The sequence below is a fragment of the Cynocephalus volans genome, chromosome 14 (genome assembly GCF_027409185.1).
Source record: "Cynocephalus volans isolate mCynVol1 chromosome 14, mCynVol1.pri, whole genome shotgun sequence".
NCBI classification, from domain to species: Eukaryota; Metazoa; Chordata; class Mammalia; order Dermoptera; family Cynocephalidae; genus Cynocephalus; species Cynocephalus volans.
Window position 1 is genome coordinate 44,185,210 of NC_084473.1, and position 287,747 is coordinate 44,472,956.

Sequence of the window (287,747 nt, forward strand, 5' to 3'; positions counted from 1 at the left end):
TCTCAACATGAAATGGGTGGATGAGAATAAAAGACACCCCAGAGCAATCATCTCCCAGGCTTGGGAAAGCCTACCACATTCTGAGATTCTAAAATTAACATAACGAATAATTACTGAGTACATACTAAGTGGAAGCACAAAGAATTCATGATTTTGAAGCTTGCCTTCATAGGACTTTTTCCCTTAGCCTAATAATTACATGCAGTTTTCTGGCAGATGTCAAAGGGAAAGACTGTGTGATCAGAGTTTAATTGTCAACATTATGGGAGGGCTGGTTTGGTACTAATAATTAAGACATGAGATACAATGGGCAGGAAATGCCCGGAGCCAATAATCATGGTAATAAGTAAAAGTTCATTTCCAAATGTAAGAGTCATGGGCTGTGTGAATTCATAAGATTAGGAAGGCAGTTTGTCATTCTTCTCCACATTACAGATACTGATGATCTGAGTGGATGAGATGAATATTGACCATGAATCAAAAGTTTAATCCATATTCAAATTCAGGATCTTAGGGTGACGGCAAGGTGGAATGTCATGAGAAGGAGTGTACTGGTCAGCAGTCTAGTATGTGCTGGGAACACAGGGCTCTAGGGGGCCCCAAATTGCAAATACAATGGCCCCAAATGGCAAGTATGAAAGAAGAGGCCAGAGGAGAAGGTGGGGAGGACATCTCATCAGGTTTGTTTCTCCACTTCTGGATGGCTGGGAGCACTTGGCAACCTCCAGTCTAGCTATTCATGGCCACTGTGACAACTAGTATAAGAGTGATTTGATGTGGGCAAGGAGGATGTCAATAATTATACATTATAAATCTTTGAGTCAATACACAGAAAGAATGGAAACCATTTATACCCAAACAGCTTATTGTTGACATTGACATGATTTTACTATCACAGGAAACTCTTGCCTGGGATGATAAAAGTTGTAAATATCTTTGTTTTTTGCAGAAGTTTCAGGAAGAAGCCATTTAAATGAACTTTACAACTTTTTAATAGGTAGCATCAAACAACTGTTTACTCTCTAAGACTCTTTGAAACCCTCACCTTGAAATCCTCATATTGCCCTGTCCAGCAATCCTAACCTACTGTATCAAGTTTCTTGTCCAGTCCTAATCAAGTCCCATCACTGGAAAAGCAACCTTAAAATAGACCCCAACATTTCATAAATATTCTGACTTTGTCCTCCTCATTCTACATGTTGCTAATGCCTCTGCTAGGGTAGTGTTAACCTTTCTGCAACAAGAACAAACTCAGTTTTGCATTATCACAAAGCTGTCTTGATATTGTCAGGGAGCTCCCACTGAGATCCAACTGAGACCTCCTCACCACTGCAGCCCAAGACCCCTGACTCAGAAATAATGTGCTCTTCTATGGCCCTTGAGCCCCCTGCTTGGAGTCTTTCAGACCAAAACAGTGAGGGATATAAGTCTTGCACTGGGCCCAAGCTCCAATTTCTTTAAAAAAAATTTTTTTTTAATTGAGCTCCCAAAATACTAAGTCTATTTTGTCTCCTAGCAATAAGGAACCCTTTTTAGGAATCCTGGTCTTTTTTATAGTGCATCTATAAGAGGAAAGTTTTTATTGAAGAGGACAGGTGTGGGTCCCAATAAGTCTATCCCTAAGCTGGTCCAGGTACAAATTTTTTCTCTAGCCACTGATCAAAACTTTACAAGAACTTTCTTCAGGCTTGTTTTGTCTGTGAGAGTTTGGTTCAGGAGAGATCTCTCCAAACCCTCCAACTGCTGGAAATATAAATTCATCAGGTTTACAATTGGAAAAAGTCTAGCCATGAGGTTGGGCATCACTGAGCCACAGGATACTCAAGCAACTCTCAACTCACCATTCCCAGACTCTCATGGGCTTATCTTTATAAACCTCAGTCTGTACTTTCCTCAGGCCAGACTTCTGCTTCTTACATGTATTTATGCTATCACCCAAATGTGTGGGTTTATCTTTCTAAATGGCATCATTTCTCTGAGAGTAATTTAGAATTACAGTAGCCACATAAGGAACTTCTTTTTTTTTTTTTTTTTTTTTTTTTAAATGACCAGTAAGGGGATCTTAACCCTTGACTTGGTGTTGTGAGCACCACGCTCAGCCAGTGAGCTAACCGGCCATCCGTATATGGGATCCGAACCCGGGGCCTTGGTGTTCTCAGCACCACACTCTCCCGAGTGAGCCACGGGCCGGCCCAAGGAACTTCTGATATTAACAAAATTATTCACTTGAGAGGTGCTTTAGAATGAAAAGGGAATGCAAATTCAAACATCCAATGCTATTTATTATTATCTTTTATCAACATAAGGAAGCATCTAAAAGAAATAGAATTCCAAAATTACTTCCTTAACAGATTCCTTGGCCAAAGCAAAATAAAAATTTGAAGAACTTAAAACTATCTTTTAAATACACTCCTCCCCCCCAATTGCACAGCTCAAACCAACTATTCCGCTTTCCCCATTCTATGTTTCTCCGTTTCTCGCTGTCCCTACCCTTCCCTCCTGGCTGGCCAGGTACCTCAAAACTCACCTACCTCTTTAAGGTAAACCTTCAGAATAGAAAAAAACCTCTATGGTCGATTTTAAGCCCTGGTTTCACTCTCAGCTAAAAGTCATTGCCAAAGACTCTTCAAGGCCTAGACAAGATAAACAGAATATGGCAGAGGAATTTAGAATTGTTTTAGGGACATGTCATCCAGAGTGGCCAGATATATAACAGTTAGTTCATATACTAGTAGGAACCTCAGATGGAAAAAGTTCTATGAAAAAGTCAGAATGGAAAGACCCCCAACAGTGACTTACAAGACCTTGGATTGCATATGCAACCTGAAAGGGTTCAGAAAAGCTGTAGATGTTGGTCAAGGTCTTTTGGAGGCTATCCTCAGCCTTCTCAATGAAAAGAGATTGTGCTGTGATTCAGTTCTTTGTCAAGAGAGAAGTCTGATGGAGACAGCAGCAACAGCATTCAGGAATAGATCCTGAAGAAGATGTGACCTGGTTCTCTTCTCTTTTTGTGAATGGCTTTAAACCAGAAATAGGGAATTTAATATGCAGGCAAAAACTAGAATGGGAAATAGCTCTATGGCCAGAACTAAGAAATAAGAAACTAAAGGAAAAAGAAAAAAAAAAAAAAAGTAAGTCACCAGTGAAGGTGTTCAATTTTCCATTCTATCCTTAAACCCACAATGAAACATTTCCCTAAAAATTAAAAGACAATCTTACAAACTTTTGATTAATGGGGGCACAATAATATCAATCTTAAAACTGACCACTATTATGCAACCTTTTTTTCTCTTAGTGTCAACAAACTACTTGGGTCACACCTCTATCTAATAATCCTCAACACACCTTTTTCATGTTTCAGCTTATAACTGTCAGCCTAAAACCTTTAACCGAGGAACATTCTTTTCTCCTTTGTGACATTACACTTAACTGAATAGCAGGGCATTTGCTGTGTCAATGGAATTGCCACATGACATGCTCTCCAGAAGTCTCTTCCTGAGGTCCTCCCTATTCATATAAAGGTCATAGCTAGTTTGGATATTGACTTACTAGTACCTTTGTGCATAAATCAACCACTAGGTTGAAGCTCTCTGTGGTCAAAAAATCCTACTTATGTTCTACTGGAACCAAACCTATCAAGGTTCAGACTGACCTACCTAAACCTCTACCCAAACTTGCACAATAGCCTCTAAAACAAGGTGCTAAAGAACGAATATGACTAATAATTAAAGGTTTTAAAGAGAAAGGAGTCTTCATACCTTGTCCCAGTCCTTGTGACACTCCTATCCTCCCAGTCAAAAAATCCAGTGGGCAGGAATATAGATTTGTTTAGGATCCCAGAGCCATAAATAAAACAAACTTTGATTGATACAGACACAAAAATACCAATAATAATAATAATATCAATAAAATAGTCATTCTTTCTTCCCTAGAGTACCAAACTCAAATACTATTTTATCTTGGAGGGCTCAGGAGACTACTTGTTTTACGACTGTAGATCTGTGTTGTGCTTTCTTTGGTGTCTCTTTAGATCAAAATATTCAATACTTTTATTTGTCTTCTCCGGAGGAAATCAACAATATGCCTAGACTTCTGAGCCTCAGAGTTCACTCAGGTGACTAGCTACTTTCACAAATGCTCAACCAGGACCCTAAGGGCCTTAAATTGCCCTGTGATTCTATTCTTATCCAATATGTGGATAATCTTTTCTTGCGTTCTACAGATGAGGTGAGGTCTAAGACTGATTCATCTATCCGCTTACTCTTGGAGATCAGAGAGGACATGAGTTCCATGTGGAAGTTAACAATTTGTCAAAGTAAAGTGCATTACCTAAGACATGATTTATTCCATGGAGGTTAATCTCTTTACTCCAGACAACCAGCTGTGCAAAATGTTCCTGGCCAATAAAGAAGAGACAATTATGAGGATTCCTGGGTCTTACTGACCACTGCAGTCAGTGTGGTCCCAACTTTTCTGAAATTTCCACACCATTATTTGTCTTAAACAAGTCTGTGGTAACCAAACTTCTTCCCTGGGGACCCAAACATAACAGGTTATTTTTCTTTTTCTATTTTTGCTGGTGGTACAGGAATTGAACTCCAGACCTTGGTGTTATCAGCTCTAACCAACAGAGCTAACTGGCCAGAGATGAACATGCTTTTTGTGAGTTAAAATTAGCTCTTTAATACCATCTCTTTCTGTGCCTACCTAAGTATCACAAACCTTTCAACCTATAAATGTATGAGAGATCTCAACAAGCCTTAACTCCATGAGAATCATCAAGATCAACAGCAGCTCATCATAGCTTTTCTCACAATCTAGTGGCAAAAGCCTCATCACCTTGTCTCTGGGCAGCAGAAAGACTTGTTTTTAGGATCTCCTTTAAACTAGATGGTCCGTCATGCTGTACAATCTTTGTTGTTCCCTGAAAATACACATTTCTCAGCAAGTGGATTAACCTCCTATGAATGTCATTACTTTCTCGGAGTTGCTACCAAGACTGACAAGGCGGTGCTCTTCTTCACCACGGTGAGCAATAAATTTGGCCTGCTTTTTCACCAAGTTGTTTTGGTAGCTTTTTTTGGTGAACCGGCATCTGATAGCAGTCTTTATCAGAATTCGTCCTAAGCTCTCATCTGAGAGATTTCAGATTATTAAAAATAACAACCACACTTTCTATTTGCCTTTTATTTTGACAAATGTTACTGATACAAGCAAATGTGACTGCTCTTTGTTTTTGTTCCCATAGTCTCTTGTTCGCCTGAAAAATGTTGGTCACTAGAGGGCTGGGGTCTTGTCCCTGCTGGAAAAGAGCTGTGAAGGGGTCAGGCTTGTGTTCCATCATGTGTTCTGCAGTGTTGAGGAACAGCTCTTCATAAATTTGGACCATGAAGACTGTGTTCCTTCCCATACCCCCTCATGCCCACACATGTATTGGTGACCCAGTCAAAGAAACAAGCAGCAATTACCTCTTCGGTGAGTTCCCTAGTGTTCTGCAACCTGGGGCTGGGTTGGCAAAGAACTGGGGAGAAAGGAGGGAGCAGGCGAGGTTTCCTTATTTCTGCCAAGGTTGCCTCCCTCTTATCAACCTTGCCCCGGGGCTGACTCCCAGAAATGCCAGGCCTAGGACAAATCACTGTATTCTAAGGCCACTCTAACCCAATCTCTCTCTCAAGTGCAATCTGGTTCCGGTGACCATCAAGGTCAGCCAAAGGGTAACAAAGAGCCAGCTTGAGGAGCTGACAGGAGTAGGCCAGGAGGAGTTTATGGGCTGCCTGAGCAAACTGTCTCGAAATTACAATCGCCAGAGCTGTCCCAATTTTCTTTCATCCATTCCCGGGCCTCTGGGGGTTCAGAACAGACCCCAGGTGCTCACAGCAGCACCCACAGTCTGGAAACCTGGCCCCCAAGCAAGGAATGGGGCTGCCTTTGGAACCTGGATAGGAGGGTACCCACGGGAACTGGGGGTTAGGTAGGGACCGGAAGTGGGACTAAGCACTAGGAGCCTGGGCTTTACTTGGCATAAAAACCTTCCCACAGTTGCAGTTGTCCAGAAACATGAAGCAGCGAGTTTCCTGACACCGAAAGTGCTCAAGCTCACTCCCAAGGCTGCGTGTCTGTGTGGACGGTGGTGAAGACCTGGTAACTTTCAGGAGTCTGTATTTAAAAGTTTGCTCTGACCCTGTTGTCTTTTGGAGTCTTTGGTCTGGGCCATACAATACGTCCTTTAAATACAGGTTTTGTTTTTTTGGTTTTGTTTTTGGGGGGCTTGCAGTGGTCTCTTGAGTGACGTGCTCGATCCCTCACTGGACTGTAAGTGGCGGTCGCAGAGGGGCGGGCCCTGGTACCCGACCTCCCGGCGAGGGTGACAGCCGCCGCCTCCCTCTAGGCCCCGCCCCGCAATCCTTTGAACTTCTGGGCACCCCACGGCGCGGGCTCACCCTGCTACGTGCTCCACACACTTTTGATCACGGTCTTTAAACACCAGAATGAAGAAATAAACAAATACCAAGTTGGAGAAACAGCTTAAAGCCTTTAAGAAATCCAGGGCAACAGAGATTCTGCAGAGGACTAACTAACCAGCCGGTTAGTGCAGGGAAGTCAAGTTGGAAAGAGGAACTCCGCTGTTAAAAGAGGAAACAAAATCACTCTCAGAGAAGAGTCCCGCGAGTCGGGGCCTGGGAACCGGCCTGTTTCCTCCCGAGCACCCCGGGACGGCGCGCCCGGCCTGCGCGGGCCAGCTCCCCGGGAGGCTCGCTCCCGGACCGACCGGCCGGCCTCTCCCCGGATTTGTGACGTGCCGAGGGCAGCAGTGGTGACGGGGCCACCACACAAAGCCGGGGCGTCGGGGCGGGGATCTCCCAGGCCAAGAGCCCCGACGGGATGGGGAAGGGGCGGGAAGCAAGGCGCCCCCGGGCGTCGGGGCTCCGCACAACATTAAAGTGAGCTCCCACTCGGCGGCGGCGGCTGCGAGGTGGCGCCGGGGCTGCCGCGAGCGCCCGTCGCGCGCCCGGCTGCTGTGGCCTCGCTGGCTGCCCGCGCGCCGGGCTGGCCGAGGCCGCGCCACGCCCCTACGGGGGTGGAGCCACAGCCAGGGGCGGGGCCGCAGCTGGCGGCGCCCGGGCCCGGGGCGGGGGCTGTGGCAGCAGCTGCAGCAGCGGCGGCGGCGGCAGCGTCAGGAGCTACTGCAGCAGAGGCGGAGGCTGCTCTTGGACGCGTCGGGGCCGCGCGGCCGGAGTCCCAGCCCGGAGGCGCCGGGCGGTGCGCTGGGTGCTGCTGCTGCCGCCCGCCTGCCGCCGCAGCCTGGGCCCCCGCTGCCACCAGGGCCCCAGCTGCCGTCCGCGCCCCCGTCGACCCCGCCCGCGTGTGCGCCCCAGCCGGGACGCCGCCCCCGGCCCGGTCTCCACTTCTCGGCCGCACCTCCCATGACAACGCCCGCGCGAAGATGGCTGCGAAGGGCGCGCACGGCACCCACCTGAAGGTGGAGGGCGAGCTGGAGCGCTGCCGCTCCGAGGGCCACTGGGACCGCATGCCCGAGCTGGTCCGACAGCTGCAGGCGCTGGGCGTGCCCGGCGGCGGAGGCAGCCGGAGAAGCAGCCCGAGCGCCGCGTTCACCTCTCTGGACACCGGTGAGTGAGCGAAGGGGCTGGTTCATCGGCCACGAGCGCGCGAAACGCACCGCCTCCTCCAGGAAGTGCGCCCCGACCGTCCCCGGCCGGCGACGGCCGCCTGCTCTCCTGCAGTGCTGGTCTTAGGAGCGGCCGGGATAGTTAGGAAGGTCCTTCTGCCCCAAGAGAAGAATCGCATGCAGGTTGGGTGCTTGGGGGGAAGAGAGAGGAACGGCTTTTGCTCTTCCTTTTAGGATCATGTGGGTAACTCTACGGTGAAATGGTATCTGCACGAAGCGGATCAGCGCATGGACTGGACTCTTGCCCTCATCCCTGTTCCGGGGGGGGGGGATCCCTAAACTCCATCAGATGAAGAGTGTCTGTCTCCCGCCCGCCCCCCTTTCCTCCAAGTAAAGTTGAAAACGGAGCTCCGTCCACCGCAGGCAGGGGTGGCGGTTTGATAACCGCCAGCAAAGGGTAGTATGGAAGTGGGGAAGGGGCCTGGCAAGCCTCAGTTTCCTCATCTGTGGCGGGCTCGGGACCCATCCAGCCCTGGCAGTTGTTGGCTTTAGCAGTAGGGCTGGTTTGGCTGGGCCGGGCTCTTGTGCCAGGGCAGGAAAGCACCCTGATGTGGCAGTGGGGAACACCCCGCCCCAGTCTCCAACCTCAGATCCTATTCCTGGTTCCATCAGCTCCGTCTGGAGTGCCCTCCTTGAGCCCCCTCTGTATGCACAGCCACTTAAAAGCCTTCGTGGAAGGAGGCAGGGAGTAAATAAATACAGATATAATGAGCTTTGAGAGACTGCCCAGCCTGTGGAAGGCTGTGCTGGGGAGACGGAATGAAAATAATAGCCAGCACTTACCTAGGGTTTACTGTGTGCCAGACACTGTCTTAAGCACTTTAATCAACTCATTAACTCCTCACAACCACACCACGAAGCAGGTACTCTTGTTTACCCTGCTTTACAGATAAGGAAACAGAGGCACAGAGAAGTTAAGTACTTGATCATCCAGCCACTAAAATTGTGGAATCAGAATTTGAACCCAGGTTTCTGAATACATCCCTTAAATCATTTGCACTGTTACCTCTCAAAGATGTATAGCACAAAAATCCCTACCCTTGAAGAGCTTCCAAAATGGGGGGTGGAGGAAGGAGGAAGGGAGGTGATCAGAGGCAGTCATGTTAGATTGTGGAGCTCAGAGGAAGGGGAGAAGGTTTCAAGGAAGCAGCAGAGCTTGTACCAGCCCCTGTCCGGTGTTTGGAAAGGACGGGGTGTGTTTGTCCAACGAGGAGGAAGGCTAGAAGGACACTGAGGGGGCTCAGTGGCAGGGATGGACAATTGGTTGTTCTGAGCATGGCAGTAAGGGGCAGTGGGCAGAGCTAAGGTGTATGTTTGGGAGAAGCTGGTGAGCTCCCCTCTTCTAGGGCAGAATAGATAAATTGCAGGTTCCCATCTGTCCCCTGGGTGGGCTGGGATTGGTGAGGATGGGAATGAGAACTGACCTGTGCAGAAGGCATTGGTTCCTGGGTGAGGGTGGCACCACAGAGAAACAATCTGGGCCCAAGATAGGAATAGGGGCCTCCTTGTGTCCGTATGGGGCTCTATTTCCTATGCTATTCTTTAGAGGTCTCAAGGAGGTTGAGCAGTTAATTAATTGGTATCCCAGGAAGAAATGGTTTAGGGAGCCAAAAAGTTAAGAAATTAGAAGAAATGGATTCAATGATGTGAAACAAACTTTTTTTTTTTTTTAACTGTAGGACTTCTCAGAGCCATTAGTGTGCTCACCTGCATGTGTTATGCAAGCCAAAGTTAGAGTATAAATGCCCCGTTTTTCAAACTTCCGTTGACCATGTGGTATGGAACATCACTGGGAAACAGTGGTACAGTATAGGTTATAAACGGTATGGCACAGTCAAAGTTCTTTCTTTCCTTCTTTCTTTCTTTCTTTTTTTCCTTTCTTTTCTTCCTTTCTTCCTTCTTTCATTTTGGTGGCTGGCGGGTAAAGGGATCCGAACCTTGGTGTTAGCACCATGCTCTAACCAAGTGAGCTAACTGCCCAGCCCTTCTTTCTCTATTTTTAAAATTCTTGTAAACAGCCTTATGAGGAGGACAGGAGTTATTAGACACAGAGACATCAAGACCCAGAGAGGTCACATAATGTATATGTGGTGAGGCCTGTACTCAAGCCTGAGTCCTGCCACCAAATCAACTAGTGACAGCGTCGGGGGGCACGGAGCCTGGGCTGGCTTCACGGTGGGAACTGACCAGTATAAGGAGGGAGACTGAGGTGCAGTGGGGTCTCTCCTGCCAACTTTTGGGTTTGGTTCTGTGAGTGATTACCCTCCCACTGTTAAATCCAGATGCACTATCCCAGAACACACATGCATACACATGTGCACACAGGTGCACGCCTACACACACATGTGTAAACACACAAATGTGAGGAAGGAAAACACATGCCCTGCATAGGATGTTTTGGGGTTGACTGTTATTTGGTTCTCTCTCTGTGGGCTTCCTTGATCACTCAAGGGATTGAGAGCCTGTTCTTTTTTAAAACTTTTTTTTTTTTTTTTTTTTTTGGTGGCTGGCTGGTACAGGGATCAAACCCTGGACCTTGGTGTTGTTCAGTACCACGCTCTAACCAGTGGAGCCCACTGGCCAGCCCAGGAGGAGATTCTTAAAGTCACACCTAGCCTCTTAGACTCTTACAGCCAGTGGCCCAAAGCTTCAGAATTTAGGAGAGGGAGGAAGGCACTGAGGGAGGGAGTTGAACCCAGTTTACTGAGGCTTTGAGGCCCTGCTGTGTCTGAGGTTTCTACAGAAACTAAAAGTAGCTCCCAGAACATAGATTCCGCTCCAGAGGGGCAGGAGAAGAAAGAGCTGTGGGGGCCCTTTCTGTTCTGGGTGGGATGAAAGATCAAGAGATGTGAAGCAGAACAGGCCCCTACACCCTTTTCCTGTCTGAGGAGTCTGCTCCTCACCACCCACCCAGGGGGAGGAGGTAGTTATACTGTTGGTATGTTTTCTTCAAATTCATATCCGGTTTAGATTTGGTCAGGATGGAGCAGGGGAACCCCAGAGTACGGCTGGCTGTGCTGGGGTTTGTTCATGTAAAACAAAGAGCCCATCCAAGTGATTAAAAAAAGAGAGAAAGAAAGGAAACTTTATTATAAAAAATTTCCAAAACATAAAACAATGAAGAATGAATCCCATGAATCGACCAGCTTCGGTGATCGTGCATTCATGAGCAGTCACGGGGGAGCTCTACCCCAACCCATTTTTCCCCACACTTCAACATTTCGGTATGTATTTATTAATTAAGAACTCTTTTGAAATATACAACTACCATACCATTGTGACACCTTTAAAAAATCTAACAATTAACAACTACAGTGAGTTTGTTAGAATCAGGATCCAAATAAAGCGACACATTGCATTTGGGTATTAGTTTGGGTTTCTCTCCTCACCCCCCAACAGTTTATTATGAAAATTTCAAATATACAGCAAATATCAAAGAATGTTGCAATGAAGACCTGTGTGCCCACCACCTGGATTCTACCATTAACCTTTTACTAGCTTTATCACGTCTGTTCCTCTACCCATCCATCTCTTAATCCATAGTTAACCCCATCTCTTTTTTAAACGAAATGGTTTTTTTTTTTTTAGCTGGAGATTGTTTTGAACATTTCTTCGGCTTGAGTTAGAAGGGGGGTGTTTGGGGCTGATGGACTCTCACAAATTTCGGCCTTTTCCTCCTCTTGCTGTGGTTGGAAGGTCCCAGCCCTCTGCGGTCCTTGAGGTGAGCAGCTGCAGACACCACTGTGCCACTGTTTGTCCTAATGGGCAGAAGCCTGGCTGGAGCCCCCGGCCTGGCTGGCTGAACCCACATTTCCTAACTGCACATTGGCAGGTTGTAGAGAGGGGAGCATTGTCTTCCACGTGTGGGGTCTGGGCAGGAGGCAGGTGTCTTTGATGTGGATCCCTGTGACCCGGCCTCTGAGAGAGGCCTGGAGGGGCAGGAGCTAAGAGGCTATAAGGAAGATCACGCCGGAGGCCTTTAGACAAGGGTGGGGTGGGGAGTCGGGGTGGCCACTAAGTGGGGCCTCCTTTGGGCCTCTGCTGAAGGCTTAGTGTTGGGCCAGGCTGCCACATTCAGCACCGAGGCTCCCAGAGCCTGTGTCACTGTTGAGAAGGTCTTCCTCATGTCCTTGGGCAGAGAGAAGCTGGAGCACTTTACCCAAACTCTGGGATAGGGCATAGGTTTCGGACAACAGGATGGTGAAAAGCAACTTGTTTGCCTTTGGAAGGACAGGGAAGCCTTCATCCACCTGGATTCTTAACAACTGAAAATCTGGAACTTTTAATTGCAAAATAGCCTTCAGTTCCTAGACTGGCCAGTTGAGAATAGAGGGATGGAAAGAAGAGGGGAAAGGAAGAGAGAGAGGTAGGGCAGGAAGAAGAGCTGAGCACAGGAGAAAAGGAAGCAAATTTCTGACACCTCTTGAGTGTCTGCTAACCAAAACACAAACAGACTGAGCAGGGCGTGAAGAGGGAGGGCGAAAGCCTTGCAAGAAGGACCTTAAGTGTTAGTAAACGAGATTGTCTGAAACTCATAGGTGGGTGAGAGTGAGAGCAATCCTTATCTCTGCCCTTGGATTTACTGTTAGCTTTTAACCTACTCTTTACAACTTTTAGATGGTTCTTCATTGTTAAATTACCAAAAGCTCTGTTCTGCATGGGATCCAGGAGCAACATTATTTTTTTGTCTGTGTTATGTTATTGCTGTTGGCTATGACCCTAACAATATTGCATATCTTTATCATCTATAAAATGGGAGTAATATCTCCCTTTTAGGGATGTACAGTTTAAATGATACTGTATAATAAAGTGCCTGGCACTTTAGTAATCACTCAGCAGATTCTAGTGCCCCTTTTGCAGTCAAGGTCACTCTCATGGTTTAGAGCATACTTCTCAAAGAATCTGTGGTGAAGGATCAATGTTACTTAAATTCCCAATCTATTATGCTCTGATATTTTCATAAAATACAATAAAAATGAATTACTAGAGAAATGAAAGAAAAATAACCAAAGTGCTATTCCTCCCTGATTTTTTATTATTAGATTCAACAGATTCAAAATGACTCTGTCAAATTCCAAACATGTACTCTAAATTTCTGCACTCATCTTCTCGTAATTAGATCACCAGCACCCAGAGACCCACACCAGCCTGCTCTGAGGAGCAGGGCTTCAGAGGACACTCCATTATTTTGTGTGCTCTGGGGAGGAAGCTGGTTTCTCTTGGCATAAAAGGCATCAAGCCAAGGGCTGTAGGGAGCTCTGGGATGGGCAGGTGGCAGAGGTGGGCGGGTTGGCCTGATGGCATGGTGGCTGTGGACCAGGCATGGTGCCCGGGAACTGTGCCCACACGCAGAGGTGCCAGAGGCAAAGGGGTACGGGCCGGCAGGGGGTGGAGCCTCGTGCATTTCCATCTCAAGGAGCAGGCTCCTAACACTACCCCTGATTTTACAAATGCAAAGCAGGTTAGAGGGGAGAGCAACCTGCCCAGAGCCACAGAGCTCAGGAATGCTGCTCGGGACTGACCCATGCACCCACTGCCTGGCAGCCCACCCCTCTTCCTAGCTGAGATTTGGAAATGAAGAAAAAGATTGCTTTTCATTCCTGGCTTGACTTAAATTTTAGTTTTGGCTAGGTAATCTGTTCGCATGGTTCAACCTTCCAAAGGCACAAAAAAGTAAATAGTGAAAAGCCTCCCTCTGGTCTCTGCTCCCACACTCCATCAGCTGGCAAGGTTATCAGCCCTGTGTGTGTGAATACTGTCCCATATTTCTGTGTGTAAACACACACGGGCATATTACATGCAGTGTTGTGCACTCTGCTTTCTTATCAATTTATCTTAGAGTTCAGTTCATAACAGCACACACAGTGTCCTCATTCCTTTTTATGGCAGTATGCTGTCCCTTTTTATGGATGTATCATGCTTTATTTAATCAGCCTCCTGTTGATGTACATAAAAGTTGTCTCTACCTTTTTGCTAGTATAAATAATGCTGCAGGAATTATCTACTATGTAGGTCATTTTACACATGTGAGAAGACATCTGTAGGAGTGGAATTGCTGGGTCACTGGGTATATACAACTATAATTTTGATATGTGTTGCCAAATACAACTTATGTTCTGCCAGCAATGGCTGATAGTATGAACCAGGTACTTTTTTGGCCATTTCCTCAAAGTATCAATTTTATTTATTTATTTAAAAAGATGACTGGTAAGGGGATCTCAACCCTTGGCTTGGTGTTGTCAGCACCACGCTCAGCCAGTGAGCAAACCGGCCATCCCTATATAGGATCCGAACCCGTGGCCTTGGTGTTATCAGCACCGCACTCTACCGAGTGAGCCACGGGCCGGCCTTCAAAGTATCAATTTTAAAAATCATGAATTAAGTAAAGGATTTGATAATAGGTGTCCGTTAGAGCAGAAATCTCCTACGACTGTGTCCCTGGGATTCTGGGCTTGAGGGCTGCTCTCTGCCGGGAATCTTCTGCAGAGGCATGCAGTTTTAGACCAGTGGCTTTGAGATGTGAGCAAACTGGTGATCCTGAGAGTGAAGAGGGAGTGGCAAGCTCGGGTAGGCCCGAAGGGGCTATACTGGCAGCAGAAAGAGCACTGTGAAAAGATGGGACGAAGCTGGCATTCCTAGGGACATTTTTGGATTGGCACTTAGGTCCCTGAGCCTGATGGCTTCCTCATGGGGTAGTGGAGAAGATCTGATTCACTCAATAGGTATTTATTGGGCATCTATATTGAATGGTGGGCCTGCTCTTCGCCCTTGTTGCTGGGAGGGACAATGATACAGCTCCCCATGGTCTGTCGTGAAACCACACTTGACCTCAAACCCTGCACACTGAACACCTAGCTCCCATGCCCCGGTCACCTCTCCTGTAGGTAGTGAGAATACAGTGGTCACAAGACTGGAGTTTTCAGTGTGGTAGGAAGACGCAGCAAATTAAACCAAGCAGTGTAAAACCATCTGCCGGGTGGTGAGGTATGCAAATGAGCTACTGTATGTGGGAGAACTCCAGAAAGCTCAAGTACAGGTTAAGCATCCCTGATCTGAAAATCTGAAATCTGAAATGCTCCAAAATCTGAAACTTTGAGTGCTGACATGACATCACAAGTGGAAAATTCCATACCTGGCCTTGTGATGGGTCATGTGTTTCACACACAAAACTATGTGTATGTATAAGGTGTATGTGAGACATAAATGAGTTTCATGTTTAGACTTGAGTCCTGTAGTGGATTGAATTATGTTCCCCACAAAACTCCCTGAAGCTTGAATTGTGTCCCCCAAGTTTTATGTATTAGAAACTTAGCCCCTACTGTGACTGTTAAGAGGCTGGGGAATCCTATTATGTCAATTGAAAGGTGGAGCCTTGAGGAGGTGATTAGATTGTAGGACCATGCTGTAGTGAATGGATTAATAATGGGGGTCAGGGGCGTAGTTCTGAGGGCTTTAAAAGAAGAGGAGAGTCTGTCTGTCTCCCTCTGCTCTCTCTGCTTCCACCATTTTGCAATGTGAGACCCCTGGGTCACTGTCACCACCACCAGATGGACTTTGGACTTCCCACCCTCAGAAACTGTAAGCAATGAATGTTGTTTTTCTTTATAAATTACCCAGTTCCAAGTATTTTGTTATAAGCAACGTAAACAGACTAATACAAGTCCCATCTCTACGATGTCTCATTATGTGTATGCAACTATTCCAAAAAAAAAAAAAACACCCCAAAAACCCGAATCCAAAACACTTCTTGTTTCAAGCATTTTGGATAAAAAATACTCAACCTGCACTAAACATGTTCAAGAATTTTGCATTGGTGCACAAATAAATCTGCTTCCCACCTAACTCTTTGCTTTAGCTGCTAGGTTATCCCTGGGTCATGTTAAAATACCTTAGAAACAGAGAAAAACAGTTATGGTTATATGGAAATTAGGAGCACGTGAAAATGCCACCAGGTATATTTTTCCTCTTCAGTTGTTTGGGAGAATTCCTTCCTGGTTTAAAACTTATTACCCATAGCAGGGCATAGGTATGACTTTGTCCTGCATTTTAAATTGTGAAATTCTGGGAATTTGTCTCCAAGTCCTGGGAACTCTGCCTCCCCAACCAGTAAACTACAGCAGAAAATAAACCCAAAGGGGGATGGTAGTTTTTTCATTAAAGGCTGTTTAAATTGATGGAAGATGTGTCTTTATTTTCTTAGGCCTGAGCCATTCATGTACTGGGTAGGGTTGGTTAGGTGGGCCAAGGGGTATGTGTCAGTCTCTACATCCACTTGTTCAAGGGATCGCTGCCCTCATGTACCTACTCTGATCCCTGCCCTGGTTTTCAGATGACTTCGGAAAATTGCTGCTGGCCGAGGCCCTCCTGGAGCAGTGTTTGAAGGAGAATCACGCCAAAATAAAAGACTCCATCCCTTTGCTGGAGAAGAATGAGCCAAAGATGAATGAAGCCAAAAATTATCTGAGCAGTGTCCTTCACCACGGGAAGCTGTCGGTGAGTCGTCAGCCCCCGAGCCTGGGCCTTATCTGTTCTCTCTTGCCTCCCCTCTGCTGTCCAGTTGTCCCTGAGCAGCAAGTCTTTCCTAAGGGTTGGCCCTGCACGGTTCATGTCAGTAGCCACTTGCCACCTGTGGCTCGTCCAAATTGAGATGCACTGTGAGTGTAAAACATACACTGGATTGTGAAGACTTAGTACAAAACAAAGAGTAAAAGAGCATAAACTTTTTATATTGATTACAAATTCCAATGGTAATATTTTGGCCATACTGGGATAAGGAAAACATATTGTTAAAATTAATCTCACCTGTTTTTACCTTTTTTAATGTGACTAGAAATTTTACTAGTAATTTTTAAATTACACATGTGGGTCACATTTGTGGCTTAAGTTATATTTCTGTTGGACAGTGCTTGATTGACCTAATATTTGCCCAGCCCTTTGGTCTCCTTGGTGTGGGTTGGGGGGTGTCTCAGAGAAATAAGACCCCAGTAATCCTGTGATCTAGTTGGAAGCAGGCAAATGTTTAGAGTTGGCTAGGAACAAAAGAGCTTAAGAATAGGGCAAGCCAGTTGAAGTCCGTGTGCACTTCCTGAGCACCTACTGTATGCAAGGCACTGAGGGAGGTGGAGAGGGGAGTATAGTCACAACTTTCTCTAGAGCTTTGCTGCTTCAAGTGTGGGCCACCCACCAGAAGAGTGGGCGTCATCAGGGAGCTGGTTAGAAATACAAAATCTGAATCAGAACCTGCGTTTTAACAAGATCTCCCAGTGATTCATGTATGCTTCAGAGTCAGAGACTGTTCTGTATTACAGTGGTATGCTGAGCTGTAATGGGTATGAAACTCAAAGAGGAAGTGATATTTTAGGAGATATTCCAAAGAAATTTGTTAACTTCCTTAAATGTTTTATTGTGATCTACTATGTGCAAGGCATAGGGTCATGCACACTGAGGTAATCTAGATGAATCTAGCATGGACCCTGCCCTCAAGGACATTGCAGTCTACTGGGAAGATAAGTCCTGTCAGCAAATGAATAGCCTTTGTCCAAGGTGAACTGTGATATGTGCTGCTGTGGGAGTGGTGTACGTGAGGTGGCAAGTCTGAGGGGGCACTTCCCTGGGGACTAGCTAGAGTGCAGACTCAGGGTGGTGGTAGTACTAGACTGAGCTAAGGAAGCAGTGTGTAATCTAAAGGTCCCTCTTATAAAGAATCTCATTAAAGTTGGTCAGTTCAGCAGGAGTGAAAGGGAATGGAGGGCAATTCGGTTGTAAAGGTACACTGGGGCCAGAGAGTGGGGCTGGAGCACCTGCCAGGAAATGTAGAACATATTCTGTAAGGGGGCAGGGGAGAGGCGGGAGAGGGGCAAGTGTACTGGAAGCATAAGGTTATTGCTTTTAGGCTCCTTGACAGGGATTACTGTAGCACTGGGAGGTTTGCATGGGGCTAAAGTAGCTGCTTGACCCTGAGCATGTCCCTGGACCTCACGGGCTCTCCAGTTCCTCATCTGCCAGTCAAAAGGGTCTGATTGGACCTGATTAGCGCCTTCCAATCTTTTCCTACTAAGACCTCTTTTTATTTCATTTTATTCCAGTAGACTCCATTAAATATTTTAAAAGTGGTCTTAAAGTAATTGTGATTCAGGCTTATTGTAAAAATTCAGTCAATAAATAAGTAATTTGAATAAACAAAGTCCTTGTGTGCCACCCCCCACCCCAACCCACCCCATTGTCCCGGCTGAGCACTAGTCACTATTGCAGGTGCATCCCATGTGTCTGTCTTTGTGCATTTACAAACATACAGCGTGCAGCTTTCTTTTCATAGAGTCATAGGATACATATGTGACAAGTCATTCTTTTTCACTGAGAATTTTCATCTGGAGCTTTCTCCATGCCAGTATCTCATTCTTTGTATTGGCTAAATAGTATACACATCTATTGTCTGCCAAATCCCACTTATTAAATAGCAATTTTACCACATTTTATTAAACAAAGACATACATTGAGACACCAATAACATGGAGAAATTCACTGTTATCCAGGCCAAAGCCAAAAACTGGATGTTGAACAAGCAAAATAAAATATTAAAAGTAGTTTGTGGGATTCTCTATCTTACCCCCAGAGGTCGGGGTGTGGCTGGGGGTGATCTTTCTTGGCAGCAGATGTGCTCCCAGGTGTATTCCCATTTATCCTGAGTAGCTCTGATGCATGAGGAGAGTTAGGAGAGGTGGGTCCTGAGGCGACTCCTCGGGGTGGTTTGAAACCCTGTACTCTCAGTGATCTCTAAGATCCTATCTGAAAGAAAGTGAGCCGAGACGCCGGGTACCGTTCAAGCTTTATTAAAGGAAAAGAATCTGCCAGGCTGCGCTCAAAGTGGCGGGCAGCTCGGGGCTGCCCTCAGAATGGGGGACGGCACCAGGTGTGGGTGTGGTAGAGCTTAAATAGGGTGCTAAGGGCTGGCTGATACCATCAAGGAGGGGCATTATGCTATGTGACCAGGGTGGAGAACTGCGCCCTTGCAGAAGCAAAAGGGTTTCTGTTTAAGTAAGGAGGCTTCTCGTAAAGGGAAGTGGGGAGGGGTTCGGTGCTGGATTGGAAGACAAGGCCAACAGCTATTTTGTGCTTATTGTGTGCACAATGGCGCTGGTCACGTCCAAAATCCATCACTATCCAGCTCAGTTCTGTGGAGGTCAATGGAAACAAGCCACTTGTCATAACTTCTGTTATCCACTGAGCCCCAGGCATTGCACCACTATCATCCCCATTTCTGAGACCCAGGAGAGGTGCTCACTTCGCCAAGGACCACAGTAGCAGGTGCAGTACTTGCACCCAGGCCTGTTTTCCTGCACATCCCAAACTCTAATGCTCTCTGCCACTACTTGGTGTGCCTCCTGAAGTACTTGGGTGGAAATAAAATAATGACCAAGAAACTTGGATTAATGCCAAGGATGATAATGGCACTCCTCCTTTCATAGGTCCCATTTTATGAGTATTTCCTCTTCTGTTCTTTCCTCAAAACTGGGTATCTCTATGACGTCACTCTTCTCTTTGTATTGACAGGGAGAGTGAGACACAAAATGAATAGGTGACACACTGATCCACACAGCAAAGGGACTATTCACCCCAACTGAGCGACTCCCTGCATAGCAGCCTTCTACTAGGCCAGGGGTTCATGGTTCCCTGACTGTTGGATTCACAGGCCAAGAACATTTCAAATTCAAATGCATGGATCCCACAGAGTGTAGCTGACTTTTAATGTTTCCAATTAAGCACATTAAAAAGCAGAAACAACAGCAAAACCAAACCATTTTCTATTATCATTGCTCTACAAAAGAAAAAAAACCATCTTAACACCAAAAAGCAAGATGGATGTACTTTCAGGACTAAGAACAGCTTTTAAAATAATATAAATTTGGCTGTATGAAACATTCACTGCATTGTCTTTAATTTGTCCCCAGCTTGGTAGAAGCTCTGTTGTAAACTGCCATTGGTTCACCAGGAACCACCACTAGCTGCACCTCTTTGTCATGCTCCAAAATGTGTCCTCCTGAGTCTGGCTGCCCTTTCCCCATGTACAGTAGAAGAGGATAGTAATAACAATCACTCTTACCCTGTATTTATCCAGCTCCTTTCTAAAGAAGTTCAAAGCTCTTTTCTGGACTTTGCCCTATTAATGCGCTTAGCATAGCTATGATGAGAGGTGAGCAGTAGGTGTTATTATCTCTCCCTCACCAGTGAGGGAAACAGGGCCCAAGCAGGGAGGAAATAAGCCCGTGGCTTGAGACCAGTGCTGAGAATGGCAGAGTTGTTGCCCAGCTTAAAGGGACTGTGTGGCCCTGGCCCATGGAGTGTGTGGCCTGTTTGGGGAAACTAGCAAATGCTCTTGAAAAATCCAGCCTTTGAGAGTTAATCAATAGAGAAAGTAGGTCAGGTGTGCAGGGCTGAATAGCCGCTCTCGGTAGAGGCATTGTAGGAGGTCAAGCAGAAGGGAGCTCCCTGGTAGTCAGGGAGGCTTGCAGGAGTGGGCCTGAGCAAGTCCCCAAAGGGTGGAAGAGGATCTGGATAGGCCAAGGGGATGGGGACTTGAGTGAGCGGAGGCACAGGAGGAATGAGCATTTACAAAAACCAAAAGACAAATGGGGAAGGAGAATTTGGCTTCCCTAGAGCCCGGCTTTGCCACACTCCATTCCTCTTAGTGGGCTTCTGGGAGGGCAGTAGGTGGTGGGGAATGGTGGAGGCTTCCCCTGGGGTCACAGGTACCCTAGACTCTTATCTCTCTGCAGGGAGTCAGGGGCAGCATCTTCCTGCCAGTGACAGAGGCCAGGAGTGGGGCGAGAGCTGCGTCTCCAGGGAGCGTTGTGGCCAGATTGTGCCTGTGTGGCCCAGGGCCAGCTCAACCTCCCTCAGTTGGCAGCACTGGTTGCTCTGGCCATGAACAACCCTCATTTCGGGTGGGGATGACCAGGGAAGACCAGACCTCCTCGGGCCCTAAGAGAGGCCCTGAAGATCCTTCCATGGGGCAGAGCTTTGGGTGAAAGCAACACTTGAGGAAGTAGGGAAAGAAAACAGGTTTGAATTCAGGCACTGGTGGCTTCCTTGATTCTGCAGTTTCATGCACTTCTGATAAGATGAGGATGGTGACCCCGAGACCTTGCAGGCTTGCTCCTCCTCTCTCTGTCCCAAGATGCTAATTGGCTGTTCCTCCCACAAGGTTCTGCCCGAGCTTCAGGGCCCTTGGGCTCTTCCCAAGGCATTTCACCTAATTATGTATTTGCGTATATGCGACACTTCAAAAAACTTGTGCAAAGATAGAATTGAAAAATAATGCGAATCTTTCTTTTTTTTATAATGCAAATCTTTCCATGAACCTTTTAAAGTACCCTCGAATGTGTATGTAAAGAGGACCCCCAAAATTATAAGCTTCAGGTCCCACAAAACTTGGCTCAGTTCCTTGCTCCTCCCTATTTGTGTTCAAAACAAGTGCCCGAACTCCTGAGTGTCCAGCCTGGCCGGAGGCTTTGGGGGCTTCAGGAGAGAGGACAGGGCCCAATCTGCAAGCTGTCTGGAGTCTAGTTGGGAGCATGAGACACACAGGAAACAACTCGGGATTCGTAAGAATTTCATTAAGAGTCATAACGTAGGCTATGGGCTGCAGGTGCAGGGAAAGGAAGCCATCAGCGTGTGCTTGAGCGTCAGGGAAGGCTTCCTGCAGGAGGAAGAGAGTTCTGAACAGGGCCTTACACAAATCATGGCTCATGCTTGGGGGGGGTGGTATTCACCTCAGGATGCCTTGTTGGGAGGGGTCGGGTGGAAGCTTTGGACCAGGAGCCTGCTGATACATTCCTTGTCCTTTTAGCCCCAGTACATGCGTGAGGCCATGCTGATCCTGGGCAAGCTGCATTACGTGGAGGGCTCCTACCGAGATGCCATCAGCATGTATGCGCGGGCCGGGATTGATGACATGTCTGTGGAGAACAAGCCCCTGTATCAGATGCGGCTGCTGTCGGAGGCTTTTGTCATCAAAGGTAGCTGCGGGTGCCAGTGTGGTCTCTCCCTTCTCCCCACCCCCAGCCCCCGGCTTATTGCACTCTGGCTCCAGGCTCCTGGAGCAGGGGCGGCTGTAGGGAAGTGGACACGGTGTTGAGGTGGGCCTGCAGGGCCAGTGTCAGGATACTTAACCTTTGTTAGTGCCCAGGCACTCTCCAAGGTGGACTCCGGTGGCAACCACCATGCTAACAGCAGTCTGGTGTCCAGGAGGGGGTGTCAGAAGACTCAGTTTCTCGCCTTGGCTCTGTAGACAACTAGGTACCCAAACTGTGTGTCCTCAGGCAAGTCATCTCTTCACCTTTCTCGGCCTCAGTTTACTTATCTGTAAGACAAGGTTGCCATGACCAAGAGGAATCAGCTGAGTTGTGCAGCCAGGTTGAGAAAGGCTTAAAAAGGCTTCTCATTGGGGCACTGTGGAGGGGGCTCAGGGACACAGGGTCAGTGGTGTAGGAAATTCATGAGGGGGACTGTGTGTAGATGGCTCCAACTAGAGAAATCATGCCACTGAACTGGACCCAAATGTGTTTAATGTTAGTAAAAGCCCCACCCAAGACTTGTGCTTCAGGCTCCTTCTTCCCCAGATCCATAAGCCCTGGGATCACGGAGACTGAGGGATGGCCACTAGTGGCAGGAAGGTCCTGGAAGCCCCTCTGCCCACACTCTTGCCAGGAATCTTGGATGTTTGATCATGTCTCTATTCCAGCACAAACCAACCCTCAGAGAAAAGTTAAGAAAAGCCACCTACAGCCCCATGGAGATTTGGTGCCTGTTACTGGTAGAGTGTATGTCACCCTCTTTTCTCATGTAGATAAGAGCATTCTCTCCATCTTACATATGGGAAAACCGAGGCCCTGAGAGGATTTGTACCTTGCCCAAAGTTACCCAGATTCGTGTTGGAGCCAGGACTAGAACCTCCTGTGACACTGACCTTGGAATATGAGCCTCCCCCTGTCCATACACACACGTTCCTCTGTTTCCTCCGTGTCCCAGTAAGAGTGACTGTGACATCTATGGAGGACATACCCTCTGAGGGTTGTTTGTCCACCCCTGGATCCTTGGGTCCCTTTCCCCATTGAGTCCACACATTCCCAGGAACCCTGCCAAGTGTGTCACTCTGAGCAGACCCAGTGCCAGCCTGTGGGAGGCAGGTGCCCATTTGGGCTGGCCCAGTCTGGGGGGGGGGGTCTTCTCCCACTGCTCTCTCATCCCCTCTCTGTGCCTCCAGCACAGGCCAGTCTTGGGGGTGATCTTCATTTGGCATTTGGGTCTTTTGGGTCTGTTGGAAACCACTTCTGCTGTGGATGCTCTGAACCGAACGCCCTTCCTTGGGTTTCCTTTTCAGTACTTTCTCTTGTAAACCTGGCTCAGTACATATTGCTCCCTGTCTCCTGCTGTCTACTCTTTCCAGCATGCCTACGGCTTCTTGGGGGAACACAGTCCTGGTGGTCAGAGGCCCTGCAGGGGAGGTAAGGAGCCATGTGGGCTGCTCGGTCGCGGGCTGTGCTAGCTCCCTGCCCCTCAGTGACTGCACGCTGCCTCCCCGTTGCCTGCTTCCTCTCTGCCTGTTCTCCCTGTTCTGCTACAGTGACTGTGCCTGCTGCTTGGCATGCTGAGGTTTGCCTGAACCCATGCGTGCTTGAGACCATGCACGTGGCCGCCAGCGTGTGCATGATGTTGGTCTTCCTGGGCATGGGGGATCTGGTGGGTCTCCTAATGCAGAGACTAGAGGCCACACCCAAAAGGGGATGAGGATGGCTGGCCTTTGGTCCTGACTCCATTTGTGAGTGTGAGGTGGTGGCAGCAGGAGGCCACAGAGCTCCCAGAGTAACAGTACCCGTCAGATCCTCAGTTCGTATTAGGTAACCTCTGAGTTGGTGTTCTCTTCATTCCACATCACAGATGAGGAGGTAAAGTTGGAAGAGGTGACATGACCCCTGCAAGGTCTCACGGGGAATGGCAGAGCCAGGATCAGAACCCAGATAGCCAGTGCTCGTAAACAGCCTGGGATATCGCAGCTCAGAACTCTAGGCTGAAAGGAATCAGAAGAGATCGAGGCCAACCCTCCTGTTACAATGAGGAAACCGAGGCTGACAGAAGTGAAGCAGCATACCTGGGATATCACTTAGCTTGTGTTTGGACTAGAATCTTCCCCCCAGCCTCCATCAGCCTCTCAGTTTCAGATCGGTCCGACTCTGGGTAGCCTCCTGCAGGAGCCTAACTGGCCCACTCCAAGCACCCCTGGCCAGGCTTTTATGCCACAGGGTCTGTTGGAGCCCTGGTTCTGGAGCAAGGACTGCCTCTTCCTGGCTCCTGCATCAGAGAGGCTGCCACGTCAACTTGTCTGTCACTCAGTAATGGTCCTGTCCTGTGGCCAGCTGTTCCCAAGTCACCTGTCAGAATCCCCCATTCAGTCCTTCATTCCCAAGTACCAATTTCACGAGCCCCTCTGGAGTACCTGACATTTGGTGTCATTCCCAGAAATGTGAGGTGCAGACCCCTCCCTCTGGAAGCTGAGCATCTGATGTGTGCGTGCAGGGTGGGGGTTAGCCAGTGGGTAGGATTATCATGTGTGCACCACCCAGGAGTGTGTTAGAAATGTAGACGCTCAGGCCCCTCCCCAAGCCTACTAAGTCAATCTGCACCTTAACAACATTCCTGGGTGATGTGTACATTACCGTTGGAGAAAGACTGCCCTGGTACACTTGTTTAATAAATATTTGACTGGTGGCTTAACCTTCATCTCTATTTTGTAAGATGGAAGGTGGTGGTTATGCCCATTTTATGGATGAAGAAATTGAGGTTCATCCAAGTTCATGCAGCCTATGAATAGCACTGGTGGCCAGATAGAAGTCTACAAAGCTGTGTCCTGCCTGTAACAGAGGAGCCCACCAGAGGGTGGTGGGAAGCAGTACTACACTTACTTCCGAGATGGGTTCATGTGGATGAGGACTTTCTCCTCTCTGGGCCTCCTTCAGCCCTGGGTTGAGTAGGAGCTACAGCCCCTGGAGAAGCCCTGCACCACCTTCCCCACGTCTGCCTTCCAAGGGGTGTTGGTGTTGGTGGGTGAGTTGTTCAGAAAATTTGCTTTTATATGTCAACCTAACATCAGTCATCTGGGTCCAGAATGGGAGCCTGGCCCTCTCCTACCGCATTCCTCAGGCTCTGCTGTGGCCCCGTTGTGATTTCTGCCAGCCCACTGCTCCCAGACCAAGCATGTCAGACCAGAGAAAGGCCCAGGGATGTTCCTGGCCTGTTCCAAGTGCAGGTGACAGATAGATGTTCTGGATGGAGCAGGCCTGCTACTGTCTTGCTTTGTTTGGGGTGGGGGGTAGGGGAGACATCTTCCATTTACTCTGTATTAAAAACAATCTGGAATACTTTGGTTTCAAGGCCCTTCTAGGAAGGCCTGACTGCTGTGCTGCCCACTCTCATGAAGCCCTGGGCAGAGGAGCCCTGTGCATTGGATTCTGTGTGCCTCTGGCTCTTGGCCCTGTCTCCCACTGAACTCCAAGTCACTTGAGCAGGGGCAGTCATTTCTTCTGCACCCTCGACCTTCTTCTCTCCTTCTCCCTTCCTGGAGCCCCATGTGTCAGCCAGACGAGGTCTGCTCCTGGTGCCCATCATGATCTATGAAATTCTGTCCCTTCACTTTTTCTTGGGCCATTGTCACTGCCCAACGCACCCCTTTTCTTTACTCTGCACATAAATGAGCTCTAACATTCCTTCAGACACAGTTCAGGCGCCTCCTGCACCAGGAGCTCCCCTTGGTGGTGCAGCCCATGGCGTTCTCTCTCTCCTCCACACACTTGGCTCTTGGCATGCTCATCCTCCCCAGTGAGAGGCCACTGTGTCCTTCCTGCCAGGGGGCTGCCTCTTGTAGTTGTGTGTCCCCCAAGGTCCCTGGCCCAGCTCCCATGGGAGAAAGTAAAATTTTCCAGCAATTGGTTCAGCCAGTGCCTGCTGGGGACACCGAGATGAACAGTTAGGGTCCATTCCCTTGTGGGCGTGGCAGGCAAGCAAAATCTGCCGCTGGTGTGCTGTGGCTCCAGGACAACAGCACTTTGGGAGGAGGAGCCAAGCATGCCGTAGCTGTCGGCAGAACTGGTGAGTCACACAAGCTACCTGGTGCCACTCTTTCCTGCTCAGTTCTCGGAGCAACAATCATCGCACCAGTGAAGTCTGTCATTTGGAAAAAGCAGCAAATGGAAACACTCCAGAGGTGGCTGGCCTGTAGCTTATTACCATGGCCTGATGGGGCAGGATAGCAGACTTCCTGCCTAGTCGTGGTGTCTTGGCCATGTGGCTACCTCCAGTTCTGTTCCGTGGGAAGGTTTGCCTTGATTCAGCCTTTTGGCCACCTGAGAGGAGGTCATCTGTGAAGAGTCCCCTCTGAGCCTGGGCAGCCCACCTCCTGATGGGAGTGTAATACCTGAGGTTACGTTAGGGGTGAGCAGTCTGAAGCCTTGTGTGCCAGGTTTGGGGACTGTCTGGCTCTGCAGCTCCCTAGAACTCCCTAGTAATAAGCCTTTGGGTAATTGACATTAGATCATCTCCATGGATGAGAGTCTAGATCCAGGCCTCAAGGGTTGTCCCTCAGCAGTAGATTCAGCTCCCCTCTCGGCTGCCAGCCCTCGGTGTAGTGGGTAAGCCATGGGCTGGGCTGGGGGGGCACATGCCCTGGCTCTGTAGCAGCAGGGTGAGAACTGCAGCAGAAGGGCCTTGTGAGGTCTCGTGGGGTCAGGCCTTTCTCAGGCCCCAGCCTTATGTGCTGATAGGGTTCGGTCTCCCTGCCTCCTCTGCACTGCCTTCAGCAGGGCCAGAGAATTTCTACTTCCAGTTATCTGACTTGACTGTCAGATGTCTCGATTGCTGTACACAGGAGAAAGGGCCCCTTAGCAAAGTTTTGCTGTTCAGAAGGGATGCCAGGAGTGAAGCTTGTAAGGCTTACTTTTTGTAGGTCTTACCATGGGCCCCAAGAAGTAAAGTTTTACCACATGCCCTAAAGCTGCAGCCTCCATGGCCCGAGTTGCACCTCAGGACAAAATAGGCTGCATTTCAGCCTGCGGTGCTGCTGCTGTGTATCTGGAATTCCAGTTTCATAGCTGGGAGATGGCAAAAATCCTCATTGCCCCGACTCAGCTCAGCCAATCCTGTATTTCAGGAATTGTCCCCTCTGACACCGTGCTTCTAGGGATTGGTTTCTGTAGAACCAGACTTATGGTTATAATGACAAGAATGCAACTCTCAGCTAGCTGGAAAAGTAACAATCAAAAGGCAGAGGGATTGTGTATTTGTGGGCACATGTACTAGAAAGTTGTTGGGGTTGGAATGGCACAGGCACAGCTGGATCCAGGGGCTTGAAGAGTTTGTTGAGGTCGTTCTCAGTAGCTCCAGGTTTACATGGTCCTTGCAGCAGAGCACTCACAACCTCAGAAGGAGACAGTGCCTGGGGAAGGTGCTCACTGACCTGGTTTGGTCTCATGCCCACCCTGGAGCCAGTTACGGTGACCAGCACCTAGGATGCTAGGTTGTGGTGCCAGGGGTGGGATTTCCCCTGCCTGAATCTTGTGGACTGAATCGGGGGAGTGGTTCTTCAAAGAGAAATCAGAGTGCTGTTACCAGAGTAGGTGAAAGGTATGGAGGGCAGAGAGCCCCAGTGCACAGGCAGGAAGGACTCACCTCAGTTTACACCAGTAGAGGCAGGGTCAGGACTTGACCTCAGCTCTCTCTGACTCCAGCTTCTGGGCTTATCCTGGACGTCCAAGCAGTATGTGTTTAATTGAACCGCTGTGTTGCAGAGGGGGAAGTGAATGAGACCCAGCTAGTTGTGGAGCCTTTGCAGGTGAGCTGGGAGGTGAGCCTGAGCTTAGGGGTGAGTCATCTGCAGTTCCCTGGAAGAGGCGCCTTCTTGGCAGAGGAAGGCTGAAGGGAAGCCCTGGGGAAATGGAGGTAGGTGGAAGCACACCTTCTTGGAGCTAAGAGGGGGTGAGTGTGAGAGGGATTGGGCAATGAGGCTGTGGGCCATGTGGATCCGATGAGAAGGCAGAGAGGTGAGAGCCTGGCAGTAAGGCTCAGGGGGATCCCTTTTTCCTGGTGTTCTAGAACTTTGGCCTCAGGTCGCCAAACCAGTCCTGTCTCAGCTTTCAACACGCCTTCGTCACTGAGCTTCATCACTTCTAGCTTTTGATCTAAAGTGAGAGACATGCCACTCTTCCTTCTACTTGAACACTTTGAGGCCACTGTAGGGTTATTGATTGGTCTACTGTCAATGTTGTTGTGTCTCAGGGACTAGAGAGGCCAGCCTCTTTACTAAACAGCCAAGTTGTGAATGCAAAGGACAAGTTCTTGAAGGAAATTAAAAGTGCTACTCCAGTGAACACACAAATGGTAAGAAAGCAAAACAGACTTATTGCTGATGTGGAGAAAGTCTCAGTGGTCTGAATAGAAGATCAAACAGCGACAACATTCTCTTAAGCCAAAGCCTAATCCAAAGCAAAGCCCTAACTTTTTTCAATTCTGTGAAGGCTGAGAGAGGTGATGAAGCTGCAGAAGAAAAGTTTGAAGCTAGCAGAGGGTGGTTCATGAGGTTTAAGGAAAGAAGCCATCTCCATAACGTAAAAGTGCGGGTGAAACAGCAAGTGCTGATGTAGAAGTTGCAGCAAGTTATCCTGAAGATTTAGCTAAGATCATTGATGAAGGTGGCTACTGATTTTCAATGTAAATGAAACAGCTTTCTGTTGTAAGAAGATACCATCTAGGACTTTCATAGCTAGAGAGAGATCAATGCCTAACTTGCAAGCTTCAAAGGACAGGCTGACTGTCTAGTTAGGGGCTAATGCATCTGGGACTTTAAGTTGAAGTCAATGCTTATTTACCCTTCCAAAAATCCTAGGGCCCTTAAGAATTATGATAAATCTTCTCAGCTTATTCTCTGTAAATGGAATAGCAAAGCCTGGATGACAGCACATCTGTTTACAGCATGGTTTACTGAATATTTTAAGCCCACCATTGAGACCTACTGCTCAGAAAGAAATATTACTGCTCATTGACAATGTACCCAATCACACAAGAGCTTTGATGGAGATCAAAGGTGATTAATGCTATTTTCATGCCTGCTAATCTAACATCCATTCTGCAGCCCATAGATCAAGGAGTAATTTTGACTTTCAAATCTTATTAATTAAGAAATATGTTTTGAAGGCTATATCTGCCAATAGATAGTGATACCTCTAAATAGATCTGGGCAAAGTAAATTGAAAGCCTTCTGGGAAGGAGTCACCATTCTAGATGCCATTAGTAACGTTAGTGATTCATGGGAGGAGCTCAAAATATCAATACTTTTTTTTTTTTTTTTTTTGGCGGCTGGCTGGTACAGGGATCAAACCCTGGACCTACCTTGGTGGTGTTAGGTAGGTGTTACCACGTTCTAACCATCTGAGCTAACCGGCCAGCCCCAAATATCAACCTTAATAGGAGTTTGGAAGAAGTTGGTTTCAACCCTCATGGATGACTTTGAGGGGTTCGAGACTTCAGGGGAGGAACTAACTGCAAATGTAGTGGAAATAGCAAAAGAACCTAAAATTAGAGGTGGAGCCTGAAGATGCGACTAAATTGCTGTAATCTCGTGATAACATTTTAAAGGATGGGGTGAAGATTGACTTCAATTTGGAGTCAATGCTACAAAGAAATCTTTCATGAAAGGAAGAGTCAATCGATGCAGCAAACTTCATTGTTGTCTTATTTTAAGAAATTGCCACAGCCACCCCAGCCTTTAGCCACCACCACCGTGATCAGTCAGCAGCCATCGACATCGAAGCAAAACCCTCCACCGGCAAAAAGATTATGACTTGTTGAAGGTTCAGATGCTCGTTAGCATTTTTTAGCAATAAAGTATTTTTCAATTAAGGTATATACTTTTTTTAGACATAGGGTATTGCATACTTAATAGACTGCAGTGTAGTGTAAACGTAACTTTTTTTTTTCTTCTAAGGTATTCTTCTAGGGAATAAACATAACTTTTATATGCACTAGGAAACCCCAAAATTTGTGTGAGACTCACTTTATTGAGATACTCTCTTTGTCATGGTGTTCTGGAACTGAACCCACATTATCTCCAAGGCATGCCTGTACATTAAGCACCTGTGAGGATTACAATCTGCAAATTCTCTTCTCCTCACCCCTCAAGGTTTTTTTTTCCCCCTGTTCTCTTTTGGTCAGTGCAACCCCAAGCTATTCTGCTCTCACCTGGCATTTTGTGGCTAATCAAAACTGTTTTAAAAACAAAAGAACACCAGGCTGCTCCCAGGGCAGAATATAGTGGCCTGTTTGGTTTTTGTTTTGGTTTTTTTTAGCCCTGGAATGGCAGGAATTAGCTGTTGGTCTTGGCTTAATTCTCAAAGGGGTGCAGGCTGCTTGCCCTGTGGGGAAAGGGGGTCAGCACTGTGATCCAGCTGCCCTGGCCCCTGGCTGTAGTCCACAGAGCTGGAACCTGGCTTCCCTATGCAGAGTAGTGTGCAGGCCACTGTTGGCGATCTTGCAGGGAGGCAGAGGGCTTAATGGTGTGTTCACCAAGCTTTCCTTGAGTGCCTTTCTGGGCTGAGAAGACAAGGTGCATCTTCCACCGGCAGGGCAGGGAGGACAAGATGTAAACAGAGAATCACCCGGTGAGGGAGGGCCAAGAACCGTGGGGTGTGACAGGCAGTAGTTGGTGTGGTCTCCCCGCATCTTCTCCTGGCAGCCCATGCCCCTGCCATTGGAAGCCAGCCCTGAAAAAGGTCGGTGGGAGTGTGCATTGTGGACAGGCTTTGGGGGTGCATTTGAGGAACCAGCATCGACACTGGGGCCCTTCCCCTTCCAGGGTAGACAGCCCTACCTCGGCCATCAGATACTTACGTTAAAGGTGAGTGAAGAGCCACTGAGAGCCTGAGATTTGGGGACCCCTGGTGGGTCACTGAGGGGAAGGGAAGACACCTGGGAGTCTGAGAGAGCCGACTGACAGTGCAGCCAAGAGAACAGAGCATGTCGGAGGCAGGAGACCTGGATCTAGTCTTGACTCTGGCACTTTTAGCTGAGAGGTCTTGGAATGAATCTATTTCCCTGAATTTGATTTCTTGTTTGTAACCCTGGAGAACAATTAAACCCCTACCTATGAGGTCCTTGTGAGCATCAGCTGAAAACATTTTCTGAGAGCATACATTCTGCTCTTCATAATATTTCATCTAATTATCGTGGGTACACTATGAGCTAGGCATCATTAGTAATCCCATTTTGTATTTGGGGAAACTGACACTTAGGTCTCTGTAAGTATTTTGAGGTATATCCTTCTAGTCTTTTTTCTTATAGGTTTATATGTGCTTTTTAAATTAAAAGAAGTTCATACAGTCATATTTTGTAATCTGCTTTTTAAAATTAATATTTTATGAGTGATTTTTCCAGTACTCATCTACATCACTGTAAGTAGCTTCTTAGCATTTCGTTGTGAGGATCTATCCTAATTTCAAGAACTTGTCATGTGTCATTGGACCTGTATGCTAAATCTGCCTTTTTTTGCCTTTATAAACAATGCTGCAGTGGATGTCCTGGAAGCTGACTTTTTGCATACATCACTTTTTTTTTTAAGATAAATTTTTGGAAGTAGAATTACTGTATCAAAAAGAGTATGCACTTTTTGGAGATTTGGTCTAGGAGCTAACTTGCCTGCTTTTTTTTTTTTTCATTTAAAAAAATTGTGTTTAGGGGAGCTGGCCTGTGTTTCACTTGGGAGAGTGTAGTGCTGATAACACCAAGGCCACAGGTTTGGATCCCTATATAGGGATGACCGATTAGCTCACTTGGGAGAGCGTGGTGCTGACAACACCAAATCAAGGGTTAAGATCCACTTAATGGTCATCTTTTTAAAAAGATAAAATAAATAAAAATTTAAAAATTGTGTTAAAATATATACACCAGAAATCTTACCATCTTAGCCATTTTTAAGTGTACAGTTCAGAACTGTTACAACATTGTTGTGCAGCCAATCTCCAGAACTCTTTTCATCTTGCAGAACTGAAACTCTGTACCTGTTAAACAGCCACAGGCCATTCCCTTCTTCCCCCAGCCCCTGGCAACCACCCTTCTATTTTCTGTTTCTATGAATTTGGCTACTCTGAGCACCTCATATAAGTGGAATTATACGGTATTTGCTGTTTTGTGTATGACATAATTTCACTCACATAATATCCTCAAGGCTCATCCATATTACAGCATGTGTCAGAATTTCCTAAGTTTTTCAGGCTGAATAATATTGTGTTGTATGTACATTTTGTTTATGCATTCATCTGTGGATGGACATTTGGGTTATCTCCACTTTTTGGCTATTGTGAACAAGGCTGCTAGGAACATGAGAGTACAAACATCTCTTTGAGACCCTGCTTTCAATTCTTTTGGATGGATACCTGGAAGTGGAATTGCTGGGTCATACAGTAATTCTATCTTTTAATTATTTGAGGAGCTGTCATGTTGTTTTCCACAGCGGCTGCACCATTTCACTTCTCACAGTTGCCCGCTTTTGAGTGTGATCTATGAGGGTCCTTCCCTACCTGGCCTTGAGGCTCCCTCTCTGAAGGCTGATGAATTGCATTCTTTCCTCCCCACACCCAGGCTTTGCCCTTTGTGGGTGCTACGGGTACCCTGTGCCCTTTGACTGGCTGGGTAGGAGGGAGGGAGGGGGCCCACCCGTCTGGGAAGAGCAGCTCCGTGGCAGAGGAAGCTTTATGTTCTCCACCTCTGTATCCAGGACCTGAGGCTCCAAGGGCGGGGATCTTTGGAAGGAAGGCTGTCTGGGATGTGATGAGTCATCTCTGACTGAAGGAGCTGTGACCAGCCTGGTATTGGACCCAGGGCTGTGCCAGGACAGCTTGGCTCCAAACCGAAAGTTGAGTTCATGAAAAAGCAAGCCCTCCTCCTGACAGGGGCCTTTCCTTGGCTTGTAGAGCTGATGTTTGCACAGAAAGGCCCTTCTGTCAGTGGGAACCATGAGCAGTGTCCAGCGTTTACCTGGCAGCCCTGGTTTCCTGCCTGTCCCTCAGGGCTGCTTTCTAACCACTGGGGTCCTTGGAGGGCTGGACTCTGGAGCAGCTGTCTCCATCTTGGGTCTGGTGCTGCAGAACTGCCCATGGGCAGAGGGTGAAGGAACCCAAGGGTTGGAGTCCCCAGGTAGGTTTCCAATCAGATGTTTGTGGACAGGAAAATGGACCTTCGTATCAATCAGAGAACAAGTATAAGGTAAAGATGCCCCTTGTCATGAGCAGAACTGGGTGACTAGACTGTGACCCTGCTTAGGAAAAGCCATCGTCATCTCTGAGAACCTTTCTGGTTTTATTTATGTTGGAAATTACCTAACAGAGGACCACCTCAGTGAACATATCCCCTCTGCTTTGATCTTTTATTTCTCTGATTCATAACCGCTTCCTTTTAAAAGACATGATCTCCATTATTTTTAGATGAATTTTTATACAGTGAGATGCACAAACCTTTAGTATATAATTTGATGAATTGGACTAGTGTAAATACCCATGTAACCAGCATTCTCATAAAGATACAGTGCCCCTCTTATCCATGGTTTTGCTTTCTGTGGTTTCACTTACCCGCAGTCAACCATGGTTCAAAAATATTAAATGGAAAATTCCAGAAATAAACAACTCATAAGTTTTAAATTGTGTGCCATTCTGAGTAGCATGATGAAACCTCATGCTGTCTTGCTTCATCTTGCCTGGAATGTGAATCGTATCTTTGGCCAGTGTATCCATACTGTACAGTATGTATGTATAGGAAAAAACATGGTATAGTTAGGGTTTGGTACTATCTGTAGTTTCCGGCATCCCCTGGGGTTCTGGGAACATATCCCCCTTGGATAAGGGAAGACTACTATGTAGAACCTTCTCATCATCCCAGAAAGTTCCCTTGGGCCCCTTTCCAGTTGATCCCTACCACCCCCATCCCAGGTAACCACTGGTTGTTTTCTATTAATGTAGGTTAATTTGCCTTTTTTTGGAATGTCACGTAAATGAAATCATATAGTATGTACTTCTTGACATCTGGCTTCTCATGCATGATATAATTTCTGAGAAATCCATCCATCATGTTATATATATAAAAGTTTGTCCTTTTAAAAAAGTTTATTAGTATTCCATTATATAAATATACTACAATCTGTTTATGAATTCTCCAAGAAACGTTTTTTAAACGGAGAGGTAGAAACCCAGTGGGCTTTCCTCTCAGCATACATGGATATATCCATTCATCTGTGCATCCATCCACATACTTCCCACACACCAGGCCCTGGGCTCTCACTGGGGTGCAAAGATCAATGAGAAGTGGGCAGAGAGGATGATGACAGCGTAGGGAAAAGGCACACACGTAGGGGGTGCAGCTGACATGCTGTGCTGGTTCAGAGGCAGGAGGTTGATCTCTCCCTGGGAGGGCTTCAGAGAGCAGGTGGCTGTGCTTAGAGCCTTCAAGCAGGATGGGCTTTAGAATCCATGGAAAAGCATGGTGGGGAGGCCCCTGCTGGGAGCAGAAGGAGCAAATGAGGCTCTGGGAAGGTGGAGGCCACAGGCCATGGTTCCCGAATTCACTGCTTTGCAGTGGCCAGTCCACCTGAGGCTTGGGACCAGCAGCCTGACTGCCAGCCCCTGGCATCGCCTGTCCCAGCGCTGGACCCAGAGGTGGGGCAGGAGGGAACCCAGGGCAACTGCATAAATGCGGGTCCACTCTGTGTCTTCTGGAGTTAACTGTGTCCTGCCATCTGCGGTTGGTCTCCCGGGCCAGGCATCTGAACAGTTTGTATTTCTGTGCTGCCTTCCTGCGGGCTGGACAGGCTGCCCGTCTGGGGAAGAGGGGCTGGGCCAGCACTGCTTGCCTCCTTCCTTCTTTCTCTGTTCCTCCTCCCCTGTTAGTCCTCTGGAGTGAAGAGCTTGTCCCTCCTGGTCGTGAGTCATTTGGCAAGAGACACATTGACACTCAGTGACCTGGGGAGCTGAGTCTTTGTGTTGAGCAAGGGCCTTCATGTTCTGTGCCTGCCTTCCCCCATGCTGAGGCATCCTGACCTTTGGACCTAGTCACACCCCAGCCTGGCAGAGGGCAAGGTCACTGAGTCTGTATGCATTGGCATCTAGCCAAGAAAAACAATAATAATTCCCTGCCTTCGTTTGCAGAGCACTTTGTACTTTGTCAGACATGATCGGGCTTCTCATTTTTTCATCCAGCCAGCCGGTGCTTGTCCAGTACCTACTGTGTGCCAGGTGGTGGAAAGGTGAACACAATTAGGTTGATGCCTGGAAGGAACCTACAGTCTGGTTGGAAACGAATAAGTATAAGAAGTGGTGAGATGGGAATATGTAAAGCATAGACCAGGGCTCAAAGGAGGGATGGTCAGTTATGCCAGGGAATATCAGGAAGGGCTTCATGGAAGAGGCGGCATTCAGTGTGTCAGAAGGTGAGCAGTAATTTTGGAGGGACTTGGGAATGGGGGCTGCATTCCAGGCAGGAGAAGCGACTTGAGCAAGTTGGGAAGGCATCCCCAATTCCAGCAGTTGAGAGCAGGAGGTTGGGTGAGAGATGAGGCTAGAGAGGTGACAGGAATGGGTCTTGGAGGGCCTGGTGTGGAGCGTCAGGAGTTTGGACCTTACCCTGTGGCAGTAAGGATGCCTGGAGGGTGTTAGAAGGATCCCCCTGAGAATTAGAGTGGTGTGAGACTGGAGGCAGGGAGGCCAGTTAGGCCAATGTGGTTATCCACTCAAGAGAGAGAGCCTGAATAAGGTCGTAGGAGAAGGTGGAGGGGAGATTTGAAATGTTAAGGACTTGGTCATCAGTTGGATGTTGGGGATTATAGGGTAGGCAATAGTTGTGTTCTAATACAATCCTTCAGTAAGTTTATCTTGAGCACCTCCTACATGTAGAGTACAGTGTGTGCACAGAGATGAGATAGACACGGTTCCCACTCATTGGAACTGAGAGTCCTGAAGGACAGCACTCTGGTCAGATCTGTGTCATCTTCAAGTGACAGAAACACAATTCAAAGACTGACAAAAAAGAAAAAGAGAAGGGAAGGAGAATGCAGGTTTATTGGCTCATACACTGGAGAGTTTCAGAGGGTAGAGCTTTAGGCAAGGCTGAATCTAAGTGCTCAAACAGTGTCTTTAGGAATCTGCCCTTTTCAGTCATGTCTCATCTTTACTCTGTGTGGACTTTATTTTTATTTTTTTCATGTCTAAGAGTTTATTCAATGTTTTTGAGTAAACAAAGTTGTAAAGAAAAACAAAAAACAAGCAAAAAAAAAAACACCTGACGAGTCTAGTTTTTCTTTACAGCATTCATTTCTAATAAATCTAACAATGATTTCCCTTCTTTGTTTCTTATATGTCTTTTTGTTCGTTTTGTGGCCTTGGAGCTATGCTTCTAGTTCATTTATTTAAAATTTTTAAAATTGTGGTTAAATAAAAAACGTAAAATTTACCATCTTAACCATTTTTGAGTATACAGTTCAGTGGTGTTATCTGTATTCTCATACACCTCATTTTAAGGCAGGTTCTCCCTAACATTTCCAGGTTGACCTCTGGTACCAGCTTAATAGCCTCAGTGGAAAGAGTAACAATTCTGAGACTGGTTCTTTTATGTGATCACCCTTAGCAATCACCGTGGCCCTCGTGATGGGCTGTGACTGCAGGAGGGGTGGTCAAGGGGGAAGCGAGGTGTCGTTACTGAAGGATGGGAAGTGGACGTCAGGGAGGCAGAAACTGAACGCACATAGCTTACGCCAGGTAGAAACTGTTCGGTTCTCTGGGAAGGGTGCATGTGTAATGCTGTGTAGCTCGAGCTCCTGCTGTGCGGGGTGCTGTGTTAGACATGTGACAGCCCGGAAAGGTTCACATTTGCCCACGTAGAGCTTTCAGCTAGTGGGGGAGAGAGGAGCTGGCCATAGATGACCACAGTACAACGTAAAGAGTGGTGAGCACCTGGAGAGTGGATGTTGTCTTCTTACTGGAAGGAGGAGTCAGGAATGGTTTCCTGGGGGAGTTGGACGGGGGGTGACAGAGTGTGATTCCCCACGTGGGGCCTGGGTGCCTTCTGTGGGCCTGTCGCTTGCTCCTAGCCATGCTAATACCACCACTGCTCTAGCTTTCTCCCTGCCCTTCACAGACCTCCACCTCCTGCTGGCTGCCCCAGAGCTTATGTCCCCTTGGATGAGCCCACCCTGGGCCCTTGGGAAGGGCCTGGAGTCAGGGGGCCAGAGCAGCGCAGGTCTGAGGCGCTGTCTTCTTCCCGCAGGCCTCTCCCTGGAACGCCTGCCCAACTCCATCGCTTCCCGCTACCGCCTGACCGAGAGGGAGGAGGAGGTGATCGCCTGCTTCGAGAGGGCCTCCTGGATCGCCCAGGTGTTCCTGCAGGAATTGGAGAAGGTGAGCGGGGAATAACAGCACTGTGATAGTAGCTGCTCTCCAGTGAGCACCGATATCTACAGGCCCCCGCTAAGCCCATGCACCACCCTTGTGCAAATTAGAAAAGGGCACTTCCCCCCACCCCCGAGGACACTCTCCTTCATCGGCTGGAAAACTCATTATAGTACACTGATTCTGTTAGCATGAGACTCTTTACTGCCAGAAAATAGTTTTAGTAAATAAGTGAGTCTGTGCCATCTGTGAGGGAAGAGGAACTCCGTGGTGAACGTGACCTGTACAGCCAAGTGACAGTCCTGTTTGAATTCCTCAACTTGTTCACTCCTCACAGCACCCCTAGGAAGTAGGTATTATATGTATCCCTGTTAATAGATATGGTTTAGAGAGATTAAATTGTTTGCTCACCACTCTGCCCTTGGAAGGGGTGGAGCAGGGATGGTTTTGCAGTTAAACATCCTTCCCTGTCCTCAGGTGCCACACAAGCTCCTTGCTGGATCCCCTGGGGGTTGGGGTCTTGAGGCCCACTCTCCAAGCCTTTCAGAGGCCAGCAGAGAGCTGGCCAGTGGGACTCTGGTGATTCTCAGGCCCCCTCATCTCTCAGCGCCCCCCTCTCTGCCATGAGCTTGTGTATCGACCCCAGGTGTTAGCAGCATTCCATGGTGAGTGTCCCCGTGCTTCCTCTCTCGAGGGGCTCTTGGTTTAATGCCAGGACAATGGGCAACTGTATTGACCGAGATACTGCTAACGTTTATTGCGTTTGTTGCATTCCTGCTTTCATGTCACGCACTGCTCTGAGTATCTTAAATCACTCTGTAATTTAACTCTCACACTGCCTGGATGAAATAGGGACCATTGTTATTCCCATTTTACAGATGAGGAAAGCTCAAGGTTGGAGAGGAGTTCATGCAGCTTCTTGGAGTTCATGCAGTTATGTGGTGTTGGCAGGATTTGAACCCAGGGAATGTGGCTCTGATTACTTGTGGGGGAGACATCAAGGGTGGTGCTTAGGCATTCTGTTTAATAGATGTTTAGCAGATGTTGGATGGCAGATTCTGTAGTAGGGTAGATTGGGATTGACGTCCTGAAGGAGGAGGTGGTCATGAGCTGAGAGACTCAGAGCCCACGAAACACTTGTGCCTCACCTACATTGGCAAATGCCACACTGTCAACCCAGCACCTGTTTTTGTGATGGGTCTTTTTGGAGAAGTCCACCTCCGGCCAGGTCAGCTTTCCTAGAGCAGGGATTCTCAGCCTCAGTACTATTGACATTTGGGGCCAGGTAATTCTTTGTTGTGGGGCTGTCCTGTGTACTGCAGGATGTTTAGCAAAATCCCTGGCCTCTACCCACTAGATGCCAGCAGCACCCCCCTCCCCCAATTATGACAACCAAAAATGTCTTCAGATACTGTCAGATGTCCCCTGAGAGCAAAATCACACCCCCGTTGAGATCCACTGCCCTAGAGTCCCTCTGCTTGATTGGACTTCGGGAGGAAAGGAGAAGTGATGATTGAGGGCTCAGCCAGTTCCAGTGCCCGTTTCCTGGCAGAGGCCACCTGGAGACTGACATGGCTGAGTTGACCTCCACCAAGGTCATGTGGATCACTGCTAGACAGCAATGTTTTAAGAGCTCTTCATATGTGAATTCATGTGGTTTGGAGGAGACTTTTGTGAGAAAGATAAAATCTCCTACTGTGCCGGAAGCCTAGGCTTTGGACTTTTAAAAGAGGATTCAGGTGATGAGCTGTAATGGGGTCCAGGGCAGGAATCGGTGCCTGGTGGCATGGGCAGACAAAGGAGACCCGGTAGCTGGTCATCTCAAGTTGAGGGAGGGCAGACCACAGACCCTGTACATTCTCAGAAATGCTGTGTGTCCGCCTGAGACCCAGTCCCAACCTCTGAGGTACTAAGAACCTCTCTTAAATCTTTTTTGATTTCTCAAAGATAAGGTGGGAGAGCCATTGGGTTATTTCCCCAGATCAGGCAAGGAAGGTGCTACTGAAGGCAGGCCTTTCTCAGTGGGTTCGAGCTGAGGCTTAAGCAACAGCTCGGTTAATAATGTAATTGTCGCTCAGCTTCTCCTGGAACCTGAGATCTCAGCCCTTGGGATGTTCTGACATTCCATGCTTGTATGACAGGGACAATGTGGTACCCGGCATGTGGTAGGTGCTCAAATGTGTGTGAAACGAATGAGCCAAAAAGTAGTAGATATAGCCTGGAATCTATAGCTGGCTAGACTTGAGTTTGAGGTCCAGGCTCACACCAGCTTTGTGACCTTAGGCACTTTCTGAGCCTCAGTTTCCTCATCTATAAAGTACAAACAAAATCAGCCTTGTAGGGTCATCGTGAAGCTTAACTAAGATTTTGGCTTATGGTGGTTCCATAAGTTTCCTTTTTCCTTCTCTTTCCTTATCTGGGGTGGACATGAGGGTGTGGACAGCAGTGGGTCACAGGAGACAGCCCCTGCCCTGTGGGAATCAAGTCTGGTGGGAGATGAGATTTGCATATGCAGAGGAGCAGGGACCTGCATGTAGTGATCTCTACCACGTGCTCAGGCAGCACGTGCTGTCTGATTTAAGAGTACTCAGCATGGCCCTGAACAGACAGGGAAGCCCTCACACAGTAGACTCTGCAGCCTGACTTCCTGACTCTGCCACCCACACCCTCAGTGACCTTGCACAGGAAGAGAACCTCTCTTTGCCTCAGTATTCTTATCTGTGAAATGGGAACAATGACAGTTCCTAATAGGGTTGCTTAAGGATTAAATGAGTTAATAAACTTAAAGCTCTGCAATTGTTGAATAAAGAATGTTAGACCTGGGGCTTGTGGGCATCCAGCATTTGGATGGGGAGAGAGTGCTTTAGACGATTTTATGTGAAAGCAAGTTAGGTCGAGCTTTGAGAATCTCTGGGACTGGGATGGCAATGGGGCCACCTCCTCGCTAGGCTGACCCTCACTCCTGGCCCCTCTGCCTCAGAACTTTGAGACTGTGGCTCTCTCTCTGTCGCCCTTCCCAGGCCACAAATAACAGCACGTCGAGACATCTGAAAGGCTCTCAGCCGGCAGACTACGAACTCTCCTACTTCCTGGAAGCCGCCCTCCAGAGTGCCTACGTGAAAAACCTGAAGAAGGGGTAGGTCGCTGGCAGCCGAGTGGGACCTGGATGTTTCTCTCTGGGCCGGAGTGCTTTGGACGTGGCGGAGCCTGGTCTCCCTCCCCGGACTGTGTGTGCCTGCGCACTGTCCTGAGAGGATTGAGTGTCACATCTGGTTGGAGGTGTACAGGGTGCTCTTGTGGGAAGAACCAAGCTTCAGGGAGCTGCTGAAGCAATAAAGGCTGCCCGTGCTTTTGGGGAGAACTGCAGAGATGAGAAACAGGAGTAGTTGTCTTTAGGGGGACAGTGGAGCCCAGGAGCCTGGAAGGAGACGTCGAGAGCGAAGGACAGTGAGCTGCTAGCGGGTGCTGATCTGGTTTAGTTCCCTGTCGTCTGAGGTGTGGGTAAAGCATTGCGTGTCTCTGAGCCTTGGGTTTCCCAAAAACCGAACGGGAAGACTGGTTCCTGCTCATTCTAGCTTTCAAGGGATGGTGAGGTGTAACAGGGAGCATGGTGAAAATAAAGTCCTGGTGTCATTTTGAGGGTGTGACTGTCCCAGCTGATGTGGTAGCAGCAAAGCTTGTTTTCCTGTGCATTGTCTTGAGGACCCCTGGGAAAACTCGCCCACCTGGAACCCAAGAACCATGGTACCAGAATGCCTTCCTTGGTCTTCTTTTCCTGGGTAGAGAGGTTCCCTCCACCCCCTGCAGAGCATGGAGGGGTGGCTGGTGCTGGCGCCGAGCCGGGAGTGGTGGCTTTGTGGTGTGTGTTGGGCAGTGGCGAAGGAGGGAGAAGCTTTGAGAGCAGGAGGGCACCCTGCAGGCAGGCGTGGCCCTGGAGCGGTTCTGCAGGTGGTCCTGCCTGCTGGCTGTGCCTCCATCCTCAGGGGACTGCCAGGCGGGAGTGGGGCTTCCTACCTGTCTGCAGCAGACACTTTGGCCCCCTCCTGCATCATTACACCCCTCCACAGACACTGTGGGCTGGGGCTGGAGGACGTCATAGCAGGAGAGGGGACTGACATACTGAGTGCAGCTGTCCTGTGGCAGTTGTCACATGCCTCACCTCACTCAGCCTCCCTGCCAAGCAGGTGTTACCCCCTCCTCACAGGTGAGGGGACCCAGGCACAGTGGCACACAGCTTTCCTTCCTGACGGGCTGGAGCTCTCTGAGGCCCATATGTCATTTTGGGTATGATTTATCTAATTAAATGTCACTTCTTTCATTTCACCTGTGTTTGAATAGATAATTCTCGCACATGGTACCTGTTTGGTAGGAAAAAACAAACTTACTGTTTTCTCCTGCTCTGTGCTCTCAACGTAACACAGAACCCTTCTGTGAGCAAGAGTGTGGGGGTTTTCCCACCCACATCCAATTCTCTGCAGCACCCGTGGCGTGTCCTACAGTTCACTCCAATTCTGACGCCAACAGAGTTAGCACAGGCCCCACAGGCTCAGGCCCACAAGTCTGCTTCCCACCTAAGATGCCAGACGTGAGTACCTGGTGCCCGGGTTACCCACAACTTCTGTCTGACAAGGGTACAAATCAGAGGTTCCTGTGACCCCTTCTCAGGTTCGATAATTTGCTAGAGCAGCTCACAGAACCCAGGAAAAGTTTACTTACTAGATTACTGGTTTATTATAGAAGGTTACAGCTCAAGAACAGCCAGGTGGAAGAGATGCCTACAGCAAGGTATGGGGCCTGCGCCACGCCCTCTCTGGTGTACCACCGCCCACATGTTCAGCAACCCAGAAGCTCTTCAGACCCTGTGCTTTTGGGTTTTTTTATGGAGGTTTCATTTGTTATATAGGCATGATTGATTAAATCATTGGCTATTGGTGATCAACTCAACCTTCAGCCCCTCTCTGGCTATATTAGTCTGTTTCTGTTGCTTATAACAAAATACACAGAACTGGGTGTTTTACAAAGGAAATGAAATTTATTACTCATGGTTTCGGAGGCTGAGAATTTCAGAATCTAAGGAACACATCTGGTGAGGATCTTAGTGGTGGTGACAGTGACCCAGGGATCTCACATGGCAGAAAATGGTGGAGCAGAGAGAGACCAAGCTCTCATGTGCTCTCCTTTTAAAGCCCTCAGAACCACGCCCCTGACCATCATTATTAATCCATTCACTAGGTATGATCCTGCAATCTAATCACATCTTCAAGGACCTACCTTTCAATTACTGTAATAGGATTTTCCCATCCTCAGCAGTTATAGTGGGGATTAAGATTTGGGGGGACATTCAGCCCAAGGCACTGACCCTTTACAGAAAAATTTGCTGAACTGTGCTCTAGATAATCACTATAAACATTTTGATGTGTGTCTTCTGTGTTTTTCTATGTATAGACATGTAGATGTATTTTCAAAACCAAAATAGTATCCTATAGTACACACTGCCTGTAGCCTGCTTTGTCCACTCATGGCTCAGCTGTGAGCCTCCTTTGTGACTCTGCTCATCTCTCTACCGCATGAAGTTGCTCACTGTGGGGGTCAAGAGGAAGGTGGCCCAGCCTACTCCTGCAGGGGGGCCCAGGGCTAGGTGGGTGCAGGCACACAGTGGACAGCAGCCGAGGAGATTCACAGAGACAGGGGAGTTGGGACGGGCCTGAGGAGGTGGGATGGGGCCGAGGATTCTAGTGCTTCAGAGATCTGCAGGTGAGGCCCATGGCCTCATAAGTTTGGGAGACAGTGGCTTAAAGACTTATCAGACCCTTTAGAAAGGAAACCTGGATGAACAAGGTAGTCGGTCCCCAGGAGGAGGCAAAGGCATGTGACGATTTCCAGACTCTGATTGACACAGAGCGCTTGTTTGGGGGTGAGTCTCTGTTGCTCTGAGACTGCAAGGGGAGCCTCTGACTGAAACACAGGGTCTGGTGCTGGCAGCTGTTCCACCCAGTGAGCAGCTCTGCCCAACCTGGCAGCCCTGGCCCATGAGGGCTACATACCTTTCAGGGTATCAGGTATTAGAAGCCCCTGAGCTTAACTCCTCCACTGCCTGGAAGAGAAGAAAGTGGAGTCCCTTGTCCAGAATGCAGGGCACGCCATGGTGAGCCCACTCCCAGGAGGCACAGGTGGCCAAGACGGCTGTAGGCAGGCAGGGGCCAGGTGCGTTGGGGGAGACAGTCCCTTCTCAGCTGCCCCCTACCCCCTTCCCTCCCTCTTTCTCCCCTCTGCCCTTGCTGTTAGAGGGGGTGGAGTGGGGGGCTGCAGATGGTAAGGACAGGGTGGAGGGGTCCCAGCCAGGTCCCTGTGCTTTCCTGAGGCCTGGTGGAACAGGAGACTGGGAAGCACAGCTCTGGAGGCAGCATATGCGGGAGTGAATCCTAGCTCTGCTGCCAGAAGCCTGATGGCTGTGGTCAAGTCCCCTGAGCTCTCTGAACCTGCCTGGCAGATCAGACATGATCACCAAGCAGAGCGCCTGATATATTGCAGCTGCTTAGAGAATCAAAGCCAGTGTTATCATTTATTTTTATTAATTTTCATGCAGTCTGCAGCTGGACAGACTGTGAGCCCAAACACTAACTTTATACCTTGTTTTCTTTTTTTAATTTCTCACATGCTAGGCCAGGGAGGTGGTGGTGTCCCCCTTTTGGACATGTGGATTTGGAGGCCCAGAGAGCCAAGGTGGCTCACGCCAAGGGTGTGGGGCTGGCCATGGAGCCCTGGGCTCCTCAGACCACCTGGGGCCAGGGAGTGGGACCCGGGGAGTGGGTGGGCGGCCCAGAGGTGCTGAGGAGCACAGCTGCCTCTGCTCCCTCCACCAGCTGCTTTTCAGGTTGGTGAGCTTTGGTTTCAGAGGAACGGTGGCCCAGCAGCTGGTTCCTATTTCTGTTGCCCAGGCAGCTCTAGCTGGAGCCCCCTCCCCTTGGGGAGCCCCTCCTTCTGCCAGTTGTGAGCTCCAGGGGATGAATCTGGTGGGGGATGCACAGAGAGGGGGCACTCAGCTCCTTGCCTGCAGAGGTTTGGAAAGAGGGGCAGGAGTTCTTACTCAGAGGCTCATCAATGCCTTATGAAGCCCAGAGTGAGCCTGGGGAAGTTGAACCTGTACAGCAAGGCTTACTGCAGCCTGTTGTTGTAGACAAACTTATTAGAACACAGCCACACCCATTCATTCACGTGTTGTCTCACTGCAGAGTTGAGTAGCTGCAACTGAGACCTCATGGCAGAGCCTGTAATACCTGCTCCCTTTATTTGCCCTTCACAGGAAAGTTCACTGACCCCTTCTCTGCAGAGTTCATGGAGCCTTCTCTCCTAAGGACCCTCTTAGGCATGAAGGGCAGAGGTGCTGTTCTTATACAGGGGAGCCCTGTGGAGTAGAGTTTGTGGGAAGCGGACAGTTCTGATTTCAATATTGTCATCTTCACTCATTCATTGAACGAATGTTCGTTATAATAATGTATGCCACTTATTAAGTGCTAAATTTGTGCCAGGCATTTAAGTACTTCACTTTCATGTGTTTATTATCCTTCCAATAGCCCTCTGAGGTGGGGACCATAGTCAGCATCCCTGTTTACAGTGGGAAACTGAGGCACAGCGAACAAAAGTGACTTGACGTGGGCAGAGGTAGGATTATGTACTCAGGGCCTGTCCGACTTTCAGAATTGGTACTCTTAACTACTAGGCTACACTGCCCACAGCAGAAATCCTGCTACTGAGACCCTGCAGCCACCCTCGAGGGGCTCACAGCCTAGCTTTGACTCCCCCAGTATGCGCACACATGGCAGGTGCTGTGTCCAGCTTCTGGTGTGAAAAACGTGGTGGGTGCCCTCACCACCTGGAGGAAGTCGGGATGGGGCTTGGGAGCTGGAGGCCACTCTGTGGCCTGATCAAGTTCCTCCTCTCCCCCTCTGGCTTGGCTTCCTCCCCTCTAAGACGGGGCTTCTGTTTGTCCTGCATCCCAAGGGCATGCAGGTCCATGAGAGGGGCGGAACACAAGAACACCTTGAGTGCAGAACTAGGCACAGGAGGTACTGCTGCTGACTCCTCCCTCTGGGGACCCCCGCTGCATGTCCTGCGGCTGCCTGCTCCCCTTCCTCACAAGCACAGTTTCTGCAGGTTAATGAGGTTAACGTGGACATCAAGGACAGCCAGGAGGAAAGGAAGGAGAGAGAACAGCTGGTCTCAAGCACCTGCTGGGTGCCCAGCTGGACCTCTTGTTTGGTGCATATGCTCTGTGAAGGTCGTGTGAACCCATTTCACTAGGGAGGGGACAGAGGCTTGAAGAAGTTGAGTCACTAGCCCAGGTTCACCCATTGGGATTCCAGCTTCAGGTCTGAGTGGCCTTGAAACCCAGGCCATTTCCAACTTTGTGGGGGTGGAAAGGCAGCCTGTGGGGTGTATGGGAGAAGGACTGGGAGCCTGTGAGCTGACGGGGCTCTTCTACTGCTCTGGGACTCTGAGTCACCATTCTCAAAGGGCAACTCCTCTTCCTGTAGGTGGTCCCACCTCTCTCCACAGTGGGCCTGTTTCCTGCCCATGTGCATTCTGCACACTCAGGCTGTGCATGAGGGTTGTGTGTGTGTGTGTGTGTGTGTGTGTGTGTGTGTGTGTGTGTGTGTTTGTGTGTGTGTGTGTGGTGATACTGGCAGTGGGCAGAGGCATTAACTAACCGTCGCCCCTCCAGGAAAGCCTAGGTCATTTCAGTTACTCTTTTGTTCCTGGGACTCTGCTCCCCTCCCTCTGTCCTTTTTTACTCCTTGAAGCACAGATTTCAGTTCTTACAGCCACCCCACCCCACCCCTGCCTCGACCACACCAAATAAAGAGAAATGGAAATTGAATCATCATTTCTTTCCAAGTAAACAGCCCAAACATTTTTAAGTCTGCAAATGTGAGCAGCCCTCCCTGGGACACATGGCAGTTACTCAGCCTTTCTGTCTGTTTCCTGTGGCCACATCCAACCAAGAAGTGGCCCCAGAATGTGACAGATATTTAAAGCAGAGGTTGCAGCCCTGTGTGCCTGGCTGGGCTGTAAGTAATTTCTTTGCATCTTTCCTCATAATACTAGTTACTATTTGTTGAATACTTACTGCATGCCAGGCAGAATGCTAATGCCGTTGTACATGGTCCTATAAAGTAGGAACTAAACAATCCCCACTTTTCTAAGGAAAGGAGCAGTTAAGTGACCTGTCCAAAGTCATGATGCTAATAGGTTGTAGAGCCAGTGAGCCTGATGCTGCACATGGGTCTGTCCAACCCCACAGCCCAAGGCCTTGCTCAGTACCTAGTCCCAGACCCAGCAAACTGCCTGCCCGAGGTAGGTCTGCATCAGTGAGCTTTTGTAATTACATATTATTGTTCTTTGGTCAGACTTCTGTTTTCCCAGGTTACTAACCATTTCTAATATTTTTCTTACACATTTGTTGTTGTTGGTTGGAAGGTGAAAAACATAAAGTCAATATAAATATAAATATAAATATAAATATTTCGTCCAGGGTTTTTCAGTCTCAGCACTGTTGACATTTTGAGGTAACGCTTCATTGTGGGGACTGTCCTATACACTGTAGGTTTCAGCAACATATCTGGCTTCCACCCACTACATGCCAGTAGCATACCCCCTAAGTATGACAACCAAAAATGTCTCCATACATTGACCTCAGAGTGGGAAGGCACAGTTGCTCCCAGCTGAGAACTACTGTCTTAGCCTAAGGGGTGAGAAGTGGTAGATTGGGACCCAGCTACCTGACGTTAGGTTCTAGGGCGGGAAAAGTAATATTTTTTTCGTTATCATTGCAAGGTATATGGCTGAGACCTCTATAGCAAAAGATTAACAAGAAAAAAGCATAACAGATTTATTTACCAAAATTTTATGTGACACGGGAAATGTCTTCAGAAATGAAGACTCAGGGAGAGTTGTGTGTTTTTGTGCTCAGGCTGAAGAATGCACAGTCGTGCAAAAGTATGATTGGACAAAAAGAGTAATGATCTAATGTTCATAAACTGGGAGGAACTTAGCAAAGCCTGTTCGTTGAGGTTCTTCTCTGTGTCTCTATGTCTTCAGAGACATGGACATTCCTTCCCTTAAGGTATAGGGAGGACCCTTTCGGAATGAGGGTTTTATGACCAACTTTAGAGGAGGGTCAGAGAATTCTTCTATGACCTGCATCAGGGGAGAAGGGAGGGGGAAGGTCAGAGAGAACTTCCTGCTTCTGTTTTCTCTAATGCCAGGGTGCCATATTTTGGGGTAACATGTCCTGAACCCTATCAGGGTCATCTCCAGGGCAGCTCAGAAAAGTCTTTTCAAGGACTGTAGAGCTGTTTTCTGCCAGTTAAATTCAGGCCCTGCCCACCTGGGCTTTGGGAAGGTGGGAGAAACCCTTCCCAGTGCTCAGGGACCTCCTAGGCCATCGGGGAGGAATGGAGCTAAGGTGAGAGCAGCTGGCACCTCATCTCCCAGATAGCTCTGAGTGCTGCTGTGTGCGGGCCCCCCGGCCTTGCTTGCAGGGTTAGAGCTGTGAACAGGATGAAATCCCTCCCTTATGGGGCTTACATCCTGGGGCGCGAAGTTCAAGCAGAGCTCTGTGCTAGGGAGGAAAAGAGGGTGGGGAGGTGGGGGTGCTGCCTGGGATGGGGTGGACTCTGAAGGTGTCTGAGGAGGGGCTAGGTGGTATGGCCAGGGCCACGGTGCTGCTTAGTGTTGGAGCAGCTTCCACAGGGCCTAAGGAAGGGGAGAGATGGGGGCGCCTGCATTCAGTGTAATCAGAGAGCCTGAGCTCATTTGTACGTGGGCCTGGGGTGGACATGTGAGGATCTGGAGGAGCCCCTACTGAGAACAGGGTAGGGCCAGGCGGCCACAGGCAGTGCCTGCCCCTAGGGTCCATCCAGCCTGGTCTCTCTGATTGAGGATTTGACACAATTTTAGGGTGTGTTGTGTGTTGTGCAAAGTAGATGGCATTTGGTTGACCTCCAGACCGTTTCTCTCCTTTTCCTCTGAACTTCGGGAAACCTGGACCTCCCCCATGTGGCTAAGTCTGAGGCTGCTGCCCAATTACTCATTTGGTGTGTCTGAGGGATATTAATTTTTTCCAGGGCCCTTGCCCTATTGAACCAGCAGTTAGTTCCCCCAGTGACTCCTGCCTCTTGCTCTGTGGCTGATGACAGCATTCCTAATTGAGCTAGAACCAAAGCAGTGGATTGAAAGAATGGTCAGGAATTGGGAGGCGCCCCTGCAAAGGGGTGGGGAGCTGGGAGGCTGGGGGCCTTCACTTCCCTGTGCTGCCACTAGAGGGCAGCCGTGGACTCTGGTAGGAGCCTCGCCCCAGGCAGTTTTGCGGCTGCAGCTGCCAGGAGGGGGCACCTTCCTGACATGTTCTTGGGGAGTCCATGGCAGCCCGGCCCAGGGTCCTAGCTGTGGGGGAGGCTCAAGGTAGGGGCTTGGTGCTCCCTTACGTGAAGCAGCTCCAGAGGCTTGGGGAGGTGAGGGGCGATGCAGTGTCCTGTCTGGGGCTCTGCCCTCTCTAGGACCAGGGGCCTGGGCATTTCCCAAGAACAAGAACAGGAGCCTGCTCTGCTCCTTCCCTGAGCAAGCGTGGACAATGGGCCATTTCTGTTGAGGTGGTTTTCCCTTTCCTTCTTCCTAGACCTGGCAGAGCCCCTTCTCTGCTCTGGGATGGGAGTGGGCTTGGGCCATGTGGTTTGAACCAAATGGGCTGTATGTTTTGCCCCTGTGTTTTAAAAAATATATATATATTTTTTTAATTTAAGCAATGTGTGCTCACTGTACCAAAACCAAACAATAGAGAAGGGAGTGTTTGTGTTTTCTAAGGGAGTTGCCTGGGCCTGGCAGGTAGTTGAGTCCTGTGAAAGCACTCTCCCTTTCTGTGTGTGTGTCTGCTCCACCTTGCCAGCCAGGTGCCAAGTGGGAGAGGCAGCCGAGGCACCTTAGAAAACCCAGCCTGCTGTTTGGTGATACCCCCGTGAGGGGCGTGTTCAGTCAGCAGTAATTTTGTCTTGTTCTCAGCAGCCACCCAGTATCTGCAGGGCTGGGGGAGGGCAGGGGACAGATGTTCTCAGGGGGGATTCAGTGCACAGACTTAACCAACAGTCAAACCCGTACTGAGAGCCTCCTGGTGTTCTGTGTCATGCTTTGAGGCATAAGGAGACCTCGGAGGCCATTCCAGCCTCTCTTCCTACACAACCTGTATTTACTGTTAGCACCCACCTCCTCAACCTTCCCCATGGCCCAGGCCCATCTCACTAGAAAGGAGAGAGCCCATTGCCTGGACATCCTCAGTCCATGTGAGGGAAGTATCATGGTCTTGTTCTGGGGCTGAGGGTGCAGAAGAGAGTTTTAGTTTTAAAACATGACTTAGGTCTGAAGCAGGAGTGAACAGCTGGTTAACCATTTGAACTTCACCTGACCTTGTCCTCTGATTCAACCCTTCAGCCATTGGGTCCTGCCCATTGGCTATGTTCTTTGGGGTGTTTGACCGAAAACCTCTCATACAATGAGCAGTGCCAGCCCTGAAATGGGGACTTCTGGTCAGGGTTGTATGTACCAGTATCTGTTTAGTTTCCATTCAGCGATCAATCCATGCAGTTTCACATTCTGTTTCAAATCAAACCAACCCCTCCCCTCCAATATTTGTTGAGCACCTACTGTGTGCAAAATACTTTGCTAAGCTCTGAGTAAGTCAGGAGCTGGCTAATTTAACAGACTGTGAGGGCCTTACATGCACGTCCACTAACATGGTATTTATTCACTCATTTGGCCTCTTAGTTTATTCCAGCAATATTTGTTGAATGCCTATTGTGAACAGGGCCAATGACCAGGCACTTGTTATGCAGTAGACACTTTGTAAACACTTAGTAAATTGAGTCCCAGGAGAGGAAAGTGTAACCATACCAGGTCAAAAGACACGCGTCGTCCTTCTCAGGGATCTGAGGGTTATAACAGACTAAAATCTGAATCCTTTCATGCCTGCTGTAAGCCCACCTCTCCCCTTGGGTAAGTGATGGCTTGGAAGGCAGGCATCTTCCAAGCTTTAGTTTTTCCATTGGGAAAAGGGGACTTATTTATTTAACAATGATTTCTTGAGTGCCTTTTATGTGCCATCAATTGCACTGGTGCTGGGATAATGGAGCCTCCCAGCCTTGCAAGTCACGTCAGAAGCTGCATAGACTAAACAAGGCCAAGGCCTTTGAGAACTGGGCACTGTTCTGGGGGCTGGAGGAGCTTGCTGCCCCCTTGCACATCCCACCTGGAGGCTTCCCCAGGATGAGCCACTGTCCTTGATCCATCACCACTGCGCATCTCTCTTTCTGTTCCTGGCCAATCGGGCTTTACTTTAGTAGGAATACGCGGCTTCCTGGCTTCTCCCCATGCAGCCTGTTTCTGGGCCAGGGTTTGTTTGAGGCCCTGTTTGGATATTAAAAGTGGGCAGCTTTGCTCAGAAAGGTCAGCATGAGAGACGAGAACAAAGAGATCTTTCAAGCTGACCTCTCACAGGGCAGCCAGAAACGGCTCGGAAAAGCCCCAGCGCTACCTGGCACAGGCAGCCTTAAACCTGGGATGGGATTGCTCAGGCTTGTGGCCATCTGGGGAGCCCTTGAGAAGCCCCGTCTGGTGTCTCAGAAGGGTAAGCTGAGGGAGGGGGTATTCCCAACATTTTGGAAGAGGTCAGTGTCGGCCAGGATCCCAGATCTCTCCCTATGCAGTCCTGGCCACTGGAACCTCTGTGTCAGTTTTTCTCTTTAAGGGCATTCAATAAAAATCAGGATTTATCCAAAACATGCCTGAGGGTGATTATTTGCTTTGCTAAATCATTCCTGGGAGCTTATTTAAATGCCAAAATCCCTTACAGACTTGAGAATAGTAAAAGGACCCAGCTTTCGGGACACAGGATCTTATTAAAATGCAGTACTGATTCCTTAATTGTGTGTGTGTGTTGGGGCTGGCAGGGTCCCTGAGAGCCTGCTGTCCTCCCAAGCCCCCCGGTGATGCTGATCTGCTGGTCCAGGAATGCTGAAGATGTAAAGACTAAAGGCTGAGTTCGTCGGACAGTGGCAGAGAGAGGACAGTCCTTGTGGTGGAGTGAGAAGGGGCCAAGGTCACTCTTGGCTCCAGCCTCCTGGTTGCAGCCTGGGCCAAGTTGCCAGAGGTGGAAGCTGGCAGGGAGCCCACAGAGTGGAAAATCACCCACAGGGCCCAGGAGTTTTCAGCTTCCTCTGGGCCATTGGAGTCCTGGGGCAACACCAGGGTCTAGCCCGCCTCAGCCTGTGGCTGTTTGGCCAGCTGCCAGGGCAGAGTATTCAGGCCAACTGAGCTCCCGGAGTCAGCCATTTCCTCCCTTTCATGGGAGCTCATGCAGCCAATGTCTTTTTCCTCTCTCCTGGTGGTGGCTGGTGCTGGGCTATCACCTCAGCTGGCCTGGCCTGTGACCTACTATCTATCTCTGGGTTCTTTCCTGAGGTGGAGACCTCTGTGGGACTGAAGTGCCTCTGCTGCAGGCTCTTTCTGCTTGGACCCACGGGGGTCCCCAGGCCTGTCCCTGGGCTTGGATCATCTACCAGGGAATCCTATTCTTATGTCCCCTATGGGGTGGGGCTAGTAGGAGAAAGGTGGACACACAGCTGGAGGATCCCCTCAGGTACTCTGTCCCCTCCCCCTACTCATTAGCTCCCGAACCTCCATGCAAAATAATGTCCGTTAAAACATAAGCAATATGCTCTTTAAGACCCAAATTAGATGGAAAAAGGAAAATAATATTTAGCGAGCCTCTACCATATGCTTGGGTATAGGGCTTTGTGTACCTCACCTCCTGCCAGTGCCATGCGGAAATGAGGAATCCCCCTATAGAGACTAGGACGTAGAGGGCTGCCTCCTTCTCTCAAGAGCAGGAATTTAGGATTTGGTTGCAAAGCTGAGGTTTCCATGTCAGGTTGTCCTTCTGAAACCTGACTTCTTAGACTAGGAGAATTAGAAGACACTTGGGAATCATATAAACCAGTGGTTCTTAAACTCGAGTGTCCATCGGAACCCCTGGAGACTTGGTAAAACCCAGACTGATGGGCTCCACCCCAGGGTTTTCTGATTCAGCAGGTCTGGAGTGGGGGGCCTCAGAATTTGCATTTCTAACAAGTTCCTGGGATACTGGTGTTGCTAGTCCGAGGACCATACTTTGAAACCCTTTGGCCTAAACCATCCTTTTTCAGAGTGTGGGATAAGTACTTCTAGTGATACACGAGGTGATTTCAGGTGATACACACACTTTTAAAATATGCTTCAGTATTTAATATCTATAGGCAGAAAAGTAACCAGCACAGCAAACCAATGATTTCAGGTTTTTTTGATTAAGGTGAGATATCTACTGAAGTAGAAAAGAAAGAAGCTATAAAGAAAGGTACTACATAAATAACAGTATTGGAGATGTGTAGCTAGTGGTGAAAATTGTGAATGTGGTATGCAGGTAACAGAAGTCTGGGAGTCACTGAGCTAAACAGAAGTCCTCATTTTACAGACTGCATCCCACAGAGGTCAGCCAGCTTCCCTGGGCCATGTGACCATCATCAGCAATGCCCAAGCTTGAGCCATCTCTAAGACGGCTGAGATTTCCTGTCCTGCTGGCTGGCCCAGTTCTTCAGAGCACCAGGCAGACCAGGAGGGTCACTGTGACTCTGACCCTACCCCAGGCATCTCCATTCTCAGCCCTAAAATCAAGGGTCCATGTTTGTAGTGTTGGTCATTTGCACATATTTGGCTATCTTGTCTGAAGCCAGAGCTTCCCAGAAGGCAAGGGACTGGATCTACAAACTTACCCTTTTACAGCTCCCAGGCCCCAAGGGCCCTAAGAACTGTTTCATGCAGGAAAGTTGAAGGAGGGGCTCATGTGACTTTACTGGTTGCCAGCCTTGGCCCTTCGCCCTCTGTGGGGCTGTCCCAGAAGCCTCTGCTTTCCCTGTGTGGTGTAATCCAGGGAACCCCCTGAGCAAGTGAGCAGAGCAGTCCTCAGGTGGTTACTGAGCATATGCTGTGTGGTTACTGAGCATATGCTGTGTAGCAGGAGCTGTGATGGGACTGAGCTTTGGGAACATGGGAGACAGGAGCCCTGCCCTCAGGAGCCACAGTGTATGAGGATCAGATGGAAAATGACTTCGAGATATAGTACTTGCTTCAGGAAAGGAAAGAACAGGGTGTAAGATATAGGCTATGCCTTAAAGGCAGGGTAAGTGGACGTGGGGAGAGGCCTGGGAAGCCTTCCTGGAGGAAGTGGCATTGCAACTGGCTTTTGAAAGGTGAAGGAGAGAAGGCTGTTTAAGGCAGTGGGAGAAGCCTGTGTCAAGACTTGACAAAGGGAACTGTGGTCTTCAGCAAGGGCTTGCTTGAGTTGGGGGAGCTGCGGTGGGGGAGAGGTAAGTGGCAGGGCACATGCCCCAGAAAGCTGTGCTGAGGACCTGCACTAGATTCTATAAGCCCTGGGGGAGCACCAAAGGGGCTGACCTGGGGAGGATCCAGATGCCTTTTGCACGTCAGCTAGACCCCTCGAGGAAAGGTAGGAGCAGTCTTTCAAATTGCAGGCCATGACCCATTAGTGGGTTGCAAGATCAATTTAGTGGGCCGCAGCCAGCATTTTTAGAAAGGGGAGTTGGGAGAGAAGTAAAATCGGAAATATCAGAGTTGATTGCACATAGTACTGATAGGTATTGTGTCAAGAAACTTCAGTTTTATGTAAGGAAAGTATGTGTGTATACTGGGTTGTAACATGAGATGTTTTCTTGTCACGGGTCACACTTTAAAAAGCTTGAAGGTTATTTCAAGGTGCAGAGGGACTGACTGGCAGGGGTCAGGTGGCTGGCGTGGCCATCCAGGCCTTAGTTGAGGCATGCAACTCGGGGTCTTGGTAGAAGGGACTGAGAGGGAGAGTGGATTCCAGCATTGACCTGATGTAGCAGGTGAAGATGGCAAATTGGGGCTGACTCAAGTCAGAAAGTCTGCCCCAGCCCAAGACTCTTGGGCCAAAAGAACAACTTGTTTGAGATACTCAGTCTTGGTACCCTTTTGGTGGTGAACTGGGAGCCCAAGTTGCTGGGCAGCTTTGGGAGAGAAGGGATCCTCCCTCCTCCTTGACAATTGGTGGCCTGGGTCTCTAGGGTCCTAGTGGTACAACTCTGACCTTTCATTCCAATTATTGAATGTGTTCAAATAAAACTCAAGCAGGCACTTGCTCCTAGGGCCTGCAGGCTTGATGAGGATGTCTTTGTAGGAGCCAGGCTGGTAATGGCCCCTCTGCTGCTGTCCTCTCACTAGGAACGTCGTGAAGGGCATGAGAGAGCTCCGGGAGGTTCTGCGGACTGTGGAGACCAAAGCGACTCAGAACTTCAAAGTGGTAACATGGAGCACTGGCTGTGACTGGTTTATTCAGGGGTCAAATTCCATGGGAGACAACAGAAGTCCTAGCAGGCAGCCCCTGACCCAGGGATGGCAGTCTGTGGCGTGCACGCTCCTCTCCCCTGCTCGTGGCACACGTTGTCAATCAGTGTCAGCACTCTTCCTGCTAAGCCTGGGAGCACCACAGCATCCTTCTCAACACAGCACTGCAGACAGCTCCTAGCCTCGGCTCAGAGTTCAAATCTACTGCCACCCCTTTCCTGAGCAAAACTGTGTCCCAGCTCATTCTTAGGGATTTGTTTATGATCCTAATAAATACATTGACTCTGCTTTCCTGCCGCAACCTGCCTTCTTAGGCCTTCGTTCATTCAAAATCGTAGCCACGGCTTCTTCTCATGCTAGGATTTTGGGACAGTGATGAAGAAGGCATCTGGTAGAAAGAGCTGCCTGTGCCTATGGCTTTATGCTTTTTTCCAACTCTTCAAGGGCCCGCCGAGTCCTCAGCACTCTGCTAGGCTCTGTGGGGTCAGGAGGAGGAGGAAATGCAACCCTTGTTGAGCAGAGGAGAGGCAAGAAAAGATAGAGGAGCCAACCAAGGCCAACAGAAGCAGGGGTGGGGGAAGCCTCAGTGCTGGAAGGACTGAGAAAAGCAAGGGGGCTGCTTGGCGTGGAGCTGTGGGGCCTCCTGGGGGCAGCACGTTGCAAGGTGGGCAGATTTGGCTGGGTGATGGGCGGAGGGCATTCTAGGCCAGGTGGGGATGGGGATGGGGATGGGGGGTGACGACATGTACCCAGGTCTGAGTACCTCTCTCTCTGCCAGATGGCAGCCAAGCACCTGGCAGGGGTCCTGCTGCACTCCCTGAGTGAGGACTGCTACTGGAGCCCCCTGTCCCACCCCCTGCCCGAGTTCATGAGCAAGGAAGAGAATTCCTTCATCACGCAGGCCCTGCGGAAACCTCACCTATACGAAGGAGACAAGTAAGTCCTGCCTGCCCCACAGGACTGTGCCAATCTCATGCCATGCACAGGGTTGGGTCCCTGCTGGTGGCTCCTCTCTTTGCCCACCCAGCACACTACCAGGCAGGCTCTTTAGCATCAGTGGGAGCCAAGTAGTCTAGAGAAGGCAGGTCTCAGGGTGGAGGTTGGGGGAGAATCCCAGAGGCCAAACAAGTTATTTGGGGGTTACCTGCCTTCCTAATAATCTTGTCTGTCACATCTCTGTCTTGTTTGTGCCAATAATTGAGATGGGGTCTGTGGCCAACCAGCAGAGCTCTGTTCTCGCTCGCCCCTGCCCTTCGTGCAGTTCTGGGCACTGGAGGGGCAGTTCTCCCCCAGGAGCATCTGCAGTATTCCAGCCCACTGCAGCCTTTCAGACCCATCACTCTGGGGCATGTGAAAGAATTGCAGGTGGTGTCCGGTGCCTGTGAATTATGCAGCAGTGGGTCACCTTACTGGGCTGGTACTGACTCTGGGGCAGAAGGGCCGGCATGGTGGGCCAGCAGTGCTGCTTGTTGAGGGATCAGCTGAAGCCAGGGCTCCCGTTTGTGTCTTTCAGCCTCTACTGCCCGAAGGACAACATCGAGGAAGCCCTCCTGCTCCTCCTCATCAGCGAGTCCATGGTAAGCTCCAGGGCACTCCTCAGGGGCCTGTGGTCTCTGACCCTGTGAGGTAGGGCTGCAGGCTGCAGGACAAGCCATCCAAGTCCTGGCCAACCTCAGCCTCCCAGGGATGCCCCAGAAGCAGCAGTTCTTGGCCCAGCTCCCCCATCTAGGGGTCAAGTCTAGCTTATTAGGCTTGGGTTTGGCTGCACAAGGCTGCATTTGGGGGCCAGTGTTCTGCCCCGAAGTCAGTAGGGACTGAGCACACGAGTCCCCACCCACCTCCTCTGGGGTTACAAAAGGTGATTTTCAACAAGTCAACAGTATGCACTGAGCAGCTCTGTTCTGGGTGCTGTGGTGGATAGAAAAGAGTGGCAGGTAGGGGGTGGAGGGAGTGTGCACTTTGGAGGCAGAAGGCCTGGATTCAGGTTCCAGCCCTGCTGCTCATTAGTCAAGGGCCAGGGGCAAAGTGCTTAAGCTCTTTGAGCCTCAGTTTCCTCCCCCGTAGGATTATGATAACTCACAGCCGTAAATGTGCCTATGGAAGGAATTCATTTGTTTATGCAGCAACCACTTATTGAGCATCTACTTTGTGCCACACAAAGTAGAGCATCCACCCACACAACCCACCTGTTCTAGATGCCAGAGACACTGCAGCACACAGGACGGAGAAAAGTCCCTGCCCTTGTGGAGCTTACACTCTAGCGAGGGAGGTGGGCAATAAATTAACTAACTACAATATCCAGGGTATCAGTGTGAGTGCTATGGAGAAATAAAGCAGAGAAGAGACAAGTCACGCTGGACAAAGCCCATGTGAAGTGCTGCTAGCCTTTTCACAAGACCCATTGCCTGTGCCCCAGGCCGGGAGACAAAGCAACCGCACATGCTTGCGTGCACACACACACACGTATGCACATGCACAATAGCCACAGTGCCTGGCAGTGCTTTCTCCATGCCATGGTACTTTGGAGGCTTAGTGAAGGAGAGCATAGTGTGGTTGGTGGTTCAGGTGGTGAGACTAAGGGTGGATGGACTGGTCCCAGGGAGGTGTAGGAAGGGTGCAGCAGGGACAGTAGAAGCCACGTGTGGAGGTGCTGTCCATGCCACTGGGTCCAAGTCCTCTGACTGAGGGGCCCATCAGAGCTGATGAGCTGGGGCCCACCAGGTTGAGAAACAAGTTTTGTAAAATGATGCATCTGAGAGCAGCGTATGAAAGTGGAGGTTAAGAAACCAAGACCCCCACAAGCTGGATCCCAGAACAGCCAGAAATGATTATTCCTTTGGCCATCTGGGACCATGCAATGCCAGAGGTGTTGGGTTGCCTCTGGCTGCACAGGCCTCCTGGTAAGTAGACAGGAGGAGCAGTGCTGCCTATGGGGTGGGGGCATTGTATCCTTCCTTAGCCAGGCCTGGTTCATTTGGATCCAGGGTGCCGGTTGGCCAGGATGTTGTCCTGAAGGGTTTGCTGGGTGCTTGTGAGATGGGTGAGTGGTTGCTCAGAGAGGGGATATCTAGCTGGTTAGCCAGATGTGGAGACAGAGGTACCAAGTGCCAGATCTGATTTTCATGGGAGAACAGTGTGCTTTTCACAGACAATGGGCCCTCTGACCGTAGACTGAGCCCCAGTTTCTAATCATGGAACTCCAGATATCTCCCAACCCTCCCCCACCCCCAGCCATCTCATCACTTACACCTTCAGGTGAGGCTGCAGTGGAAATCACCTATCTCTATCATCACCTTCGTGTGCTGAGGGCTACAGTGTAGTTCACAGGTGGATGGTAAAAAGGTGTAAAACAGACCATTTCTTAGGTCCTTTGTCTGCCCAGTTCCAAGCTGATTACCTCATATAGGTAAGCATTATGTTGAGCCATATGAAATTGCCGATTTTCAATTGTTTATGACTTCAAACAACTATATGTATATATAGTTCAGTCTAATACTAATATGTTCCCACCTTACAGATGAGAAAAGTAAGGTCTAGGACAGGTACATGTCTTGGTCAAGGTCACATACTAATAAGCTTTGCAGCCATGATTTGAACCATGTCCATCTCCCTAAATAATTTCCAAAGCACGGGATGTGGAGCCTGAGCTCTTGGGTTTCAGTCCTGATTCTGTCCGTCGCTAACTGCTCTGTTCCTTGGCTTTCTCATCTGTAAATGGGCCAAGGAGGTAATTTTGAGGATCGAATTTGATCAGTCTTGGGCAGGGCTTTGTAAACAGGGACGTACCTGTCAGTATGAGAATGGTCATTGTTTTTCTCCTGTGCAGAGACTGAGGCTGGGCTCTGTCTCCTCAAGACATTTTCTGTGGCCTCTGTTTGATCTGGGTCCCCAGGACCAGAGTTCAGATGCCTTTCTGTTAAGGATATCCCTTTCCAAAACCTCAAACTGCCCTATATCTCAAAGTGAAGAATGGACTCATTAAAACACGGTCCACACGTGGAGCCAGGTGAATTTTCCTGAATATGTGGTTTCACCCCAGGCTGCTCTTTCCATTTTGCAAGAGGGAGCGTGGCCTGGATCCTGCCCAGGAGACCTGGGGGTGCAGACTGGCTGGCCAGGCTGTGCCCTGGGAAACTCCATGCAGCCTATGAGGCAGAGGGACTGCTCAGACTCAGACTGCACTGCAGCTGGGAGGAAGCGCCTCTGATGGGGTTGGCTGGTTTGTTTCCTCCTGCTCACACCCAGCCTGTCAGACATTTAGAAACTTGAGGAATTTGGAGAGAGCATTGGCGATGGCCTCTGGCTCAGAGCGGTTTCTCAGAGTGACCAGACCTGCCCTCTCTGCTGCCTTTGTTTGACATCCGCCTTCCTTCCAGGCACATTCTTGATCATCGAGAAAACTAGGGCATGGGCCCCGCTCTGCCACTTCCCAGGCTCCTGCTCTGACACCTCAGCCTCCATATACCAGCGGGGTTTTCCTCATGTCTCCTTGATGCTAGCTGGATTTGGTTGCATCTGATGGGCTTGGGGAGAAACCTCTGGAACAGCATCTGGTGGCCTTGGCTGCTACTGGGATTCTTCTGATATCTGAAGAACTCATTATGGTGCAGTAGAAGTTATTCACACAGAGCCAGCCCAGGAAATGTAATCATCGCTCCACCCCGGATGTCCAGAGCAGCTGCCCTAGGAAGGGGTGTTTGCAGGCTTCCTGAGCATGGCAGTCCCTATTTTGTGGTTTGGGACTCAGAGGAGTAGCTGCATGGGGTCTGGGTATGGGGCTGGTGGCTTGGATATGGTTTTTGTGACAAGTTGTGTGTGATGAGAATGAATGAGGAAGCTCTTGTCTTTAACCAAGTAAATAGAAATCTTAGATGCCTTCACGGGAATGCAAGGGATATGAGTTACGACTGGTTTAAAAAGATTTATGTTTTAAACCCACTTTTAAGTCTTTGAAGCCAAAAGGGCACTTTAAAATTCATCCACCCACCATCCATCCATCCATAGATCCACCCACCCACCCATCCACCCATCCATCCATCCATCCATTCATCCACCCACACACCCACCCGTCCATCCATCTATCCATCCATTCATCCACCCACACACCCACCCGTCCATCCATCCATCCATCCATCCATCCACCCACACACCCACCCATTCATCCATCCATCCATCCATTCATCCACCCACCCACCACCTATCTACCAACCCATTCATCCACGCATTCACCCACCATCTATCCATCCACATACCCATCCATCTGTTCATCTACCCATTTACCTATTCACCCACTCATTCATCCATCCATTCATCCATTCACCCATCTATCCACCATCCATCCATCTAATCTTGTTTGAGCACCTACGACATGTTGGACCATGCTCAGCACTGTAGATACAGTGATGAACAATTCAATCATAGTCCCTGTCCCAGATGTCTTTCCACCTAGAGTAGTGTATGCCCAAGGACATGGAAGAAATCCTGGTCCCAAAATCAGAAGGAATTACCCTCTCTGCTTAGCCCCAAAGAACCATATATCAAGCCAGCCTAATTTTTTCAAATAGGAGGTATGGGAATCTTTGTCATTTATAAAATACTGATCCAGGGCATAAAAATATGTGCTAAAGCAAACTGAATCCGTGGGTCCCTGTTTCATTCATCTGGAGAAGAAGTTGCTGCTTGTGTAGGCTCTTAGATATGGAAAGGGTACAGAAGCTTGGTTTTGAGTGAGGGCAGGTGGGTGGATATGTCCCTGGGGACTGGGACTCTGCAGGGTAACAAACTAACTGTGTCACGCCTGATACTGGGCACCTGGTGATTTGAATCTTCAATTGCCGTTCACAACATGTGTGGCCTTGGCAAGTTTTTCTTACCTCCCTGAGTTTTGTCATCTGTAAATGGAGCTAATAAGGCCCCTCTTGCAAGAGTTTGGGTGGATGAAGTAAGCAAATAACACAAAGGTACCTGGTACATTTTGGTTGTTTAGTATGTGTTCATTTTATCCTTAGACATTTTTGAAAACATTTAGATGAAAATCTGGTTGGAGGATAAATTGGATTGAGGATACCATTCTGTTTGGTTTTTTTTTTTTTTTTTTTTTTAAAAAGTACTTCCTGGGCTTGACTCCGTTTGGGACTCAGCAGAGAAGCACAGATTGTCCCAGCATTTGGCACCCGGTTGCTCTAACACGAGGCCCTGCTCTGCTGAAAGCTACGATGGTAAAGGGTCTGATAAAGCTGCCAGCTCAGAGCCCTGGGTTCAGAAGAGGTGGGAGAGCCTCTTCCTAGCTGGCAGGAAGAGCTGTGATTTCCGGCACAACAGGAGAGCGGGGGCTGGCACGGGCCTGGCTCGGGTCTTTGGGTAGCTGGGACACGTCACAGAGCATGTTATTTCTCAGCTCTGTGGACAGCAGCTCTGGAGCCAGTGGTAATTATGTCTACTGGTGGGGGATGACAGCATGAGCAGAACATGACAGCATCCTCGGCCTGGGGAAGGTTGGACAGGGACTGGGCACAGATACTGCCAGGAGACCTCTTTGCAGGGTGATTGTTGGGGGCGTCAGCAGCAGGTCTTGAGGCTTGTTCCTTGGCCAGTGGATGGGCTGTCCATGAGAACGGGGCTGAGCAAGGCCTTAGACATGTTGCCCAAGGAGCATGTTCTTTGCTGAGAAGCAGCACCCAAAGCCTGACTAGGGAAGCCTGGCCTTGTGCTTTGCTTTGGTTCTTTCATAAGCAGAGCCAACCCAGGGCCTCTGGTGGCATGGACAGGGCTCTTGGACACTTCCTTGGAGGCACCTGGAGACAGGGAAGGAGCCAGGGTGAAGTCAGAATATCTGGGTGCTCACTGGGGTCCCTATGCCCTGTCTGTATGCAGTCAGCTGCTTATCTGGCCTCCCTGGGCCTTGCTCAGTCTTCTCATGTGTGAAATAGGGCAATAGAAAATGAGAAGGTCATTGTGAAAATGACGAGATGCCACAAAGAAAGTGCTCCACAGGCTAGTTCCCTTCCCTTCTCTTAGCCTGGAACCCGTTTGTATCCAGGATTAGAGAGGAGAAAGTGGACTGGGCAGAAAGGAAGGTCAGTGCCATGTGAGGCCCTGTGGCCAGCAGAGGGTCAGAATGGCCTTGCCACTTGGAAATTGGGTTGGTCCTCTGAATAAGAGTTGTCCTGCCTTAGGTTTCACATGGGCCTAACTGCCTGTGGAGTTAGAGATTCCCTCATGGGCCTTTTGTGAAGCCTGTATTTGCCTCATGGTTACTGGACCAAAGACCAGGGAGTGGGTCCTGCTGGCAGGGCTGGGCTGTTGGATGACAGCCAACATGGGGAGGAGTGTTGTTTCTCTGGCTTATCCTCTTCTGACCTGCCAGGAGTCTTGGAGCAAATGTTCTTGAGTCTGGGAGAAGCTGCCCTGGGAGAACAGTCAGAGAGACAAAGGCAAGGAGCAGGGACATCTGTGGGAGCCCTGCCTGGGATTAAACACGTGTATTAAACGCAAGCAGTGCATCCTCAGAGATGGGGAACCTGGGGGTGGGCGTGGGGGTTATGGCAGTTAGCGCTAGGCAGGGAGAAACCAGGGGAGAATATTCTGCCATTTTTCCCAGAACAGCAGGAAGGATGGTGGTGGGAAGAAGGTTTAGTATCCGTGATGAGTTTGAGGGTCCCCAGCACATTCACATCTGTCACTGCATTGGATCTGGGGGATTTTCTAATGGAGGTGGGCTTCTGAGGCCATTTAAATGGTGGAAGAGAAGGAATGTGGCTAGGACTAGTCGAGGATGAGGCTGCTTGCTGGAGCTTGGGGGGCATCATGCGGCATGGGGGCAGTGACTCCAGGGATGAGGGAGCAGGACATCTGGGCGTGCCAGGGAGGGACTTGAAGCCCCCGTAGCCTCTGAGGCCCTGGCCTCTGAGGTGTGCTCCGGCCCCTGAGCTGCTCTTGAATTCCTACTCTCGTGACTTCCTTCTTTCTGCCCCGGTCTCCCCCACGCCACCCTGTTGCCACAGTTACATACACAGGCACTGCCCAGCAACCACCAAGATCATTTCACAGTAGCCCTGCCCCAAAGCCATCGCAATCTGGTTGCTGAGCAAACTTCTGCTTGTGGATGTCCTCTGGGGAACCATTCCCACTTGACACAGGTGCCAGTTTGGACAAGTCCTGAGGACCCCCGAGAAGATGTCTTCCCTCCTATCTGCCTATTGAGGGGCTGTCACCAGGCAGAGGATTGGTGCTGCTGGGATCCTCTCTTCTATTACTATTCTTCTGATCTAATTAACACCCCTCCCTCCCACCAGACACACAGTCAGAGGCACTGTTCTCATAAATGTCAAGGTCTAGGGTGGATGCGGGAAAGTTTCCATAGAGAGTCTGTCTGTCTCTCTCTCTTACACACACACATCACTCGTTCTACAAAGTTCCATGTGTGAGGCAGCTACAGAAAGGAGTTTGATGGTCACTGCTCACGATCTGCAGACCCTGGATTTGCCCAACCAGGCTTCTCCCCAGCCCTGCAGACCTCCTGGCCCTGCCCACTTCCAGCACGACCTCTCCGTCCCACCCCAGTGCTAGGTCAGCTTCCCCTGGCATACATATGCATCCTATAGGAGCCCTCTCCCTGGGTCTTCCATCCTCTCACTCCCTAACCACCACTCCCCACTGCTGCCTGGTGGAGGCTGCCTCTCTGAGCCCCAGCCTGGGTGGCCAATGCTGGGGAGTTGCTGGAGGTAGAGGAGCAGGGAGGCACATGGCCAGGGACAGAGCAAGGGTTGTGTTCTTGCGTGGCTCCATGAAATCGGTCTTGCCGAGCCTCTCCCTGGAACTTCTCTCTTCCTGTTGGTAGCTGTGTAGGTGGATTTCACTGGGAAGGAGAGAGATTTCTCAGCACTTTCCCCATCTGGCCCCTCTCCGAACGCTTTGGAGTGCCTGTTTAACCAGACTGGCTCCAGGGCTCGTCCTTCCTGGGCCCATCATGCCCTTTGGGAAGTGGGCAGCGCTCACCAACTGTGGCTGGAAGGGCCGCTGCCAGGACACCTGGCCACCTTTCTGCCTCACTGCCTGAAAAGCTCCCTCAGGAGTGTCACCTCGTTGGGTCTTGGAGGCGTTTTGGCTTCCAGAGGCATCTATGAGAAGGCACTTGAGCACTGCACCACAAAATGCGCCCAGAGCCTGCGAGTCGAGACCTTGCAGGGCTCAGCCCTTCACCTGGGGAGGGGAGCGTACTCCTGCCCAGACGCAGGCAGTGAGAACCACCTGGTGGGCAGGAAGGATCATGTAGGCCTGATGTGAGAGACCTGGGCTTTTAAGGTCAGCAGCTCCATTTCAGTCTGTGAGGAAAGCTGAGTCCGTTGTCTTGAGGTCCTGTATGGGGAAGCAAAGGATGGTGAGTCCCGTCTCACAGAAGAAGGTTCAGACAGAGGCTGAGCAATTCTGGAAAGAGATCCTTTTTGCAAAAGGGAGGGGGCAGAAGGGAGGGTGCTGGGAGCAGCCAGCGGGAGCATCTGGGCAGAGCCCAGCTTTGCTTCAGCTCAGGCACAGCCCTTGGGGAGATGGGGATGCAGGGGTGGGGGGTCATTTCAGGCCCTAGGCATCCCCAACCTGCTCCCTGCCCTGTTGCTGCTCAGAGACCCCCACAACTCCTGTAGCTGATCAGCTACTGCATTTCCACCCTGTCTCTTCTTCAGAGAGCTGGAGCGCTGTCCCCAGGGTGCTGAGGTAGACAGGGGGTGGGACCACATGCCGCAGACCGCCAGAATAAGAGGGTCCCAGCTCCTTGATGAGGGATTTGGTGCTTGGTGATAAGGAGCTCCCCTCTTTGAATTATACAGAATCGCCTACTCATAAGCCCATTTTCCATCTCCTCCCTCCCTGAGCAGCCATCTGGCAACTCTGTGAGCTGCTGACATCCCCGGTGCTAGACGCCAAGAACAGAATGCTTGAGTGTGGGGAAGCTTTCTCCGGGGAGGGACAGAGGAGAGTTCCATACTTGGAAGGACCCATGGACAGGGTCTGGGCTAGACACGGGGGTGATGGGAAGGGGATTTCTGGGAGGGTCCTTGTCAAAGGGACTTGGGGGCTGAAGAGGAAGAGAAAAGGGCACTGAAGGGCTGCAGCCTGAGCATCCCTCCTGTGAGCCACCCTGCCTGATACAAGCAGTTTCATATATCACCTGGAGTTCTTGCTATAATTGAAGAGAATTGCAAACACACAAAGAACTGTTCCACAAAACAACAGGCCTGTACTCCTCAAAGTGCCAGTGTCATGAAGAAGAAAGGCTGCAGGCCTCTCCCAGATGACAGGAGGCTAAAGAGGCATGGCACTGGAATGCAAGGCACAGTCCTGGGTTGCTCCTGGAGTGAGAAAGAGAAGACTGCCATAGAGGACATTGTTGTTATAGAGAGAGAAACAAAGCAAATGCATACATGTTCACAACTGATGCATCTAGACGAAGGGTTTATGGTAATGGTACTATTCTTGCAACTTTTCTGTAGGTTTGAAGTCTTGTAGAATAACAAATTGAATACCAGGAGCTTGAGCCCTCAGAACTACTCCCTCGCCCCAATGGTAGCCAAGGGTGGGGGTTTTTTTGTCTTCAGAGAAGGCCTTCGTGGGGATGGGGAAAGGCTGTTTGTGCGAGTGTGACCACCTGCCTGGCCTGGGGCAGTGGCAAAAAGGTGATAGTGACTGGGCCAGGAGACAGGGGCCCTGCGGTGACAGGCACCTGTTTATCTTCTGTCCTCACTTTTTCCCAATGTCCCACCCATAGGCAACTCGGGACGTGGTGCTGAGCCGGACACCAGAGCAGGAGGAGGACCGGACGGTGAGCTTGCAGAATGCTGCGGCCATCTATGACCTCCTGAGCATCACGCTGGGCAGGAGGGGGCAGTATGTCATGCTCTCGGAGGTATGGCCGGCCACGTGGCCCACCCAGTCCCTGGGAGTCAGATAGTGTGTAAGGAGATCAGATGGGGTCCCATTTGTCGCTTCTCCACTTGTCACTTCCCTGCTAGGCTGCTCTGCCACTTACTGGCCCTGTGACCTTGGCAAGTCATGCAAGCCTTAGCTTCCTCACCTACGAAATGGGCATAATTGGAGAAACCACCTCACAAGGTTGTTGGGAGGAGTAAATGAGTTTGTACACATGAAAAGCTGAGAATTGTGCCATGCACAATAATAATAAATGTTAGTTATTTTTGTTGGATGTCCACATTTTGAAAGCTCTTTCACAGATCTTATTTTACTTGCTCTTCACTATCGCCCTCTTAGATCATTCACATGTTATGGAGGTGGAAACTGAGGGCCAGAGAGGGTGAGAGACTTGTGCAGGGTCACACAGCATGCCAGTGGCAGGGACAGGGTTACCCCTGGGGTTCCAACAGGAACCCCGTGCAGGCCTCGTGCAGCCTCCCAAGGGCGGTGACTGGGGCAGTGATCACTCTGCAAGGGTATGAGTGGCTGGGGTAGGAGGACTCCTGGTAGGGAAGTGCTGACCATTTCCCCCTCCGCAGTGCCTGGAACGAGCCATGAAGTTTGCGTTTGGAGAATTTCACCTTTGGTACCAAGTGGCCCTCTCCATGGTGGCTTGTGGGAAGGTAAGGCCCAGGGGGTGCTGGGGATTACAAAGTCACCCTCAGGGAGTTCTGTTCTCCTCTAGTCCCTCCCCGAGGTGGACAGTGGGGCTTTTCTGGAGCTAGGTGCCTAGAGAGAAGGGGACTGGTGACTTGGAACTATTATCCAGTAGCTGGTTTGAATTTCCAGGAGAGTGAGGGGCATGGGAGGGGCCACACAGACACCTCATGTGAATCCCCTGTCCACGTGCAAGTGACGAATGTACAGGTGTGAGTCTGTGAGTCTGCAGGTGGTTTTTTCTGAGTGTGTATGCACACAGGGTCATAGAAGTATTGCTCGTGAATGGATGGGCACTGCTACAAGAGACAGGCGTGGGATGTGGTTCCAGGTGAGGGGAACATTGTGCCACATGGGCTGTGGCTCTTTTCCCACCTGCCATGAATTGGGAACTTGCCTAGGAGGGAGGGGCTGGAGGGCGTTGCAGAGCAGCATCACCTGTAGGGAGTTCAGAGGGAGAAATGTGTGATGGATGTGGCTTGGGCACCTGGGTGAGGACAGGGTCTGGAGGATGGGGGGCTCTGCCCAGAGACAGAGACTCTGGGGCATGCGTTTGCTCCCCATCCACCCAGCTCCTGTGCCAGCACCCCTGGTTTTCCCTCAAATCAGAATTACACTTACATAAGCCTCTATTTTAAGCAGTGACATGAAAGGGAAACCTTTCCGGAGCGGGGTGCTGAGGGTGTTGGGGCTGATGATGCTATGAATGCAGGAAACAAGGTGGCATGAGCTTGCAGATCGTTCCAAGAGCTGTAAATACCCAGAGCCCTTTTGTGGGGCTGAGGGAATTCCTCGCCCCCCCGCCAGCCCATCTGTGCCATGTTCCATTTCTAGTCCTGCAGAGTCTCTGAGGAGGGCCTTCCCAGCCTTGCCAGTGCCTCCTCCAGGAATGGAAGGTATACAGGCAGCCTGGGCCGCAGTGGCCAAGGCAGGCCAGGTCCTGCAGGGAGGGAAGGAAGGGCAGAGGCTGCAGCCTGGCAGGTGGGAAGGGGCGAGGGAGGTACAGCCAAGAACCTGAGGAGCCTTCCTGCCTGCCTCTGCTGGGCATTTGTCTTCCCAGACCTCCCCCCTCCCCATCACATCAGCCCCTCCAGGGCATTTTGAAGTCACAGTGTGATCATGATCAACTGGGCTCTGTGCTCAGCAGGATCTTGTCAAGTCTTATGGAGAATTCAGAACACAGAGAGGGTGAGGCCCCCTATCCAGGAGACAAGAAATGAGAGAAACCCTCCTAAGGAGCTGCGGGGGTGTGGATAGGTGGAGGCAGCGGGAGGGAGCAGCATTCCAGGCAGAGGAGACAGCAGGAGCAGAGGTGCAGGACTGGAAGGAGGAGCCGAGCTCTGGAGGCACCGTCTGTCTGGGGTAGTGGGGACAGGCAGGGAGGAGGTAGGGATGGAGCTTACGTGGAGCCTGGGCAGACAGCTCACAGTGGCGTGGGGTAGCTTCCTCCTGCCTCCAGGAGACAGAGAAAATGCCTCTAATCTTGTGTAATAGCAAGCATGGACCAGCAGAGGCTTGCATCTTCAGGGGGGCGGGGGTCTTGAACCCCTGCAAGGAGCTAAGGAAAGCTGGGGCCCCCTCTTCAGAAAAATACACTGCACATGAAAGTTAGCTTTAGTTTCTCTGGGAGCCCTTGGAAGCCCCCCTGGGCTCAGGAGAAGGTGTCATGATAGCCCAGGTGGTAAGGGGTCTTCCACCTTTTTACTGAGAAACAGCCGGGCTCAGAGAGGTCTAGACACAGCCTGGCACCATCCCAGCATCTGTGAGCTGGTTTCCCAGCCTGGTTCCTTCATAGACCAGCAAGGTGAGCACAGGAATGGGCTCACAGGGAGTTGGGGCGGTCGGCGAGTTCCTTGTGCAGGAGGCCCCGCAGGCTGGAGACACTGGTTTATACCCACCTGTGCATTTGGTGCAGTGGGAGATTGTTCTGGAAGGCATTCTACACCTACTTTGGGAACCCTGCACACGAAATTACTCTTCTTGTTGTCCCAGGCAGCCCTCAGAGGAGTGGCCACACCTTGCTTTTGCCAAGAGCCTAAGGTGGGAATCAAGGTGCGATTGTGCCCGAAAAACCTTCCAGAAGATGAAGCTGCGCAGATAGAAATATATCTGGTGCTTCAACGTGCGGGAATAATAGATGAGTTTGTGGCATGATTTAGGTCGTTTCTTCTCTTGGTCTCAGAGCAGCAATTGCATTGGCTGCGTTGCTAGGTAACCAGCATGACAAAAAAAAAAAAAAAAAAAGAGCGGCTGCTCTGGCTGCTGAGTCCTCAGATGGCTCCTTAAATAGCAGCGTTTTTTGGTCTGCGTGGGGTGGGGTGGATAGGGGTGGGGGTGGAATGTGGAGGGTCAGGGTTAGAGAATCCTGTGTTTCAAGGATCCAGAGGTCAGAGCTCAGAGAAGGAAGAGGAGGAGAAGCCTGCAGCTTGCTGGGCTGTGTAGATGAAGGAGCCTTGGTGAAGGACTTGGAATGGCATTCACACAAGAGGGTCTCGGGAGGAGGTGGCGGCCTAATAGCTCCTTCAAACCCCCCACGCAGCCTGACTGGCCCAGCCCAAACCGGGCACCCTGTGCAGCCTCCCAGCCTGCAGTAGCCGGTCATTTGCTAACACCCTCTTGTGCTTGGCCTCCTAACGCCTTGTCTTCTGAGAGCACTGGGGGATGGTGGCATTTGTCTTCTCTCCCCAGCCTTGCTGTGAGCTCCTTAGAGGCAAGAACCATGGCCTCATCCCCCTTCCCATGGTGACTCCACAAACTCCAGCCCAGTATTGGACCCAGAGGAGGCCCTGGGCAAAGGCACCTGCAACTGGACTAAGTCTGAGCCAGAGCCAGGGAAATCTATCACATCTGGTTGAGAAAAGCTTTTTTTTAGATGGAGGATGGGTTGGCTGGAGAGAGGCGGGGGGTCTAGGCTGGACAAAGACGAGTTGGATCCCAGTTGTGCCAGTCACTCACACACTGCTGTGGACAGGCCAGCCTTCCAGAGCCCCCATTTCCTCAGTGGTACTTCCATAGTTGCGGGGGGCGGGTGAGAGCTAATTAACAGTGGGGAGCTCGGCACACAGTAGGGCCCAGTACATTGAGTTATCATAGTTACACACACATGCACCTGCCTACGAGGGTGTGCACACTGGGGGGTTACTGCTCAGTTTTCTGGGAAAGCTTTGGACTTAGTTAGAAGTGAGAGAGAGAGAGAGAGAGTGTGTGTGTGTGTGTGTGTGTGTGTGTGTAGCAGAGAAACGGGCCTCTCTGGCCAAGGGAGTCACCACAGGCAGTGTAGTGTAATGGTTAAGAGCTTAGAGCCAGACTGTATTCAAACCCCAGTTCAGCCACTTATGGTCTGTGTGTCTTTGAACAAGTTTCTTCACTGCATTTCAGTTTCCTCATTGGCAAATTAAGGTCATTGTACTTACCTTATAGGAGTGTTGTGAAAATTAAATGACTTCATAATCATAGAGCACTTAGAACAGGGTTCGGCCAACTCTTTCTGTAAAGGGTCAGACAGAAGATGTTTTTGACTCTGCAGGCCAAGCAGTCTAGCACAACTATTCCACTTTGCCATTGCATCATGAAAACAGCCACAGACAGTATATAAATGAATGGACATGGCTGTGTTACAATAAAAGTTTATTTACAAAAATGGACAGAGGGCCAGATTTGGCCTATAGGCTGTGTCTTACCAACCCCTGACTTAGAACAATGCTTGGCACATAGTAGGATCTAGATAAGTGTCAGCTGCTGTTTTTGTCGTCCTTGTTATTGGTGATATCCCTGCCTGGCTCTTGGTGCTCTCCTCCCTGGCCTCCCTCCACACTTGTCCAGTCTGAGTTGCTGGAGCCTTGGGGGATCCCCAGATTCTTGTCTGGAGGTTTTCTCTAGCTCTGCCAGCTTGGCTTCTCCCCTTCTTCCCTACCAGCTTTTATGCGTCCCCCTAACCCCCTGCCTCTGAGTCCCAATTTAGAGACCCCCTTTCATTCCTGTGGTTCAAATTTGAATTCCTTTTTGAGCAGTTCCATCTGTTGTCGTGTTAGCTGTTGTCACATCACCTAAGGGCAAGAGTCACAGCCTCCATTCTCCAGATGAGGAAACTGAGACCTAGGGAGGGACTTTCCTGCCAGCACCACCTGGGCTCCTCCCACTAGGCCCTCTTCCTGGCTCTTGGGAGGAAAGGGGCACAGAGCAAGAACTGATTGTTTGGGGAGCTCCCCCACTGTAGGCATGGGGCACCCCAGTGTGTCGAGACTCAGTGCTGCAAGTGATGGTGCTCTTTCTTCTGCAGTCAGCCTACGCAGTGTCGCTGCTGCGGGAGTGTGTGAAACTGCGGCCCTCAGACCCCACTGTGCCCCTGATGGCTGCCAAGGTCTGCATCGGGTCCCTGCACTGGGTGAGTGAACTGTGGGGCCAGGGCCCAGGTCCTGGCGGCCTGCTGTGGGAGGGTGACAGCAGTGGCAGTGAGCTGGGTGTGAGCATCTTGGTGTGTATGCGAAGGTATGTGCTGTATTTGGGGGGCATAGGGTGCTGCAAGGTAGGCAGGCCTGGGGCGGGAAGAAGGCTTCTGAGGAACGGCCAGCCTTGGTCTCCAACAGCAGGCCCCCAGACTCAGGATGGTGTCTGGTTTGTGGTTCAGCCTTGAAATGTGGTCTCCAGAGAGTCACATGTAGGGAAATAGAGGTGTCTCTACTTGCCCAGCAGTGGAGGTAATGGGCAAGACCTTGGAGCTACCTGGACCAACCCATTGTTTTAGAGACTTCAGACAACCTAACATCCAGTACGTACAGGCCTGCAGGTGTGATTGTGAGTGGTCCCAGCCAGCTCTCAGCAGAAGGGGAGATGGCCTCTCTGTCAGCCCCTCTGCTTCCTCTTAACTGCAGCTCCAGACCCTTTCCTTGTGCTCTGCTGCCTCCTGGCCGCTTTCTGCCAAGGCAGCCGAGCTGCTGGAGGCTGTAGCTCCAAGTGTGCCCTCTCCCCAGCTGTTGGCCTTTACTGCAGGCTCCTGAAGACTCTCAAGAGATCAGCAGCCAGGAGCCTGGAGCCCCAGGCCTTGCCTTGGTGTCCTCCCGCTGCTTCCGGAAGTCCGCTTGGCTGCTGCTCCAGGCCTGTGGGGGCTCTTGGGCCCATAGCAGTGGACCAAGGGTGGGGCTTCTGCACAGTGTCTCCTCCAACTGGGAACTCACTCTGGACAGCCTTGGCTTGCTAAGTCCCAGTTAGCCTCCCAGTGTCAGGGGTGGTCCTTACAAGTGCACCATCCCTCCTGCATGTTGGCTTTCAGCCCTGCCCCACATCTCCTTCCCTCTGAGCTAAATAGCCCCACTTCCTTCATATGCCCTGTGGGCACAGGGTCTCCCAAAGTGGGCACTTCATCTGGAGATGGTCCTCCCTGACTTCCTGCTGGCATGACACTCGCAGTTCATCTCACCATTGTGTGCTCAGGTTGTTCTAAGGCAGCAGGGGCCAGCCTCCAGGTGTGTACAGCAGGTGCTTCAGCCTTTACAACTCACCCTGCCACTCTCCCTTCCTTTGGCATCCAACAGACAAATCATGGGCCCTGGGAAGAGAGGCGATAAGCCCGTTGCAGACTCTGTGTTCTGACACTTCTTCCCAAGGACTGGAAGCTCACTGTCCCGCTGGGCCTTGCTTTCTCTCTGCTGCAGGGAATGCTGACTCCCTGGCACAAGGAGGGTAGTAGAAACCGCACCTGATCCTCAGATCCCCTGTGTCACCAGGAATGATGGGGAGGAGGAGAAAGCGTAGGTCCTGGCCCTCGGCTTTATGGTTCCTATCAGGGAGAATTACATAAGACAGGTGCTGGAAGAGGCTCTAGGCTTTTGGAAGGGGCAGTGTGACGATGAGATGGTTAAGAGTTTTGCTGCCCACCCACTGGATAGCCTTGAGTAAAGCATGCAGCCTCGCTGTGCTTCAGTATCCTCATCTGCAAGATGGAAATAATAACAGTCTCTTGCTCAGGCATGACATAAATGACATAAAGTATGGAGAGGGCTGGATGAGTCTTCATGGAGGAGGTAACCTTGGACTGGGCTGGGAGGTGGCAGGGAGGATCCGGGCGGGCCCACGGCAGACCCTTCCATCACCGCCTGTTTTCCCCAGCTCCATGGTCATCAGGGAACCCTCTTGCTCCCCAAGTCTTTTGGGGAAGACTGTTGGCATCTTGCTCCCTAGAGGCAGGGTGTCCTTATGAGCAAGTACCCCAGACATGGGTGGCATGTGGGTGCTAAGCGTATGCAGCAGAGGGTGGGGGTATGAGCAGGAGAATGCAGAGGGGTGGGCTCCCTGATCCCTAGCTCAGACCCCTGCTTGTTCCCAGGGCTTCTGAGAGGCCTCGAGCTCATCACTGGGATGAAGCCCAAAATACCCATCTCTGTGGGGGTGGGGGGAGGAGGGCATCTGTGCTCCTAAAGGCTGCCAGCTCTGAGGTAGCTGAGGGTCTACCCAGCCAACAGCCGCCCTTGCCAGGAAGCCCTAAATTTAGGTCTTCCCACCGTGGAGGAGCTGTTTCCCTCAGCAGCATAATTACAGTAATTATGTGCATTCGGATTACATGGTAATAAAATTAGGATCAAATCAGTCCAAATTGAAATCAGATGAGTTAGGAGCAAAGTAATCAATGACAACATAAATAGAAAAGCCCAAAAGGAAACAAACATGCAGACTTGTCATTAAAATTGGGGAGAAGGGTGAGCTGTTTAACCTCAGCTGAGCAGTGTATTTGGGTTTAGGGGCTGGTGTGAGCCAAGGTTTAAATCAGGCACAGGCTAGAGCGAGGTCCTGCTGGTGGGCAGGGGGTAGGCTCCTGGCAGCCTTCCCTGATCTGGAAGCCTCACCACCACCACCCCTCCACACCTCCTAAAGCTCCCTTTATTCCTGCCTTGGGCATGGATCATGTTGCGTTGTGATCACTTGTGTTTCTTGAGGGCAGGAACTCTCTTCTTTGAAACCCCAGCCCAGAGTTCAGTGCTTTTGCTCCTTGGATGGCTCCTCCTTGCCAGTGAGCACAATCACTTGGCAACGAGTTCTGCGCTAAGTGGTACTTGTCTTCCCAACTAGATGGGGAACTTCTTTACTTCCTATGTCTTGTACTGTGACCCCTTTCCCTGACAAAGACGCCTGCACATAGTAGGTATTACTAGGAACTTATAATGTGGCACCCCCCCCAACTAGCCAGTGATGGGGTGGGAGATCTGCGTTGGGTTCAGTGGTCCTCCCTGCACTGTACAGCTAATTCTTGCTTTCTGGCTTGGTGGTGGGCAGAGAGTAGGCTATGGGGGGCCCGGGGCAGGCTGTCCTCCAAGGAGGCCAGGTGAGGGGCAGCCCAGAACACTCTTTTCAAGGCCTTCAGGGGGAAGAATGGCAGCGGGCAGGGGACATTCGTGCATGAGACAGGGCGCAGTTTCTGAACGGTATCTGACACCCTCGTCATCTCCTGCCTTCACAACTCTTCTGGCTCACATCAGCCCCAAGCAAGCGCAACCAAGCCCCGCCAAGCCCCATGGACAGGGGACAGAAATCTGGGGGTGGACAATTTGGTCTGGGTTGCAAGAAGGGAGACTGAAACTAGGACATTTGAAAAACGAGTTGTGCTGGGTGAAACCGGACTGGTGGGTGGCCACATGCCCAGAGGCGGAGCACCTGCTGTCCCTGCATCCTGTCATGCCCAGAGCCAGTGTGGGACGCCCTACGCTGAGTCTGGGGCTAAGAGCGAGTTTGCCCTGGGTAGGGGCCGGGCAGAGATTTGTGTGGTCACTGTTGGCTGATTCGGAGGTTTGTAGCAGGTGGGAGTAGCTGAAGCAGGTTTGGTTTGGGGTGGGAGAACCCTGGTCCCAGGGTTCAGCCTGAGGCTCCCCTTGGGGCGGGGACGGCTTCCCAGGCTCTGGCCCAGTGGTGGTGATGACAGCGCTGAAACCAGAGAGGCTTGTGTGGCAGCCACCTGCCTTAGCATGGCCAGTGTCCTGCCAGCATCCCCATTTTTGGAGGAGGAGGAAAGGGAGATGTAAATATTTTTTAGTATCCCTCCAAACACAGTTGTTTAAAATTTGTTTAATTTAGAAAGTTGAAAGCTTTATAGGAGGCAGAGAGGATGGGGTGTGCACGTCTGTCACACACAGACAGGGGAGGAGGTTGTAAACTGGAACAGCCAGGCTGTGATGCCACCTCTCACCTTCTTCCCGTGGAGGGGCAGCAGGGGGTAGTGGAAAGAGCACAGGATTCGGAGGCAGAGACGCCAGGGTTCAAATCCCCACCAACCTGTTTCCTAGCTGTGTGACTTTGTGGGAGTAATTCATCCTCTCTTGTGCCTCAGTTTCCTCACGTGTAACCTGGAAACACTCACGTCCGCTATTACAGGGTGGCTGTGAGCATCAGGGATGAAATGAGGTGTGTACCTGCTTAGCGTGTTCCTGGTACCTGATAAATGGTAGCTGTCACTGCTACAGTCCCTTCAAAATAGCAGGCACTCGGAAAGGATGTGCCTTTACATTTTTGCCTTCATTTTTCAAATTCAGGGGTGGGCAGAGCCAGGAAGATGATTAAGTGTTTATGAGGTAGGGAAGAAAGAACACCAGCTCTCCTGCCACCAGCTTGTGGAAATTAGAAAGAGTGCCTACTCCTCCCAGGAACAGAAAAGTGGATTTTCAGTAGAGCAGCTAACAGTAGGTTCTGGGCCCCCTGGGAAGGAACTAAGGAGAAACTGGAGGTACTCTTTAAACAAAGCTCTGTAGGTTCAGAAATGAACTTTCTCTAATTCCCAAGAAGAGAGGGACGGGGTGACGATTCCTGGCGTGAAACCTCTTCAGCCCACTGCAGGGTGCATGAGACAGCCCCGAGCGCCAGCAGAGTGTACAAGCAAAGAGTCTGTCTGTGTAGGGACCAGATGAGGAAAACTGGAGAGTTACAGGAACTTGTGAAGTCACAGGAAAGTTTTTCTTATGTAAAGCAAAAACAAAGGATCAAAACGTTATATGCCTCAATGCATCCTTTTCCCAAAGGGTCAGAGAGGAGAAAAATAGAAAACTACAGAGGGTGTTTGTATCAGGCAGGTTTAGCATCAGGGGACCCGGGTTGGAAACACAGTTCTGCCCCTTCCTAGGTGGGTGACCTTGGATGGGTCACTTAACTCCCGTTGCCTGAGAACATCAGCTGTAAAACACCTGTTCCATCAAGTAGCTGTGGCACCGTGAAAATGCCAGGTGAGCCCTCCCTCACCCTGGAATTGCAAGGGAGGCAGCAGAGGAGGCTCTTCACCTGGGTTTTGTGGCAAGGTTGCATGGCTGCCCTGGATGAAGAAGGCATTAAAGAGTGGTGTGTCACCGGGAAGAGAAAGGTTGAAAAAGAAGCCTGGAAATCCCTTACCCTAGAAGTATTTTGATGAGCAAGGAGGGGCCAGTGCTGTAACCTGAGCTGGTTGCAGAAGCAGCAGCCACCAGCTGTTAACTTTTGAGGCACCAGGAGGAAGTGTCTGGAGTCTGGAAAGGGCACATGAGGTACTAGGCAGGGAGGAGGATGGCTAGGGTACTTGTAGAAGGGCAGGCACTGGGCTTCTCTGCAAACCTGTGATTAGAACAGTGTTTGCAGATCGCAGGTGGAGACCCATTAGCATGTTGTGAAATACAGCTCTTTAAAAAAAAAAAGTTGAAATAGACCATCAGAGAATAGGAGAGGAAATATTCCAGTGCATTACCCACAGTAGCGGTGAGTCTTGAGACAGTGGGTAGGTCTAGCAGCGGTATGGATATGTGCCCTGGACCATGAACATGGGTCCGAGAGCTTGGACCACCCAGCATAGCAGGCTGCACAGAGTCTGGGGAGTAGTAGACTCTACTTTTCTGTGACTAAGGGTCAGGCTGAGAGACAAAAGACAGGCAGTAATATCCCCTCTATGGATTCTGAAGGCTCTTTGATGTCACTTCCTAGTTTGTCAGATGATGTAGGTGTAGGGGACAGGGACTCTACTCAGATGACACTCGCCATATTAGGCTGAGATTTAAGAAAAAGCCTGGAAGCCTTGACTAATTATATATATACACACATATATGTGTTGTGTACTTGTAACATTTATATAAATGTGTAAAATAAAACAAATAATAATAGCTTACATTTTTTCAAGCACTGCTCTGAGCATTCACCGTGTCTTAAGTCCTCCCTGCAACCCTATGAGGGAGACACTGTTGTTGTCCCCATTTTACAGGAGAGGAAGCTGAGGCACAGCAAAATGAAGTGACTTGCCCAAAGTTAGTGAGTGACCCAACCAGGATTTGAGCCCAGATAGTCGGGCCCCAGGGCTTGTGTCCTTGGCTACTAGGCTGCTCTCCCTCTGTGTGTAGAGCTTGTTCCTGGTGTGGAGCTGATTCTGGAGTTGGGTGGGATCATCGTACTTCAGAACAAAAGTGGCACAGGCAAATTCTCAAGGGCGTTAGGATTCCCGCTCTTGTTTTAGATGAAGGGGAATGGTGCACTATAAAGCTTTTTGTTTTATTTTTTGCTGTGACAGCATTCTCCCCTTTTGCTGGCTTGTCAGAGCTCTGTTGTATACGACATGGCTGTTGAGTGCCGAGCCAGCACTGGAACCTTTGTCTGGGACTTGCCCCCTGGTGCTCTTCTCTCCGTGTGGCTCTGACTTCAGGCCCCCACAGCCCTCCTGAGTCCTGCTGGGCCAGGTGGTCCAGGAGACAACCTTGGGCCCCCTGGACAGCCGAGGCTGGGCAGCAGGCAGCTGCAGGGTTTCCCTGGCTTTAGCCTCCCCTGAGCCCTAGGTCCTCGGTCCTGATAGCACTAAAGACAGAAGCCCAGCACCCCAGACTCCCTCATCCTTTTAATGACAGCCCTCCAGCCTGGAGGGGGCCCACTGCAAGGGCTGGTGGCTTGAGCTGGACCACAGGGCAGCTGGAGGTTGGGAATGGTAGGCAGCCAGCCCCTCATCCCCTCTCTCTGGACTGTCAGGTAGTCCCCTCTGCTTCTATTGCATTTGGGTGTTATTTTTCCCTCTCTGCACAGTGGGCTGTCTGCTCCTTCAGTGTGTGTGTTTGCACATAGCTCACCACTGCTGCACCCAAATGGTGGACTCAGCCCAACTCGCCTCCTATGGCTAATGGCCTCTGTCTCAGGATCTCAATTCCAAACTCCAGGGAGAGAGAATTCACCACCACCAGCACCCCAGCTGTGGCCAGTGGTCAGGGGACACACACAGCTGCCATTCTCCTGCTGGGGAGCATGGGAGGCTGAGCAGGGATAGGAGGGGGCAGGGGCAGCACTGGCTTTGGTGCCAGGAGCAACTTGGTGTGACTCTAGTTCCCCAGGTGACTGACTTTGTGAACCTCTGACAGGGGAGATGCCCATGGTTGGGGGTTTTGGTGTCCATGTGGCACTGGAGGGTTTGGGTATGATGATGTAGCCAGCCCGCTTGTTGTGGGCCGGTGATGAAGGAAGCATCCCTGCTCTCTCTGGAAACTGGTGTTCTCAGTGATAGGAACGCAGGCACACTGCCATGCTAGGCACGTGGGCGGGTGACATTTCCTGAGTCGGGTGGGAGGGACGCATGTGGGCCATGAGTGGGCATATCTGAGGTCCCCTCTGTCCCCCGCCTGCCCAACCAGCCTGACGGCTGTGGGTGCCCCAGAGTATTTGTGAGACCCACCTCGTGTGTGCCCCTTTCTTCGTCTCCTGTGTTGTGTGTGAGGTGTGCACACGTGACCTGCACCCGTTGGCCCTTTTCCAACTGGAACAGTCCCTCCTGCTCCCAGGACAAAAACAGCCCTGGGCCTTTTTCCCCTGAAAGTTTGAGCTCCTTGTCTCAGGGAGGGAGCAAGCACATGGGGAGCCAGAGTGGCAGGCTGCCTGCTCTATGGGGCTGCTGATGGCCAGCAAGGCACGTGTTCCGAGCCCAGCCCAGAGCCCTGCCTGCCCCAGCCTTGGCTCCCTGCTCTCTGCCGAGTTGGGCAGGTGCAGACACGAGCCCATAGAGGCCACTGAGCAAAGGAGCTACATAGACTGCCTAGTCTTTCTTGGGGTCACGCTCTCAGCAGAGCTTGCCTGGGGAGCTGGGATCTCTGGGGCAAGGGCAGCTTCTCCCTGTGAGAGGTAGTGCCATGTGGCCTTGAGCTCTTGTTCTTTCACTCAGTGGTTGTGTGGCCTTAGACAAGCCATCTGCTTTCTGGTCATGCTGCCCACACAAGAGGAATTGCAGATCTTCTCTGTACTTGCCCAGCGGTGCCCCAGGCTGGTGATTGTGCAGGCAAAGCCCCCCATTCCCCTCCTCAGTGACCTTTGCCTCTCCTTTTTGCAGCTGGAAGAGGCGGAGAGCTTTGCCATGATGGTGATCAGCCTGGGGGACGAAGCGGGGGAGTTCCTCCCCAAGGGCTACCTGGCACTGGGTCTCACCTACAGCCTGCAAGCCACCGACGGTGAGTGCAGGCCCTAGGAGGCCTCTGCGTGGGAGTGACTCAGGCTTCCTGAGTGCCTCCCAGGCATCTTGCCCCTCCAGTGCCCGCCTCCTCACCACTTTCCCATATGCGCCGTCCACGCCTCTGGGATAGACGTGCATGCGTGCACACGTACACACACCCCCAGTCCCGTTTCCACTCTCTTGCTCAGACTTGCGTCACTCTCAGACATGTCCCCCACTCTCCTCTTCATGGGCCCAGCCTTTCCTACCCTCCAGGCCCAGCTGCTACAAAGCCCATGCTGATCTTCTCTGTGGAACTCCTGGTGCTTTCTGTCTGTAATGCGCCATCAGCCTCAACCCCATGGTGTTTTTGTTCTGGTTCTCATAGGCCTGCCTTTACCCTCAGCACCGCTGCAATCTTCTGGGGTCTTCTAAGCCCCCCCAACACATGGCATAGTGCCAGGTACACAGCAGGTGTTTAATAAATACTTGTGTTTGGCTGATGGATTCTAGTCCTACCTACCCCAAGCCTGGCATTCTCTCCCCAATCCTGCCAGGTCAACCGTGTGTCTCCCCCCATGGGACAGCCACCTGATTTTGTATCCTTTCAACTTGAGGGACAGGTAGTGATGGGCCCCCACCCAGACCAAACCTGGAATAGTAATCACCCACCTCCCCTGAATGCCAGACCCTGGTAGCAGGGCTATGTGCAGGGAGCCCACTTCTCATGGCCTCACAGGCCCAGCACAGTGAGAGTTAACTGTGATGTGCACAAAGAAGGGAGGAAGCTGTGTAAGAGAGTCTAGTGTGTGCTAGCACCCTGCTCTTTGGTGACAGTGGGCGTGTCTTCAGGTATCGGTGAGCTCTGCTTAGGGAGCACCAGGGTCTCTACACACCAGTCAAATGAGGTAGTCATCAGATCCTTTCTAGAAGTTTGGTTTGCTTTGACCAAAACACCCTCCTTTTGCCTTTAACCTTCTCCAAACAGCGGTTGCTTTCTAAGCTTTCTGTGCTGGGGAGCCCGGACAACTCTCAATACGTGGTCCTCATTAGCGGGATTCTGATCCGTTCTGAGGTGGGCCCTGGACACAGTCATGTGACAGCTTCCCAGGTGGTTCAGCATGCAGCCAGGGCTAAGAAACCCTGCCCTGCTGCATTAAAGTGGGATGAAATTTACTGGAACAGTTCCTGGTTCTGGTTAATGCAAGTATCTTCATGGGTAAGGAAGCCCAGTCAGAGGTGGTGGCCTTTCTGTGGAGGCTGGGGCCTCCTGAGGGGGATGACTGTGTCATGGAATGCTTGTAGGCTTGGGCATTTGACCCTACCTAGGGTCAAGGTGACCCAGGTAGCAGAGAAGGCAGTGGAGAGAAGGAACCAGCATGGCAGGAAATGTGCTGGGAGGCCAGGGCAACAGACAGCATCAGCCCAGGGCTGCTGCAGTTTGAGGTTTGCCAGACAGAGCTCTGATAGAGCCTCTCCCTGCAGAGCTTGTGTGCCCTGGGGATGGGGGCAGAGCTAGGTCAGCACCTCTTCAGCCATCTGATGGCTCGTCTTCATCCTGTCTCCTGCAGCCACCCTGAAGTCCAAGCAGGATGAACTACACCGGAAAGCACTGCAGACGCTAGAGAGGTGAGGAGCCTGGGATTGGCAGCAGAGGCCCCTCTTGCCTTTGGAGGCAGAAGGTGGCACGTCACATGCCTTACCTCATCAGACCTTCTGATGTGGACAGAGCAGAGGTTTCTGTCCCTGTTTTACTGACGAGGAAACCAAGGCTCTGAGAAGTGACATGGGAAGTAAGGAAGGACCTTTGGGGTGGTGCAGGCTCCAGGCCTCTGGCCTTCAACACTTCCTGCCACTGCCTTCTCTGGCCCATCCCCGCCTCCTCCCTCTGATCCCCCCAGTGTGTCTTCCTCCCTCCAAGCACCACTGTGGCAGTGTTGCCAGGTAGGCCCTGGCCCCAACTCCTTATGCCAGCTTCATTGGAACACGTGGCTCCCCAACCCAGGGAGGGGGCAAATTCCAGTCCTTGCCCACCTCCTCCGAGCTCCAGGAAATGGGGAACTATTCCCACCCTCCCCACCAGCCTTTCATTCCTGAGGCTTCCGGCCCAGACAGGCCATTCCCAAGACCTCTGTCCCAATGTGGGGAGGCTATAGCCAGGGCGACAGATGCTCAGAGGAGAGGGGCCAGGCCTGCATAGTATATACATGCTGTCTCCCCCACCCTTAAACCTACCCCTCCCTCAGGGTCTGTCACCTCAGTGCCAGCCCTCTCAGAGCCACTGTCCCTTGCCTGGGGCTGCCCGTGGGCCTTCTGCCTGAACCATCGTCTCCCAGCTGGGTGCCCCTCCAAGGTAGGCCTGGCAGAATCCTCCGAAGAGTTGCCTCGAGAGTGCCCAGCATAGGGCTGGCTTGCTGGGGACCCTGGTCACCTGCTGGTTGCTGGACCCTTGGTGCCTGACTTGTTGCTCCCTCTCCCCATGCAGAGCCCAGCAGCTGGCGCCCGGTGACCCCCAGATCATCCTCTACGTCTCCCTGCAGCTCGCCCTTGTCCGACAGGTGGGTTGTGACCATTCTTAACCCCCAGATCCCTGGTGCTGCTGATCTTCTCACACCTCTGCTTACTAGCTGTGTGACCCTCCAGAAGTGACTTAACCTGTCTGAGCCTCTGGTTATTTGTTGTGTGAGCACTTTCTACCTCTCCTGAGAGAGGCTTAGTGAGGATGAAGTCAGACGTTGTGGCTAAAGCCCCTGGCCCATGGTGAACACACAGGAGGGGATTATTTTCTCTCCCGACTCCCCCTACAACATTTCAGGCTCCTGAGAAACTGATGAGTGACCCTGACAAGCATTTGTTAGTGTCCTCCCCACCTGCCAACTTTCCCCGTGGGTCTGGGGAAATAGCGGGGTTGGCACATGGAACTGTTTCTGGACGGGCTTCTGTGTGGCCCTAAAGCTCTTCCCTGAATCTGTGGATACCACTGTCAAGCCTCGGCCTCTGGGTCCTGATAGGGGCCTCCCGTCCAACCACCTCCACTCCACCAGGACCACCACCCACACCCACAGCTCTCCAGGCCCCACCAGGACCACCACCCACACCCACAGCTCTCCAGGCAGACTGGCCTTCTCCCCAACTGAGCAGCTGCACTGTTGGTGCTGCCAGGACTCAGGTTTTTGTCCAGGGACTCCCCACCCCAGGCCCTCAGAGTCTCCTTTGCTTTCACACATGCACCTTGGCCCACAGGCTGGCACTCTGGGCACATGCACAGCCTCCGAAGCAGGACCTCTCAAGTGGCCTGGACCCAGTGCGTGCTGGCTCTGACATCCCCACCTGACTGCTCAGGGACTCAAACAAGCCTTGGGCTCCTGCAGCACAGCTGTCCTCAATGCACCATCCAGAAATTGGCTGAACTCCAGAAAGAAGCCCACAGAAGCCCCATGTACTCATGTTGGGTGAGGGCAGACCCAGCTACTATGGGTGGGCTGTGTCTCCCACCCTAGACTGGGTGAGCCCCACCATCTGATGAGGTAGGTGACAGGGGCCCTGTCATACACCTGAGGAAACTGAGGCCAAGCCAGCACTGAACTCAGGCGTCTGATCCAAAGCCTGCCCTGCCACAGTTGAGAAGTCCCATTTGGCTGGAGGTATCCCGCTCCCCTAGCCCACCTGGAGACGGGGCCCTAGCAGCCCTGCTCACCAGCAGGAGGCTGGTCCTACTGGCCAGGGTTGACTTCTAGCCTCTCCTCTGGCCAGCCCAGCTCCCTCTGTCATTGCACAGTGACTCTCACCGCTGGGACCCCTGCCTTCTGACCCCACACCTGGACCCTCGTCCAGTGCCCTTGTTGCCCTAGGTCACTCTGTATCTGAGTCATTCTTTCTCACTCTCCAGCACCTCTGTCTCAGCCATCTTCTCCCCAGCAGCCCTGCTGTCGCTCCCATGGTTTCTCCTGAGGTTGCCGGCTGTTTCTGTTCTTTCCCCCTGCACCACCTCCCCCCACATCTTCCTCCATCCCTTCTCCGCCTCCAGGCTGCACCCACTTCTCTGACCTCTGGGTCCTGGGCCAGACACTGGGTACCCCTGCACCTCCTTCTCCAGGATCATCACTCTGCTCCCAGGAACACCTTTGGTTATGCATTTTTTAATCTTTCGAGTTACTCACCTGTCTCTGATGAACAGCAGCCATCCTCCCAGAGAGATTGCTGGGCTGGGCTAGTGGTGCCTGGTGCCCAGTTTCCTTGGGAACCCCAGGTCTTGGCAGCCTCAGGGGGCTGAGGGCCTCTGAATGGACTCTAAGCTAGAGTCCTAGGCTGCCTGGGTCTCTGAGACCTCTTGCCTTTCCATCCTGCCATGAGCACCTCTGGCTGCCTGAGCAGTGAAGGCCGCAGATTTGGATAATGGAGTCTGCTCTGGCAGAATCCCCAGGGTAGGAGCATCCTCAGGGCGGCACAGAAAGGCTGAGCTGGTGGCCACGCTGATCCTAGCTTCCTCCTCATGCTCTTCTTGACCTATCCACAAAGGAAGGTCACTGCAGGAGAATGCTGGGCCTGGCAAGACTCTTCAGAAAAGACTCATGAGGTTCCTAGGGGATGGAGCCCTGGTGATGACAGAGTTGCAGGAGCCACACAGCTCCCAGGCCCGAGAGCACAAGGGAGCATGTGCCTTGGACGAGAAGGAAGAATCTTCCCTCTTCCTTAGCTGCCTAGGCTTTGAGGGGCTTGAAGAGGGAAACTCACACTTCAGAACATGTTTGCGATGCTGATACTGTGCAGAACGCTTTTCATAGTGTCTCATCCTCGTAGCCACTGAAACAGTATGGCTGTTATCCTCATTTTGCAGCAGAGGACCTGCAGCCCAGAATGGGGAATGCCCCTTGCCCTAAGGTGCCAGTTGGGAAGTAGCAGAGCTGGGGTCCACCGTCTGACCTGACCCCAGCACCCAAGCTCTTGCCACTGAACTTCTGAAGAGGAGGGGTACTTGTCTGTGAGCCGCCTTCGGGTGGTTTCCCCATCGGCACAGGAACAGGTCCAGAGAGAGGGCCTGGCCAGCTCTGGGCCTATAGCTAGCTGGCTGTCTGAAACAGAGCCCGGCCCTCCCAGTCCTCTCTCCCTCTGTACCTGGTCACAGCCTCACACCTGCCGAAGGCTAAATGCTGAGGGGAGGGGCAAGGAGAGGAGTGGCGTGTCAACAGGGAGCAGAGCCTTAAGTCAAGGGTGTTGCTCGATGAAGCAGCAGTGTGTGTTGGGGAGGAGACACGGGCATCCTGGGGAGTAGGGCTGGGCCAGAGGGGCTAGGAATGAGGTGGAGGTGGCGGTCAGCTGAGCCCTGCCACGGCCCTGAAGCAGCAGCATAAGAGGAGGCTGGCCTTGGGCCGGGACAGGGTTTGAGTCTAGGCCCCCCATTTACCCAGCGCAGGCTCAGCAGCCTGTGTGAACCCACAGAGAGCCCTGGCTGGGAGTAGGAACCCCCATGGGAGCTCCTGCTCTGCTACTGATTGGCCTCACATGCTGGGCCTCTTGGGGTGGGCAAGGGTAGAAGATAAACAGGCATTTTTGTTTGCACATACATTCACTCTCAACCCTCTGGGGTCAAGCGTATACCTAATTTGCAGATAAGGACACTGAACTCAGAGAGGCAGGAGCACCAGGAACAAAGGCTAGAGAGCACAGGGCCAACTCTAGAAGCCGGCTCTTGTGAATTCATAAACACACTCTCCTGCAGCACCCAACAGGCCGAAACTAGTGTGCTCAATCAGCAGGGGTGTGGCTGAGCAGGGGCGCAGAAGCCGCGGGCCCTAGGTGAGTTTGGTGGAGGACTGGAGAGGGCTGCCTCCTTGCAGGTCACATGGGACTGCTTAAGGAGCTCCTGCAGCCACCAGGACTGCCCAGCCTCTTTTGAAGAAGAGTGTTTAATTGGTGACTGCCAAAATTCCTTTTTCTCCTTCATGCTTGTGGAAACTTTTCCTGGACCCTGCCAGGGGTGTGCAGGCCTGGACATGGTGGGGATCTTTTCTCTCTGAGAGTAGCAGCCTTGCCAGCTGAGCAGTGGGTGGGTGGAGATGCCAATAGGTGGAATCGGAGGTGAAGACAGAGGCAGTGGTTGTCACTCACTTTCTGATGGGGAAACCACCCAAAGGCAGATCACAGACAAGTACCCCTCCTCCTCGAAAGCTCAGTGGCAAGAGCCCAGGGGAATCTTGGGACCCATCTAGGGGTGTCGTGCTAAGAATGGTTTCTTCAGAAAAGGGGAGTTTCTCGAACCATCCACATCCTTCCCTGGGGCGGGCCATGAGCAGTGACCCACCCTAGCCAGTTGGCAGACAGCCAGGCAGGTGTGTGGCCTTAGCCTAGAAACAATCTCCCTGTGGGATGTGCTGGGGGGTTGGTCCCCACCTGCAGATGGGGCTGTGGCCCCAGCACCAAAGCCCTCAGCAGCTAGATCTGGTAGGTGTTGGAGTCCCACCTGGCAGGGTTGGCAGGAACAGTAGAAGGTGCCCTTTTCTGCTGTACCTGCTGCCCCTGGGCAGCCGCACCCATTGTCACCCAGCACTCCAAGGAGAGAGGCAGTAAACACTAGCCAGTGACAGTTGGGGCTCATGTTGGCCTCTGGTCTCTTCCCCAGTGCTGTGAACTCTGCCCACACCGGAAGGAAAGGCTTTCCTTGGGCCATACCTGTGGTGTCTTCCCATGGTCAGACTCTCCAAGTGTGGCTTTCCTGACCCTGTGTGATCTGTCCTCTTCCTGTCTGTCCAGCCCTACTTCTTTTGTATAGAACCAGGCTTAGGGCTGGCCCGTGGCTCACTTGGGAGAGCATGGTGCTGATAACACCAAGTCAAGGGTTAAGATCCCCTTACCGGTCATCTTTTAAAGAAATATAAATAAATAAATAAATAAAAATAGAACCAGCCTTAATTCATTGAATTGAAAAACAAACAAACAAACAAAAAAAAACCACACAAAAAACAAGACTAGAATTTAGATAGGCCCATAGAGCCATCCCGTGGCTCACTTGGGAGAGTGTGGTTCTGATAACACCAAGGCCATGGGTTCGGATCCTATATAGGGATGGCCAGATAGCTCACTTGGGAGAGTGTGGTGCTGACAACACCAAGCCAAGGGTTAAGATCCCCTTACCGGTCATCTTTAAAAAAAAAAAAAAGAATTTAGATAGGCCCCACACTGCTCACGTTCAAGGTCTCCCCCTCTTCTGGGTACCCGCCCCTGCAGGCCTCCCTGCCTTTGGTCAAGCTGCACCCTAGCCTGGAGCACCCCCTTTTCATCCCTCCCCCCATGCCCTGGGCCGGACTCTACTGACCCCTGTGAGCAGAGCTCCAGGAAAGCATCTGGCCTCTTGTAGCTTCCACTCCTCCCGGTCATGAAGTGCTTCCCAGTGTCTACCTAAGTCTTTTGTGCTACGTAGTAAACCTGCATCTCTTGATACCCTCCCTGCCAGCCACTTGGGGGATGTGTTTTCTTGCAGCACCATCCCTGGCCCAGCACCCGGGACTCACCTGAGTTGATCCTGGTGTGCCCCCCTTGGCAGCTGGCACCAGCGTCCTGGGAGGTTTGTGCCTGGGGAAGGTTGCTAAGCTGGTGGGTTTCCCTTGGCAGATCTCCAGTGCCATGGAGCAGCTGCAGGAGGCCCTGAACGTGTGCAGGGATGATGCCAATGCCCTCCATCTGCTGGCACTGCTCTTCTCTGCCCAGAAACACTACCAGCCCGCCCTGGACGTCATCAACATGGCCATCACCGAGTACCCCGAGAACTTCAAGTGAGTTCCCTGGGGGTGCTGCTGGGCCCGGGGCTGGCCGACCACTGATGCAGGCGCCCGTACAGGCCCACCTGCCACGTCACCAGCTAACACACATGGAGTAAGCACCCACTGTGTGCATTCTCCCTGGTGGAGAGATGGGGGCGAGAACCAATAGGGTTGGCAAATAGCCATGGTGCTCTGCACCAAGAGGTGCCAGGTAGGGAGTGGGGAGCTATTGGGGGGCTATGTGGACTGCAGAAGAGACTGTGCTTGAATGCACGTGCACCAGCTGTTTCTACCCACCCTGGGCTGAGTGTAAGCCTCGGGAGGACACCAAAATTATGTAATTTAATCATAACCTTGATACAGCCAAGGATGGTATTCTAACACTGGCTGGGCTGGTGGAGGCCAAGGGGGCCATCCCCCTTCCTCTAAGCAGGTCAGCTGCCTCCCCTTTGCTGGCAGTTGGGGGAGGGAGTTATCTCCCTCCAGGGTGGTCCTGCCACAAACCCCACCCCCCTCCCCATAATCCCCCGTTGCACTTGGGCCAGGCGGCAGTTGGGTGGGACAGAACTAGGCCCTGCTGCCCCCACCCATACACAGAGGATTCACTGCCACCTGGCCAGGACATTGAGGAACAAGAACCATGCTGGGCCAACTGAGGCAGGAGGGTGTGTTGCTCTGTGGCAGGGAACTGGGGGAGGTCATCTTTTGATATCTGCCCTCCTCCCCTTGGGGCAGTGATGCTGGGTGTAACAGGCTTTGTTTCTCTGAATCCTCTGGATCCCACACTAAGAGGCCCCAGAGCACCCCGACTCCCGCCCTCTTCCTCCTTGGGGTCTGAGGAAGTCCATTTAGAACCAGCCCAGTACTGTCCCACTGCAGACAGCAAGGAGGAAGCTGGGGTCCTGGTTATCCTGAGAGGTGACTCACACTGGCAATGTAAGCAGGTTCACAAAGATTTAGAGAAAATTGGCGCGTGTCTCTGCAGTGATGGGTGACAAAGGGGAGTTGCAGTTGTTCCAGCCCAGGGAGGTTCTCTTCACGGGGAGCCTGGGCTTCCACCTCTGTCCATCACTAGCCCATCAGAGACAGGGGTGACCACAGGGCAAATGCCTGGCGCCCTGGGCTTGCTTCAGAGGATGTTGCAGGTGGTTTTGCCTGTGGCCTTTGCCAAGGTGCTGAGGACTGCTGTGGACGGCTTCCTCTACACCAAGGTCAAAGAAAGGTGCTTTGGGAACGGCAGAGTTTCCTGAATATAAACTCCATCACGTGCCTTCCTGCAGAGCGGCGCCCCAGTGAATAAGACTGAGGGCCCTGTTCATCCTGCACATTGTGTGGCCAACGACATAGCCTGTCCTTTGTGGTTGAGGGACGGCCCTGATTCTGAGCCTTCACCCAGCCTTCAGGAGACTCTTAAAGTCAGAATCTCTTCACTTTAGAACAGGCAGGTAGCTCAGGGAGTCCTGAAGTAGATAAGACAGTGTGTGTGGACAAGGGATTAGTTGCCTTATGTCATTAATCCCATATACAGTACAGCAATACAGGGTGACAGCATTTTATTTCATTTTTAGTTTTTAATGAAAATGCACAAAAGACAAAGGTTCTCCAGTCCCAGTGCTGGCACATGACGTTTTTTCAAACTCCATCCTCACACCTGTCTGGCAGGATCTGACCCACTGCTGCTGGCATGTGTGTATGCCTGTGCATGTCTGTACATGCATGTGTGCCTATGTGTGTGTATGTCTCGGTGTGCATGTGTGTGTGCCTGTGCATGTCTGGGTGTGCCTTTGCATGTCTTTGTGCATGTATGTGCCTGTGTTTGTGTCTATGCATGCCTCTGTGTGCATGTGTGTGTCTGTGCCTATGTGTACGTGTGTGTCTTTGTGTGCCTGTGTGTGTCTCTGTATGTCTGGGTGTACATGTGTGTGCCTGTGCGTGTCTGTGTGTCTTTGCATGTGGGGGTTTACTCTTTGGTCATTTAGACTTCAGTGGAAGCAGAAGTGGTCAAGAAAAAGGTTTAGGCCCTCAGGGTGGGGAAAGGGTAGGGGCCTCTCGCCCACCCTGGTCTGAGTGTATATTACAGAAGAAACAAGAGGCTAGGCTAGGCTCGTTGTCAGATGTTTTTTCAGCAAGTCCTTTTTACAAATGAAATCTTACGTGGAAACCGAGACTATGGAGCAGATGGGAGCAGATCGGTTTTAATGGAAGCAGAGGAAGGAGGTGTGCACCCTGCCCCCTCGGCCCTCCTCATACCCCTGGTTCCAGCTCAGGAGGCCTTTCCATTTGAGCTCTGGCATCTTACTGCTCGGCGTCTCTTCCTACCTTCTGAGCTGACTGCTTCCTGCCAGGCAGAAGCACCTCCCCTGGTGTGGGGAGGCCAGCTCCCAGATGGAAGCCCACGCTGTGTGAGGTGTGGCAGGGAGGGGGCTGCCCTGGTGTGGGGCCAGCCTCTGCCTCCTCCTCCATCTTCCCGGGCTCCTGGGCCTGGCTAGGAAGCCGTCTCTCACCCACATGGGCAGTGTGTGTGCCCCTGCTACTGGCCTTCGCCCATGTGCTGTCTGCCCCCTCCCTTCCTCCCACCCTCGGGAAGGTGCTAACTCCACCAGGAAATGCTCCGCTCGCTGACAGAGTCTTCATGGCAGGCGGGCAGGCCCCTGGACCTGAACCGTGACATTTTGTGCATGCGTGTGTGTATCCAGGGAGATGGCTTTCTCAGAGGGGGCCTAACCCCAAGAAAGGTCGAGCAGCCCTGTGCAGATTGTGCTGTTTGTCAGTGTGCAGCATAACTGTGCTGTCTCGGGTGCTTGCTCAAGCTTGCAAGGAGCTGCTGGAAAGCAGTGCCCCCACTTCTGCAGGCAGGAGCTTCAGGGGGCGGCCTCTATGTGGGAACATCTCTCACACAGACATCACAGAGCCACTGCAGGGGATTCAGAAGCTCTGGAGGGCTGCAGCCGCAGATGGGCAGCAGGGAGACAGCTCTGAAGCCAGAAGGAGAGCATTTGAGTTTCACCCCCTGAGACCTCATGGCTCTTCTGTTCCCTGTCACTGTAGAGTGTGGTGCTGTGGAGCGTTGGGGGACCAGCATGGCTCATCCCCAGGAGTGCCTCACACTTCCCAGTCTGCTTGTCCAGGAGCAATAGGGGAGGAGGGTGGAGCAGTGGCAGGTTCTTTAGCTTGAGCCACTGTAACCTCTGAGTGACCACTTGAGCCTCACCTCCAGGACTGTGCGGAGCTCTATTTTGAGCTGAGCTGGCCCTAGAGAGCTGCAAAACTACCTGGAAAAAATACAGGGGTTTCTGGCCTCCAGAATGGTGAGAGAAGAAATCTCTGCTGTTTTAAGCAAATGTGTATACACACACACACACACACACACACACACACACACACACGTACTTAACATACATATATATTTTGTAATCCATCTACTACCCAGCTCTGTCAAGTGACCATAGGGTGTAACCATGTCTCTTTGCAAATAAGTCAATACTGTTCCCCCCAGATGAAACCCTGGAGTACAGAAAGCCATGGATTAGCAGGAAATGTCATTGAGTCCATTATGGGTCAGGGATCACTGAAAAATGTCATTGCTCTTCGATTGACACTGTGTCCTGCTTCTCCAGCTGCTCCCTGCACTGGGAACAGGCTGTGTGTGGCTCCAGCTGTTGCCAAGGCAGTTAATGAACCAACCGGTCCAGTAAACATTGCTGCAGCAAAATCACAAAATCAAACCCCCTTCGTCCTGACCTCGTCAAGGTCTGTATTCAGACCTTAGTGTCTTTAAGTGTCAGGGGACACTTAAAGGCTTGTGGTCTGGTCTCTCTTCCAACTCACAGACGGTGGTTCCAGTGCCTGAGGCCTTTTAGAGGATTTTTCTTTCTGCAAAGGCCAGCAGCCTATTGGGTCCCAGAGCCTGCCACAGTGAAGGAAGAAGGTGGCAGACCAATGTTGGGGTGTAGGCTTTGCCCGTGTCACCACTTTGGAGAGGCCTGACACAGGGGCAGAGGCCAGTGGGTGGATGGATCCCTGTCCCCATGAGCTTGTCCCTGAGTGAGAACCACAGTGTAGTCCCTGCTCTCAAGTTGTCTGTCACTTTCCTGTGCCACCTGCAGCACCTCCTCTCTATGCCTCTGTTTTCTCATCTACCAATAGACCGATGACATCTGTCCTGTCTCCCTCTGCTTCTGAGGTCTGTCGTGAGGCTCAGACAAGAGAAAGTGATTTACAGCCATGTTTAAGGCGGCAGCATGGAGGGCTGTAGGAGGCTGCCTACTAACAGTGTCAGACTGGAACCTGGGACCCGAGGCAGCTGGCCAGGAGGTAGAGGAGGGAGGCACCGGCAGCGAGGCTGGCCTGGAGCAGAGGCAGGGAAGAAAGCTCTGGGAAACGGTTTTTAAGCTCCTTAGCTGTGCAAGAGGTCACCATTCCCATACAGGCAGGCTGTAGACTCCTGGAGAAAAACCTAGCTTTTGTAGAGTCTAACTTTTGAAAACCCTTCTGAATTCAGGGCTTAGAAAGCAGAGCAAAAAGGATGTTGATTTCCATGCTGTGGGGCGACCTTTAGTTAATGGAGCTCGGGTTTAAAACGGCAAAAACGTGATGAGGCAGAGATGGATGGCCCAGCAGGGACAGTGTGAACCTAGCACAGTGGGAACCAGACACTCCTAGCAACTCCCTGAAATCCTGTGGGCTTCCAACTAAGCCCTGGACACATCTGCCAGCCAGGCTGTCCCTGGCCAGCCAGCCAGGGGGCCACAGGGGGTGAGCTCCAGAATGTGAGAGGTCCCCTACAAGCTTGGAGATGCCTTTGCTAGTCCTTTCTTCTCATTTTGGGTGTGGGAGGCAGCTGAGAGGCCCAACCAGGGAGGGGCCAGAATATGGGGTCAAGGGGAACTGGCCACTGATAAGCGTCCTTCCTGAAGCCATAGGCTCTGTGGGGTGATGGTTTTAGGTAACAGATTCCTTGTGCTTTAGTCAGGCCACTTGTAGTGAAGGTCACCATAGTAACCAAACAAAGTTCCTGAGCTAATGATGGGAGCTTTCCAATAACCAGCCTGTCAGTCACTGCTCCGCCCTAGGCTGGCAGTCCGCCAGGCTGATTTTGAAAACCCAGGCTGTACCTAGGGCAGCAGAGGAGCAAATGGTTTCCCCTTCTCCTCTCCACAGTCAGCAAGGCCGCCTCCTCCCACCCCCAAGCCCCCTTCTGTAGGGATAGGCCCTCTTGGGAGTTTCTGCTGACCCAGCCCTGGTCCTGGGACTTGGGAAGTCCTGGGGAAAGGTGTGCCGGACCCCAGAGGCACTCCCCAGCAAGGGAACAATATGGCCCTCTCCACAAGCCAGAGCTCGTGACATGTAAACAAATGCAGCAAATGCAGCCGCCTCAGCCTTCTGCCCCAGGAAACCTAGACTGTTTTGGAAAATGTTTGAGCTGATAACTAGGTATTAGCTGGGCCAGATCTTGGCTGAATCCAATTGAGGCCAAAGTTAGACCTCAAGGGCACCTCTCTGATCTACCTGGCCCACCTCACCTTTTTTTCAGGTTGCATGTGACATATTTCTAGTGGTGCATTCCACTGAGCAGAAGGGATCAGAGTCCTGGGGCTTCTGTTAACATTTCTGAGTTAAACTCAGTGTGTTTATTTGATTGTTCTTATTAGGGACTGGTAGTACATCAAAAGGATGCTTAAGATACCAGCACTCCAGTGAGGAGGTTGGAATCAGAGGCATTAACACAAACATAGTTTATCACTTTGCTGGGTTCACTAAACATGTTTGGCTGCCACAGCCTCTGATGAGGACACCAGCCATCAAGTAGACCTGCAGGCCATGTCGCCAGGGGAAGTGCTAAGCCAGTCGTAATCACTGGAGCATGGGTCTTCCCCAAAGGTCAGTTCCTCATCAGCTAAGCTGGGCTAACATTCAGCATTTCCTGTTATCGGTTGTCCCAGGAGGCCTCCGTGATCTTGCTCTATGTGACATGTATAGGTTGTAAGATACAGTCCTCAGTCTGTGGTCAGTGGTCTGCTTACGTTCAGACTTAGGAAGGTAGATGACATAGGTTGTTTTGTTTGGGAAAGAGAGGAAGGAAAGGAAGGAGGAAGAAAGATATTTGCAGGTTTTTCCAAAAGGAATTCTTCATTTGCCTTCAGAGGTGGTTTTAGTCCTGTGCTTCCTGATACTCACTCATTGATCTCCTTGCTTACCGCATGGGCTGTGGTCTAGGCATGTGATTCTCTGTAGCAGGGGTGGCCCAGACCCAAGGCAAAGCCTTTCTGCCCCTGGGAGAGGGCTCATGCCCACAAAGCAGGGCTGACCTCTCTGCACTAGGTCCCTGAGGGTCTGTATTGGGCTGGAAACCTTCCTTTGTTTCACCTAAGGGCCTTCTTTCTGGAAGTTCTTCCACCCCTGTATGATTATGAAAAGGCTCATGTTCAAGTCTTTCAAGATCTTGAATTTGTGTTTGGGGAGTCATCTCAAGGTAACTGGAGGAGGCCTGCAGCTGGGGGAAGCTGAGGCCAGTCGAGGCCAGCCAGGTCAGCCATCAGTCAGCACAGAACTCCGACAAGAATGCCTGGCCATGCTGCAGCCACAGGGTGTGCCCATGGGTGCAGGCGGCTCAGAGCAGCCCCAGGGCTGTTTACCAGGTGGGGCAGGGACTTTGGAGTAAGGAGGAGCTAACTTCAAGAAGCAGAAGCTTTCGGGCTGTTTTTTAAAGCTTCAAAGTTGGATCACGTTAAATGAATTAAGAGTGGAGGATCATCATGCATCTTAAAAGATTGGGACACATGGGTCAGTGTAATCCTCCAGACCCAAGGAAAAGTAATTGGTTTTAGGGTTAAGAAGAGCTGCGCAAAGGATCCCTTCCATGTTGAGGATTAGTCTCTGGGAAGGTAATAAGGCTGGAACTAACCAGGCCTCGCCCTTTCAAGGAGGTAGCTGCTGTTGGAGTCCCTTTGAAAATCACACCTTCCAAGAGCATGTGTGCGAGTTTAATCAGTCAGTTGCCGTGGTGGAGTCTTTCCCAGAGCCATGGCATCTGGAGGATTCCGGGAGACCCATGTCACTGGCTGCATTCATGGCATCCTGGCTGGGGCCTGGGCCACTCCATAAGAGCCAGGTGATCACAGATCACGTGTGAGCGGAGCCCCTCTTGCCCGACTCAGCATCCAGATTCAGGCTTCTCTTTGTACTCGAACCCCTTATACTTCAAAGCTGAACCACTCAATTGAGTACGTGATTCTGCTCCTTTGTTTTGCTTCCTAATTGCTTCAGGTGTTTTGAGTTTGAAAGTCCTTTTGGGGCAGGGACTGGCCTCTTCTCTACCTACTGCCCCCACCATAGGAAACCCGCGTCTGGGTAGCCAGCGCACCATGCTAGACCTTAGACAGGCTGACCATGGGAGGAAAGAAGGGATCGCACGGGGATTTGGGCATCTTGCAGCCCATAGAGTGCACTCACACCTCTCACCGTGCTGTGCTGTTGTTTTGATTTGTGTTTTTTTGGTCTTTACAACACTATTTTAAAGGCAAAGAAACTAATGGGAAAGATGATATCTCAAGATCAAGTGGCTGATGGGTGGCAGAGCAGGAACTAGAACCCAGCCAGCTGGCTGGCTGGACAAGCCTAGTGTTCTTGAACCCCAAGAGCTTCAGTAACAGCAACAACCACACAGCCCGTGCTTGCCATGTGCCCACACGGCTGTCAGCACTCTCCTGCATTGACCCATATCATCCTCTCAGCAGCCCTGGGAGGGATAGGAACTGTCACCATCATTATTCCCATTTTACAGATGAGGAAACAAGGTAAAGCGGGGCCGCGTAAGAACTGCACATAGCAGGGGCTAGGCAGATAAGAATGACAGTTACAGCAAACATGGATTGGCCTTTATGAAGACCTGCTGGGCTTTTATGTGCTGCATTATTTCCACACTGCACTCCTTGGCAAAATAGATGCTGTCATTCCCATCTTACAGATAAGAAACTGAGGCTCTGAGAAGTTAAAGTGACTTGTCAAAGGCCACATGGCTAGAAGGCACACTGGTCATTAGACTTGGACCTGCTCTTCACCACTGGGTCTGACATGTGGCACAGGATGCAGCCACTTCCAGTCCATCCCTGTGCTTTGTGCGGGCTCCGGCCTCCTGGGTGAGGAGTTGACTTTCCAGGGGCGTGGCTGCCTGGCTCAGAGGACAGCCTGCTTTGTCACTCAATTATGTGTTTCCTGTAAAAATAGAACTCTTCATTAACGCAGCTGCAGCACAGCCATCAGCTGGAATTACTAATTACTGCCCTTTAAAGAGATAATACCCCCTTGTGTGCATTTGCCACACCTGCCGCCACCCTGCCACCCCCCACCGTGGAGGCTTCCAATGTGGCCAGGAGCCAGAGGGATGGGGAAGAGCCGCCCAGGGCGAACGTCCAGACGGGACCAGCTGGACCAGGGAGAATGAGAGCTCTGCAGCAGGCTCCACAGCCTCACTGCTGTGGTTTGCTCTCATGCTGGGAGCACTCTCAGCTTTCCAGGCCTTGCCGAATCCTTGTGACTCAACTTTCCTCTCCAGTTCTTCAGCAGAGGTTTCCTGAGTGATACGACGTGTGGCAGTGGAGCTACAGAGACAAGAAAGACTTGGTCCCTGCCCAAAGGAAGGCAGGATCTTGTAGGGAAGACAGGTCTGAGATGACAAAGTCATCTGAGAATAACAGCTAACCTTTCTTGAGGGGTTACTGTGTCCCAGGCACTGGCTTTACAGGCTCTATGTCCCTTGCTCCTCCCAGCAGCCCTCCCGGGCAGTGTCATTACTCTCCCCGCTTTACAGACAAGCAGGCATGTTCAGAGGGCTTAAGGCACTTCTAGTTAGCGGCAGACCTGGAAGTACATCCACATCATCTGAGGCCATTTTCTGAAATACATCCTCTCATCTGACAGCAAGCAAGGGCCAGAGGTGGCCCCCTTAGGTGCAGGGCAGTCGCTGTGTTCAAGTGTTTATTTCAGGTGCTGAGTAACTTTATAGATAGCTGCTTTCAGGAACATTAAAGTAAAAACATGGACCATTGTGCCTGCCACCCACACAGCCCACGTCCTTCCTGCAGCCAGTTCTGCTCTGCCAGCGTCCCCGCACCACCAAGAACAGGGTTCTGGGAGAGCAGCCTGGGAGGGGACACAGCAGGGGGCATTGGAACCCTCAGGTAGGGGGAATGGACGAGATGCCTCTGCCCCCAGGACAGTGCCTGCTTAGCCAGAGATGGCACAAAAATAACCCCAATTTACAAAATAATCCTTTTGAAAAAGAAAAGGTTTTTATTTATTTTTTTAAAGATGACTGGTAAGGGGATCTTAACCCTTGACTTGGTGTTGTCAGCACCATGCTCACCCAGCAAGCGAACCGGCCATCCCTATATGGGATCTGAACCCGTGGCCTTGGTGTTATCAGCACCACACTCTCCCGAGTGAGCCACGGGCTGGCCCAAGAAAAGGTTTTTAGAAAGATCATGCTCACCCATTTCTGAGGAGACTCATCCTAGGATCTTTCCTCTTTATAGCCGTGGAAAGAGATTGTTTGTCTTTGCCTCAAATGGGAAAAGCTCCAGGACTTAATCCCATTGACACATAATTAAGTCTGATCCTGCACCAGGAGTGCAGGCCAGGCATGGCCTGGGAGGAGAGGGAGGAAGAGGAGGCAGATGCCAGCATTCTTTTGGGAACCTCCATCATCCTCCCTAGCAGGAGCGATTGGGAAGACTGGCAAAGCTGGTGACCTGTGGCGACAGCTATTTTATAATGGGAACAGGGATGCTGGCCTGGCTGGTCTCTGTCTTCTCAGGGGCAGAGCTGGCTCCTGTCCATGCCCCCCAGGAGGTGACAGGTCTCTGCCTTAGACCAGAGCACAGTAATAGATGAGGTGAGCGGTCAGGATAGTGACTGAGGGAGCCCTGAGCCTGGGTGTTGGGGTGGCTCGCATGGCTGCTGGAGGCCCTGGTGGCTTTCTCAGGAGTGCGCAAACTCTTAGAGTGGGCTTCTGTATGCACTGCAGCCCCCTGCTAGGACCAGGCACACGTGCTGCAAGGTTGGATGGGCTGCAGAGAGTGCCAGGAATGAGGTACATCTCAGTACAGGGACTCTCCTTCCTAGCTTCAGCAGCGGGACAGAGCACAGACCTGCTTACACCGATCCCTGATCCTTTGTCTTCCCCGAGAGCACTCGCTTGCATATCCTCCTTCAGATGCCAGTGGTGTGGGAAAGGCATTCCGCCTTAAGAGACCTCAATGTTTGTTCCCCATGAGCTTCCACAGCTTAAAGAAAAACAGGAAGACGCTTGTGAGAGGGGTCCCAGCTGAGGATCCTCTGTCCAGGACCCGGTTCCTGCAAGTTTGTGCATCCCTCCTACCCTCTTCCTCTTACGAGCCCACCCTGGGCCCTAGGGGCCATGGGGAGGACCTCCTGCCTCGGAGGACTTCATGGGAGCCTTCAGAGACACCTGGCCTGGAAACGTGCGTCCCTTGGCTGAGCACTGGGCCAGCGGGCATGCCTTGTGCCGGGAGCTGACTGCAGCTGTGGGGCTTCTCAGCTGCTACTCATAGGTCATCACGGTTCAGCCTCACAGGAGTCCCGTGGGGCAGGTGGCTCCACTTTTATACTACAGGTGTGAGATGTGACATGTCTAGCTGGGTGGCAAGAGCTGGACTTTGGCTCAGGTTTCTGGCTCCTGGGCCAGTGTCTCTTCACTCTAGTGTCACAGCACAGGGTTTGAGGACAATAATGTGGCCATTCCTTTCCTAGAATGGCTCTTGTCAAAGTGCCTGAATATGGAAGGGCCACTAGATCCTGGTATTCTGGCATTCTGGTCTCAGGGACTCTCCTCAGTTAATTTTTTGGCCTTGCTGGGTTTCTGTCCCCTGGGATGAAGAGCCCTCCGCCCCCGCAGTCAGGAGGAGCCAGACACCTCGTGTTATGCCCAGAGCACACTGTTCCTCCCCAGGCTTTGCTCTCACGTGGAGTAAAACTTTGCTTCTGGACAATGTGAAATGGAATTGGCCAGCGCTTTGCTTGCCGGCTGTGTATCCAGCCCGCAGTGCAGCTGTGAGTCAAGTGACAGGCTGCAGTTCTAAGCGAACACTGTGTGCTCAGCACTGGGCCAGGCTCTGGGGAGCAAGGCAAGTGCTAATGTGGAAGGGACGGGGCCTGTCTCACAGGTACTTGCTGTCCGGGTGGGAACACACAGTGGGACACAGAACAGGGTAAATGGTGGTTTTACCATCTGCAGGCAGGATAGACTGTGGGCTGTTTCTAGAATATCTGACTCTAACAATGCTTGATATGAGTTTATCTTCATGATTAAACTCTTAAGCAAAGGTGGCAAAACAGATTTATATATCTAGTTAGGAAGAGAAAAATGGCTTCCCTCCACGCTCCTAGGTTCTTTGGGCTATGAATTATATTGACACAAGACAGATCAACAGGAGAAAAACCCTATTTTGTCAAATACATATGCATGGAAGTCTCCCAAAATATGCAGCTCAAGGAAGGGCCAGGTGATTGAAGCTTTTACAGCATCCTGAGCTACAGAAAGGAATCAGAGCTTAGGGCAGCAAGTTATGGGAGGCGGGGGGAGGAACCATGTGATGAATAAAGGTTGTCTTGTGCAGGTAACAGTCTCTCAGGTAGTAAAAAGTTGTCCAGAGCAGCTCCCTTCCTGATACAGATACTTTTTTTTTTTTTTTTTTTTGCCCAGTAAGGGGATCGCAACCCTTGGCTCAGTGTCATCCGCACCATGCTCAGCCAGTGAGCGCAACGGCCATCCCTATATAGGATCTGAACCCACGGCCTTGGCGCCATCAGCACCACACTCTCCCGAGTGAGCCATGGGGCCGGCCCTCTGATACAGATACTTTCACTAATGTAGGTTTTCTTTATAAATGCGAATTTCATTTACAAAAAGGCAGCTTTTCAGAGCAACTTCTGTGTCTGCAGTTTCTCGGAATAACCAGATCAAAGTATGCCAAAGTATATTTGGGGTGGATATTCTGGCTTCCTACAGTCATATTGTGGGGTGGTGTGTCCTGAGCCCCAACAATATATATAGTATGTAATTAAGTGCTAACACAGTCCCAGACCTTCAGAGGAGGGCTTCTTGGAGGAGGACTGGAACCACGGGATTAAAATAGTGGTTTTTAAAAGTCTCTGAACCCTTTATTCAACTGACATTACAGATTCCTTCAGTTAAGACAGAGAAGCAAGGTGCGGGGAGCTGGGGTGCTGAAAGGAGTTGGGGAGCCCTGGCCTGCCTTCTCTGTCCTCTGCCCCCACTGCCAGCAGCCTCCCCACCCAGGAAGCACAGCGTTGACAAGGCTGTGGCAGCAGCTGTGACCCCTGTGTGTGGGCCCAGGTGCCACCCACCAGCCGTGACAGCAGGCCAGGCTCTGTCAGCTTTCTCCTGACGTTCTGAAGAACTGGGCCTGAGTGTGTGGGTGGATGGGTGGAGAGGAAGCCCTGGGCTCCGACAGGATTGGTTGTCTTAGAGTTGCTTCTTCTGAGGGAGTGGAGTGGTCTGCTGATCCCTGCAGTGAGCAGGGAGACGGTTCAGAGGTACGTTAGAGGCAAGCCAGTAGGTGTGCAGTCCTGGTGGCAGGGGGTGGGGGGTGGACAGCCCCCATAGGGACACACAGAGGAAGTCAGAGTGAGCCTGTTCTGAGGCTTGGGGAGCTGCCTGCTAATGCCCATGTGGTCAGCACAAGTTCATGGGGAGGATGTGGGAGTGGAAGGTGAGCTGGAGTGGGAAGTTGGATTGATGGTATGGACAGCCAGCGCAGGGCTCTTTGTGGAAGAAGAGCCCTCTGGCAGTGCCCAACTGCCAGGGCAAGGAAGTCTCCCCAGGAGCTAATCTGGAGCCTCCAGGATCGGGGAGTGAGGGATCAGACCAGAGAGTGACTGTTGGAGCACTTGCTCCAGCCCAGAAAGGATGTGGTTGGGTTGAGAAATTTCACACTGGGTCACTCATGTTAATGGAATGTCAGCACCGTGAAGCCCCAGCCTGCCTTGGTAGAAGCGACTGCTACGCCAGCTCAGCTTCGGCCACTCCTGCTCCAGCCACATGGTGTGGGCAGATCTATTGTGGGCCCATCCTGGCTCTCAGGGATGCAGGGAGCCGCGTGGGAAGGGGGCTCTGGCAGAGAGAAGCATGCTGAAGAAGAGGCCTGTGTGTGGAGAGCCCACCCTGCCCAGGGGAATGCTGCAGGACTGGTCTGCCCGGGGGAACTGTCCCCAGGGAACCAGCCCAGCCCTGCCCAGGGGACTCCCCTGCTCTGGCCGCCTGAGGGGAGGGGCTTTGTGGCCTCAGCAACACCCATGCTCCAACCAGCTGCTCCCCTCCCCCACACTCCCAAGCTTCTCTCATCCACTCCCAACCAAATCCCACCTCTCCCTCCTTCTCAGCAAACCCCAGCTCCAGCCAGACCCTTCTCTGTTTTTTCCTTGTACTGAGTCTGATCCAAAAATATAGCACTTGATTCTCTGGGCAATTTGTCATTTATAGCACTCTAATTGTTACCTTGAAGGCAGAAATTGTGTGTTTTACTTTATATTTTCAAAAGCAGAGGCTTGTGGAGTGTTGGGCCCTTTGGGATTCTGGGAAAAGAGAGTAGAGTCGTGGGACCCGTTCTCTCCAGCAGCTGCACACAAGGGTGCTGAGACCCCGTTCCTGCTCAGGAGTGTACCCTGTGCTGGCCGTACTCCCAGGCCTGTGCGGATCATGCTGTGGGGACCTGGGTTTCTGCCCTCAGGACCTTACAAGCCAGCCCAGTGGTCATTAGCTAATGTTCCAAGGAGGATGCCAGACATCCGAAGAATTGGGAGACCTGGGGTTTAAAGTCAGGCTTGGGGGTGGGATGAAAATGGACAGGAGAGACCATGTCAGAGGGGAGCCTGTGTGCAGGGACACAAAAGACATTTTTGAGGAAAAATAAGAAAAATAATCCTTGCCCAGAACCCAAGCCCCCTCATCTAAAAAGAGGACTGGGCAAATTCTATTCATTCTCTGCCAACAAGTCACAAACTAAGAGGAACAAGGTGTGAAAAGAAAGGACAGTCATGGGACTAAGGACATCAAAATTCATAGTGAGGCTGGAGGCCCAGGTCTCAGTGCAGAGGAAAGGGAGGCCAGGCCCCCAGCTGACGGAGGCCAGAGGGGCAGCTCCTGGGTGCAGGCCTGGCCTCCCTGGTGCCCCCCTCTGCAGCACAAGAGGGCTGGGGAAAGGGCCTTCGGGTGCAGAACCCAGCTTCCATGAAGGCCTGTGTGCCCACCTCAGATGGGCAGGCAGGACCACCAGGCAGTGGTCAGGTTCAGGGCCTGACAGTTCATGTTGATTTGCTCAACAGCCATGTTGTGAATTAAAGGGCCTCACTGCTACCCCTCGCTGCAGACTTAGAGTGCAACCTTGTTCAGGTGTGCTCAGCCAAACTCTCCACAGGCTGCCCAGGCAGCTGATGTGCATCAGGACTGCTGGCAGCACTGGTGGTAAAAACATGACAGTTCTTCCATACTGGCTGGTGAATAGCCACTGCCTTGACTCCTCCTCCAGGACCCCCAGACCTCCCCAGCAACTGAAGGGCTACCGCCTGGTGTATCAGGGCCTCCAAGACCCCACCCCTGTTCTTGGTGAATGAGTGTTCCGATTGGTCTATGTTAAATATTTTGGCCATCCTGCTGTGTCTGGGGGCAGAAGGAGGAGCCAACGACCCTTCCAGGTGGAAATGCCCTTTCTCTCTTAAGAGCCACATCCCCACACCGGTTTCACTGCAGAGGACTTCAGCTTTTCAGGTTGAAAGAAATTCTGAAGTTGCTGTCTCATTGCACAGTAGCTCTTCCTATATGGTGATTGAGTAGATTTCATGCTGTTTTGATCCTCTTGATATATAAAGGGAGCTATTTTAGGAAATTCAAGGAAGAATCCTTTGATAAAGTGTAACACCACCTTCCTCTTGTACCCAGGGTCAGGAAACAAAGTTTTCAGTTCCATTTAGAAGAGGTTAATTTGGCACCTATTATTGTGTGTTGCCTAAGTAGAAATCAGAACTGTGCCCTTCAGGTGACCTTGTCACCAATTCCTTGCTTACCCTCACTCACTGATTCAAAGGTACTTTCTGTGTGTGTCTCTTATGCAAGGCCCTATCCTGGGCCCTGGGACATATAAATATAAAAGCCGCGTGTTCAGTAGGACACTGGATGCTGCTTAGCTGAGGATGTGGTAGGAAGAGCAAGGCAAGCAAGACTAGTAATCACACTTGACCATGCTTCAGAGGAGGGGCAGGTTGGTATATGATCAGTGGAATGATCGGGATGGGCACTGACAAATGCGGAACAGTGCTTCATGCGTTGGCAGTGAAGATGGGGAGAAACTGAGGCACAGACAAAGCAAGTGAGCAGTTCAGGGGCACAACAGAGGCTGCCGCGCTCTCAGGTACTCTGCCTTCTGTGGGCTGGGAGGTGCATGGATGGGGGCTGCCCTGGTGGTGCAGAATCCCCTGGGGTCTCACCCTTGGAGTAAAGCCAGAGGAAAGTGGAGCCCCCGCTGGGGCATGCTGAGTGCTGCTCTTCCTCCCGCAGCCTGATGTTTACCAAGGTGAAGCTGGAGCAGGTATTTAAAGGCCCGGAGGAAGCCCTCGTGACCTGCAGACAAATGCTGCGGCTGTGGCAGACCTTGTACAACTTCTCCCAGCTGGGGTGAGTGGCTGTCATTGTCCCTGGCATTACCAGAGGGTGGAGGGCAGAGTTGTCAGGCAGTGGTTGCCAGGGCAACAGTCCACCACTGAGTGGCCTCGATGCCTGACAAGACGGGTGGTGACAATGTTTGAATAGGAATGTGGAACTTTATGCTCACGGGGCTTGTTCCATCTGTGGTTTAATTTTAGCCTCTTGACAATCCTCTATGAAAAGCGTAAAGACCCTATGAAGGAAAGTGAAGTTCAGGGTGCTGAGAAAGAAAAGAGAAATTAAGCACCCAAGCCAAGTGCTGGGCTTGTTGCTTTTTCTTATACATCAGCTGCTTATATTTTATATGTCACCAGATTTTATTCTTAGCCCAGTAAGGAGACTGAGACTCAGAGACCTCATAATTTGCCAGTCTCTCACCTGGTAAATGGTAGTGCTGGGACTTGAAGCCAGGTCTCCTGAGTCCCAACCCATGGAGCCTGTGACTTCTATCCTGGTTTCATTTGGAGGCTAGAAGAGGAGGAGGAGGTGGCGGTGGGATCCTGAAGAGCCACTCCACTCCTCCCCAGTCACCCATGATTTCCATGCATCCTGCCTCCTCCTACAGTCCCCCTCCTGGGCTCTGGCTTTTTCCTGGGCCACAGCAGAGCACTCTTGCCCAGGCTGAATCTGCAGGTCTTTGCTCAAACCCAGTGGGATGCGTGTGTGGCCCAAAGGGAAAGGGGGGCCTCCTGCAGGAGCGCACCGCCTCTTCCTGGTCCTCCCCTCCCCTTATCTGGGATTGCTGGCTGTGTCAACTCCATAAGGCCTTAGGGGACCCCACTCTGGTGGGTATTTGCATTTTCACAAGGACTCTGGGAGCCTGGAAGGCTTTCAGTCTCCCCAGAGGAACATCTCCAATGGTGAGATTTACAGAGGAGGCCCCAGGGTAATCGGATGGAGTAAAAGACCCTGGGCAGGGTCAGCCCTCACTTTGCAGGCCTTTGAGCCTGGGAAACTCCAGGGCAGAGCAGGACCAGTGGGTGGAAGCTGCCAGCAGGAAGTTGTGGGGTGAAGGGGGTCTGTGTTCAATGCCCTCGCTCTCCCGCTCCCTGGCTATGGCAGCTCAAGCAGATGCACACCCTGTTTCCCCTTCTGTAGGGGAGCTGCCCCTGGAGCTGGCTGCACCTTGTCTGTATCCTCATCTGGATGGTTGGTTGCCTGCTCCTCCAGTGGCCGTTCAAGATGGGGTCTGAACTGCAGTCTTATCTCCTAACATTTAAAGGGCCAGGGGCAGTGTGGGGTTTGCCTTGAGGTCTATTCAAGTCACCATCCACACACTCCATTTCTGCTTTGAGAGCCCGATGGCGCTCATCACCACAGGAAGCCCATAAGCACCTCTCCTGGGAACCTCTGGCAACTTCCCCACCCAGGGTAGAGCAGAGCTGGCCCACTACCTAGACCAGAAGCCTGCATCCAGTACCCTCCCAGCTTTCCCAGGAGATAGGGAGGACTCTTTTCTGAACCCGGGGCCACAGGTCAGAAACCAGGGCTTGTAAAATCTAGTTTGGGTCAGCCAAGGATCAAGACCAGAATCAACAGCCTGGAGGCCTGGTCTACCCCACCCCACCTACCCACTAGGCCCCACCTCCTGCTGCACTCCCTGCACACCCCCTTGCTCTGCTCTGGCTGGGCCAGTCTCATGCTGCTGGGTTCTCATCAATGTTCTCATCGCCCCTGAGGCCCTGTGCAGATGCCTCCCCTCCATGCAGCCACCAACCACCCAGCCTCTAAACTGCTTCAGCTCAACCCTGTCCTTGTGGGTTTTTGCTAAGGGCTCAGCTTGAAGTGTCTCTTTTCTCCATCTTGGGCTGAAAGGTTCTTCAAGGTAGGGATTGTGGAGCCCTGGGAGGGAAGGCAGGAGGGGAGCTGTATCTGCAGACCTGCCCCATGCCAGCACTGCTGGGCACTGCCCATGTCATCCCATTTACACCCACAGCTACTTTGTGAGGTGCCATTGTTGTGCTCTTTTTCAAGAAGAGAAAATTACAATGTAGAAAGGTCAAGGGGGTTTGCTGAAGGTCACTAAACTAAGAAAAGCTGCCCCTGATTCTAACTTAGTGTCACTAGCTCTTCTGCCCCCACACTGGGTCAGTCGGATGCCTCCTGGGAGTGGGGAGCAGGCAGGAGGGAAGGGAACCACCGGGCGCCGCTGCGCTTTGGTGGTGGTTTCCTCCGACGCTCACTATGAGGGCTGCACCGCAGGCCTGAGTTGGGATGGCAGGGACGCCCTGGACCCTGGGTTCTCTGTGGGACCACCGTCCCGGTGTCCCGCTGAAGGGAGGAAGCCTCTGACTCTGGCTGGGCCGCCTTCTCTTCTCCTGCCTTTCTGCCTTTGTCCTCCTGTAACTTCCCCAACTAGCAGGTTCAAGGGCTGGGGGCTTCCTTGGCAGTGGAAGAGGCTGGGTGGGAATGTGCCCCAGCGTGGCCATAACAGGCTGTGCTGCCTTTCTGAGCTGGTGGCTCCTGCCTGCCTCCCCTACCTCCCACTGTGAGAAAAGACCACCCCTGCCCCCAGCAGTATGGGAGCTGCAGGGAACTGGGGGTTTGGGGGCTGGGGGTAGGGGGCAGATAGGTTCTCCGTAATTGTTTATCTGCCACCCCCCCACCACTGGCTCCTCTGGAGCCACGTGGCAGCCCAAGATAGGGGAGCCTGAGGCAGGGAGTGACATCTGGACCTTCCTTCCATGGGGCTGGGGCACTTCTGGTGCCCCACAAAGACCAGGCTTTCCTTGGAAGCCAGTCCACAGACCTCACTCAGTGCCTGGCACTCTGCTAGACATTGTGAGAGCAAAAACAGGAAAGGGTTAGCCCTGGCCTGGGGGAGCCTTCTGGCTTCACCCACCCCAGAGAAGGGTATAGACCAGATGCGGGGCTCCGGCCCTCAGCCTGTGCAGCGCGGGACCCATGCTGATCTGTCCTGCCACTCTAGTTGTCCCACGTTAGAACTCGCAGCCCCAGAACCTGCCTACAGTGAGGCTCCCTGGCTTCCCCTGCCAGTCCTCTGCCTCACCGGGCCCTGGCCCTCCATTGCCTTCCAGAGGCCTGGAGAAGGACGGCAGCTTCGGCGAAGGCCTCACGATGAAGAAGCAGAGTGGCATGCACCTGACTCTGCCTGATGCCCACGACGCAGACTCCAGTAAGAACGCACCCTGGGGCAGTTGCCCCCACGGCCCACAGGCCATGAGAGTACACATAGGGGAAGTGGCCTCTGCCCAGCCTGGCCAAACCCACATGCTCCTTGCCAACTACTGCCCAAGGGTCTTGTGCTAAAGAGCTACCCTCAGGCTCTTTCAGAGCTGGTCTGGGCTCTGGGTAGGGCTGCTGATGGTCCTGGGGTGGGTGGTGGGCAGCTGCAGTAGACAGGAGGGGCCCTACCTCCAGGGTGGGGGGGCAGAGAGAGGAGACTGGGTTGGAAAGATGGCTGTGGAGCACAGAGACTGTTTCCCTTGCACCACAGCTAGAGACCAAAGTCCACCTAAAGCCCTTCGTAGATGGAGTCAAATAGAAAAGCGGGTTAAGCTATTTACAATTCTAAGCTCAAAGCTGACTCAGTCCTGGAAAAATTCATCCTGAAGCCTGTGGCTTGTAAAATTCAAATGAGTTCAGGAACTACAAATGTACATTTTTTAACTGAAAACCTGATTAAAGCAGAGCACCTTCCTCAAAAACACAAGAAAAAGAATAAGTCGTGGGAGTGAAAGTGAGTGGAGTCGTACTTAGTGGAATTGCTCCTTTTTTTGCTTCTGTGGATATGAGCCCAGTTGCACCTTCGTGGTCAAGTGACCAAGTTGATTTCAGAAGCCAAACCTAGCACCTGACTTTAGAGGCACCTCTCGGGGGTGCCTGGCTGTATGTGGAGCTGCTGTCTCCAGGGAGGGAAGGGTTAAGGGGAGGGTGGCTCCCTTGCAATTAAAGAGGGAAGAATCATGGACAAAGTTATTAGGGCTCTGTGTATGCTTGTCTCATAAGCTGAAATCCTCTGTGGTTTGCCCTGAGGTCTCCTGAGTTTATTGGAGCCTTTACTGCCTCTGAGAGAGAAAGTGCTCACATTTCACCTGCATGGGTATTATAAATGTCAACAGTTGATAATCCTAACAGGGCCCACATCACCCAGAACTGCCACAGGAGAGGTGCTCCAGAGGGCACAGGTCTGACTTGAGCTGCTTCCCAGGGACCTTTCCCAGCACAGCTTCAGATGGGACCTTTATACATATGTAATGATATATGCACCTGTGGAAACAGAAAGTAAAAATAGCAAAAGGGTCTCCAGCCATACCACCCTGAGCGCGTCTGGTTGTGTCTGATCAGCTGCTAAGTAGAATCGGACCTGGTTAGTACTTGGATGGGAGACTGCCTGGGAATACCAGGCACTGTAGGCTTTGAAAAATAAAAAATAGCAAAAGGAAGAAAAGAAAATTCATCAATACTTTTATTACTCAGACCATTATAAATGGCCTTTCAGACTTCTTTCCATGCCTATATTTCTTTTTTATAAAGATATGATCATGTTCTTTTGTAACTTGCTTCATTTCACCTGACTGTATAATGGGGAAACCTTTCCACATCAACGTGCATATTTATACATTGTTATTTTAATGACTGTAGAGTCTTGGACGATTGTACCCTCACTTATTTTTAATCAGTCCCCATTGTTGGACAGTCAGGTAATTTCTGTTGTTTTCAGTATCACAGGCAGTAGTAGAATGAGCATCTCTGCTGACATTTACAGGCATTGTCCTTAGGGATAGGCTCCTAGCACGATCTCTGCCCGATCGCCCCTCAAAAGCTCCTCCTCCCAGCCATGGGTGACAGTACGAGGTGGGCCCTCTCTGGTGGGCTGTGAGCTGCTTTGTGCTGCCAAGCTGTGCTGCTCTGCCCTGACTCGGGGTGCCCTGTCTCTCTCTACAGAGCTGGGCATTTACTGCTCCTGGGGCCTGCGACAGTGGCTCTTTGACTCTCCTGCTCAGCCACGTCCCCTCTTCTTCTGCAGGCTCTCGGCGGGCATCATCCATCGCAGCCTCCCGGCTGGAGGAGGCCATGTCGGAGCTAACCCTGCCCACCTCAGTCCTGAAGCAGGGCCCCACGCAGCTGTGGACCACACTGGAACAAATCTGGCTCCAGGCTGGTGAGTGCTTCTGGTCCCAGCTGGGGAACCTGGTCCCAGGGGTACCCACGTGCCCACCTTCAGGCCACTCAGGCCCTCAGAGCCCTCTCCTGTCCTGCAGAAGGGAGTGTGGGGAGGACGGACTCCTGACAAAGCTCACATGTGGTGCTGCAGAGTACTCGTGGGAAGAGCTGGGATCGGGAACCAGAGCTCTAGTTCCAGCTGTTTCTTCTTTGCTTGCCTCGGGCAAGTCCCTTCATCTGGCTGTGGGTTTCTTTCTCTGCCCCATGGGGATAAGTGCCTGCCTCTCTACCTGGGAGAGGTGCTCTGGCAGCAGATACAAATATGAGAGGATTTGAAGTCACGAGAGTCCCTACAGACAGATAATCTCAAAAACAAGCTTCAAGCCCTGGAGAGTTCGCAGAGTCACAAGAGAAGAGGTGAGGTGTGGAGTTCCCCAAGAAAGAGAGTTCTAGCGGTAGAATTTGTTGAAGGTAGAGATGACACTCTCTTTTTTTTTTTTTTTTTTTCCTCTTTTTTTGTTGACACTCTCTCTTGATAACTAATGGGTCCCGTCGTCATTGTAGAGTTTGAAAGTTAGTTAGCAGGCCTCAGAGGCTCGACTTCAGAGCCACACAGACTGGAGTTCTTTTTTTTTTTTTTTTAAAAAGATGACCGGTAAGGGGATCTTAACCCTTGACTTGGTGTTGTCAGCACCACGCTCAGTCAGCGAGCTAACCGGCCATCCCTATATGGGATCCGAACCCGGGGCCTTGGTGTTCTCAACACCGCACTCTCCCGAGTGAGCCACGGGCCGGCCCTAGACTGGAGTTCTAAGGCCAGCTCACAGCCGGCCAACCCTGATCTAGAAGGAGCTAATGTGTAATGCAGTAAGCGTGGCACACAGTAGGTGCTCAATGAATGGTGCTTGTCGTGGTCGTGGTGGAAGCAGCGTGGCACCACACACAGTAGGTGTCCTAGTACTTGGCTTAGGAATGCCAGGGAGCGACTCACCAGAAAGAGTGTTTGAAAATGTAGCCTGCCTGTGATGTGAGAGGTGGATTAGAGTGAAAAGAGAGAGAATCAAGGCCAAAGATTACAGGTGCCTGAATGGAATGAAATGGCAGAATAGAGAGGAAGATGCTAGCCTAAGTGGAATCCTGAAAATGCTCAGGCCAAAATGCCCCCTTGGTCCAGCACTGCCCCAGGCAAGCTCTGGCCTCAGAGCACCTCATCGCCTCTTTTCTGATTACCCTCTTTTGTGCTCCCTCCCCATGATAGGGGTGGTGCTTGGTCCCCAAGGGGAGATGGAGAAGAAACCAAAAATAGATGATCAGTTACTGGGACACGCAGATTTGGCAAGTCAGTTAGAGTGTGCTTGTTAGCTGAGAATCTACGGTTCCCACTGCATGTTTTTCACATATGGACACATTAGTATGCAGCACGCCCCCACGCTCCCCACCGGAGGCTCTGAAACTGGGGGGAAAAAATTCACAGAAAGGCTAGACATGGGAGCATTTTAACAATGCAAAAATTGCCCCAGTTAGCTCCTCAGCATCCCCTAGGATGCTGGGGGGCCGGTGGGGGGTGGGGTGGTGATAAGCTGTGCTTGTTGGGTCTTAAATAGGAAGAGAAATGTTGACAAGTCCAGAGGAGTAATAAACAAGGCTTCCTCTCAGGCCACACTTCCCCGTCTTCTAGGACGTGGAGCTGCATGCTGGGCTTCAGTGGCACAGTGACCACGTTCAGGACTTGTGGGTTGCCTGCTCTGAAGCTCCCAAGGCCTTTTGTTGTTGTGATCACCTTGTTTACTCCCATCAGCAAATGAAACCGCTCTTGCACGTCAGCAGCCTGCTTGCATTCCTCAGTTCCACTGCTTATGCCAAGGATGTTCTGGTGACTCCAAGTAGCGTTCAAGACTTTCCTGGAGTTGGGCTTGGGAAGGTCCTTTCATAATTTGCACATCAGCCTTTCTTCTCTGGACATTAGCCTAGATATTCACCCTGCAGAGGACAACTCTAAGGACAGCACCTGAGTGCTATGCACACGCCGGGTGCTGGGCATGGGTTGGGCAGTGTGCTGTCAGAAGATAGGTCTGGGTGTGTGTAGCAGATCCAGACTAGCAGTGGCTTATACAAGGCAGATGCTTAGTTGTTCCTTCTCATGTAATAATTCAGAGATGACAACCTTGACTGGGACAACAGCTCTACCAACCCTAGGGTGTCATCCATGTGGTCCCAGGTGGCTGCCTTCCACACTCACATTCCAAGGCGTAAGATGAATGAAGAAGAGAGGAAGGACACACCCCTCCCTATAAAGACATATCCTGGATCTTGCACACGTCACTTCCCCTAGGGATCCATTGGCCAGAACTTAGTTATTTGACTTCCCCTAACTGCAAAGGACTCTGGAAAATGTCATTATTCTGCGTATCCATATGTCCCATTAAAAACCAGGGGAGGGTGGCCAGTTAACTCAGTTGGTTAGAGCACAGTGTTACCACACCAAGGTCAACAGTTCAGATCCCCATAGTGGCCAGCTGCCAAAAGAAAAAAGTAGAAAAGGAGAGAAAAGAAAATCAGGGGATCTCTCATTATAGAAGGAGGGGAGAATAGACTGGTGCACAGCCACCATGGCCAAGTAAGGATCCGAGAAGGTGTCCGAGATCTCATTCTGAGCATGAATGGATTCTGCAGCAGTTTGCACCCATGAGCTCTCTTCCCCACTCCTGGTCATCACCAACTCCAGCAGCATCTCCTGAGCACCTGATGGACACAGGGCTGCCAGGGCCAGATCACCTCCCAAACCACCCCCACCTGACCCAGGCTAAGAACACTGTCATCAGCATCCCCACCCTGTGACCCCCCAACCCTCTCCACTCAGCCTAATGACTCCACCAGCTGCCGCCAATTTACAGGAAGGGAAAAAGATCCCTTTATCATTTTGGAATGAGCTAATCCCCATGGTTTGGTTCAAGATACGTAGCATCCCAATCTGTTTTGGCAGTAAGTCCCATCATGAATCCACTCTGGGAAATGTCGTATCCTTCCTCTTCCAACTCTTGCCCTCCTTCCCTCCGCTCTTCAGGCCTCCTTCCCGTTCCAGTCCTATGTGGGAAGCTTCCACGGAGGCTTTCCACTGGGGAGGCCAGTGCTGCCTCCTGGACAGTGGGTCTGGGTGAGGATGGAAGAGGCACCAAGCCCCACAGGTGCTCCAGGGTCCTGAGTGTGGAGAGGTGCTTTCCAGAAGAGCAAGAGGTGGCTCTTCTCTCTCTACAGCTCATGCCTCTGGGAGCTGACAGTGTGCAAGAGGCAGTAGGCAGCGTCCCCCTGCCCTGGAGGTCCAGGGCTCACAGGCGGCTCTGGGCCTTCTCTGGGTGTGGGGGAAGCTGGCCTGAGTCTTAGCTCCCATGCCATCTGGGCAGTGGTGCCCTGGCTCTTGAGGCACCCTGGCCTGCAGGTGGAAGCCCCCAGCTGTTGGCAGGGCAGATGGGGGAGCTGAGGTGGGGCAGCCAGAGCTGTGGCTAAAGGGCGAAGCCAGTTCTCACACTTGGTCCTGGGTGTCCTCTGCGCTTCTGTGTCCCTCTTTCCCTCTTCTTCCTCCGCTCTTCCCTCCCCACCCAGGTCCCCACCCCTCCCTTTCCCTCCCACCTTCAGTGCTTCTCCCCGTCCTCCTCCTCCCAGCTGAGTCAGCGAGGGGCCACTCTCAGGACAGGAAGTGAGTCCCAGCCCAGGCCACCCCTCATACCCTTGTGCCATCCAGGTCCCAGGGATGGAGGGGCTTACACCACCCAGAGAAGCCCCTTCAGACCTTTGGATTCTCTGTGTTATTCTCCATTCTAGCCCCTTGGTCTTCTCTTCCGTAGCTCCCTCATCCCCTCCCTCACCTTCCTTCTCCTTTATTCTGAGGGTCTGCTCCATGGGGAGGGATGCTTATTTCCTTACCTCCTTTGGGGTCACCAAAACCGCCCCCACCGAGGCCCAAGGCTAGGCAACATAGATTCCTTTCAGGGCCTCACCTATTTCTGTTTCCTGTCGGGGGGGGGGTCTCCATGCTCTGAGCCTGGGTGGCTCCCTCCCCTTTCTGAGGTCTCAGTAGGGGTGTCTGTAGGGAGCACACCTCACTTGGAGAGGCCCTAGAAGGCCTCAGGGGCAGCCTTAGGCTCTCTTCGGCACAGGACCAGCCTGTGGACAAGGCTGCAGAAAAGCTCTTGGAGAGTGAGCCCATCCCCCAGCCTGGGAGAGCCTGGCACTGGCAGGAATGGCAGGAAGACTGGAACCAGCTCTGGGAGCAGGGTTACACCAGGATGCCTCAGAAAAAATAATAAAAGGGACTCTTGCAAAGCTCCAGGGAACAGATGTTTTCCATTTGTAGCACAGAGGGGAGGGGGGTGGAGAGAGATGGAGGGAAGAGGAAGAAAACCAGAGACAGACAGGCAAGACAGGAGGCTGAGAGGTGGGCAGGAAGCCGAGGGGAAACCAGGAGGGAGGAAGAGAGAGTAAAGGACCTGAGGGATCAAATGGGCCCTCTCACACTGAAGGTGCAGCACAGCCCTGCTTGCTGGGAGGAGGACCTCGACCATGAGAATCCTAGGAGAATCTGGGGACAGTGAGTGCTCATCCAGCACTGGCCAGGATGGGTGTGGGCATTGCCGGGTCCTGGCAGCCAGAGGATGGAGGCTGTGATGGGCACCATGCCCTGGGGTGCCTGCTGCGGCTGGCTGGGAAGCACCATGTTTGGTAAAGCAACGAGCAGGAGCAGGGGCATCTGCCCAGGGACACTGAGGCTTGGAAGAGAGTGCACTGCAGCCCCCAGACCTGTGGGCCCATCTGCAGGTTGGAGGCCTCGCCCTGGAGGCTGGACCTGCGGGCTGTCTGAAAGGCAGCCAGAACCCTCAGGAAACCTCACTTCTGTGACTCTGTTCTGTGTTCTCTGGTTTCCTGCCTAACCAGTGAGGAAGCCCATCAGAGCAGAAAAACCTACCTATTGTTCAGGGTGTGTTCTCTGGTGTGTGGCCAGTGCAACAAGGCCCAGGGTCTAGGAAGCCCCAGGGTCCCAAGGCAAGAGAGACAGGACGAGAAGTTGTAAACAGCTTAATGAGCTGTGTGAGGACCAGGTGGGCTAGGCCTGGCATGGGGTGAGGTTAGGGGCAAGGAGAGCCTGAGCCCGGGCTCTCAGCCGAGCTGCACTCCTGGCGATGGAGGAAGCAGCCACAGGGCACTGGTACAGGACCAGCCTCCCCACCATCCCCACCTCTCCTTCTGCCCCTACCCTCTCTTGTAACCCTGGGGGATTCTGCTGCGTCTGCCATAGTGGCACCCAGCCCTCCAGATCAGCACAGCCTCCCTATCCTCTCTGCCAGTCCAAATGCCCCTGCAGCCTTCAGGCCCCAGCTCAAGTGCCACCTCCCCCAGGAAGACTTCCCTGACCACACCAGCAGCACTGACCTGACCCCTTCTGAGTGCCCGTGACACTCAGAATTCGCACTTGTCATTCCAGTGCCCTGGGTCTCTCAAGTGGTTTGGTGGCTCAGCTGCCCCCACCCCCACTCTTTCTCTTCCTGGGAGGACCAGGCACACAGTCAGTACTCAGTAGTTGCACAGTGGACACTCTGTTATGAAGGCAGCCTGCTCAGAGCCCCCAGCAGCAGCCGCACTGCAGAGCAGAGGAGAGCTGAGGCTGAGGTGATAAATCCCTGACCACTGGGCTGGCCCCTCCCTGCAAGGCCGGGGTTCGGCCCCCTTCCTGGCCTCACCTGGGCTGTCTGCTTTGGGAATCTCCACTTCAGCCTGTCTCCGGGGACGGGTGCCTGCCTGTCTCTGTCGCCATATCATGAGGAGCTTGGCTTCTCTGTGTTTAATTCTACTTCTCCGAAGTTCTCCACTGCACTAGAAAGACTACCCTTGCTCAAAAAGCCCTCTGTAGCATGTTAGATGAGGCCAGCTGCTTGGATTGCTCAATGAGCTTTAGGCAACATTCATGCTAAGCACCCGAGTGCTGTGTGTTACAGTCAAGGCCTTAGTGAGACCTGCCTCCTGCTGCTTCCTGGAGGAAGAGGGGATGCCTGGGCCCAGTTTTTCCTTCTCTTTCTGCGAGCTTCCATTCAGATGTCTGTTATCTACTCCACCCCAGACATGATCTAAGCTAGTGTAGCCTCAGCTCTCAGCCGTTGCTAGGAAAAGCTCTTGGCAAAACGACACCTCAGACTCTGCTGGCTCCTCTGTGCTCCCCATCTGTGTTGCGATCCTCTGTGACTTCAGCCTGGGCACCAGCCCTGGGAGGGGGCAGCTTTGAAAGGAAGTTTGAGTGGGCTGCGAGGCCAACAAGCAGCGTGTCTAAAAGCACCTGCCATGGGGGTGCGCCTGTGCGGGCGGGGTTGGACTGTGCGGTGACGTGGGCTGGCCCTGGGTTGAAGAAGCTGCCGTATTTCCCACCCATCTGGTGGTGTCAGGGCAGATCCTTTCCCGCCTGCTGGCCAGAAGGGGTGTGTGTCCGCTTTGGAGGGAGCCAAGGAGCTGCTGGGGGAGGGGGGGCGCTGTGGCTTTGCCCTTTCTCACAGAGGGAACAGGGTGAGGTCCTCACTGCCTCAGCCTGGTTTATTAAAGTGGAGTTCATGATAGTACCTGCCTCCCTCCAAGACTAGTCGTGAGGTTTAATGAAAGAAAATATTTCTACTCTGCCATAAAAAAGAATGAAATTCTCCCATTTGCAACAACATGGATGAGCTTGGAGAAACATGTTGAGTGAAATAAGCAAAGCACAGAGGGATAAATACTGTGTGTTCTCACTCATATGTGGGAGCTAAGAGAGAAAGAAGGAAGGAAAGAAAGACCACAGTGGTACATTGGACTTGCAGAGGGAGAGAACATGCCTAGGGATACAAAGTGGAGTAGGGGAAAGGCAGAGGGGGAGGGAGGTTGGGGATAATTGGGTGGGGGACATAGGGTACAATCGCAATTTGTAGTAATGGGCATGCTGCCAGCATGGATCTGGCCACCACATCTTAGGCATGAGTGGTGACAATTTGCTTTGTACTCCATAAATATTCATAACCAATAAAAAAAAAAAAAAAAGAAAATATTTCCTGAAGTTGAGGCTTGGCCCACAGTCAGCTCTCCATAAATGTGGGTTTGGGGTGTAAGCCTTGCTCTGCCCCTTACCAGGCACCCTGGAGCCTCTTTCCCCCCTCATCCTCCCACCCCACCCTTGATAGGATCACATGGTTCTTTAAGCTCTGAGCACACTCCTGCCTAGTCCTGAGTTAGCTCTTCAGCCTGCCCTCGCCGTGGAGACTGAGAGGCCCCGAGGGGAGCCACCTTGTCTGCTTTCATCCCATTATCCCGGACAGGCACTGAACAAATGAAGGGACACTAAAAAGGAAGTCAGGGCCACTTGAGCAAGCTCTCAGCTCCGGGGACACCATTCAGGTCCCCACTGCCAGGCTCTGAACTCAAACAGCCCAGCGTAAACCTGGCTTCGTCACTTACTCTCCCTGTGGCCTTGGTCGAGCGCCTTAACCTCTCTGTGCCCCCGTGTGCTCATCTCTAACATGGGGTGATTACTTGTTCAGCAGGGCTTTTGTGAACATCGACTGAGACGATCTGTGTGGAGCACTTAGCACAGAGCCTGACACAGAAACCATTCCCAGTGCTGTGACTCGGTGGGGCAGTGTCCATCACCTGAGACCCCTTCCCCAACTCTGGGAATGTGGGGAGCGGTCGCTGCCTCTGACTGCCACCACTCACGCCTCCACTGCCCTCTGGCTTTGCAGCTGAGCTGTTCATGGAGCAGTGGCACCTCAAGGAAGCAGCCTTCTGCATCCAGGAGGCAGCAGGCCTCTTCCCCACCTCTCATTCGGTGCTCTACATGCGGGGCCGGCTGGCCGAGGGAAAGGGCAGCTTGGAGGAAGCCAAGCAGCTGTACAAGGAGGCGCTGACCGTGAACCCGGACGGCGTGACCATCATGCACAGCCTGGTGAGTCAGACCCTGGCCTTGGGGCCCTCGTGCCCCCTTGTCCCTCCTGGTCTCCACTTCCTGCCAATACCCTGCTGCTGTCCCCCAGTGCTGTGGGAGGTGGCTTCCTCCTGCCCTGTTGGGAAAGACAGCTCTCTCTTTCTCATAGGTATAGGCTGTTCCCCTTCAGTCAGGGTCTGTGTTGATGAAAAAACCTAAAAGTATTAGTTGATATTCTGTGTGACTTCCCTTTTGCTGGAAGTTTCTGTGAAGTGATCTAGCACCAAAAGACTTTCGCTGTTACTCAGCAGGTCCTTGCCCTGGACGCTAATCCACACTTTATGCAGTTAAAGAAATGCTCCTCTTTCTAGGGGTCCCCAGGCCCTCCCTGATCACTGGGCTGCCTCCATTTCGGAGGAGCTCCATGTCTCCTTGGTGGGATACAGGGGGTGTTCTGGGGTGGCTCCCATGTCAGGCCTGACTCCACACATCAAGAGTGGTCCCTGGGGTGCTTCCTCCTTAGGACATGGGCTCAGAACTTGGGTTCCCAGGGCACAGGGCTCCCCCAACCCATACACACACCATGGGAAGGGTCGGAGGCTGGGAGGCAGGATGCCAGTGCTCTCCTCCTGGCCTTGGCACACTCTGCCTGGGTGATTGTGGGCAAGTCAGCCACCTTCTCTGAACCTTGGTTTCACTTATCCACCCAGTGGGGATTCTCTAGTCCAGCCAACATTTACTGAGTACCTGCTCTGACAGGTGATATAGTAAACCCAATGGATAACCATTTTTTCGCTGCCTGCCCTTAGCTGCTTCCAGAGAGCAGGTATCAGAATAAATGTAACGATCTGAAAGTGTACACGCCTGCATATACATAAGTGATTTTTGAAGGATAATTTAGGAACTCACAGAGAGAAACAGTCTTCCCCTGTTGGGGTTTGTGTTCCCCCTTGGATGTTCCTCTTTGAGAGCATTTTGAGGAGGACAGCCACTAGGGTTTCCCTGACATCTGCCACATGGAGAACACAGGGATCAGGAGAATGACTCCAAATGGCTGAAGGGTTATCATTGCCAAGAGGGATCTGATTTGTCCGTGAGTAGAAGCTACAGGGAGTTGGAGCTCCGCTTAGTGTCAGGGAAAACATTATAACTCATAGAATAGCCCAGGCACATACTCAGTAATCATCCGGGAGGATGTTGCCTGGGGAGTGGAAACATCACTGGGGAGGAGGTGGACCAGGCCATCTTCATGAGGGCCTTTCATACCCGAGAGTCCTTGAACGAACGGGACAGAAGAGAAATTCCCAGCTCAGCTGTTATGCCTGCTGACTGATTTCTTTAAGGATTTCTAAATTAGGTCTGTGTGAATGCTCAGCCTCAATGGAAGAAAGCCCATGCAGCGACATCACACACTGGCCCATGCTCCCTTCCAGTGGCTCCAGGCCACCTTCCAGTCTGCTCAGCAAATGTTTGGTTTTTTGCAAGGCACATCCTCCTTTCTCTCGCAATTCAGACATTAGCTTCTCTGATAAATGCCTCACTGGAGGTCACATCCAGAAACTTGATTAGGGAGGTGGGAGGGAGGATGTAGGCCTGCAGCCAGGCAGAGATGTCTGCCTTCCACTGTGCTCATGGATGAGAGCCTGCAGTCTCAGTCCCTAAATCCCGACAAAATCCAATAACAAGTACAATTTTGAAGTAACACTACCATTTTTCATTTATGCTGATTATTGTTTGTAGCTATTTTCCTGAAATTGAAGCAGTTTCCAAGGGTAGGTTTCCATAGTAACTGAGTAGCTGCCCAGAGTGGCTCCCTGCAGATGTTGCTGAGATGGTCCCTTTTCTCCTCCCAGGTGCCTTGCTGATTTGATGAAATTGGAACTAGTCAGAGCCAGGCCCACCCACTTTTAAAGTTACGGGCAACCAGAGGGGCAGTGGGCTCCTGCGTGGGCAGGCCGTCCCCTTCCCACATGCTCTGTTCCTGCCAGCATCCCACACATAGGCATAAAGAACAGCAAGTTTCACGCCTGGGGAGGATTTTCTAAGCACTCTTTTACTAAAGACCTGGGAACACTCTGGCATGTTGATCTCAAGAGTTCCTCGATCTAAGTGTCTTCCCTGTCCTGGCCTGGAATCTACCCCTACCTCTGGCCTTGATTCATTTGGGTGACTTAGGAAAAGAAATACTTAACTTCTGTGCTCCTGATGTCCCCTTTTGTAAATAGATAATAATCTTCATTGTTCCTAGACCATAGTGTTCTAATCAATTGAGGAGATGCATGTGAAAGTCTAAAAGCCAGCAGGGCGATACCAAGACAGGCAGAGCACAGCACACACATGCCACCACTCTCCATCCCTCACAGTGACACACATGGCTAATCAGTCACAGCACTTCTTCCCACTGAGTACGGATGCGGCACGATGGGAACCACTACCAGTCGGCCTGAGTCAGCTTTACGTGTATGTAAGAGATGCAGGAAATCGTCAGTAGAGAATGAGAGACGCACATCAGTTGTCTCAGCCTTAGTGAGCTCCACAGGGTTGGTGCTCCAGAGAAAGGGAGGTGGATGGGGTATTGGTATTACCCCTGTGGAGTCATTGCCAAGGCAAGCTCCCAGAGAGGACACCCTGGCCTTACTACGCCACTGCAGCTTTATGAGGACATTGGCCTCTGACAGGTATAAGGGGAAGGAGAGCTATTCTTCCCCTGGGAGCACATCCCCCCACAAGCCTGGGCAGGCAGAGCTCTGGCTCTCTGGTGAGCCCTCTGGGTCATGGGTGAGTCCTCCTCCCTGAAGTTGCCCTCCATGGTGGAGGTATTTTTGGTGGCTGTGTAGGTGCCAGGTTTGGCTGTATTATCCTTAGTGTGGGATTGGCAAAGAGGCTGAAGAAAGCCCACTGGGAGTCCAGAGCTTTGCTTTCAGGAGCCAGGCTTCAGGTGTTTCTGAGAATATAAACTTTGGCCCAGGAGCAGGTTCTCTGTTCTCCTGTCCTGCTGCCCTCCATGCCCTGGATGTGATGGGAGATGTTTCTGTGCTTCTGTCTCCACACTGGGCTTAGCTTAGGCTTTCCCACCAAGACCAGGCAGGAAGGAGATGCCTCCTTGCTAGTTCCCTGCTGGGGAAGAGTCTTCCTACTGTGCCCACAGCAGTATCCAGAGGAGAGCTCTGGTCCTGCAGGCTGTCGCCCACACTGGGCTCAAGGATGGCCAGCGACCTCTGGGAGACTGGCAAGTGTGGAAAGAAAAAGGCGCATTCCCTACAGAAGGAAGTCAAATCACAGGCGTGGGTCCTGATAGTCTATTCCAGCTCAGTCCAGCTTCCCTCTAGGTAGTCAGAACCCCCACTCAGCGGGGGTATTCAGAACTTCACTTAGGATGAATTTCATTGAGAAGGGGAAGCCTGAACCTCACCTGCCTGCCCCTGAGGAAGCATGAGAAGGGAGAAGGGCAGAAGGGTCCTGCCCAAGATTAGCAGAGGAATCGGCCTGCCGTCTGCAGAGAGGGCTCTGAGGGCTTGGCCAGCAAGGACCCAGGCAACCTGCTCTTATCTCTCTGGGCCTGTCTGCCCTGCCACCTCCCAGGGTACCCTCTGCACCAGCCACCTCCGAGGGAAGAAAGGATGCCTAGAGAACCCAAGGAACCCACACAGTGACTGATGGACTGGTCAGATCACTGACAGCCCTCCCAGCCAGGGGTTCCTTTGAGGCCAATCTGACCTTCATGTTGGGAGGGTCACTGGTAGTTCATGAGGCTGAGGTTAGAGTGCCCCATGGGATGGTTGGCTTGACTCGGTTTCCCAGTTTAGGGGAGGGAAAACTCTACCCTTTTGAATTCTTGGATAGCACCACTGTAAAAAAAAAAGACACATTAACAAGAGAAAAACACCCCCATGATCTTAGGAAGGTGGGCGGAGAGTAGGAACCAAAGACAAAAACAAACAGAAGTTTATTAAAATGTACCCAAGTACTTCAAAAAGTTCATGCAAAGATTTGTATTATCTTTTAATTCTATTTTCCATGAACTTTTTGAAGTCCCCTTGTGTACCTCATGTACACACGGGAGATACTCAGGAAAATGAGTAAATCTCAAAGGGGTGGCCTAGACCTCTGGCTTATGTGTGTCCCTATGGTACAATTGCAGAGAAGTGCGAGACAAAGGAAAAGGACCTTGAGTCTCTAAGGGCGACAAATTGTGGGAAGGCAAATGGGAAACTAATGGTAGACAAAGGCTAGTTAGTAAAGTTATGTAGATTTCTCTGGTCTCCAGGCTGAAAAGTTGTCTTCTGTGATCAACCTTTGTCCTTCCTGCTAGAGAGGGGAGGAGGGACACCCTTGTAAATTTATGTTCTGCTTTTAGGTAAATAGGGGAGGACAGAGTTTTTCTTGCATGTACTTCTTTTCAGTTGCCTTCAACTCAAAATAACCCAAAATAATTTTGGGGTGGCGTCTTCTGCTACCCTTCAGCTGCCCCTGTGGAAGGCCCTAGCCCAGGCCATGGACTGAACCCCACCCCCTGGCCTCAGCGTGGCTAAGGGCAGTGTGGTGCTTTGGTGCAGCCTGTCTGCACTGCATGAGACAGCTGGGGACCCTCCGCCATGGGTGGGCAGGTGAGGCATTTGTGGGTGCACTCTGCCCCTCCTGTGCCAGGGACAGACTCTGGAGGGAGGAGTTTTCTGGCTGTCCCCTGCTCTTCACCGATTCCTCCCCTTGTCCTGCCTTCTTCCCCATGAGGAGTTCCGGGCTGTCCCAGCACCTATTCTCCTCGTGTCCAAGCATCTGCGGGGAGACTGCTTTGCAGAGCTTTGGCTCTTGTGACGTCATTCCTGGGGTCGCAATTGCTGAAGCAGTCCTGGCCATGTGACCCAGCCTCTTCTCTCTCCAGATGCCCACTCCCCTCACTGGTCCCCTCCCCAGTCCTGGAGGGCAGGACCAGACACAAGGGGTGACAAACCTAAGGCAGACAACCAGCCCTGCTACCCTCAAGTTATGGGGGGATGCTTGGAGGTGACGTCCCTCACTGGGTCAGTTTTTTCTTCTATCAAGTGGAGATAATAATTGAGGCCCTCGAGACCTCAAGGGGTAGTTTTAGGGCTCAGATGAGCTCACAGCTGTAAAAAGCTAAGTCAACATTGGGCATTTTGTCACCATTCACATGGAAAACTTGTTCACTTCTGGCCTGAGCCTGAGCCCCACCTTTGGCCAGGCCGATTTTGGTGAGAACACATTTATGTCCAACCAAATTGCCCAAATTACCTTGTGCTGCCAGGGTGGCCCATGTTGCCAGCAAGTGCTGAGAAGGTAGGGAAGAGGTGTGGGGCAGGGACAGGGATGTCAGAACTGCCTTTGGGATTGCTTTCAGGACTGGTTGGCTGGAATGGTTTTAAGACCCCAGGATCAGAGCTGGCTCTGGAGGAGGTGCCTGGAGGCTGGAGCCTGGCCTTCAAGTTCAACCAAGCTGGACTTGAGTCCCACTTTGCCTTTACTCGCTGTTTAGTCTTGGCCAAGTTCCTTACCTTCGCAGAACCTCAGTGTTCTCGTCTGTAAAGTGGGGATCACTATGCCCAGCTCCTAGGGCTCTTGTTAGAATCAGGTTAAACAATGCTATAAGTTAATGGTCCGGTAGTTGGGGTTGTTTTGCTTTGAAGTGTGGCTCGTAGGCCACGTTCAGATGTTCTTGGTTTGCAGAGGGACACAGAAGCCTTCGCCAAGCCACAGACACATCACGGCAAAGCCGCTCAGGCCTCCCTGAGCTCAGCAGGGGACTCTGGCCGAGGGGCAGGTGTGCAGGACACAGGTCCCAGCTGTCTTGTGGCTGGGACAAGAGGGCACACAGTGCAAGGCCCAGGCTGACTGTAGCTAAGAGTGAGGGCAGCTGCTTTGTAGGGACGAGGGAGCTTTGAGATCTTGTCTTGTAGCCTGTGGCATGGTGGCAGGCTCTGGGGGGGGGGCCTGCTGGGCCCTTGTTCCGGCCTGTGGTCATACCAGGCTGGGTCAACATCTGTTTCCTGACTTTGAGGAAAGGCGTCCTGGACAGTGGAGAAGTGAAACTCGGAGCCCGGCGTTTCATAGGTTCCCTGATGCTGGACGGGCTGGCAGTGCAGAGAGCAGCAGGGGCTCCGGTTCCTGTGGCCGTCAGCCTCTGCTTCTTGTGCCTCTTGTCTCAGCGTCCAGGATGCTCCACCTGCACAAGGCCACTCCGTCCCCATTCACTTCCTGAGCTGTGGCATGTGGCTTAGAGGGATCCAGGCAGCCCGAGGAGATGGAAGGACCCTGAAGTCTCGCACTTTGGGGTGTGTGTGTGTGTGTGTGTGTGTGTGTGTGTGTGTGTGTGTGTGTGTGTGTGTGTGTGTGTGTGTCAGAGAGAGTGTCAGTGGAGTCTGCCCATGAGTTCAATGGAAAGTCTCAGCCCTGAAGGACCCTGAAGTCTCGGGGGTGTGTGTGTGTGTGTGTGTGTGTGTGTGTGTGTGTGTGTCAGAGAGAGTGTCAGTGGAGTCTGCCCATGAGTTCAATGGAAAGTCTCAGCCCTGAAGGACCCTGAAGTCTCGGTGTGTGTGTGTGTGTGTGTGTGTGTGTGTGTGTGTGTGTGTGTGTGTGTGTGTGTGTGTGTGTGTGTCAGAGAGAGTGTCAGTGGAGTCTGCCCATGAGTTCAATGGAAAGTCTCAGCCCTGAAGGACCCTGAAGTCTCGGGGTGTGTGTGTGTGTGTGTGTGTGTGTGTGTGTGTGTGTGTGTGTGTGTGTGTGTGTGTGTGTGTGTGTGTGTGTCAGAGAGAGTGTCAGTGGAGTCTGCCCATGAGTTCAATGGAAAGTCTCAGCCCTGAAGGACCCTGAAGTCTCGGGGTGTGTGTGTGTGTGTGTGTGTGTGTGTGTGTGTGTGTGTGTGTGTGTGTGTGTGTGTGTGTGTCAGAGAGAGTGTCAGTGGAGTCTGCCCATGAGTTCAATGGAAAGTCTCAGCCCTGAAGGACCCTGAAGTCTCGGGTGTGTGTGTGTGTGTGTGTGTGTGTGTCAGAGAGAGTGTCAGTGGAGTCTGCCCATGAGTTCAATGGAAAGTCTCAGCCCTGAAGGACCCTGAAGTCTCGGGTGTGTGTGTGTGTGTGTGTGTGTGTGTGTGTGTGTGTGTGTGTGTGTGTGTGTGTGTGTGTGTGTGTGTGTGTGTCAGAGAGAGTGTCAGTGGAGTCTGCCCATGAGTTCAATGGAAAGTCTCAGCCCTGAAGGACCCTGAAGTCTCGGGTGTGTGTGTGTGTGTGTGTGTGTGTGTGTGTGTGTGTGTGTGTGTGTGTGTGTGTGTGTGTGTGTGTGTGTGTGTGTGTGTTATGTGTGTGTGTGTGTGTTATGTGTGTGTGTGTGTGTGTGTCAGAGAGAGTGTCAGTGGAGTCTGCCCATGAGTTCAATGGAAAGTCTCAGCCCTGAAGGACCCTGAAGTCTCGGGGTCTCGGGGTGTGTGTGTGTGTGTGTGTGTGTGTGTGTGTGTGTGTGTGTGTGTGTGTGTGTGTGTGTGTGTGTGTGTGTGTGTGTCAGAGAGAGTGTCAGTGGAGTCTGCCCATGAGTTCAATGGAAAAAGTCTCAGCCCTGAAGGACCCTGAAGTCTCGGGGTGTGTGTGTGTGTGTGTGTGTGTGTGTGTGTCAGAGAGAGTGTCAGTGGAGTCTGCCCATGAGTTCAATGGAAAAAGTCTCAGCCCTGAAGGACCCTGAAGTCTCGGGTGTGTGTGTGTGTGTGTGTGTGTGTGTGTGTGTGTGTGTGTGTGTGTGTGTGTGTGTGTGTGTGTGTGTGTGTGTGTGTGTGTGTGTGTGTGTGTGTGTGTGTGTGTGTGTGTGTCAGAGAGAGTGTCAGTGGAGTCTGCCCATGAGTTCAATGGAAAAAGTCTCAGCCCTGAAGGACCCTGAAGTCTCGGGGGTGTGTGTGTGTGTGTGTGTGTGTGTGTGACAGAGAGAGTGTCAGTGGAGTCTGCCCATGAGTTCAATGGAAAGTCTCAGCCCTTTGACCTCCAGTGAGATGGTTTTATTGCATTCCGTCTTCTCCATCTCTGGCCAACACTGTCTGAGGCTGCATTTCCTGATGCGAAAGCGGAAGGGACGGGGTAGAGGGTTCACTGGGTAGAGGCTCACTGTGGGGGGAGGTGCAAGGGTGTGTCCCCAGCAGCATGGCCTCCTTGGTGTACAGAGGCGCCCCTGCCCCACCTCCTCCTCTCCGGGCTGGCACAGCACCCAGCACACACCCTGGGCCCTGGTCCTGGCTCAGGACTTTTGGAAAACCTTAGACTGGTGTGTGGGCTCCTGAAGTCCATCACCAACTCTGATGAGGAAGTGGAGGGGAGGCTTTTTGTGATCAGATCCTCAGATCAGATTAGAATGATAGTTGATTGCTATTGGCTTAATTTAGCTCCAGAATCAATTTCATCAAAAAAGGTGACAGACTCACTGTATCTAGAAGGTGCAACACGGTACAGCCCTTCCCCACTTGTTCCGTAGGCTCCCCCACCCCCGCCCCGAACAGGCCATCACCGCCCCCTTAGCTCTGCCTCCTGCTCAGAGCGGGGAGCTTCTGCCACTGAGATCCCTTCTCACTCCCCAACACAGGCTACCTGTGGTAGCCGAGTCCAGAAGCCTAGCTGAGCCTCCTGACTTGGCCCTGATGGCTGGGCCCAGCTCAAGGGTGGGCAGAGGCCCCCAGCCAACCCGGATGATCCTGAAACCAGCCCAGACCAGGGAGGAGAAAAGGCCCAGCACCCTGCCTAGAGGTGGGGCTGTCAAAGGAGTCCACTTCCTGATGGATCCACAGGCTCTGAGTCCCCCAAGATGTGACCTGCCCCCTGGTCAAGCCAGTGCCTGAGCCTCAGCCTGGCCCCTGCCCCTCTGAAAACAAGCAACCCCCTCCCCAAGGGGCAGGCATGAGTTCAGCCACATAAGGAGCAGGAGACCGACTCCTAGGCTGGGCACTTTCTCAGCAGGGGCCTCTTCCTTTGAGAGCCCAGGGGAGCCCTGGGGCGAGCATGTCAGCCAGGTATTGGTTGGGTGTAGAAGGACTTATGCCCCTCCCCCCAATAAGGAAGTAGGACCAGCCTGTGGCCTTGGTGCTGCCCTGGCTCCGGGAGGGTGGTGGTGATGTGAGGGGTAGGTTCTCAGCCTGGAGAGACACCTCGTTCCCAGTCAGGTTGGACAGGTTGAGGCCGACACACCTGAGAGGATGGGGAACGCCAGGGATGCGGGATGCCGAGAGTGCCTGGAGCTCTGGCTGCAATATGGGCCTCCCTGGAAGGGTGTGTCCCTGCTCCTGGGTGGCTGAGGGGAGGAAGCCCTTCCTGTAGAGCAAGCTCCTCCCTGTAGCCCCAGTGTCCCCAAACAGGGGGCCCCAGGGACCAGAAAGCTCCAGCAGCCTCCAGCTGATTCCTGGCTTCCCAGCTGGAAAGGCTATTACAGAATCCCAGGAATGTGCCTTGAGCTCAGAAAGAAAATTCCCAAAATAACTTCTATAAATATTTGAGGACAGGGGTGGGGAGGGAACGCTCCGCCTGGCCCGCAGCTGGCCTAGCCTTAGGCTGCTTCCCAGGGCAGCCTCCCCCAAAGAAGAAAAAAGTACACCCCCCAGACCATCCTGCTGAATTAATTGGTGAGAGAGTGCAGTGGCAGTGCTGAAAAATGAACTCAAGACCCTCTTTCCCCTTCATCCCATCCCAGGCTATAGCCCCAACCCCACCTGTGTCTCTGCAGAGAACCTGCTCCTGACAGGGATCCCCCGTCAGAGTCTCCATACAGACTGAGACCAGACCCCAGCAGGGCCCTGGGCCCCTCCGGCCGCCCGCCTCTGTGGCCCCAAGAGGCAGGACTGGCTAAGCTCTTTGGGGTGGCCTCCCAGGCTGGCAAGTGCAGGCTAATAAGAACACAAATGCCTCTGGTGTCCCTGGTCTGCGTCCAGGACCCTCCGACTGAGCTCAGGACTCTCCTATTGAGCTGCTGTCCTGTGGAGAACAGCAAAGCAGGCAGAGACAGGGGCCCTGTCCCTCTCAGCCTGGGCAGGGGCAGGATGGGGACTGCACACAAGAGCTCTCTGTAACACGCACGACCTCAGTGTGGTTGTGTGGGCAGGAGGGACTGTGTCCTCAGGGAAGGCCCCCTGGAACAGAGGGTCCTGGGTGTAGCCGGATGCCCCCTTCTCCCTGAGATCCAGGAAGGGACGTAAGAAGGAGCAGGTGGAAGTGGGAATTTCTGGGCACTTCCCCATAGCCCTGCCCCTCCCTGAAACCATGTAGATGGCTACAAGCAGCCAAGGCACCCCTTGTAGGTGCTTGGTCATCACACATAACTTGAACATGGCTTTCTAGTCCCTGCGGGTGGGCAGCACAGCTGTGGCATCTCCCAGGACATGGTCAGAAGCTGGGAGTCTCTCAGTAGATCTGTTTTCCTTTCAACATGGGGCACCCCCTCACTAGGGTGAGGGATGGGGAGGACCCAGCGGGGACATTAGGGAGGAATTGAGATACTGGATCTGTTTCCACCATCTCCCTGCAGACCTGTTCTGTGGGTGGGCGGGGGTGCCAGAGGGGTGGCGGAGGACGTGGGTGCAGCGCCGGGCTGGGGGCAGAGCAGGTGAGACCTCGCATCTTCCTGTGGCCGGGCCCCGCCCAGTTGTCAGGCAGCAAACAGCCCCGAGTTGCTACCAAACATGAACTCGCCTGGTGTCAGGGGCAGGTGGCAGCAGATCCTGTTACAGGCCCTGGGCCTCTGGGCCCCAGCCTGACCCCGGCCCGGTGTCTCCTTTCAGGCTCTAAGGTCAGCACCCCAGGGTGGGGGGACGTGAGCCAACCCCACCCCAGCCCCCAGTCTTTCCCCGCCGAGAGCCGTGCCTTCTCCCAGCCTCTAGAGAAATGGACTGTGCCACCCCTCCCGCCCTGAAGGACCCTCTGCTCATCTCGGGACGCTGCCCCTTGCTGTCTGCCCACCACGCGGGCCCACCTGTGCGTTTTCAAATCTATCACTGCAGAATCCTCATGGCAGCCCATGAGGAATTGTTCCACTCCCCAGTTAACAGATGAGGAAACCACAGCTCAGAAAGTCAGCCACTTGCTTATGGTCACAGCACTTGTCGGTGGCCGAGCTGGCATTCCAGCCCTGCCAGGGATCCAGCCACCCGGGGCTTTCTCCTCACACAGACATGCAGAGGAGCTGACTGCGAACCTTCCAAACTGGGGTAGAGAGAGAGAGAGAGAGAGAGAGAGAGAGAGACTGAGAGACTGAGAGACTTCAGCCTGCAGACACCACTAGCCCCTTCCCAAACACCCACACACTTGAGATCAGGAGTTTTCAAACTCGTTTTTAGTGGTGGAGCCCTTTTTTCAAACAAAATCCCAGGTGGCAGCTCAATATAGAAGACTTGGTGTGCAGAGGCCGCTCCGGCCCCCCCCTGCGGGAGGCCCTGCAGGCCTTCCCCGCCTGTCCTCTGCTGCTCCCACATGGGCAGCACTCGCAGGGCTCAAACCTTCCATTTTTGGTGCTTGATTTTGGTGTCTGGCGGCCCGTCGTCGGCTCGCCTCCCTTCCCTCCTCCCTGTGGGCCCTGTTCCACGGTGAGCTGCTCTGGGTCCGGCCCTCATCCGTGTGGGTAGAACAGCCTGGCCTGGAGCCCTGCTGGCCAGACTGGACACTGCCCTTGGTCCTGGGCCGCCCTGAGTCAGCACCGCTCCCATCTGGCCAGAGCCAGCTCCACCCTGCCCGCAGCACCCCTGGCCTCATCTGTGCTGGTGCCTCGGGTGTGGCCATGCCCAGGGTTGATGGTGGCACTGTGGTTACAGCCCCCTCGCCCTCCCCCGGCCCTGGCCACAGGACCTCCGACCCCTCTGGCTGGAGAGGGAGAGGTCTTCCTAGGGCTTCCTGAGCACCGTCTTTCACTCTTGCCTAATTGGTTGTGTTCCAAGCTCTCAGCGGACTTTATGAAATCAGGCATGTGCATCTTCCCCAGTGCGTCTCCATAGCAACGGAGGGCCGAACTCTGGGGAGCTCGGTGAGGAGGAAAATGTTCCAGCTAAAAATGTACATGGCCATCAGCGGGCAGGCACTGGGGAGGGGGTTCCAGGCACATAGAAGGCAGCTCCCACCCCCACCCCGGCCTCCGCCTGTCCCGGGTTCTGAACAGGAGAAGAAGGGTCCATGTCTTCGAGGGCTAGAACAACAATGTTCCTGGACCCAAGGCCATAAGGGTACGCTGCCCCCTTCCCAGTGCAGGTGGAAGAGGATATTGAAGGGACAAGGGGCCAGTTTCACTTCCCAGTCCCTTTTTGTGACATTTCCTGTCACTTCCTCTATCTCTCTGGCAACAGAGTTGTTTGAACAGCAAGCTTCCCAGCCACCCCTGACCCAGACCCCTACAGCCTTTCACCTCTGAGCAGTCCAGCCTCTTGTCCCCAGGCCAGGCTGGGTGCTTACATCCAGGACAAAGACTTCCCCAGGAAGGTTGGCTGTTTGATGTAAGCTAAAGAGCTGCCCTCTCTCAGCCACAAGCTTGAGTTTCTCCTCTTCGGTTGCAGCGACGAAGGCCTGTAATGTATACTCCTCAGTCTCACAGCGTCCCTGGGGCAAAGGGCAGCTCCATGCTATGGAAAGCAGGGACTGAGAAGAATAGTCCCACTTATTGGGAGCTCACTCGTGCCATGTGCTGTTCTCAGTGTTTTACATACACTGACCCGTTCCTACCACCCTAGTGGTAGATACTGTGATTTTACCATGTACAGATGATGAGACTGAGGGCCAGAGAGTTGTGGCTTGCCCAGGAATCCCCAGGTGCAGAAATTCAAAGCTGGTTCTGCTGACTTGGAAGCCTGTCCCTTGGGCCAGGAGGAACTGAGTTCCTGCAGTGGGAGATCCAGGAGGCTGGGGAGGAGGCAGGGCTTGGTTGGGGACAGGTAGGGTTAGCAAGGGTAAAGGGCATGGGGGCCTCTCTGGCTGGTGGCCAGTGAGCAAGCTGCACCAGGATGCCCTCACTAACCCTGCCTTGTGCTTGGTCTCCAGGGGCTGATGCTGAGTCGGCTGGGCCACAAAAGCCTGGCCCAGAAAGTGCTCCGGGACGCCGTGGAGAGGCAGAGCACCTGCCACGAGGCGTGGCAGGGCCTGGGCGAGGTGCTGCAGGCTCAGGGCCAGCCTGCAGCTGCCGTGGACTGCTTCCTCACTGCCCTGGAGCTGGAGGCCAGCAGCCCCGTGCTGCCTTTCTCCATCATCCCCAGAGAGCTCTGACACAGCCACTACTGCAGCAGCAGGGAGGGGGACTGCCCCGGGGGCGGCAGGAGCAGGCAGCAGCGGGAGCGGGTCGGGGAGGGACAGTGGCGCTCAAGTGCGGGGCCTCAGGGAAATACATCTCTTGTGAACACTTCTGTGGGCTGCAGCCCTCTCCTCTCTTGGCTGGGCCGAGAGGGTTTTCCCAGATACCTGCCTTGGTGCCTTGGGAGATAGTTTGGCTTGAACTCTAAGTGACTTTGCAGAGTTTTAGTGACCGGACTTGCTCCCTGAGAGCTGGAGCAGGGGGGCGTCACAGCTGAACTTCACCCCCATCCTTGCTTCTGCCTTGAGGACTGGGAGCCCCACTCCCCAGTCTCAGGACAGGACAGGCTTCCAGATCACTTTGAGGTCTTGCCCATGGCAGTCACCGTTTACAGAAGCTGCTGGCAAATGAGGAGAAGGGGTCTCTGGGTTCCTCTCCCAGGCTGTTAGTAGATGATGCCTGGTGTTGCCTCTCTTTGACCAATGAGGCCAGTTGGGCTCTATCATGCTCTTTCTCTCTGCTCCCAAGTGCCTTGTTGGCCTCTGGTGTCTGGCCTGGAGCACTGAGCACCGGCCCTAACTCACTACCCATTTCTACCCACCCCCACCTCCCTAGAAACATGCCCCAGCCCAAGCCGCTTCTGTAGGCCTAGGCCACTGACCCCTAGGATGGGCCTCAGGACACAAAGTATGGCAGCTGGACCCAAGCCCTTTCTAGTACCCTGAATCTGTACCTCATTCCTTCAAGCCTTACCCCACTTTTTACCCTAGGGTTACTAATGTCGGGGCAGTTCCTAGGACTGTCCCTAGTATATCTCACCACCCACAGTCCATTTTTCACCTCGGGCTTTGAGTGGCCCAAGTCCCACCCTCGCCATCTGGGTCCCTCTGCCTGGGACCCCATAGGTGCTGTAGTTTGAGACCCAGCCCCTCCTTTCTGTGGTTGAGAAGGCCTCTGTGTCTGTGACAGACCCCGTCTGCGGGGACCCAGGGGCTCCCCCGGCCCTGCATCGTGATGCTCTTAAAACCCTTCCCCAAGAAGTCAGTCCCCTGGAGCCTGGCAGGGAATTCCTTGTTATCTGCACTTTGGGTTTTTGTTTTAAAGCTCCGTCAGGTACAGCTCTCATTTTAAGAAGTGTGGAAAGGGTGGGCAGGGGCTGCCCTGGTTCATCATGGCCCTGTCTTCCTTGTAGGGGGAGGGCTGTTGGAGACCCCTCTCCACACCACACTGGCTCAGCACAGCACGTCCTGAGGGGCTTCCCAAGAGAGCCAGTGCCTGCTGGCCCTTCCCATACAGGCTGGGGCCACCACGGAGGACGCCAGGTCCTTTGTCTCTTGGTTGAAGGATCTCTCTTTGTGTATGTGTGTATATAAATATATATATATGATAGAGATCTATTTTTTCTGGTATTCTGTTAGAAAAAAAAATAAAAAGCAAATGCTATTGATTTACCTTGGGGTGCCCAAAGATGTTGGTGTTTAATTCTTTTTCTTCTTTCTTTTTGAATTGAGACATAATTGTTTACACATATTTATAGGGTACAGAGTTGACTGTCAGTATTTGTGTACAGTATGTGATGATCAAATCAATGTTAATAGCATGTTCACCATTACAAATTGTAATTATTCTTTGTGTCCCTTACCCAGTTACTCCCTAACCCCCATCCCCCTCTCCACATCCACTTCTTGGTGATAGGAAGGGCACCGGATACATTTTGACTTTAAGTGCTCCCTTGCTGGAAGTCACAGAGGGCTGGGCCAAGTTGCTGACAGCGACTGCGCAGATTGAATAAAGAGACCCTTGACGGGGAAGCAGGCTGTCTGAAGCAGTATGTTCATTCATCCAATACCCAACCTTGGAACCAGCCATGAGCTGGGCCCTGGAGAAGAGGGGTGTTGCAGGAGGAGAGGCCAGAGAAGTCATCAGGGCCAAGGCCTGGGCCACACAGCTTGGGAGGGGTTGTGGAGGAGGCCTGGGAGAGGGGCCCTCTGAGAAGGTTTGGATTTGGGCTGGTGTTGCCAGGTGAGAGTGGATGAACCGTCAGGGTTTGGAGAGAGTGCTGAGGATAGGCCGAAGCCTGGCAGTGGGTAGGAGGAGGTCCAGGCAGGCCTGAGCCCCCTGCTGCTTCCGGGGCACAGGTGGTAGTAGCTGAACAGGAGACTGTCCCTCGGGCATTGCTGATGGAGCACTTGCAGCATGCGGGAGAGGAGTAGGGGGAGGACCCCAGCCATGTCCTGATGGGCCCCTTCTGCTGAGAAGTCCACACCAGTACTCTACTCCCCACTAGATAAATTATACCACATGCCAATAGACACTGTATAGGGCTGGCCGGTTAGCTCAGTTGGTTAGAGCATGGTGCTCATACCAACAAGGTCCTGGGTTCAATCCCTGTACCAGCTAGCCAACAAAAATACAACAAAACAAATAGTCAAAACATGCATCAAAAAATTTTGAAGAATGATGTAAATTTACGCAGAAGCTCTATTTTCTTCATGTACCCCAAGGGATCACCTACTGTACCCCCAAGGCTGCAGCAACCCCACTTTGAAGACAGCTGCCCTGAGGCTTCCCCTAGACCAGGTCTGGTCTAGACAGAGCCTCCCGCTCCCCAGGCCTCTGACAGCCTAGCCGCCTCCACCCCCACCTCAGCCCTGCGCTGGGGCTACGGCACAGCCTTGCTGTCCCCGTGAGGAAGGGCTTCTCTTCTGCTGTGATCTTTTAAGGTAACACATTCACAAACTCTATTGATGAACAATTGGTATCAAATTACTTGTCACATGCCCTAACCCCCAGCTCATGGCCGCCTTGGGCGAGAATTAAAGGCCACCTCAGGCCACAGGTGATATTACATCATCTGCCAGCCTGAGAGAGAGGTCTAGAAAGCTCATCCTACAGGGAAAGGAACGGAGGGAATGTGGGGAGAGGGAGGCTCAGGCTTCCTGTTCCTGGCCAGGGTACTGCCATGCTGACCTTAAATTGGTCAAATGTTGGAAAGTTGGGCCGTGGTGGAGACCTGCTGAACCCCAGGCATCTCCTGACCTGCTGAACCCCAGGCTTCTCACTGCAGAGCAAGGGAGCCAGCTCCCGTGTCTAAACCCATCATGCCAGGACAGGACCTAGAGTCTAGGGACAAGACTTGGGGCTGCCCTATTACCCCCATGGACCCTCAGCCCACCTGCCATTTTCCAGGACACAGCCCCACTGCTCACTTGGGTATCTGCAGGCATAAATATGAACGGAATTTCAGCCACCACCACCCGGTCTCCTTTCTGGTCCCAAAGTGCTCATTGCTGCCTTTGAACCCCCACCTGGCACTCAGCTGTCGTCACTGTGCAAATATCTCTTGGTCTTGGGAAGCCTCTGGCTAAACCAACCTCTCTCATTTGCCCAGACCATGCTGCCAGCTTGATGACAAGCCACAGTCAGGGAGCCTCCTGCCTAAGCAGCCTTGGGGCCCACCCACATGGTACTAACGGAAGGATCCTGGGAGGCTAGGGAGCTCCTGACAGAAGAATCGCGCTGTCCCCTGCCAAATATTCCTTAGAATTTTCATCAGGCTCTTTCAATTGCAAAGAATAGAGATCACTGGAGGTAACTCAAGGAAAGAGGCAACAGGGTGCTCTCTGGAGACCCATGGACCCTGAGTGTGCCTATTCCTGTTGGCCCTGCATATCCCCAGAGAGAGGCCACCTTGGCTTCCCTGCACCATCACCTTGTGCACCTGGAGACTGGCCTGCGGGGGGTGGGGAGGTGGATTCCAGAATCTCACCTGCTGCGTCCATCCGTGGCACACGTGTCAACCCAGGGAACATGTGCACCCAGACTAGAATCAGAGCAAGCCTGGAGAGACTCTTGCTGAAGAGGTGAAGCTCTGACACCTGCGGGAGTCCCTTCCCTGCATGAAGATCAAGAGCACAGATGGCGTCCCCACCACCTGGGCAATCTCCCATCACTGACTGGGATGTTTTGTTCAGCTTGGGCCCAGAAGGAAGAAGCTATCATGAACTGCCTTTCTCCCATCTTGTCCCTGCAAGCCCACAACTCACTGCCACACCCATCACAAGGCCCAGGGCTCAGTGGCTCTGGGTGGTAATATGCTGCCTGGTACACACACCCCACCCTGAGAGCACTCTGCCATGGGTGCAAGGGCTTTGGACAGCCTGGCCCAGTGCAAGCTGGGCACAAGCCCACAGAGGCCCCTGCAGGCTGTGCTGGGCCTTCTCCATACAAATAGCTTCTCTTCTGAGCTGGGAGCTACTCTCTCCTGGGGACTTGCCCTCTTTCCTTCCTCCTCCTTCCTCCTATGAGGCCATCAGGTGTCCTGTGGCCTCGAGGAGCCATGCCATCTGCTGTGGATTGAATGTACTCCCCAAACTCATTGAAGCTTGACCCCCATTGTAACAGTGCTAAGAGGGTGGGAAATCTGATTATAGTATTTGAAAGGTGGGGCCTTTAAGAGGTGATTAGATTGTGAGGACTGTGCCCTAGTGAATGGATTGATTCATTCATGGAGTAATGGACATGGTTCTGATGAGTGAGAAGGTTAGCTCTCTTTTGCTCAGGCCATTCTGGCTATGGGACACCCTGCATTTCTATAGAGTCACCACTGAGAACAAGGCTCTCACCAGAAGCACTCCCTGGACTGTGGACTTCCCAGCCTCCAAAACTGTAAGAAATAAATTTTGTTTCTTTATAAATTACCAGTTTCAGGTATTCTATAAGCCACGGAAATGGACTAATACACCTTCCCATGTCCATCCAGACCCTGCAGGAACTTTCCAGAATTCCTTCTGGGGCTCACTCCTTGCCCTTTGTCCTTCAGGATCCAGTTCCCACACCTTCTAGAAGACCTCCCTCCCCTGCCTCCCACCACTCACCTTATGGGGCCCTTAGGGTCTGTCAGAACACCCAGTGCAGATCCTGTGGGTTCTGCTTCCTGGGATGGCCCCACATCCCACACACCTGGGCTCAGCCACACTTCTGTGTGCCCCCATGAGTGGAGCACCAGCTGGGTTCCAGGGAGGCCCTCCTGCTGGGGGGAGGCTTGGGGAACAAATGTGGAGTGAGGCCACCTTGTCCCCACCCACAGGCTGACCTTGGCCTTCCCTCTCTGGCCAGGTGGACTTGCCCAACCCACACGCCATCCCAGTGCTTTACCCTTGTGGTGTCTGGGAGGGGGACTCTGCAAAGAGGTTACAGCCCTCCTGAGTCTATTATGGCTGCTTAAGGGCCTGCAATTGGTCCCAATTTTATTTGCTTAATAAATTTACACATATATTTAATCCTATTCTATAAATTAAATTACTTTAGAAATATGCATCTTCACTATTAGGATCTTTATCAAGACACTGGGGTACTTGGGACACTGGACACGATATTTAGAACCTTCATTTTTCTGTCCATCCAAGTTGTTTTAAGACAGAGCACTTTTTAAATCCTTTTATAATGTAGCCACCAGAGATTTTATCTGGAGCCATAAGTACCATTTGTAAAACATTAGAAGAGTTCTCAACCCCACTCTCCATAACGCAACTCTTAACTGGATTGCTTTTTAAGTGATCTATAGAGTTTGTTTATAATATCTAGCACGTGTAACCATAGATCAAACCTCAGGGAATGATTTCTAAATCAGTTCAGAATTTCTTTACCTCCTTTTTTTAAAAAAAATAATTTCATCAGATGATTTCTGTCAGCATCCAACACCAGCAACGACTGGGGTTATTCAAGCTAAAAGATCTTCCCTAGTCAGTACTTTGTGATTCAAAATAATCCAAGGAGCTTCCACATAATTCAAGGTGACTTTATACAAGGCTTCTTTCTGTGTCCTGAATGACATTTGCAAGGGGAAGCCTTCAGTTTGTCTTGGAGTACACACAGTATTCCTTGAGCATCTACTATGTACTGTCACTGTGCTAGGCACTAGGAAATTCACCAGTGCCTGTGTAGATCCCAATTCTAGGATCTCAGAGCCCACAATTCAGCAGTGGCCTCAGCAAGTATGTGAGCTGGAGCACTTGTGAGAGGTGCTGCCCAGCCTGGGAAGGTGGGGGAGGATGCTTGGAGTTAGCACACCAGGGCCAGGGGTGAGGGTAGTATTTCAGGCAGAACACTGCCTCACTTGCTGTCCCAGCTAATGGTTAGACAGATGGTATGGTGGGCCAAATAATGTACCCTAAAGATGTCCACGTCCTAATCCCCAGAACCTGTGCTATGTTATTTTACATGGTAAAGGGACTTTGTAAACATTATTAAATTGAAGATTGAGATGGGGAGATTATCTTGGACTAACTGGGTGAGCCCGATGTAATTACAAGGTGCTAATACAAGGCCGGTGGGAGGATCAGAGTCAGTAACAGGAGACATGAGGATGGAAGCAGCGTTTGCAGTGATGCGAGGAAGGGTCCGTGAACAAAGGAGTGCGGGTGGTCTCTAGAAACTGAAAAAGACCAGGAAACCTTCTACCCACAGAGCTTCTAGAGGAACTCCTTGACTTTAGCCCAAGGAAACTGATTTTGGACTTCTGACTTCCAGAACTGTAAGATAAGAAATGTGTGTTGTTTTAAGCAACAAAGGCTGTGTGATCTGTTACAGCTGCCACAGGAAACTAACCTAGACAGTCTGGTTAAAGAGCTTCCCCTGGCACAAGGGTGGGCACACGAGAGAGCACCAACAACTTCCCCTCTTCTGAAGGCCTCCATTACCACGCAGGACCTCTGAGTTCTGGGACTTCAGAAAGGGGACAAGGGGGCCATGGCAGCCGTCATCAAGCCCCACAATCCAGGTAACCCACACGGCTCCCTGCACCCTGCCTCCTGGGTTCAGGCCCCTGCTTATCTTTCTACCCAGAACAACAGCCACCTGGCAATGCTCCAGGTGCTAACTTCTCCCAGAAAACTTCAGCCATATGCCTTTCTCTTCCCTTAGGACTCAGCCAAGAGCTAAAATGAGTCAATCTCATCTTTGTAACTGAAGGGTAGCTTCCTAAGGAAGGGACCCTGTCTTCTTAAACCATTAGAATTGTGGGGGACTACCTGCATCCCAGAGCAGAGTTACTGGTAACTGGTACCTCACACTATCTCAGTGGTAGTTCTCATTGGAATCAGGGGGTAGAGGGCAGTTTAAAAATGCTAGGCCTGAATCCTAACCCAGAGTCTAATGTGTTCTGACTGAGAGCTGCTGGGCACTGAGATTTTTAAAGACTCCCCAGGGGATTCTAATATGCAAGTTGAATGGCTTAAATTGATTCCAAGCTAAAGCAATCCTAAAAAAGAACAAAGCTGGAGGACTCACACTTCCTGATTTCAAAACTTACTACAAAGCTATAGTAATCAAAGCAGTGTGGTAGTGGCATACAGACAGACATATAGACCAATAGCATAGAACAGAGAGCCAGGAAAGAAGTCCTTGCATCTCATACCGTCAACTGATTTTTGATGAAAGTGCCAAGACCATTCAATGGACCTTTTTAGGAAATGGTGCTGGGAAAACTGGATATTCACATGCACACAAATGAAGTTGGACCCTTACTCAACACTGTATACAGAATCAACTCAAAATGGATCAAAAGACCTAACTGTAAGACCTAAAACAATAAAACTGTTAGAAGAAAATATAGGGCAAGAGCCTCACAACATTAGATTTGGCAAGGATTTCTCAGGTATGACAATGAGGCACAAGCAACAAAAGAAAAAATAGACAAACTGGACTTCATGAAAATTAAAAAATTTTGTGCAGTAAAAGACATTATCAACAGAGTAAAAAGGCAACCCACAGAATGGGAGAAAATATTTGCAAACCATTCATCTGATAAGGAATTAATATGCAAAATATATAAAGAACACCTAAAACTCAACAACAGCAACAAAACCCAATTCAAAAGTGGACAGAGGACTCGAATAGACATTTTTCCAAAGAAGACATATAGATGCAGAAAGCACATGAAAAGATGCTCAATATCACTAATCATTAGGGAAATGCACATCAAAACTACAAGATACCACCCACACCCATTAGGATGGTTACTATCAAAAAACCAGAAAATAGCAAGTGTTGGCAAGGATGTGGAGAAATTGGAACCCTAGCGCACTGCTGGTGGGAATGTAAAATGGTGCAGCTGCTGCAGAAAACAGTATAGCAGTGCCTCAAAAAATTAAAAATAGAATTGCCATATAATCTAGCAATCCCACTCCTGGGTATATACCCAAGAGAGCTAAAAGCAGGGTCTTGAAGAGATATTTGTTCACCCATGTTCATAGTAGCATTATTTGCCAAATTTTTTTTTTTTTTTTTGGTGGCTGGCTAGTACAGGGATCTGAACCCATGACCTTAGTGCTTTAAGGCTGTGCTCTAACCATCTGGGCTAATCTTCCAGCCCTATCTGTGATAGCTAAAACATGGGAGCAACCCAACTGTTCATTGACATGAATAGATAAGACAAATGGGGTACATACTCATACATACAATGGAATATTATTCCACCTTATAAAGGAAGGAAATTCTGACATATGTTATGACATGAATGAACCTTGAGGACATTATCCTAAGTGAAATAAGTCAGTCACAAAAAGACAAATACTGTATAATTCTACTTATATGAGGTACATAGAGTAGTCAAAATCATGGAGATGGAAGGTAGAATGGTGGTTGCCAGGTGCTAGGAGGAGGGAGGAATGCAGAGTTCTTGTTTAATGGGTACAAAAGAGTTTTAGTTTGACAAGATGAGAAGAGTGCTGACCGGTTAGCTCAGTTGGCTAGAGCTTGGTGCTAACATCAAGGTCAAGGGTTCAGATCCCTGTAATAGCCAGTTGCCAAAAAGAGAAAGATGGAAAGAGTTCTGGTTCTGGTTGGACAACATTATGAATGTATTTAATAACACTGAACTATATACTTAAAAATGATTAAGATGGCAAAAAAAATTGGTGGGGGGGGGGTAGCTGGCCAGTATGAGGATCTGAACCCTTAACCTCAGTGTTATCAGCACCACACTCTCCCTAGTGAGCTTACTGGCAAGCCAAGATGGTAAATTTTATGTTATTTTACTATAATTAAAAAAAAGAAAAGAAAAGGAAAAGAACCACTGATTCTGAACTTATAGATTTTGAACCATGTTAGTAGGGCTTCAAAGTAATACTAGGTGTGTGGACCTGAGATCAAGCAGTCCCTTGCTGTAGTAGGTGGCATCAAGCACGTTGAGAGATGCTGCTGGAGACCGGCCCGCGGCTCACTCGGGAGAGTGCGGTGCTGACAACACCAAGGCCACGGGTTCAGATTCCTCTATAGGGATGGCCGGCTAGCTCACTTGGGAGAGCGTGGTGCTGACAACACCAAGTCCAGGGTTAAGATCCCCTTACCAGTCATCTTTAAAGAAAAAAAAAAGAGATACTGCTGGAGACAGAGCCAGTCACCTGAGCAACCTGTGGTCCTCAGCCTCAAAGCCTGTGCCTGCCACTCAGCCTCAGGTCTCGAAGGTATCGCCTAAAGGCCCAGGAGCAGTGAGAGGGTGGGAGTGGGGAAGGAGGGAAAGAGGAGGAAAGGAAGGAGGACAAGCTGTCCCCTCAGTGCTGTGACTTTTGACATGCTCTGACTTAATGGAGAGAGAATTTCACATGGAAACAGCACAAGATATTTGCAGCCAAGATAAGACATTCCCTTTGGTTGGAGCCAAATTCAGAGGGCAGTTGGTGGGGGGGTGATGGGGGTGGGGAGGAACAGAGGGATGCTCAGGGGAACTAGGGCAGGGACCTAGAAAAGCCAGTGTCACAGCTGTTAATAGGGTGGGCTATTTGAGACCCCGAAGGCAGTGAGGATGGGGGTTCGGGAGGGGGGCGTTCCAGGGGGAGCCAAGCCCCCAAAACACAGTAGTTCCTTATATCTGCATGTTCTATGGGTTTGCTAAGCCCTTTTGGACATGTCATTTGATGCACATGACAGTCCTAGCTGCTAGGTGGTAATATCCCAACCTCAGCACTCGGCCTCAACATCAACCCAGATCTGTCCAGCCTCTTCTCTTCCTGTTTTGGAAATATTTTTCCAGGTTTAGGCTCACGGTGGGAAAAAGCCATTCAGAATCCCTCTAGTTTTTCTGGGAAAGCCTCCCCAAACTATATGAAATACTCTAAGAACACTGAGATACACCGAAGAGGACAAGTCAAATGTGGCTCTTCTTACCACCTAGTTTGTGCCAGGACCTCTGCTAACACTTAGGGCAGAGTCTCTGTCATCATCCAAAGTAAGAAAGACAGGTAAGGGCAAGACTGGTAAGAAAGACAGGTCTGAGGTACAGGCACCCCCGCTCCAGAAAGGAAGCCCAGCCCACGCCAGGGGAGCCAGAGGCAAGGCTTGGTGGATGCCCGTGTGGACACAGAACAGAAGGTAGTCTAGCTGGCCCTGCCGAATGTTCTCCAGCAGTTCCACTTCCAGCTGAAGTCTCTGCAGGCCCCCAGGCCCCCTTCCTGCAGGCTGGTCAAGACACCTCCCCTTTATATTCTGCAAGGGTCTTCACCTTCTCCTAGGACAGTGGGGAAGTGCCCTCCCCAGTGATTACTCCCCCACAACGCACGCACAGTTGGGCCCTGCAGCCCCGGCCCAAGCTGGCCAACTGGATTCTCCCTCCTAGAATCTGTCACTGGAACCAAGGAGGTGCTAGTTACATTCTTTTAGAATGTTGACTTAGGAAATGACATGAGGAGAGGCTGAGGTAGCCACATTTGATTTTATACCCATAAAGAGGCAGTGAAAATCAGCCTCCAGCTGGAGAAGCAGAGAGGAGACCGTGGAGCCTGGGGTTGCGGGGGTCCTGCCAGCCCCTAGCTCGCACTGTGACTGATGAGATACCCCTAAATACTTACCACACAATCCCCCCTTCCCCTTGCTAGTTTGAGGGGTTCCCTTGACTAAGACACACATGACCCTCTCCCACCTCTCTCTCCTCCGAGGGCCACTTCCCTGAGTACCAGGTGCCACCTGAGACACTGCTTCCTAGAGAAAACCCCCTCCCTCCATCAGAACCACAGCCCTCACCTTCTGATCATGCAGGGAGCGTCAACCCCTTGGAGAATCAATCTTGAAACCATCTGCCCAGCAGCCGTCCTCTGATCAAAGGCGGACCAGAGACACCACGGAGACACGGTCTGATCTGGTGCTTTCTGCTCTGGAGGGATGCAGCCCGGGAGCTTCCTCCACAAACATGACACGTGAACACATTCCCCCAGGTGACAGCCTTCCCCCCTGCCCCATTTTAATAAGGGCTCTTAAATCTAGAGAAGAGAGGTTTTTTTTCCTCCTTTTAAAACAAAACATAAGCCTTTTGATTTGTTTTTTGTTAGTTTTATTATTATTATTATTATGTTTTAAAAAATGGATTCCTTCCAATTAGTTTTCAGCGGCTCTGCGAGCTGCCAAGCCGCCAGGCAGAGGATTTGCCCAGCCAGAGCCCCTGCAGCAGAAGGGCTGTGACGGGCCTCGGCCCCCACGCCCTCACTTGCCCTGCCAGCCACTCTCATGGCATTGCACCAGGCTTCCCCTGGCCCCTCCAGCAGGTGTTCGTTGCTGCCTTGGGCCTTTGCCCACCTAGAGTCCCTTGCCCTGACCCTCTTCCCTCTCCTCTCTGTGGATCTTGGCCTCCTGGTCCCTTGGGTGCCGGCCATGCTGCCCTCCTGCATGTGGCCGACCTCCACCTCAGGCTCAGGCTCGCATCCGTCTCCCCCCTCAGAACACTTTCATTGTCACCATCGCTCCTCTGTGCACCCTGCGCAATGATCTGGCGACTTCCTGTGACCACAGCCTGTCTTCCCATTGGAACTGTCATGGGCGTGAGGGCAGCCCCCGAGCTTCAAACCCAGGGAGTTTCTTGGCACACTGTTGACAGCCTTTGCCAAGCTGGGGCTACCCCAACTCCCTTTGTGGCCTCATCTCCCCCTATGACCTTCCTCAGACTCACCCACAGCCTCAATCACCTATATTTCAAGTCCCGACAACCCAGCTCCAGCACAACAGATACTCAAAATACTTTTGTAAACTTGAAACCACAAATACTCACTGGATTGAATCAATATTGTTTTTTTTTTCAGGGAATTGAGAGAAGGAAAGAACCCCATTTTGGGATCCAAGCTCAGCCTGGCTTTGGTTTAATGCCAACCACCCAAGGAAGTCTCTGTGAGGACCATGAAGTCTCACAACCCTAGAGCAGTTGAGATCCAGCTAGAGAGACTGAGGCCAGTCAGAGCACAGCCCAGACATATCAGGGTCCTCGGAGATGCTGCAGGAGCAGCCCAGGAGCACTGTCTCTTGGGACAGCTCTTTGGCAATAAGCAGAGTGCACATATACTTTATTGCTCAAACCAGGGCACTTTTGAGAGTGAATTGGTAATTATGCTGCGACTATTCCAGATAAGCAGGCAGGATGGTCACCCTGGGCAATTATGTTCTGAGGTCAAATCTTCCTAAGGAGTAGACTGAACAGAGTTTTCTAAACATAAGAAATTGCTGAAAATCAAAGCAACTTGACGCTATGATTGTTTTATTTTAAAAGCCAATTGTGTTGTTGAAGAAAAGGCTGTGTTCTCGGCCCATTTTGGCTACAGTTGGGGACTGCTTAGGGAATTGTACAGAAGGTGTATATGCTCCTGGGCCCGGGGTTTTCTGAAAACAGAACAGAAAACAGGGACTGATGAGATGATGACACCAAACCCTCAGGCTCCTGTGCCTGGCTGCTGGCTTAGATGTGGCTGACGAATCCCCCATGGACAGAAACAAGGACCACCCCAGACTGGACTGAGGCCCGCAGGACCCTTGAATTGGAGAGTGTCCTGGAAGCTCAGGCTGCCCCTGGCAGGTGCTCACCACCGGGCTGGAGAGGTGCTGAGAGGACAGGACAAGTCAGTGACCACCTAGACCTGCTGGGAGAGGCAGGGTCACCTCAAGGGATGCTTTCTCCCAAAGGGCACTCACCCAGTCAGTTTCTGTCCCATGGAATGCCGTCTGATCCCTCCCAGTGGTTGGAGAGATTGGAGTCCGAGCCTGGGGGGTCTAACTCAAAAGCCCAAACTGCCCTCTCAAACCCGGGTGTGTTTCAATTGCTGACCCAGTGTAATCAAGTAAGGTGTGTCTCAACCAGGGTCTGTGGACCCCAGGATCAGAAGTATTCTCAAGGGACCTACACATTCTAATTTTTAAAAGTCATGTTATCATTTAGATGAAATTCTTGAAAAATTATTTTACTGATTATTTAAACAAAGCGATAACACCAAGGTCGAGCGTTCAGATCTCCCTACTGGCCAGCTGCCAAAAAAAAAAAAAAAAAGAGCCTCTCTTCTGTAGTGATAAAATGCAAACGAATGCCATTTTCATAGACTAAGATTTTCAATTTCTTAGGTCCGTGTTTCCCATGCTGGGGGTGCCTGCACATATTCTGAAACCCAAAGGAATTTTTATCTTGGGTCTGTTGGAGAGGCACCAGTGTGGTGGTGAAGGGCTACAAGGGTTTCAGAGTCCAGCAGGACTGGGTTCCAGTCCTAGCCCCATCACCAGTGGCTCAGTGTGACCCTGGGCCATGGGCTTCCCTGATGGGGCAGAGGACCTTCCTCGTGGGAGGTAATGATGCTCACTGGAGTCCCTGCAGGACAGACAGCACTTTGCTAGGCCAGCAGCAAGCACTCTGCACCGTGGCTACCACCACTATTATTACTCACTGTTACCCCTACTTGTCATTTCCATCCTTGCAGTTTGTTATCTCTTCAGGAGACAGTGAGAGTGGAAATAGGATTATCCTGAGAGTGGAACAGAGTAGTCAACCCAGAGTGGATGAGATCAGCTGCCTGCAGAAGCTGCTTGCTTTAAATGACAGGATGTTTCCCTTGCCAAAAGCAGAGGAGCTGCCTGGAAATCTAATCAAGTCCTGGCCAAATGTCAAAGGAAGCTGAAGCCTCTATTAGTGCTATTGATGTGGGTGGAACATACATGTGGAATCCTGGAAGGCCAGACCGCAGAACAGGAGGTCCAGGGGGCCTGTGCCCACAAGGCCAGCCCTCAGGAGGCTGCCAGTTGTGGCTTAGCCACCTTGAGAACATCTAGCTCAGTGCCCCAGCCCTGTGACCTTCTGGTGTCCTTGGCTTCCATGAAAATTTCCAATAAGGGAGAGACTCCACAGAGCAGCAGACCCAGACACCAGGTCCTCTTGGTGGATGCTTATAAATTAACACTACACCTTCTGACTTCTTGCTTGGATTCCCGGGAGTTTGGTTAGCACGATGCAGTCTTCCTGAGGATGCTCAGCCCTGCGGGGTCTGACAAACATGTTTTTGGATGATGCGGATGCCGCTAAGGTATGAGACACCCAGCCTCCTGCTGTCAGTCCGTCTGCAATTTTACTGGCAGGACCTCCCCAGTATTCCTCCAGATAAAGACCATGTTACTCCAACACCGCAGCCCAGCAGCTCTGGAGCAGGGATTCTGAAGGCCAGGGCATGGGCACCACAGATGGGGCTTGGGGAAGTGATTCACAGCCCAGACAGAGGCAGTCCTAGTCCCTCCTACCCACTGCCCCAACTTCTCCTCCCATCCCCTGGACTCCCCTGGGTGGGCCCATTTTCTTACAGGAAGAATTTGTATTTCTGTCTCCCCAGCAATCTCAAATGAGTCTACATACCAGCAAGTCTTGGGGACTTTCAGCCTGGGGTGCGGGCTAGGAGTAACAAGGCCATGGGAATTGAAACTCTTTTAACATTACAAAATGCCGCTCTTGGTAAGCTCTACCTTACGCTTTTGGAATCTTTCTCGATCTTCTCCAGGCCTTTGAGGCTCTCTGCACACTCCCAGAATTCGCTTTCTTTGTATCTCCATGGACTTGAGCCCCTTCCCTGTCTGTCCTGAGCCCTCGGGGGCAGGGTGACTGCTCATGCCTTAGGGTTCCATTTGGTTTTATAATAATGTTTCTGCTTCAACATTTTGCTTCCCCAGGCTCCCGAAGCCGCGCACACGGAGGGCGGCCGTGCGGGACACATGTGCTGTGTGCCTCCATTCATTCCAGGTGTCCCCCCTCAAGCATCCAGATCATAACGCTCATGGCCGATTATTGTGCTGGCGGCTTCCAACTGAACCCATAACTCAGCCTCGGTCTTCAGCCTAGGGTCACTGTGAGTCTGAAGCTGGCAGAGGGCCTCCAGGTGTTTTGAGCCCTACCCTCCCTCCTTGACAGGCAACTGTGTACACCAGAACCATATGGAACTGTAACCCCCTTCCCACCCCCACCCTGCCCACCACACACATGGAGTCATCAACCCACAACCATAACCACACCTACGGGGTGTCTGTCTTTTAGAAACTTACTGAACAGCTGGGCAGGAATCGAGGTACTCTGGACTGAAAACAAGAAGTAATAGAACTTGCTGAAGGTATTTTCAAGTCATAATGACCTGGTCCCGGGCCTTCATGCTATAGAACATTTTTTTTTAAAAAGGAAAAAGAGAGGGAGTTGTAGGAGGAGAGGTAAAAAAAAAAAAAAGGAAAAAGAGTGTTTCATTATTACTAATGTTTGATACAGTTTCATGTTTTATTTGCCTTCCACACATAAACAATATGAATCTGTGTGATACAGGAAAATCCCCGGGCTCGAGAGATCTTATTAAGAGGTGATCTGGGAAGATGGGGAATGGGATACCACCTGTCTCACCTGCCCACCTGCCTCAGGCATGACTGTGAGGACTGGAGGAGATCAAGTGACCTGTAAAAGTCTCCCCTTGTCCCTGCCCAAGGATAATTCTCACATTAAAAAAAAAAATCATGTTCCTATTGTGAGGAAATTCTTGAAAAAATTATTTTTCCAGTTACAATTATTTTGTCCCCAACACCCATGGGCTCCCTCCCCACGCTCAGGCCCCCTCGTTACATGGGCTTGCTTCACGCCGTACCTGTCCCTCTGACTGTTAACAGTCACGTGCTGCTCTGACCTGTTAGCTTTATGAAACACACTTACTCTTTCACATAAAGGAAATATGTTATCTTGGTCCAAAAAAAGTATTCACAGCATCACTGATATAAGCACAATGCTATGAGATTAACACAAATGAACACAATTAAAAAAGACAAACACTCCAATAGAAAAATTAGCAAAAGGCAATTCACAAAGAGGAAATACAAATGTTCAACAAGAAAACTGGGTGGGGTGGGGGAGCTTTAACTTCATCAATAACCAAATTAATTCTAACTAAAACAACAAGATTCTTTTTTTTGGGGGGGGGGTTGTCTAGAAAATTAACAAAGGTTAAGAAAGCACGAAAAGAGGGCTGGCCGGCTGCTCGCTCCGTTAGAGTGCGGTGCTGATAAAACCAAGGTCCAGAGTTCGATCCCTGTTCTGGCCAGCTTCCAAAAAAAAAATAATAATAATGAAAAGAGAGAGAGAGGAAGGAAGGAAGGAGGAGGAAAGGGAAGGAGAGGAGCCAAAGCTTTAACCACCAGCACAAGCACTCCTATATGGTGCTGGGGGGGCATGAATTGGATCAGCCTTTCTGGGGTGCAATTGGGAAGATAGGAAACGGCTTGCAAACATATATGCCTATCCAGACAGAGAAAGAAGAAAGAAGAAAGGAGACTGGTTACTGGTTGATGCAGGAGTTCAGGAGGCAAATGATGAATCCTGAGCCTAGATGTGGCAGGGAAGTGCAACAGCCCAAAAACACCAGCTGGGTGATGCCGACATGATGTTAGCCTTTTTCTTGTTTTCTAGTAATTCACTTTTTTTCCTCTCCCATTTTTCAAATAGCCAGTGCTCATTGCCTCAGAGGTGGACATGGCAAAAAACAGAAATGAGTCTTTCTGGCATGATGCTTTGGATCTGTTTCTAAATAATGCAGGACTTGAGGGAAGTGGGTAGAAGTATAGATGAAAAAAAATTGGCCAGGAGTTGATCATTGTTGAATGAGTATGTGAGGGTTCAATGTCGTATTCTAAGTTGTTTATATTTTTTAAGTTTTTAAAGTACAAAGTTTAAAAGAACATATGTTTATTATTTTCACCCAGCCATCCCATTTGTGGGCATTCATCCTAAGAAACAATTGAGAATGTGTATAAATATTTAGCCACAAAAACATTCACTGTAACATTGTTTCCAAAAGTGAAATATTGGAAATAAACTAAATGACCAACGATGTGTGCCTAGTTAAATAAACTGTGATTCTTCCATCCAGCCGTCCAGTGTTGATGAACTTTTATAGACATAAAAGCTATTCCAAAATAGCATTGTAAAAAATGCAAGCTTAAAAGATGTTCATAAAGAAGCTTGGAACAGAATTATTCCAGGGTGTTCACTGACAGTAGTTTTCTCCAGGTGGTGGCATGTTGAGTAAAAAGGGGAAAAAAATTTTTATTTTGCTTATCTTCATTTTCTAATTATTCTACAATGAACATGAAGTGCTCTTAAAATATGAAAAAAAGACATACTTAATGTATAGATAAATAAATATGGAAATTGGGTAAAGGAAAAAAAGGGAATAGAAAAAAGGATAAAGCCTGCAGTAAGGTTAGAACAGAGACATGCATCCTGTAAGATGCTTATGATAGGTAAGGTTGGCCACAAATGAGCCACCAGATGTGGCACAATGAGGACCCAGACTGCAGACCCTCGATGGGGTTTACAAGCAAGGCTTTCCCGTGTTCGCTCTGGCAGGTGGCACAGCAATGTAATTAGGGCTGCCGTTCCCAGTTACTCCACCATGAATGGGATCTGTTATTAATAGCCAAGCACATGTCTGATAATCCGGGGATGGATGTGCCTCATTGTTTTACAACTCACAGCAGAGAACAGTAATGTTTTCAAACCAATGCAAAAGTGTGACAGACGTTGCTATCAGGATGAAGCTCCCTGGTGTGAACTCTGTACTCACAGTGGAGAAACTGAGCCACCATAAACACGAAGGAGTAAAAAAACCACAGGAATCCAGACAGGAACAGTTTGTGCAACCTCCTCTTACTTTGGCCATAACGGTGCAGTGCTCTCAAGCCAGATGCATAACTGGAGAAAAAATGATGCTGGGTGTGCTACCATTGATTCCACACCCATGACAGCCATCTGCAAAATGGCTAAGAAACACTGCAGCCCTGCACTCTTTCCAGCCTAATGTGGCTTTTCTTTCTAAGCTTCTAAGCCACGAGCTCCTTGGGAATGCAGGTGTCGAGCCTGGTGAAGCTCTGATGTGTTCCCGTGTGATCCAGCAGCTTCCCTGTGTGGGCTCGGTTTTCTGAATCAAAGTACTAAAACATGGGGCAGAAAGAAATTACTGAATGCTATTCCACATATGGCAGGTGGAATTTTAAAGAGAGCATTAGGGAGGTGGATACAAGCACAAGTTCATATTCCAAAAGCCACAGGAATGCTGTGGCAAAGCCGTGACTGTTCAAAGTGAGACTGATCACTCGAAGGTCCTGCAATGGCCGGGGAGCAACTCCAGCAGAGTGCCTGCTGCCACCCCATTTGAGGACAGTCTGTGTGGGCAGATGGCTTTGAATGTGCCATTTCTAGACCCAGTTCAATGGGAGGGTCTTTAAAACAAGAAGGACATCTGAATTGTGTCCTACTCTTCCTTGAAGGTGAGCATACTGGGGATCATTGAGCAGGGTTCAGAGCTTTGGTCTCACATTATGTCTGACGTGTGCAGGGAGGGAGGCCTGGCATTCACCAGCAGCACTAGCATCTCTTACACAAATCAAATGGGCAGTTTCCTAAACCTTGACTTTGTAACTTTTCAGACCACTGACATTCAGCACCAGGGGAGAACAGAACAGTCACCTTCCTAGAGTCCCAGGCTTGGTGCCAAAAGAAACTGCAGGAAATCTTTTACAGTATCCATCCCTCAGCTTTGGGCCATGATTACATTTCAGCCCTCCTGATGAGATGATAATATCATTCCCCTCCCTTTGAAAAAGTCCTATTTAATTGGTTTCTACTTGAGGGCAACTTTACCCAACAGGGGTTGGAGGGATTATACAGATGAATAAAATTCTATCTTTGACCTCAGAGGAGTTTAGCGTCCAGCAAGGCACACAGGCAGAAACAAACAAAAATACCACAAAAGAATAAATAAAGGTGTGAGGAGCTGGGACGGTGCTGAGGGCTGAGCTAGGTGCCCTGCTTCAGGATTCCAAACCAGGCCCTGGTGTAGCTGGGCTGTCTTGCTAAGTGGGATCTCAGGGAGTTTCAGGGTGTATCAAGGGCAGGAGCCTTCATCTCACTGTAACACATAAACTGCGTGGGTCCCACTGACTTTTCTGGAGTGCTCCTGGGTCTTTGTCATACAATGAAGAAGACTGATTTATTTGGTTCCAACTTCTATTTAATGCTCTGTAACATTATAGGCCTTTGGTGCATCTCCCACTGTATACACGTCTTCTCCAGGGTTGAGAGGATGGGACTGGTTCATCTATATGACACTGCTCTGGAATGAAGCATGTATCACTCTGGGGCAGCCCAGAGCAGCAAAACGCCAGGTGCCTCTGAAAGACTGCGTGAGAGCAGACAAAACTATCTCAAGCTATTAAGTGTTGAATTGTGTCACCCCAAATTCATAAATCCTATGAATTTTGGTTGTATTGAATGCTGGATGGTGACTCCTCACCCCAATTTTTTAAGTCCTATGCCTTGGGTTGAACATCCCCCCAAAACTTAATCCCCACTGTAACTGCTGAGGGTGGGAAATCCTGTTATGGTAATTGAAAGGTGGGGCCTTGAAGAGGTGGTTGGATTGTAGGACCCTGCAGTAGTGAATGAATTAAAAATGGTGGTCAGGGGCGTGGTTCTGAGGGCTTTAAAAGAAGAGGAGAGTCTGTTTCTCTTTCTGCTCTCTCTGTTCCACCATTTCACAATGTGATACCCTGCGTCACTGAGGTCACCACCAAGACCCTCCCCAGATGTGTTCCTCGGACTTTGGACGTCTCGGCCTCAGAAAGTGTAAGCAAATAAATTTCATTTTCTTATAAATTCCCCAGTTCCATGTATTTTGTTAGAAGCAACAGAAACAGACTAAAACATCTTATGAATTTTGAATCCCCAGTAACTCAGAATGTGACCTTTTTTGGAAATAGCGTTGTTGCAGGGGTAATTAGTTAAGATGCAGTCATCAGGGTGAGCCCCAACCCAATAGGCTGCTGTCCTTTATTAAAAAGAGTAAATTTGGACACAGACACACACACACACAGGGAAAATGCCATGCACAGACAAAGACAGGATCTGTAAACCAAGAAATGCCAAAGAGTGCCAGTAAACCATCACAATCTAGGAGAGAGGCTGGAACAGATTTTCCCTCCCAGCACGCAGAAGGAACCAACACTGCTGACACCTTGATCTGGGACTTCTAGCCTCCAGAACTGAGAGACAACAAAAGTTTGGTTGTGCTGGATACAACAAATACCCAAATGATGTACTCCGTTATGGCAACCCTAGCAAACAAACACATATGTACAGCTCATTTATTCTTTCAACCAATAGACAACGTTCCAGGTAGTGGGCTGGAGCTGGGAATGCAGTGGCAGATGACTATCTCCTGATATCCGTCCTCCCATCTCTTACTATTAGAACAATTCTTAATTGGGCATGTGTCTACCCAGAATGAAGAAGACACTTCCCAGCCTCCCCGGCAGCTAATTTCGGGCCAGTAGGATGAAGGTAGAAGAGGCGAGTGCAAGCTCCAGGCAGAGCCTTCGGGAGAGGTCATGCTGCACTTCTTCCCACCCTCCTTGAGCTGGCTGGCCCCATGCTCTCTGCCCCCTGGCACTGTGGGAATGGAAGCCATGCCCAGCAGAGCAGCTCACAGGAGGATCTGATGCTGTAGCTGCCACACCAGCCCTCACCTACCCACTGCAGGGACTTTATACAAGACAGAAGCAAATTCCTATCTTGTTTATAATATTGTTATTCAGGGTCTCTGTTACTGGCAGGAGAACTTAGTCGTAACCAACAAGATAAGCACGCATTTCCTACTCTATGGGGCTTATGTTTTAGCAGGGAATATATACTTCACAAAAATATAATCACAAGTATGTGGAGAATCACACGAAGGGAGGCATGCATGCATGACAGTACACTGACCTCATCCCAGGGGCCTGAAAAGCTTAAGTGCATTTGTGTTGAGACCGAAAGAACCATGAGGGGTTTGCAGGGCATAAAGGCTGGAGGAAGGGTTTGTGTAGGAAGGAGTGACAGGAAAGTTTAAGGCAGGCAAAAATGAGCAGAGCCCTGAGGTCAAGCCTAGAAAGGTGGATATTATTCATTGTAACCCTATTGGGACAAATTTACTTCGTTGCAAAAATAATGTCAAAAGTGTTAACTGATTTGTGATGATTTCATTAGTAGAAAAGACCAAAGAACAGATATCTTCGTCTGTATGCAAGTTAACAGTAGGAATTCTCTTCCATTCAACTTTCTGAACCATGAATGTCCCAGGGGGTTAGGAACTGCTGCTAGGTTCAATGTGTCAAATCCTGTCAAGGGTTAAAGTCAAATCCACAAATTTCTCCAAAACCTGCTGTGTACAAGGTATTTATGCCAGGGGTTCTGGCAGATGTTAAAAACATTTAGTATCAGATCATCGACTTCCGGGTGCCTGCAATCTAGTTGTGAAGACAAGGACAAATTTGGTAAAAGTAACAATACAAGAATTAAAGAACAATAAAACAAAGCAAACTGTTGCAGAACAGAATTAACTAAGAACAGAATTAACTAACAGAATTAACTAAGCTCATTCCCTTGGTTTGGGTGGGGCGGAGCTTCTCCCACCTACCGCATGTAGATGGTCAGGTGACCCAATCTGACAAAAGAACTCTCTATTCCTGGTCATGGTGACTTGGTGACTGGTCCAGGGGCAGGCACATGACTCTGACAATCAGAAGGGGCTGCCTTTTCACACTCCCAGGGCTAAGCAGGCAGAGTGTAAGGGTGGGGCAGCTGGTGGCCAGCCATCTTGCCCAGCTCTTGGAGAGAGCATGTCCAAAGGGTGGAGAGAGAGAAAAACAGCACCCCATGTGCCAGAAATTATGTGCACCAATAAATTCCACACCACCTTATGTTTTCATTCTTTGCTTAAGCTAGTTTGAGATGGGTTTCTGTGGCCTGCAAATGAAAAAATCCAGGCGAGATATTGTTGTAAGAAAGAAGCTCAAGTCCAATTGGTTAGAGCATGATGCTGAGAACACTAAGCTGGTTTGATCCCTGTATCGGCCAGCCAGCTGACAAGAAGGAAGGAAGGGAGGGAGGAAAGAAGAAGCAAGTTCTTTACACTCACAGCCAGACAGCAATATGTGAGTCTGCTGATGTTAATGCCATTGGAAAAATGAAACAGACTTTTTTTTTAAGAAGAAAATTGCCAGGATATATATCTTTTTCTTAAAAATCCTAGTATATCTGAAGCTATTATTTGAAATATTATATTTTTCCAAAAAATGTTACCTACAGGTGAAACGCATCTTTGAGGAGACTGTGACTGGGATCTACTTTAATCATCTCAACTTTCAGATTCCATTCAAGCAGAAATCAGTGTTCTGCTTTATTCAGTCTGACTGTTTACTAATTATTTTCTGCTCCCATGGAATTTCAAACTATCAGCTTAGTTTTTAATGGAACTAGTTCCTTAAATGCAAAAACAGCTGGAATGATTCAGTATTCTTTCACAATGCTAGTTTTAGTACATTTAATGTGTATACCACAGGTCTGATATGAACTTTGCAAGCTCTTACTATTAAATGTGACTAAGACAGACAAATCATATAACAATCACTTGTATCTGTACAGACTCTTTCCTGTTTATCCAATCCTTTCCTTATACTTTATAGGCCTGTCAGTTTTTTAAAAATACAGAAACACCTCGAAATACTTCTGACATCAAATAAAAGAAACCCATGTTCGTTTGACACTGTAAGATTTTGTTCCCACTATCAGGAAAGAAGTGTATGTCTCATTTTTCACTTTACATACAATTATGAGAAATATTAACTGTAAAGAATCTGCTTAGCAAATCACTGGAGACCCCAAACATATGAATGACTGAGTCCTAATTAAGTAGTAACTGGGATTATTTTTATTTAAGTAACAAAATGTTTTCATGTTGACCATTTTGATGGCTCTGTTCCTCAAACACCACCTATTTTTTACTTTTAAAAATTATGGTTTGAAAAATTATAAAAGCAATGTAAGAGAAAGGAAGTAAACAACCACTCAGTCAAAGCACCTCAGCACAGCCACTAAAAGCATTTTCATGCATTTCCTACTTTTTTAGACACATAATTTTCTTATATTATTTTAATCATAATATACATATCAATTTGTATCCTACATTTTTCACTACACATTAGATCATAAACATCTTTGGTGCTATTGTATAATTTTCACAATAATTGTTTAAATGGCTGGAAACTTTTAAAATTACTTCCCTTCTGCTGGATATTAAATTATTGCTCTTGTTATCTTACTGTTACAAACAACCCCTCTACAGTATCTTCATGTAGATGAGTATTTCTGTATTTGTGGTTATTACTGTTGGAGTGTTTCCTCAAAGTGGAATTAGTGGGCTAAAAGATAGAAACTGTTTTTATAGCTCAATACGTACTGCCAAACTGCTTTGCTTTTCTTTTTTTTTTGGCAGGTGGCCAGTATGGGGATCCGAACCCTTGACCTTGGTGTTACCAGCACCACACTCTAACCAAGTGACAAGGTCTGTATTAATGTATACTCAGCAATAGATAAGAAAAACACTGAGTCTCTATAGTCCACATGCCAAGTAGACATTGAGGAAAAAATAGCTGGAAAAATAAAACCTTCCTCACTCTCCTGTAGCCTATGGGAGTAACACATGAAGTCATCAGTGGCAATGACACATTCAAAGAAGTTGTGCAGAACATCTTATATCCTTAATATCCGTATTTTGAAACACATTCAGGAGAGAGTAAAATCATGCAGTTTTTTGTTCCATCAAGAGACTTCTTTAGGTCATTTATAAAAATAATAAAATCAATTAAAAAGAAGGGGTGAGGGGAGGAAAAACCACAAATGACAAGTTTTCCTTTTTTCCATTCTCTTGGATGAGAAGACTAGGATTTGTTGCCATTTGTTTTTTCCTCTTTAAGATCATCCTGGCATGACTGAACTGCACCTTTTGATCTTGGGGTTTGTGGGGCTTGATTTTTATCAACATGTTAAAAGTGAATGGTTGTTGGTATAAGTTTGCAATACCATTTCTTCCGTGGTTGAAAAAAGACCCTTTTTTACTTATGGTAGAACATGTCCTCTGGGGTCTACCCCAAATTGCACACACAAATACTTCCCTCACAGTCTTTCTTGTGGATAAAAAATATGCTGATCCAGAAGCAGTTATTATTTCAACAATAACTGAAATAGCCAAGAACCATACAAACTTACATTGGTAATTTGAAGATTAAAAAACATTTTCCAACCAGACAAATTCTTTACTGATTGCTTCTCCTGAGAGCCACCTATACTTCGGGGACAAAATGTAATTCACCAACTGAATCCCTGATGCAAACAAGAAGCCTACGTTTTTTTGTTTTTTTAAACAAATGAGAATGGTTTCTTCACACTTCAAAGCCTTTGGGCACATGAGATCCTAAAGGCTTTTCAAATTCAAATTTAATTAACATTTTACGTCTAAAAAATCATCTAGTAATCTGCAATATCTTCATATGGTCACTGCTCATCTTTTAATAGGCTGCTCTTTGAGATTGTATGCATAACTGATTAACAAAATTTCAAAGAGCTCATTTTCACAGATCATGGAAAGAAAGGAGAGATGGGTGCCTGTATGTATCTTTTATAATCAGCCTCGCTCTCAGAAGAAGTTAAAGAAACTCAGTGAATGTCTACAGGTTTGTACTATATCACACCAGATCTACAGATCAGATTTCTGGTGATTGTAGGTTTCACATACACCAACAATGAGGCAACCTGTGCTAAGTCAACAGGGCTCAAATGACACCATGACCTTACCATGCAACCATGCACAAAACACATTTCAGAAGAATTAGAATTAAATGTTTCTATAAAAATCAAAATTAAAAATTAGAAGAAAATTAAAATGAACATCATGTCTCTGGAGGAAATTTTTTGAGTGGTAGAAGAAATAAAAAAGGAAAAGATACATAGGTTTCATTCATTCATTCAACACATTTTTTTGAGCACTGTATGAGGTACGGGGAATTGATGAATAATACAGACACAATCCCTTCTTTCATGGGACCTAACATTCTAGAAGGTGATGACAAACTACCTAATTTGATGACATAAACATTTCACATTTTAACCTTCTGTATAAATAAAAACACAAAAGTAAAAAGCACAATCCCTGAAAAACTTCAGCAAATACAAGTGTTAATATCTTTCATTTTTCATTCTTTTTTAAATTTTAATTTAATTTAATTTTTATTTTTAATTTTATTTTTCTCAAGGGTTAATATCTTTTCACTACAGAGTTTATACAAATCAGAAAGAAAAAGAAAACTCCACCCAATAGATAAATGGGCAAAGAACGTGACCAGAAAGCATACAGGGAGGCCCACAAGTAACTGGTTAACAAATAATTAGAATGCATAGCCTCAGATCGATCGAATATATTAAATTAAAGTAACTAGACACCTTTTTAAACTATCAAATTAACAAAATGTTTTAAAATAACAATAAACAAGCTTCATAAAGATTTGCTGAAATGGCACTCTCTTGATTGCTGGTAGAGATGTTAATTAGCGTAATACATATTGCCAAACCTCTTTAAAAAGTCCAAGAACCTATATATAATTTCTATCTAGTAAATTCCATTTGTGACGATCCATAAAAAATGATTCTCAAATTTACAAAAGACTTTATATATTAAGTCTTATCTCAGCATTAGTTTTTTCAATCTGAGTAATCAGGACCAATGTTCTCTCATGACAAAGTTGTCTATGTAAGCAGAAGTTGTCAAAACACAAAAGAGTTCTCCAATGAACTGAACACTTATAAAATTATGTCCTTTTCCAACATCTGTCCCTGTTTAACACTGCCATCCACCACTGCAGGCAGGTGGGTATCTTCACAAGCCAGTCTCTCTCCTTCACTATTAAATGATCGTCCAACGATCATTGCAAATAAAATTCAAATCCACTTCAAAGTGAAAATGCAAATTTTACCTAAAAATACAGGATTTCATGAAGTTGATGAAAGTGATGAAGTACCACCTAAATCATGGGAAAAGCCTTTGATTGACCAAGGAGGATCCAGCAAAGTTAGATCAGTTAACAATAGAGAAGAAAAGACGGACATGGATAGTTACTCTACTGGCATTTCAGAAGAGAATGATTTACATGATAAATGTAAATGTGTCAATTAAAAAAATAAAAGTAAATTTAAAAAATTTTAAAACAAAAGAATGATTTATACTATCAAAGGATTAAGAGATGTTCTTGGGAAAACTGGTGAAGCGTCAAATATTTTTTCTAAAATTTGTCTTCTGTTATTTCATTAGCATGTCAAACATGAAGTGAAGGATGTCACTATACTGTCATAAAATACTGCCAGAAAAAAATACTAAAATCGACACAATTTCTTTTTTTAATCTGAGTCAGTAGATAGTTACAATTATAAAATTTATTCATAATTTTTAGTTTAATTTTTTTAAGGTAAAATCTAAGCCAAATTTATTACTTTGAAATTTTGATTCCATTTAAAGTGGATTAACCTTAATAGGTCTTTTTGTGAGTCAAATTATACTTGGATAATGAAGACTCCTGTATATAGAATAACTGAAAACAAGATTAACCATCAGCAGGGGAATGACTGGATAAATTATGATGCAATAACTTGACTATTTACCCAGTAAAAATAAAATTTAAAAGGATTTCTAGTAACATGAAAGAGAAAGATATGCTAAGTAAAAAAAGGATATAAAATTGTAGTGTACCATGACTGCAGCTATGTTTTTAAAATTGCAGATAGGGCTGGCCAGTCAGCTCAGTTGGTTAGAGCACAGCCTTGTAACACCAAGGTCACCAGTGCAGATCCCTGAACCAGCCAGCCCACCAAAAAAAAAAAAAAAAAAAAAAAAATTGCAGATAAAAAAGGGAGAAAATTAACTTACTACTATTGGTTGCAAAATTTTTAAAAATATAATTTTCTATATTTGCCAAATTTCTTACATTTTTATTCATTTATTTTTACTCTAACTTTTAAATTTTTCATATATTTTTACTTAACATTTAAGACATTTTATTAAACTAATAGAGAAATACAGTTTTAAAAAACAATTGGTAACCAAAGCCTTATAATGAAAAACAGAAGTCTCTGGCCCCACCCCTCTCCAATTTCATTCCCTAAGACAACTTTTTTTTTTTTTTGAGAGCATATAATATGCAGCACAGGAAGGTGAACACAGCGTTTCACTGAAATAACACTGTACTGCTTCATTCATGCAACTAGCACTCTTAGAAACATTTTTACACATGTCTCTTTGGAAATCTAAAACAATTATTTTTAACTCAGCTGTTCTTCTTATTACTATATATTATTTTCTTATTGTTATTTCCTAATTTATATTTTAGAAATTATCTATTGACTGCTTCCTGGAATAAATGAGAATATCGCTCTCTTGCTCTACCCAACACTCAAAATAGTATTTTAAATCACTTACCAAACTAAATCACTAACTAAATAAATATTAGTAACTTGCAGAGCCAAGTTACATAATATGATTTATTTTCTTGGACAACATTTTGTTTTACCTGGAGTTAATTAGTATCTTGTTTTTTCACTTGCACACTTTTGCTATACATATTTCCTTAATTTTTTCCCATCATATCAGCTGTTCTTGAACCTTTTTTTCTTAGAGATATTCCTTCTGGAGTTCCCTATTTTCTTTCTCCATACAGATTGGTCTCTCAGTCTGCTGCACAGTGGTCAACCTGGCACATCTCTACTACTCTTCCACATTGTATCTACTTTCTCCTGGATCCCATGCCTTTCTTTCTGGATTTATTCCTTTGTTTGGCTGTATTTTATTAGCAGTAGTATCTTTAAAAAGGTATTTGGAAGGTAATTTTTATAAGTTTTTGCATGTTTGAAAATGTATTTTGTTTTCACAACTGATGGATAGTTTGGCTGAACTAAGCTCAAAATAACTAAGTTGAAAATAATTTTCCCTTTGTCATCTCTCTCTGAATACTAATTGTATTTTTTAAAAATCTTCCCTCTCTATTCCCTGAATTCTATTTCCAACCAGGTTTCCAGCCTTCTATCTCCATGTCTTGTTCATGTTAGAGGATTTTCTCACCTGCCTAGTGGAAGCTCTAGGTATTTGGCTGGGATATGTTGAGATTGGCCAACTGAATGGCTATCCAGTCTTTTTCTTGAGGTACCCTAAGTGTCAGGATGTGGTTCTCTTTCCTCTGAACTCACTGAGAATTTTCCAGAGGATAAACTCTACCAATCTTTGGCCCAAGGGGCAAATGTCCAATGGCGGCATTCCACATGAGGAGGTGAGGGGAACCTCCAGATCCAATCACTCTGTACATAGTTTCAATTAATGCCCTGGTTTTGAACCCTATGCCTCACCTTCCCTTCCCTCCAAGTCTCTAGCTTCTCTGTAGCTGTAAGAGACACATGGACACAATATTGACCTCTTGGCCTTGGCCCCAGATTAGGTCCTTGATTAAGCTCACTCACTAGCAGGACAGCTTCGAGCCCAGGCTTTGAGGTCACCATTGACTGGGTCTAAATCCTGACTCTATCTCTTAATAACTGTGTGACGGTGAACAATTAACTTCCGTTTCCTGACCTATCAAATAGAGATGATAAATAAATATGACCTCACCAAGTTGTGAGGATTAAATAAGACAGTCATACAACATATATATGTATTAAAATATCAGATTGTATCCCATATGTATGTACAATTACAATGTGTAAGTGAAAATTAAGAAAAAAAATGAGACAGTCAATGTTTGTCATTGAGCACTCTGCCTGGCTCAATGAATAGTCAAGATCATTATCAGCGTTGACCATAACAGAACAGTTGACTGAAACAGTTTGTACCGGTTCTAACAAACCTTAACAGCTCTGTGAGGATGTCAATTTCTAGGATGATTAAACTGAATGATAAAATAAATCAAATAGGTCTTTCAGATAAAAGCTGAATGGCACATAACAATGGCCTAAAGACCAGTGCGTTTAGCACAAGAAGGCGTAAGATGGTGTCCTCCTAGCAAGTGTTGTTTCCTCACCATACTCACACTGCGTGCCCCCATCTCCCACTGCCGGGGTCAAAAGACTTTGCTCTCTGCAGTTTCCAAGTTTACAGATATAAACCAAACCCACAGATCTGTTCTGGGAATATATGTTTAGGAAAGACATGAATCACAGCCCTGGACTATTTCTTTGCCTTAGAACATCTTCCATGAAAGTATTCTTTTTCACTTTTTTGAAGGACGGGGTGTTCCAAATCAGCAAATCACCTTTATTTATAAAATGGAATGCAGGAGGTGACATCAGTGAAAGTGGCAGCAAGGATCTCCAAAAATCTTCTGCATGAAAGCGATGAGAATGCTGGCAAAAATGATCAGAATCAACTACCTTGTGCTATTTCACATACCAGGCAGCTTGTCCAGCAGGATGCCTACCCAACTAAAAGAAAATTATTTTTAATTGAGTTGTTCTTTACTAATAGTAAACAAATCATTATTAACTCACAGCATTCATTTAAAGCATGTATTTCAAAGGAAATATGATATTACTCGGTGGGGGAAAAACTGGTGTTTTGACTGCTTGCTCCCAAAGCCAACTGAACACATGCATTTATCGCCTTTCCTTTACCATCAAATAAAAAGGTGTAAATTACCTTCCCCCCAACACACACACCTATATACACATACAAAAAAGAGCCAAAAGAAGAGACAACAGCCAACAAGAGATGGTGACATATTTTTGGAAGATGTGAAGCAGTTTGGAGGAATAAGTAGCTGACTTAGCAGGGTGGAGAAACAGAAGCCTAAGTGCTTGGAGAGAGCTTGCCAATGAGAAGCAGGGTGATTGGCTCCACAGAACCCAAGAGAAGCTCAGGTATTTGAGGCATTGGGCACCTGTGAGGTGGAGGTGGGTGGTGGGAGTAGATCGGAAGGCAGGAGGCCTGGCTGAATGTTTTATCCCAGGTCCTGCTGCACCTCACCCCCAGCTGTCAGGCAACTCCCCTTTCCTCATCCCTAGGGAGACAGGGGTTTAGTTTCTGGGGAGACTGTAACAGATATCCAGACTCAAGAGCCCCAGGCACTGTGAGGACAGGGCCCTTTACTGAAAACAGCAATAAAGTGAACTTCTATACAATGAATTGTGAGACCTCTGGCCCCTTCCCTCACTCAGCTCTCAGAACACTGGCAATCCCAGGCAGGAGGCTAACAAGTCATTCTGAAGCAAGTGACATGTCCTAGAGAAAAGGCCTACAGATATAGATATTTATGGGCTACCAAAGGAAAAGCCCACTGTGAAATCTGGAGATAATCCCCACCCATCTTTGTTTCCTATGGCTGCTGTAACAAATAACTGTAAATGTGGTGGTTTAAAACAATGGAAATTTATTCTAGAGGCTGAAGTCTGAAATCAGTCTCACTAGGCTAAAATCAAGGTGTCAGCAGGGCCATGCTTGCTCTGGCAGCTCCAGGGGAAGATCTGTTCCTTGCCTCTTCCAGCTGCCAGCATTTCTTGGCTTGTGGCTGCACCACTGCAATCTCTGCCCGCATATCTACATCGCCTTCTCACACGTGCGTGCATGCATGCGTGCATGTGTGTGTGTGTGTGAAGTCTCCTGCCTCCCACCTATAAGGACACTTGTGATCATATTTAGAGCCCACCCTGGCAGTCCAGGATAATTTCCCCCATCAAAATCCTTAACTTAATCAAACCTGCAAAGCTCTGCCATGTAAGGTAACATTCATGGCTTCCAGGCATTAGAACATGCACATATCTTTGGGGGCCATTATTATTTAGCCTACTATACCACCCACATACACAGAGCTTTCAATCAGCCTTTCATATTGAACATATTTAAATGTTAGTGAGATCAAAAGATTTTCCACATTTATTGGATATCTGAATTTCTTATTTTATGAATTGTCCATGCACAGCCTGTTTTACTTTTCTATTTATGTTTTTTCTATAGTTTGTTAAAAGAATTTTATAGATAAGGCCATTAACCCTTTATCTGCTACGTATGTTGAGAATACTTTTCCTAATTTGCATTTGCCTATTAACTTTATTTAAAATTTGTTCTCTGATATCCCCAAAATTTAAATACTATGTAATCAAATCAAATTTCCTTTGAAATTTTTTCCATTGCTATTATCTCAGAAAGTCTGTCTTATCCTAAGATTAGATATACACTTATATATTTTCTCCTTGTTTTATGGTTTCAAAGGTATCTAATTCTTTAATCAATATGGAATTTATGTTAATGTATGGTGTGAAGTGAGAATCTAAACTTAATTTTTGCAAGTTATTTAATCAATTATCTAGCACAAAATATCCTTTCTTTTCCCTACTGACTTGTCATACCATCTTTTTTAAACATAAAACTCTTGTATATTCTAGGGTCTGTTTCTAAGCTCTGTTCAGTTATCTCAATTCCTCTTTCAGATATTTGCTGTATGGTCTTTTTTGATCCAGAATTTGTAATAACAAATAAATAACCACAGTCCATCAAACCACCCCAAAACAATTTTATATTTTCTCATTCTTTCATATTATTTATATCATTGTTTATTTTTTGACCCCTTACTGATTACTTATCACAAAAAGTACATATTTATCATAACTCATGTACAAGCATTTGGAAATATTTAGAAACTGAAGAGGATTTTCACTTTCTAAGAAATATTTTCCCAAGTCTTATTCAACATTTTCACATTTTTGAAAAGAAAGACGTTAGAGATACTCTTCCTTTTTGTTGTTGATACAATGATCTATTGCCTATCTCTGATGATTTAATTGATTCAGCCACCTTTCTAGGTGCTAGGTGTACAGGACAAAAACAGACAAAAATCTCTGCCTTCATGAAACTTACATTCTAGTGGAGGAGACAGGTGCAAACAGGATAGGTAAAATTTTAAATGTAGCGTATCACACAATAATGATTGCTTTCCAGAAAAAATAAACCAAGGAAGGGGGACTGGAAATTTTGAATAGGTTACTAGGGAAGACCTCACTGAGAAGGTGATATTTGAGTCAAGACCTAAAGAAAGTCCTTTACTTTCTTCTATACCTTGCCGCAAATGGGTTACTTACATTGAAATCCCAAGAATACATCCTTCAAATATACTTGAAGTATATACTTTAAGTATCTCTTAAATCAGTAGCATTAATCATTCATAGCTTATCTACGATGAGCAAAATGTTAATATATCAGAAGGAACTGTATATATTTTAAAATTCTTTTTCTTTCCTTTTTTTTCTTTTAAGACAAGTACAGTAGTGAGAAAGAGTATAGAGTAGAACAAGTTCAATCTGTAACCCACTGTGAACAATCAATTCAGATAACTCATTACATTTGGACCAGCCACATTGTATATTTTAAACATCAAATTCATCATGAGTTAACCATCTACTTTATACTTACAGGAGTGAAGCAGCTTGTTGGCAATCTTTGAACTGTTGAACGAAATACAAAGTTCCTATATTAAAAAAAGAAAAAAGAAAATGATTTTCTAAATCTATTTTTAAAGTGAAGATTTTTGGTAATTTATTCCCTATCTCTCATTAAATACTTAAAAATGCTAATCTGAATATGAGGTGCATAAATGAGGTTTAAAAGCCATGAGTATTGGTATGTAAGTACATAAACAGAAAGGCATGAGTGAAATGATGAAAAATAACTTAGTATATAATTACCTGGAAGCGTACTTGGGAACTGGTGTAGGAAGTACATCGTATTGCCCTGGGGAAAGCTGAAGTGACTACACAGAATGGACAAGGACACCAATAACAGATTAATATATAGGTCGTAAACTCATTTTATTATCTGTTATTCATAATCCTTTATTTTATGACCATACATCATATATAATTTATTCTCTACTGTAATGGTGGAAAAGGTGGAGCTTCAAAACTTTCAACATATATTCACTTTTCATGGTGAGTTTTGTAGACAATACGCCTTATGCTGCATAGGAAAATGGATCATGTTTTAAATGCACTAGATTCAACAAATCAATTCGACCACTTAGTGAGCCTGCTCTGGGGCAAAGCAGAGTAGTGGTGGGGAATACAGTGGTAGGAGAGACATGGTCCCTGACCAGCAGGAGTGACAGGCATGTACAGAAACAATTCCAACATAAAACACAGTGCTAAAAGAAGACTACAGACGTGGGGGTGGGGAGAGATTAAATCTAACAGGGTGATCTAAAGACGGTAAAGATTTGAGGGGTATGGGATTTGACGGAGGCTTTTAAGAAAGGTAGGACTTCTTCCCAAGGAGAGCATGGGAGGGTATTCCAAGAAGGAAGAGACTTACATACACTTAACATATGAGACTGTCTCTCCATCCATCACGGAATTTGTTGCAAACTATGTGGGTGGCTGTACTGTCCCTGGGTCATGAATAAGAAGAAAGGGAGGAATAAGAAGCAAGGGAGTGTCAGTAATTGGCAAGGGTAGGGAGCAGGATGCATGAAGGATGGGAGGAAGAGACATGAGAAGCAGCAGCCAGGAGAAGATGGATCAGACCTCCAGAGCTTCCTATAAAGGAGCTGGCTGGGAGGAATTATATTACAACATCCTAGGAAGACTCAGTGAACAACCTCCCTCCAACTCCTATTATTTTTACAGATTTTAAAACACAAAACTGCCTTTGTTGCAAATAAAGAATCCATACTCTGGCATTACCTGCCACATGGAAATTCAGTTATTACATTTCACCCGGCAGCTGTCTTTCTCATATTAGCACACAATTTTGATTGCAGAAGGAGATTTTTGTGGATACAGTGATGATAACAGTAAATACAAATTTTATGGTGAAATGCACACATTGTCCTGATGCACCTGTGCCTTGTTAATTGCTCACTTGACATAATAAACACCAAGGAAACAAGGGTATTCTCTATAGAAACACAGAAGCATATTTTAAGCAGGGGGTTTTCTGGGGGGCTAGTAACATCCTGTTTCTTGATTTTGATGGTGGTTACATGGATATTTGCTATCTATTTACTTTGAACTGTGTATATATGCTTTAGGCTTTTCTCTCTTATACGCATACACACAAACAGGAGGAGAAAGGAGAAAGAGAACTGAAAAAGGGAAAAAAACCCTTAAAGTAGCTGTTTATTCATCTGTACTCAGCAATCCACATGAGATTTCTGTACCAAAGTGCTCATGGAAAACTCTTAGAGAGCACTAGACTGGAAAGGATTATTGGTTATCCGCAACATCTACGAGAGGTTTTCAAAAAGTTCCTGGAAAGATTCATATTACCTTTTAGTTCTATTTTTCTGCAAATTTTTTGAAGCATCCCCGTATATTCATCCTACTGTACTTGGCATTGTTCATTCTTTGCTATTTAACACAGCTGAGAGAGGGTTTTTCTACATAAAGTCTTGAATAATCAGTTGCCTTACAGAAGAGACTGTCTCTGTCCATTGCTAAACTTGTTGCAAACTATCTGGGTGGTTCTATTGTCCTTGGGCCTAATGGAACATATATGTATACATGTATGTGTGTGTGTACATCTATTCTTTTCTAATTCCCACATCCGCTTTTTAGTTCTTCATTTGTAGTGTATAATGTAAGGCTTAGAGAATCTAGACAATGTGCCCATAAAAATAGCTAATTCTAGTTAGTTAATGTTTCAGTCCATGATGATTAGGCACTCAGAAATCTTGTAAGAGCTTGGAGTAATAAAATAAGGCAGGGTAATTGATATTAGTGTGGATATATAATTTAGTTATGTTGTACCAACAGCTTCAATGTCAGAAAACTGGAATGATGTGAAAAAAGCCAACCCTACTTACTAGGCTCTTGGTGTGGCAATATGTGAGGGTACTTTAAAAACTTCATGGAAAAGAGTCATTTTCTTTTCTTTTCTTTTTTTGGCAGCTGGCCAGCAAGGGGATCCAAATCCTTGATGTTGGTGTTATCAGCACCACACTCTAACCAACTGAGCTAACAGCCAGTCACCCTGCATTATCTTTTAATTCTATTTTTCCATGAACTTTTTGAAGTATAAGCATATATATTTTTTAAGATTTTACTTTTTTAGAGCAGTTTTAGGTTCATAGCAAAATTGAGAGGAAGGTATGGAGATTTCCCATATAACTTATGCCCCCACACATGCAAAACCTACCCCATTATCAGCACCCCGCACCAGAGTGGTGCATTTGCTATAACTGATGAACCTACCTTAACACATCATTATCACCCAAAGTCCATAGTTTACATTACAGTTCATTCTTGGTGTTGTATATTCTACGGATTCAGACCAATGTACAGTGACATGTATCCACCATTTCAGTATTATATAGAGTATTTTCATTGCCCTAAAAATCATCTGTGCTCTGCCTATATATACATCCCTCCCTCCCCACTAACCCTTAGCAACCACTGATCTTTTTACTGTCTCCATAGTTTTGCCTTTTCCAGAATGTCATTTAGTTGGAATCATATAGTATGTAGCCTTTTCAGATTGGCTTCTTTCACTTAGAAATATATATTTAAGTTTCCTCCATGTCTTTTTTTATGACTTAATAGCTTATTCATTTTTAGCACTGAATAATATTCCATTCTCTGAATGTACCACAGTTTATTTATCCATTCATCTACTAAACAAGATCTTGGTTGCTTCCAAGTTTTAGCAATTATGAATAGAGCTGCTATAAACATCCATGTGCAGGTTTTTGTGTAGATATAAGCTTTCAACTCTTTTGGGTAAATACTAAGGAGTGCAACTGCTGGATCTTATGGTAAGAGTATGTTTAGTTTTGTTTTAAAAAACTTCCAAACTGTCTTCCAAAGTGGCTGTATCACTTTGCATTCCCACCAGCAATAAATGAAGAGTTCCTGTTGCTCCACATCCTTGCCATCATTTGGTGGTGACAGTGGATTCTGGCCATTCTAATAGGTATGTAGTGGCATCTCGTTGTTTTAATTTGGATTGCATTTCCCTGATGACACAGGATGTGCAGCGTCTTCACATATCTCATTTGCCATCTATAAATCTTTGATGAGTTGTCTATTAACATCTTTGGTCCATTTTTAAATTGAGTTGTCTTCTCATTGTTGAGTTTTAAGGGTTCTCTATATTTTGGATAACAGTCCTTTATCAGATATGTCTTTTGCAAATATTTTCTCAAAATCTATGGCTTGTCTTTTAATTCTCTTCATGGTGTCTTTTGCAGAGCCAAAATTTTTAATTTTGAAGCCCAGCTCATCAATTCTTTTCTTCATGGATCATGCCCTTGGTGTTGCATCTAAAAAGTCATCACCAAACCCAAGATCATCTAGATTTTCAAGAACTATTATCGTCCGAGAGTTTTATAGTTCTGCCATTTACATTTAGGTCTGTGATCCATTTTGAGCTAATTTTTGTGAAGGGTTTAAGGTCGGTGTCCAGATTCTTTTTTGTTTGTTTGTTTGTTTGTTTTTGCATGTGGATTTCCATGTATCTTTTCTCCATTGCATTGCTTTTGCACCTTTGTCAAAAATCAGTTGACTATATTTGTGTGGATCTATTTCTGGGCCCTCTATTCTGTTCCATTGATTTATTTGTCTATTCTTTGTCAATACCACACACTCTTGATTACTGTAGCTTTACAGTAAGCTTTAAAGTCAGGCAGTGTCAGTCCTCCAACTTTGTTACTCTCTTTTAATATTGTGTTGGCTATTCTGGGTCTTTCACCTCTCCATGTAAACTTTAGAATCAGTTTGCTGATATCCACAAAGTAACTTGCTGAGATTTATTGGGATTGCATCGAGTCTAAAGATTAAGTTGAGAAGAAGTGAACATCCTGACAATACTAATCCATAACATGGAAAATCTCTCCATTTACTTAGTTCTTCTTTGCTTTCCTTCATCAGAGTTTTATAGTTTTTCTCATATAAATCTCGTACATATTTTTAAAAAATTTATACCTAAGTATTTCACTTTTGGGGATGCTAATGTAAATGGTATTGTGTGTGTGTGTTTACCAGTAATATTTTATTTCACGATGCAAATAATCCCTTCTGTCATCAGGAGTTTTGACATACATACAGTTTGAGAAGGGAGAAAAGCAGCTTCATTTCATCTAATCTCATAATTTCTAGCCAAATGTTTGGCCAATGGAAGAAAGAGAAAGGCATTCTTTTTTAACGGTATTGTGTGTTTTGAATTTCAAATTCCACTTGTTCATTGCTGGGATATAGGAAAGCAACTGACTTTTGTATATTAACTTTTATCCTGGGCCGGCCCCATGGCTCGCTTGAGAGAGTGCAGTGCTGGTAGCGCCGAGGCTGCAGGTTCAGATCCTATATAGGGATGGCCTGTGCGCTCACTGGCTGAGTGTGGTGCTGACAACACTGTGCCGAGGGTTGCCGGTCAGAAAAAAAAATACTTTTATCCTGCAAACTTGCTATAATTGCTCTTAGTTCCAGGAGTTTTTTTGTTGACTCTTTCAGACTTTCTGCATAGACAATCATGTCATATGTCAACAAGGACACTTTTATTTCTTCCTTCCCAATCAGTTTTTCTTTTCTTTTTCTTGTCTTAAAGCATTAGCTAGAATTTCCAGTATGATGTTGAAAAGCAGTGATTAGAGGAGACATCCTTGCATTGTTCCTGATCATAAAGTTAAAGGTAAAGAAGTAAAGTTTCTCACCTTAAGTATAATGATGACTGTAGGTTTTTTGTAGATGTTCTTTATCAATTGAAGAAGTTCCCCTCTATTCCTAGTTTACTAAGAATTTTTATTATGAATGGCTGTTAGATTTTGTCAAATGCTTTTTCTGTATCTATTGATAGGATGTGACTTTTCTTCTTTAGCTGTTGATCTGATGTATTAGGGCGATGCTAATAAATCACATTAGTTAGGAAGTAGGCCTTCTGCTTCTATCTTCTGAAAGAGATTGTAAAGCATTAGTATGACTTCTTCCTTAAATGTTTGGTAGAATTCACCTGTGAGCCCATCGGGGCCTGGCATTTTCTAATTTGGAAGGTTATTAATTATTAACTCAACTTCTTTAATAGATATAGGTCTATTCAGAGTGTCTATTTCTTCTTGTGTGATTTTGGTAGATTTGTGTCTTTCAAGGAATTGGTCCATTTTATCTAGGTTATCAAATTTGTGGACATAATACTCCTTTGTTATCCTTTTAATGTCCTTGGGATTTGCAGTGATGTCCCCTCTTTTGTGTCTGATATTAGTAATTTGTGTCATCTACTTTTATCCCCCTTAGCCTGAATAAAGGCTTATTTTACCGATCTTTTCAAAGAACCAGCTTCTAGTTTCATTGATTTTCTCCGTTGATTTCTTGTTTTCTATTTCATCAACTTCCACTCTAATTTTTCTTTCTTTTCTTCTGCTTACTTTGGATTTAATTTACTCTTCTTTTTCTCCTTTCCTAAGGTGCAAGCTTAGATGACTGATTTTCATTCTTTATAATATATGCATTCAAGGCTATAAATGTCTCTCTAAGCACTGCTTTTGGTACATCCCACAAATTTTATTGAATTGTATTTTCATTTTCATTTAGTTCATATTTTTAAATTTCTCTTGAAATTTATCCTTTGATCCATGTGTTATTTAGAAGTGTGTTGTTTAATCTCCACATATTTTTGGATTTTCCAGTTATCTTTCTGTTATTGATTTGTAGTTTAATTCCATTGTGATCAAGAGCAAACATTGTTATGGTGTGTTTTATGGCCCAGAATTTGGTCTCTCGTTTTTTTGTTGTTGTTGTTTTTCAGTCTTTGTTGTCTTTATTTTTCAGTTTTGGAGGTTTTTATTGGGGTATCCTCAAGCTCAGAGATTCCTTCCTCAGCTGTGTCCAGTGTACTAATAAGCCCATCAAAGGCATTGCTCATTTCTGTTAGTGTTTTTGATCTCTAGCATTCCTTTTTGGTTCTTTCTTAGACTTTCTACCTTTCTGTGTACAGTGCCCATCTGTTTCTGCATGCTGTCTACTTTATCCATTAGAGCCCTTAACATATTAGTCATAGTTGTTTTAAATTACTGGTCTGGTAAAACCAACTACAACCAGCAATTTAAAATTAGTATTATTTTCCTTTGAGTAAATCAATTTCATAGTACTGGTTTTAAATATTTTTAGGTGTTTTTTTTTATCATCTTCTTTTATATTCTTTTTCAGAAATAAAACTTTGAACATATTTACACGTATATATCTGTTTAGTTTGTGTTTCTTTATAGTATTTTGTAGGAATTAAAATAAAAATTTGAGCACCTGAAAATAAATAAATTACTGGTCTGGTAATTCCAACATCCTTGCCGTGTCTCATTGTGATGTTTACTCTGTCTCTTCAAATTGCGTTTTTTGCCTTTTAGTGTGCCATGTAATTTTTTTGATAGCTGGACATGATGTACTGGGAGAAAGGAACTGCTGTAAATAGACCTTTAGTAATGTGGTGGTAAGGTGTGGGGGGAGGGGAAGTATTCTAGAGTCCTATAATTAGGTCTCAGTAATTTAGTTAACCTGTACCTCTGGACTGTGAAATTCACAAGCTTTTCTCAGCCACCACCCCACCTTAGGTGGGACAGGATGAATACAGCTGGCTGGAGTTGGGTATTTCCCTTCTCCCAGGTCAGTTAGGCTCTTATAAAACCCCAGCAAGTTAGGCGCTGGTTGAATAGTTCTCTCCTGAGGGCAGACCTTGTTTAGACGAATGGAGTGCTCTGACAGGTTCCTTTTCCTCTCACTCTGCCAGAAGCATGAAAGAATTTTTCTCTGATATTTACTATGAGAACCTGGTTGAGCTTCTAGAGTTTAAAACTCACAAAAGCATGGGGGCTTCCCTATGAATGGGTCCCCCTGGAGCTTTTAACTCTCAGCCTTGCCCACACTGAGCCTCCAGAAACTCATCAATTACAGTTCAGGTTTTCTTACCTTGGCCATGGTTCCTGTGGAGGTTGCTATTCGTGGGTTTCTGTTCTAGTAAGTTGTGATTCTCTATATCCTCCTGGCTGTCTCTCCAATTTGGGGGGCAGCAGTCAGCCCTCAATTCTCTTATACATCCAAGAAGAGTTGTTGATTTTTCAGTTTATTTAGCTTTTAACTTGGTGTTAGGATAGAATTATGTGCAGAACTGGAAGTCGGTGTGACACTATTTTGAGAACTCAAACCCACAAATAGGACTTCTTTGAGGTCTAAGAAATAGACAACATAGGACTTTCTCAAAAAAGAAGCATGCCTAATGATACCAATAATACTGTTCTTAATTTTACCAGTACCTGTAATTCTCTCTAAGAACTAGAAGTGAGTTCTAGCCCGAGATAAATTCTCTGCTAATAATAAAATACTGCTAAATAAATACTGCTCAATTGAGGATCACTTTTTTATTTAATGTTTCATCTTATCTACATTTTGCTCTTTGTTATCCCAACGCTTAAGCCTTTTTTTTTTTTTTTTTTTTTAAAGATGACTGGTAAGGGGATCTCAACCCTTGACTTGGTGTTGTCAGCACCATGCTCGCCCAAGTGAGCCACGGGCCAGCCCCCCAACACTTAAGTCTTGAATTCTCAAAGTGACCGGAACCCTCCCTTATCAACCAGTTCACATCTAGATAGTAGAGCAAGTGTTCAAAATCACCTCACACTTCGAATCTAAAATGAGTATTCAGATTACTGTTGTTGTTTTCTAAACATTTACCCTCTTTCCGCTCTCTTGCACACACTGAACCCTTGAGGGAGGGTTCTTGGGGGATGCTATGATGGCTACTGAAGGATCCAGGATATCCAGCCCTGACATCTGCCCCCACTGCCACAGTATCATCTGTCAGCCCCTTCTTGGGTACAGACTCTGGCTGATATCTTGCTCAATGAAAAGCCACCCTGTTGAAAACTCCTTCAGCAGTTATTTTACCATGCAGCATGTTGCAAATTAACATTTCTTCAAAGATATCATCAACACAGGTATAGATATAGCTAACAAAGATCAATGAACCCCCAGATTTTCTCAACCTCAGTCTCTCAACCAGCTGCTCAAGGATGTCTTTTGGACACATTAAAATGAATCTTTTGATTCACTCTCTAATTTATTTATTTATTTATTTATTTTTTTGTCTTCTGTGACCGGCCGCACCATGCTCAGCCAGTGAGCACACCGGCCATCCTTATATAGGATCCGAACCCACAGCGGGAGCACTGCTGCGCTCCCAGCACTGCACTCTCCCGAGTGCGCCACGGGGTTGGCCCATGATTCACTCTCTAATTTAATAGGGCACCTTTCCAGCCTGTCTACCTCCCTTTGACCTAACAGATATTGGAGCAAGGAAGGGGATAGATCACCAAATTTGTTTCCTTTTATATGAGCTTCAATTTCAAGGCAATGCTAAAGCTAACCTGAACAGAAGATTCAGACAGTTTTAAATTTCATTTGTTTAACTGTGATTTTCACCAAAATGTTGCCAACCTAGGCAGTAAATAACAGAATTTTTTAAATGGAATGTGTAAAGAAAAAAAAAACACCTAAGAGAAAAAAAATGTGAGTTGGAAAAAATTTTGAGATTTTTACAAATGAACAAGATTGAAAAGAGTATTACCTACACATTGAAAAGAATTTAAGATCTACAGTAAGAAAAAAATTAAGTCTCCTTAACCCCTATCTAACCCTACTTTCCAAATGAAAACCACTATTAATGATTATGTATCTCTCCAGAAAAAAAAGTATGTATTTAACATCACATATATGTACACTTGTTTTCATTTATACAAATATGATTATGCTATAAATAATGGTCTACACCTTGATTTTTGTCATGTAATAACTTGGAGATGTTTGCATATTAACATATATGCATCTACCTCATTGTTTTTTAATGGTTGTACAGTATGCCATTGTATGGATGTATCATTATTTAACTAGTCCTTTAGTTAAATAATATTAGAAACAATGCTGCAGTATAATTATAAATATTTCACTGTACTTTAGTAAAACCATCCGTCGGGTAAATTCTTGACAGTCGCATTGCTGAGTTTAAGGCTGTGTACCTTTAAAATACAGGTAGGTTGCCAAACTGCCCTCCAAAATATTTGCACCATTTGTATTCATATAAGCAATGCATGAGAATATCTGTTTCTGTATACCCTTTGCTAATATTGGGTATCAACATACTTACATTGTTGATTATTCAATAGGTGAAAATGGTTTCTGTTATTATTCCTCTGTAATAATTGAATTATTAGTTGAAGCCAAACATAACTTCATGTTTTTTAGTAATTGGTATATCTCTTTGAGAACTGCTAGCTCATGTCCCTTGCTCATTTTTAAATCAGAAAATCTATTTTAATTGGATTATAAGGGAATATGACTCATTTTCACCACTTGATCCAAGTGCTGAAGCCACACAGTTAGTGATAAGCATCTTCTGGAAATGCCCTTGCATCTTCACAATGGTAGCACTCTACCTTCTTTTGGATTTACTAACCTAGTTCAGTACTGATTCACTAGCTAGGGACTGGGGCAGCGTCACCATATCCTCCCCTTCCCGTTCATTGAAGGGAGATTCTGAAACCACGTTCTGACTGGTACAGACTTAGCTGACTTCGGGTTGTTCTGAAGTTTCCCTAGCATGTTGATTTCAAGCTATATTTTAAACTCCTCCAGTTAAGTCACTGGATCCATATTTCTAGTTAAAAATATAAGCAGTGCATTTAAAACGGTAACAGACACACTCTGCAAGGTGACTTGCAGAATAGCACAACCTTTTTGTAGGGTATTTGGGCAATGCATCTCAAAGGACTTAGACTTCTACGCACCCTTTCCTCAACAATTCCACTCTATGACTAATAACAGGGTGGCTGAATATATTCGGATGTGTCCATACAATAGAATACTACGTAGCTATTAAAAACGATGTGTAGAGAATACATGATGGTGTGGAAAAGGCTCACAATATATTTCTGAAAAGAAAAAGTTGTAGTTTCTGCTAATGACAAGCTAGGTTATTTGGATGATGAAACTTCCCACTGCACACAACTAGAAATGAGGGATAAAATACTACAAATAAAAGAGTTTTTAAAAAGATATGAAATTGCTGAAAAGATAATAGGTGATTATAGGACTCTAAACTAAGAGATAGCAAGAAGCCAGGGAGGTAAGTGGCCCAATTTTGCTCACAGAATGTATGCTGGTCCAGACTAAACTCAGCAGAAGAACAGAGCTGGGTCTGAGGGAACTTCAGAGCCCCAGAAGAATCCAGAGGTCAAAGCCTGGGCCTATCAATGGGCCTATCTAGAGGTCAATGCCAAGGGACAGGGGAGTCTAATGAGAGCCCTACCCACAAGAATTTGAGGCCCTAAAAGATCACTTCCTAAAAGTAAACTCTCCTACCTCACTCCATTGCCAAGGGGACTGCAGAAAGTTGCCTTGGTGCTAAGCAGAACTGAAAGGAGGATGAAACCCACCCCTAAAAGATAATAAAAACGGGCTGGTCCTTTTCATGAATTCCAGTCCAAATTCACATCACTGGGGTGATCCAAGAATACGTAACTAGTGCATTTCTAGTGGTACCAGACTGGTAGTTCCATTAAATATAGCAGAAGCAAAAGCAAAACTTCTCTGGAGGAAAATAATCATCTTAGGCCTTGGGGAATTCACAAAAATAAATTTTCAAGATCAATGAGTGAGTGACACACAGTCAATGATAATCACACACACACTCACACAAGGAAACAAGACCTTGAGAAAACACACAAGTGAGTAAGGCCCTGAGAGATTTCAGATATTTGAGTAATCATTAATTCATTCACAGATTCAACAAATATTAATCATCAGACACTTGATCTAGAGGCAGAGATACAATAGTGAACCAAGCAGATTAATATTCATGTCCTCACTCTCACGGGGGAAGACACGTAACAAATAATAAATGTAAAGTGCAAATCACTTATATAGTATACTTGATGGCTATACGTGCCATTGGAAAAAAATAACAGCAGAGTAGAGAAGATCAGGAGTGGTAGATGTAAATAAGGCTCATTCAGACAGCGACACTTGAACAAAGATTGAAGATGGAGAGGGAGAGGGAGTTAGCCATGCAGATATTTGGGATAAGAGCATTCCAGAAAAAGGAAAATCAGTACAAAGACCCTGGGTGGGAGTATGAGTGGTGAATTCAAAACACAGACAGGAGGCCAGTGAGTCAGTAAGAGAGTGAGAGGGAGCAGTAAAAGATGAAGTCAAGAATGAAGCCAGTTCACAATAGGTCTGCTGACCCTGAGAAAAAATACTCAGGGATCACACCCACTATCACAATGCCTTAACCCAGTGGTTCTCAACCAGGAGTATTTTTGCCCCCCAAGGGACATATGGCAATGTCTGGAGACATTATTTGTTGTTACAACTGGGAGGGGAGATTGCTAATGGCATCTAGTGAGTAGAGGCCAGGAATGCCGCTAAACGTGCCACAATGCACAGAACAGCCTCCACAAGAAAGATTTGTCCTTTCCAAAATGTCAATTGTGCCAACGCTCAGAAACCCTGGATAACACATACAAGTGGAGAAGTCAAAAAGACAATTGGACATACATGTTTGGAGATCAAGAAAGAAGTCTAGGAAGGAGACGTAATTTTGGTAATCCCCAACAAATAGATGGTGTTCACAGCCTTGAGAATGGATGAGATCACCATCCAGGGAGTGAATGTGGATGGAAAAAAAGGTCTGAGTGCATGGGGCACAACGAGATAAGGAGATCAGGGAGCAAGAGCAGAGACAGCAAAAAAGACTGAGAAGAAAAACCAAGAATGAGAACTAGGCAGGAGGTGTTAGAGGTTTGGAAAGAGAGGAGATGTGAGATAAAACCACCAAGGAGAGTAAGATAATAAACAAACTACCCACTAGAGGTGAAGAATTTAAAATAAGACAAGTCAAGCCCACAAAACAAGTTTCAACAAATTTTTAAAAACTGAAATCATATCAAGTATCTTCTGACCACAATGAAATAAAACTAGAAATCAATAACAAGCCGCATTTTCAAAACTGTATTGATCCCTGTACTGGCCACATGCCAAATAATAATAATAATAGATGCAGAAAAAGCATTTGATAAAACTCAACATCTTTTACAATAAAAACTCTCAACAAATTAGATATAGAAGGAACATATGTAAACATAATAAAAGCCATATATGACAAGCCCACAGCTAATATCATACTGAACAGGGAAGAGCTGAAAGCTTTTCCTCTAAGAACTGGAACAAGACAAGGATGCCCACTCTCACCACTCCCATCTAAAATATTACTGGAAGTCCTACTCAGAGCAATTAGACAAGAAAAAGAAATAAAAGGCATCCAAATTAGAGAAGAGGAAGTTAACTTGTCCCTGTTTGCAGATGACATGATCTTATATATAGAAAAACCTGAAGACATCACCAAAAAACTCTTAGAACTGATACATGAACTCGGTAAAGTCGCAGCATATGAAATCAACATACAAACCTCAGTAGTGTTTCTACACAGCAATAATGAGCTAGCTGAAAAAGAAATCAAGAAACCAATACCACTTATAATAGCTACAATAAAATAAAATAAAATATCTAGGAATAAATTTAACTAAGGAGGTGAAAGATCTCTACAAAGAAAACTGTAAAATACTGATGAAAGAAACTAAAGAGAACACAAAAGAGTGGAAAGATATCTATGTTCATGGATTAAAGAATTAATATTATCAAAATGACCATACTACCAAAAGTGATCTACACAATCAATGCAGTCCCTTATCAAAACACCAATGACATTCTTCACAGAAACAGAAAAAACAATCTTAAAATTCATATGAAACCATTAAAGGCCCCAAATAGTCAAAGTAATTCTGAGCAAAAGAAACAAAGCTAGAGAAATCACACTACCTGACTTCAAAATATACTACAAAGCTACAGTAATCAAAACAGCATAGTACTGGCATAAAAACATACACAGACCAATGGAACAGAATACAGATAAAGTTATGTATTTACAGACAATTGATTTTCGACAAAGGCACAAAGAATATTCACTGGGGAAAAGACAGTCTGTTCAATAAATGGTGCTGGGAAAACTGGACATCCATATGCAGAAGAATGAAACTAGACCACTACCTCTCACCAGATACAATAATCAACTCAAAATGGATTAAAGACTTTAATGTAAGACCCAAACCTATGAAATTACTAGAATAAAACATAGGAGAAATGCTTCAGGACATGGGTCTGGGCAAAGACTTTAGGGAGAAGACCTCAAAAGCACAGTCAACGAAAACGAATATAGACAATGGGATTATATAAACTAGTATAAGTAAAAGTCTCTGCACAGCAAAGAAAATAACAGAATGAACAGACAAGCTGCAGAATGGGAGAAGATATTTGCAAACTATTCATCCAACAAGTGATTAATATCCAGAATATACGAGAAACTCAACTCAACAGCAAAAATACAAATAATCCTATTTAAAAATGTTCATATGAGCTCAGTTGGTTAGAGTGTGATGTTGTAACACCAAGGTCAAGTGTTCAGATACCCATACCGACCAGCTGCCAAAAAAAAAAAAAAAGAGCACATGTGCTGAATAGACAATTCTCAAAAGAAGACATACAGGTATATGAAAAATGCTCAATATTACTAATCATCAGGGAAATGCAAATCAAAACCACAATGAGATAGAATGGCTATTATCAAAAAGACAGAAAATAGGGCTAGCCAGTTAGCTCAGTTGGTTAGAACACAGCCTTATAACCTTATAACATCATGGGTTTGGATCCCTGTACTGGCCAGCTGCCAAAAAAAAAAAAGAAAGAAAATAACAAAAGCTGGTAAGGATGTGGAAAAAGCGGAACTCTTATACACTGTTGGTCAGAACGTAAATTAGTACAACCATTATGGAAAACAGTATGAAGGTTCCTCAAAACACTAAAAATACAACTACATATGATCCAGCAATCCCACTACTGGCTATACAACCAAAGGAAAGGAAGATACTACACCAAAGAGATATCTGCAGTCCTATGTTTATTGCAGCATTATTCATAATAGCCAAGATATGGAATCAACCTAAGTATCCATCAACAGATGAATGAAGAGTATGTGGTCTATATACACAATGGAATACTTCTCACCCATAAGAAGAATGAAATCCTGTCATTTGTGGCACATGGATAAGCTTGGAGGACATTATGTTAGGTGAATTAAGCCAGGAACATGAAGAGAGATACCAATGTTTTTACCTATATGTGGAAGCTAAGAAAGCTGATTGTAGTAAAGCGGTAGTTAACAGAGGCTGGAAAGGGTAGCAGGGTGGGGAGGGTGGGGAGAGGTTAGTTAATGGATACAAAACTACAGCTAGATAGGATGAACAATATCTAGTGTTTTATAGCCTGTAAGGTGACTATAATTAAGAACAATTTATTCTATACTTTCAATTAACTAGAAGAGAGGATTTTGAATGTTTCCAACACAAATGATAAATGTTAGAGGTAATGAATATGTTAATAAACCTTGTAGTGGATTGAATTATGTCTCCCCAGAACTCACTGGAGCCTGAACTGTATTCCCCAAGTTTTATGTACTAGAAACAGCCCCCACTGTGACTGTTAAGAGGGTGGGAAATCCTATTATGGTAATCGAAAGGTGGAGCCTTGAGGAGGTGATTACATTGCAGGACCATGTAGTAGTGAATGGATTAATAGTGGTGGTCAGGGGTGTGGTTCTGAGGGCTTTAAAAAAAAGAGGAGAGTCTGTCTTTCTCCCTCTGCTCTCTCTGCTTCCACCATCTTGCAATTTGAGACCCCTGGGTCACTGTTACCACCACCAGATGGAGTTTGGGCTTCCCAGCCTCAGAAACTGTAAGCAATAAATTTCATTTTCTTTATAAATTACCCAGTCTCAGGTATTTTGTTATAAGCAACACCAAAATGGACTAATACAAACCTGTTTTGATCTTTACACATTATATACATGTATGGAAAAATCACATAGTACCCCCAAAATATGTCCAGTTATTATGTGTTGGTTAAAAAAAAGAGAAAACAATAAAAAGAGGTCATTTAACTACATGGATGCAGGTACAAAGTATGCAGAGAGTTAGATTTAACTAGGGTTGGGGCTTTGCCAAACAAGTAAGAGATGAGCAATCAGGGGCAAGGGAATTGATAGTGCATGCAGGGAGTAACTATAATGATTAACTATGGAATTTAAGCTTTGCAAGGAAGAGAAAACATCGCAGGGTTGAGAGGTAGTAAAAAGGTAGGAGAATCAATGAATTGTAGGCTGGGGGGAGTGGGAAAACTGTTGGGGTTAGAATACTAGAATATAGTCAGAGAGTGGTATTTATGTACTTAAGATTATGGCGGGTTGAAATTATTGGTCTTGAAAAAATTCTAAGGAGTAAGTGGCTGAGGTAGAGGAGAGTTCAAGAAACTGAGATGCCAGGTTGTTGGAGGGTTATATACATGTGTATTGAAATTATGACAGGAGTAGCGGAAGGACTGACAGTGAGAGAAGGGAGCTAATATTAACAAGAAAGAAGGGGAGTTACATAACCCAGGGGTCAGTGGATGACTGCAATACTGGGGGAAAAAGCAGGTCATAAAACTATATATATGGAGAGAGATGGTTCCACTTTTGTACATACAAGGTACTTGAAAAAGTGTGTGAAAAAACTGCATTAGAAAATAATACAAATCTTTCCATGGACTTTTTGAAGACCCTCATATATTCTACAGTAAAAATGTACCATTTCTCTGATAAAAGATAAAAGTTATAAAAATTGTGATGCTACCTCAAATCCTCTTTGGAAATGGCCAGATACAAATGAATGAATGCACAGACATGCATACACAAAAACACATTCAAATATATTTTTATATATATACCAAATCGGACTCTTTGATAGATTCTCCAGTTGAGTTACATGCTTTGGAATAAAGGTATTAAAAATAGTAATAACTTTTTACAAGTAAAAAGCAGTCATGATGAGATATAAAGTGAATATTCTATTAAAAATTGTGGAGCTTGAGAATGCTGTTCTATCTTAAATACTAATGTATACTATATATACCTAAAATTCAAATTCTACTGATTCTGGTCTTAAAACACCAGAATTATGAATTTTATTGTTAAGTAAACAATGTTACATCTGAATATCTCTCCCTATAATATACACCTTGAAAATAGAAAATTAGGAAAACATTGAATTCTTCCACTTTCTGGAGCTTAATCCTTTGTGGCAGGCAGGAATGAGAAGAGAAAAGAAAACAAACAGGAAAGTATATTTTCAGAAGGTTTTATCCATCCCTCTCGGTAGGTCTTTTAAAGCTTGTAGTTTTGCCTAATACCAGCCTTCTGTTTTCTCTTTTTGACAGTGGGCCTTGGGCCAACCCTCAGAGACCCATAAAAGCAAGAAAAGAGGAAGCAGAAGGGAAGTAAATGGCAGAGGAGAAGAAAAAGAAATGACTCTGCATTTGAAGTGGCCAGAAAAATTTCACATGTAGCTTGGTTACCTGCTACCAAGCCATAAAAGTCCAAGTATAATCTAGTGCTTGTATTAATCCACTGAAGCTAACAGGATAAGACTTACCCAATGAACATTTATCATTCTGTTCTGTTTCAAAGCTATACTTTGTAAAGCAGTAGGAAGGGTCCACATGTTGAACACAACATGTGCTCATCCTGCTGAAAATTTCTTGTCCACCTTAACAGTCACAACCCCTTATACTTAATTCAACCTCCAATTGCAATGCATTTCTTCTCAGGTTATCACAATAACATCCTGATGAAGTTGTAAAGACTGATACTATTATTAGCCTCTTCATAAATGGGAGATATTAAGGCACAGAGAGCTGAGACAAGTGTCCAGAGTCCCAAGTAACAAAGTCCAAGTCACAACTCTGTCCCTTGAACAGGCCATGCCTTCAGAAATGCTCAATAAAGTGTTGCTTTGACTACCTATTTATTAGCTATGGGCCTTTGAACAAGTTACTAAGTCTCTACTCTCCTCAGTTTTCATGCACGTAAAGTGGAGATAACATCTGTTCTACCTATTTCAGAATGCTTAAGAAAGAAGCAACTCAGAGAATATAAATGGAAGCCCATGGTAAACTATTAGGAGCCACATAAAAGACGTATGTATTATAGGTCTAGTTAAGTCCTACTTAATACAGGGAGCTTTCCAGCCTTTCAATCCAGCCTACAGTGAATTTTCCCTTGGCATTTCCTGCTACACTATTTATCTCAGCACTTGATATATTTTGTCTTTTGTATTGTTACTTAAATATTGATGGGTCAGGTACAGCTTCCCTCCACAGAGCCTAGCACACGGGTTGTAAGCATAGTAGTGCTCTATATTATCCAAGCTGTGAATGAATTGGTGGAGCTGAGAGTAGATCTGACCCCCTGGGACCACATGCTCATTTCTACAAGAAAAATTTTTAAAAGCTTCCCTACAGTATATAGTTATATTCACCATCTAATAAGGATACTCACCGAGAGGCAAGGTTTTCTCTTTAAAAGAGGAGGGTTCACCATATAAACTGCTTGAAGAGACCAGAGCATAGCCCTATTACAGATAAGATCCCAGAGGTTCCTCAGGCTGGGGGAGTCCCACCAAGAGTCACTTAAGAGGGAAAAATTTCTCCCCATGTACTCTCCTTAGGTTAAGAACTCACAGGAAAAATCTTACTGGACACATTTGTAAATCAGGCAGCCTTTGTTTGATTCCTATTGGAAATAAGATATTTGAAGGTTTTCCATTTCTCTTAGGGGAAGACATACTCTATGTATGAAGAATGTTTCCCTCGGGGTCTCTTAGTAGCTTTCCCACAAAAACCAATCTGCTAGTAATGCTTTACCTGATCTTTGTAAACTAGTTTGCTGGGGCTTGGCCGTGGTTTGTCTTTGAATGAGTAAGAGGCCATTTGCTTCTTTAACAGGTCCAGGAAATCAGGAGGCATGTACAGTGGAAGATCATTTATGACTGGATTGTTTCTTTGCACAAGAGGTGGCTTTTTCCTTCCTTCATTTTTAAAATTGTAGGTTGCTATCACTGGATTTAATAGGGATTCTTCTATAAAAGTTTTCAAGTGATAAGTGCCAGGTATAGGAGTACTCTGTGGAAAATTGACATCAGTTTTAAGATCATTGTGTAAACCTGTAACTTCTCCTAAAGCACCGTTCTTGGAAGGGCCTAAGTAGCGTTTCTCATTGTTCTCAAGTTTAATGAAATTCTACTAAACATCATGAACAATATTTCAAGAGAATAATGATTATTTCCTTTCTGAAACAATTCATGAATTACAGCAAATGGGTTATAATGGAAGTTTAACTTTTTGAAAGGTAACTTCTGAACCCTTGACCTTGGTGTTATCAGTACTATAATCTTCCAACTGAGTTAACTGGCCAGCCCTAGGATAGTTTCTTAACTAAAAGCTACCCTACTTCTGCTTAGCAGATACTACATTTCTTTCCAAGCCCTCAAGTGGGAAGCTAAAGGATAATAACACGAGACTGAGGACGAACTGGCACAGCATATGGTCGACTTAGTTCAGTAAGAGGCTTGGTTCTTTCAAGTCACAACCACAGTGTGGCTGAACTGCCAGAACTTAAAGTTTAGTCACTTGCTGCTTTTGTGGCCATCTTTTCACTGACCACTCAGCTCAATTCCACCATTAAAATTAGTTCAATTCCACAAAGGCTCAGAGCCATGGAGCTTCTCTATTATTGATGGGTGTTAATAGAAAATATATTTGCAATATAGAAACTGTCTCTTGACATTTTTCTCCCATATATTACCATCTTGCTTTCATACACTGACCATGTTAACAAATATTATCATAGATCTATACCATCTAAGATAAAATCCAAAACCAAACCACCTTTCCAGAATGTATTTTTTTTCTTTCTTGCACAATCTTACCAAGATCGTAAGATGATAGGTTAGGCTTACATAGATATTCTGTAAAGCACCTGGATTCCTAGAGTTGCTTTACTTTCCCGTGCTTTTATTGCATTCAAACTTCAAAGCTAATTTCTTATTCATATGCTGATATTAAAATTCTAAGTATGAAATGAGGCTCATGTAGATTTGAACAACTACTGTTTTCTCATAATTAAGTGTTACTGACATAAAAAGTAAGACCGATTAAAATACTAATGAGAATAGGGATAATTTAAATAGGAAAGACTGAAAATATACATACTGTTAATGCTATTCTCCACCACCCCTCTCTTTCAAAAGATGAAGTCTTCCGAGTTCGTTTCTATTAACAAACACAAAATATGCTTATTTGTTTGAGAGGTGATCCCTTGAAATTAAATATAATTTATAAAACATTTAATTGAAGAAATTAATACCTGCATCAAACTGATAAGCCTTCATTAAAAAAAAGCTACACCGTGACAAATTTTGCCTTTAATATTATTTTAAATTGCTATTTTATGATCTTAAGTGCTTTTAAATATCTTTTTCTTTGTTTATTTCTAACATGTACAACCAAATTAAGTGTCCAAATTCCTTTTGGGTAAAATTAGAGTAATAAACATCCCCATCTCACAAAGATGTTGTAAGGATATTAGATGTGACAAAGTTTGGTGTTCTTAGGAAGAAAAGAGTTGGGACTGAAGTCGGACAGACTTGGGCTTGAACTGCAGCTTGGCCATTACCAGCTAAGGGCACTGGGCAAGTTACTCAACCCTGTGCACCTTTACTTCCTCACAAGAGTATAAAAATAGGGCACTTCTAGAGGTGGCGTGAGAATAAGGCATCATACATATAAAGTGCTTAATAAATGGCAGCTTGTAACACCTCATCTACCAAGTTAAGAAGCATATTTTGGAATTCCTGTTTCTGAGGAAGCCTTCCATAGTAAATACTCTACATCCATTTATTGTTATTCCACATTTGTTTCAGCCCCACTGTCCACAGAACACAGCTGTTTAGTTTTTTCTTTCATACTGTTTCTTCTTGTAAAGTAAGGCAAATCATAACTAAAGCCAAAATGTTTCATTATTTTAGTTATTATTTTAGTTATACTAAGTTTCCATTTATATTGTCAGAACTAGGGCTCAGACCCTCCAAACCCGTTGTACAGACTGGGTCCCCAGACCCCTCACGCGCAGGTCCATGCTAGGTAATTGGGAAAGACTCCAAGAGCTGCTGGCAGATGACATGAGCTCAGCCCTCAGCTTCCTCAGCAGCAGCAGCTTACAGGTCCGGCACTGGCCTTGCAGAGGGTCCTGGGGGCACTAGCAGCAGCAGCCTCCAGCAACAGTACTGGCCTCCCCATGCTCCCCCCCCATGGGGGGGCATCCCGGAGATGGGAGGCGCTGTGGATCAGAGCCACTCATCCTTATACTTAAGTCCATAACCCAGGACACCTGGGTGCACATGCGCAATTACACTAGATGATAACCAAGGAACACCTGAGTGCATGTGCCTGTTTACATCAAATGCTTGGCAAGATTCTGAACATCTAAGGGGCCCTGACCATTTTTCCTATATTTTTCCAACACTTCTAGATAAAATAATTAAAATATTGAATTATACTTTCATTTACAATGCTTTTGTAATTACTATGAAATATGGGTCATCTCAAGCAAGGGCACATTGAAAATAATAAACAATCTAGCCAGTAAAACTAATATAATTCATTCTTCCTGTTTAATAACTGAAATTCACTGTACTTTTAAGTATAATTGGGCTTTACTTTTACTATGAAATTTGTGCATTTCTCTAAAAAATATTGTTTTATACACACAGCTACATCTGAATTTCTTCCTATACATTTCTTTACTAGATTTACGAGAGTACTTTAAAAAGCTCATGGAAAAATTGAATTAAAAGATATTGATCTTTCCATGAACTTTTTGAGGTATCTTCTTAAATTGAACCTTCTCTGTTGCACATTTTATAGTCACAGAAGAAAACTTTCTCAGGCAGGTCAAGACAGGTCTCCCACCTCTACCCAGAACCAGGGAAATGAGAGGTAAGGACAGGGAAGTAAACATGATAAATACAGAGGAAGGTAATTGGCAGCTGCTATTCTGTTTTGCCCAAGGCAGGTGATCTAAACTCCACTCATCTACCATTTTAAATTCACTTAAGGTAAAAGATGAAAAGATAAGTTAAACATTCCTCATCCAAATGTATTTAAAAACTAAACAGAGGTAGTTTCACATAGTACTAAAGTAGGAGGCAGGGCAAAACGTATCTGATAGATTAGGGAAGGAAAAACCCATTTTCACGGGGCAGACGGAAGGAAAGAGAAGTCCAATCACTGTACTAAGGCAGTTGTGCAGTGCAAGTAGTAATGGGAAGAAGGAAAAAATACAGAAAACAAAGGGCGAATGGGGAAGGATATGGGAGGCAGCAAGGGAAAAGGAAATAAAACGAAGTTAAAATCAAATGAAGACCAGAAAGAAAGGACCACCATAGACGTGAGGGCAGGAAGAGAAAAGAGAGAATGGAGGGGCATAAGGGCCTGAGATTAGAGACATGGGGAAAGGGCAGGGGGGCCTGGCGAGAGGAAGGTAGAGGGGGCAGCAAGATGACAACCGTACCGAGGCCATGACTAACGAATTTCCACGCCCCGGGTCTTCCCTTACTGAGGTGGAGGTGATGGCGAGGACTGGCTGCTCCATTGCGGCCTCCTCTCCCCGGGCCCGACCGAGGCTGGAGTCCGGTTGCTAGGCAGTGCCTCTGGCCCGCGGGCTCTGAGCGCGCGCGCAGGGGACCCGCGCAGGGGACCCGCCAGTTTGCTCACCAGTGGTGGGGGAAGGGAGGCAGGTGCGCTCTCCGAGGTCTACCGCGAAGCAAAGCCCCGCGCAGAGGAAATCCCCAGAGAAGAGACGGTCACGCACACGTGCGATAAAATCTAGAAAGCTCTGGAGTCGCCAGAGAGCGCTGGGCGACTACGTGTCAACGTCAAGGGAGGCTTGTAAGGGCTTGAACGTACCCGCAATCTTCATCGGCCCTCTCCCCAGACACCCCCAATCTCACATCCCAGGTAGGACAGTGTGCTTGGTAGGCATTCTTAGCTCTAAGGCAGAAGTCTGCACCTACTAAAATTATTTCTAAGCTCCTCCAAATTCTGGGTGTCACCTTCTTGCCTGGCTTGAGAAGTGGAGTGAGCCCTAGACACAACAGACCACTCCTTTGTTCTCTGTATAGACCCTTTTCACTCTTGGCCTCTCTGGGCCCTAGCTTCTTCTCAACCTAGGAACATTCTCTTTATAACCAAACCCTTCCTCAACTTTAATTCCACTTTAGAGTAATGTGTTCCAGGGAATTCACACCCATTAATCTCTTTAAATCCTCAAACGCAGGCTTCCTTCAGCAGTTTAGCACAGTTGACTCAGCATCACACAGAAGTGGCAGTCAGAATTCAAATCCAGATCTGACTCTGGAGCCCCATTGCCCCTTACACCATGAAGTTTCTGCTTCCCTTCACAAACGTTCAAGAGTAATGTGGACTTAACTCTTTCCTCACCTCCCATACTTTCCTAAAACCATCTTAATCCGACATGTGCACGCAACCTTACAATTAAAATTGCACTTGCTAAACTCACCCACGATCCAATTGCCAAATTCAAGGGGGATTTTCAGCTCTTATCAAACTTGGCCTTCATTTTTCATTGCTGGATTTGAAAGCTGGCAGCATTTGCTGTATTTTATTCTGTGCTTGTTTCCTCGTCTATAAAGAAGGGGATAATAAATCGGTACCTACCCACATGTGGTTATTAAGATTAATTTAACTGAATGAAATGTTTGGAACCATGTCCGATACAGTACGTTCAGTAAATAAATATAAGCTATTACTTTTAGGACAAAAGCAAAATTTACAATCCAGTCTCTCACCTCTTCGCTACCTCATTAGACCTCATGCTTTTACATATCATACTTGCAAACCCAAAGATGCCATCTTCACCATTCTTTAGTCTCAACATATGCTGGCCCTTCTGCATGAAATGCTATTATTACCTTTGACCACTTGGCAAATCGCAAGGGTCAATTCCTCTGAGCAGTACTAGCTAATTAATCCCCCCTAATTTTAAACATATCCAAAACAGGTGATTCTGAACCTTTTGAACACGAGACTAAAATATTTGTTGAACAAACTACCAGTTCCCGCCCCCCATAAGTAAAACCAGAGAATGGATTTCAACAGTGCTTTTCAAAAATTGATGTGTATACATAAGATTTGGTGATCCTGTTAAAATGCAGACTGATTCCAATTCTGGGGCAGGACGACTTTGAGAAGGGACTAGAAGACTTGATCTAATTTCTCTTAAAATACTGGGATTCTACATTCACTTAACACAGCCTTAAGAAAAAGGACCAGTCTTCAGTTTTAAAGTGAAGAACTGAAATTAGAAGGCTAAGAGGCAAGTAAACACAAGTTCTCACAAATGAAAGAGATTAATTGAGCCCATCCCTGTGCTTCATTTCATTTTCTTATTTTGGCTGAGCGTATAAAAACTGGCTCAGCAGACTAGGGACTGGTACCCTAGAGACTAAAAGAATATGTATGAAAGGTACAGAGAAGTCTAGAAACCCATACAAGGTGTGAAACTGAAGAGAACATTTAGATGAGAAAATATAGTTTAAGTATCTCAAAAATAGAAACAGCATGGGTCAATGATTTCAAGGACTTTACCCATGAAACAGATTAAGCATGTAGGGTAAACAAAATGTCTTCTTAAGAAAACAGTCTTGTACTGTATCACTGACTTAACTTCAGGTTATAATAACAGCAGTTTTAACAAGGGGGGAGGCATTTCTCTTTGAGAACACAAGACTACAAAATAAGTAGAGCTCAGTAGTGCCTCTGGCATGCATCAGATCTTTAAAATTAGTGTCTTCTAAAAATTCTAGGGAAAATACATTACACCCAAGGATGATCTTCAACCGCAAGTGATGATTTATTGGTAGAATTACCTGAAATCAAACACACTACAGATGGTATTAAGGAAAGAATTATCAATTACCACAATATGGTTAAGACTTGAAAGTGCTATGAGGGATCTCCAAAAAGTTCATGAAAATATTCATATTACCTTTTAATTGCATTTTTCCATGAATTTTTTTAAGTACCTTTGTATTTTATTTTTTTGCTTGCTGGTATAGGGATTGAACTCCGAAACCTCAGTGTTACCAGCATCATATTCTAAAACCAATTGAGCTAACCAGCCAGGAGTTCCTTTTCTACACTGCAGGCAGCATTTACCCTTGTATTTTAAAATCTTACAGTCATAAGTGGTTTAACAGCACAGTAACATTGACTGAGCTGTTATTAACAAATGCCAAGGACTAAACCAAGGACTATGCTAAGAGCTTTACCTTCATTATTTCACTGAACTTTTAAAATAGCTGAGTTAGAAACTAGTTGGATAAATTATACCCATTTTATAGGTAAGATAACTGAGGCTTGAATAATAGACCTCTTCAAGGTCACACATAGCAGTGATCTGAACACTGCTGCAATAAATCTCCAAAGCCCCAGCTTATTTTAACACCCTGGAGAAAATGCCTTAACAGCCAGAAATGTGACTCATCACACCAAATACCTTGTTTGGATTTCCCTTTGACTAAATTCTTACTACATCTAATGAAGGGGGCCTCAGAGTGCACATCTAAAATCTTCCTATTAAATTCATCACCTGCCTCACATGTGACAACGGAACACCCCCATTAGGATTATCAATACCTAGAATTTCCCTTAATCTAAAACATACTTATTTTTTTCCTTCACAACCATCCAGTTTTCTATTTTCCAGTAGAACTTAATAAGTGGTCCTAAAATAGTGAACGATGGGGCAGTAACCTGCCAAATAATGAACTGTCCCCTGGGAAATTAACCTTGTGGCTATAATAACCAGGTAACAATTATACTCAATGTTTTAATCTTGGCTCTTTCATTAAGTATTTAAAAAGCAGTGTTTTTAAAAAACCCTGATAATTACCTTCTAAATGGCTTAAATTATAGAGAAAGCAATGGTAGAAGCAAGCAAATACTAAAACAAGGTTTAGTCACTGCCAATCTACTCCTAAAGACAACTTTTTTTAAATAAACTATGTTGCAGATAGGCAAGTACAACAGAAAATTCTCCTTTGCCTTATGATAGAATTAAAAAACATGAATAACGACAAAATAAAATTTAAAAAAAAAAAAAAAAAAAACATGAATAAAAGATTAGGACATAGAGGCAAAAACCATAATGACCCTTCCCAACTAGATTTGGATTGCCATATTTTTAACAAATATTTTAAGAAATCATTGCATGGCTGAAGTCAACATGGACAGATGCCAAAGCTTAAAAATATATTAAAAGGGTAGGAAACACTAAACACCTTCCTTATGCAAATTCCCATGCTAGGTACACAATCTTTCATTTAAAACCTTTTGAAGGAAGTATCGTTTTCATTAAAAAACTAAATATAATCTTGAGTAGTCAAATAAAAAAAAAACAAAAAAACTCTTCTAGATTATACCAAGTAGAAACCAACTGCACATTTTATTCTCAAAATCATTAGACTTCAACAGTTAATTAAATGACTCAGATTCAGAGCAACAGTTGGGTAAATTGTAATTTTTTTTTATTGGAAAACAAATATACAACTTGGAATGGATTTGAGGCAAATTGTGCCATAAGCAGATTTTCTTCAAGTGGCTAAACAAAGTTTAAAAAGCAAGTAACAATAAAAGAAAATGTTTCTGGTACAGGACCAGCAGTACAAAAAAATAGTGTACGAGTACCTGGATAATACACCCGTTTTGCAATAGTGCAACTTTTAAGTACATATTGTTGACTGTCCATAGTCCACGCAGAGTTACAACTCCTCACTTCAACAACAACATGCTGACAGTTCCTAAATAAAACTACTTTTAAAAAAAGGCATAACCCAGATGTTCCCTCATTTGACCAACTCCATCTAAGTTTAGATGTGCAGAAGGGCTTAGATATATCCAGAGTAAGCCACATGCAACATGTTACTTGATCAATTTTCTAAAATAAGGTTTCAGGACAATGACAGAGATAAGGGAAGAAAACATGGAGGAATGAAGTCCTAATTACTATACATGCATATTTTTTGACAGTAGGGAGAAACCTTTTACAGATAAGTTACAAACAAAGAAAAGGCAAATAAACAATTTTGTACAAGAAATTTAACACATTCTGTACAATGTCTTCACTTTGCTGTCATCATTTGTACAAACTCTGAAAAAGAAGAAGTACACAAAAAGTTGAGACAATGGCAAGACTGACAAAACCAATCACATTTACTCAATCACTGAGCAGTCTTCCTTTCCCTTTTTCTTTCCTCAGAATTACTATAAAGTAGAGGGGAAAGCTAGTTTATTGCCAAGGCTGCAACTTCATAGACTGCAATTATTCAGGATTACTAAGAGTAAGCCAAATTGATGCTTTAGATAACTATAATAAAAAGCGGCATTCTTGGCTCTATCTAAGATTTGAATTTTAAATATGCTCGGTTACATGTCAATATTGTAACTTCAGTGCTATGAACTAGGTTTAATTTTTAGAATGTCAAATTTTATGCAGTTTTCTAATTAAGTAGTTAAATTATAAAAAATACAAGTGAAAAAAATATAAGGCAAAGGTTTTACTGGAAGTCCTTTCAATTTTCAAATGCTGTGCTTCACACTATGGACATCCTAAAATTTATAGTCACATACGATGCTTTTGAACTGAAGCATATGTTTCAGAAAAGCCAAATAGAGGGAAAAAAGAGAATCCAGTGGAGAACAGAAATTGACTAATTTCATTTTAGGGTTTGGAATAAGTTTGAAGCTTTCCAAATTGTTCTACAATCCTTATATAAAAACTGTACAGTGCTTCAAACTTTAATGCACATATGAATCACCCAGGAATCTTATTAAAATGCAGATTCTGGGGCTGGCGGGTTAGCTCAGTTGTTAAGAGTGCAGTGTTGACAACACAAAGATAAAGGGTTTGGATCCCCAGATCGGCCAGTTGCCAAAAAATAAAAATAATAAAATGCAGCTTTCTAGGTGCAGGCAGGAGTGAAACCTAATAATAAATATTCCTAAAACAGTGATGTTGCCTAGTCTGTGGACAGTACTCTGAGTAGCAAAAGGTTAGTAAATATAACTTTTAACATCCTAATGGGGGGCAGGGGAGGAGCCACTAATTTTGACCTATCAGATAGTTAGCAAGTACCTCTAACTTAAAAATCAAAGCATAGAATGTGGCAGTAAGAAAGATTTACCTTCATAGTTTACTTGACCATCGCCATCAATATCTGCTTCCCTGATCATTTCATCAACCTCTTCATCTGTTAACTTCTCTCCAAGGTTTGTCATCACATGGCGAAGCTCTGCTGCACTAATATAGCCATTGCCATCCTGGAAAAAAATTTAGTATAATGTCTGAATAAAATTACAGACAGAGTTGGAATGGAAATTTAACCCATACAAACTAAGGAGAATCTACAAATAGTTGACCTATAAATTAAATGTCACTAAGAGCCAAGGAGAATGTCCTATATTGAAATCACTACTTCCTAGTTCCAAAGTCAAGTGATGCCTCTTTTGCTGCAAGATTAATACAACACACCATTTCTTAAAATGTTATTAGAAAATCAAGGTTTATATAGAATTCTTAAAAAGCTTTTGCTTGGTATTTAAAGTATGTTGGTAAATCATCAGTAAAACAAGTCTTCAAAGAATAAGGGGTCCTGGTATCTTCATTTCATCCTCAAAATTTAATATATCCAGTCCTTGAAAAAAACCTACCTTATCAAACACACGGAATGCTTCTCTAATTTCTTCTTCACTATCTGTGTCTTTCATTTTTCTTGCCATCATTGTCAGAAACTCAGGGAAGTCAATTGTTCCATTACCTGAAATGGTTTGTTTAGTTGAAACATTAAAATACAATGTAAGTAAATACCACTTCTTCAACCCTTTTCCATCCCCCAAAATTAAAGACCTACCATCAGCATCTACTTCATTTATCATGTCCTGTAACTCTGCTTCTGTGGGATTCTGCCCCAGAGACCTCATTACAGTTCCCAATTCCTTTGTTGTTATAGTTCCATCACCATCCTTGTCAAATAGTGAAAAGGCTTCTTTGAATTCTGTTGGAAAGACCACCATCCAAACATACAAGTTAATAAAAAATAACCTCCTAAATAAAATGTATTAATTAATTTTTAATGCAAAGATACATATGGAGATAGCACCTGAAATGGGATTCTGATTCTTAAATAGGTGGGAAACCCTGTGATTTCAAATATCTTTGGTCAATCATACAAGTACATGCTCATATGGATCTACCAGGGAGTTTTTCATTTAAAATCTCATGGGAAACTCCAACATCTAGACCAGATAAAAGTAAAATTATTTTCACTTTAAAGAAGAAAAGAACCAAAGCCCAGATGACTGATTGGCTTCTCTATTTTCCATTGAAGCTGCTATGTGGAACATAACTCAAGATTATAGAGCTATCTAACCTATGACTCAAAATAGAAAAATAAGACTATCAGTTCCAAATACATACTTCTACAGAGTAATTATATTATTTGTTTGTACTATGTTTAGAGTTAGCCTCAAGGTTAAAATTATGTCTAAATCAAATACTTATTAAATTAAAAACAAATAACTTTAAATTTCAGAACATGGATAGGCTAGTCTCCTTTTCTAGAAGGCAGAGAAGGGATTATCACCAAATAATCTATAATGATGCTAACAATGGGCTGATCAAGATATGAATGTCCAATTTTAGCTAAGGTGCTGCATCACTGAAAACAAAGATAATTTACACCTTTCTTTAGAATATAAATAGCCAACACTGTAATAGAGTGAAATATTATTACTCCTTAAGATCTTCTTGTGAAATTATGTTGCTTCTAATTCACCACTAGATTACATGAAAAGCTGCTGGAACAACACTCCAGGACTGCCTGGCTTCATCATTTATTTTACAGATAGAGAAACTGAAAGAGATTAAATTTGGTACTGCAAGGTCATACCAATGCATCAGTAACAAAGCTAGTACTTTCCAACTAAGGCATTTTCTAAAAGATATTAGACCCTTATTAGCAAGCAAATACAAAAAAAGTTCCAAAGTTCATGGAACCATTAAGGTTCCCCAACATACTTAAACATTTGAAAACATAATCTGACATGTTTAGAAATGGTGTACCTTCTCTTACCATTTATTCCCTGCCTGTCTATCCCTGCTCCATTTCATATACCTTCCAGTTTCATTCCATTAACTCCTCTGTGAATTCAACTGAAATTGATTTTGCCCACTAACATATATATCATCTTGATGTCTCTTAGCCTAAAGCTAAACTCAAATCTTAGTTAAATTTTCAGTGCTTGAAGCCCTTATCTCTCCCCAAATTTTGGAAGTTACCACTACTCATATCCATTTCCTCTCTCCAATCAATCTACCATAAAAATTACTTATAGCTCCAATGCATCAGCTGAAAATGCTAAATTCAGCAATGAACATTTATTTTTTCCAATCCATCAGGTATGTTTCAGTATGTGAAGCCGTATGGCAAAGAAACTAAAGCAGACTTTGTAACTTGATTGCCTGGGTTAAAATTTAGTTCCTAGCTCTGCTACTTTCTAGCAATGTAATCTGGCCAAGTTACTAAACCTTTCTTTGCCTCACTTCCTCATTTTTGTTATACAGGGATAACTGTACCTACTTCCTAAGTTTAAGAATTAATATGTGTAAAGCACTTAGAACTAGGTCTGTCAAATAAATATTTAATGTCAAGAAAAAGATGATCTCATTTTCTTCCAACATCCAAAACTGCAATGAAAAACTAACTTTTACCAACTTTCGTAACAGTACTTTGACCTTCCTGCTGCCTTACTGATCCTGCCAAAGGCTCTTGGTCTCTTACATGTAGATGTGACCAATTTTATCCTTTTTCCTCTCCTTTGCCATTTCACCTATGCCCACGTACAATGAAGATGTCTTATCTTTAGTCTACTCACCTCTCTCGTTAACATAATACCTTTATTTTCCGACTTTCCACAGGACATCTCCCTTGGTGATCTCAAGTAAGACTATGAAAATCAATTCTACACTCCCCAGCAACCCCAGGGATACAAGCAAAAGCCAGAGAGCCACTTTAACTCTCCCCTCCCCCACCCCAAAATCTGTCAACAAGTCCTGTTAAATTCTACCATTTCAATACTGCCTAATTTTTTTTTCCATCTCTATAATCTATGGTCGGCCCTCCATATCCATGGGTTCTGCATTTGTGAAACCAAGCGTGATGGAAGATATTTGAAAAAAAAATCTGCGTCCATACTGAACACGTAGAATTCTCTTGTCATTTGTCCCTAAACAATACAGCATCACAACTACTTACATAGCATTTACATTCTATTAGGCACTTGAGCAAGTAATCTAAAGATGAATTAAAGTACACAGGAGGATGTGCATAGATTACATGCACATACTAAACTAGCCTCTGTTGATTCTGGCATTTGAGACAGGTCCTGGAACCAATCCCCCATGGATACCGAGGGATGACTGTATTTTGGTTCAAGGCCTCATCTTTTGCCTGGACTCTTAACAATTGCCTAATTGGGTTCTTTAAAATTACCCACACAACTGCCTGGGTCCTATTACCTTTTTACTTTCTTCTGCTTAAAATCTTTTAATTTCTTAAATTTAGATCAGTTATCACTGACTTGTTTACAGTAGTTTGCTACATTCAATAGTAAGTAACATAGTTCCACTCCATTTAAATATTACTTGTTTCCAAAGGAACTCGGCCTAATATCAATCAGAAACTTAGTACTACACTAATGATTGATCTTATGAAAATACTATATAGTGCTAACCTAGATCAACCTAATCACAAAAATAGATCAGGGAGTCCCCACCTACAAATAGCAAGATTTGATGAAGGCATTTCCATTTTACTATGGTTTTATTTATTTATTTTTAAAAACAGAATGTAGAAATTGTCTAGAAATACATAAATACTAGGGTTTGGATATATAGCATCTATCATCTAATAACTTAGATTTTAAGAAAATTAAAGTACCTAAAGATATGTATTTGCTTATATTACATTCTCTGCTAACATACTTAGTTATAGGCATCTTTTGATATCATCATTAAGGGCATAAATTCCCAGTGTTTAACTAGCAATAATCACCTTTCTATTATATGATTTAACTAAAAGCTAAATTCTGAAAGATGCATGGTATAAGTTTATTATATATGTGTACTCTAAATTTTAAGAAGTTTCAAAACCTAATAATCCTTAAAATGTTTGCTGGAGTTAAGTCAAAAGCAGAAAATAAAACCATATCTATACTATAACTACTATTTACTTTATGCATGCAAGAAAGGAACAAACAACAATTTTATTTTAAAGGTTAAGGTTTATTCTAAATTCCTATTTGTATTTTTACACTCAAAAGTCGCAAATACTTGTAAAAACTCCTTGAAATAAGAATAAACCCCAAAGTATAATTTATATTTACCTGCCTTTACAGTTTACTGGTACTTCAGAACTACCATAATCTTTATCTATAGAAGCAGATAATTCTAAACAGTAACTCTCAGGAATGAATTGAAATATAAATACAGGAGTCAAAACTTAAATACACAATAAAGAGAACAAGTCCTGAACAGCTATTTCTACATAACTGATAGGTGTAAGGAATTCCCTCACCAAATCCATTCTAGCTATGCCTAAATTGAAACTTTCATTAAAGTCACACTATTACTCAAGTTTTATTTGTTAATTAGCAACCCAGGACCCTTACACCTAATTAGCTTATTACATAAATTTATAAAACTAGGTTACTATGACACCATTACAACAAAAGAAAAATCAAATGCCTTGTTTACTAACTTGTACTAATTTAGAAAATTCTGAACTTAATAATCCCTTAGAGGTCTTATATCAGACCTTTGTTGGTACCCCTATGTAACTTCTGCTGTAAATCGTGTAAGGTTAATACATATATATATATTTTTGGTAGCAGGCCGGTGTGGGGATCTGAACCATTAAAGTTAATGTTTTTAATCAAACAAATTTGGATCTTGAAATTTTAATGAAGGCTTAGGCATAAATTTCTTTCTTCAGCGGCTGCTTGATATGGGGATCCAAACCCTTGACCTTGGTGTTATCAACACCATTCCAACCAAGCGAGCTAACGAGCTAACCTGCCAGCCCTAGACTTCTTAAAAAAGAAAAACTTTTGTACATTTTCCCATCAGTCCTACAAATGACATCATCGCAGTCATCAACAAAGTTAACTCGTTAATGATATCGTACTCAACTGGAATGTTCTTTAAGACCAGGTAATATAAACAATTCCAGTAACTTCACCTAAACAAGTATTTTTTTCTAGACCAAGTTATTTGCTCTTAAAATTTCTAGACAAATCTACAGTAGTATTGATTATCACAGGATGATAAAAATGGCTTTAACACTACCTTAGTTTAAAAAAAAAAGTACCCTGGTATGTTCGATGTTGCATATTATGTATAAAGCTTAACTTTTTTTTGGTAAGACCAAGTACATCTTAGATGTTACTGGTCACCAGCAATTACAATTTACCAAATAAAGAAAAAAATTTGCCTTTGCCTCAAAGCTAGATTATTAAAAAATACCATATTTGGAAGGAAGGCAGAATTCTTCGATAGAGTAATAGTATTGTAGAACATTTTTTTCCCACACGCCTTTTTCAGAATGAAACGCATACACTGAAGAAATATTTATTCAGTGCTTACTTACTATGTGGCAGGCATTGGGGCTACAAGAGAGAATAAAAAGGTCCCTGATCTCATGTGACTTTTACTTTAGTAGCAAAGTTTTGGTTCCTCTACCTTAAAAGGTTCGGTAAAACTTGGGGTCCAAGGAACAACTTTAAAGAAATGTGTGATCTAGGAAAAGGCAGGATAGGTAGAAAACCTAAGAACAGACTTTTTCCCCACTCCCACTGTAAACTTAATTTTATAATGGAAGCCAACGAGAAGATAATTTATCTTGAAGACAGTGTTCTGATGAACTACAAATATTCTTTATAAGCCTGCTATCAGTTATTAAAGATTTATCCTCTTATACTAAACAGATTCAAACTTTTTTTTTTTTTTTTTTACAGAGTTGTATATGTTATGTGTAGGAAGGCAGTAATGATAGGCACCCTTGAGTAACACATTCTCTGCCCTAAAGTTTACCATGCTGTGTTGTGTACAATTATCTGACTGGGAATACTGAGAAACGACGAATAGGTGTATATAGTAGAGAAGGCCAGAATTTAAGACTGAAAATATTGGATAGCCCAAGCCACTTCCTGGAGACATTATACTATAAAAAACTATTTCAGAAAAATTTACATTTTACTGATACATTAAAAATAGTATAAATGAACAACAACAGAAAATTTCCAAAGTTCTGCTTGATTGCTTCAGCATATTCAATACATGCAATATACCAATCCTAGGAAGCAAATCCCAGAGGTTTAAAAGTCAAATTATACGAGTAAAAATAAAACCTGCTCGAATTTGGTCCTTAATATTAATAGCTTTCTACCTGATATAGTCCTATCAAATAATATTTGTGATGGATATTTGAGATTTCTGATATCCTCCAAATTTCTGTTCATGAGGGGTAAGGAGCTTGCTTCAAATAGGCTATATAGGTGAGTTCCAACTGGGCTTCTCAGTTTTCTGCAGCATTAAAAAAAAACCTCGAGTACTTCTGAGCACTTAAACTCCTTACTGAGAAAACTGTGGAATACATGTCTCTAATGAAAGCAAAGAATAGTTTGGAGAGCATTTCAACACTGCAACTAATTGAAAAAAGAAAGGAAAAAACTTTGGCAAGTTTTCCCAACATCATGACATTAACCAGCCATCTCAAAGTACTACTGCCTTTAAAGACAAAATATGAATTACTACAGTGACATTTATAGAACAGAAGGCTAACTTTTGGATCTAAGTTTTTCACTAGAGAAATGGTTATTCCCTGGTTGATTCTATACGCAATTCTAATGTTAAAATATTAGCTAATTTAAGCCAGGGTAATTCAATGTTGATTTTCTGATTGTACACTTGAAGTTATTAGTTACTATTTGGCCCTCTTTTCTTGCACAGACTAATTTGGAGTTGCAGTGTTACCTAACCCAGAATTCATATTTTATAGTAAGTAGTCTTTGAAAAACAAAACAAAGACCACCACCACCAGTCTCCAAAGCATATCCACATAAACTAAAATACATATCTCTAATTACAGTTAGCCCCACACATCTTTCAAACAGGCAAGTTTACATTCTCACTTACCAAAGCAGGTCGAATTACTGTATCACACCCATCTGTTACCACCTTTGACATACATCAAAGTGAGTTTTTTTAATAAAGTACCTTATTTTGAGGTTGGCTATTCAATTTATAATAAAACCCAATACATACAAATCTAGTATTTCTCACCTGCAATCTGCTCTTCAGTCAGTTGGTCAGCCTACAAAGAGATCAAAGAGCTAGGTTAGTGACTTGAATATGTAGATTAGCAGTTACAGAAACAAGTTTAAAAACTTTCAAGGTTCACCATAAATAAGCTTCAATTAGTTTAACATTCCTTAGTACCAGCTACAAACACAGGTGGGTAGAAAATGCACACATCTTGTTTTATCTCTGAAACTAAACTGTCTTGACTCCAAGTTTAAGATATAGAAATATTTCAGAATTTTGAAAGTCTACTTCTAAACTTCACACACCACTGAAAATAAGCAAATGCAGCATACTAGAAAGTTTAATTGGACTTGCTATTCTTCTAAAAAGCAAGGATAGAATCCAACAGAAACATTGTTTTCTTTTTCAAAGTTTAGGATACCCAAATTTAAGCTCACCTCCTATGGCAGATGCAAAGAATCCAGAGTTCTGAACACCTGAACTACAATACAAATATTTATCAATGTTGAAAGTCCAGCCATCCATTTTTTCTTAATTTTTGAAATCCCAAAATAAGCTTTTGTAATGTTTGTGTAACACAAGAAGAGCTACTTGACTTTGCTTTCAGAAAATATTTTCAAGCATTCACTAAAACCCATTATATACGTTATCCTTATTCAATCTTCACAATGACCTCATAATGGTATTATCTTATAGATAACAAAAGACAGGCTTGGGTTAAAAATGGGGGTGGGGAGAGGGCAGGGCAGACAGATTAGTAACTAGTAAAGATACACACTGAAGTGTCAGACATGCCCAGTACCTTTAAGTTTTCAATTTAGAGCCATAATATATAAAGATGTTTGCAAAATATCCAGGCTTCTTGTTCTCATGGCCTTCACCTTTGGACATTTCACTGCTTATTAGTACATCCATCCATGAAGCTTATGTGGTACTGAGGAGCACTGCCAAGAAACAGCCTCCTATCTAAAATCCCTATCAACATGGAGTTGAATATACTATGATTAATTAATTCATTTATTTGTAGGGAAAAGAAAAAAAAAACATTGCCTGGTTTCAACCTCTAGGGTGCAGAATGAGAAAAAAACCCAGAAAGAAGTTTCTTTCCCTGCTCAACAATTTTGATTTGACCACTATGTAAAAATGGAATTTGTTTCTATCTTTTAAAAAAAGGCTATTAAAACACAAGGGGCTGGTAGCTTAAATTGAAAAGCCAATAATTAAGCTCAAAGGCAGAAGTTTATATGATAAAAGTTTATCTACTTTTATCCCTACAAGTTCCAATCCTCCTCCAACCAATATCTATTGTAATGTCAGTCACAGATCGTTTTCCCTAGGAATAAGACTTCGAATCCAGTAAATCCACTGAGTTGATGTTTACTTTGTTATAACAGAAGCTATAGAGGATTTATTTCTAGTCTAATTGCATTTTGCAGGACTTCTATAATTTCTGAAGGCAGGGCAACATAAATGATATGATGGGGGAAAATAATGGTGTTCTGAGTCATAGCTGGGCTGGAATCACAGTTCTGCCACTTAATACCTGTGCGACCTTGGACATGTTACTCAACCTCTCATAGTCAACTCCATCCGTAACACAAGAATAACAATACCTACAACACCCTGTAGGGTTGTTGTGAAGAGTAATTGAGAAGCTATGTAAAGGGCTAGCCTGGAATTCAATGGTTAACTATTACCTCATATAAATTAACTAACGAAGTAACCTACAATGTTAAATATCAATCTAACTAGCCCAATTTCCACACAAAAGGTAGACATGCATGGCATTATCAAGCACTTTACAGCCAACCTACCACATTCCATGAAAACATTCTTTAAACTAAATGTGTGGCAGGCATTCATTCCAACATGCGTAAATCCTGAAGGAATGGTTGCTAAGTACAGAAAGGGAGACAGTAGGGTTTGCTCTCTTAAAATGTTGGGGGCATGGAAGATGAAAAGACCTTAGGAAGAAACAAGGACGTTAACAATAAAAGAAACCTTAAAGTTGTCCAATTTTGCTTGGAAAGACAAAATTTAAGGACCTCACACCATATCCAGCTCCCAACCTCCAGGCAAATGCAATCTTAGATCACAAATATGAGCTTAAGGAATGAACTAATAAGCACACACTGACTAAGTTACTCATGTATGTAACCTGCAAACTGTCAACTTTGCTTGGAAGGTTGATTTTTTTTATGTACTACTTCTCCATACTTCAACTATACAAGCAACATTTAGATTAAAGTCTACTAAAAAAGCAAGAACATAACACTTCCTTCCTAGCATCTAGCTTTTCCAACTATAGGCAAATAAAAATTATTTAGTTTTTCCTTCTGTTTATTATGGAGAGTGCCTGCCATTTTCTTATAAGAACCAGAAGAATTATACTTTTGGGAAAACTCAAGCTCATTAGTGTGTTTATCTCACTAAAGTGAAAACTAATTCACTGGAGAGATGACTAGAGTTCTTACTCCCTTATTTCTGCAACTACTGATATAATTCTCCCTACTGCTCGTCAGTCCAGAGGAAGCTTCTAGGCATTAGTATACTCTCAGGTTCCATCCCAGACCTAGTGAACCAGAAATGTGCATTTTGGAGAACCAGAGGTGACTTGTAAACACTGAGAAAGCATTAATCTGTACTACATGAGTGACCTAAAGTGAATGAGTTATGTACCTATTAAACATTTCATAAATGGCATTCAAAAGTAGGTATGAATACTCTGAGTTCATCTAGCGAAAAGTGGTTAAAAAAAAAAAATCTGAAGTTCTTATCTGAATAAATATGAGTCCATAAGTTTGAAATGGAACACGATCTTCTATCCTTCATCCATTCTTATATGTTCATTCCCTCATAAATGCTACGCAGATACGTTTGTTTTGCCTGTATCAAAAAGTCTTAGTTATCGCAGTAAGGCAAAAGATACCTTAATTCTGACATAACAGCACTTACTGTAATGTCTTGAACCAAATGAGAAAGCACTGGAACAAAATGACTTATAAAAAAATTAAGACCTTTACTAAATGCCTAAATTGTAGCTCAAGCTAGAACTTTCTATATTTTAATAGAGCCACAGCAAATTCTTTGGTTTTGAGTCTAATAAAACATTATTTAGAATGAAGTAACAAAATTTTCTACCTCTCCACATCTTTTACTACCTAATAACCCTGGTTCTCAAGTCTTCTTGAAGTAACCCCCTTTCAACAAGCATATATTAACTACATGTAAACCCCAAAGCTATATACAATAGCAATCTTATTCTACTTCCACATCAAATAAATGTTTACTCTTTAACTTGATGGGGTCCTAATTTTAAATCTCAGTAAGTCTTTCAATTATGAAGTTACCGGAAGACAGTTTCCAAATTAATTATTTACTGATGACTGTTGACTTAACAAACCAACCAAAAACCCCCACGGCATCAATGATGCAAACAATAACTACAAAAACTTATCACTGACAAGGGACCACGAAAAAGTTTAGATACAAACTGCACACTACTAAGAACGTCCATTTGAGTTCTTGATTCAATTATCAAGAACTGATCTGAAAAAAACTTACCCTTCATTTAATATTTTTTAAAAAGTTTACCCCACATCTTGCAATGATTACATGCCTATAATGTACATCCTGTTTTGCCTTAAAGAGGGCAAATTCAACCAGCATAATCAAATTCAGAATAAAATAATTTAAAATATCAAGAGGGAACAAATGAATCCATCACACTTAAATGAACGCTAGTTTTATCCAAGGTGAATTCCTTTCCTCACACCCATTACAGGCTGGAGGTTTCACTTGGCAAGGATCCCCAACTCCTGTTTAAGATGTCACCTTGTCTCCTGGACACACCCATCACCGTAATCACTTGGCAGAAGGAACCACAAAATATGTATTGCAAATTACTGCCCTCGCTAGATTTTCTTTTTCCAGGAAAGATACAGGAGCTCCAATCTCAGGTGACAGGAATATGCTTTTCAAAATTCCCTGGCCCCCCCCTCTATCACTACAGTATTTAACAGACATAACTCTACAAATGAATCGAACTGTATGCTAAGATGATCTGGCAATTTCTATAGGGAAAGACGAGTCTTCTTCAAAGGGATGGGGTGGGAATGCGTGTGTGTGATAGTGGTTCTTCGAACATTTTAAGTGCAGGTGAATACTAAAGAATAGGATAGAGACAGCGGCCCCTTTCAAAGGCATCCATCCAATTGTTACATGAAGACAAGACCGACTTTCACACCAGAACGGTAGTCACCCCCACAGGCTTGCTTCCAGCGATGAACAGGAAACGCCTTTCAGACCCTAGCTGGAGCCGATTACTTTCCCTAACAAAATGTGTATTGCGAGGATGCGCCTAATTTCAGGCATTTACAAAGCCACTTTGAAAAAAAGTAATAATTTTTTTAACATCCAGCCTGGATGGTGGGAAACAGCCCCAGGACCCAGATAAAGATGAATCAGGGTTGCCAAAGAGGGATGAGAAACCGTCGAAGTCCCTCTTCCCCCCCAGTCCCCAAGGGCCGGCCCCGCAGCACCGCGGAGACCTCCGCAGTCCTGCAGGTGCCAGCACAGCAGCTGGGGCGCAAGCGGAGCCGAGCGGGGCGGCGGCTCCGGGCCCCGCGCGGCGCCCGCCCCGCCCCCACCGGCCGCTCCCTGCGCCGCGCGGGCTCGGCCCACACAACGCGCCGCCCGCCCGTTCGCGCGCCCCCCGGACCCCGGCACGCGGTAGTCGCGGGCTAACGACGGCGCCGGCGCTCGCCCCGGGGCCCCGCGCGCGACCTCCCGCCCCCCCCCCCCGCCCCCCCCGGCGCATGGCGGCCGTGAGCGGACAAAGGAGCTTCCTGGCGCCCGCACTAACCGTCCGTTGGGTTTGAATCCGGCCTCCGGGTTGACCTTTAAAGACGCCCAACCGAAGGCTCTCTGCGCTTCCTCTCCCCCCTCTTTCCACTTTCTCTCCTCCCCCATGTGCCGGCTGCCCCCACGCTGGCCGGATCCATCCTCCTCCGGCCGAACCCTTGAGGAGCTCCCGAGCCTCTGGGGCTGTGCACCCGGCCCCCAACTCACTACAGAGAGCCCCCTCTGAGGAAAATGCGGTAGGGGAGCACCTGCGACACAACCTTCGCGGCGCCCCCGCCTCTCGCGCCATCCGTCTGGCGAAGACCACTCCTTGAAGGTGTTAGGGAGGCGAGTTCCCTCTCTTTAAGTCAATTCGCTTCAGCCTCTTTCCCCCCCACAGGCCAAGCGCCGGCAGCTTAGCGACGCACTCACCATGCTGCAAGCGCTACCGGCTCCCGAGAAGCGACTACACAACCACCCGCTTCGCTAGCTCCACTCGGACTAATTCTCCTTCTCCGCCCCCAGCTCTTCATAAACACCTCCCTCCTCCAGATCCCTCCGCCGCACCCAGATAACGGAACATCGCGAACGAGTCCCGGCCAACCCCCTTCCCTCGAACTCTTTTCGGGACCTCTTTATCCACAGTTATTTGGTCGGCGAAGCAAGAGATAAAGGGAAGTGGGCGAACGGGTGACGTAAGTGGATTTCATTCCCCAGCGAGCCGTTAAAATGCCAGTGGAGTGACGCCTGCGGGGCGCTACTTTGCGGCGCGGAGGAGCATCGTCGTGGAGACGTGTACCGCGATGTTCGTTGAGACGGCCTCTGATTGGCTGGTTCATACCTGCAATGCGTCACTTGGGCTCGCAGCCGCTGCCGGGACGCGGTGCGGCTTCTGCCGTTGCTGCACCGGCCGCGCTGTCCTGGCAACTGCGCCAGGCGGCAGAGTCGCTTCCCTGGCGCTTGGCTGGAGAACCTTCCTCCTCCACCCATCCTTCCCTGCCGCACTCACGCAAACACTTTCCCGCCCCTTCTTGAGGGGTGGACGAAAACACCTTAAGCCGATACAGAATGAAGCTGAAAGAGCCCAGCAGACATGCACCCTCGCTCAGCTTCTCAGCCTCGTGTTTCGGCCTCGTGGAGGCTACACGTATTCCACTTCACTCCCTCACAAAACCCCGTTAATCTAGGTAAAGGCAAATGCAGTGCTCAGCTGACGAAGGGGTCTTCCTTTTATACTTCCCCCTCGCTTTCCTTGCCAGGGGTAATACACCAGAAAAAGAAAATACGTACACAAAACCCACACTCTCCGAGATTCTGTGGGATTACTCTCTCCAAATAGCTCCTTAAAATCGTGGAGTGACAGGGCTCTGGCTTGGAGTCAGACCTGGGGATGAGGATTGGTTAGGGCACTCTTAGATGTATGACTTTGGATGAGTCATTTAATCTTTACCCTTGCTTGTAAAATGGAGGCAATAATACCTACCTTGAAAAAATATTGTAAGAATTAGAATTATGCAAAGATTAGAGTTAATGCGGAGTGTTAAATTAGCTGTCATGAGCTAGGCCCCTAACAATTGGTCGTTATAATATGTCTTGCCCTTCCTAAGGACTTTGCCCTTTAGGGTCTCTAACCTCTCAGATTTAAATGAATATTTTTTAAACCACATAAAAATTAGCTCCTTGGACCCACCCAAAATAAGGGTGTGCATAACCTGGAATATTAAACAAGTGAATAGTGAACACCTAGTGTGTGAACTTGATTTGAATACGATGTAATTGTTACCATAGAGGGGACTTATGCTCACCACAGTGTTTCCAAGAAGGGTTCCTAGAGAAGATGACTCCTAAATTAAGACTGACATGATAAATGGGAGGAAAGAAAGAAGGAAGCAAGTTCTAAGTGAAATAACAGTAACGGCCCAGAGGCATGCAATTGTATGGCACTATGGAGGAGTTACCGATAGCTAGGCATTACTAGAGCCCCAAGTAAACAGCCAGCCCAGTAGGGGAGAGAGGAGGCTGGGAAGTTAGAGAAGAATAAGATTCAATGCTCAAAATACAGTTTCTCAGAAGGGTTGTTGGTAGAATCACAGTCCAAGAAAGAATCGCCTTAGGCCATGTCAAGGCCTTAGCATTTCCCAGTAAAAACTCAGGCATGTGGACCCCTGAAACCTAGTAAACAGCATTTTTAGCAAGCCACAGTGAAATCTTGCCTACTGAGAAGAAGGCTCCATTCAGAACATCTTCCTACCCAGCAAGACCATTTCTGATGCTAACAGCTATCTGCACCCTCTTGGCAGGCTTCGGTGGAATTTAACCTCCTTTAGCCAAGTTAGACATTTTCTCAGACCACCTGCTCTTTGCTATATGTTCTTTGCTAGGCTAGAGGTGGGTCCTCCTTTCAGTCATGCAAACCAGGCATTAAGTGCTCTTCAGTTAGCATTGGCAACCCTGTAACCTTCCTTTCAGATGAATGGTTCAGTGAAAATTCAGGATCCTGTGCTTCTATTGTCCTTGCTAATATGTTGATATAATGATGGGGGAGGAATAATTAACTTTATCCTAAAAATGATATACCATTGAGGCAGAATGTTACTTAAAAGTGACACCTCTGCTTCAGAATCTGAGCAGAAAATAGAGCCCTAAGGCCACCATTTCATTACTGTGCATTCTGGTAGCTTCCAAGTCTTTCCAAAGTTTGTCTTCATCAGAAATTTGACTCTGATTCCTCCTCAGATCCTCAGATGAAAGAGTCATCAGTGATCTTTTCTTTCAGCTTATTCACTAAAATTATTCTCTCTCTACACAGTACCCCATCAGTATGCAGTAATTTTGCATATGAAATTTCTAATGAGAAATTAAATGACAAAATAAATAATCACCTCTTCTAGAAAATGATTTTTTTAAAGGATTGATGCATACCTTATAACAAGTGGGAGCCTAGGTCTAATATACAGGTGCATCCTCAGAGATGTGTGTATTGAATCCAGAAGCTTTTAAATGAATACTTGAGAATGAAATATGTTTGTTACAGAGGACACAGAAAAGTTCTTCCAGGTTTCTTAGGTTGAATTTTGGTAAGGCCTCTCTTTCAGAAACTTCCTTGCTGACCTCTCCAAGAGGAGGAAGAAAATGAGAAAGAAGTCAAGAGTTACATTTAAAGCTATTGTGTCTTATGCATATTTGAGAATATTCCAAGTCAATTTATTTATAGAGCATTTGTCTTCCACAACATGATATACAGTGCTGCCTGACTTTGGCAATTGCCAGATGAGAAGAAAGTCAGTGACAATCACCATGTCAAGGCCTAGAATATGGTTATTCTTCTATTTTCCCCTCCTGACTGATGAGATCTTACAGCTCTCTACCTTTGCCTTTCTTGGGAAGATGAGAATGCACTTCCTCTCCAGGCCTCTTCCTTGATTTGTAGAACAGAGATAACAAAAGCCCTATCTTTTGATACTTCCGTCCCATAGCTAGTCCCTCCTCCAGCCAGCTGTGCTAATGAACAATGGCAGAAGGACAAGCACAGTAGCATTCTTTTACTTTTTTTTCCGGCAGCTGGCTGGTAAGGGGATCCCCACCCTTGACCACACAGTAGCATTCCTTTTTTTTTATACAAAAATTTTGTTAATGAAAAGACTACACAAAACTCTTTGTATACAAAGTTATCTGTTTAAAAATGTGGAAAAGTTGATATTAACACCATTTTCTGTACAGTACATGATAATTTTCTTCTTATGCTTTAACAGAATGCTAAATAGACAACCAAAAGCATGAGAATACCTTGTTCAAGAAATAATACTTAACGGGAAACAAAATTAAGAAAATTCCTTAATATTTTAAATAAGTTGTACAAAATACATTTTGTTTGGTTTATCAGGACTACATTTTTTTCCCATTTGATTGACACTGATATTGCTAACACACTTTTAATATTGAATTAAATCCTACTTAGCTGCAGAAATGAATTCTACATAATGTCCGACAAAGATACTACACAGTAGCATTCTTGACGGTAGGGCCTATGAGTTTCTTAACAGGTGAAAGAAATAAGCCCCAAATGTCCTAAGGCATCTATTGCATGTAATGAATCAACTTCTCTCCAGTCACCTTCTCTCCTATGCATCTAGAATGGTACCAGTTACATACGGAAAGAAAGTGAGCCAAGACTCTGGGTAACGTTCAAGCTTTATTAAAGGAAATGAATCTGCCGAGCTGTGCTCAAAGTGGCAGGCAGCCCGGGGCTGACCTGAAAATGGAGGGCAGCCCCAGATGTGGGAGTGGTAGAGTTTATATAGGGTGCTGGCTGATATAATCCAACCCTGCATTGGGTTGGAGAACTGCATCCTTGCGAAGCAAAAGCGGTTTCTGTTTAAGTCAGGAAGTTTCTCGTAAAGGGAAGCGGGGAGGGGTTTGGTGCTGGGGTGGAAGACGAGACTGGCAGCTATTTTGTGTTTATTGTGTGCACGATGGCGCCGGTCACATCCAAATCCATCACGTACCAACCCTGAGAGAATTGAGAAAATAGTACTGAAATCATTTACTTGTTCTGTGATTCAAATAGGAGCCCTGGTTGAGAAAGTTAAGTTACTCTTCCTCCAGGGTTATAAGGCAAAACAGAGCTAGGACAGGAATCCAACCAGGTCATGTCTTGCCCACTGCATTCTCAGCCTGATGAGGGTTGAAGAGTATAAGGAAAGAACTGAATTTTCCAGACATCTTGAATGCACTTTTGCTCACATATACACAGGAAAAGTTGAGGGCCTTCACCTTTGACATTGACATGATGTTATTCATTTATTTGCTCATTCAAAAAAACAGAGATGTCAATTTAGGGTAACCAACCACCTAGGTTTGCCTAGAATTGAAGTGTTTCTTGGGACACTGGACTTTCAGTGCTAAAGCTGGACAGTCCCAGGCAAGCCAGGGTGGTTGGTCACCCTAGAAACCATGACCACTCATTCAATAAATACCAGTAGGCTATTGTGTGCTATAAATGTAGTGTGATAAAGGTGAGCATAGGAGACCATGGAAGCACATGGAGGACAACCTAACGGATAAGGGAAAGACTTCTTAGAGAACATGATCCATAGGAATTCGAGTAGAGTTAGGGAAAGAGGGAAAGGATGTTTGAGGTAGAGAGAAGAAACCCAAAGGAACCACATCATCATTACCACCTTCATCAACATCATTGTCACCACATTCACAGCCACTGGTGATTGGGCACTTACCATGGGCCAGGCACTGTGCCAACACTTTACAAATATTGTGCATATTATTGACCATCCCATTCTTCTTGAAACACTCTTCCTGCTTGGCTTCTGGAACACCCCTCTGCTAGTATTTCTCCTACCTCTCTGGCAGTTTCTTTGCAGGTTCCTTTGATGGATTCTTTGCCTGTTGCTTAAAAGATGGCATACCTCCAGGTTTAGGCCAGTACCTCTCTTATGAGTTTTGACTCATAAGAGTTTTGACTGGTCACTCTGCCCATTCCCATAGTGTTAGCTCTGTGCTGATGACCCCCAAATCTGGGTGGTCAGAGATAAAGTCTCTCTTAGCTTTCTGGTCAGTATTTTCAGCAACTTAGGCCTGCCATATGTGTGGATCCACTGGCTGGCAGTTAGCTTAGTTGGTTAGAGAGTGGTGCTGATAGCACCAAGGTCTAAGGTTCAATCCCTGTACTGGCCAGCTGCCCCCTCAGAAAGAAAGAAACAAACAAAAAAGAAACCACATGTGCAGACACTGCAGTCCTCATAACCAAGCTCCATGAACAGCCCCACAAATTGCTGCTCCACAGCCACCCCCTCAGGCCTAAGGCCTCCAGAAGTGCAGTCTGCTCACTGGAGAGTGGACCTGAGGAAGAAGCCTATGCAGACCTTGGAAACAGGCTCTGGGCTAGTTGAGCAAGGAACTCTGTGATCCTGGGGACCTGGAGTAGACTAGCTGGGCTGGGGGGAATGTGGGCTCTGGGTGGGGAAGTCCCCTTGGCCCTGCTGGCAACTCCTCCTGGAGGCCCTCAGGCCCTAAAACGTTACAGCCAAAACCGAGACCTCACCCAGACCTCCTCTTCTCACCCAGACCTCCTCTCCTCTATTCTGGTCTCAATGAAAAGCACCTCCCTCCAGCCTGTCACCTAAGCCGTGCTGAATTACTTGTGAGCGTCTGGATGTGCTGTGCTCTTTCCCATGTCCCTAACTTCACTTGGGCTGCTCCCTCTGCCTGCACCATACTTTCTCCCCTTCCCATTGCCTGCCAAGCATCTGCTCATACTTGGCTCAAGCATCACATCCCCCATGATATCTTCCTGACTCCACCATACCCTCTCCCCTTGGCGCAAAAAGAAACAATCACTATCTCTCAAAATATCCTTAAAACACTTTATGGTACTATTTTCTTACAGATTGGCTGCCCCAACTAGCCTGAGTCCCTTGAGGGATCTTAATTATCTTTGTACCCCTCACCACCTTGCATGCTGGTGGGACATAGTTGATACTTAGTACATTTTGTTGAATGAATAGGTGGATGAATGAACAGGAATATTACCATTTTGTTCATGCCTTTTTCACATGGCTTTTAATAAATACTCAGAAGATTTTTAAAGTATGAGTGTCTTATAAATAATGAAAATCTTTTTACCAGAGAAAGTAGCCAGCAGGGTAATTTTAATCTTCTTATGTTATTATTTAAATCAACTTGAAAATGCTAAGTATGTACTTATTTGAATCTTCCTTGGGTTTTTTTTATGTCATTGTGCAATAACTGTTTATATAATTTTTAAATTGTATTTTTCTCATTAAGAGAATTTATGGTTCAGACTATGTTAGCTTTGTGAAATTAGAATTAAAGCAATTAACCCCCAGATAATTAAGCTGGAACAAAAAAACTGTGCTTTTACTCTCTGAATGGTTTCACAAAAAAGAGCTGATTGATGGTTTGGGTATCTTGGCATCATGGGAGACTACATGGAGGTGTGAATTTTTGCAAAAATACCTCAAATTTTAAGTTTATTTTCTTATATTGGCTTGTTTTTTGAGTATCATTTGGCTGGTTTGACAGGTATAAATTGAGATGCCCATTCTCAAGGCTGGGAAGTTGACCTTGTTGGGGACCTCACTGTCCTCATTGTTTTTCATTCCCATTTCACTATGTAGCTGATATTTCTTAGCTCTGCTCATGGAACTTGTAGTAAATGATTGTCTGCTTTGAAAGATTTTGAAATGTTCTAAATAAACTACCTACACACCTTCTTTTTCTCCTTCATTATCCACATTTCAATTTTCTTTATTCTGTGCTCAGGATCATGCTGTCTACTATGTCTTGCATAGAACTCTTGGTAAAAATGTCAGTTGGGAAACTCATCTTCCATTTTGCTCTCGAGATGCAGTGACCTCCCTTCTGAAGGGAAACCAGGAACCTGGGTTAGACAGTCTGGGAAGGAGGCTCTCTGCTTGATGAGGCCAATGGATCGGATGTGAACCCTGTTAAGTCTTGGTTGGAAGGATTTGGGTTAATTTCTGGGCTTGCTAATCCCCCACGTTTTTATTTTTGCTGCTCTGAAATCACATCAGTGAAACAGAGTATATTTGCTGGGGAATTATCACCTCTTGTGGCTTCAGAAAGTCTGCAGAGGGCCTTTCCTGGAAGAGAGGAGCTCGATTCCTCTCTGTGTGAGGAAATAGGAGTCACTTAAGGAAAACATCTTTATTTTACTGCTACCTTCTCACCTTCACTGGGCCCAGGGTGAAATAACCTCTGAGAGCTGTTGCAATTCCTGCCATTCAGGTGGGGGTATGGGAGACATAGATGTGCCTCTATAACAATAACGGGATTGATTGGGAATGAAAGAGCTTCTGTTTTTCCAAATGTAAGCTTTTTAACTGCCAAATATTTCTTCAGTAATTCAGTTCTTGATTTAATTCAAAAAATTTCAAATGTACAGAAAAGTGAAAGAATGGTAAAATAAACTGCTCATATACTATCCACTTTGATTCAACAGTGGCTAACATTTGCCACATTTCCTTTGCTTTCTCTGTCTCTGTCTCTGTCTCTCTCTTTCTGCACACATCCACATAAACACATACACATACACATCCACCCACATACCACATACAGATGTGCAGATATTTTCGGCTGAACCATTTGAAAAAAAAGTTGCAGACATCATATTTCAACCCTAAATTTCAGCATATTTCTCCTAAAAACAAAGATTGTCTCCTACAAAATCATAACACTGTTATCATACTTTAAATTTTTTTTATGTCATCTTAGATCTATTTAAATTTCCTTAATTGCTCTCAAAATGTTTTTATAGCTATTTTATTTTTTCTAACTAGTGTCCAACAAGGGTTGTACTTTGCAAGACTATATCTCTTTAGACTCCTTTAATTCTTTTAATCTAGATCAGTTTTTCCACCTTTGTTTCTTTGATATTCTGAAGAATCTAGGACAGTTTTCTTTAAAATATTTACATTCTTGATTTGTCTCTTTCCTTATAGTGTCATTTGACTTGTTCTTCCATCCCTTGTATTTCTGGTAAACTAGAATTTAGGTCTAAAGATTGAAGTTGAAGACTTTTGGTGAAAATACTTCACAGGTAATATTTGTGTATTTTACACAACATAATGTCAAGAGCATATAATAGCAATTGTTCCACTATTAGTGATGATAAATTTGATCACTTAGTTAAGATGGCATCTACCAGACCTCAAAATTGTAAAGGTACATTTTCCACTTTTAATCAATAAGTAATCTGTGGGGCAATACTGTCACCATGTTAATATACTGTTTCCCAACAACTCTTCACCAATTTATTTTATATTGATGATCTTTATCTAAGTCAATTATTACATTGTGTGTTGCAAAATCATGGTTTTTCTATTCTCTATGTATTAACTAGCATTCTTTTCATAAAGAAGTACTTTCCTTTTCCCTTCTTTTGTCAGCATTACTATCAACTGGTGGAACTTTTTAAAAATTCAATTTATTATAATCAGTTACATTCATTTTAATTTTGGGTGCTCAAGTTGTCACAAATTTGGCCAGTATTAGCTGTTCCAGCCAGCTCCTATGTCCCTTTGACATATCTCCATCAGTTTTTGGATACTTTCTTGCTTTTTGGCACAAAATGTTCCAGACTCACCTTGTACTTTCTCTGCCCGGACTTAGAATCAGCCATTTTATTCATGGATCCTCAGAGACTTTAAGTGCATCCTTTCTTTTTTCATTCCAAATTTTTAAAAAGTCATTATTCTGGGGAGTGGCATAGGGGGAAAAAGTCATCATTCTGTATTTGTTGTACTCATCCTTTCCATAAACACTTCAATAGTTTTCCCTAGGTCTTTAGAAATTTTTCTCCTCGTTGCACCCTTTATCCCTGACTCTTGCTCTGAGTGCTCCATTCTTTGTTATCTCTACGTAACTCTTAGCATTTCCTTCAGTCCTTCCAAAGGTGTCACATCTGGGGATATAAAAAGTGAGCAGTGGCTCAAACTGGAAAATGGGTAATATCCAAAGCCCACTAGGAAGCTGGAGGTGAAAGTCCTAGAGTGGCAGGGCTTGAAAAAGAGAAGAACACAGACCCTCAGCCAGCAGATGCAATCCTAACTACCCTTGGCAGAGTGGCCACATCTTCCCGCAGCCACCACTCATCCTGAGGCTTGCTGCTACTGTTGCTACTTTGTGCTGCCTTTCTGGAAGACAAAGAGAACTGGGGGAGAACACGGGCTTTACTTTATTCCCAGTGTTCAATGCTTGGGGTAGGGAGACCCGAAGCCCAGGAGAGAAAAAGGGCAGTAGCTACTGCCCTAGGCCCCCAAAGACCATTCCAATATTCATATGAACCCATAAGACTATTATTTTGACTATTTGTACAGAAAACACCTGTGTTAGTTTTTCTCTTGTGCCCATGTTTAAGTCTCTGTATTTGAATATATTACCTGGATTTACTATATCTTTTAGTAATACCTAAAACTGGAATAATTTTTCTTACTAGTGATTCCTACTTATCTTTATCATGTTAAAACTGTTACTGTGTGCTAAAAGTCTCCTTCAGCTGCATCCTTCTGTATCTGGTGGTGTCATCTCCCAGCAAGCCCTGCATTGTATTTCCCCCTCCCGAGCATTACCTCAGGGGCTCTGCCCTCTTCTGTCTCCAAGTCATTTGACATTGTGTAGAGGACCCGTCACTGCACAGGGACTCAGTAGGTAGGGACTCGCATCTGCATCGCCATCAACTAGCTCTGTCATCTGAGTAAGTCTCATAGCTCCTCTGGGCCTCAGATTGTAAATCTGTCATATGATCTCTTGATTTTAGTAAGAGAGAGAATGGCACACAGAAAGAGAGAAAGTGGGAGAGAGACCTCCTAGGAATCTTTTTCCTTAAATTATAGATTGAGTGGAAGAGATTTCAGAAGCCATTTAATGCAACCCTCTAGTGAGGAAATTAAGAGGAAAGTTGAGGTGATTTACCCAAGGTCCCACATCTAGTTGGAAGAAGAGTCAAATCCAGAGCCCACTTCCCTAGCTCTGATCTAGTCCCTTCTATACTATGCATGGCCGACTCCCATCCCCACCTTCTTTAAAATTCTTCTAACTCTCTAACCCAGCCATAGTAACTCCAGTAACCCCCTCTCCCACCCTCTCACCTCTGTGTGTGTGTTTTTATCACTTCTTGTTATACTAACAGTAACTAACATTTTTAAAACATTATATTCAGTTTGTTCTAGGTATTGTGCCAAACATTTTACATTTAGTATCACATTTAATCCTCATGGCAAACATATAGGGTCACTACTACAACCATCCAGGTTTACAGATGGAGTACCTAACACTTAAAGGATTTGTGTAATTTGCCCAAAGTCACATAGCTAGTAGGTCTCAGATTTCCAACCCATCTCTATCTGACTTCCAGGTTTAACCACTACACTTCTAAGCCTGTGAGTACTTGTATTCATCCACTCATCCGTGCATTGTATCAGTTCTTGTTAAGTACCTGCTAGTGCCCAGTGCTGGACTAGGCACTATGAGAAAAAAAAAAAAAAAAAAGAAATGGAAGTCCCTATTCAAACTGGAGATGCAAAAATTTATAAACATGAAAGAACTAGAATACAGTTCAAGGCAACATGTATGATACAGGAATTCCAAGTAGTTCTTTTTTTTTTATGCCAATAGACAAAAAACTTTCTGAAGGCAAGATTTAAATACATGGTTTCTAGAAGACAGTGAACACCACATTGATAATGGACAGAAACAATCTCTTGTCAGACAGAAAATAGAGGTTGAGGTTAGAAAGCGGATTTATTGCTCAGAGTCAAACTGAAATAATAAGTTCATGCACAATTTGCAGATCTTACTAAAATTGCATTAACAAACTATCAGCAATAAAAAAATAGAGTATCTACTATATACTAGATGTAATCATGGTTGAGTATCTACTATATACTAGAATCTTCTCTCTTTAGACAATTAGCTTTTCTAGCTCTTTAGACAATAGTTTTGATATATTAAAACATACTGACTAGCCGTTAGGGGATTTAAATAAATGGCCTCCCAAGACACAAAGACACAAAGACAAGGAAGACTACCAGAATATTCAGCCCAATCACAGGTAAAGCCAGATTTGGGTGCGTATAATACCTTATTGTAGCTGTGATCAGAAGTGGCTGAGCATTAGAATTATCTGAGGCATCTTGGAAAAAAAGAATTATCTTCTAATGGGAAGTGGAAAATGACAAACTTGGATATTTTGAAAGTTTAAGAAAAGAAAGGTTGGGGTGTAAAGAAGGACATAAAAGTAGGCCAGACAGCCCTTCAGTCTTCTCATCAACCTCTACATCAAGGGGCAGGCTCTCTTAAAATGGGATTTTGACTTGCTTTCATTATACTAGTCTAGACTGACTCATTCCTGAGGCTGCTACACATTTATGAATGAGTGGCTTAACTATCTGGATTTCTTTGCTAGACTTCAGAATTATTGAATCAATTTAAAATCTTAAAGACAATAAATTTAAAACTAGTTTGGTTTGTGGCCCAGTTTAGTTTGATCTGAGATACTCAAGTCCTTTTATTGGGGACCACTTTCAAGTTGTTGAATTATGGAGTGTACACACGTCTGTCATTAACAATACAGAATCATTTCTTCCAAAACTGATGTAGAGTAATGACTTTCTCTCCACTAGGACTTTCATCTTTCATCCTAGACTTTTATGATGCAGTAAAAGAACAAAAACAACAACAAAAAATGGGGTTTCCTGGGGAGACACAGAATCTTATCTCTTTAGACAATTAGCTTTTCTAGCTCTTTAGACAATAATTTTGATATATTAAAACATACTGACTGGCCATTAGGGAATTTAAATAAATGGCCTCCCAAGGTGCTTCCGAGCCCCAGCATTCTGAGATACTTCACCTAGACACTAATTCTCTTTCCAGCATTTTCACTTATGCAGTGCATTATTCCAATAAGCACTGGGCTGTAAAAGTTACAATCCTTTTGCTAAAGGATTAAAATTGAACAGGTTTTGACAATATGGCAAGATTCTAAAAGCGATCTTCCCAGAGGCTCAGCTCTACTGACAGGCTGCCTCTTTCTACAAGGGTTTGCTCTATGTAGTTTTCTAAATTGAAAATGCAAAATTTCCTCCCACCCCTAGACTTCAAGGTAAGTATATTGGGAGTTCCGTGGTACGCAGTGATCTAATACCCTGAGAGTCTGTTCCCCTGCGACAAAAGCTGAGGTCAACTATGATTCCCCCTCAGTGACCCGCTGCATCTCTCATGCCTTTCACTGCAGACTATCTTGAAGAGCAGACACTTAACATTTTTAAGGAGAACCAGAATTATCATTCAGATGATAAACTGCCTCACAGACAGACATTTGTTCATGATTCATTGAAGTGCAGGTCTTAAGAGGTTATACATTCAGTCTCAGTGTTTATTAAAGAGAGTGAAGACAAATAGATGAAAGAACAAATCAAATGTTGTACATCATAGATGCCAAGCACAACAGAATAATCTTCCAATGTTAATATATGGGCTATATAACCCCACTGGGCAAAAACATGTTTTATTCAGGAAAGCAACAAATCAAGTAATCTCTCTATAGAATGCCATTTATAGCTCATTTGGAAATTGAATTCATAATCTTTAATAAAGCCTGTTTATACCAACGATGAAGGATTTTCAAATAAATAAAACTGAAAGCGAAGATAAATTAGCTTCCTGGCCTTTATATGTTTATTACACTGTAATCATTCAAACCCACTGAAGTCAAATTTGTTTTACCAATTTCCTAAATTCAATCCAATGAACTCCTGGTTCTTACACAAAACCAATTCGTATTGTCCAAGTGACAGCAAGAAAAATTAATTTTATGTTGGTTTTTACTATCCAAAGGGACTTTGCTAAATGTAAATAATAATACAGGTTTTTACCCTACAGAAATTTATTATTTAGATGTAAATTCTAGGCACATGCTCTGATACCCTTAATATGGCAATGAAATAAAAAGCTGACACAGGGGAACATGTCATACTCAACATGTTAAAAAGGATGCCTAGGGCCTTGGTTAGAAAATAAAGAGCTGTGCTAGAATTTTACTGAAAAATCAGGATGACAAAGCCCTTTCCATTTAAAAATCACAGTTCATCAACATCATCGAATCAATGGCTGGAAATGAATGGAGAGGTGGTCTCATTCTGCTCTCTGTTTGGCACCCAGCTCTGGATTATGCATTCACATCACCAGCTACAAATCAGACCAGGAGACTGCTCAGAAAATTCCCCAGGACAATGGGGTTGCTCTGCAGAGGCCTGAGCTGGCTGAAGCCTCGCTGCTGCTGCCTGCTGCAGACCTTCAGCTTGCTGATCCAGTCAGTCTCTGGGATGCTGGCTTTCCACAGGCAATCCAAAATGCCTTCCTTCACAGGAGCTCGAACACGTGCAGCCTTCTCGATGCTGGGGTTGCAAAGGCCTGAAAATATTTTATCCTCCTAAGTCTGCCTTACTAAATGGTGTGAGGTATTTTTCTCAACTGAGATTCTCTGACAAAGGTTGCCATTTGAAAGGAGACATGGGGGGCAGGCCTGAGACAGTCTGTATATAAGCCAGGCACTTCATTCCACTCTGCCTTCGTTCTCAGTTGAGGGAAGGGAAGGATGATGATTCCTCCCAGGGGAATGTGGGAGGAAAGGTAAACAGTGCACGTGAACTGCCAAGAGCTGCCTTGAACCAAGAAAGGAGCATTCTCTCCTTCCCGTTCATGGGGCAAATATTTACTTACCCAGCAGGGAAACTGTGCATAGCATTGTTGCAGCTGGGTAATGGCTTCATAGCAGTTAGGACTTTGGAGGCTAAACTTGCATGGGGAATGGGGCAAAAAAGGATTTCAGAGGCAGGCAGACCTGGTCTGGATTCCATGGCACCACTTATTAGCTGTTGCCTTTGAGTGGGTCGCTTAACCTCTCTGAGCTTCAGTGTCCTCCTTGTGCAGTGCAGGATAACAGCATCTGCCTTGGACTGCTGCTGTGAGAACGAGAGCTAGTGCATGTGAGGGGCTGGCACTGAGTCTTCCACCATCCTGCCCTCACTGTCCCCTCTCTTCTCATACCATTGATCCAGCAGTGCAGCCCTTCACCACTCTCCTTTCTCAGGCAAGTCTTATTTCCATGGGAAAGTTGTGAGGTCCTTGGGACCAAGAGCTGCATTTTCCTGGGACCAGCTGCAGCTTCATGGTGGGCTCCTGAGCAACACTGGCAGACTGTTCGCTCGGAAAATGGAAGAGAAGTGACTCTCTACTCTCTCTCCCTCTCCGTCTCTCTCCTTCTTTCTTTCTCTGCTGTAGTCAGGCCCACAGCCAGAATAATCCTAGAATCTCATCACCCGTCATTGTTTTCTGCAGCCTCCGCACTCCTGAGCAGCAGCAGAGAGAAGACCAAGGCTGTTACGGGGCTCTCTCTCCAGCCTCTGAGCCAGCTGGGGCCCAGCCCACATGTCCTTCGGGGAGGCATATATGGGGTGAGGAGTGGGGAGAAGCCACATATCCAGCAGCTCAGAGGGACAGTTCCCAGCCACTCCTCAGCCTGTCTCCTCCCCCAGCTTTGAATCAACAGTGTCCTGAATTCATAGCACCCATCCTCCTTTTGGGTGAGATTAGGGTAATTAACTACCTTTACTAGTCACTACTGTGGCCCAGGCAATATGTATGATGATTTATAGAGGTTGGCTCAGTTCATCCTCAGAGATGGGGACACAGGATATATTTATTAAACCTATTTTACAAATGAGGAAACCAAGGCTTAGAGAGGTTAAATCAACCCTCTAAGTTACAGCCAGAAAGCACCCAGGCTGGGATTTGAGGGCCCAGGCTGTCTGACTCCAGAGCACACCCCCTCGGCTTCAGTTAGGCTGCCTCCCTAGCAGGTGGCAGGGAGGGAGCTGACTCATGGCTTTTGATTCATTCAATTCTTTTTTCTGCATTAACGTTGCTTCAGTCTAAGGAACAAATACTGCATTATGCATTTCTCACTTTGCAAACATCCACACAAGGCTGCTTGCCTGCCAGCCCAAAGAATCACAGCATTTTCAGGTGATATACTGACAGACTTGTGGATAAGTTAGAAAAGAACCATAGACTGTTAGAGCCCTTAGAGATCATCTAAATCAGGGATTCTTAAACTAGGGCTCAAGGGTACACCCCAGGGGACTCTGTAAAGCCCTGAATTTGCACATACAAGCATTTTCCTAGGGCAAGGGTCCAGAACTTTTATCAGATTCGCAAAGAGGTGTTAAACCCCAAAGAACTGTACCTCATATTCCCAGGCTTGCTTCTGCCATTGTTCCATTAGGCAGCACAATTTATGATAGAGAGTCCCCAGAGCTAAATGCCAGGAGCAGAATCTGAGCTCGGAATCTTCTGGCAAACATTTTAAAGACTCATGAATTATTAAAATGGCTAATTAAGTCAACCTTCACCAGAGAGTATTTGCTTTTTCCCCTCGTCACTGAGCTCCCGGGAAACTTGACTTCATTCCTTCATTTGCACAAGGTCAGTTCCCTTTGTTCCATCTTTGCTAGTCCAGGAAGAACTTTGAGTGACCTGCTGTGCCATATAGGAGCAGTCCGCTATGCTATACCTCAGTGAGCACAGCTGGGAGGCTCTCAACCCTCAAAGAGAACTTTCTCTTCTCTTCTTTGTTCTGTGAGTGGTTCACATCAGCCTCTTACCAGGATGCTGGGAGTGAGTGGCCTTGAACCAAAATTACACCACGATCATCAAGTCAGCATAGGTTGTGAGGTCGCTCTGGCCTCTGCGGAGCTGTGTGATGATGCCACCTTCACACCTAGCCCTGCGTTTTGGAGAGTACTTACCAGGCATCTTGTCCCCTCTCCCCATACCTACTTTCAGAACCCCTCTCCAATACCACCTCCTTTATGAAATCTTATTGTTTTATCTATTTCAATTTCATCTATTTCCAATTAGATTATAAGTTCCTTGAGGGCAAGAATTTATTTTTCCTTCTTCTAATGTATTTACCAACAGGTTTTATACCAAGCTAGACACTATATAAAAGCTGTATTAATTAAGAAGTAGGCTTCTCCTCACCCCACCTTACTCCCAGTCTTTGAAGCTGACCACTTACTAAGAAAGTCCACTGCAAGATGAAAACGTAGGGCACTAGCTGGGGGGCAAGAAACTCAATCTCCCCATTCCCATAGGTCCACTGTTCCAATCCAGCATCACTAGGGGACTCCCCAAGAGATGGCCACCTCCATGCCAGGAAGCACTGGGCCCTGAACAAGGAAGGGGCAAGAGGCCACCACCACATCACCAGCCAAATGTGCTATGGCACTGACACAGCCCAGGGCAGAAATTGCTGCCACCTTGCCCTACACTGAAATGTGATAGAGTGCACACCCAACCCTGACCTTCCCCATGCCTATGCCCAGGCCCCTGCCAGGAACAGAGGACAACAGTGGAACACCAGTATCCCTCCACTAATGCAGCCTGGTCCCCACCCCAGGTGAGGGTGACAGCAATCACAGAGCAGAAGTAAGAAAGGGGAGGTTAGGTGAGGCCCAGGATGCCCACGTGCTCTCTGGCTTCCATCCCAAGAAAGCTGTTGGGGAGGACTGGGGAGTGGGAGGAAGGGAGAAGCCAGGTTACCCAGTGGCCACTCCCCCTAGTCTAAGGCAGCCTTAAAGATCCTGCTCTTATCAGACAGTCCTTCCTTAGGTCCCTGCTAATGTTGGGCAGCGCAGCTGGGATGGCTCTACCTCCTAAAGCTTTAGCACTCACTTCCTGGGATTTATCCTAGAAAGATTTTTAAAAGGTTGATTGATCCAACTGGCACTGGCCGGGGGACAGGGAGCAGACACATCCTGGGGAGGCAAGAAGGTATCAGAAGACAGAACGCAGGAGGCTGCAGGCTCCAAGCCCCCAGGCACTTGCTCCATTGTTCCATTAGACTTTACTTCCAGAACACAAATGTGAAGATAAAATTACTAAGAATTTCAAGACGGCAGCTGCAACGCACTAAACCCCAAGTGTTGCATCCGTCGGGGGAGGCCTGTGTTCCACGGTTGCCCTCTGCGGGGGCCCTCTGAGAGTGGAGCCCCAAGCGACCACACTGGTTGCAGGCCCACAAGGGCCCTGCCTGCCAACCTGTTTCCTGAAATCTTTGGCATGAGGCTACCTGTAAAAACAGAGAGGAACAATGAGTAACTCACTCAGGGAATCACAGAGTTACCCTAATGGCTACGGGTGCCACTGCTTACCTCATCTGCTGTTTTGTATGTACACAAGGACTCGTGACTTGGAAATACCTTTGTAGGGGGATGAGTGCAATTGGCTACTAAGGCACTTAGTTAATATTTAGCAATTAGATACACAGCTTTGATAGAAAATTCCGGTTTTGCTTTTAAAAGTTTTATTTAGCCATGTCCTGCCTCTCCTGTCCACCCCCCAAAGTTGTTCCCCTTCTTCCACAAAACTTAAGAATCTTTAATGTTTGTCGGAACAGAAATGGTTAAAACAAATTGTACTCAGTTCCTATTAGGCCACAAGGAAAAGATCAATGCAGCCTCACACTTTGGTTTTAAACCCAGTGTTAACCACTGTAAGTCGTGTACTATTTTTCTCTCCTTCACATCTTTAATTTATGACGGTAGCTGAAGATTTATCCTAAAAAGATTTTTAAAAGGTTGATTGATCCAACTGGCACTGGCCTGGATCAGATCCCATGATGGATAATGCTGCTTTTTTTTTTTTTTTTTAAACACAAGCAAGCAGTCCCTTTCCTCAGTAACTAAAGTCTTGATAGTGAAGTGGCCTTCAAGAGCCAAATTTCTAAGCTTGGTTGGGGTAGAGCCTGCTGCCTGTTTGCACTGATGACGCCTGGAGGAGGGAATGGGTGCTTCAGTTGACTCTGAATTTCTCCTTCTTTTAAACATTCTCAGACTTTAACTGGATGTGTGTGTGCCTTGTCCAGCACCCAGATGCTAGGTTAACATCTGTGACTGCTAATTAGTTGGGGAGTTTTGTAGCCCACAGGCATGAGCTGCACTGTCCATTAAGTGTAATATAATAAGAGCCTAAGAATGGAAATGAGCTTTTGGGGACCCTAGACAGTTCTGCACATTTTTGCTTGAATCCTGGGAACAAGTTCCTTTGTGGTTGCTAGTTCCATTGATCTGCAAGCATTGATCTGCAAGCATTTCCAGGGACGGAGCCAGTTTTATTATTTTTTGGTGTCTACTACATAGTTAGCACTCAATAAATGTTTAATGAATTGATACAGCTTCAGCTTGCCTGCCTTTTCTCTATTTTCATTTCCAAATTTTTCCCCCAAGAACTAATATTTGTATCACTAGCCACATCTTTGCTAGAGGATTTCTCTCTAAGCTTGGTTACCTGATCTAGTGAAGCAATAGCATTTTTTTTTTAACATGCTTTCCAGACCAGTGAGATCTCAATGGACTTCTTCCTTTCTAACCTTCCATACCACAGAGGTGGCTTTGAATCCCAAGGGTTCTTGAGGAAATTGTGGGTGACCCATTTCCTCACTAGCTCAAGAGGTCACTGCTAGGATCCATTGACCTTGTGTCTGTGGGTTGTTTCTCTAAACCAAGGTGGAGAATTAAATTAGAGGCCCAAATCCCCATTAAGCCAATATTCCTTTTCCCTCTTCTTTCATGGAAAGCAGCAATACATCCTACTGTGTAGGCCCTCTTTATTCAGTCCCTCAGCTAATAAAATCAAGATTATTCCTGAAATTAGATTAAATAACTCAACTCTCCTCTTTCTAGAAGTTTTGGAGATCTCACTGCCCTTTCTTGAAGAAGCAGAAATTATCTTGTTTTTTCTTGTTTTTGACTGACCTTGAATACCCAGTCAGTCAAAAAGCAAAAGTAAAAAAGAAGGGGTGAGATAGGAAAGGCAGGAAAACTGGGAGTCAGCTGCCAGTAACTAGTTGTGTTGTCCCAAATTCTCTTGGAGCCTTAGTTTCCTTTCTGTAAAATTCAGGATTCAGATGAAAGAACTATCTTTAAATGTCCCTTTTTGGCTCTAAAAGTCTTGATATCTCAGATGGTTGCAGGCTCCATAGACAGATCGTAATTCTCCAGGTTTAAGGAAACTGTCTTCTCTGTGATAAGAACAATTTTTTTCTGTCTTTCTTAACAGAACAGAACAAAAGGAACTCAGATCATAAGTTCAGCTGATTTCTTTATAAACCACAGGATTCATTTTCTGAAATTGCTGTCTTTTGCTTCAAAAGCCTCAGTAGTCTTCAGTCTTGTCCACCAGCTCCATGGGTTTTATATTAGGTCTCTGTGAAATAAGGAAGTTTTGGACAAGGCTCAGAACGAGCAATACAGGGCACAGGAATGGCTGAAGAGGCATCTGCACGAACCCCAGGAAGCCAAATCAGTTTCCTTTGTATCATCTCCTAACATCCAGATCCTGTCCAGAATCTGAGTGATCAAAATACTGTTTGTTAATCAACCCATCAATAACTGTTTTTCAAGTTAAGTGCTATTTTTTTCAAGTTAAGTCTATTAAGTGCATAAAACTATTGATCCCTCATATTTATAAACCCATTAATCATATAGGCCTTAGTTTTCAAAATCTGAAAAGGCTGTGTTACTAGGACTTAAAGACAACATTTTCATAAAAGGAGATCATCTCAGAAAACTGTAGAAATTAAGAGTATGAACTTTGCTGTAGTCAGAATAGGCTTGAGTTCTGGCACCTGCATTTACAAGCTTTGTAAGCTTTAGTTCCCTGAGTTTCAGTGTGCTCATATGTAAAAGGGAGACAGTAAATGATACCTACCTCATCAGGTGGGGCAAGGAGTGACTGAAATAAATTATAGAAAGGGCTTAGCACAGCATCTGACACATAGTAGATGCTCAATAGGTTCAGTTATTATTAATAGTGATGTGGCATCAATAATACAGAAGAGAAGTGCCCCTTGTTTGCCCTGATCAAGTGAAGCACCTGTGGCCTCAAGCGTCACATGCGCTTCTGGATTTCTTTTGGGTCCCTGAAGCAAAGGTAAAGGAGGAAAAGGATACTATGTGTCAGTCACTGAAAGTAATGGTAAATTTCTTTGAAATACCTCAAATTATATTTTAATGTAAAAATTGCTTCCTTCAGAGACAGAACAAGAGAATTTAAACAACTAAAAGAGTTAAGAAGTTCCTAAACTTAAAAAAAGAGAGAATGATGTTTGGCCCTTTGTTGATGACATGGGTGAGTCTGAGCTCTTTCTCTAGCTCGGCATTGATGCTCCAGTTCTAGCCAGTGGGAGAGGGAGTGGATGACAAGGGGAGAGGGAATAAGGACTGCCATGGGCTGTGGCACCACATGGTGCGAAACAGCCCAGGACTCGGTAATGCTTGCTGGACTGAAAGCATCCATTCTTCTGTCATCCCCTCCCCTCTCCAATCCCTGGAAATCAGATGGTGTTATAAACCTAGAGGGCCAAGGCAGATGACAGACACTGACTCATTGTGAGTGGGGGCTGTGCCCCTGGTGAGACAGCAGTCCTAGTTTTTACTTTAGGTGCTCAGATCCATATTGAGATGAAGCTGACATACTTGCTTAGGTCAGGGAGTGGCCCAAAAGTCCCAAGGAAATGTGTGTTCAGGTTTGCATCTGCTCTAGCTCCTGAGCAAAGCCAGTGTGGGGTCAACCATAGCTATCAGAAGATCGCTAAAAGGGTTTGCTTATATTGCTGAATAAACAGCAGATTCAATCTGGCCCCCAGTCAGGCGGGAATGGACAAACACAGAAGTGCAGAATTGCTTTACCAAGTCTGGCTCCAAATTGTGAGATGTCTCAGTTTGAGGTGTAGCCCAAGAAAACTTTGGAACAAGTTTGGTGAGCTGGCTGGCTAGATCTGGAGAATGGAGATGACATAACGGAGAGAGGGTAATATTACCCATACATAAGGGAAGATAGCAGGCAGACTGATCAGGCTGGCCACTCAGGTACAGAGAGAGGCCATTTGAATGGGGGGGGTATGCAAATCATAACTAAATTGTTGGAGGAAAGACAGCAGAACCAGAAATGTGCATGCAGGTAGGTGAGACCTCCCTTAATGGCTTCACTGCATTTATCAGAAGGGATTTCAATTAATAAAGACCAAGGCAATCACAGAAGGAAGAAGAGATGGATTTAGGATTAATCCCCTGTTGTTTCCTGCAGCAATTTATAAGGGAAATGCTTCAGGTGAGAGCCGAGTTGGGAATTAACCCAGAGATGATTAGAATCAAGACTGAAAAAACAAAAACAAAAACCCTAAAGGCAGTGATTCCCAAACTTGGTTACTGTGATACTATGAGATATATACATGTCTTGGTTTTCATCCATGTTTCCGGGCTCCCTACGGCAGTACTCTAATCTTCCCCTGCCTTTCCGTTTTGGAGCTGGTCATAAAGAAATTCTCAGACCTACCTTGTCTGATTGTAGGTAATAAGACCCCCATTTCAGGAGGAGACCTGCCCCATGCCCGGGAGGGTGGAATGCCACACAGAGAGGCCAAGAAGAATCTTAACTAACAGGCCTTGCTGGGTTTCCCCACTCAGTCTATTAGTGTTAGATCAGACCCTTTTTGGCCAACCATGTTTCTACATTGTTGTCCATGCTTCAGTCATACCTCTGTAACGAAGCTTCCATAAAAACACTAGAGCACAGGGTTCAGAGAACTTCCAGATTGCTGAACACGTTGAGGTTCCTGGAGGATGGCATGCTTGGGGAGGGCATGGAAGCGCTGCACCCCTTTTCTAATACCTGATCCTGTGCATCTCTTCATCTATATCCCTTGGAATAAACCAATAAATGTTTCCCTGAGTTCTGTGAGCTACTCTAGCAAACCCAAGGAGGAGGTGTGGGAACACCGATTTATAACCAGTCAGTCAGAAGCACATAAAACAACCTGGGGCTTACAATTGGTACCTGAAGTGGGGGTGGGGGGCAGTCTTGAGGACTGAGCCCTCAACCTGTGAGATCTGATCCTATCACCAGGTGGATAGTGTCAGAACTGAATTGGAGGACACACAGCTGGTATCCACTACAAAAATCACTGCTTGCTTGCTTGCTAGTGGGAAGAAATCCCTACACATCTGGTGTCAGAGGTGTATTGTGAGAGTATAGTGGGAGAAACTGAACTAAATGTGTGTTTTTCCCACTCAGTTACACATTTCAATCATTTGGGGAGCTTTTAAAACTTGCAAAGCCCAGACCACAGCCATGACTAATTCCATCACAATCTCTGGGGGTGGAACACAGGCATCAGAATTTTTTGAAGTTCTCCATTGATTCCAATGGCAGACGAGTTTGGGAACCACTGTTAGTGGACAATGCACATGGTGGAGACATGTTAGGATGGCATATTAAGTTAAAGGAAATTAAGTATAGTCATTAAGAAATGGCAAGAAATTGGCCTGCCTTAAAACAGAACAGGATGTATGTCTCCTGTTTTCCTTATTTGTAATTTTAAACAGTATTTTATCAGTGTTCAAGAAAAATGGATAAAGAGACAGGACCACATTTTTTTTTTGTTTTTTTTTTGTTTTTGTTTTTGTCTTTTTCGTGACCGGTACTCAGCCAGTGAGTGCACCGGCCATTCCTATATAGGATCTGAACCCACGGCGGGAGCGTCGCTGCGCTCCCAGCGCCGCACTCTCCTGAGTGCGCCACGGGCTCGGCCCGAGACAGGACCACATTAAAAAAAAAAAAAAAAAAAGCAACTAGAGTTAAATTCAAGTAATTATTGAGTGAGGACCTTGAACCTGGTGTCTGGGAGTAGGATAGACAACAAGGGAGTTTGTTGCCATTATGAACATAGCAACTTATTTATTTTTGCTTCATAGAATGTTCATATCCATCACCTAATTTTAACTTGTATTTCTGGGAGGTAAGCAGAGAAAGTATTATTTTTCTCCTCCACTTCCACAGATGGGAAAACGGATGAAGAGTCTCTTGATTTACTCAGCATTACAGAGCACAGCTAGTGGCAGGAACAGGAGTAGAATTTAGTTTTTCAGAAATCCCAGTCGAATGTCCTTCCTCCACACCAGGTTGCCTCGCTGCCCTTGAAGAGCTCTGTGAGAGTGGGAAGAGTTACAGCGACAACCAACACAAGAAAACATGACACTTGGGGAGCTGAACAAGAATTCTGCAATTAGGAGAAAAAAATCTGGAACAGATGCCAAGAGACACATCAAGGTGGTGGCAAAGTGCTGGACACCCTGCCCTTGAGGATGCTTCATGAATACTGGATGATATTAATACAACTGAATTTGCCTCCAAACTACATTGGGTTGGTGGGCCAAGGCAAGGCCAGTGAGGTCATGAGAAAGGATTCTTAGGACAAAAAAAATAGAGTCGCCTTACAGTTCTTGTGCTTTGGCCTACAGTTTGAGAGCCCCTCTCAATTAGGTTGTGAGAATGGCAATGAGCTGCTGCTGCCCTTGTTTCAATTGTTTGCAAGAAGTGGAAATTCACTGGAGCTGGTTTAACCACAGTAAGATAGAAGGGCAAGTTATAGGACTCAAGACAAGAATGCAGTCAGGCTTAAGGAAGGACAAGAACTGGGAACTTAAAAACTGTCAGAAACTCAGGGGATATGTGCTCTCTTCATCTTTCGTATCCGTATCTGAGTATTTGTGTTCATCTTTTTTTCTGGGGAGTTCCCTCTGCTGCACTATCCACATGAGCAGGTAAAGACAGACGCCCCCGAAGTTCACATTTCAGCCATATGAACCAGGTCTACTCCCAACCCCCTCTCAAATACAAACTCCTATGGAAGGAACTCTTTGGGACCAAATTGGCTGAAGAATCCGTCCCTGATCCAATCAACTATAACCTGGGGTGAGTGTCACATTAGGTATAAATAGCTGTTGGGAGCCACCTTCTACAAATGGCACTAAGGCACTTACAGAGAGAAATCATTTAAGCTGAGTGTATACCTCAAATTGTGTCTACCATTCATGCCCACTAGGATGGCTATACTAAAAAATAATAATAATAGTAACAAGTGTTGGCAAGGATGTGGAGAAATTACAACCCTTAGGTAATATAAATGGTAATGTAAACATAAATGTGAAGCAGTGCAGCCACCATGGAAAATAGTTTGGTGATTCCTCAATAAATTAAACATAGAATTACTATATAGCCCAATAATTCTACTACTGGGTATATACCAAAAGAACTGAAAATAGGTGTTTAAACAAAAATGTGTTCACAAATGTTGACAGTAGCACTATTCATAAGAGCCAAAAGGTGGAAACAACCTAAAGGTCCATCGATTGATGAATGGATAAAGAAAATGCAGTATAACCATTTAAAGGAATATTATTTAGTCATAAAAAGGAATGAAGTACTGATACATGCTTGCTGTGGATTGAATGTCTCCCCTAAACTCATTGAAGCTTAGATCGTGTCCCCCAAATATCTAGGTATTGGAAACTTGGCTCCTACTGTGACAGTGTTGAGAGGGTGGGAAATCCTGCTATGATAATTGAAAGATGAGGCCTTGAGGAGGTGATTGGATTGTAGGACCATGCCATAGTGAATAGATTAATAATGGTGGTCAGGGGCGTGGTTCTGAGGGCTTTAAAAGAAGAGCACATGAGGAGATCTCTGTCCCTGCTCCACCATTTCTACCATATGAGACCCCTGAGTTACTGTTGCCACCAAGACCCTCACCAGATGTGTTTCCTGGCTTTTGACTTCCCAGCCTCTGAAACTGTAAGCAATAAACTTCATTTTCTTACAAATTACCCAGTTCCAGGCATTTTGTAGCAACAGAAACAGACTAATACAATGCTGAAACATGGATGAACCTTGAAAATATTATGCTAAAAGAAGTCAGACACAAAAGGCCACATATTATATGACTCCATTTATATGACATATTTGGAATAGGCAAATCCATAGAGACAGAAAACAGATTGGTAATTGCCAGGGGATGGGGGGATGAAAGAATGGAGAATGCCTACTTAATGTGTATGGGGTTTCCTTTTGGGATAATAAAAATGTTCCGGAACTAGAAAGTGGTGATGATTGTACAGCGTTTGGAAGATACTAAAATGTCACTGGATTGTATACTTTAAAATGGTTAAAATGGTAAATTTTACATTACGTGTGTTTTACTACAATAAAAAAAAATATATATCTGCCACATAAAAATGCTCTGAGAAGACTGATCACATTCAGTGCCCTGGAGTAGTCCAGTTGGGAATAACAAGTAATACGTTGCCTTGGGTTGAATGTTCTCCCAAAACTTAGTCCCCACTGTGACACTGTAAAGACAGTGGGAAATCTTGTGATAATCAAAAGTTGGGGCCTTGAAGACGCGATTAGATTGTAGGACCATGCCATAGTGAATGGATTAATAATGGTGGTCAGGGGTGTGGTTTTAAGAGCTTTCAAAGAAGAACATGGGAGAATCTCTCTCTCTCTCTCTGCTCCACCATTTTCTGCCATGTGAGACCACTGCATTGCTATAAATCCACCTTCAAAGAAGACCCTCAGCTGATGTGTTCCTCGGACTTTGAACTTCCCAGCCTCTGAAACTTGTAAGCAATAAATTTCATTTTCTTACAAAGTACCCAGTTCCAAGTATTTTGTTATAAGCAACAGAAACGGACTAATACATACATTAACTCATTCAGCAAACATACATCGAGCATTTATTATGCACCCAGCTGTGCCAGGCATCAAGCATATAGAGATGAGAGGCCCAGGCCCCAGCCTCAAGGGGCTGACAGATTAGTGGAGCAGACACAGATAAATAGGTGACTTCCATATAATGTCACTAAGACATGGTCAGGGTGTTTTGGGAATTCAGATGAGTTGTAATCATGGAAGACTGCCTTAGAGGATGAGGCAGCAGATGAATGAGACTGCTTCCAGTGAGGTGTGGGGAGGGAAGAAGGGAGCTACAGACGGAGCTGAAGAAATGCACAAGGTATGGAGATGAGACAAAATGGAGCCAGCAGACAAGGGGGGTGATTGTGTGGATAAGCCAAATGGCAGAGCCCTTGTCAGGGAACAGAGTGTTTCATAGGCGTCAAGAGAGGGGAAGAAATCAAGAAGAGAAGAGGGCTCAATAGCATCGTATCTTCAGCAAGTTCAAGTAAAAAGGGGGCTGACAGTGGCCATGGACTGGACAATGAGAGGGCCACTCTTGTCCTTGGCTCATTTTACAGTCATGGTGGGCTGTGGCCTCACCAAGCATGGTTTAGAGTGAAGTTTGGCTGGAAAGAAGGGGCACAGCATGGGAGAGAGGGAACATTTATGTGTTCAGGAGAGAGCTAAGATGGGACAGAGAGAGATGGAAGGTAGAGGAGAGAGAGAGGAGAACTAGTGAAGCCAAGGAGGTACCAAGGTTGCAGAACTTTCTGGAGGGGTTACCTTTGGACAGGTAAGGAGGTGGCAGGTGCTCTCAGATGGGGGGGCAGGGAGGCAGGAAGGATGAAGGAGGGGAAGAAAGACATTTCTTGGTGAAGCAGAGGAGTAGGTACATGAGGACAAGGGAATTTCTACCTGATGACCTCTATTTTCATAGCAAATGTCAAGGGTGGGAAATGCCTAGAAGAGCGGCTGTGGCAAGGGGTGAGTTTGCTGACAGGGACTCTAAGAAGGGTTTCCAGGCTGCTCAGCAGTCTGCTGAGGCTGCATATGATGACTCTGTGGTAGCGCCAATCTGCATGGGCTGTGATTTTCTCCAGCAGAGCTCAGGAGCCCAGGAGCCCAGATGTCAGAGCGGAGGAAGGGCCGCCTGACGAGGCTGGGGTGCCTGCAGACAGGAGCAGCGGCAGGGCAGGTGCAGAGGGGAGGGAGGGTTTAGGCAAAGGAGGGGGATGAGATCGCTCATGGAGCTCAGACTAACTACGGGAGGAAATGAATAAGTGAGCGGGGGGGTGATGCAGTGACAGAAAATGGCAGGAGAAAGAGACTGTAGGTTTTGAGGTTGAAAATCCAGCACACTGAGTTAGGAGTTGGCGGCTGGAAGGTGGGAGGCTCTGATCAGAGTGGGTTGAGGAACAATTCAAGGCAATATGTAATCAAGTGCTAAATAGGATGGCATGGAACGTAAGTGGGCATAAGTGCTGGGGAGGAGGGGGGCATTCGGGAACGGAGTGCTCAGTGCAGATCAAGGAGAAATCCAGTGCACTTTGCTGCATTAACATTTACAGCCTGCACAGCACCCCCAGTGGGGAATTCAAGGTGACAATGTAACAAACGGTCTCCTGAAACCTAGAAAACCCTGGGTGGATCAAAACTTTCAGAGTACACAGCTTCTTTAGTCTCAATAAAGGAAGAAAGTGACCAATAGGAGAGAATATTAAGATTCTCCTAATTTGCCTATGAAATGCTGTGGTGCTGTGTGATGCCCTGTAATTGATATGTTTCCTTGTGCCTTGCTTCCTTCATTCACTCCTGCCTCAAGCCTCCCTTGACAGCACCTCTACACATTCCCCATCAGCGTCTTAAGATTTCAAGAAGCCTAATGCACATGGTACATTCCTATAAGATAAGGCCATGGATTAATATACTTTTGGGGGGAGGTCATCATGGGAGAAGTCATCAAGGTGGTCCTTGGTGAGATGAAGTTTATAGCATTTGCTTGGGTCCACATGAGTCCCAGGCCAGAGAGATTAAGTCACTGGCCTGAAGTAGCACAGCTAGTGCCCAGAGCAGATGCGTGATCTTTCACTTCATAAGCTCTGTGCTAGAACTGAGTTTAAGCATCTGTGGCTTTTGCCTGTCCAGCACCCATTTTTGCCCTCTTTCTTTTGATCCCAGCACCCAATTTGGCTCTGGTGAAGCACCCACCAGTCCAGGTGGCTCCATCCAGTGGTGGCCATGTGGCCCAAGGTAGTCCTGCTCAACTGAAATTTGACTCCTGAGCTGAGACTGCCAGAGATATTTGTCCCAGGAATGGGGCCTTACCTGAAGGATAGCTCCTGGTGCTAAGTTCCCAGTCCCATCCTTTCAGAGCCCGGTTCTAAGGCTTTTCCTCTTGGCTGTGAGGTACTACATATCCCCAGAAAAATCGCCATTTGTAATTTTGTGTGAGATGGGTCTGAAGTTTGTTTTCAAAAAACCCTGGAGCTCTAATATTTACCATCAAATGAAAACACAATTCAGACTAAGTCAGGATCTGGAAGCACAACACATTGCCTGCCTGTCAGTCTTACCAGCACCACCTTCAAAACATGTCCAGAACTCAAGGAATATTTCTCATCACCCCCACTGCCACCTGGCCCCATCATCATTGTCTCTGGCTGAGACTATTGCAGCAGCCTCCTCGCTGGAGATCCTGCTTCTACACGTGCCCTTGATGTCGACTGTCCACATAGCAACCAGGGATTTTGTTATAATGTGGGTTGGACAATGCTGCTCCTTTTCTCACATCCTCCCAGTGGCTCTCCCACCTCACTCTGAGCAAAGCCAAAACCCTGACTGTGGCCTTCATGGCCCATGTGGTCTGGCCCAGAACTCTCTGACCCCTCTGCCCAGCCACACAGATATACTTGCTGCTCCTCCAACACCCCAGACACGCTCACACTTCCCAGCCTCTGCCCATGTTGTTCCCCTGCTAGAAAGTCAACTCTGGAGGGCAGGGATTTTTGCTTGTTTTATTCATTGTTATATCCCCAGCACCTAGCAGAGTACATGGCACAACGTAGGTGCTCAATTAGGGTTTGATGAATGAATGAATGAAAGAATGAATGAGCAACCAAATACGAACTGGGCAGCCCAGTGCTTTATCCTCCTTTCTCATCACTGTTGCCTGCACCCAACACACAGATCTTCTGACAACCTGTGGAATGTTGGGTGGGTAGTTTAACACTTGAGGGGTCTGCCTTGTTTTTTTTTTTTTTTTTTTTTATTTTAGCCACGAGAATCAGAATCGCTTTTTAAAATATTTATTTCTAGAGGTAAAACTCAAAGGTTGTTGAGATATATACAAAAATAATAATTTTAAAAATCAGAGAGAAACAAAAACAAAAATGCATAAACATATAAATATATCTTCCCAAAGTGATAAAATCCCAAAGACTGTACCCTATGAGGGGCTTGGGTTCTTGTAGGGGCAGGGTAGGCAGAGAGAGTTTTGTTTTGTTTTTAAATAAGAACTTTGGAGATGCATCACATAAATCCCCCAGAACCCTTTCTCAGAAGTGTTTCACTGTGCTTCACTACTGCCTTGCATGGGAGAATTCCACAAGCTTTCTATTAATTCCCTTTGAAGTTGTGTACTTCCTGGAAGAAGCACATTGTAAGTTATGAAAACAGAAAACCAGGATATTTTTATAAGCTCAGCCTCTGTTTGGGGCCTGTGGCAAGCATCTGAAGGACAGCCTGCCCTAGCTGCAGACCCATTTGAAGGTCTTAGGGTCCCTACTACTGGATAATACTGTCAGTCTTAGGGTCACCCACCCTGGAGGCTCCCAAGGTGGAAGGATGTGAACTGAAATGGCCAGAGATGTCTCTATGATAGGGTTTGCTCATTGTCCCACATCCCCCACCCAGAGGTTCCCCTAGGCTCAGAGACTTCCAACTCCCTGGTCTCAGGGGCTCCCCAAAATTCAGTGATGGAGAAACAAAATTTCCCTGGGCTCTCTATAACCTCACCTTTCATCCCTACTCAATCAGACCTAAAAAACAAATGTACAGGAAGTCCCTTTTTGTCCCATGAAAATTCACTTTGCAATTCCTTAACTCTATTGCAGGGGACTGATTTAGGCAAGGCCAGCAAAGTTTCTCTTCAGTGTCCATCTTATTTCCCCAGCCTTGCCTCTTCACCCTCCCTTACCTCCTTCCCCTACCTAAACCCATTCTCACAACCCACTGTTATCAGTCATTTACACTTGGGGATTAATTTCAATGCCAGTGTTTCCTTTTTTCCAGAGATAATTACGTTTTCAGCTACATTTCTGGATTTAGGCATTGACCATCCGGGCAGGAGGGAAGCAATAGGAGCAAGAGATCCCTCCTTATGTCTCTGAAATATTACAATAGCTCCAGCCACCATTTACTGAGCATCTACTGTATACCTTACCCTGTATCAGGCACTTTGCAAATGTTACACCATTGAAGTAGTGAGTTCAGAATAAATAATTTAATATATGTGAAGTATTTAGCACAGTGCTTAGCACTTAATAAACAATTCGAAATAGCAATTATCTGGAAAAAAAATCTTCATAACAACCCTATGAGACAGGTATTATCTAATTTTAAAAACAAAGAAAAGAAGTAAAGTGACAACCCCAAGTTGCTCAGATGACAGGTGCAGGGCTAGGCTTTAAATCCAGATATACCTGACTCCAAAGTGTGTGCTCTTCCCACAACACCATATGGATTTCAAACCACAAAAGGCTTAGCTTAATCTGCCACCAGTGAGAGTCTAGTTTTATTTTTAATAAAACTTTATGTATCGTGAACAATTTTTCTATCAGTTTTCTCACCTTCATTGAAGGTTATTCCTCCCAGCTGGTACTCATATCCTCTTATTGTTGGAGAAGTGACAGCCTGAGACATGGAAGTCCCTAGAGTCCTGAAATGTCAGAGTCAAGCTCTAGCATAAGCCTTTGTGATTTACTTCTGTTCCCAAGAGGGGACCTAGGAAAGAGACGAGCCTTGATCTACTTTCTTCTAGGACAAGACCCATGGCCAAGTGGTTAATTAGTGTATGATGATGCTACTCCATCCTGCGCTCCTTTCTTGAATTTGCTCAACCATCACAGCCAGGTACTCTCTGCCCATTTGACACAGCCCACGGGAGAAGAAGGCTGTATTTCCTGTAAAGTGGGTGTATGGTTTCCTGACAGGGGTTGAGGGGGACTTTGGTTAGAACTTGGTATTAATGGGGGTCAATCCTGAATGAACCAGATAAAACAACACCAAAATAAAATTCCCTGTCCCTGTGTCTGACCACCTTCTAAACTGTAGCTATCGGCTCATGAAGGCAAGAGCACGAGTATGGCTAGTAGCTGGAAAAACAGCTCAGAGCCCAGTACCCAGGCCAGACAACTTGTTCATTCACTGTGTCTTACCTGCCAGCCCCTTGGGAATGGAGGACTATTTGTGCTAGGATACAGCCTCTCTCAAGTGCTCCCCTGGACCTGTGCTGACTGCAGAGATTCTTTATTCCTTGTGGAAAGTGTGATAAAGCCACACCTTTGATTTGGATGTTTTATGCAGTACCCTCTTTCAGCTGAATTCAAAATAAAATCCTTCCAGAAGATGCTCCCCTCCTGCAGGCTGCTTTGAGGCTCTAACATGAACAGTCTGGGAGGCAAGCTGCGTGGTCCTTGGTGAGCTCAACTCCCTGGAACCACCCTGATGAATACAGAGTGATGTATCCCACCAAACTTGAGCAAAACTCAGGGACTGCCTGCCCCCTTCCAGACTGGGAGAGATGTCAAAACTATGTAAGGAAGTCATTGCAAGGCTTCTCCCAGATTTTGTTCATTAGATATGATGGTTGATGAGGTAAAGATCACCCTTTGTAGTCCTTTTGCCTCTAAATCATATAGGAATAATAGACTTTGTAGTGCTGTTTGCAAATAGGTATGCTTAAAAAGGTTTTCTTTCCACTTTATCTGCATTTTCCTTGTTCAGTTTTAACCATCAATATTCTTTCTGCCTGTTGGGAAAATATAGGAAAATGGTCAGGGCCCCTCAGGTGTTCAGAATCTTGCCAAGCATTTGATGTAAACATGCACGTGTGCCCAGGTGTTCCTTGGTTATTGTCTAATGTAATTGCACATGTGTACCTAGGTGTCCTGGGTTATGGACTTAAGTATAAAGGATCAGTGGCTCTGATTCACAGTGTCCCCCTCCCACCCCCAGGATGTCCCTGGGGGGCCATGGGGAGACTGCTACTGCAAGCTGTTGCTGTCAGTGCCCCGGGAACCCTCTGAGTGGCCGGACCTGTAAGCTGCTGCTGTTGACTGAGCTCACGTTGTTTGCCACTGGCTCCTGGGATCTTTCCCAATTACCTAGCATGGACCTGCATGTGAGGGGTCTGGTGACCCAGTCTGTACAATGGGTTTGAAGGGTCTGAGCCCCAGCCCTGACAACTAGCGTAGTCAGTTAGCTTTACACCACCAAATCTCATTTCTGAGTCTGACTGGGGTTTACAACTGGGCTGATACCAATGACCAGTGAGGTCTTGGGAAGGTCTGGCAGCCATGCTATTGCTATGAGGGCTAACTCTCTAGTCTCCAGTGTTAGGGTTTCCTGAGCAACTGGCTGGGAAAGGCTGCTGTGATACAGCAACCCAGGCTCTGAAGAGGACCTATCTGCAGCTCTCACCCTCCAGAACTCTGATGGCATCAGGATAGTGGACAACAGCTGGGCTCAAGTGCTGGGCACAGAGCCCAGACCAGGAAGGCTGGCACAAGGCTGAGTGCAGATTAGGGAATAGGCAAGGGATCAGGTAAGACCTAGAAAATACCACCAGAAACTTATCAGCCAAGGAGGAGGAAGGTCAGGAGCCAGATCAGTGCAGAGTGATAGATAGGGGAGTCCATCCAAGAAAGCAGTTGTGAAAATCAGAAGGCAACCTGTCAAGAGTTAGATCTGAAAGCAGACCAGGAAAATAGTCAAAAAGCTGATTGATTTTGACAAGGTGTCAATGCAAGTCAATAGGAAAAGGATAATCTTTTCAACAAATGGTGCAAGAACAAATGTTTAACCATATGCAGAAATGAACCTCACTCATTACCTCATCCCATACACAAAAATTAACTGGAAGTTGATCTGTAAGGGCTAATCCCATAGAACTGTATAACCTTTAAGACAAAACGAGAAAATTTCAGTGACCTTGGGTTTAGCAAAAATTCCTTGAAAAGATTAAAAAAGCACAAACTATAACATTTATCCACTTGGGTGGATAGAGGAAGGGGAGCAGTATGGGAGCAGAAGTCCCACCACCCCAAGAAATGATGGTTTGAGGCAAACTCCTGACCAGCCTGAGGCCAGTCCCCAGGTTTAGCCAGGCTAGAAGCCGCAGCGGAGAGTTGAGTGGATGCACCTGGATGCAAGTGTGTGGGTAGAAAATAAAGACACCATCTGCCAGGCAACATGGGAATACTTCCAGAAATTTCCAGGTTTCTAGCCAACACCTTGTTGGTGTTGCATTCATCACATTAGAAGATAGATTCTCCTCCATTCCTCTCGCCCTGGAGGTGGTTTCCTGGCATATCAGAGGGACCACATTTCAGCACTGCAAGGCTTTCCAGCTAACTGCCCCTCATGGCTTAATCTCAGCTCACTTTGGATCTGGGGTTGTCACCTGAAAGGACCAGCACCTTCCAAGCTTCTTTCTGGTCTGGGTGACCAGAGCACTTTCAGTCCCTGCCCCAGAACAGCGACAGGGCAACCGTAATGCTACCAATGACTGGCTGCTCACGGAAAGGCAGTGAAATCTGCAGACAAGCATGCAAGCCTTTGGTGGTGTCAGGCTGGGTTGCAGACCCTTCAAACCCATTGTACAGACTGGGTCACAGACCCTTCAAACCCATTCTGTGCAGACTGGGTCACAGTCTCCTCATATGCAGGTTGTGAGCGAGGTAATTGGAAAAGATCCTGGGAGCCAGGAGTGAAGTTGATAGTTTACTCGGATGAGAGTTCAGGTAACTAGCAGCAGTCACAGCTGCCCTGGTGGTGCCCTGGTGGCCTCCTGGGGCATCCTGGGACCCTAGGGATAAGAGCTGTTTGTCCTTTATACTTAAGTCCGATAACCCAGGGACACCTAGGTGTGAGTCAGCTAACCAAGGAACACCTGGGTGCACATGCAAAATTACATCAAACAATAGCCAAGGAACACCTGGGCAGACGTGCACAGTCAACATATCTACATCAAACAAGCTAGGTCATGCTCAGCAAGATTCTGAACAGCTGAGGGAGCCTGACCAGTTTTAATTTTCCTTATAGGTGGAAATACTGGACTGGTGGGGATGGAGGGTGGGAAGTGGAGATGGCTGGTCAGAAGTGGAAGGAGCTTTCTCTAGAATCTCCTGTGGTACCAAGTAAGACCAAATCTGAAAGTACATGGAATCAGAAGTCAGGGCTACGATGGGATCCAGCTGGCCAGAAGCCTGGACCCAGGCAACTTCATTCCCTGGGAGAGGTCCCTATAGGAACAAGGAGGAAAGTGCAAAAGGACCATTCAAACTAACAAATAGGTGAACCAGGCCAGTGCCTCATTCTCTGTGAGGACTTGTGACCAAGTCAATGGTGGAAAGGCATTTCATCCTACAAGAACCACAGCAAAGCATAAGGGCTCTATAGAGTCCATGGCTCAGCATCCAGCTTCACCTCTAGACTGGTTATGCTCCATTTGCCCCACCCCCATCCTCTTCTATCGTGCTCTTCACCAAGGTGACTGGCCTCTTTAGACTGCATCCCCTGGGTTTCCTCAGCCTCTGGCTCCTGGATGAGTTTGGCCAAAGGAAGGCATGGGAGAGGTGGGACAGCAGGAGAAAAGAGAAGTTGAGGTATTTGTTCCCTGTTCCCTCCTTGCTTTGGAGTCTGGTCCTGGCAGTGGCTGTGTCCCCCATGATGCTAGGTCCACCCCCTAGTTCCAGTTCTCACCCCTCTCTCTGGTCCTACTTTTTTTCCCCTCCTCAACCTGTCAGCCTCAGGGATGGTAAGAGCTTCCTGCTGTTGCTAGTCTCTGGGTGCCTCACCAGCTTTTGTTTGTTCCCTTAACCCTGCCCTCGCCTCTCTAAGTGAAATCTCCTCATTCAAACCACATTCAGTGGATTCTAATCCCTATCAGGGTCTGCCTGATATAGCCACTGGTTAGCTGTGTGGTAACCTGGGGCAGTCAGCATCTGGGCTCCACTCTCTCATCTGCAGGTGGAAGGACTGCATGGTACACACAGTTAAGCCAATGCTGTTTTCCCAGGTGATGCTTCTCTCAGGACAGTGACACGTGGATTCTGCAGGTCTCTTAATCTCTTCTCCTTCCTCCCTGTGCCTTTCTTCCCCTTAGGCAAACCCTGCTAACTCAGACTGAAGGGGAAAGAATGTCCCTCCAGCTGCTTGTCATGCAGGCTGGGAAGGCAGGAGGGCATTCTGCCAGCCCAGCACATCAACCTTCCCCATCAAAGGTCAGCCTGCCCGGAATAGGGAAGTACCCACAGCTGGGAAAGGTAAATCCAAACACGATAATACAGACACTGAGCATTTCAATCAACACGGCTTGCAGCATCCTTGCAGAGCACTGTTTATGAGGCAATAAACCATTTAAATGACTCTATGTTGGAACCCACAAGGTCTCCTCGAATAGCTTATGAGAAGACACTGCTAATAACGGCTCCCGGAGGCTGGAGGGTGAGGCTGGGGTGGTGTTTTCCACTGGGGAAGGAGGGAGCTCCGTGGGGAGCCCTGGAGGGTGTTCTAGGGAAGACCCCAGGATTCAGGCATGGCAGCCTGCATCACAGGTACTAAGAGCCAATTTGGTGTCTTCTGCAAAGTTGTGAGAAAGAGATAAATTATTTCTTGCTTGGGGGTGGGGGAGCGCTATAGCGTGGCAATCAAATGTGTGGCATAGAATGCTGAGTTTGATTGCTGGCTCTGCCATTTATTGCTATCTGACCTCGCTAAATGTACTTATCCTCTCTGTGACTCAGTTTTGTCACCTGTGAGATGGGGATAACAGTAATAATATGCCTGTCTAATAGAATTTTTGTGAGGATTAAATGAGATTACATATACATAATGGGCCTGGCACATGATAGATGCTTGAAAAATTTGCCATTGTCAAGAATGTTATCACTACATCCATCTCCTTCCATCTGGCCACCCTTCTCCCAGCTCCAAAGAGAATAAGAGTCTCTGGGAGACTGAGAGTTAATAACTCACCGTTTACTTCTAGGAGGGTGATAAACACAGTAACAAATCCCAGGCCCAGATTGACTCCTGCAGCCCAGCAGGGTCCAGAGGCTGCTGGAGGAAAATGGCCAAGTGAACTGCATGCAAACAGCCTACAGAACAGTGCCAGTGGCTAGTGGTCTCTTTAGGCAGCACCTTGGGTACTCTTTGACACAGGACTGGCAAAGTTGGACATGTGGTCAACAGACTGTGGGTAGATTTGTCTTTTAGAGCTGAACTAACATCAACCAAGATCACAAAACAGTATATGGACCAGAATGCTAATTATTTCACTCCCTTTTTCTTTCTCTTCTTTTTCTCTTTCTCTTTCTCATATTTACTGAATACCTGCTATGTGCCAGTTAGCTATAAATAAAACAGTCTCGGGCCAGCCCCGTGGCGCACTCGGGAGAGTGCAGCGCTGGGAGCGCAGCGCCACTCCCGCCGCGGGTTCAGATCCTATATAGGACTGGCCGGTGCGCTCACTGGCTGAGCGCGGTGCGGGCGACACCACACCAAGGGTTGCGATCCCCTTACCGGTCATGAAAAAGACAAAAAATAAATAAAATAAAAATAAAACAGTCTCTGCCCTCATAGAGCATACATTCTAGCTGGGGAGATTAAAACATAAACTATGTAAATAATTAATAGCAGACAATGATAAGCACCGTGAAGGATGCACAGCAAGGTTAGGTGTGAGGCGTATAAGGAAGGAAGGCAACTTAGCTAAGGGAAAGCCTCTCTGAGGAGGTGGCCTTTGAGCCAAGATCCGGGCAAAAGGCATGGCAGGCAAAGAGCACAGCAGGTGCAGAGGTCCTGAGTAACAGCTGCCCAGCAGACTGGGATCCCTGCCTCTGGGGGTCTGCACACATTTTCCCTGCAATCACCCAGTACAGGGAGGTGAGCCACGGTCAGACACTGCTGGTGAGCAAGGAGCCAAGCAAGGGAGGCACTGATCTCGGGGAGCAACCCTGTCCGTGCAAAGCTGCCATGGCTTTTCACCAGCCTGGTCGCCCCCTGCCCAGGGCCAGGATGTTTGTGGATTGAGGCTGCTCCCCACAGTGGTGCTGGAGGGACTGTCCCATTGTCCCTACATCCACACATCCTTTCCCCAGATTGGTTAGTGCAATTTAGTTGGCTGCCATTACATTTTGCTCGGACAAATTATTCAAATTATTTAACCTCTCTCCACCTGTTTCCTCATCTACAAAACAAGGATAATGAGAGCTAGGTTGCAAGGCTCTGGGGTGGAGATGAGGATTCAGTGAGGAAACAAGTTGTGTAAAGCCCTCAAGCTTGCTAGTAGGCATTCAATAGTTGGTTAGTTTTAATCGCTGTTATTCATATTATTCTGGCTATTCTGCACCAGCCTGTGAGCCTCGTCAACTCTTCGAGAAACAGCAGTAGAGCACAGGAATGGCCCATAGAACACGGGCTCTGGGCACACAAATAAACTGTGTGACCCCAAGCAAGTCATTTAAACTTTGTGCCTCGGTTTTGTCATCTGCGTAATGGGGCTACTGATAGACCCTCCCTCATAGAGTTGTTGTGAGGATTAAATGAATTCCTCTGTATAAAGCTGTTAGAACAGCGCCTAGTGTATGGTGAGGGACTGGATGTCCACTGCTATTATACGTTGTAGTAGATCGTTTCCAAAGGTGGCTTCAACAATCCCTCCCATCCCACATGCCCTTTTCCAGAGTCCCTCCTCATATGAAGAGATGGCATCTGTTTCCCTTCCCCTTGAATCTTGGCTGGGCCTATGACTTGGAACAGAAATGACATTCTGGGCCGAGCCCGTGGCGCACTCGGTAGAGTGCTGCGCTTGGAGCGCGGCGATGCTCCCGCCGCGGGTTCGGATCCTATATAGGAATGACCGGTGCACTCACTGGCTGAGTGCCGGTCACGAAAAAACGACAAAAAAAAAAAAAAAAAAAAAAAAGAAATGACATTCTGGGCCTTAGGTGTCCTTGCAGCTTCTGTTTTTGCCCTCTGGGAAGCCAGTTTCCATGTAAAGAAATCTGGGCTAACTTGCTGGAGAGGCCACATGGGGAGGGTAAGATCCTGGAGAATGCAAAACCACGTGGCAGAGAACCAGGCAGTGGACAGCCAGCCCTGTGGATGGCCAGCACCCACCGCCAGATATGTGGGTGAGGCCATCCTGCATGCTTAACATGTGCCGCTGACATCAGGTAAAGCAAAGAGGAGCATCCCAGCTGAGCCCTATCCAAATTCCTGACTCACAGAATCCTGAAAAATAAATGGCTGCTTTTTTATGTCATTAGGTTTTGGGGTGGTTTGTTACATAGCAACAGGTTACTGAAATATATATATATTTTTATGTATGTATATACACACATACACACATGATTTCATCCATTATATGTTGATTTTCTAGTTTCATTCTTACAGGCCAACTTTATTCCCCAGTTCTTGGCATCTCTTTCATATCCTACCTGGAAAATCAACCAGAGCGCATAATGATATTTTTTGGAAATGAATCAGAATAAAATAATCCAGAAAAAGTGAGAAGTCATAGTCTCTGCTCCTAGGAGGCTTACAGTTAAAATAACTAAAATACAATGAAATATAGATTGATCTTCCAAGGAATTACCAGAAACCATATGATTCCCTTCAAAACATCTAAGAACAAATTAAGAGTTGCTGAATATTTCTTATGTGCCAGTCACTCATCTAAGCACTTTACATGTAATTGCATAGTGTGACAGGTTGTATTTTCCAAAGATGCCTGCCATGATATATACTATCCTACATGATCTTCTTACAATGTAATGTCAGCATTCCACCTATCGAGTGATGGTATCTATGTCCTCTCTTCTTGAACCTGGGTGAGCCTTTGTCACTACCTTGACCAACAGATTATGTCAAAAGTGAAGCTATGTGACTTCTGGGGCTAGATCATAAAAATTCCATGCACATCAGCCTCGCTTTCCTGGGCTGTTCACTTTTGGAAACCAGCCTCCGTGCTGTGAGGAAGCACAGGTCCCATAAAAAGATCACATTGTAGATGTTAAGGCTGACAGATCCAACTGGGGTCTCGGCTGAGAGCCAGCATCAACCAACACACATGTGAATGAGGAAGCCTTTGAGATGTCTGACTGATGTTGCTTGAGAAATCCTAAATAAGAACTATCTACCTGGGTCCAGTCAACCCCCATTGCTGTGAAAAATAATAAAATGATTGTTGCTGTTTTAAGCCACTGAATTTAGTGGTGATTTGTTACACAGCAATCCATAACCAGGACACATGGTTATGTCAATGATTATTTGGTTGCCTATGTCCCCTACCAAAGTATAAGTGAAATGAATGTGGAGAATGAGTTTCTCTTATTCATAGCTGTATTCCTAGGATCTAGCAGAGTAAGTTTCCATTAAGAATTTGTTAAATGAATGAACATGTCATTGCTCTTGATTTTTATAAACCACTGAATGAGGTCAGTAATACAGGCATTCTTATCATTTTGTAGATAATGAAAACAACCCAGAGAGGTTAAGTCACTTGTCTAAAGTCACACATCCAGTAGCTATCAGGGTGACGACTAGGTCTCATGTCTCCTGACTCCTCCAATGGGTGTTCTTTCTCCTGTGCTGTGTTGCTGTCAAGTAGATCCATGTACATAGCTCTATGTAACTGTCCTAAACAGGGGCCTACTCTCAAATGATGGCATTCAGGTGAATCAAAGCCTGGGCTGCTTCCTGAAACAGGTAGTCTTAACATAAGGTGTTGAAACAAGTAAGAAATTTGGACAGCATGATTATGAGAACTGGAGAGGGAATTCTAGGAGGAGAAAAAGCTTTTGGAGTGACTTATAGTCTAAAGTGAACTGGGCACACGTGGAGTTGGCAGTAGCTCTGCTAGCTAAAGGAATGGGCTGGAAACATCTAGGAAACAGGGATGAGTCGGGGCAGGGAATCCAAGGTCTTTAGATGTGGGAGAGGACTTCTCTGTTGAGCTTGACATCTGCTGAGCCCTGAGAAATTACCCATTTTCTGGTTTGTCTTAGTCTGCTTGTGCTGCTATAACAAAATACCTGAGACTGAGTATTAATAAGTGATAGAAATGTATTTCTTACAGTTCTGGAGGCTGGGAAGTCCAAATCAAGGTGCTGGCAGGTTTTGTTTCTGGTGAGGGCCTATTCTTTCTGCTTCCAAGATGGCGCCTTGTTGTTTATCATCCAGAGGAGTCAAATGCTATGTCCTCACATGGTGAAAGGGATGGAAGGGGTAAACTCCATGAGCCCTTTTATAAGGCACTAATCCATTCATGAAGGCAGAGCCCTCATGGCCTAATTATTTCCTAAAGGCCTTACCACTTAATAGCACCACGATGGGGATTAAGTTTCATGAATTTTGGAGGGGATGCATTTAAACCATAGCATGGTCCAAACAGGCTAACCACGAGGGGAAGTTGGCCCCAGGAAGAGGTCTCTGTTCCCAGAGCAAATTATCTTAAGGGGAAGGCAGCCACAACACTGATGAGAAAGCTGACATGACTCCTTCTGTTTTTGAAACAGACTGCAGAGCAGGGTAGAGGAGAAATGTTCTACATTTTCTAATTTATCCCCTTTTTTTACAAGTCTTCCTGAATTTGACAGTTTCCATTTTCTTACCAATGGAAGGAAAAATGATAACTAGGATTTCTCTTGAATCTTGGCAGCAGACTCAGGCTTTTATGAGCATGCAGTAAAAATGGCATTGACCTCAGTAACAAATAAATTAAATCCTGGTTGGCTCAGAGTTTAACATCTTGGCCTTTCTAAGTTAACTTACAAAGTGATTTACTTCCTTATAGCCTTTAACCCCGTATCCCCAACAGCTGACTTTCTAGTGGATGCCACTTATCTTACCTCTGGGACACAGATCACAAACAAACCTGAAAATGGGTCTTAGAAATGATCTATAGAGAGTAAATGTGTTTTAGACATGCTTACCATGGAGGGTCAAGAGGCAGCTTGGGTAATAAGAGCCCTGGGGTACTCAGAGGACCAGAATGCCAGTCCTGATTGTGAGTCTGTACCAGTCCTCTAAACTCCCTTGAGCCTCAATTTCCCCATCTGTCAGAATGGGAATGGTGTCACATTAGCATGCAGCACTGCTCCCTAAAAATAAAATTCTATACTAAACAATTTAACTTTATTCCAGAAGTACTTACCATGTACTTTCTGTGAACAGACTGAGGTAACAGATTCCCAGTAGAATGCAGAATATAGTCCCTGATCTCAGGACTTCCAATCTAGTAAGGGAGATTAGACTTATTCATATAGGACAGCAGCCAATAAAAGGCTGGCAATAGTGGCAGAATGGATTGTAGAGGATAAATGATCAGTCAGTAAAAGAAGGATGCATGGACAAGGTGAGACAATGTGGGCATTGAAGGTTGGGCAAAATTCAGGTAGACAGAAGTCATATAGATTTAATGCACAGCAACATCTGTAATACAGAGTTTATTATTATATAAATGTTAGCATATCTAAAGCCATAGTGTATTCACAATCTGAAACTGCTCTGTGTGTAGAATGTACTATATATGACAAAATATTTACTATTCCCCCTACACAGCTCCTCCCTATGAGAAGAGTGTACTTCCTACGCCAGTGATGTCAGAGCTGGCCGTGTGACTTCATTTCGCAGTGAAAGTGATGGTGATGTATATCAAATCCAAGCAGCTGGATGAACCACTGAGTGGTTCCTCATTGCTCCTTTCCTCCCCCACAAGGTAGACCTGCCCCAGAGAAGTCCTGCTTCTTCAGCCTGGATCCAGGAATGAAGAGGACATGGAACAGAGCTGAATCATGGACATGTAATATGAGTGAGAAATAATCCTTTGTGGCTGGGATTGTTTGTTGTATTACATAACTTTGTCTAAGCTGACTGATAAAAGCTTTATGCAGAAAAATCTGAAATTATCAGTTACTTATTCAGTGCCTACTCTGGCAAAGCCTCACAGAGGAGCTGGAAATGATAATCATGATTTTTTAAAAAAGTCAATAATGGTATTGACTATCCCTTGTATTGAACTTTACGGTTCACGTAACACTTTGTTTTTTGGTTTGGTTTGGTTTGGTGACTGGCCAGTATGGGGATCTGAACCCTTGACTTTGGAGTTAATAGCACCACACTCTTCCAAGTGAGCTAGCCAGTCAGCTCTCACATAACACTTTGCTATACATTACCTGAGCCAGGCCTGTGAGGTGGGTATTTTCCGCATTTTACAAATGAGGACACTGAAGTTCAAAGAGGTTGAAGACCCACCCCAGTTCACACAGCTCAAAGGTTGACAAGCCCCAACCCCAACCCAGATTTTGACTCTCAATCCAGTGTTTCAAAAGCTCGGAAGACCCAGCCCTGCCCCAGGGAGCTTAGAGCCTAGGTCAAGGTTGAGACCTGCCACATCCGTGGTCAAGTACCACCAGCAGCTCAGGCTAAGAGCCCCAGGGAGCAGCCAGCTTAGCTCTTGGCATCGAGTTTTGCCTGTCTATTCTACAGCGGCCCTAGAGCTCAGCAAACAGCTTTGGGGCTTCCTTTGAAGACCTCTTTCCTTTAATTTTGAAAGGTTTACTTGCCATGATGGGATTAAATCACTTCTCTGAAGTGCACCCCTGCAGGAGCCCTCCTCAATGCCCCCATTCCCTTTGGTCTGATTTTATTTTCTATGGTAAACTCTGTGGATAACATGCAGGTGAGGGACTTAAAAACTTTAGAAGAGAGAAAATGAAGGAAAGGTGGGGGACGAAGAATAAAAGAAAAACATAAAATCGGTTTCCTACATAGTCCAGGAGTTTCCTAGTATTTTGAGGAAATGGAGGCCCCCCCCATTCCCCCATCAATGCTACATTTGACCTTCCTGGGGTCCTCCACCCTGACCAAGGCTCCTCAGCTACCAAACCCAGGATGGAAGTTGCAGAACTGAGCCTGGTAAGTCAGTCCAGAGCAGCCCAAGGTGGGAGGCTCATATGAACTTAGAAGTGAATCAGCCAACTGTTCTCACTCTCACCTATGGCATGCCAGGCTCGGAGCTGGATTGTACACTATGGTTTGACTAGGGCAGGTGACCAAGGGGCTACTAGTGTCTTGCTGCTCCTCTCCTAGCTTCTGGGACCACTGACTGACTGATACAATGCTAGGGTCAGAGTGCCACTCCCAGAGAACACCCTACTCTGATTTGACTCTCATTGGATTCCAGCCTCCTTTGCACACAACATTTTGTTTGAGCCTTTCATCAATAATGACAGTGATTTTTCTTCATAAACCCCCCCTTTTTGAGCAAACATTTATCAAGCACTTACTCTGTGCCACATACTGTTCTAGGTTCTTTACATTAATTAACTCAATTAATGCCATAACTGCTGTTATTATCTCCATATCGCAGATGAGGAAGATGAAAAATTCTGGTGCAGTTACTACTTACAGAAATGATCCAAAGGGTGTTCTGAGACTATTGAAGGAATTGAGATTGGAAGGACAAGATCTGAATAAACGTTTGACCATACATTAAATACATGGCAAGCTGGCTAGATGTCCCAGCTAGCCCCTTTTTCTCTAGCTGAAAAGAGATTTACACAAGGGATGGGTTATCTAGAAAGAACATTGGATTGGGAGTTGGGGGATCTGCGATCCAAGACCTGAACCAGTCCCTGATCAATAGCACGACCTTGAACAAGTTACCTCTCTTGTCCTACATTCCCTATCACTGAAATGGAGGTTGCGGGGACTGGCTCAGGACATCTTAGCAGCTTGCCGTGTATTTAGTCTATAGCCAAACACTGTTCAGGTCTTGCCCTTCCAATCCCCACAACTTTTCAGTAGACCTAAGGACATTGCTTTTGATCCATTTAGCTACAGAGAGTAACTGCACTGGAATTTTTCAGTTTCTTCATCTGCAATAGGGGTGAGAGTAATGACCTAAGGTTCAATGAGGACTCTAGTTACTAGCTCTGGGCTCCACAGAGCAGCTGGCAATGGCTTTCCTGAGAAATGAGCTAGAGGCTGCTACAGTTGAGCTCTTTCCCCAAACAGCTGGTGTGGAGAGCAGCGGGGAACAGAACAACCTCCGAGACTCTGGCCAACTGCAGTGTCTGTTAAGGATGAACCAGATGGCCACTAGCCAACAACCCATGCCCATGTGCTTTGCAAGCTGTAGTCTCTCTTTTTGAAGGTCTCCCTCTTCAGAATGTAAGGAGGTTTATCTTGTTCTACTTCTGCACTTGTCCACCTTAGCTAGGCCTCAGCCTGAGCCTCTACCTTCATGTGGATCTTGTCAGTCTCCTCCTTCCCTGTGGCCAACGCATGGTGCCTCACATGGGCTCCAGGACCACCATGCTTCCTTGAGCAAGTCTTAGAGGAGGGGGTCTCAGGGAAGATCACATTCCCTCTCCCTCTTCTCTTCCAAGCATGGATACAAGGTCTTCTCTCATTTTCCCTGGTGGTAAGAATAACACCCTTAAGGCTGAAGGCCTGGGTTGGCAAAAGAGAGGTGCAATTTCAGAAGAAAAACAATTAAGTTGGAGGTTGCCTACAGACTCTCCTGGAGCCACTGAACCATGGCCCCAGTGCCCTACTTGCCTTCTTCCTCTAGGCCTGACAGCTGGCTGTATAGCTAAATTAACTCCCACAGACAGCAGGGCTTTGGCAAGATCTCCCTACGTGGAGTCCAGGCCCCAACTCTCTGTTTCCCCAAGAGATAAGAGGAACGTCTCCCCTCCTCCTGTGAGCAGGGTAGCTCTGTCTGCCACTAACCCCACAATAGCTTTTTATATTAGCATGCATAGCCATTTAATTCCTCTTGTCTCAACGTGTCCATTGCAGAATCAGCTCTGAGCCTTTCCTCTGCATAACCAAAAAGCCTAGTGTCTTTCTCAAAACAGAAAGCAGTCTTTTCTCTTAGGTAGATTTTCCCTCTTCCTCTTGCTAAACAGAAAAGAAGATTTGGGATTACTGTGTGCCCACGTCAAGCCTTCAAATTCACAAGGGCATCAGGGTCTGATATGAGAGCATCCTACCACATAAGTAATAATCAGACATGAACAACCATATTTGGAACAGTTACAGATGGAGGCCGAAGGTGCCAGTCAGCCTTCAGAAGTAGGTCCTTCCAAGAGTCAGGTTCTAAACTAAGTATACAATTAGAATGATCTTTGAGTCTATAGTACACTGCTTCCTCAGCTAGCAAGACCAAATTACCCCCGTGTTTATTTATTTATTTTTTTAAATGCAATGACCTATGAATAAACAACACTTGACATTGAAAATTGCCACATTAAATACCGGCTCCTCTGCCCAATTACAGCAGCATCCGGAGCTCTTCCAAATTGTCACCTAGGATGAATATGACAGCAAACAATGCTTTAAAAGTAAGTAATCTGCTCTATAATTATTTTAGTGGCTGCCACTGCCAACCAGCAGGATCACTTATGAAAAAGGATGCAGTCTTTCCTTATTAAAAATGCATGAATATACAGTCTCTTGATTGTGGAAATAATCAGCAGCCTGTCTAATGTAACAAGACTTAGCCACAGAAGAATTAATTAGGGTGAAATTGATTAAGGAGAAGAGGGTAAAAATCTATATGTGATGATTCAGGCTCGAATTAAACTCAAGCATTAATTCTCACATTTTTTTCAAATTAAGAACCTCATTTAAATGCTCTGCATTAATATTCTGACACACCCCACTCCCCCTGTAACCAGAGAGAAATGCAGACATTTTTAATGAAAGCTAAAGATCCTGTTCTTGTTGACTCTAATGCCTCTGTCTTCAAGATTTCAGGAGGCTGATGTTTTTATTACTATTTTAAATAAAAGACGGGGTGGGGTGGGGTGGGTAGTGAAATCACCAAATTCATTCTGGTCTTGAGCACTTAAGAATTTGCTTTCTCAAAAGCTCAGGGGAGAATGCAACACAAATAATTATGTGACAGCCTCCTGAATTCTCTTTGTCTTGTGGTAAACTGCTCCAGTACAGATAAGGGGACCTTGAAGGGGTCATGTATTCTGTCCTTTGCTTTGAGACAGAGCTGTATCAAACCAGAGACCCATTTGTAATTATCTGTCATCTCCCCAGAGGCCTCTGGGGACTGGGACTCCACAACTCCCTTGGTAACGGGATTGCGATCAGGCAGCTAATACATGCCCAGCTTGCAGCTCTTCCTCCCCTCTCCTCCTCCCGCAGCCATCTGGAAGATTTGAGGGGAAGCTCCCCCACACCATTGATTTTTCTTCTACTTTTGCTCCATTAGGAACCTGCTCTGTGGTTCCTGGTTCTCTGTGTCCAAACTGTGCTTATGTTACACAGGTCACTGACCTTCCTTGTTCCTCCAATGACTGCTATCCTTGCAGCTCTTCCTCCATCTGCCCCCTTGCTTTTTGTCCCATGGCCATTAAGGTTGAGTACATCCTTTGTCTGGACTGGAACAGGCAGCTCATGGCCAGCTGAGAAGCATCAAGAGGGTCCGAGCTTCCTCTTCCTGGGATGCTCTCACTTGGCACAAGGGGCAAGATGCTCTTCAGAGTCAGCAGCCTTATCAGCAAAATGGGGAGAGACAGAAGTAAAGCAATTTCAAGCCCTTTGTTTTGCGTATTACCTCATTTCCTTTTTACCAACCTAGGAGATAGGCACAGTTCCTGTTTTCCTAGGGAGACTGAGCTGTTCACAGAAGTCTTCAAGCAGGACTGTGAAAACAGGAAGCAGACTCTAACCCTGTCTTGGGGAGTCCAAGGCCTCCCCTAGGAGTTTGCCAGGCAGTGGCCAGGGAGAGGGCATCCAGGCAGAGGGAACCATGTTAGGGGATCTGGGAGCAGCATGGATGTGGCAATTTTATCTTCCTGAGCTTACAAGAAAGGTCTCATTTACATTTATGACAAAGTAGCCATGGTGTCCCCCTCCCCACACGGCGCTACTTGCTGGTCTCAAATGCTTCAAGCATAGCTGGGCAGATGTTCGCGAAGGGATCTGAGGTAGGGAGGCCACCATGGAGTTGTAGGACTCATATCACTGAGCGCCTTGGAAAGAAGTCCAGACGTTCCCTTCCCTCCCCTTAAGTTGTGTCCCTTGGGGCACAGCCTGGCTCCACAGCCTGGCTCCACTGCCCACACTTGTACCCCCACGTTCACCATACATGACTTTGAATGACAAAAGAGGAATAGGAGGGGGCAGGGCCCTGTCTTTTCTCTCAGGAAGCTCCTTCACTTCTATGTAAATTTATGGATGCAAATTGTATGTGGGGGCAGGGATGCTGAAGCAGCCAAGCCCTAAATGCAAATAGTAATGGGGGGGATCACCCTAACTCCACCCACCTGCAGAGCCTGGGATCCTCTATTCTTCACCAATCTCTTCTTCAATTCAGTTATTAGCAAATTGGATCTGAGGACCTACCTGGGACTTTAACTTTGTATTTGGTACTGAGGAGGGTACAAGAGAGAAAGATATGATCCGTGTCCTAGAAAAAGGTCACAGGTTGCAGGAAAATGACATTAGCTGAATTGAAGTGAGTGGAAAACTACAGTGAACAGACTATCATAAAGCATTAAACCAAGTTCCACAAATTTAACATTGAATGAAATCAGAGAAAGGGACGACCCCTTGGGAAGTGGGCTGGGGTGATAAGGAAGGCTCCAGGGAGCAGGTGGGGCTTGAATCATCAGGTCTTGAAGCTGAGTTGGCATCACATGCATTGAGGAGAGGGGTACTGACTAAAATGAAGGTTCCCAGGACCCAGCCTCGGCAGGTATGGGGCATTTTAAACAAGCACCCGAGGTGACTGGTGGTGGCCCACACACATGTTTGCTGAAGGCTCTCTTCTTGCCATCTTTGTCCCTCTTGTGCAGCAGCCATAGCCTGTGGCTAGAGCTGGGGCTTTGTTTGCACCATGGAAACCCCAGAGCCACAGAGGTTTCCTCTGCCTTGGCAAGGATGTTGAGCCTTGTCTCCTAGGAACCTGCAGACTGGGGCAGAGAATTATTTTGACTACGCTGTAGCTAAAGGGAAAGCAGCCCTGATGAAAAAGTAACCACTAGAATCTTCCCTTTAGAAGAGTCAAGAAGCTGCCTCAGACCCTGGGACCATGTGGGGCCTCTCTTGAACTATCCCACTCACTAAAAGTGTAGCTAAAAAAGACATAAGTTTGCTGAGATATTTTTTATATTATAAAAGTGTTCAGCTCTAGGTTCCTTTAAATAGCCATCTCCCTTAGCATTATAACACACATTGAATTCCAGATCTGCCCTTTATTTTATTATTATTATTTTTTTGTCTTTCTTCGTGACCGGTAAGGGGATCACAACCCTTGGTGACACCCGCACCACGCTCAGCCAGTGAGCGCACCGGCCATCCCTATATAGGATCCGAACCTACAGCGGGAGCACCGCTGCGCTCCCAGCGCCGCACTCTCCTGAGTGCGCCATGGGGTCGGCCCTGCCCTTTATTTTTTTTAATTAAATTAAATTAAATTTTTTAAATTTTAACTTCTCAATATACATTGTAGTAGATTTTAGTGTCCCTTTACCCGTTCCTCTTTCCAGATCTGCCCTTTAATAAATGTGTTTTATCGCAAGTTACCTGCTCTCTCTCTTAAACCTGTTTGCTCAACTTCTCAATTTTTACTGGGAACATTTCAAACCTAGAGAAAAGTTGAAAGCAAAGTACAGGAAAACTTGTAAATCCTTCATCTAGATTCACCAAGTGTCAACATTTTGCCATTTGCTTTCTCTCTCTCTCTCTCCATATATATGTATATATATGTTTATTTTTATATACATACACATATATGCTTTCATTTTGCTAAAGCATTTGCAAGTCACAGAGAGCATGATACCTAAGAACAAAGACATTCCTCCTGTAACTACAATGTCCATTGTCACACCCAAGAAACTTGACATTGATACAATAGGATTAGCTAATTTCTGAAATATATTTTATTTTTCCTGATTCTCCCAAAACATTTTTATGGCTTTTTAAAAAATCCAGGATACAATCAAGATTCACACAGTGTATTTATCATCTCTCTTTAGTTGTCTTTAATCTAGAACAGTCCCCCTACCTTTGTTGTTTGTTTTTCATGACATTGGCATTCCTGAAGAGTTCAGGTGAGTTGTCTGGTAAAATGTCCCACAATCTAGATTGTCTATTTCAATTCAGGTTAGATATGTTTGGGAAAGAATATACTGCAATGGTGATGCTGTGTCTTTCCTGTGGCATCCCATCATGTCAAGAGGCATGCTATGTCTGTTGCATTACTGGTGATGCTAAGTTGTATCACTGGGCTAAGATGCATAGTGTACATTTTGACACTTGGTTACATTTAACTAAGCATTCTGCAACTCTTATTGATCAACTAATGTTATAAAGTCCTTGAGGGCAAGAACTGTGTCTTCTCCTTTGGAAAATAATGCTTTACAGTTGATAGGACTCTTTCATACAGATTACCTCCTTTGCTCATCAGACACCCCTGAGGGAGATATTTTTGTTCCCATACTATAGGAATGTAGGATTTCACCATAGTTAGGATTCCTGCAATTCAATCCCAAATCTGTCCTTTAATAAATGTTTTATGGCAAGTTCCTTAATTTCTCTATTAAACCTCTGTTCAACTGTAAAATGGGGATAATAATGCCTTCCTCCCAAAGTTGTTAGGAGGACTAAATGAGGGTATTGAAAATAAAATGCTTGACGTAGTGCTTAGTAATAGAGAATACTCAAAAAATGAATGTTCTGTGTGTATAGAGCTACACGTATTATGCACACACACATACACTCAACATGCATGTGCAAGTATACACTGATGTTCAGGAAGGTCAGGGTCTGTTCTGTGGTCCCTCAGCTGAGTAAATGGCAGAGCCCAGATTCAGAGCCCCATCTGCCTGACGCCAAATCCAGATCCTGCACCCATTAACACACCACCATCCTGCTGGCGATGGGCCAGCCGGTGTTGCCTTGTATGAACCACTTGATCAAAATGATTTGAAAATGTGTATAAAAATTAGACCTGATCTTATTTACATCTAATTTCACATCTGATTTACACCCGATTACAAGATGCATAAAGCAAGGTCCTCCTGCTCTGATTATACGGGGTTGGCCAAGGAGCCCCATACCGATGCCCTTTCTTCCCAGGACTCTGCCTGGGTGCCGCCCTCAGCTTGTGGCTGTGTTGCTTGGCAACTCACAACATACCAAAACTCACCCCATTGAACAGCAGTCACCATGCACCCGGGAGGCAGCATACTGTGACTGGACAATACTGCATATTTTACCCCAAATATTCCCCTGCCCTGCCCCTGCAGGGTAATTGGTCTGGAGTAGGGACAAGACAGGAGAATGATCCCTGGTTAAAGTGGAAGGGCTTTAGGGGTCCAGGACAGTCAGAAGTCCCTGAAGGTCCTCCCATGGGTTTCCAATGGAAAGTCCCATTCCTATTTTCTACTAAGCACCCCAACCCCAAACCCAATCTATATAGGGGAAATCCCCAGCAGCAGTAAATCATCATTTCCGGTAAAAGTCCTATCCCATTTGAATGAGGGTGGGTCCAGTTAAGAACTAATTCCACACGGCTGGGATTTGGGAATGTGAATTGTGGGTGTTTGCTGTTTGGATGAGTGTATGGTGTCCAGGAGAATGGAAGATCATTTCTAGTGAAGATCTCATAGAGGCTTTGGGGAAGGAGGAGGAGGGGAGTTAGATATTTAGGGAGGAGGAGGAAGGGCTTTCCTGATTTGGGGAAGTGGGGGACACATAACATTAGTACAGGCACAGATGTAGGAGAGCAAAAGGCCTGGTTAGGGGACTAAAGGATGGCGTGTGCAAGGAGGAGTGGAAGGAACCCTCCCTCCCAGACACACAGCAGCCGGGGCTGTGGAGCAGCTGAATATTTCATTGATGGAAAGTTGGATGTGGCCATGGTGCTTGGGATGTGGATTCTGATTTCATGGCCGGTGTGCACAGATGGTTGATTAGATCACAGGAGACAGGCTCCTGCCCCATTCCTGGTTTCGCAGCCGCAGGTTGGTGCAGGTACTGACCTTTCTGTCCTAGCGAGGTCAACAGGTGCACATGCTCAGGGTTTGGAAGGTGACCCTCCCACCCTAGCCAGTCCCTATCACCTCACAGGCCCCAGACCTACCTCCATTCTAGTACTCAGCAGACACACATTTCACACCCACTGTGTTAAGCACAAAGAAGATACTGATGTCTTCGCCCTGGGAGACAGCTTGAGGAAACAGACCCCCTAACAGGTCTCTAACTCTGGAGACCACCAACAAAGTGCTGTGGAGACCAGGGGGTGATTCCACCACCTGAGCCTGAGCTTCACAGAGGAGGTGGCCCCTGGGCTGATGCATTCTCTGGACAGAAAGGAAGGGAAGGCTGCTAACCAACAGTTAGCTAGGACTTACTTTAGACTAGACACTGTGCAAGGATCTGGTTCTATACTACAGCCTTTGATCCTCATTTACTTTTTTTTTTTTTTTTTTCCGTGACCGGCGCTCAGCCAGGGAGTGCACCGCTCATCCTTATATAGGATCTGAACCCGCGGCGGCGGGAGCGTCGCCGCGCTGCTAGCGCAGCACGCTACCGAGTGCGCCACGGGCTCAGCCCCTCATTTACTTTTAAAAGGAGCTATTATACCTCCTAATTGCATAGACAGAGGCATTCTAGGTGGGAACATGTTCAAAAGAACAAGCAGGAAAGAACTTGGACTTTAGGGACCGTTTAGCAATTTGGAGAGGCTGGAGCATTGCAGGGGGCTGGCAGGAAACAAGCCTAGGAAGGTGGCCCGAGGCTCTGCATGTCAGGTTAACAAATTTGAACTTTATCCTCTTGGCCTTGGGAAGCCTCTGAAGGGTAGGGGAAAGAGTGGGGCCAAATGTCCTCTTTCTTCCCTCCACCCTAACAGTGCCTGGTCCTGGCTTCCTCTCCGTTCCCCATCAGAGCAATGAATATTGGTTGCACTCTTCTACTCTGAGCCAGATACAGTTCTGGGCACTGGGAGGTAGCCATGGACAAGCCAGGGCCTGCTCTCATGGAGCAACAGAAAAGGGAACGGTGGAGGGAGACAGACGGTAACCTAGTAAACAAACACATAAATAAAAGAGATCATTCCAATAATGAGAGGTGCTGTAACAAAAATAAAACTCAGAAATGGGGCAGAGAGCGATGCAGGTGGAAGTCCTCTCTGAAGAGATGACACCTGAGCTGAGACCTGCAGGATGTGGCCAATGTGAGAAGATATGAGGAAGGGCATTTCAGAAGGAGGCACAGCACTTGCAAAGCTCTGAAGCAGGAACAAGTCGAGTGGGTTTAAGAAACATAACTTGCGATACGTCTGGAGCAGAGGGCTGGGGAGAGAGTGGAAACTGTTAGGAAGACCTATAGGACAGTCTTGAATTTCACTCTTCAGCACTCTGCCCAAGACCAATACCCAGCCTTACCCCCACCCTGAGTCTCCCCTCCTCACCCAGCCTCAGGGAGATTCTTGGAACTCCCTTGGCTCACGCACAGCTCTTGTTTGAGCACCTCCTGCTGTGCCTCCCTGCCTCTCCCCTGCCTCCCCTGTAAGCCCCTGTACCACGCTCTTCCTCTACCCAACCCTCAGGGAGGGACTCAGTGCTGCCCTTGGTCCTCAGGAAACTTAATATGTTCCTGCGGAATTGAACTAAAGCCCTAGAGCTGGCCTTGATGCTCCATGTGGGCTGATGAGGGCTGGGTGGCAGCCCTCAGCCTTTGGGAGGTGCCCCCAGAAAATCAATCAGGGGTGGCACTGCTGCCTGGGGTGGAGTAGGGAGCTGGAGTAATGAAGCCGGGGAAGGCAGTGGCCATTGGCTTGAGACTTTTGGTTATTAGAAGGGCTATTAAAGGACTGGGAAACTGAAAAGAGACAGAGACTGCAGTTTTCTTTCCTGGAATTTGGGAGAAACATTCAGGGAACTTGGTGTCTGGGCATTTTCCAGCAGAATTCTCACTTTACAAAAGGGATGGTTCTCCAGGCTCTCAACTAGGCAGAAATAGCAATACTGGGGTGATCACCCTGGGAACCGCAGAGGGGCTCATTTCCGGACTGGAGCATTGGGACTCAGACAGCTGTCTGCATCCTCCCATGACAACTTGATCCTTTTTCCTCAAAGAGGAAGCCCTGAGCCGCATCAGGCAGATATGTGAGATATGTGCTGGGGCCAGAGCAACATGCCCTGGACAGATGGCAAGCAGGTCAGACGGGTGGGGCTGCCTCCCAAGCTGGGCCCAGCTTAAAGGAAATTTAGGAAATCCAGCAAATGCTAGGCTAGGGTTGGAGCAAGTGCCCAGCCTTGTGACTGCACCACCTGGAGGTGGGAGGGAGAGAGAGACAGCAGATGAGGATGGGTCCTGGAAGGGCCACAGTCCAAGGCTGCATTGGGACCTGGGCTAAAGTCAAGACATGCTCCCAAAGTTCAGAGAAGGAGGCAGTCGGTGCTGGGCTGATGATCAGTGCCTTCCATTCATCCCTCAAAAGAACCCTGCTGGGCCTGGTCTTACTGCCGTGGTTTTGTCTTCCTGCTTCCTCCAGGTTATCACAGAAACAACTCGGGACCCTGAAAAATAATTTGGTGGCCATCTCACTCACTTAGAGGATCTCCTTCCACCTTTCCATCTTCCTCTGGGCATTTCCTAAAGCCCAGCCATCTGAGAGTTGACAAGAAAGGAGAGTCGGGGGATGGTCGGTTGGCTCAGCTGGAAGAGCATGGTGCTGATAACACCAAGGTCAAGGGTTCAGATCCCGGCACTGGCCAGCCGCCAATTACAAAAAAAAAAAAAAAAAAAAGAAAAGAAAGGAGAGTGTTTTTCTGCTTTCACAGAGCAGAGCATTACTCCTAGCCAAAGCTCAAGAGAAGGCAGAATTTGAGGTTACGTGTGTTAAAGAGTGCAAATACATCCTGACGAATTTTTCAGAGATTCCATCTCAAGCAGCTTTAGGCTGAATAATGAGGAATTCGGTGCTCTTCCCCTCCCCCTCTCTGCCTCTCTCCACACCCACACCCTCCCCCACACCCACTTCAGAATCTTCTCTTTCTGCAGCAGTCTCTGCCTCCTCCACTTCTTTTTTCAGCAGGAGCACACCAGGACAAGAAAATGTTACTACAGGAGCCTCCCAGCCACAGGACCTGGTTTCTCAGAATGAGTAGTTAATGCAGACCTGGCCACAAAGTCATTGCTGCCAAAGCCTATCTCTCAGTCTTGCCATGTCTAATGTAACCCAAGAAATGATGCAATTGCGTCTAGCAGCCTTCACCCAAATTGTGCCCTGGGTTGCCCTGGGGAGCTGGCTCTGCTGTTGCTTTAGGAGAAGGTTCACTCACTTCTTGTGGCAGGGGGCTGCTGATATGGTCAGTTCCCAGGGATCAGCTGCTCAGGAATCAGCTTGGGAAGGGCACCTATAAAAAGTGGATTCATAGATGGGCTACAGAGGGTCTGGAAAGATACTGAAACTGAATGCACACGTTTGTATGTGCATTTTTCCTAGGGATGAGGGTCCATTCCTTTTGTCTAATTCTCAAGGGAGTCAGAGACCTCAAAATTGTTGTTAGTTTTTGGTGGTAGGTAAAACAAAAAATTGAAATGTTTCTCCTCTCATTTTTTGCTCCCCAGTGAGTTTGAGATTTATGTAATTCCTCGTGTAAGAGGGAAGCTTGAGTTCATGGAAATCAGGGTTGAACATCCTGAATATGCATTTCCTTGGATAGCCACCAAGAGAAGTCCTAAGCAGGAGACAGGATGTCACCATCAGGGAGAAGACTCTTCAGCTGTCTGGAGTGAGGGGATGAAAAATGAGAAGAATCACTGGCCTCGAACCCCAAGGAGAGGCTTGAACACCTTTCTGGGATCCAGTCCAGGTGGAGCAGCTTGAATATGCAGCTCCAAAAGAGATGCTATAAAGATTCCAAGCTGCCAAATCCTTGAGGCCCAGAGGAAGAACTCAACCCCAAGCAGCCCAGATGGTATCTGGGTATCCTGTGCCCTACCCGTGGAGATCTGGAGCTCAAAGTCTAGAGCCCACTGCAGAACCATACCAAAGACAGCTCATGGGCCACCGAGCCCAATCTTTCCTGACCTCCCATGGGAGGGGGAAGAGAGAAGAGAGGCCTCCACCCATCCACCCACCAGCTCCTGAGTCCCTTTAACTCTTGGAATGGTAATTAATGGCTGGGAAGTTATGCATCAGCCTCAGCAAGCTAACGTGGCAGGAGCTCCCTCCTGACAGCAGAGCTAATAAGAAATTTGCTAATGCAATTTATCACTTTAAAAAGCCATACGTCGGTGGGGATGAGCACTTCTCTGCAGCAGCCAGTGTAATTGTCAGAGCAGAGCAGCGAGCAGCTCTTGGAAGGGGGTGAGGATGATGTCTTCACTAAATCAGTGGTGCAATGCAGTATGCAGGGGCTGGGAGGGGGGGTGTGAAGCTGGCCTGGGGCCCCTAGCTCTTTGCCTCCCAGGAAGCCAGTGTCTGCAGGCCTGTTCTGAGCACCCAGGAAGAACTAGATGGGCCCTGAGCTCCAGCCCCTGCAGCCTCTAAGCCACATGAACCTGCGCTTCAGTTTCTGCCGCAATATTAAAATAAGAACAGCTCTGTCTGCAGTGACGACTGATCTAAGTCTCAACCAGTGAGTGTCAACACACCGGACCCCATGCCAGCTCCTGCTGGGGGCAGGGCTGATGTCATTTGTACATTTATCTCTCCCAGATCCCTGCAATGACCCCACCCAGGACAAGGGCCGGGGAAAGAAGATCAGAAATCCACCTCAGGCCCAACGAGGTCTCCGTTCCCAGGTGGGACAAAAGGCAAATTGCTTTGAATGCCTGGTGTTTGGCAAGAGAGGTTTCTGCAAGAGGGGAAAACTGCTGTTGTGGGATTTTGCTTCAAATGCACACTGCAAACCATTTTCCCACCCCCAAAGCAAATTCACAGAGAAGCAAGTGAATCGAGTGCCCCCATGGAAATGGGGTCCAGGGCTGCTAGGAATGCTGTGGGGAGGAATGAGGGTGTCCACATGGTTGGGTCACCCCTGCTTTATGGAATAGTCCCCACTCTCAGTTATCCATGTTAACGAGTGGGGCTGAAAAGAAGGATGAGGGAGGGCAAGCCACCAACACCCAGAGAAACATCAGATCCAGTTTTCACCAATTCAACTCTCCTCTAAAGCAAATTTTGACCTTAACTGTTCCCTGTCTTTTAAATTAGTGCCTTTAATTTTGGGTGGAGATGCTCAAAGAAGACAAAGCACAAGGACCCAGGTAATAACCAGTAGAAAGAAGAAATGCTATGCTAGGATCCTGGACAGCCCAACGTGTGTATCCCACCCTGGATAACCAAGAGGAGCCTCGTTCCATGCTGCCTTCCTGTTTACCGCCTTCTGCTCAGCTTGTGCTGATGGAGATAGCAAATGGGGGCGGGCAGTGGAACGTAGCCTGACCATCCCCCAGCCTCCAGGGTGACAAGAGAGGCCTAGCACAAGGAATTGCTATAATTTTCTGTATGAGTCTCACCTGCGGGAGTAGGGTTACTATACACTGGATGCCACCCCACCCTCACTGAAGTTTAAATCCCCATTGTAACTGTCGAGGGTGGGAAATTCTAGTATGGTAATTGAAAGGTGAGTCCTTGAAGAGGTGATTAGATTGTAGGACCATGCTGCAGTGAATGGATTAATAATGAGGGTCAGAGGCGTGGTTCTGAGGGCTTTAAAAGGAGAGCACATGGGAAGTTCTCTCTCTTTGCTCCACCATTTTCTGCCATGTGAGACCCCTGGGTCACTGTTGTCACCACCAGGGACTTCATCAGATCTGTTCCATGGACTTTGGACTTCTCAGCCTCTGAAATTATAAGCAATAAAATTTGTTTTCTTTATAAATTACTCAGTTTCAAGTATTTTGTTATAAGCAACAGAAACGGACTAATACAAGGGTTTTGCAGCAAGTTCCCTCTTCCCCTTGTATTGAGGCCACCTGTGTGCCACCCAGTGTCTTAGGGGCACCTTTATGTTTTAAAAGGCTGGCTGGTTAGCTCAGTTGGTTAGAGTGTGGTGGGATAACAACAAAGTCTAGGGATAGATAGCTGTGCTAGCCAGCTGCCCCCCTCAAATAGCTTTCATATGTAAAGTCCTTATTTTTATTGATTTATTTGTTTAAATTTCCCTGGTTCTCTTCCAGTGTTTATTTTTCCAAGTCAATCTTAATACCATTTCTACCATGTTCAAAACAAGAATAATCCTGTTGATATTTGGCTGGGACTACACTGAATTAATAGATGAGTTTTAGGGGAAGATTTTCACTTTCCAGAGGAGGCTAAATTTTTACATCTACCCTCTTAGGGTTTTCAGCTGGGCCTGAGAATTAAATTGACATAAGACAGATTAACAGGAGAAAAGCACACAAATGTATTTCATGCAAGTTTTATGTGACACGGCTGCTCTCGTAAGGAAACGAAGATGCAAAGACACAGAGTCCAACACTTACAGAGTGAGTTGAACAAAGAGTTTCACAAAGTAAACTGTGAAAGTGATGAGGCAGGGAAGCTTGGAGAAGTGACCAGGAAGGTGAGGAGTAGTCTGTAAGATTTGTTTGTACAGATTTCTCTCAGCCTTGACTCCCCATCCCTGGTGATGAGAATGTTGCTTTCCTCCTGGTATAGGGAGGACTTCGTCCATGTGGGGAAGAAAAAGGGGCGGTCAGAGCACCCTTCTTGTACATGCTGTGCTCCAAGTGCCTTTAGCTCAAAATAGTCCTATGTCAAAGTGGCATATTTTAAGGTAGCATATTCTGCCACTCTTCAACGTTGACAAAATTGAGTCTTTCTATTCAAGTTGGAGAATATTTTCCATTTAAATAAAGTCTTGCTGTCCAAGTACTTTTAAAAATTCAATATTGGTTCCGAATTACCTCCCTTGAATGCTTATTTGCCAAAGAGCCTGTAGAATCTTACTCACTAAGAGGGCATGTATTACCTCTTCCTCAGTTATCAAGTGATTTGCATTTTAAAAGGGGGCTTCCTACATGCCTTAACTTAAACCAAAAGGCACTGGGACAAACAGCCACCTCGAGGTCTGGACCATGACCTCTAACCTAGACTCCGATCCCTGGAGCCTCCCCCTTCTGGCTCCACACAACACACAGGAAGGCGGTCCCTACTCCAAGGCTAACTAAACTAAAACTCCTTTCACTTTTCATCTGGTCAGCGGTGAGCACCTCTGGGTCCCAGACCGAAGAACCAAGGAGGGTGTGAGGCCTCAGAACACGATACCCCAAAATGCGGCACCTTGGCCTAAGCATAAAGGCCACTCTCTGACCTTCTCCTGCCTTTCTCCCCTGAAGACCCTCATGTGACAGGTGCCCTGCCCTATACCCAAAGGAAAGGAACAAAGACATAGACATGTAGAGGAGAATCTGAACAAACAGGCCTTGCTAAGTTCCCTTCAGTTTATTACCACTAGATCATACCCTTTTTGTCCAATCATACTTCTGCAGGACTGTGCATTCTTCAACCTGAGCATAAAAGTACATAGTTTTCCCTGGGTCTTGAGTCTTCATTTCTGAAGGCTCCCATGTCATGTAAAATTTTGGTTAAATATATTTGTTATGCTTTTCTCTTATTCATCTGTCTTTTGTTATAGGGGTGTCAGCTGTGAAACTTGCAATGGGTGAGGAAAAGATATTACTTTTTCTCCTATACAAAGTTAAAGTCCCTGCCTTTAAGGAACATGGTTAGGGATTAACTTGAGAGCAGTTGCTGGTGCTGAGGAAAACCCTGCCCTGTCCTAGATTCTCCTAGTTCTAGCCCCTCTGACACTTTTCTCATGTAACTCCTCTGCGGGCCAGCTTCATGGGTAGGCGACCTGTGCAGTCACTCAGGGCCTCAAGCTTGGATGGGCCCTGCACTTGGATGGGCCTTGCTTAGATGGGCCAACAGGCTCACCTGTTGTCATCTTAGAATTCTTAATCATTTTGAACAAAGAACCCCACATTTTCATTTTGCACCAGGCCCCAAAGTTATGTTGATGGTCCTACCCCTCTGCAACACTTTGAGGCTGAAAAACAATAGCAATAGCCCAAGTCACAGGAGGGGCTGGCAGAGGGGTCAGCTAAATGGTCGACATTCAAGCCCAGGAAAGTTGGGGTGCAAAGCCAGGCACTTCGGCAGCCTCTGCTGGAGACTCCTCTTCACATCCAGCAGCAAGCAAGGCCTCACTTCCACCTGCAAATAGGCCTGGCTGATTGATTTTTAAGGGGTCACCTCACAGGAGACCCAGTGCTCTTCCTTGGTTCCTCCCGGGGTCTGGGCTATAACTCAGTCCACTTAGTGAACCCTCTGCAAACCTTGCTGGCTGTCATCTGGACTACTTTAGATACAGTCCTGCTCAGTATTTCCAGAGTTTAGCCCCCAGGAGTGCGTGAGCAGCCTATGTTATCTCTCTAGACTTCTGTCTCTCTTGAGATCTTCTGAAAGTCTGGGCTGGTGAAGAGAGAGATACTACACTATCAGCAGGAGTATATCCAGTCTCCTGGATATACTGGACCAGAAGAAGCCACCGTGGCAGGAGAAGAGAAGGGCTGGAGCTCCTGGACCATCATCTGTGAGGGTTACCTTGCCCCCAAGCAGTGCAATCAGGTAGAAGGTAGTGATGGGCTCCAGCCTGAAAGCTCAGGGCCACATGTTCCAGGAACCCTCAGGGGCTCCCCTCCTTCAGCCCCTCTAGCCAGGAGAATAAAGGCAGCTTGAGCAATAAAGGTGGCAAGATACTGCTGGGAGGCTCAGTAAATTCCCTATGGATATTCACTTTTCTAGGATGCCTTTCTTCCTGAGGCCTGCCTGCAAGGATTTTGGCAGCAAGAGAAGGACTCATTCTCAATTTCCCAACTGGAGAGGTAGAAGGAATAAGTTTAAATTTTTGCATTTATGCTTTTATTCTTTCATTAATTTAGCACATATTGAATGCTTATTCAGGAACCAGCTGCATCCAATGCTGTGAAAACTGCTGAGAAATTTAAGGCCTCCAGGAACTTAGACTCTAGATGTGGTGTCAAAGGCAACACGGGTGAAACAGTCCGTGGAATATAATACAGTCGAATGGGATATAATATGAGCAGTACTAGATTCTGTGGTAAGACAAAGTGCTGAAGTGCAGCTTAACAGATGATTCTTGGGGGCATACTGCATGCCAGGCTGTGCTAAGTACTCAGGGTACCAAGACATATGAGACATGGTCCTGACACCGGAGACCCCCAGTTCTAGTTGGGGAGACAGTATTAGCAGACAATTCTGATATGCCAGGGCACAGTGGCAGGACAGAGGAGGGCCACTGAGCCCAAACCAGATGGTATGATATGTGCACTGAGTCAGGGCAGCCTTGCCAAGGAAGCCTGGAAGGATGCTCTAGGCACAGAGGACAATATGAAAAGATCCAATGGCCAGGTATGATTGAGAATTACAAGCAGAGAGTTCTCAGAGGCAGGGAGGGGCAGGAAGTGAGCTTAGAGAGGTGACTAGAGATCAAACCATGCACTGCCTTGTTAAGGAAATTGACCTTGTTTTGGGAGATGGTGGAGGCCACCAAAGGATTTTAATAGATAACTCTGATGCTGGGAAGAGGACGGACTTGAGAGAAACAAGACTGCAAGCCAGGAGACCAGTTAGGAAGCAACAGCAAGGGTCCGATCAAAAGTGATAGAGGCCCACGTCAAAGCAGTGGCAGTCGGGATGGAGAAGAGAGGACATACTGCTCTTGCCGCCTAGAGTGCATTCTCCCCGTTTTTCATGCAGTTCACTCCCATGCATGTTCTCTGACCCCCAGGCTTGGCAGATCCTCCTACTACACCATAGTCTAGCTCTGGGTACCTCCATTCATAACTTGTCCCAGTTGTCATTCTAGACTTATTCCTGAGATTATTTGATTAACGTCTGTGTTCCTCATTAGGACTATGAACTCTGTAGTTGTGGGAACCATGCCTGCCCTGCTCACTGCTGTATCCCTAATCCCTGCATGTTGTAGGGCTCAATAAATATGAGGGTACGTCAAAAAGTTTGTGAAAAAATAGAATTTAAAAATAATATGAATCTTTCCATGAACTTTTTGAAGACCCCTCATTTCTGGAATGAATGGATGACAGATTTGTCTGCTATTTAGAAGCTCATGGGAATTCAGAGAATATCTACGTGGGTTGGAAGACTTCACAGGTAAGATATAAACACAGAAAATGTTAAATAACAACACAAGACAACAACATAATAGAGAGGACAGGCACTGTGTGATAAGTGTCAAGGAAACAGTACAAACACTGTGTGTTAAAGGAGATGGTATATCAGCTATGATGTTTTTGTCAGCAAGTAACAAAAAACCTGAACTCAGATCGGCACTAACTGCAAAGGAATGTATTCTCTCTCATAGCAGAGGTTCAGAGGAAGTGTGGGCTTGGGGAGGTCGAAACAGTAGCTCAAGGAGTCCTTTCCCTCCTGCTCTGCTGTCCCTGAGTAGGCCTCATCCTCAAGCTGGGTGGCAGGCTGCTCACAGCAGTTCTAGATACGGAAATACCCTATGGAAGAAGGAAAGACCATCTCTTCCCTCGTCTCTTTCCCAGGAGCTCCCCAGAAGATTTCTCACAGCACCTCACTGGCCAGAATTGATTCACATGACAATCCCCAGGCTGACCACTAGTGAGGTGGGTAGGATTTCTGCAACTGACTTAGACTAAGCACAATCCACTCCAGGAAATGGGATGGGGTCACTGCCCGCTGAGTTACAAAGGAAGAGTGAATATCCCACAGAAATTGGGATCTGTTAGACATGAACAAATGGGAAAATGGATGTCGAGTAAAAATCAACAGTGTCTACACCAGCCCAGCTGCTTGTATATATAACATCTACTTACACCATTCCTCCCATATAGAGAGGTCACTCTGTGTTGAAATTGTCTACAAAAGGCTTGATGGAGAAAGAAGAATTTAAGTTAGGTCTGAAAGGAAGAGTAGGACTTGTACAGGTGGAGAAGAGGTAGGCAGGGCCGCGTGGCCTAATGGATAAGGCGTCTGATTCCAGGTGGAGAAGAGGTAATGAGAAATGGGAAACTAGAGGGGGAGATTAGCCAACCTTGCTCCCAGAAAATGCCTCTCCAAGAGCCACCATTTAAACCCAGACAATCCTGAGTAATAGAAAAAGCTGGACTTTGATGGCAAAAAGGCCAACTTTGGTCCTACTGTGAAGCAGAGGCATCAGCCTGTGCTAGGATGCCAAGACTTGAAGCACAGGTCTTCATTTTAATTTGAGTCTTAGATGAATGTTGGGCTTCTTCTTGAGCCATTGAACATAGAGCCACGGATGCAGACTTGGACAGAAGGGTCCATCTGAGCTCCTCAGTCATCTAAGATTCCATCTAAGTGCCTGACTGCCCAAGGGGATCAGAACTGTGCTTCTGCCTCCTCTGGGCCATCACAGACCCATTAGAGTTCAGGAAATGTCCTGGACCCTCTTATCAGAGAAATGCACCTTTGTACAAAGATTATTGTACAGAGTTTCCATGATTTCTGGGACACTCTGAAGCATCTCCTCAGACCGCAGAATGAGAAACCCTGAATTAGGGGGCTTGTTAGGGATGGTCCAGGCTTGGTTTCTACAGGCAAATGGGAAAAGAACTGGCTTTGCATCCGTATAAAATCACTTAGTGAACTACAGCTGCAGGGCTGGGAATGCCTGCTGCTGGCTCCTTTGTTTCTGGCTCCCCACTCTGACTTAGGGCTGGGCACTGTTTGGGGCATGGACTGTGTGCACATGCAGACACTTAAGGAGGGCTTTTGGTGATGGTGGTGGGGATGCTGACTTGAGAGAAACCAGCTTAACATGTTTTGTATACAGTTTCTTCTGAAAGAGAGAATTACCTCCCTAAGAGCCCTTAAGAACCCAGAGATAGACAAAGGGACAGAAAGAGGGAGATGCAGATACAGAGAGAAGGAATGAGAGGAAGATTTAAACAGAACAACCAGAGAGCTGCCCCAGGAACTTCAGCCGTCGTAGAAGTGGGGAGGGCTGCTCATCTGAGAGGCATCCGGGCAGGGGCAAGTTGGAGGGATCAGGGCAGCAATCTTGAAGTCGTGCACACCACTTACATAAGACGGAGAAAACATCAATTGTCCGGATCAAAGACTGGGAGGAGCACTATCTAGAGTTTATGAGAAGGTTAAAGCCTTCCCCAGCCTCCTGTCCATTGGCGCCACCTCTGCCTTCACAGTTCCACATTGTCCTGCAGCCTGCAGAGGCCCAAGGACACAGGCTGCCCTGCTGGCGAGTGGTGAGCATTAGCTGTCGTGAGGACTGCAGCAGCCGCTCCTTAATGGAGCTCCCCGGAGCCCAACCCCATCGCCTGCCTGCATTATTCATGCATTATGTCATCATTCCTTGCACTTGCTCTAGGCTGCGGAAATTTTATAGTCCAGAATTATTAATTGAAGCAATTAGTGCCGGGGATATCAGTGCAGCCACGTCAGAGGACTGGAGATGAACACGGCGAGGATCTCTCCCTGCCTCTCTTTGTGCCCCTCTCTCCCTCACTGCCATCCTCTTCCCTGCACCTCCCCACCCCCAACTCTCGTGTTTCCACTCCACCCCCACTTTCCTCTCTTTCTCCTCCAGTTCTCTCTCGACATCCCCCTCAAGACTCCCGCCCTTCCCAGGCTGAATCCACTCAGTCTCCCCCAACCACTCCCCCAGCATGGGTGGACAGAGACAGAGACAGAGAGAATGACAGCGTCTCTGTAGCTGCCTGCTGTCTGTAGTCACTGGCCTAGTCAAATTAGGATGGAAGACCATCCCCCATGGTCCCCAACATTGACTCAGACTCCCTCATGAGGGTGGAGGGTGGCAGGTAGAAAAAGTTGGGGCTCACTGCCTGTCAGACCCATTCATTCATTCATTCATTCATTCATTCATTTATTCCTTTTCCCCCATGTGTACTCAGCTTGTGGCAGGTGCTATGGGAAGTAAATGAGGAGATAACAGAGCTCCGGCCCCCTGGGACTGGCATGGTAGCCAGAGAGACCAGACTGGTCTCTGAAACTGTTAGAGCAAAAGAGGGTACAGCAAAGGGTCTCAAAGGAGTGATTCGCCCAGGGCTTGCCCAGTCCCTCGGAGCACCCCTGTGTACCGGGTGGTGAGAGGAAAGACACAGGGAAGTGAAGGGACCCTCAGGGGTGAGGGAAGCAAGTACCAGCAGGTGGCAAGAGGGTGGGAGCGGGGGCAGCTCTCTGTCAGGGAGAAAGGAAGGTGCAGGCTGAGCAGGTATAGGATGGAGAGCCAGGAGGGACTGGATGGCTCCCCAACTCAAGATCCAGGCTTTCAGCCTGGCCCAACCCAGCTGGGGTTGAGAACTAGGAGTAACAGGAAAGCCTGGCTGGGGGCCAGGGCACCTGGACACCAGGGCCCATGCCTCAGATCCCTCTGTCAGGAATCAGAAGTGACACCCGAGAGGCCACAGGCTCAAGTTCCCTGTAAAATAAACAGATACCAGGATGGAAACATCCAGAGGAGCAGTCACCTGCTGCCCCTCCCCACATTCCCTCCTGCCCTCCCCCATCATCAGGAACAGGTGTAAGCTGCATTATAGAAAGAGACCTCCTTAGAATTCTGGGGGCAGTGGTCCACTTGGGTTCATTAAGTCTTAGCGTGAGTATGTCTTTAATTTTTTTAACTATTTCTATTATGAAAAATTTCAAGCATACACAGAGAGAATATAATAATGAACCCTCATATTACTATAACCGGGCTTCAAAAATTATCCACTCATGGTCAATCTTTTATCTGTCTTCCTCCAACTATTTTGGGGGGGGATGAAAGCATAAGGTCATGGCTTTTTTTTTCTTTGTTAAGAACACACACATACATACCCCTTTGACAGAGACAGATTTTCATATACAGGGCTTATTTAAAGGTGAGGAAAGGGACAATCATTTGTTAAACTCTCCCAACGTGCCCGGGAGGGGGTGGTGTTAATCGCTTATTCCTCCCAACAACTGGAGAAATAGGAATAATTAAACAGATGGGAAAAAGGTCACACGCAGTAAATGACAGAGGTCCACCAAGTCCAAACCCCTGCTCCTCCACTCTATTGCCTCCTATCTCCTTACACACCAAGGACATCACTAGGGAGGCTAAGGCAAAAATGGGGGAAACCATGAAAGTCACTTAGTGATGGTGGTATTGTTGGAGCACGGGGGTGGTGACAGCTACTCTGTGGTCTTACTTCAGTTCCCTGAGCTCCATTTACTCCTTTCCTTGGCCTGGTGGTACGCACTTTCCACCTTCTAGGACACTCATGCTGACCGTCCTTATCCCAGATCCCCCCTGAAACCTGCTCCAAGGAAAGGAGCTCAGGTTAGGGAGCTATAGTGTCACCTACAGCAGGGATGCCCAATAGACTTTCTGCAGTGATAGAAATGTGCTGTTCTGCACTATCCAGTATGGTAGTTACAAGTCACATGGGGCTATTGAGCACTTGAAATGTGGCTCTATGTGGAGGGCCTTGAATGCCAGGTAAAGAAGGCAAGACTGTCTTGTAGGTGGTGGGAAAGTGTGAAAGATGTGTGAGCAATGGGATGTTTTGATGGGGACAGAGGAGGCCTTCTGGTTTTATTTGCTGATTGGTTTGATTGCTACGACAAATCACAGTCTTCCAGGTGATGGACCCTGGTCTATGCTTCCGCACAATTGCATTTAATACTCATATTCAGCCCTATGAAGTTGATGGTTTACAGATGAAGAAACTGAGGCTCAGTTATGGTAAGTGTCACACAATTAGCAAGTGGCAGAGGAATTTGAAATTAAGTCTGTCTTACTCCAAAGCCTTGAAGCACTATGCCATACTGGCTTTGAGAAAATTCAATGCCTATCAGGATGTAAAAGGATTGAAACAGGAGGAGAGCATGAAGTCTCCTACACTGGTATCCAGAAACAGTGTTGACACTTAGAAGAGGCTAAGTAAATCCCTACTCATTTAAATTGGATTGGGTGAACGTTCTGGAAAGTCCTTAATCCCAACCAGACTGCCAGAAACTAAATCTGGCACAAGCCTCAAAGAAACCTATTTCTACCAGGCAAGCCGAGGATTCAAAGCTCTTTTGGGCTCTCACACAATTTACTGTTCTTTACAGCCACTGACAAGCCAAGCTGCTTGGCAGGACCGGTCCCAGGGGCTGTGGCCAGGCCTAGGACTGCCTGAAGGTGACAGGTGTGAAGTCTTGCTCTGTGAAAGTGGCTTCTCTGCTGGCCCTATCCTAGGGCTCTGCCTGCCTCCGGCACCTCTCTGGGGTATCAGAGCTAATCTCCCAGTTAGGAAGAAGGGCCTGGGCTAGGGACATCTAAGGCCCAAAAGCCAAGGTCGGACCCAGAGATACAGAGTTCCACGATGCAGAATCAAGAAGTTCTGATCTCCAGAAAATCACTTGATGTGAAATCTGTCTGCACACCCTGCTGAGCAGATTCAGCCCTGCTGCTCTCTGCCAATCTACCCTCCATCAGCACCTTAGCTTCTCATGCTCCCTCCCTGCAACCAGGTCTTCTTGACAGAAAACCTTCTGAAGACCTCATTTATCCTGAGACGTTAGGACATTAAATCCAATTTATTATAATCTTCTACCCCCCTTCCAGAAAATCTGCATTCCATGTTGGAATTCCAGGCCCTCTAGCTTTGGGAGAATGGGGGTTGAACTAATACCTATCCTAAGGACAAGGCCATCCTGGCTGATATCAAATCAATTTGGAGAGAGTCTATGAGAAAACAATTGCTACTAGACATATCAAGTAAGATGAAGTAAGTCCTTCAGTCTGCAAGTATTTCCTGAACACCTCCCATGTGCCCCATCATTTGCCTGGAGCTGAGGGAAAAACAGCAGGGAAAGAGGCAGCCTCAGAGCACATGCAGCAGGTGAAAGAACTTTGGACTTGGTGACAGAGGCTTACCTTGGTTGGAATTCCAGCTCTGCCTCTGGTGAGCTGTGTGACCTTACACAAATTATTGACTTCTCTGAACTTTCTAGCTTCCTAGACTTCTATGCATTTGGGAGACAGAGCTGAGTGGTTAAAAGCTTAAGCTTTAGCAACAGGCAGACCTAGGTTTGAATCCTAGTTTTGTCACTCATTAGTGGTGGGCCTTGGGAAAATTCCTTGATCTCTCTATGCCTCAGTTTCTTCACCTGGCAAATGGGGACAGCAGTCCTACCTTGGCTGGTGGTTGTAAGAATTAAATATAAGAATGCATTGTAATGCTTAGTACACTGCCTTAGACAGAATCTCAATGTGTTCATTATGTTTATATTAATCACTTGTTTCCCCAGGATTAGGTGTCAGATCAGAAGAGGCAATGATAGGAAACTGGGAGAGGAGTATCAGAAATAAGAGGGCTCAGTTGGATGATGAGGCCAAACAGGAACGGCTAGCCCAGAGGAATCTTCTCAGGGCCATCGTGTAGTCATGCACAAGATGCCTGGCTGAGGAGGCAAGTGAAATCCCACCTAAACCCACCTCCCTAGACAAGCTTTGCCTGTGCTGTCAGCCTCCTGCATAGGGCCAGGCAGGCACAGGTGAGTCCTGCCTTAAGGGGTCAGGGCTGGTCAGCCTCTGGAATAGGCAGAAAGGGAAGAAGGAAGGAAGCCCTGCAGCTCAAGGAGTCTGGCAGTAGCAATGGTGTTCCAGGGACAGAGCTCAGCTGCAAAGACCTTGTAGGGGAGGGTGGGGCAGAATTCAATTTGTTCCTAGAGGATTGAGGGGCTGGTAGGAAACCACAGCAGGTGTTCAGGGAAGGGGCTACTCCAAACAAGATAGTCATCAGGCACAAAGCAAAAGGCCTTGACAATGGAGTGGACTGCCAGGTCAGGCTGGCCCTGGGCACAAAGCCGACTCCATCTGGGGTCACCAAGCAATGAGCAATCAGGGCCTCAGTCACGGGTGATGATGAAACGGACAGCAGTTGATGCTTGAGGGGACAAATTGTGGGGTCAGGGAGCTGGGCAAATCCATACAAATTTTTTCCAAATCCTTTGGCAATCTAATGCTCTTTACAATATACGAGGCTGTGTGGTAGGATTCACTTCTCTTAGGAGGGGTGGCCTCCCAAATGGAACGGTGGTAGGAGCAAGGAGATGTTCCTCTGCCTAGAAACATTGCCTTCATGAGTCTCTGCGCTCCTACTACGACTATGTAATTTCTTAGATAAAGTCAAAGGTCACAAGTCCAGATGCTACAGGAGCCAGGCAGTGACATAAATAAGAGGAGGCCAGGTAATGATAGGGAGCAATAGGGAGTGGTGGAGATTGCGGTAAATAGTCCCAGCAGGGAGTAAATGTTTCCTTTCAGGAGGGCAGCAGCTGCTCAGCTCAGCCAATTCTTACCCAGTGGAAATGTGTGACAAGCCCTTTCAGTTTTTCCAATTTTCCAGAAGAAACCAGAAATCTAAACGTCTATGTAAAATTTCCTGGTTTTTTAACTACCGCCAATGAAATTACATTTTACAAAACTCTGTTGAGGTTATTATGACCAAACCCACAAACATCTGTGGGTCACACATGGCCTGCGGCTTGGGAATTCCTCTCTCCACAATGCCCTGGAGGTGCGAGAGGTCTCGCATTGGGTCCCTAATGGCTACCTCTGCTGCTCTAATCTTTCTATTCCCTGAGGTTCTCCTGTTTTGTTCCAGAGGCTCTGAGGAGGCATGAGGCTGAGCACAAACCTGTCTGACTCCACTGTTCTGTCCCCAGGAATGCTGTGTGCCTGGCCCTCACCAGTCACAATCTGTAGGCACAGGAAAGACAACTTGGAGGCCAAGACAGCCCCATGGCTTTGTTCTTTGTGCCATGAGCTGGTCATAGCAGACTGGTCCCTGGCTTCCCTCTGTGAGCCACCCTTTCCCTTCCCCTCTCTCCTGGACCACCTATTCTCCCTCTGTCACTCTGCAGTGGTTTTTATAAGGCTCAGCTTTCCATGGGGTTTTATTAGCAAGCCATTGCTTCTCACAACCCAGCTGTGAATCTTTCAGTTGTGGTTTCCACCTTGGGCCTAGTGGACTCTGAAGAAACAGTTAACATATCCTTCCAGCCTCTGGAGCTAGGGAGAGTATGATGCCTCAGAGCAAGGGGAGAATTTCTTCTGAAATTCTGTAGGCACACCCAACCTAGGGGTCTAGATAGACGGTCTGGTTTCAAAATGCTAAGCAAATCATAAGCGTTATCTCTAGCTGAGAAACTCGAGGTTCAGAGGGATTTAAGTCTGCTGTCAGAGATCGAGGGGGACTTCAGCACTGTTTTACTCCACTTTACAGTCAAGTTTACAGGCTCTGCCTCCCAGAGGTCCTTCCCTCCCTGCCTCCCCCACTGGATCTTCCATTGGATTAGAAAGAGGGTGTGAGGCCAAACTGTTGGCCCTGTGGTGGAACCTCTGCAGAATTCACGAGAAGTGCAGGAATCTGGCCTTTTCGTCTGGCTGGCGAGCAGAGATACACTGCAGTACCACAGAAGAGAACAAAAGAGTGTCCATTGTTCCTTGCTTCATCCCACAGGCACTGGCTGGGCTCTGACTGTGTGGTCTGCAGACAATGGGGTATGAATTGTGGATCCTGCCACCAACGCGCCTGTAACCCGCCTGGGGAGAAAAGACTTAGACTTCACCCTGTTAGAGCTGTGAGAGTCTTTTTGGATCATCTAATTACAGGTAACCTGGAGTTTTCAATCTCTCTCTCTTCCTTCTTTCTTTCTCCTTCTCCTTCTTTGCAGTAGCATTTCGAAGCATAGTGCATTGATCCAATCAAGGTGATTCTCTGATGGAAGGGAAAAGAACTCCTGAGGCTCCTGTCCACTTGGCTGCCCTCCCTTTCTTGCCCCTGTCCATCAGAGCAGGGGCTAGAGAGGGCAGGAACACTCCCGGGAAAAACAGTATGAAAAATCATTCTTCTAGTCCAACCTCTGAAAATCCCAAATTTGGAAAGGATAGGTTAAATTATTTGCCCAAGGTCACACAACCTGCACCTCCTAATCGCAGGCAGGGCTCTTTCATAATCTAGTATAAACACTAAGTTACAAAAGGGGGGAGTAGGTGGTAGGGATGCCAGAGGTTTAGACGGAGTCTAGTGAGGCTGCAACAGTCAGGGAGGCAGGAAACTTGAGTAGGGCCCTGAAGGGTGGTTGAAAGGGGCAGAGGCGATCACTCAGGAAAGGGGCACAGGTCAAGCAGGTGTTAAATTCCAGAAGCTGGGAGATAAGCAGCCTGAAGCCAGTGGAAAACTGGGATGGGGCTAGGATCAGGTTTGATGTGGAGAGAAGGTCTGGGGCACAGGCACTGGCTGGGGGTAGAGTTGGAGGGTCCTCCTAGTTCGCCCAGTTGAATCTGCTCATGGACCCCCAAGTAGGTTGAACTTTGGTAGCACAACGGAAGGCTGGATGCAGAAGCGAGTGGATGTGCTGTATTAAGTAAACCGTTGGGCAGCAGCTGGGTTGCATTAAAAATGAATCAGGATAATGTTTGAATGAAAACAAGAATGGAGCAATGGGTAAGAGGCGCTCCACGCTCTGAGGGTGGCAGGAGCTGCTGCCAGGGCAGGGCAAGGTCCCCCATCGAGGAGGCCAGTCAGCCCTCAATGCAAGCCTTGTCTATTCACATGAGACAGGAAGGCACAGCTGGCTTTGGAGAATGGCTAAAATGGATACAACAATCTCAACCTTATGGTTATCTTGGGGAGCTGGAAGGAGCAAATGAGACAAGGTTGAGAACCACTGAAGGGCTTTACTAAGGCAGGGTTGCAACTGAACAGCCCTTCAGAGGTGGCAAAATGTGTGACTTAGCCCAGAGTAAAACAAGGATGGAGACTGGAGAGCACCTGCCCTGCCTGAGACATTCGGATTTAAAAATCCCATGTGGGCCAATGGAACACACCTGCCTGACACCTTTGTCCCTAGCCCGCACTCCCTGAACTAAAGTTTCAGCAGATCATTGCTAAAGGCTTGATCCTCCCAATGAGATATATATTCTGAAGGAGGCCTCAAGATCTGCCCTGTCCATTATGATCACCACTAGCCACATATGGCCATTTAAATTTAAAATTAATTAAAATTTAAAATTTGTTTTTCAGTCACACTAGCCAAATCTCAAGTACCCAATAGCCGCATGTGGCTGGTGCCTACCGAATTGGACAGTGCAGATAAGGAACATTTTCATCAACACAGAAAGTTCTGTGGGCCAGGGCTGCTCTAGAACTATAATGGTGGGATGGTAGGTATTGAGGTGGGGGTTTCTTCCCTGAGATTGCTCAAATTAAGCCAAATATGACTTCTTTCTCTGCCTAAGTACAAGGTTAACCCTGGTCGCTTTGCCACTTTTGCCACTTCCTTCAATCCCCAACCTTTGGTAGCTCCCTCCCTCCTAAGAGTGAAATCATCTTGCTCATTTTGTACCTGCTTAGTACTAAAGATCTAATGGGAGAGGGCAAAGGGCTCTTCTGAGATGACCATCTCTTCCACTACATAAGTGACTGACAGCAGGAGTTTCTGAACCCTAAGAGAGACGGCCAGCATGACAGAACCAAGGGGGGAACTTCTGGGGCAGTCAGGACTGTATGGTGCTCCTCAAATAGCTCGGTGGATGTGTCCACCTGCCTCTGTCACGGAGGCTGTATAGCAAAGTGATTAAGAGCATGTGCTGGGTTTGAGTCCCAGCCCCTCCACTTACTAGCTGGTGACCTTGGCTTTACATAATCTCTCTGAGCCTCTGTTTCTTCATAAGTGAAATGAGAGTGGAACTTACTGCAGAGAGCATTGTTAGGATTGAATGAGCTGATGGACGGAAGGCAGTTAGAACAGTGTCTGGCATGGAATAAGTGTTAGCTGGCAGGAGTGGCAGTGCTGGTGCTATTTGTTTACTTGCACCGTGGCCTTGGTGGAGGTCATGAATGAGGCAAGTTTGTCACCTGTGTCAGCTTTGCGGGTACTCCTGTGCTTGCCTCCTCCTAACTCTCCCCAACACCTCCTGAGATTTTCCATCATGGTGCCTGTTGAGCACTTAATTGTTTGCTCCTTCCATTTTGTTTTTTGTTTGGTTGGTTTTGGTTTTGCTTTGTGGTTTTTGTGTGTGTGTCTTATTTACTTTTTTTTTTTTTTTTTTTTTTTGGCGGCTGGCTGGTATAGGGATCGAACCCTGGACCTTGGTGTTATCAGCACCACATTCTAACCAACTGAGCTAAACAGCCAGCCTGTTCCTTCAGTTTTAAGAGCAACTGCTGATATTAAAAGATGTACCTTGAAATAACAAAGTGTCAAAAAGTCGGGGGGAATGACGCCAAAACAGAGTTAGTTTGGGTTCTTCCTTTTTTCTCATATATCAAAGTTAAGTTATTAGTATAAAATAATCTGTTATAACTGTAACAGGTTTTTTGTAAACTTCACAGTAACCATAACAAAAACTTATAAGAGACATACTAGGGGTAGAAATTAGAAGAATAATGGTTAGTAGAGGCTGGAGCCGGGGTGGGGAGTGAAGGGGTGGACTTGGGGTTCAAAGCTATGCTATCTACACTAAGTGATTCATTGTGTAGTCCATGCATGTACTGAAACAATACACTGTCCCCCACGAAAATAAATATAAATTTTTTTAAAAGCAACTGCTGGGGGCCGAGCCCGTGGCGCACTCGGGAGAGTGCAGCGCTGGGAACGCAGCGGGCCGGTGCACTCACTGGCTGAGTACCGGTCACATCACCAAAATCTTGCCCCACTTTTGTCCAGCCATATCACTGCCTTGCTTTTTCCTGCATCTGCAGCACCCGTGAGTACTGCCCAGATCAAGCAGTGGGCTGTCCACAGGGCCCCAGGGCCTGTCTGGGGAAGCAACACAGGCTCACCATTGTGCAGGGTAAACAATGATTGGCCCTGAAGGTACACCTGAACCAAAGCCAGGGTATCCAGACACTGGCACCCCACAAGGAGGGCATCTGAAGCCCAAGGCACACTGAGTCAATCAGATTTCCTCTCTCCAGAATTTGAATAAATGGGCAGCTGGTTAGCCACGCAGGCTGAAGTTGAAAGATGGAGACCAGGGAAGTCTATGATGGTCAAGTGAAAGCTGATGAGAAGGGGCAATGAAAACCAAGTGTGGAGAGGAAGAAGCAGCCCTGAGCCCGATGCCTATAGGACTCTGGGCCGGGAAATGAAGACATCTGGCTGGGGGAGAAACAGCAGCTTTCACCTTGGCTTCTGGCACTTGCTTGGAAATGCTGCTGCTTCTGTTCTCACTAGAAGCATGGAAGGGACTGGGAGGAAATATAAGCACAGAGGTTCCATTATGCCCTTATAATATGCTAGAACCTCTAACCAAAAAAAGGCAGCCATCGTTAAATTAAGCACTTTGTGGGCTGAAACTAGTGTACACACAGCACAGTGCCCCCTCGCTGCTCAGCAGCCCCGTGCTGATGGGCGTGTGGCTGTCACGTGCTCCCCTTGCTCCCTGGGGGTTCCTCTGTCAGAGAGAATTCCTTCCTAGATAAAGAGGTCGCTCCTCAACCAAGGGTCTGCCAGTGGTTTCAATGCACTGATAAACAGAGCAAGGGCTGGCTGGTTAGCTCAGTTGGTTAGAGCACAGCCTTATAACACCAAGGTCATGGGTTCAGATCCCCATACTGGCCTCCCCCTACACCCCCCCCCCCCAAATCAGAGCAGCTCTCACCTAAATAAATGCTTTGGCTAAAAACAGGAGTGTGAACCCAGGCTCTAATGCTCACTCCTTGAGCAAGTCTCTCTTCCTTTCCGGGCCTCAGGTAATTTGCCTGTAGAAAGGGAGGAGAGGATTCAGAGTAGATCATCTCTCCGGCTCTTTACACTTTTCTTGTTGCTCCCACGGGTCCTCCCCGTTTCCATCCTTTGTCATAACACGGGTCTGGGCCAGGAGTCCTCGGCTGAGGTGTGGGGTTGGGTACAATTAGTGGGTAGGAGTGGCCAGGAGCAGAGGGTACCCTGACTGGGAGCATGAGCAGGTGGCGTCAAAGGGTTTGCTCTGCTCTGGTGGCTATTTTAGACACCCTGAGGACACGGAAAGCTGGGTGAGGCAGCCCAGCACACTGAATTTACCTCTGTGAAAACTGAAAAAGGAAGACTTTTTTTAAAAAAAGACCACTTCCCAGTAAACCAACACCTCCTCTGCCTGGCCCTGTTTGGGGGGGTGGGGAGGTGGAGGTGGAGGTGGGAGAGAGCAGAAGGCCCTACCTGGGCCCTGAGGCACTGGGAAGCAGAGGCCATTTTCATCCAGCCTTCAGAAGTTTCCTTTTGTGGCATGGCGATGTTAAAAATATTCCTCCCTGAAGGTGCAACCGCGGCAGAGCAGATGTCCCTGACTGAGCACTTGGGAAGGAGCTATTAAAAGGAACGTAATTAGGTTGTCATCCTGGGGCCTCCGAGCCAGGCTTCCGAACGCCATCTTTGTTGAAAGTTTTCCAGACGTGAAATATTTGCAGAACCAGATTTACCAAAAAGGCTGTTAATACCCAGGGGAGATGGGCTGCATGCGGCAAAGGCAAAATAACACTGCAGGTCAAGGTTGGCCTCAGGCCCTGAGACTCCTTTTTCTGTGTCCTTTCCCCAGTGTGGGTCCCAGCCTAGCTCCCCAATTCCCTCTCCCCTCCCCCTCCACACAGCACCTGCCCCCGCATGACAGTTTGCTCCAAGGAGAGCCCCTATCAGTCATTGACCCCTGAGCATGAATGTAAGCCACTGAGCCCCTCTGGCTTGTCCAGGAGTGTGGGATTCAGGCCTGAGCTCTGTACCTGTTAGGGAACAAAAGGCTTTGTCTCCTTTTGTAAAAGGGCTGTCAGGCACTGGAGTGGAGGTGGGCAAGGGCCTTCCTAGCGACCCTGAAAGGGCACTTCAGGCAGCCACCTACTCGCTGTGTATAGCTGGAGCCTGCCCTGATTCCAAGCTGTGTTCTGCTTTGGAGGTATATCTGTTGTAATCACTCCCTCCCTCCTGCTTGTTATATCCTGCAGGCTCATCTATCCAGCCGTCTCATCAACCATTCATCTATGTTTGCATCAGTGTTTACTGAGCGTCTTGTGGCAAGAACCAGGCTGCGTGTTAGAGCGGGGAGCATAAACAGACGTGATCCTTGTCTTCACCGGCGAGACAGCAAAGACGGAGAAAGACAGTCATCAGATAATTACGGAAAGAAATGTAAAATAAGCATGACAAGAGCAAAAAGGAAAAGGAAGTTCATGGTGCCAGGAGGACGTGTCAGAGAGGGGACTAACCTGTCAGGGACATCAAGGAAGGCTTCCAAGATGCAGCAAGGACTGAGCTGAGAGTGGGGGGGGGCGGCGTTTTGAGGGGAATATGTGCTCAGTGGTTGCTTCCTTCAACTGGAACAGCTTGTGCTAAGTCCCTGGCTGAGCCTGAGAGGAGATACCATGATTTTCATGAGATCCTTCTCCTACTGGATGTTAGGAAACACCAAGGGCTGTGGGTACCAAAAAAAAAAAAAAAAAAGAGTGGGGGAAGGAGAATATAAAACCAGTTTCTAAAACCCTCCACAGCAGACCAACTTCTTATAGGTGGTTGAGAGCTGGCTCTGCAAACAAGTCCAGGCCACATTTTCTTTGGTGACAAAGCCAGAGAGCCGGTCTCAGCCTCCTCTTCCTGGAGGCCTTCTCTGACATTCTGGCCTGCTTTTTACCCTTTAGCCATATATCATGGTTATTTCCTCAGGTCAGGAAATATTATTGTGTAGAATTAATGGCTACCTACTATTGCAGAGTAGACAAAGCCACCATTCCACTCAATGAACCCCCGGTTGTTGGATATTTAGCTCGTTTCCATTGTTTTGCAATCCTAAGTAACTCCTTAGTGAATGAGCATGCTTGTGCAACTGTCTTTTCCCATTCCTTTGACTTTTGCTCAGGATACATTGTGCTACATATTAATAAATTTGGTGGTCACCTTTACTAAACACAGGTTTTCTTGTGTGCTGACTCTGCACACCCCATCTGTGGTGCTCCTCTCACTCTGCCAGGGACACTGCTGGGTTCCCATCCATCCGCTGAACAATCTTGGAGGAAGGGACAGGAGGAGTCTAAGTGGGCAGAAAGGAACCTAAGTGGGCAGCCGTGCTGTGCTGGGGACAGTTGGGGAGGAACGTTGACAGAGGAGGCTCCATCACCACTGACCTCTTTCTCCACCTCTTCTTCCCCATCGCCATGGGCTGAGTCTGTCTATGCTGGTGGAAGACTCTGTACTGGAGCTCAGCACGCGGCCTGTGCAGATGGGGGTCTGAGAATGAGACGGCCTAGGACCTCCAGCAGTGTGCTCTCTGCAGGAAGTTTTTCTGGAAGACTCAGGGCTCCCAGGGAAATGTGGAGCTAACGTGAACATATGTCAAAGGAGAGAGTCCCTGGAGGAGACAAGGCTGGGCAACAGGAGACCCATCTGTGGTTAAGATTTTGTTACAGATGTGTCGTATAAATCATCTAATCTCTCTGGGCCTCTGTTTTTCCATCGATCACATGGAGTTAATTCTCTTTTATCCCTACTTCACCAGCATGATGCAGATGAAGTAAATACATATATCTACTTAAAATGAGCCAATCAGCATGAAAGTGTACAGGAACATGCAAGCAGAAAAGAAAAAACCAAGACTCAAAAAGCCATAGAGCTTAAGTGCCATGAGGGCAGGGGCTTTGTGTTTTGTTCATTGTTGTATGGCAAGTGCCTGGAACTGTGCTTGGCACATAACAGGCACTGAGCCCATTTTTGCAAACTAATGAATAAACACATAAGCACTTACTCTGTCTCAGACGCCTTGGTAGGTGCTTCACAGGCATTATCCTATGTAGCCCCCACAAACAGCTCTTTACTGTAAGTGTATAGAATATTCCCATTTTGTAGATATGGAAGCTGAATTCAGATTGGTTATGTAATTTCCAAGCATCATTACAGCTAGTATTTGGCAGGATTTAAATGTGCATGTGAGTTCTTCTAATGCCATTTCTCCAGCTCGTCCCACATTTGTTACATATTGCAGGAGAGAAGTTGCTACAATGTGTGCTGATGTTACTCTGCAATAATGAGATAATCTTGCTGAAATCTGCAGTGCCTGCATGCAGTTAGTGCTTACAGGTGTGACCTATTTTATTATTATTATACCCTACTGAGTTCATATTTTTTATGACCACGTTGTAAGCACCTTAAGGGCAGGAGTCATTCCTCCACAAGGCTGGACACAGAGAAGTAGCTTGGCATACCAACGAACTAAACAGCATTATTTTACAATGATCATAAAGTGGGAGCAGAATTGCTCCCTTTAAGACAGGGCTTTGTACTTTGGGACAAAGCAAGTCTGATTGCGACTTCAATGGGAAGCCAGTACTCCAACACGACTCTTACAGGTGGTCAAGGGAAAGGAACAACAGGGAAAAGGGCAGCAACCGACCAACAGAATTCCTGGGGTTTGATCGCAGGGGCCCGGCTACCATTCCGACAGCTTTTCGCCGGGGCCTGCAATCTGATAGGCTCATCCTGCCACGGGTGGGCGGAGCTGTGGAGAGCATCTGGACCAATCCCCTAGCTCCACAACTTGCTGCTGGGGATTAGTTGGTGCCGAGGCGACACGAACAGAAGCAATCAGGAAAAGGGCCACTATCCTGTTTCCTTGGGGCGGGGAGGGGGACTGGCTGAAACTGAACCCGTGACCTTGGGGGTTATAAGGCTGTGCTTTAACCAACTGAGGTAACCGCCCACCCTGGAGCCTTTTAGTCCCGGCTTCGCCCTCTACTAGCGCTGAGCTTCAGTTCCTGCATTCACAAAATGGGATAATAGTTTCTTTTCCATAGGGTTGTAGCAACTAAATAAAATACAACGTAGAACAGTGCTCAACACGGGTACCTAACTCATTGCAAGTGTTCAGGAAAAAGAAAAAGAAAGAAAGAAAAGAAAAAGAAAAAATCAGTTGCCTCTAGATAGCAATCTGTCTGAGGGCAGGAACTATTTATTTGATTCACCCAGCTTGACAGGGTGCCCTAGCACATTTAATTGTTCATATAATGTTCCTTGAATAAATGAATGCCTGAATGCCTAGAATCCTTCCACTAATGCTTCATCTCTTCTGTTAAGCTTTGCTGGTTTTAGGTCTCTCTTGAAACTATCTAGAAAGGTTAACATTCTGTTAAAGAAACAGGAGGGACTTGTAGGATGGTCTGGGACTCCAGGAAAGCCTGGGTACCCGGAGGAGGAAAAAGGGCCATTTTCACAATGAAGACAAATGCATGGTGTTATTGGACCCTCCCTGGCCTGCTCGCACCCTTATTTTGGACCTTCCTCTTGCTTCATGATTCTATATAAAGGATGTTAAAGGTAGCATTAGGACACTAGGGAGGATCTGATAGGGGCTGAGTTGTCCTCCGGGGTGGAGTGATGCGTTCCAGTTAGAATTAGGAATGTATGATTTAGAGGAGGAGTTAGAATTTGGTTATTAAGATTAGAGTTTGGAGGTCAGTTGGAGTTAGGACTTGATGACTAGCTAAAATTGAAAAAGAAAATTGATTTTCTGAGTGAGAGATGGAGCGCCGCCTGTGGCCAGGTATGGTAGGGGTCATCACTTTGATCTGAAATCTAGAATGTTCTGTTCCAGGGACCTACCTCCTTAATTATGGAGAGCCAGAGATTCCTCTCCTCTGACTGGCTCCTTGGCAAGCCTGGTGAACCTGCAGATGGAGCAGGTTTTGCATCTACTATATACCGGGTTTAAAGTCTAACATATAGAATCCCGAAGGTGTCTAAGACACACTCCCCTACAATAAAGTCAGGGAGACCAGGTCTAGGCCCAGCTCTGCCATAGCCCAGCTTTCACATCTGGCATATGAACCTACTACCTCACAGGGCTGTTTGAAAAACCCTAAACGATCACAGAAGGAAAGGACTTTAGGGGAGCATGCTCTTTGGCAGAGTAAGCTGTTCCAAAATGAACAACAGGCAGACTCCCACCGACCCCATCTTTCCCAAGACCACTTCCAGCAGGGACTTACACCTTTGAACAGGAACTGACAAAGAAACAACTCACTCCAAAAGCTTCCCAGACTCCTGATACTCCCCCCACCCCACACACACACACATCACCAGACAGCTGGACAGCAGTATGACAAATCCCATGACTCACCTGGATAAAGTGAGGACTCAACAAATGCTTATCAAATGAATGAATGAATGACAGAATGGGTGAGTGAGTGACTCCATGAATGGGCAGCCACGCCCTTAGAGAATGAGACTGCTTCCTAACCCAGCATGCTGAGTGCTCTCAAAGGAAGTCATTTGGGACTTTCTTAGTGAGTGTTCCATGAGAGAGCCATATCCTCCACTTTTCTTCAGGCTCCATGAGTCTTACTTTCTCCTCAACTTCAATGTGAGGGCTGTGTCCTAGACTCCTTTGGGACCCTATTTGCTAGACTTTATACCTGGTATGTAGTAGATACTCAATAAATGTGTGATGAACTGAAGGGGGAGATAGATAAGTAAGACCTAGACCCTGCCTTCCGAATGTTTACAATTTAGTAGGCGAGAAAAAACAGTCACATAAGTACCATATGACAAAATGCAATAAGATAATTGGTGCAGAAAAGGGTCAAGGGGTGTATGCTACAGGAGGTCAGAGCTGAGGAAACTCACTATGGGCTGGAAAAATCAGAGAACGCTTCCTGAAGGAACCAAATGGGATTTGAGGCCAGCCTGGAAGAGAAAGATCTGGAGGCACAGAGGTAAGGGAGAAGGGGTTCCCAACAGGAAAAAAGGAGGGATGGGAATTCCCAGGAGGAAGGCCAGTTCAAGTTATGTTCACTTGGGCCGAGCCCGTGGCGCACTCAGTAGAGTGCTGCGCTGGGAGCGCGGCGACACTCCCCGCCGCGGGTTCGGATCCTACATAGGAATGACCAGTGCACTCACTGGCTGAGTGCCGGTCACGAAAAAACTACAAAAAAAAAAAAAAGTTATGTTCACTTGAGCAGATTTAGTGTAGAGCAGAATCAAGTATAAGAGTGTGCCATGTATTTGTAAGGTAGTATGGAGGAAGAAAAATAATTTTCCCTCTGTCCTTCTGAGTTCTTAGTTGCAACAAATTGTGGGAAGGCAAATAAATGGAGAAATAATGGTAGACAAAGTCTAGTTAGTAAAGTTGTTATGTAGATTCCTCTGGTGCCATCTCCAGGCTGATAAGTGTGTAAAGTTGTCTTCCGTGATCAACCTTTGTCCTTCCTGGTAGAGAGGGGAGGTGGACACCCTTGTAAATTTATGTCCTGCTTTTAGGCAAATAGAAGGAGGGCAGTGAGCTCTCCTTGTACCTGCTTTTTTCTCAATTGCCTCGGCTTAAAATAATCCTTATGCCAAAGGGGCATATTTTAGTGTGGCATATTCTGCTGCCCTTCCGTAGGATGCGGCAAGACTGCACAGAGCTTTGAATGCCAGGATAAGGGATTTGGACGGAGCGCTAGCAAGGGCATTTGAGCAGGGGCAGGAAGTGAAAGGGAGCTATGAGGTGTGGGAAGATGGTTGTGGGGAGAGAGACAGGTAAGTAGCAAGCTGAGTGTAGCAAACCCTGCAGGGAGGTAAAGTGCCAGCACAGGCCTGGCCAGAGACCGGGTCATAGGCAAACAGGCCACTCTCCATTTCTTTCTTTCTTTCTTTCTTTCTTTCTTTCTTTCATTCATTCATTCATTCATTCATTCATTCATTCATTCATTCATTCAAACTTATTATCCCCGATCACGTGCCAGGCTTTGCATAAGCAAGCCGGGCAAATGCCTTCTCTCATTGGGGTGGGGTTGAGGATCTTCTCTGGAGCTCCAGCCGAGAGTCCTGCCCCAAGATTTGGGGCCACACGGGCCTAAGGCAAGGTCTGGGGGTAAAATTGCTCTGACCTCTCACCTGCAGCTTCCTTCCACAAAACCACTAATATTCACAGCCCGGGGTTCCGGGCTCAGGTCCTCCGGACTGTGCCCCACCCTGACCACCACGTTCCCCGACTGGCACATCTGGAAGGGAAGGAAGCAGGGTGGCCTGCGGAGGGTGTGGCGCCTCCCGGGCGGCCTGGGGGCGGGGTACTAGGTTGACCGGAAACTGGGACTGGGACCGCGGCCAGGGTCGGGGGCGGACGGTGGCTAAGAGTGGCCTAGGAAGGCCTTCCTGACGGCTCACACACGCCCAGCGGCCCGGCGGGCGCCGCGGACCGGGCGATGGGGCGCTGAGGCCGCGGGGCGGGAGGAGGGGTGAGGCCAGCGGCTCCTGTGCGCCCTCTGCCGGGCGCCGGCCTCCACTGCGTGCCCCGCCGCCAGCTCGCGCCCGGCCCGGCCCCCAACCCCACCCCAAGCCGTGGTCTCCCCGTGCCGCCCTGGGGAAGGGAGGCGGAATTGGAGCCTTTTTGTGTAGTGGGAATAGAGGCATTTCTGCAAGTCCCCTCCCCAAGGGCACTTTAGGAGCCGGCCTTCCCCCCCGTGCCGGAAATTCCACCATTAGACACTCCATTCTTTGGAGAGGTAGAGAGATGACGTCTTTAATTTTTCGTTGGTTATTAACCTTGGGGGTTTACCAGATGTGCCTGGGAAAGAGCCTGGACGGAGCGGGTAGTCGAAGTCATTCCTTCCTTCCCTCGGCCAGGCTTTTGTTAGTGCTCGTTTGCCAGGGCCGTCCTGAAGGTGACTCAGAACCCATAGTCACGCTGTCAAAGTGCTGGGCTTGCGACAGGCTGGTTTCTCCTTCCCTGCTTTGCCTTTTATTAATCACTGAATAATGGAGTCTCCCTCCTCCAGGAAGTCTGCCTTGACTTTTTAGGTGAACTCCTATTACAGGCAAGGTCTGTATCTCTCAGTTTAACAGGCCAGGGCTCTCTGTTTATTTTCCATGAGTTTTGTCTGGTATTCCCAGGGTCTAGGCTCATTCCGTGCCCAGGGGCGGAAAGCCCTCATCAGCTGGGGCACTTGTCTAGGGCCGAAGAAGGGGAACACAGAGTAAAGGGAGCAGACACTGCCGTTTCCTGTCCAACGAAGGACAAGCTCACACTGTCCTCAAGGGCAGCTTGCATCTGGTCCCACATTACTGATGATATTTGTGAGCACCCACCATGGATAGTCTGTTCTCCAAAGAGTATCTAGGAGGTCATGTAAGATGGTGAATGCTCTAAAGTTTAAGTTACAGCGTGCGTCCTCCTCAGATCCCTGCAGTGGCTCCCCGTCTCACTTGGAGTGAAAGCTGCAAGGCTCTCAGTGTTCCCGCCTCCTGCTGCTTACTTCTTGGAGCTCATCTCCTATTGTTGCTACTTTCTGGCCATATTGACCCCTTGCTGTTCCTTAAACACAGCAGACCCACTCTCACCACAGGACATTTGCATGCTGTTCCCTCTGCTTGCAATGCTATTTCCCCAGATACCCACCTGACCCACTCCCACGCCTCCTCCAGCTCTTTATTTGGATGCCACCTTATCAGAGAGTCTTTCTCTGACCATTGTGTCTAACATAACACCCTCCATTCTCTGTGCCCCTGAACTCCCTTGATTTTTCTTCTAGCACTTTTCACTACCTGACATATTTATTTCTGTTTATTTATATGTGTCTGCCTCCTCAGCAGGATGTCAGCTCCATGAGAACAGAGAAATTTACCAGTTTCGTTCACTGTGCAGCACCTAGAAAACAGCCTGGCACATAGTCAGCGCTCAATAAATTTGCGAAATGACTGACTGCACTAAACCAAGTACTGGTGTTACAGGAAAATTCCAGGACCTGCTGGCTAGATCTGGGTTATTAGTGTCTCAAACAAAAAATTGAACGAGACACACCAGAAGTGAAAAGTAAAGGCAGTTAGATTTAGCAAAGGAAGAGGGAAGAGTACACTCCGGAGAAAATGGAGCGGGCTCAAGCGAGAGAGGAGACTGCACAAGAGCCCCAAAAGTTTGGGGCTCCTGGGGTTTTAGGTCCTCTTAGCTGGATTCATGCCATTTGGTCAGTGGCTGAGCCCTGAATGTAATTTCTGTTGTATTGATTAAAGAGACTGGAGCCCTAGCTGGTGGAGACTCATTGGTCTAACCAAATGGCGCCCAAAGTGGTTGGAGGGCTTCCCTGTCTGAAATTGTCCTGTCTCCTGTGGTCGCTTCTGCTCATGCGCATGCCTGCTCAGGGAACCGGTTTGTACCATTTGTAAATAACCAGTTTTTCCTTCTCCCACTCTTATCTCTATCTAGCTTCCTGCCTCACCAGGACAGGCCATGAATAAGCCTGGGCTCTTGCCTTTGAAGAACAGACTGGTGGACAGGCAAGTAATTGCAAACCAGCATGGTGAGTGTTGTGTCTAAATACAGATGCGTATGAAGTACATATGAAGGCTCACGGGGGGAAAAAATTCACTCTGCCTGGAAATAGATGAAAGCATGAGTATGACATCATCGGGCAGGGAAGAGAGGGAAAAGGCATTCCAAGCAGAAAGACCAGCCAGAGCCAAGGCACAGAGGTGTGAAAATGTCTGACACGTTCAGGGAGTGGCAAATAGGCTGGCCTGGCTGGAACACAGGGTGCGTGGCAGGTGTGGCGGGAGATGCATTTGGAACAGTAGGTTGGGGTCATATTATGAAGGGTCTCTTTAGAATGATGACGACTGACTCACTAAACTTCAGATCCGTGCCAGGCCAATGGTCACGTTTCAGGGGTAGGCCTGTGGTCCTCCTGGGGAAGGCCTGGGAATGTTGCATGGCCTCCCCAGGTGGCCAGGCTGGGGTCTGAGCACCTGTGGTAGCAACCCTGGGGTTCTGCTTTCCTCCTGTTGCTGATCTAAACAAGCTCTCAATAAGGAGCCTACCCAGCTCCACGGGGCCTGAAAGAGTCCTGGTCACATCTCCGCAGCCCTTGACCACGAAGAATCCAAGTTTCAAAATGTCCTTGTTTTGCAATCCGACTGAAAAGGGTGGGGAGTGGAAAATTATGGACAGCCGCCACCAAGGGACCTTGGCTTAATATAAACTGGTGACCTGGGAAACGACAGAGACAGAAAATAATTTCCCTTTTGGACTGAGGGAATGAGAGAGCCTCTCACATCTGACTTAGCAAAAGTAAAGACTTTTCCTTCAAGCAGAGGGAGAGAGTATTTGTATGTTTGTGGGGCCAGAAGATTCTCGTCTCTCCCTCTACCCTTGTGATTTTGCTCTTTTCTCTGCTCCCTTTTCCCCTGCCCATCTCTGCCCCTCAATTACTCCCCTCCTGGCTGCTACTTTTTTTTCTTTTTCTCCTTTCCCACTTTTCCTTCCCCCTGCCACTCCCTTGCTCCCATCTTTCCTTCCTTCCCTCTATCCCTTCAGCTTAAGCACAAGACAGATATTTAAAACTGCTAAAGGATCATTTTTAGAGGCTTTTTTTTTTTTTTTTTTTTGGCAGCTGGCAGGTAAGGGGATCTGAACCCTTGACTTTGGTGTTACGAGGCTTTGATCTAACCATCTGAGCCAACCAGCCAGCCCCCAAGGACCATTTTAAAAACATAAAATTATAACTCTTATGGAAATATAAAATGAACACATGTCAGTGACTTCATTTAACTCATAAATTCATGAGGAAACCAATAAGATTTTACAACCAGTTCAGGAAAGTATCCGAAAAACAGATGCCTATGAGGTTACTTCAAAAAGTTAATGGAAAGATTCGTATTAACTTCTAATTCTATTTTTCTTCAAAGTTTTGGAAGCACCCTCGATATAGGCACCAGGGATGCCGAAGGGCATTTGCTCATAGATGCAAAACTGGCCTCTTCATTTGCCTGTCTATGAACAGGAATCTTGTGTCTTAGCATCAGCCCTTCATAAGTTAACTTCTGTCTCTACAGAGATGCCACATCTTCAGACAATAAAAGGCGCAGATCCCTGTGAATCAGACAACCCAGGCAGGGTCCTTTAGTCAAGGTAATGCCTGACATTCCATTGAAAGGACACCCAGGAATCTTTGCCCATTTCAAAGTTTTCCACAATTTTTCCTTGACGAGACCCTGGAAGAGTCTTGGGAAGAGAGGTAGAAGCAGTTAACTTTTATGAGTCTCCAAACAGGTCTCTGTCCAGAGATGGAAGTTGATTCTGTCCCAGAGGCTCAGTTCTGAGGCAGGAGGGGATGAAAAGAACGATTGCCTGGACCTGATCAAAGCTGAGGATGATGGGGCGGTGGCTGTTGGCCAACGTCCCCTAAGCTCTCATTCTCATCATTCTGCCGTCATCTCCTGGCCTTGGAGACTCGGGGAAGGTCAGAGCAAGATTGAGGGGAATCCACCCCACATGTGACCAGACCAGTGGAAGCAGCTCTGGGTATGAAGGCAGCCACGGTTCCTCCTCAGATGCAGTTCTGCTGACCTGTCCCTGACATTTGGCTCTTTTCCCAGATGACAGCTTTCAGGACCACCTCTCCAGGCTTCCATGCCCATCTCCTGGGCTCTGTGACAGCCCTCACCACCTACCGCTTCATTCACCCCTTGCCCACTCCCAGGCCCCACACAAATCCTCCCTTACTGTTTCTCCCAGATTTGGCCTTCCAGGACCAAAGCAACCACACACATTTCCAAGGTTCACCTTCTGACAAGATACGTGAGCTTGGGAGTGTGAGGCAGCCAGTGAAAGTTTCCTGACAGCGGGCCACTGAGTGCCAAGCCCTGAGTGAGATGCTTGGCTGATGCTGCCTGGGAGGTGGGAGGTGAGAGAGAAGCATTTGCAAAGACGACATGATCCCTGCTCTTAGGGCGTTTGGAATCTAAGCAAACACCCAGTAGATCACTGCAGCTGGTGGCTGCGGGAAGTGTGTGGCGAGAGAGGGGTGCTGGGAAGGAGGTGAGGGCAGGGGAAGCTCTGACCACAGAACCAGCCCTGGAGCCGGACAGGGAGACCATCCATCACAGGCAGAGTTCCTACGTACTGCCTCATCTCCGTGAAAGAAAGGGCAGCTATCTTACTTACCTGTCCTGGGAGCAGGTGTCCTCATATTCACTCACCTAGAGATAGGGCCACAGGCTGGACCTCGATCACTACCTTCCACCTTTTTATTCTCACCCTTACAGAAGAAAGAACTGTTTAACCTCAAGGTAGAAACCTCAAATGGATAATCAAAGGATTAAAAAGATTTTTAGGGGTCTGGCCAGTTAGCTCAGTTGATTAGAATGTGGCACCAAGGTCTAGGGTTTGATCCCTGTACTGGCCAGCCAGCAAAAACAAACAAACAACAACAATAAAAATGTTTCTAGTATGCAGAGGGTGATGAAATGTGGTCTGCCAGACCAAAGAACTTGGGACAGGATTCGGACCAGGTGGAGAACACCCAGGTTTGGTTCTTCTGGCTACTCTAATAGTTGCACAATTCAGGGCATTCATTTCCTGGTTCATCTGTCAACAAGGGGGTTGGACTCTGTTTTAGTCCATTTCCATTGCTTATAACAAAA

The 287,747-nt window shown here is 47.1% G+C and overlaps 3 protein-coding genes across 4 annotated transcripts; 1 reads left to right on the forward strand and 2 right to left on the reverse strand.

The window, feature by feature from the left end:
• The first annotated feature begins 7,444 nt into the window (after window positions 1-7,444).
• On the forward strand, window positions 7,445-128,401 carry TTC7A (tetratricopeptide repeat domain 7A). 2 transcript variants are annotated; one of them, XM_063077878.1, is made up of 20 exons: window positions 7,445-7,628; window positions 16,017-16,180; window positions 21,534-21,702; window positions 37,031-37,161; window positions 40,173-40,288; window positions 54,496-54,574; window positions 55,397-55,554; window positions 56,132-56,195; window positions 65,381-65,518; window positions 66,123-66,206; window positions 70,520-70,624; window positions 78,533-78,650; window positions 80,203-80,260; window positions 81,117-81,189; window positions 86,240-86,400; window positions 101,981-102,097; window positions 105,166-105,263; window positions 107,118-107,252; window positions 115,003-115,205; window positions 128,180-128,401. In XM_063077878.1, the coding sequence occupies exons 1-20, from the start codon at window positions 7,445-7,447 to the stop codon at window positions 128,399-128,401; spliced, it is 2,577 nt and encodes an 858-aa protein (XP_062933948.1). The 2 variants fall into 2 exon arrangements, with proteins under 2 accessions (XP_062933948.1, XP_062933949.1); XM_063077879.1 differs by lacking the exons at window positions 7,445-7,628; window positions 16,017-16,180 and adding an exon at window positions 23,133-23,190 and having other exon boundaries at window positions 21,556-21,702.
• A 12,547-nt stretch (window positions 128,402-140,948) lies between these two features.
• STPG4 (sperm-tail PG-rich repeat containing 4) lies at window positions 140,949-183,232 on the reverse strand. The gene is made up of 7 exons (XM_063077647.1): window positions 183,152-183,232; window positions 180,793-180,852; window positions 179,446-179,703; window positions 161,317-161,381; window positions 161,045-161,099; window positions 143,751-143,855; window positions 140,949-141,065 (listed from the first exon to the last, which is right to left on the reverse strand). Exons 1-7 carry the CDS (start codon window positions 183,230-183,232, stop codon window positions 140,949-140,951), a joined length of 741 nt encoding a protein of 246 aa, XP_062933717.1.
• Window positions 183,233-187,160: 3,928 nt separating this feature from the next.
• Window positions 187,161-201,390, reverse strand: CALM2 (calmodulin 2). Its single transcript, XM_063077640.1, has 6 exons — window positions 201,314-201,390; window positions 196,058-196,088; window positions 189,570-189,713; window positions 189,370-189,476; window positions 188,844-188,979; window positions 187,161-187,810 (listed from the first exon to the last, which is right to left on the reverse strand). The coding sequence occupies exons 1-6, from the start codon at window positions 201,314-201,316 to the stop codon at window positions 187,782-187,784; spliced, it is 450 nt and encodes a 149-aa protein (XP_062933710.1). The 5' UTR covers window positions 201,317-201,390; the 3' UTR covers window positions 187,161-187,781.
• Between the last annotated feature and the right edge of the window lie 86,357 nt (window positions 201,391-287,747).

Bases quoted from the DNA above. Each gene is read 5' to 3' on its own strand.
- TTC7A (XM_063077878.1), top strand. From the start codon at position 7,445: ATGGCTGCGAAGGGCGCGCACGGCACCCACCTGAAGGTGGAGGGCGAG. The intron at 21,703-37,030 runs GTAGCTGCGGGT...TTCTTCCCGCAG, and splicing joins GGAGGCTTTTGTCATCAAAG to GCCTCTCCCTGGAACGCCTG. The intron at 102,098-105,165 runs GTGAGTGGCTGT...ATTGCCTTCCAG, and splicing joins TACAACTTCTCCCAGCTGGG to AGGCCTGGAGAAGGACGGCA.
- STPG4 (XM_063077647.1), bottom strand. From the start codon at position 183,232: ATGGAGCAGCCAGTCCTCGCCATCACCTCCACCTCAGTAAGGGAAGAC. The intron at 180,853-183,151 runs GTACGGTTGTCA...GTTTGTTAATAG, and splicing joins ATTCGTTAGTCATGGCCTCG to AAACGAACTCGGAAGACTTC. The intron at 161,100-161,316 runs GTAATTATATAC...TTTTTAATATAG, and splicing joins GTTCCCAAGTACGCTTCCAG to GAACTTTGTATTTCGTTCAA.
- CALM2 (XM_063077640.1), bottom strand. The intron at 189,714-196,057 runs GTGAGAAATACT...TCTTTCCAACAG, and splicing joins GACTGAAGAGCAGATTGCAG to AATTCAAAGAAGCCTTTTCA. The intron at 187,811-188,843 runs GTAAATCTTTCT...CTTCTTTTTCAG, and splicing joins TGGTCAAGTAAACTATGAAG to AGTTTGTACAAATGATGACA.